This window comes from Phocoena phocoena, chromosome 19 (genome assembly GCF_963924675.1).
Source record: "Phocoena phocoena chromosome 19, mPhoPho1.1, whole genome shotgun sequence".
In the NCBI taxonomy this organism is placed as follows: Eukaryota; Metazoa; Chordata; class Mammalia; order Artiodactyla; family Phocoenidae; genus Phocoena; species Phocoena phocoena.
In genome coordinates this window covers 57,961,624-58,235,985 of record NC_089237.1, presented here as the reverse complement: position 1 = coordinate 58,235,985, position 274,362 = coordinate 57,961,624, and the positions used below count along the sequence as shown (strand labels likewise).

The following is a 274,362-nucleotide window of genomic DNA, read 5'->3' as shown; positions in this document are numbered from 1 at the left end:
GTCATAAACACAGATACAAGCACCGGCGTGGATGCGGAGAATCTGCAACCCTCGTACATGAGCGGGAGGAATGTCAGACGGTGCTGCCACTGTGGAACACAATTACACAGTTCCAGGAAAAGAGAAACATGGAGTTACCGCCTGACTCAGCAGCTGTACGCCTGGGTCTATACCCAAAGACCTGAAGACACGTCCACACAGCAACTTCTACAGGCATGTTCCTAGCAGCATTATTCAAGACGGCCAAAAACTGTTTAACGAGATGATAAGATTCAAAATGCCCAGTTTTTCAGTACAAAATTACTGTGCATGCAAAGAATCAAGAAGGTATGACCACTTACCAGGAAGAAAAGATTAGCAGACACTATCCCCGAATGAATAGGCCCAGACGGAGACCAGAAGTAAAGGAACTAGGAGCACGAGCTCAACAAAGAGAGGAAGTACAGGAACCAGACAGAAATCCTGGAGCTGAATAATACGAAACCTGACACGAACATGTCACTGCAGGGGTTCTGCGGCAGATTGGGGCAGGCAGAAGAAAGCTGGGGGATTTGAAGGAAGGACTGATCTGACACCAACTGGGTGTTCACAACTCAGCTCAAGTCTGCCACTGACTGACTGGAGTCGACATCAGGTCCCACAAGTTAAAGAACCGCGTCTCCCAAAAGACTGCCCTTCAGATGCCAGCCGCGGGTGGGGTTCCCAGGCCAGCCACAAATAGCCAATAAGCACAAGAAAAGATGCTCCACATCATTAGCCGTTTAGGAAATGCGCATGAAAACCACAATGAGATCGCACCTCACACCTATCATGATGCCTATAATCACACAGTAGAAGAATCTTAAGTGTTGGTGAGGGTGTGGAGAAATCTGGAGCCCTTGTGCATTGCTGGTAAGAATGTAAAGTGGTGCAAGCTACTGTGAAAAATAGTTTGGCGGTTCCTCAAAAACTTAGAGCTACGGTACGATCCAGCAATTCCACCACTAGGTTACACCCAAAGGAATTAAAAGCAGGGACTCAAACAGATGCTTGTACGCCAGTGTTCGTCACAGCATCACTCACGATAGGTGATGGAAACAACCCAAGTGTCCATCACAGATGTATGGATTTCTATGTATACAAAGGAATATGATTGAGCTATAAAAAGAGTGAAATTCTGACCCACGCTACCACAGGGCTGAATCTCGAGAACATTATGCTAAGTGACATAAGCCAGATGCAAGAGGACAAGAACTGTAGGAGTCCACTTACATGAGGTACCTGGCTAGGGAGATTCATAGAGACAGGGACTGGGGGGTGGGGTGGGGGGGAGTTATTATTTGATGGGCACAGGGTTTCTCTTTGGGATGATGAAAAGGACCTGGAAATGGACAGTGGTGACAGCTGAACAACAGCGTGAATGTACTTAATGCCAGTGAAATCTACATGAAAATGACTTTTATGCTATATAGTAGCACAACAGAAAGGCTGAAAGGCAGAAAAATTAATGCTAATATATCAATATGTACTGCTGTTCTTGGACAAAGGAACAGAAGAAGTATTCAAACAAGTAATAGCATGAAGTCTGACACTTTAATGGGTACTCTGTACCTAAAAAACGAACAAAAAGCAATACTAAGAGCCTGATGACAATTCTGTTCTCGGATGACAAGTAATGTCTAGATCTTTAGGAAGAAGGAGCAAATCACCTACAAAGCAGGAAAAAAAATCAGGTGGCTTCACAATTTCTTCTACACAACTGCATGTATTTCTGGCGGACACTACAGCAATGTCTATAAAGTTCTGAAGCAAGAAAAATGTGACCCAGGACCATCTGTCCCTCAGATGCTCAATAAAGCCAACAAACACATAAATATCCTCAAGCATGTAACACCTCAGCAGATATAGCACCCCTGGCTATTAAAAAAAAAAAAAAAAAACTGCTTGCAATCAAAGTAATTCAGGAATTGGACTCTGGTAGAAGGACCGGCAATATGGAAATAAGGAAGTAAGGCTTAAGAACAATGTGACTTGTGATCACAGAACAGAAGGTAAATGTAAAGATAATGTTTTTTAAAAAATCAGGAGGCAGGGAATGCAGAGGTGGGATAAAGCATAAATTATGTTTTCATATCAGTAAATCCTATGGAAGGTTGAAAGGTGGGGTCTAAACAAGCTTCAACTCCCCGCCCCCTCCCGGTACACGGGCCTCTCACTGCTGCGGCCTCTCCCACTGCGGAGCACAGGCTCCGAACGCACAGGCCCAGCCGCTCCGCGGCATGTGGCATCTTCCCGGACCAGGGCACGAACCCGTGTCCCCTGCACCGGCAGGCAGACTCTCAACCACTGCACCACCAGGGAAGCCCCTTCAACTTCTTTTTTTAAATAACTCTTTTTTTACACTAAGATATTTAAATTAAATACTGTCTCATTATGAAACCTCACTTGAAATTCAGCAGTTCAGTTTCACTTTAGTCTTAAATTGAATTTAAGAGTAAATTTAATTGCATTAAAAATAGTACTACAGATAATCCCATTGCTATCAGCTTATTATTTACTTTCTGTCCTCACGTGTATGTACTTATGAGAGAGATCTGGAATGACATCCACCAAATGTCACAAGTAATGTTATCTCTGAGAGGAGGAATCTGGAATTATTTTATTCCTCTTTGCTTTGTATAATTCCGTATTACTTAAATTTTTAAAACTTACGACTAATGTCATTTTTACAAAACAACAGTAAGTTATTTCTTTATTCTTTACAAAGAAGTGGCCCCTTCACGCACTAAGGCCATGAAATATTCAAGAACTTTTCAGGGCAGCAGAGACAAGGACCCCACCAGACACCTCTACCTCCGCTGACCCCCAGCAGGGGCTCACAGCCTGGAGAAGGTCCCTGGACACTCTGAAAGCCAGACTGTCACAGTGTGATCTCAGATTCCTTTTTTTAAAAGTGTGTATGACAGAGAGGTTCCCAAACTCTCCTGGTTAATGGCACCGTTAGTGCCTTAGCAATATGTTTTTCATGGCACCCTGTGGCCAAAAGACATACGTATTCATTAATTAGTTACGTTGATAGTCACTCACAGCCTAACAATTTAGTAGCTATTTTAAAAATAATACACATAAATGGAAAAAAATAATAGTCTTTTTTGTCTCATTCTTAAGTGGACGCCTGCACCTGCTGGGCACTGAACAACTTCTCAGGCCCTGAGGTCAGGTTGGACGCTGCTACCCTCACTGCGTTTTTCACACTGACTTTCACACAACTTTTTATCACAGCAACTGCTGAGATAAGTTTTGCAAAGATATGACGACATCATTAAAAAAATACATGCGTTCTAATGTTAGAGCTGTGAAATGCCTTCAGGTGATAGCTTGCGTGGTGTGTAACAGGCATTAAGCCTCATTCTGTTTCCCTTGAAATTTTAAAATACTCTGAAATGTGCCTGTGGATTCACTGCTATCCCCATAGCACCTTGGCCCAGAATTTGGGAACCAAACCGTAAGTACATATAAGAAAAAAGTCTGAAAGTATACAGCACGTTAGCAGAGGATACTTCTGAGTGATGGTATTACAGATAGTTTTTACTTCTCTATACTTCCCTGTATTTACTGGGAAAAAAATTATGCATTACTTTTACAATCAGGACAAGCAAACAGTTAGGCAGCCACCAGATTCCCAAACATTAAAAATTAAAGCAATATCAAGAGTTCCGTATGATCCAGCAGTCCCACTCCTGGGCATATATCCAGAAAAAAAACCCTCTAATTTGAAAAGACACATGCACCCCAATGTTCATAATGGCACTATTCACAATAGCCAAGACATGGAAGCAACCTAAATGTCCATCGACAGATGAATGGATAAAGAGGATGTGGTACATATATACAATGGAGTATTAGCCATAAAAAAGAATGAAATAATGCCATTTGCAGCAACATGGATGGACCTAGAGATTATCATACTAAGTGAAGTTAGAAAGAGAAAAACAAATACCGTGTGACATCACTCATATGTGGAATCTAAAAAAAAATGATACAAATGAACTTATTTACAAAACAAATAGACTCACAGACAGAAAACAAATGGTTACCAAAGGGGAAAAGGGGGCAGGGATAAATTACAAATTTGGGATTAACAGATACACACTACTATATATAAAGTAGATAAATCAACAAGGACCTACTGTATAGCACAGGAAGCTATACTCAATATATTGTAGTGACCTATAATGAAAATTATCAGTTATAATGTACATATATATATATATATATATATATATAACTGAAACACTTTGCTGTACGTCTGAAACTAACACAACATTGTAGATCAACTACTCAAAACAAAGGCCATATCAGGTGTCATCAAGGATGTGAAATACTTGTAGAACCACTCTGGTTTTTAAAAAATTTTAATTTTTTTAGGGCTTCCCTGGTGGCGCAGTGGTTAAGAATCCGCCTGCCAATGCAGGGGACACAGGTATGAGCCCTGGTCCAGGAAGATCCCACGTGCCTCGGAGCAACTAAGCCCGTGCACCACAGCTACTGAGCCTGCGCTCTAGAGCCCACGAGACACAACTACTGAGCCCACACACCTAGAGCCTGTGCTCCACAAGAGGAGCCACCGCCATGAGAAGCCCACGCACCACAACGAAGAGTAGCCCCTGCTCACCACAACTAGAGAAAGACGGCGCACAGCAACAAAGACCCAACGCAGCCAAAAATAAATAATTAAAATCAATTACAGAAAAAATTAAAAAAATTAAAAAAATTTTTTTTGGCCACGCCACGTGGCATGTGACATCCTAGTTCTCCCATCAGGGACTGAACCTGCGCCCCCTGCAGGAAGCGTGGAGTCTTAACCACTGGACCACCAGGGAAGTCCCATGTACAATCACTTTGGAAGACAGTTTGTATTATCTAGTAAAATTGAAGATAAATAAATAAAGCCTATGATTAATTCCATTACTAGGTGTACTCTAGAGAAAACTGTTCACATGTGTGTGATGGTACCTGTAGAGGAATATTCACTGCAGCACTGTTTGTAATAGCCCCAAATAGAAACCACGCAAACGCTTATCTAAGGTAGAACAGGTAAGTGTGGTGTCTGCATTCAATGGGATCCTACACAAAAGGGAATATGAATGAATTACAGATCCATGCAGATGTGGATGAATTTCACAAACGTAAACCTAAGTTAAAGAAACAAGGAACGAAGGCATATGTAAGAATGGCTCCGTTCAGAAAAGAGGAATGAACGTGAAAAACCAAAATACAAAATAGGTTGTTTATGGAAACATTTATAGGTGACAAAACCAAGAAGATAAAAGAAAGTGTGAGGTGGGTTGGTCCAGGAAAGGGAAGGAAGTAATAGGTCATAGGACTCATTCATAAACATTCTACATATTTTCCATATCCTTTGCCCATTTTTTTCTATTAGGCTGTTGGTCATTTTTTTCTTGATTTTTAGAAGCTCTTAATGTGAGGGAAATGTCCGTATACAGGGGCTTATCCACTAATAAATATGGCTTCACCAGGGTCCTGGAATCCAACCTGCTTCAGATGAATGACTGTTCCTTTGGGTGAGGAGATAGAAGTGGAAAAGGGTGGGAGATTTTGCCTCCTCTTATGTCTCAGATATGGTTCAAGAAGCAGTAATTATATGCTGTTTTCAAAAAACAGCTAGGGGCTCCCCTGGCAGTCCAATGGCTAAGACTCTCTGCTCCCAATGCAGGGGACCTGGGTTCGATCCCTGATCAGGGAACTAGATCCCACATGCATGCCGCAACTAAAGATCCCGCACGACACAACTAAGAGCCGGCGCAGCCTAAATAAATATTTAAAACAAACACAACTAAAATGAAGAAGGAACATTAACAATTTAAAGGTAGGTTTAAAAATTAGATCAAAGTGCAGACTAAACTCCTATATCACTCTTCCTCTTGCTTCAAATACCATTAGTGAACTAGACGTTTTGAGGAATTCCTAGCTGATGAAAAGCTGATGGAGTCAGACTGACAGCAAACTAAAGTAGGAGAAGCCAGAGCCCAGATTATAAGTACAAGGTTACTATAAACAGCAGTTTCCAACCAAACGCCAGAGGATCACCAAGCCAGGTGAAATGCAAACAACAGCAGAGGTCTCTGGGCCACCCTCAGGATAAGGGATGTAAGTTCCATCCGGAGGAGCTGGCGCGACCAGGCCCCTCTCCTTCCTCAGGATACTGAGTTGCTGGCAGCTGCCACGACTTTCTCAACAGAGCACACACTCCACCCGAGGAGCTGGCGGGCTAAGTGCCGGCACCTGGGAATGGAGCGGAGCAGCGCTCAGGGGACTGGAAATCCGCAGGAGCTGCCAGCACTCGGGCTCTGCAGCCTGCCCGGTGCAGTCACACAGGTAGGACGTGTGAGGTGCACACGCTGAAGGAGACAGACAAGAGCCCCATGATTTATGCCTGACAAGATCACCTACCCAGAAAATACAGAGAAGCTGAGAAAGTCCTGGAGCAAATCAGAGGCTTCAGAAAACCTGTAAGAGACAAGGTCAACTTTCAAACCAATAGCTTTCCTGTATGTCATCAATTACCAATGAGAACTGGGTTAAAGATCACATTCAAAATAGCAAAAACAAACACACCTACAGAAAATCTAAATACCTATTAATAAGGCCTGGCGGGAAGCAGGCAAAACGCCCGGGAAGACACGCGCATTGATGCTGGTCTCCCCTGGGCAGGAGGAGCAGCTGCCCTACCTTTCCTCGGTTCCTCCCCCGGGGCCCCCGACTCTGGAGCCAGGCCTGTGTGCTCAGTTCCCTGTCCCCAAGGTCAAAGGCAGTAGAAGCCAGCAGGCCCTCCCATCCCTCCCAGCCCGCCTTCCACCTCCTCCCTGACAGCTGCCCCGTAGGCGTGCGGCTCCAGCGGCCCCTGGGGTAAATGGATCTGACGCGGTCCGCACACACCTGCTGCCGCTTCTGCTCCCTGGCTGAACCCTGACTGACACAGTACACTGCTAAGGTCAAGCCGCAAGGAAAACACTGAATTCTACCGCTCGGGCAGAAGCGTGCTCTTAGCAAACAGGTGGGCTGCTGATTGGTAGAGCCAGAAATGGATTTTCGAAAAATTACTGAAAATTTTGCTGTCTCGATGAGTCTTAGCAAGTGTTCCAGAATTATAAATGTCAATATTCTAAACTTCATAGCCTATGTAGAATTACCTGAAATGTTAGATTCTTTTCACCCAATTTTCTTTTTTTATCTCAGTACAGTCAGTAAGTAAACAGTAAGATTTATCCAGAATTAGGTACTTGCACTCAGAATAACATTCAAAATACTGACCCCATCTTAACTCTGTGTCTTTAAACGAGTTCCTTACTTTTCTCCATTTGCTCGACCGTAAAATGTGGACAATATATTCCCTACCTCATAGAATTATAGGGACTATACATGAGACGATCATGAAAAGCTGTTTAGCAAAATGCTTACTACAAAGCAAAAATAAATGTTAGCAATTATTATTTTGGTCATTCGTTACTAAAAACGTACTTTTAAAATGGACAAATGTTTGAGGTCTGGTGTCCCTGGGGCAGAACAGGCAAAATGCACATCCATACCCCCCAGAGCTTACGTGGGTGTCTGTGAACACTAGTTTTATAGAAGAGCAAAGAGGAGATTCCCCGAGGGTGTGAGACACATCACAAGCTCCCTTCTACTCCTAGTCTGTTGAGTGTTTTATCGTAAAAAGGCGCTGAATTTTGTCAAGTGCACTTTCTGCATCAGTGAAGATGATTGTATGGTTTTTTTCCTCTTCGTTCTATTAATGCAGGTGTGTGTGTGTGTGTGTGTGTGTGTGTGTGTGTGTGTGTGTGTTTTTCTTTATCCCAGAGACCCTGAGAGCCTCTCCCTTTACTTAGTGGTTCTTAATCTGCAAGCCAACAACCTTGGAAAGGTCATTTCAAGGTTGGGTTTCCAGGCACTTCCTGAGCCTTCCAAGTTTTTTTCCTTTTTTTTTTTGGTGGTACGCGGGCCTCTCACTGTTGCGGCCTCTCCCGCTGCGGAGCACAGGCTCCAGACGCGCAGGCTCAGCGGCCTTGGCTCACGGGCCCAGCCGCTCCGCAGCATGTGGGATCTTCCCGGACCGGGGCACGAACCCGTGTCCCCTGCATCGGCAGGCGGACTCTCAACCACTGCACCACCAGGGAAGCCCCCTCTTTTTTGATTTTTTTAAAAAAATTTTAATTTAATTTTTTTTGGCCGCACTGTATAGCATGTGGGATCTTAGTTCCCCAACCAGAGATCAAACCCACGTCCCCTGCAATGGAAGCGTGGAGTCTTAACCTCTGGACCACCAGGGAAGTCCCTAATGTGATATATCAATTAATTTTTGTATGTTGCATTTCTGAGATAAATCTCACTTGGTAAATGGTGTATATGCTTTCAACATGCTACTGGATTTAGTTGGCTAGTATTCTGTTGAGGACTTTTGCATCAATATTCGTAAGGAATATTGGTCTCTAGTTTTCTTGTGATGTCTTTGTCTGGTTTTGATATCACGGTAATATGCTGACTTCACAGAATTAGTTAGGAAGGATGCCATCCTCTTCCATTCTTTTCAAAGACTTTGAGAACGACTGCTGTTAATTCTTCTTTAAATGTTCAGCAGAATTCACCAGTGAAACAATCTGGTCCTTTTTTTTTTTTTTTCCTTTTTTTTAATGGGAGGTTTGTTTTATTACTGATTCAACCTCTTTAATTGTTGTAAGTCCTTTCAGATTTTCTATTTCTTCTTGAGTTAGTTTTGGTACTTGATCTGTTCTAGGAATTTTTCCATTTTATCTAGGCTATCAAATTCGTTGGTGTATAATTATTCATAGTATTCTTTTACAATCCTTTTTATTTCTATAAGGTCAATAGCAATGTCCCTACTTTCATATCTGATTTTATTAATTTGTGTATTTTCTTTTTTTTCATATTCAGTCTAGATAAAGGTTTGCCAATTTTCTTATCTTTTCAAAGAAACAACTTTTGGTTTTGTTGATTCTAGTTTTTCTGTTCTCTATTTGTCTATCTTGGCTCTAGCCTTTATTATTTCCTTCCTTCTGTTGGCTTTGAATTTAGTTTGCTTTTCCTTTTCTAGTTCCTTGAGGTGTAAAGTTAAGCTGTTGATTTAAGATATTTTGTCTTTTTAATAAAGATATTTACAGCTATAAAGATCTCTCTGAGAACTGCTTTCATGGCTTTCATGCCGTAAGTCCTGGTGTGTTGTTTAATTTGTCTCAAACTATTTTCTAATTTCCCTTGTGTCTACTTCTTTGGACCACTGGTTGTTTAAGGCTGTGTTGTTTAATTTCCACATATTTTTGAATTGTCAAGTTTTCCTTCTGTTACTGATTTCTAGGTTCATTTCATTGTTGTCAGGGAAGATACTTTGTATGATTTCAATCTATTTAAGAATTGTTTGGGGTTTCCCTGGTGACACAGTGGTTAAGAATCTGCCTGCCACGGGTTTGAGCCCTGGTCCAGGAAGATCCCACAGGCCGCGGAGCAACTAAGCCTGTGCGCCACAACTACTGAAGCCTGAGCACCTAGAGCCCGTGCTCCACAACAAGAGAAGCCACCGCGATGGGAAGCCTGTGCACCGCAACGAAGAGAAGCCTCCACTCGCCACAACTAGAGAAAGCCCACCCACAGCAATGAAGACCCAGCACAGCCAAAGATAAATAAAATAAAAATTTTAAAAAACTGTTTTAAGGCCTAACTTATGGTCTATCCAGGAGAATATTCTATGTGAACTTGAGAAGAGTGTACACTCTGCCGTTGCTGGGTGAAGGACTGATGTGTCTGTCAGCTTTAGAGTGTTGTTCAAATCCTCTATTTCCTTACTGACCTTCTGTTCAGCTGTCCCATCCATTATAGAAAGTGGGGTATTGCAGTCCCCAAGTATTATGGTAGAACTGTTTATTTCCTTCTCCAGTGATGCTAATTTTGATCAGGCTCTGTTGCTGGGTGAGTGTATGTTTACGGTTGTTTTACCCCCTGACGGATTGACCTTTACCAACATATAGCGTCCTCATTGACTCCTGTACCAGTGTGACCTAAAGTCTATTTTGTCTGACGCTAGTATAGCCACTCCAGTTCTCTTTTGGTTGCAATTTGCACGGAATATCTTTTTCCATCCTTTCACTTTCAACCTATTTGTCTTTGTACCTACAGTCTCCTATAGGCTGCATATAGTTGGATCATGTTTCTTTACCCATTCTGCCAATCGCTCCCTTTTAATTGGAGAGTTTAATCCATTTACATGTAAACTAACTGCTGATAATAAAGGACTTCCGTTATTTTACTATTTGTTTCCCATATGCCGTGTGTCTTTCTTGTCCCTCAGTTCATCCATTACTGCCTTCTTTTGTGTTGAACGAATTTTTTCTTCATATACTGTTTGATTCCCTCTTCATTTTCTTTTTCTGTAGATTTTTTAGTTTTTTCTTAGTGGCTACACTGGGGCTTACAATTACCACATTAAATTTATAACAATCTAGTTTGAATTAGTACCAACTTAGTTTTGTAAAATTAATTAATTTTACTTTTGGCTGCATTGGGTCATTGCTGCGCGTGGGCTTTCTCTAGTTGCGGCGAGTGGGGGCTACTCTTCCTTGTAGTGTGCGGACTTCTCTTTGTGGTGGCTTCTTTTGTTGTGGAGCATGGGCTCTAGGCACATGAGCTTCAGTAGTTGTGGCACACGGGCTCAGTAGTTGTGGCTCACGGGTTCTAGAGCACAGGCTCAGTAGTTGTGGCACAAGGGTTTAGTTGCTCTGCAGCATGTGGGATCTTCCCGGACCAGGGCTCGAACCCGTGTGCCCTGCATTGGCAGGCGGATTCTTAACCACTGTGACACCAGGGAAGCCCCCAATTTAGTTTTTATCTCATTTTACTATGCTTTGCAGATATTGTGTTTTTTTACAAATTGAAGGTTTGTGTCAACCCTGCATCGAGCAAGCCTACTGGCGCCATTGTTCCAACAGCATTTGCTCGCTTGGCGTCTCTGCATCACATTTTAGTAATCCTTGCAATATTTCAAACTTTTTTATAATTATTATATTTGTTATGGTGATCTCTGACCAGTGATCTTTGATAGTACTATTGTAATTGTTTTGGCATTTTTTAGCAATAAAGTATTTTTAAATTAAGGTGTACATAGTTTTTTTTTAGACATAATGCTGTAGCATACTTAATTAGACTACAGTAGTGTAAACATAACTTTTATATGCACTGGGAAACCAAAAAATTCATGTGAGACTCACTTGTTAAGAAACCTACTTTATCGTGGTGGTCAGGAACTGAACCTGCAGTGTGTCCAACATATGGCTATATACAAAAACTCTGCTCCTAAATAGATCTGAGTCCCTCCTTTATGTTACCGTCACAAATTAAATCTTTATATATTGTGTGCCTATTATGTTTATAATTATAACCTTTTTTTTGGGCTCCACCGTGTGGCTTGTGGGATTTTAGTTCCCTGACCAGGGATCAAACCGGGGCCCCTGGGAGAGGAAGCACAGAGTCCTAACCACTGGACTGACAGGGAATTCCCTATAATTATAATTTTATATTTAGAGGGAGAGACAAATATAATAATAATACTGGCTTTTTTACTTGACTATGTAGTTACTTTTATCAGTGCTTTTCAGTTCTTCACATTGCTTTGTATTATTACCTAAGGCCCCTTCATTTCAACCTAGAAGACTCCCCTTTGCATTTCTCATAGTGCAGGCCCACCAGTGACACATTTTCTCAGCTCTTGTTTATCTGGGAGTGTTTTAATATTCCTGTCCTCTGCATAGTTCTGCCAAATAAAGGATTTCTCGTTGACAGTTTCTTCTTTCAGAACTTTAAATCTGTCATCCCCCCATCTTCTGGCCTCCATGGTATTTGATGGGAAGTGGCTGTGAGTCTTACTGAGGACTCCCTTCTGCATGATGAGTCACTTCCTTCCTGCTCTCAAAAGTCTCCCTTTGTCTTTGTACAACTTGATTATAACACGTCTCAGTGTGGATCTCTTTGAATTTATCTTGCTTTGAGCTAACTGAGGTTACTGGATTTGTAGATCCAAGTATTTCATCGACTTGGGGAAGTTTCTGACCTTTCTTCAAATATTCCTCCTGCTCCTTTTATCCTCTTCTGGCACTCCCATCATGAATATGTTGCTACACTGGATGGTGTCTTATAGGTCTTCAGGCTCTGCTTATTTTTGTTCAATCCTTTTTTTCCTTTCTGCTCCTCATACTGGATAATCTCAAGTGACCTATTCTGATATAATAAAGAGTATATCTGGATTCTGACCCTCAGTTCCTGGCACAGAGCTTTAAAAACGCTTGGACTTTCCTGAGTGATAGAAGTGTTTGTAGCATGAGGTGACACATGCAGCTGCCCTTAGATAGCTGCAGGATGGGGGCTGGTCACTAGAAAACCAACCACACATGTAGAGGGTTGGAAAGTTCAGCCTCACCTCCCTGATCTCCCCGAGAGAGGCTAGAGAGTGAGTTCAATCACATGGCCAATGGTGTAATCAATCATATCTATGTATCAATAATAAAACTCCATATAAAAGTTCTGAATTCTAAAACCCAGGGGAGATTTCTGCTTGATGAACACTTGATATGCTGGGAGGGTGACGGGCCCAGACCCCAAGAGGAGAGGGCCTGGAAGCTCTGCATCATCTCTGGCCCCAGACCTTGCCTTACTTACTATATCTGGTGTTCCTCAGTTGTTTCTTTTATAAAATTCATAATCATAAGTATAGCATTTTCAGTGTGTTCTGTGACACACTGTAGCCAAGTACAGAATGGAGGAGGCTATGGGAAATGCCGAATTTATAGTGTAGTCAGCCGGGCAGAAGTGTGGGTATCCCGGCATCCCACTTGTGGCTGGTACCTGAAGGGAGGGCAGTCTGCTGAGGACACTGCCCTTCAGCTTGTGGCATCTGATGCTCCTAACTTGAGTTCAGAACTGAATTGAATTGAGTTGTAGACACACAGCTGGTGTTAGCAGAGTCCTATCTTGAAGTTCATTGATTCTTTCTTCTACCTATTCCAATTTGCTCCTAAAACCACCAAGTAATATTTTCATTTCAGATACAGTATTATTTAGGATTTCTATTTGGTTCCTATATTTCCTATTTCTTTGTTGGAATTCTCTATTTGTTGAGACATCATGCTCTTGGTTTCCTTTAGCTCTTTGAGCATTTTAAGACTGTTAATTTAGGGACTTCCCTGGTGGCGCAGTGGTTTAAAACTCCGTGCTCCCAATGCTAGGGGCCCGGGTTCAATCCCTGGCCAGGGAACTAGATCCCACATGCATGCTGCAACTAAGAGGTCGCATGCCACAACTAAGGAGGCTGTGTGCTGCAACTAAGGAGCCTGTGAGGCACAACTAAAGGAGGCACAACTAAGACCCAGTGCAACCAACCAACTAAATAAACAAATATTAAAAAACAAAAAGACAAAGTATTTCTCAGGAAAGTTCACTGTCTGGCTTCTTCAGGTACAGTGTCTATTAATCTTTTCCTCCTGTGAAGCGGCCATACATGTCTGATTTTTTGCATGCCTAGTGATTTTATATTAAAAATTGGGAATTTTGACTATTACAGTCTGGCAGTTCTGGAGTCAGATACTTTCCACCCCCACTGCTTGATAAAGATTCCTTTTTTTTTTTTTTTACTTTTTGAAACTATTTTTGTTAGAACAGTATTCTTTATTGTGTATGGCCACTGGGTCTCTGCTCCATTACCTTGGTCACCTAGTGATTTCACAGAGATTTCCTTGAAGAGTTTTTGGCTATTCTGAATAGTGCTTCTGGGAACATTCGTGTAGAAGTTTCTGTGTGGACATGCGTTTTCGATTCTCTTGGGTATATACCCAGGAGTACAACTGCTGGGTCATGCGGTAACTCTGTGCTTCACTTTTTGAGGAACTGTGAAATTGTTTTCCACGGTGGCTGCACTATATCTCCAAATCTAGGCCAACACCTGTCATTACTGCCACCAGGTGTATGTGGTATCTGCTGTGTTTTCATTTGTATGAGTCAATGGCTAATATATTGACCACCCTCATGTCCTTACTGTCCATTTTTATATTATCCTTGGAGGAATGCCAATGCAGACCCTTTGCCCATTTTAAAAGACTTAATTAAAAATTAAGCAGTTTTGGGTTTACAGGAAAATTTCACAGAAGTATATAGTTCCCATAAATGCTGCCCCTCACAGACCCACGCACAGATTCTATTATTAACATTGTGCATAGAGTAATAAATTTGTTACAATTGATGAATGAACACTGCTACATTATTATTAACTAAAGTCCACAGTTTACATTGGGGTTGACTCTTGGTGTCATCTAGTTCAATGGGTTCTTTTGACAAATGTATTTCATGTACCTACCATGACAGTATCATACAGAGTTAGCTTCACTGCCCTAAAAATGCCTTTTGCTCATGGACTACTCTCTCCCCACACCCAAACCCCTGGCAGCCACCGATCGTTATTATGGTTTTGCCAACTCCAGCATGTCATATAGCTGGAATCATAGGACATGGAGCCTTTTCAGACTGGCTGCTCTCACTTAGGGATCCTCCAGGTCCTTTCACGGCTTGAGAGCTCTTTTCTTTTTACCACTGAGTAAAATTCCTTTGTATGGATGTAGTACAGTTTGATTATCTAGTCACTGATTGAAGCACATCTGGTTGCTTCCAAGTTTGGGCAATTAAGGATAAAGCTGCTGCTGGGCTTCCCTGGTGGCGCAGTGGTTAAGAATCCACCTGCCAATGCAGGGGACACAGGTTTGAGCCCTCGTCCGGGAAGATCCCACATGCCGTGGAGCAACTAAGCCCGTGTGCCACAGCTACTGAGCCTGTGCTCTAGAGCCCGCAATCCACAACTACTGAGCCCGTGTGCCTAGAGCCCATGCTCTGCATAAGAGAAGACACTGCAATGAGAAGCCTGTGCACCGCAATGAAGAGTAGCCCCCACTCGCTGCAGCTAAAGAAAGCCCATGTGCAGCAACGAAAACTCAATGCAGCCAAAAATAAATAAACTTTTTAAAAAAAGAATAAAGTTGCTAGGGACTTCCCTGGGGGTCCAGTGGGTAAGACTCTGCACTCCCAATGCAGGGGGCCAGGTTCAATCCCTGGTCAGGGAACTAGATCTTGCATGCACGCCACAACTAAGAGTTTGTGTGCTGCAACTAGAAGTCTGCATGCCACAACCAAGAAGTCCACATGCTGCAACTAAGATCCTGTGTGCTACAACTGGGACTGAGCACAGACAAAAATAAAAAATAATAAAAAATAAAAAGAAACGATAAAGCTGCTATTAACATTTGTGTCCAAGGTTTATATGTAAATGTAAGTTTTCAACTCATGTGGGTTAATGAGTGCACCGTGAACACTGGGCAATATTGTAAGCCTATGCTTACCTTTGTGAGAAACTGTCAAACTCTCCCGAAGTGGCTGTACCATTTTGGGCTCCTACCAACAATGTATGAGCGTTCCTGTTGTTCCACATCTCTGCAAGCATTGGGTGTTGTCAGCGTTCCAGATTTTGGCCATAGGTAAAATCTTACAGGTAGATTAGATTCTAACAGGTATACAGTGGAATCTCGTTGATTTAATCTGCAATTCCCTGATGACTTACGGTGTTGAGCCTCTTTTCATATGCTTATTTGCCATCTATACTCTTTGATAAGCTAACTATTCAGATCTTTTGACCATTTTTTAATTGGGTTGTTTTCATATTATTGAATTTAAAGTGTTCTTTCTGGGCGGAGTCAAGATGGTGGTGTGGGAAGGCACAGAGTTAGCGTCTCCCCACAACTAGGGCGCCTGCCAGCTGCTGGTGGGGGACTCTGACCCACAAGGAGACAGGAGGAACCCCAAGGTGAACTGGTAGCCAAGGCCTTCCCCCCCTCTTCTTTTCCCTTCTCCTCTTCTTTTACTATTGTGGTACTGTTGTACCTCCTGGTTGTGGACTCATCTATATTTTTACTTTTATATTCTCCCTAATATATCTGTTAGTTTCCTAATTTTATGTTTTACTTTGCTATTGTGTGTCTTTTTTTTGCCACCCCAGGCGGCTTGCAGGATCTTGTTTCACGAGCCTGGGGTCAGGCCGAAAGAAGCTCCTGCGGTAGGAGCTCCAAGTCTGAACCACTGGAGTAACAGAGAACCTCAGACCCCAGGGAATATTCTTCGGAGTGAAGTCTCCCGGAGTTCCTCATCTCAGCACCAAGACCCACCTCTACCCGCTAGCCTACAAACCCCAGAGTTGGAAACCTCAGGCCAAACAATCAGTAAGACAGGAAAACAATTCCACTCGTAAAAAAAAATAAAATAAAATAAGATGGCAAAAAAGTATGTCACAGATGAAGGAGCAAGGTAAAAACCTACAAAACCAAATAAATGAAGAGGAAATAGGCAATCTCCCTGAAAAACAATTCAGAGTAATGGTAGTAAAGATGATCCAGAATCTCAGAAATAGAATGGAGGCACAGATTGAGAAAATACAAGAAATGTTTAACAAATATCTAGAAGAACTAAAGAACAAACAGAGATGAACATAATAACTGAAATGAAAAATACACTAGAAGGAATCAATAACAGAATGAAGCAAAAGAACGAATAAGTGAGCTGGAAGACAAAATGGTGGAAATACCTGCTGAGGAAGAGAATAAAGAAAAAAGAATGAAAAGAATTGAAGACAATCTCAGAGACCTCTGGGACAACAATAAACTCACCAACATTCGAATTATAGGGGTCTCAGAAGAAGAGAAAAAGAAAGGGTCTGAGAAAATATTTGAAGAGGTTATAGTTGAAAACTTCCCTAACATGGGAAAGGAAATAGTCACTCAAGTCCAGAAAGCACAGAGAGTCCCATACAGGATAAACCCTAGGAAAAACACACCAAGACACATATTATTAATCAAACTAACAAAAATGAAATTCAAAGAAAAAATATTAAAAGCAGCAAGAGAAAAACAAAAAATAACACACAAAGGAATCCCCATAAGGTTATCAGCTGATTTTTCAGTGGAAACTCTGCAGGCCAGAAGGGAATGGCAGGACATACTTAAAGTGATGAAAGCGAAAAACCTACAACCAAAATTACTGTACCCAGCAAGGATCTCATTCACATTCGATGGAGAAGTCAAAAGCTTTTCAGACAAGCAAAGGCTAAGAGAATTCAGCACCACCAAACCAGCTTTACAACAAATGCTAAAGGAACTTCTCTAAGCGGGAAACACAAGAGAAGAAAAAAACCCACAAAAACAAACCCAAAACAATTAAGAAAATGGTAATAGGAACATACATACCATTAATAACTTTGAATGTAAATGGATTAAATGCCCCAACTAAAAGACACAGACTGGCTGAATGATACAAAAACAAGACCCATATATATGACGTCTACAAGAGACTCACTTCAGACCTAGGGACACTTACAGAATGAAAGTGAAGGGATGGAAAAAGATATTCCATGGAAATGGAAATCAAAAGAAAGCTGAAGTAGCAAAACTCATATCAGAAAAAATAGACTTTAAAATAAAGACTGTTACAAAAGATAAAGAGGGACACTACATAATGATCAAAGGATCAATCCAAGAAGAAGGTATAACAATTACAAATGTTTATGCACCCAACATAGGAGCACCCCCATACATAAGGCAAGTGCTAACAGCCATGAAAGGAGAAATCGACAGTAACACAATAAAAGTAGGGGACTTTTAACACCCCCACTTACACCAACGGACAGATCATCCAAACAAAAAATAAATAAGGAAACACAAGCTTTAAATGACACAACAGACCAGATGGACCTAATTGATATTTAAAGAACATTCCACCCGAAAGTGGAAGAATACACTTTCTTCTCAAGTGCACATGGAACATTCTCCAGGATAGATCACATCTTGGGTCACAAACCAAGCCTCAGAAAATTTAAGAAAACTGAAATTGTATCATGCATCTTTTCTGAGCACGATGCTATGAAATTGGAAATCAGGAAAAAAAACTGTAAAAAAACACAAATACATGGAAGCTAAACAGTGTGCTACTAAATAACCAAGGGATCACTGAAAAAAATCCAAGAAGAAATAAAAAAAATACATAGAAACAAATGACAATGAAAACACCACGACGACCCAAAACCTATGGGACGCAGCAAAAACAGTTCTAAGCAGGAGGTTTATAGCAATACAATCTCATGTCAAGAAACAAGAAAAATCTCAAATAAACAATCTAACCCTACACTTAAAACAACTAGAGAAATAAGAACAAAGAAAACCCAAAGTCAGTAGAAGGAAAGAAATCATAAAGATCAGAGCAGAAATAAATGAAGTAGAAACTAAGAAAACAATAGCAAAGATCAATAAAACTAAAAGCTGGTTCTTTGAGAAGATGAACAAAATTGATAAACCCTTAGCCAGACTCATCAAGAAAAAAAGGGAGAGGATGCAAATCAATAAAATTAGAAATGCAAAAGGAGAAATCACAACTGACACTGCAGAAATACAGAGGATTATAAGAGACTACTACAAATAACTATACGCCAATAAAATGGACAACCACGAAGAAATGGACACATTCTTGGAAAGGTACAATTTTCCAAGACTGAACCAGTCAGAAATAGAAAATATAAACAGACCTATCACAAATAATGAAATTGAAACCATAATTAAAAATCTTCCAACACACGAAAGTCCAGAACCACTGGCTTCACAGGCGAATTCTAGCAAACATTTAGAGAAGAGCTAACACCTATCCTTCTCAAACTCTTCCAAAACTTGCAGAGGGAGAAACACTCCCAAACTCATTCTATGAAGCCACCACCACTCTGATACCAAAACCAGAAAAAGATACCACAAAAAAAGAAAATTATAGACCAATATCACTGATGAACATAGATGCAAAAATCCTGAACAAAATACTAGCAAACAGAATCCAACAGCACATTAAAAGGACCATGTGGGAAGCCGTTGTTCTGCCATGCCGCAGATAACGTGGAAGCCGTTGTTCTGCTGGTCGCAGATAACGTTTATCAGGGAGTAGCCCAAAGGCTATGTGCCACACATGCGCCACGACGAGCCAATATGCTAATAAAGGCTCAGAATTGCAACCAATAAATTGTGAACAGCACATATCTTGTTGAGTTAACCAGCCAACCACAGGTTGAGTTAACCAGCCAACCACAGGTTGAGTTAACCAGCCAACCACAGGTTGCCACAGGTTCTAGTGCATTATAAAAAGCCAGTGTGAACAAAGCTCGGGGTCTTCCTTCCATCTGTCTATAACCAAGCTGTACTCCAATAAAGTGTGATACGAGAAGAATCTAGCGTGTGGTGACTCGTCTTTCTGCTGGTCAGAAGCGGCTCGCCGCAGGACCATACACCATGATCAAGTGGGACTTATCCCAGGGATGCAAGGATTCTTCAATATATGCAAATCAATCAATGTGATACACCATATTAACAAATTAAGGAATTAAAACCATATGATCATCTCAATAGATGCATAAAAAGCTTTTGACAAAATTCAACACCCATTTATGATAAAAACTCTCTAGAAAATGGGCATGGAGGGAACCTACCTCAACATAATAAAGGCCATATATGACAAACCCACAGCAAGGATCACACTCAATGGTGAAAAACTGAAAGAATTTCCACTAAGATCAGGAACAAGACAAGGATGTCCACTCTCGCCACTCTTATTCAACATAGTTTTGGAAGTCCTAGCCACGGCAATCAGAGAAGAAAAAGGAATACAAATTGGAAAAGGAGAAGTAAAACTCTCACTGTTTGCTGATGACACGATACTATATATAGAAAATCCTAAAGATGCCACCAGAAAACTACTAGAACTAATCAATGAATTTGTTAAGGTTGCAGGATACAAAATTAATGCAGAGAAATCTCTGGCATTCCTATACACCAACAATGAAAAATCAGAAGGAGAAAGTAAGGAAACACTCCCATTTACCACTGCAACAAAAAGAATAAAATACCTAGGAATAAACCTGCCTAAGGAGATGAAAGACTTGTACTCAGAAAACTATAAAACACTGATGACAGAAATAAAAGATGACATAAACAGATGGAGAAATATACCATGTTCTTGGATTGGAAGAATCAATATTGTGAAAATGACTATACTACCCAAAGCAATCTACAGATTCAATGCAATCCCTATCAAACTACCAATGGCATTCTTCACAGATTTAGAACAAAAAATTTTACAATTCGTATGGAAACACAGAACATCCCAAATAGCCAAGGCAATCTTGAGAAAGAAAAATGGAGTTGGAGGAATCAGGCGCCCCGACTTCAAACTATACCACAAAGCTACAGTAATCAAGGCAGTATGGTACTGGCACAAAAACAGAAATATAGATCAATGGTACAAGATACAATGCCCAGAGATAAACCCACACACATATGGGCACCTAATTTACGACAAAGGAGGCAAGAACATACAATGGAGAAAAGACAGCCTCTTCAATAAGTGGTGCTGGGAAAACTGGACAGCTACATGTAAAAGAATGAAACTAGAACACTCCCTAACACCATACACAAAAATAAACTCCAAATGGATTCAAGACTTAAATGTAAGACCAAACACTATTAAGACTCTTAGAGGAAAACATAGGAAAAACATTCTTTGACATAAACCACAGCAAGATCTTTTTTGACCCACCTCCTAGAGTAACGGAAATAAAAACAAAAATAAACAAATGGGACTTAATTAAACTTCAAAGCTTTTGCACAGCAAAGGAAACCATAAGCAATACAAAAAGACAGCCCTCAGAATGGGTGAAAATATTTGCAAATGAAATAACAAAGGATTAATCTCTAAAATATACAAACAGCTCATGGAGCTCAATATCAAAAAAAAACAAACAATCCAGTTAAAAAATGGGCAGAAGACCTACAGGAAGACATACAGATGGCCAAGAGGCACATGAAAAGATGCTCAACATCACTAATTATTAGAGAAATGCAAATCAAAACTACAATGAGGTATCGCCTCACGCCAGTCAGAATGGCCATTATCAAAAAATATAGGGCTTCCCTGGTGGCGCAGTGGTTGAGAATCTGCCTGCCAATGCAGGGGACACAGGTTCGAGCCCTGGTCTGGGAAGATCCCACATGCCGCGGAGCAACAAGGCCCGTGAGCCACAACTACTGAGCCTGCACGTCTGGAGCCTGTGCTCCGCAACAAGAGAGGCCGCGACAGTGAGAGGCCCACGCACCGCGATGAAAAGTGGTCCCCGCTCGCCGCAACTAGAGAAAGCCCTCGCACAGAAACGAAGACCCAACACAGCCAAAAATAATAAATTAATTAATTAAAAATATATATATATATAAACAATAAGTGATGGAATTCTATGGTGCAGTGAACTGGAATCCTCCTGCACTGCTGGTGGGAATGTAAATTGATACAGCCACTATGGAGAACAGTATGGAGGTTCCTTAAAAAACTACAAATAGAACTACCGTACGACCCAGCAATCCCACTACTGGGCATATACCCTGAGAAAACCATAATTCAAAAAGAGTCACGTACCACAATGTTCACTGCATCACTATTTACAATAGCCAGGACATGGAACCAACCTAAATGTCCATTGACAGATGAATGGATAAAGAAGACATGGCACATATACAGAATGGAATATTACTCAGCCATAAAAAGAAACGAAATTGAGTTATTTGTAGTGAGGTGGATGGACCTAGAGTATGTCATACAGAGTGAATTAAGTCAGAAAGAGAAAAACAAATGCTAACACATATATATGGAATCTTAAAAAAAAAAAAAAAGGTACTGATGGACCTAGTAGCAGGGCAGGAATAAAGAGACAGACATAGAAAATAGACTTGAGGTCATGGAGTGGAAGGGTGAAGCTGAGGCAAAGTGAGAGTAGCATCGATATACATACACTACCGAATGTAAAATAGTTGGCTGGTGGGAAGCAGCAGCATAGCACAGGGAGATCGGTTTGGTGCTTTGTGGTGACCTAGAGGGGTGGGATAAGGAAGACGGGAGGGAGGCTCAGGAGGGAGGGGATATGGGGACATGTGCACACATGTGGCTGATTCGCTTTGTTGTGTAACAGAAACTAACACGGTACTGTGAAGTAATTATACTCCAATGAAGATCTATTAAAAAAAAAAGAAGATTTAATACAGGAAAAAAAAATAAAGCGTTCATTCTATTGTACAGTTTGGATACCAGTCCTTTTTCAGATACATTTTTTAGAGATTTTTTCCTAGTCCCTATCTTATCTTTCATTCTATTAACAGTGTTTTTTGCAGAGCAGAAATTTAAAACTTTAATGAAGTTCAACTATCAATCTGAAAATGTCCTTACTGTCTATATAATCAGTCATAATTCCAATTATTATTTTAAAGTTCTCTATGTCACAGTAATCAAATTTCCTTGTCAACTGCAAATCTCTCACCAAATCTTTCACCGTGGCTATTTTTACGTCTTCTGTCTTGCACAGACAGTTATTATTTTACCTTTGATTCTTCTCTGAAAGCATTTGCAATCAATTACAGGGAAAAAACTGCTTAATCTTCAAGGAGATTGATGGAAAGGACCCTGACAAGTACTCCAGAATACAGGTTTTTGACAACTTTAAGATCATACTACTGAACTGGGTAAGAATGTTTAGAACCCTAATGAAGCAATTGATTCATAAAACTGCTAACCCAAGATATAGCAAAACAAGACTTATTAACACGTGACTGAAATGAACTGATGTAGATGATTATAATTTTTGCACTTTTTGTTTGAAGCATTCTTGGTTCTTTAATGTTTTGTTTTCCAGATTTAAGGAAATCTTTTCTCTTTCTCTTAAGCTATCTATAACTTACCACCATTTAACAGATTATACTTTTAACAATAAAAATTAAAACATCATCTTTTCTCTCTGCCTGATCCTTGCAGAACTCAGATACTCTTAGCTTCTCATTTTCATGGCAAAACACTTATCTGCACAGGTTCGATACGAACCTGTTCTCCCTGTAACAGCACAAAATTGGAAACACTGGTTTATTACTGAGGCTTTGTCTGGATCATGCTACTTGACCTACATGTACATAGAATCAGATGTGACCAGACAGATTTAAGGAACTGCTGTTGACTTTATGGAGCCACTGCTTATGAAGTCCCTTGAAACACTGGCCTGGTACCTTACTTACACTTGAGTAAGGATGGTCATTTTCCAGCTGGCCCAGGAACCTTAAGATACATTGGGGACCTCAAGAAGAGAGGGATTCACCCAAATCTATAGGTACTGAAGGGGAAGTCTGATGGCAAATTCTTGGCTTGGCTTCCTAGACTTGAAAGACTTTTAAAGGTCCACTCTAGAATTCCTTATTAAAAGTTCCAACAAAGGTGACTTGAAAAGGACCTATATGATAAACCACTATTCTTGCTGTGTTTATACGAATAATCAGGCCAGGATAAGACTAAACTTATTTTACAAACAAATTAGTCTTACTATAATGGCATTTGAGAAAAATAGGGTAAATATAGAGAGGAAATTATGTTTCAATGGAAAACTATCACACACCCCTGTGGTTATTAGATATGCCCCTATTCGTTTTCTTTGAGGTTTTGTTATCTACCTGTAAACTGGACTGGATCGTGAATTATTCTAGTTTCCTCCAATATCTAGTTACAACTGCTCAAACTAACAATAGCAAGTTTTGTCCCACCATTCTAACTTGGAGTCACTAAGAATTAAAACTATCCTTTTCCTGAAACACTATAAGCTAAAGCTGGATGACACGATATAAACTTCAGAGAAACCACCACAACAGATCACGTATGGACAACCTTCATGCCTGCCGTTCTGCAGGCCGCTAAGAAAATTCACGGGAACACTCAATTCCATAACCAGAGACATTCAAACGGCAAACCAGGAAATTCACCGAATTACAACCGCCATCCTCCTTCCACCGTCTGAAGATACTCTGAGCTCAAATCCAGAAATCTACTTGACTGGATGCCCTCTGGACTCAGAAACTAGGTTTCCAACTATGAATCTTTGTTTTTCTTTTGTTTCCTCAGAAACTCCTCTCATAAATGCCTGACTGCTCACACCACATAGAGACCTAACTTAGATGGACACGGACACCCTCCTGCACCACTGCCTCTCACAACAGACAGAAGAGGTTAACTGCACTGACTTATTCTCAAGAGTAAGACACTAGTTCGCTGAGCTATGAAAGAAGGTACCTTAGCTTCTGGGCCGTGAGACTTCTTGTGGAAGTTTCAAAGTGGGAGTGGAGAGGAATGAAGGGTGGCAGAACATGCCACCCCCAAAAATGCCACTTTAGCGTAAGAATTATTTTGAACTAAAGGCACTTGAAAAACAACGGCAGATTTTTGTTGTTGTTGTTAGAAAGGCGGTTAGAAGAGCATTTTAATCTCTGCTTCTCTTTTTGTAAAGAAGACATTAAAAACTCCCATGTGAAAGGTGCCATCGTCCCTGTACCGGGAGAAGAGAAACTTTCTTTGCTGGGGAGTCAGAGCTGAGAGAATTCTACACAAACAGACCTTGTTAAAATAATTCTTACCTTCCTTTAGCCTCTGCCCATGGCTCAGTTACTCTCCTACAGCTGCCACTCTTTACATGTTACCGGCCAGTATAAAAGCATGTAGATTCTGCCACATTTTTGCATCTTCACTTCCTTACGAGGGCTCCTGTGTCACATAAAGCTTACATAAATGCGTATGCTTTTCTCCCGGGAATCTGTCTTAATGGCAGTTTAATTCTCAGGTCCAGCTGAAAAACCCTAAGAGGGGAAAGGTAAAGGTTTGCCTCCCCTACACGTATGATGACTTCTGGGCTACTTACATGTCAGACTGAAAACTCCAAGTCTGCTACTTAGTTTTTTATTTCTTCCGTAATATTTCTATGTTCCAACGCCACTTAATTTTTTTGACAGTTTGGAAATGGACCAAAAACACAACAACAACAACAAAAATAGATAAAGTCTGTAATCAAAATTAAAACCTTCTGTGCAACAACTCAATAGCAAAGAAATAAACAAGTCACGGGGATGCCATGCACAGCATGGAGACTAGAGTTACTAGCACTGTGCCGTCTGTTGGAAACGTGCTAAGAGAGAAAATCTGAAAAGTTTTTATCACAAGAAAAAAATTCTTGTGACTATGTATGGTGATGTATGTCACTAGACATTGCGCTGATCATTTCACAACATGTACAAACACCGAATCATCGTGTTGTACACCTGAAACGAATATAATTTTATATGTCAGTTTTATCCAAATTTTTTTAGAAGTTTGTGCAACAGAGGGCACTATCAAAAAGTGAAAAGACAGTCTACAGGATGGAAGAAAATATGTGCAAACCATACATCTAATAAGAGTCCAGAATATATTAAAACTTTCACAACTCAACAGCAAAAAGAGAAACGACTCAATTACAAAATGGATAAAGGACTTGAACAGACAAAAAAAGGTATATAGGTAGCCAACAAACTTATGAAAATATGCTCAAGATTAATTTGCATGAAGTAAAGGTACAAATTAAAACCACATTTCACACCCACTAGAATGGCTATAATAAAATATAGTAAAATAATGAATTAAATAAACCAAAAGAATTAAATAAGTAAAAATATAATAAAATAGAGAAAATTAATAAAACCAAAATAGGTTCTTTGCAAAGAGCCACAAAATTGACAAATTTTTAGTCAGATGGATTAAGAAAAAACAGAGAGTCGCATAACTGCAAGCAGAAATGAAAACGGGGGCATTACTAGCAATTTTACAGAAATAAAACAGATTATAAGAGAATACTATGAACCACTGTATGGTAATAAAGTCTATAACCTATTAGAAATGGACAAATTCCTAGGACACAAAACGTATCAAGACTAAATCACGAAGAAACAGAAATTCTGAATAGATCTATAACTAGTAAGAAGACGGAATCTGTAATAAAAAACCTGCTGACAAAGGACGGTCCTGAACTTAACGGCTTCACTGGTGAATTCTACCAAACATTTAAAGGAACCAATATTTACAGACTTTTCCCAAAAAGTGAGGAAGGAAGACTTCCTAATTCATTCTATGAAACCAGCATTACCCTGATACCAAAGCCAGACAAACACACTATAGAGAAGAAAACTACAGACCAATATCCCCTGTGAACACTGATGACAAAATCTCCAACAATATACTAGCAAATCAAACTCAGCAGCATATAAAAGGCTTATACACCATGACCAAGTGGGATTTATTGCTGGATGATTCAACATAGGAAAATGGATTAATACAAAACACATTACAAAATGAAGGGAGAAAACCTCACCATCATCTCAATTGATGCAAAAAAAGCATTTGACAAAAACGCAACACCCTTTCGTGATAAAAACACTTAACAAAAATAGGAATAGAAGGAAAGTACCTCAACGTAATGAAAGCCATATATGAAAAACCCACAGCAAACATAATCCTCAATAGTGAAAGACTGACAGCTTTTCCTCTAAGTTCAGGAACAAGGCAAGGATGCCCACTTTTGCCACTTCTATTCAACATAAGTACTAGAAATTCTAGCCAGAGCAATTAGGGAAGAAAAAGGAATGAAAGGCATACAAATTGCAAAGGAAGAATTATCTCTGTTCAAAGATAATATGGGGCTTCCCTGGTGGCGCAGTGGTTGGGAGTCTGCCTGCCAATGCAGGGGACATGGGTTCGTGCCCCGGTCTGGGAGGATCCCACATGCCGCAGAGCGGCTGGGCCCGTGGGCCATGGCCGCTGAGCCTGCGCGTCCGGAGCCTGTGCCCCGCAACGGGAGAGGCCACAGCAGTGAGAGACCCGCGTACCGCAAAAAAAAAAAAAAAAAAGATAATATGATCTTATGTATAGAAAACCCTAACAATTCCACAAAGAAACTGTTAGAGCTAATAAATGAATTCAGTACTGTCACAGAATACAACGTCAACACAGACAAGACACAGTTGTATTTCTGTTCTATACACTAACAATGAACAATCTGAAAAGGAAACTATGAAACAATCCCATTTACAATAGCATCAAAAGGAATAAAATAACTTAAAAATTAACTTAACCAAGGAGGTAAAAAACTAGTACAATGGAAATTTCAAAATATTGCAGAAAGAAATTAAAGAAGACATAAATAAATGGAATTACACCTCATGTTCAAGGATTGGATGCCTTTTCATTGTTAAGATGGCAATACTACCTAAAACAGTCCACAGATTCAATGCCAATCCCTATAAAAATCTTAATGACATTATTTGCAGAAATAGAAAAACCCAACTTACAATTCACATGGAATCTCAAATGATTTTTGATAAGGATGCTAAGATCATTCAGTGGGGAAAGGACAGTTTTTTTTTTTTTTTTTTTTTTTTTTTGCGGTACGCAGGCCTCTCACTGCTGTGGCCTCTCCCACTGCGGAGCACAGGCTCCGGACACGCAGGCTCAGCGGCCATGGCTCACGGGCCCAGCCGCTCCGCGGCACGCAGGATCCTCCTGGACCGGGGCACGAACCCGCGTCCCCTGCATCAGCAGGCGGACTCTGAACCACTGCGCCACCAGGGAAGCCCAGGACAGTCTTTTTAACAAATGTTTCTGGGAAAACTGGATATCCACATGCAAAAGAATCAAGTCGGATCCTTACCTAACACCACATAGAAAAATTAACTCAGGGACTCCCCTGGTGGCGCAGTGGCTAAGACTCTGTGTTCCCAATGCTGGGGGACTGGGTTCGATCCCTGGTCAGGAAACTAGACCCCACATGCATGCTGCAACTAAGAGTCTGCATGCCACAACTAAGGAGCCCTGGAGCTGCAACTAAGGAGCCCGCCTGCTGCAACTAAGACCCGGTGCAACCAAATAAATAAATAAATGTTAAAAACAAAAACAAGAACAATAAAACTAACTCAAGGGGATTAAGCTTAAATGTAAGACCTAAAACTATAAAACTCTCAGAAGAAAACATAAGGCAAAATCTCCACAGCACTGGATTTGGGAATGATTGCTTGGATATGACACCAAGGGTACACGCAATAAAAGAAGAACTGACAAATTAGACCATGAAAATTAAAAACTTGTTAATCAAAAGACAATATCAGGGCTTCCCTGGTGGCACAGTGGTTAAGAATCCGCCTGCCAGTGCAGGGGACACAGGTTCAGATCCTGGTCAGGGAAGATCCCACATGCCGCGGACCAACTAAGCCCGTGCGCTACAACTACTGACCCTGCGCTCTAGAGCCCACAAGCCACAACTACTGAGCCTGTGTGCCACAACCACTGAAGCCCACGCGCCTAGAGCCTGTGCTCCACAACAAGAGAAGCCACCACAATGAGAAGCCTGCATGCTGCAATGAAGAGTAGCCCCCGCTCGCCACAACTAGAGAAAGCCTGTGTGCAGCAACGAAGACCCAACACAGCCAAAAATAAAAACAAATAAATTAATTAAAAAAAAAACTTGATGAGGTATGTCTCCAAGGAATACATTTAAATGGCCAAGAAGTACATGAAAATATGCTAAACATAACAGATCATTAAGGAAATGCAGATCAAAACCACACTGAGATACTACCTCCCGCCCATTAATTAGCATGGCTATTATTAAACAAAACAGGATAAAACCCAGAAAATAACAAGTGTTGACGAGGATGTGGAAAATTGGTCTCCTGTGCAATGTTGGTTGGAATGTAAAATGGTGCACCCACTATGGGAAACAGTACAGCGGTTCCTCAAAAATTTAAAAACAGATTACCAGATGACCCACCAATTCTACTTCTGGGCGTATAGTGAAAAGAACCAGAAGCACAGACTCAGATCTCTGTAGTACATTCATGTTCACGGCAGCATTATTCACAACAGCTAAAATGTGAAAGCAACCCAAGTTTCTATCAACAGATGAACAGATAAGCAAGGCATGGTACATATATATGGTGGAATATTATTCAGCCTTAAAAAGGAAAGCAGTTCCGGCATATGCTACAACATGGATGAACCCTGAGGGTATTATGCTAAGTAAAATAATGTCACAAAAACACAAATACTACATGACTCCACATATATGAGGTACTTGGAGCAGTAAAACTCAAAGGGAGAGAAAGCAGAATTGTGATCTCCAGGGCTTGGGAGGAGGGGAAATGGACAGCTATTGTTTGGTGGGCACAGAGTTTCAGATTTACAAGATGAAAACATTATGGGGGTGGATGGTGGGATGATGGTACAACATTATGAACACATGTAGTACACTGAACTGTACACTAAAAATGGTTAATACAGTCAATTTTATGTTGGATTTTACCACAATAAAAATTGAGAAAAAGAAAAAGCTGATACATTACCAGTGGTAGAGCTTGAAAAGGCCCTTACTATAAACTCATTGACAGGATTAAATCCATTGAGAGGGGCCTTCCCTGGTGGCACAGTGGTTGAGAATCTGCCGGCTAATGCAGGGAGACACGGGTTCGAGCCCTGGTCTGGGAAGATCCCACATGCCACTGAACAACTAGGCCCGTGAGCCACAACTACTGAGCCTGCGCGTCTGGAGCCTGTGCTCCGCAACAAGAGAGGCCGCGACAGTGAGAGGCCCGCGCACCACGATGAAGAGTGGCCCCCGCATGCCACAACTAGAGAAAGCCCTCGCACAGAAACGAAGACCCAACACAGCAAAAATAAATTAATTAATTAATAAACTCCTACCCCAACATCTTCTTCTTCAAAAAAAAATCCATTGAGAGGAAAATACAAACAAAACTACATCAGCAATTAATATTTTATAGGAAAGTGACCTGCTTCCACAGAAGAAGAAATATTCCATATGAGAAAGAGTAAGAAACCGACAAAAGGGATAATCAGATTCATACACTGAAAACCCATGACGGAGTTAACATCCGGGAGAAATGTTTACATAAAAGTGTAGCTCCTTTTTTGATCTCCAATAAGATACTGCAGATCTTCCAAATAACTTAGAAAACATCACTAATATCTATCCACACACAACTGACAGAAAACCATGACAAGGTTAGTTAACACGCTTCATTAACGGTATAAAATTATCATTTCCAGTTTGTAGCCTGGTGACAATTCTTCTGTTTTAGTTATGGTATTTGGAAACTCTTATTAAAATTTACGTTAAAAGTACAGCAACAAAAAAAAAAAAACAAAAAAAAAAGTACAGCAACAGCTAATGCTATTCCATAATGGAAAATTAGTTGTTGCCATAGTTGCAAACTTAACATGTTTTTCCGCACTGTGCCCTTTACTGCTCCTAAATCCCGATAAAAGGAACAAAGTCTAAAGGTAAATGGTACAATCACCTAAGCAGAAGTGTAGGGTCCAACTTAACGTCCTGTACACTTCATTCCCTCCAGCGATCACACTGAAGGGAGGAAGGACATGATACGTCACCGTAAGGAAAGGCAGAAGGGCTGCGAATCCTCGAGGGTGGTCAAGACGCAGACTGTGGCCGTTTGCACACCTCAGCCCCTCCTCGCGGCTTTGTCCAGGACACCTCCCCTCGCCGACCTCCCACCCATCTCCTCTCAAACCCGGACACAGTCAGCGGGGCTCACACTTCAACACAGAGACGCCCAGAGGGTCAGGACAGGTTCTGCCCCAAGAACTTCCCTGATCACAGGCACTTAGCAATTTGCATTTCTTAGGAAACCCTGGACCAAAAGATCCTTTTGAAGACGCCTACAACTAGACAACAGATCAGGAAACACTACTGCTTTTCTAAGACTACAACACCAAAACAGCAAAATAGTTTCTTAGCTAATTCTCTTTCTTTCTGGCTGAGCCCTGCTTGGTAGATACTAAATTAACTCTATATTAAGAGGAAAACGTGCTGACACAGGATTTCCTTTTGCCCCCAACTCTCACGTTGAATGCATTTCACTAAACAAAGTGCGTCGTGCTGCCAATGGATTTCTCACCATTTTCACCATGAAAGATTCCTTACCTGCCCTGGGATCAACAGGGCCCCATCTCTAAGAGGACCCGCCCTCTGTTACCTGCTCTGCCGCTCTGTTCCAGTTTATCCTCCAGATGTACACCAAGTAGAAGAGGGTTTGAAAGAAGACACAGGCCGTCGATCCGGACCAGAGACCTGTGGGTGGGAAACAGGTATCCCGTTCAGATTTTCTGCAGTCCCCCTCCTGGCATCATTAACATTCTCCCGTAACTACTGTATCCATAGCGTAACCCGCAGCTTACGCTAAAATTTTAGATAATTATGGACCAGGATCAGACTCAGGCTTACCACTGACCAGGTTTGATTCCAACTCTAGTGGGAACCCGCTGGAAGGCTTTAGATGGGTGTGTGCATGTACTTGGGAGACCTGATGTTTCTAGAAGCCCACTCTGAGAACCCTCTCTCCAATTGCTGCGTACAAGAGATGACTGAGAAACATTATAAACAATGCCTGTCCCCTTGTGAGAGGAAACTATTTAAATCACTTAAATATCATTGCGTAACAAAGTGGATATAAAATACCCATTCACATATGAATAACTGCACTACAAAGCCGGCTGTCTAGGCTTGAGTTGGAACCCAGCATAAACTGGGAATTAGTCTGCTAACCTGTTCACATGTCTGGGGCCCCACGTTGGCAAGGGCTCACTGAGGCTGGGCCTCCCGTGGACTCCTGGCCATTTCACTGGAATAACCTCTCGAGTTGAGAAGCAGATGGATGGACAGTTTACACCCTTTGATGGACTGATTCCATTCCTAGGAACCCATCCTAAGGAGAGACTCGGGAATGTCGTTAATTCATACACCCGGGATGCTCGTCACAATGTTATTTAAAAGAGGAGCAACTTACAGCATCGCTAATTATTAGAGAATTGCTGATCAAAACTACAATGAGCTACCACCTCACACTGGTCAGAACGGCCATCATTAAAACGTCTACAAATAAATGCTGGTGAGGGTGCGGGAAAAGGGAACCCTCCTACGCTGTTGGTGGGAATGTAAGTTGGTGCAGCCACTATGGAAAACAGTAAGGAGAGTCCTCAGAAAACTAAAAACAGAGTTGCTACGTGATCCAGCAATCCCACTCCTGGGCATATACCCAGACAAAACTATAATTCAAAAAGACACACGCACCCCAATGTTCACAGCAGCACTATTCACGACAGCCAAGACATGGAAACAACCTAAATGTCCATCAACAGAGGAACGGATAAAGACATGGTACATACACACAGTGGAATACTCCTCAGCCATAAGAAAGAATGAAGTAATGCCATTTGCAGCTACATGGATGGACCTAGAGATTATCATACTAAGTGAAGTCAGTCAGAAAGAGAAAGACAAATACTATATCACTTACATGTGGAATCTAAAATATGACACAAATGAACTCATCCATGAAACAAACAGACTCATAGACACAGAGAACAGACTTGTGGTTGCCAAGGTGGGGGGGCGGGCAGGGGAGGGATGGATTGGGAGTTTGGGGCTGGTAGATGTAAAGTACTACACATAGAATGGATAAACAGCAAGGTCCCACTGTATAGCACAGGGAACTATATTCAATATCCTAGAATAAACCATAATGGAAAAGAACATAAAAAAGAATGTATATATATGCATGTCACTTTGCTCTACAGCAGAAATTAACACAACATTGTAAATCAGCAATACTTCAATTAAAAGATAAAAGGGGGGCAATTTAAATGTCCACTATTAGGGAAGCATTAAATAAATGATACAAGGGAATACTAGAGAATTACTAAAAACCATGTCTTTAACATGGGATCGGGGGAAATTACATACTCAGTATAACCCCACTTCTGTGAATAACAGAAAAAATACTGGGAGAAAAATAATTTTACAAGGCTGGAATAAAATACATTGAAATACCTCAGGTTTTATATTTGAGGAGTGAACTAGAGGTAATTTTAATTTTCATCGTTATATTTTTATGTATTTTCACAATATTTCCATGCTGTTAATGTATAATTAACAGTTTAAAAGTGTTATTTAACAAAGCTGAGCACCTGCTAAGTAAGTCCAATAGCGAGAAGCACTTTTATGGACAAAAAGCGAGATCTGACGTGTTCTTATTCTAAAGAGCTCAGTGTCTAGTAGAGGAGAGGTTTTTAGGTTTTTTGCTTTTTTAAAGGAAAGCTGAATTGTGAAACCCCAGCAGCTCATAAGGCAGAGGCTCTGGCTCTTTGGTTAAACGGTATTTCCCTGGTGTCGACGACGGTGCTTGGTAGGGATGAGACCGTAATAAATACTTGGCAGTTCTGTGTCCCAAACAGAGAAGGGCGAAATCCTGCTTGACGCTGATCAAATACCCCACAGGCTCCCAGCCTGAACTGGTCATCAAGAGAGACATGACACTGAGGACAGTTACTCATTAAGCCATCACGTGACAACATTTCCAAAAAGTCAGGATAAGAAACTAAGCACCTCTGTTTGTGTGGACACAGAAGGCTCTCACGACAGCTGCGGGATTAAAATTTCACAGAGCAATGGAGACAGATTCAAAATTGTTTACACGGTAAAAATGTACTGGTTGACACAGAACAAAAGGAGCTACTTGAATACATGCTACAGCATTGGGTCAGTCCTCGAATCAGACTACTTTCTGCAGAAAACACAGCTCATCGTTACTAAGGAAATCCACAGAAATTGCAGATGTGGATATAGATGCAGAACGCACATACAACAACTTACCCCAAAAGCACATGACAGATTGTTCTGCACAATTCTATACATTTAGAATCTTGATAAAATGGATAGATTTCTGAAAATATGTATAATTTGCCAAAGCTGACCCCCCCCCGCAAAAGATATAAAGTCTAAACAAACTGATTTCAGAGAAGGAGTTGTAAAAGCTGTAACAAAGTCCTCCAAAACACCCAGCATGAAAGTTTCATAGAATTTAGCCAAACCTTCATAATACAGATCATTCCTATACTATGTAGATTGTCTCAGGGCATCCAAACGGGAAATAATTTCAATTCTCTTTATGTTATGAATGTAACATTAATGCTATTAATATCAACCCTTAGAAAGATTACATAAAAGATAAAGCTACAGACCAATCTTCCTCATAACTATCATTGCAAAATTCTTGAATAAAATATTAGCAGAGCCCAGCAGCTCGCTGGAAGAGTAGCGCACAGCAATCAGGACTGTTCTATATGAGGCAACCAAGTGGTATCACTTATCATCATAATCGATCTAAGGAGAACAATGATAGAATCATCTCTGTAGGCACTAAAAGGCCATTTGACAAAACCCTCAACCATCCTTGCTGGAAACGTTCAATAAAGCAGACTCCATGGATACCTCCTGAACGTTGTTTTAAAAAAGATGCACACATAAACTTATTTATGTGTGTCTTTGTGTATGCTTTGATGACATATTTAAGACCATTTAAAAATCGAGACGGAGTAACTGTGGTTCAGGCATGGAGCTGGGTGGCCTTTGTGGATGTGGTTTCAGACACGTTCCTGCATCATCGAGAACTTGAATTTTCTGCACCGTATCAGACTCAAGGACACCAACAGCCTTTCTCAAAAGAATCTCTGCCAGCAGCTGCAACCTTATGATATCAAGGTCTCCCCTTGTAACTATGCAACCATTTCAACCCCAGCCAACCCTTGCTTAACAAGCACCCTTACTTCTCGCCAGCTCCAATGCTAACTCTTGACAAACATCTTAACGCAGCTTTGTGGTTTTTGCCTTTATAAGCCTCCCCCATTCTGCAGTCTGGCAGAAAACAAGAACAGCTACTTGAATCTGTGTCTCCCAGTCTAGAGTCCTCATCTTGCCTCAAATAAAACTCTCTTCTGTTCCTTAATACAGATTATTGATTATTGGCGTCAACGGTGTGTATGTCAGCCCCAAATCCAACATGCTATTTGGTAGAGAAACAACAGAAGCACTATCTCTGAGGTCCTAAACAAGACAAGCATTTCCACTAATACCATGACAATTTATTGTTCTGCTACAGGTGTTTAGGCAGGAAAAAGAAATCAGTGGAGTAACATCTGGAATGGAGAATATAAAATCATCCCATTATTTGTAGACGATATGATTGTATCCTTGCAAAATCCACGAGAATCATCTGAAAACTACTGCAAACAGCAAGAGGCATTCAGAATTGAAACAAGATAGAAAATTCACCATCATTAACAGCTCTCTACAGACAACCACCTTTTAGACTACGCAACGGAAGAGAAGGCATCCAACAGCAACAAAAGCATACAGTGCCGAGGGATACCCTTTACAAGGAAAATGACAGAAGCATGTCTGAGCAGACGCTAGCATTTCTCAAGTGTTCATAAGACATTTGAACACAGAAGCTGAGACCGCCAGGAAAGCACCTATTTTATGAAAACACAGATGGCCTCCAGGTCTTGGACCGAGATAATAATAAAGAAAATTTTATTTCTTCCTTTCCGATTTGGACCATTTTTAATTCTTTTTCTTGCCTAACTACTCTGTCTCCAGCTTCCAATACCATATTGGATAGAAAGAGCAAACGCAGACATCCTTGTCTTATTCTCGGTCCGGGGGGAACCTTTCTGTCTCAGCACTGAGTGTTCTGTTAGCCATGAGTTCTTCATGTACGGCCTTCATCATGCTGGACAATCTTTCATCTTTTGTGAATCACTTTTACATATTTTTCTCTCCCATTTCACTTTTTTTAAATGTGGTAAAATGTACATAACATAAATTTACCCTTTTAAGCATTTTAAAATGTATAATTCAGTGGCATTACACGCATTCACCACTATCCATGGACAGAAATTTATCATCATTCCAAATGGAAACCGTGCACCCATGAGCCCACTACCCTCCAGACGTTAGTAACCACCATTCTGTTTCTGTCTCTATGCATGTGGCCGGGTACCCGGCATAAGTGGAATCACGTGATATGTGTCTCCAGTTCATTTTACGTGATTTTGTCAAACTTCCCCTTTTGTATCTCTGCTTTATTCTACCTTTGGTTGTTTCTAAAGTGGTCTTCATTTCTGTTCAAGTGTTCTTTTTCTTTTCCATTTCTTTCCTAAGTTTTAATTACTTGTTTGTCCTCTCCTTATTGTTTTCTCATCTATTCTGTAATCTTTTAACGCATTTCTTTGGGCTTTTTCTTTTCCTTCAAAGATTCTGTTTCGGTCTCTCAAGAAATTGTGAGAATTCTCCATCTGGATGTCCATTATTTCATATAAGGTTTTATCTCCTCTTCCTTAGAGGTGTATGTGTGTACACATGTGTGTAGTGTCTATGCGTGGGCACTGGGTTTGTTCTTTTCTGACTAATACTGATCCGTGGACACAAACAGCTCGAGCGGGCAAGTATCTGCTGAGGAAGAGCATGGTGGGTTAGGGCAGGTATCCAAGGCAGCCTGAGGCTCCAATTCAGGTTTACTGCCTTAACATCTTTTGTAAAATCTGTTTTTTCTTGCCATGGAAATATATGCAAATAGTCATAAACATATGAAAAGGTGCCCAGCATCATTAGTCATCAGGGAAATGCAAGTTAAAATCACACTGAGAGGGCTTCCCTGGTGGCACAGTGATTGGGAGTCCACCTGCCGATGCAGGGGACGCGGGTTCGTGCCCCGGTCTGGGAAGATCCCACATGCCACGGAGCGGCTGGGCCCCTGAGCCATGGCCGCTGAGCCTGTGCTCCACAACAGGAGAGGCCACAACAGTGAGAGGCCCGCATACTGCAAAAAAAAAAAAAAAAAAAAAAAAATCACACTGAGAAACCACTACACAGCTACCAGAATGGTTAATTTTTTTAAACTGACACCATCAAGTGCTGGAGAGGCTGTGGAGCTAGTAGACTCTCACATACACACACACCACACACACACATACTCTACAAACGCAGCCACACACACACACACACGCACCACACACACACACACACTCTACAAACGCAGCCACACACACACATACACACGCACAACACTCTACACACGCACCACCACACACACACATGGGGACTGTGAATTGGTACAAACACCACGGAAAGTTATTTGACTACTGAAGTTATGCATGTATCGGCTTCCACATGGAAATTCTCTAGCCGTGACTAGATATAGGGGTACAAGGGGGATGCTGGTAACCTTCTGGGTGGTAGATATACAGGTGGGTTACCTTTGCCATAATTCATGGTACACATTTATAATTCATGCACTGTTTTGTATTTGTATCATATCCAATAAAAACGTAGTGTTTTATTACCCCCCCAAAATATGCTAGACTACATGCAAGGTTCAAACGTGTGATCTCTTCAGCAGTCAGCAGGGAGAGCTTTCCTAAAGGCAAGTGGGAAATAAACACCGTAATTCTCTGAGTCTCAGGGGACGAAGGGTGTGAGTGCCCAGGACTCCTTCCTTCCTTCTGGCCCTAGTCTGGTCTCCTAGAAAACTGGCTGATTTGCTCATAACTTATACCACACTGCAAGGAATATATTGAGTGCATACATAGTTTTGAAAATGTTAACGTTTTGTACCTCCTTTTACCCCATCGTGGATTAGTCTGAGGACCTGGATAACAGAATGCAATGTGGCATGTCTCTCTATCATGTTCAGGTCTCTGGGTAGCAAGTGGCAAAAAAATTCAATTCAAACACTGGGTCCCTGACATTTGGAAATTGACTGGTTTCTGAGAGGAACTATGATGATGCCCTTCACAGAGGTGCTTTTAGCTTCGAGCCTTAACTGAACACAAACGATCTTATCAGGACTTGTCTCTGAGCTCTGCCTTCCTCTGTCTCAGCTTTATTCTCAGGGAGTCATTTCCCCTGGGGTGCCAACAAATTAGCTACAGGTGGCTCTAGGATTCTACCATCCGCATAGCTGGTGAGCCCATGGGGAAAGCATGTCTCTGTCATGACAGGTCTAAACAAAGTTCTGGGAGGGCTGAATGGTCAGGCTTGGGTTACCCGCACCGGAGAGGGGTCACAGAGTGGACCACCCACAATGAAGAAACTTTAAGGACAAAAAAGGGGTAATGGACTAGGGAAGTATGGTGGCCAGGCGTACTATATTTCCCCAAAGAAATAGCTTGTAGGCATTCACCCCACAATCCCGTACCTGCAAGTGGTAATCTCACTCGCCCAGAGATACTTAAATCCATGGGCACATCATAATCAAAAGCTGGAAGGGGAGCGTTTCAACTTGGGGGTGAAAGAATCCCCAGTCCACTCTTCGGTTTCATAAACATACCACCTTGTTCTGCTGAAGAATTTGGACATGGGTTTTCTTAGGTCCGTCTCCCAAGGCAATAAAAATAAAAACAAAAATAAACACATGAGACCGAATTAAACTTACAAGCTTTTGCACAGCAAAGGAAACCATAAAAGAAAACAAAAAGACTACCTACGGAATGACCGACAGGGCTTAATTTCCAAAATATACAAACAGCTCATAATACTCAACAACAAACAAACAACCCAATCGAAAAATGGGCAGAAGACCTAAACAGACATTTCTCCAAAGAAAAAATACAAATGGCCAATAGGTACATGAAAAGATGCTCAACGTCGATGATTAACAGAGAAATGCGGGACTTCCCTGGTGGCACAGGGCTTACGACTCTGAGCTCCCAATGCAGGGGGCCTGGGTTCGATCCCTGGTCAGGGAACTAGATCCCACGAGCATGCTGCAACTAAGACCTGGTGCAAATAAATAAATAAAATAAAAATTTTTTTAAAAGAGAAATGCAAATCAAATCTACAATGAGGTATCACCTCACACTGGTCAGAATGGCCATCATTAAAAAGTCTACAAATAACAAATGCTGGAGAGGGTGTGGAGAAAAGGGAACCCTCCTACACTGTTGGTGGGAATGTAAATTGGTGCAGCTACTATGGAGAACGGTATGGAGGTTCCTCAGAAAATATACTACCATATGATCCAGCAATCCCACTCCTGGGCATATACCCAGACAAAACTCTAATTCAGAAAGATACATGCATGGCTATGTTCATAGCAGCACTATTCACAATAGCTAAGACACAGAAACAATGTAAATGTCCGTCAGCAGATGAATGGATAAAGAAGATGTGGTGTGTATACACACAATGGAATACTACTCAGCCATAAGAATGAAATAATGCCATTTGCAACAACATGGATGCAACTAGAGGTTATCATATTAAGTGAAGTAAGTTAGAAAGAAAGACAATATTATATGATATCACTTATATGTGGAATCTAAAATATAACACGAATGAACTTATCTACGAAACAGAAACAGACTCACAGACATAGAGAATACAATGGTGGTTGCCAAAGGGGAGGGGGCTGGGGGAGGGATGGAGTGGGATGTTGGGATTAGCAGATGCAAACTATTATATATAGGATGGATGAACAACAGGGTCTTACTGTATAGCACGGGGAACTATATTCAGTATTCTATGATAAACCAATTAATGGAAAAGGATTAAAAAAAAAAAAAGAATGTATACAGAGAATTCCCTGGCGGTCCAGCGGTTAGGACTCTGTGCTTTCACTGCTGAGGGCCCGGGTTCAATCCCTGGTTGGGGAACTAAGATCCCACAAGCCGTGTGGGGAAAAAAAAGTATATATATATATATATATATATATATATATATATATATATATATATGTATGTATATGTATAACTTAATCACTTTGATGTACAACAAAAATTAACACAACACTGTAAATCAACTCTACTTCAATTTAAAAAATTACACACACACAAAAAGAGTTTGGATGTGGTTTTAAAATATGCCAAAAAGAAAACCATCAATTGATCTCTCCAGTTAATAGAAAAAAACGTTCAAGAGTTGGCAGAGTCAAACTCCTGGTGATGTTGCCGTCAGAACTGCGACAGATTCTTCCTGAGATCCTCCTGTCTAATCCTCAGCAGAAGCAGCAGCCCTTTACTGCTCAGAGATTAACTTGCCTTAGATGACACTTTGATATCATGCCTCAGATTGCCTATTTTCACGTTGGAATTCTGTTCATTATTTACATTTTTAAAAATTGTGGCATGAGTCCTATGTCAGTTTCCCTAGTCCCTTACATAACATTCCTTAGCTCAGGGTTTAAAATGGTTACTCAATGAACTCTGAGCCCATTTAAACATCACCACATGGTTCCAGAAACAGGTTTCCCCCATTTTTTGAAAGTCTGCTTTACACCACTGTGCTTTTACTAAAGACCTGCTTTAGTACCTGTGTTTGCTAATGGAAAGAAATCCAAAGAGGATTTTCACTTTTAGGAGAGAGGGAGGTGAAGAGTGAAAATAGCATACAGCGTTTGTAACTGCTACTTGGCTTTACTCCATTTTGGCTTAGGGACAGGTTCCTGGGAATGCTCTCCTCTGGGACAGCGGCAGAATCCTGCACTGACCTTAGACCGTGGGCCTACTGTGCACAGGCAACGCTTGGGTATGAAGTTGGCTTAGACACCGGTATGTGCGGGAAGCTACAGCTTTTCCCGGTAAAGTAAAAGGCCTGCTCACCAGCAACCTCCCCTTTACCAGCAAGATCACTGTGGTATCTCCATGTGGACTTCATGTTTTTGGCCAAAAGAAGGCAAGGAAGAAGGCAAAGGAGAGTTTGATGGTCATGCCACCTTCCTTCCTTCACCAAGAATCTCTTCAAATAACTCTCAAATTACTGTGGCTATTGAGAAAGCCACAAACGTGGACAGTGCAAGACACGGAGGCTGGAGTACTTGAGACTGTACCATTCCTTTGTTCAATAAATATTTACAGAGTACCTACAACCGACCAGATTCTTTGCTTGGTACTGACACTACGTTGAACACGAAAGACAGACACAAACAAATGGGTAAGGGACAGAGTGGCAGAGCCTGGTATTTCAGACATGGTGGTCAGCGACGGCTTCTTTAGGGAGGTTACATTTAAGCAGAGATGGAATTAACTTAGCTGAGCACTCCAGGCCGAGGAAAGAGCAGAGTGCAAAAGGCCCGAAGTGGAGGTGTGCTTCTCGTTCTGTGAACAGCAAGAGAAGCACTCCACTAAGTGGGAGAATCATACAAACGGAGCCTGGAGAGGAGGCTGCAGGCCAGGACACGTACGGCTAGTTGAGTATTTTGGATTTTGTTCTATATGTCACAGGAAGCCACTGGAAAGCTTTGAGCAGGGAAGTAAGAGGGTCGAGGGTCTTGTGAAAGGATCACTGACAGCTGGGCGGAGAATGGCTGCAGCAAAGCGTATCAGTCAGGATCCAGCCGTGAAAAGAGAACCCGCTCCAGTTACTACAGGTGGAGGGGATCTGAAGAGTAAGAGGGGTCAGAGGGACGCATGGGGTGATACCACTGATGAGAAGCTGCTGAAAATTCCCCTGGCTGGAAGGAACCCAGGGGAGCTGCACCAGCACCGGTGCCACCTGGAGATGCTGTCACTGTCATCCTGTATCTCCTAGAGAGCGGCCACCTTGACCAAGGAAGGAATCATCCCAGCTCCTCTTCCACTACAGAAACACCCAGCAACTGCCACAACTCACTGGAAGCCAGCTGGCAGGAGAACCGGGAAAAGAGTTCACGCACTCTGGGTGTCTGTGGGACAGATTATAAAAGGGCAGGTGCTGGACTGAGAAATGACAGATAAATAACCTTCACCGAGTCCACAGTAGAAGCAGGAAACCCAGCAGGAAGCTACATAAAGTGCCGGTGAAAATGATTATGGCTTGAACTAGGACAAAAGTAGAGCTGAACATACTGGTTGGAGTTCAGAGGAAAGGGTGGGACCAGATGGGATTTAAAATCTTCTCTGACCACCATGCACGGGATTAGATGAGGCTGTGACTGGAAAGAGAAGAGGTCCAAGGACTGAGCCCTCAGGCACCTGAACACGTCAGGAGGCCTGGAAGGCGAGAAAGGTCCAGCAAGGAAAAACCCAGAGGACTTGGTCAGGGAGGGAAAAGGAAAACCGGAAGAATACAGGGTGATGGCGAACAAGCAAACACACTGTCTCCAGAAGATGGCAATGACTGCTGGGTGTGGAGGCCAAGTGATCAATAAACAACTTATCATAAGACTAAAAGAGGGTTTTTTTCCCGGCCAAACAGGACTATAGCGCAGGAGTGCAGTCTCCACCAAGGAGGAAAGCGCTCTGGCGAAGCATGGTTTTCAACACAGTTTTTTATATCTTGTCAGGACAAAGAACACACATCAAACAGGACGACAGGATACATTCCTTCAAGGTTTCAAAAGAGACAGCGAGCCAGCACGACCCCGGCGTCTGGGAGGGAAGCTCACCCTCGAGGGAGCGCCAGCATCGGCGTCCCAGGAAAGGGACAGACATCCCCACCTTCAAAGTGGAGTCCTTCACGTCTGGATAACGCATTCTTTCCCCGAGTGGTGAAAGCAGATGCACGAGACAAACAACCACGTGACAAGCTGATAAAATCCAAGTCAAAGCAGGTACAAGCCAGAAGGACTTCCGGCAATCTCCGCAGGTGCAGAGGAGAGCGAGGGGAGAACCCAGCTGCCGCGGGCATTGTCACGTGGGTGCAGGAGGGGGGATCCGAGCTAGCTGCCCCTCTAGGGAGGGAGGGGGCAGGGACCTGGGGGGGGGGGGCGGCCCGGAGAGCGGCTGGTAAAGGGTAAAGGAGGGTAAAGGAGGGCGTGGGGGCGGGGCTGCTGAGGGGCACTCACCTGGGCGCCGAGTCCCCGCGGCTCCGAGCTGGAAGGGAGCGGGCCGGGCGGGCCGAGGGGCGCCGCGGCGTAAGGGCGACGCCTCCTGAGCCGCTGGGCGCGGGGCCCGGTCGGCGAGGTCGTGACCGCGGGGCCCGGGCCCAGCCCGGTCCGACCCGGCCGATCTCACCCCCTCGCCTGCCGACTCGTGGGGGCGGGGCCCACGCGGCGTCCGGCCTGCGCAGGTCACGTGGGACACGCCGGCCAATCGGCGCGCAGCTCGGGGTCGACCCGGGCTCGCGGGGCGGTGGCGGAGCAGTTAGCTGCCGCGGAGCTAGCGCGCCGGCGGGACGGAGGTGCGGCCGGGGTCGCTGGGCCCGGGGACGGGGGGCGGGGATGGAGAGGCACCGCCCGGCGGCCCCGCGTCCGGCCCGCTCACCCCGCACGGCGCCCGATCTCCCCTGTCCCCGCAGGACTGGCCATGGAGCGCGAGGTGCAGCGGGTTCGCGCGGCGTTCGGGTCCGGCCGCTCGCGCCCCCTGACGTTCCGGCGGCGGCAGCTCGAGGCCCTGCGCGCGATGGTGCAGGAGCGCGAGAGGGACATCCTGGCGGCCATCGCCGCCGACCTGAGCAAGGTGCGCCCCCGGGACCTGCGCTCCACGGCCTGCCCCTTTTCCGCGGGCAGCTGTGGCCCTTCCCCTTCCCCTGGATTTGGGTCGTTCGTCCGCTTCGTGTGTTGCAGGCCTCTTCCTCCGAGTCGGGTTCTTGTCTTTCAACTTTGCGGTTTCTTATGCAGACACAGGGTTTTGCTTGTCGTCGTTGCGCTCAGATTTCCCTCGATGATGTTAGGTGTCACGTCTGTGCACCCGCGAGTCACCCGGAGACCTTGTTGTACGATGCGGACGGTGCTTCACTGGGTCTGCGGGGAGGGGGTCTGAGAGCCCGAGTTTTTGTAAGAAGCTCCCAGGTGATGTACCAATGGAACCACGCTTTGAGTAGCAAGGTCTTGGGGGAATGTTTCGGGTTTAAAAATGGTCCCCTATGTTTTATAACACTGTTGTTACCATTTTGTTTTTAATTTTTCTCTTCATTTTAGGGGTAACAAGGCCTTGCTCTGGCTTTGCTAGGCTCCTTCGGCCCCTCCCCCTGGAAGATTATTTTGAGGGGTAGTAACATCAGTAGTAACAACAGGAACTCAAAAACTTCCTGTATAGCACTTTTGGTGGAGAGGAACTGTGATGTCAAATAGTCAAGGTGGAAAGAAGTCTGACTCATTCACTCTACAAGCATTTCTGAGGGTGTATATATAGGATTACTAAAGAAGTACAATAAATTCCTTGCCCTTGAGGGCTTTAAGTTTGGTTGGGAAACAGAACAGGCACAGATAAAGTGGGGCTGTAGTTTTAAGCCAGAGTATTAAGGCTGAAATGTTAAGATATAGGGGAAAGCATAATGACTATGGTTTATAAAGTGTGATCAAGGCACACCATTATTAATTAGGGAAGTTTTCGTGAAAGAGTTAACGTTTAAGCCTGACTTTAAATGGCTTGGATCAGTAAAGAAGGATTTAAAGGGACTGAATATATTAAGAAGGTAATTAGCAAGTCCTTACTGTGGGCTTGGAGGACACACAGGAATCTGCATGGCAGACCAGCTAGTCTGACAGGTTTGCCTGTCCTGATGCTTTTTTTTTTTTTTTTTTTTTTGCATTGCCGTAAGGCTTAGTTCCCCGACCAGGGATCAAACCTATGTCCCCTGCAGTGGAAGCACAGAACCCTAACTACTGGACCGTCAGGGAATTCCCTGGCCCGATGCTTCTGACGTTCAGGGCCAAGTGTGTCATGCCCACAAAGGTTAACTGTGACCTTCTTGTAACAGAGTGAATTCAACGCATACAGTCAAGAAGTCATCACCGTGCTTGGAGAAATTGATCTCGTGCTGGAGAAGCTTCCTGAATGGGCCGCTGCTAAACCAGCTCAGAAGAACCTGGTCACCATGCTGGACGAGGCCTACATCCAGCCAGAGCCCCTGGGAGTCGTGCTGATTATCGGAGCTTGGAACTACCCCTTTGTCCTCACCATCCAGCCTCTGATAGGAGCCATCGCTGCAGGTCTGGTGTCAGCTTCCGTCCTTACGCTGTCTTCGAGAGGCGTATTCTCTGAAACTGATTGTACATTAAGGACAGTGGTTAGTTAAATGCATTTGCTGTGGTGGCTCGCCTTGGTTTACACCAGCAGTGTATTGAGAATTCATAAACGTTATTATTACTTGTTCAGTGGGCTCCAGAGATTTCTGGGGTGACTGCTTTTTGGGGCCCTGGAGAATGGACCTGCGAGGGTGTAGAGGCACGCGCGAGTCCACGGGCCCAGGTTTGGAGTCACACGTCCATAGCGTCATGTGGTTTCAGTTGCCACCTCTGGCTTTGGATGAACCAGTTGATTCTGTCTGACCCCTTTCTTCATTCAAATAAGGGCTCTGGGAGGAATGCTTGGGTCTACAGCAAATGCCAAGGGATTCATTTCTCAGTTAACCACGATCCAGACGAACGGCTTTATGTTGGCAAAGCTTGTCTGTGCGATAATCCCAGGGCAAAAGGAAAATCCAAGGGTGGGAGTGAGAACAGTGAGAGAAGGCCAGAGGCCTGGGGGAGCCTGGCTGGGGCCTCCCGTCAAGGACCTACGTGGTGAGCACTGAGGAGTTAGCCTTGGGGAAAGAGGCAGTGGGGCGAGCGCTCACGCCTATGGTGAGGAAGACAGAACGCAGAGCCAGAAATAACCAGAGGAATTAACCCTTAGCCTGTGCTCCCCACAGGAGCTCCGTCTCGTGGATGTTAGAATCGCTCAAGTACTAGACAACGTCCTGCTTTTTGCTTTGTTTAGGAAATGCTGTGATTATCAAGCCTTCTGAAGTAAGCGAAAATACAGCCAAGGCCTTGGCTACGCTCCTCCCTCAGTACTTAGACCAGGTAAGAGGACCTTGCCCCCTCTCTGGCACGTCTGTCTGTCTGTTTGGCACATCTGTCTGTCGTGGGGAACACACTCTGCTCTTCATGCTGGCTTGCGTCATTGGTGGTCAGGCCTCCACACTCATTTTCCCTCAGCCTCCCACGGCTGGCTTAACAAGAGAAGTTAAGTTCCAAAAAAACTGTGGAATAGTTCAGCTGTTGTAGTTACACAGTTTGGCCAGGCCCGTGGCTTTATCGGCACCCCTGCTATTAACAAAGCCTCCACTGCCATTTGGCATTTCGAATTAACCTTTGATCTGACATGATTTTAGGTGTATCCTTTTAGTGAGTTATTTAATGAGGAACTGGTACCGTGCTGGGTGCTCTTCATGAGGTGCAGTTACGTGAGCACACGTCTACATTTAAACGGGCATGTTTGTGGCCCGAAAGCTACAGAAAGAGAAAGGCCTCCTGACCCAGAGTGTGGACCCTCACTCAGAGTTACAGGGCTGGCATTTAAAAGTATCGGAAGCTGGGACTTCCCTGGCGGTCCAGTGGTTAAGACTTCGCCTTCCAATGCAGGGGGTGCGGGTCCGATCCCTGGTCGGGGAGCTGGCATCCCGCGTGCCTTGCGGTCAAAAAACCAAAACAAAAAAACAGAAGCAGTATTATAACAAATTCAATACAGACTTTGTAAATGGCCCACATCAAAAAAAAAGTATCTTTAAAAACAAGAGTATCGGAAGCGGTGGAGAAAAGACGATCTCTGAAGCAGCGGTCTGATGCCCCCCGTGGAGGAGATCGTGACGCCACGTGAACTGGGGCCATTGGCTCTGCGTGGAGGAGTCCTCGGTGCATGCCAGGGAGACGCAGCTGTGCAGCATCGCACCTGTAGTCGGCCACGTCTTCTGACAGCGGCCTACAAGCCAACTCCGGTTCTCGGAGGAGCCGTGCTCCCCGTGTTGGCTCATCCCTGCCACGGCGGCCACGGAGCAGTGTTGTCCCGGGGCCTGGGGTGCCCAGGGCGGTGAAGGCGGTGAGGTAGGGCAGGTGCTTCACCGTCTGTCCCTGCCCGGATGGGCGTCGCCATCGCGGCCCTGCCTCCCTCGGCTTGTCGGGGACCAACCACACAGGCTCTGTGGATTCAGGTGGAGGCAAGCTAAAGCTTGAAACACCTGTCGGGCCGCTGAGCTGTGAGTAGAGATGGAGGGGAAACACGGGGCCCACCGGCCGGCTGGTGCTCGGTGTCCCGCCGCCGCTCTTCACACCGTGACCATCCTCTCTCGTGCGACAGCTGCAGACGGTCGCACGGTGCACGTGAGGGTTCAGTGCAAAGCGCTGTGACCTCCTCCCATCACAAGAGGAGGCTGAGGCTCGGAGGCGTCGGGTGGCCGCCAGCGGTCACGTGAGCCAGAGGATGACGGGGCGCAGGTGCAGCCCGGACCTGCCCCTGGAAGCGCTCCCCTGCCGGCCTTTGCACACATTCGGGGAGCAGTTACTCGGTTCCCCCCCGTGCCCTGAGCCGCGTGCAGAGAGGACGTCCGGGTGGACGCGCCTGGGGCCTGTCCTGTGGTCACCGACCGCGGCCACGTCCCCACAACCCTCCCCTCTCCCAGCCCCCGTCTCGTGGTTTCCCGGGACCTGTCTCCACCTTTTCCTGGTTTCTCTGAATGTTACGTGTTTACGTCAGATGATAGGATCCCTTCGGTGATGCGAGTGTTTGTCTTTCTTGAAGGACCTGTACGCGGTTGTTACTGGTGGCGTCGAGGAAACCACGGAGCTTCTGAAGCAGCGGTTTGACCACATTCTCTACACGGGAAACACCACTGTTGGAAAAATTGTCATGGAGGCTGCCGCCAAGCACCTGACCCCAGTGACCCTTGAACTGGGCGGGAAGAGTCCGTGTTACGTTGACAAAGACTGTGACCTGGACGTTGCCTGCAGGTGAGACAAGTTATCTGGACTCCCCCGGCAGGCTGGCGTGCCCTGTACCTCGTCGCTGGGCATTGCCGTTGATGTCCTCACAGGGACCAGAACTCCTTCACAAACCACACCTTGGCGCCACAGCCGGAGGAGACGAACACGAGGTTGTGAAATCACACAGCTGCCCTCAGGATGAGGAAAAGCCATTTCTGTTCTCTAGATAGTAGACCTGGCGAGAAGTTTTACTGTTCCGATAGCCGATCCAGGAAGTAGATAATGCCAGGGATCCTGTGTGCCTCATAAAATCTTTAAATTTCCAAAGAAAGGGCTGATCTCTTAACTGAGCTCCTTTACTGATAAAACCAATAATTCTCATCTTTTAACTGAGATGAGAATAATAGCATCTTGCATCTGAGAACCAGAAGATGCAAGGTTTCGGGTTGTCGCCGCTGAATCAGTCCAGCTAACAGGAAGTGCCACGCTGGCACGGCGTGGCTCTCCCTCCCTTCAGACAAGGGGAGCGGGTTGGCTCTGTAAGTAGACGTCTGCTTGCTGGAACAGGGGACCCCAGTTCGTGGGTTTCCGTCTGAGCCCGGGCCCAGCGTCCCAGATCGGGGAGGGCTTCTGGTCCTGCTTGTACCTGGCATCTTGCAGCAGGACCGAGCCACGGCAGGAGCCGTGCTGTCTGTGGAACCCCTGTCCTCCCAGATGTCCTCTCGGCCGGGGTGGGAGGAGGAGGGGGTCAGAAGGCTGTTTCCCTCTTTTCCTGCCACAGGCAGTGGCTTCCCCGCGTGTAATGTTTCTCATGAACTGGCAGGAGGCTTTCCCTGCTTTGTAGAACAGTCTACACCGATTGAAAATGCGTCCTCAGTTCCAACCGACTGATACAGAGATGAGTTTTCGAAACATTTTTTATCAAGATTACCAAATACATTTACATACTAGTAATCTTGACAGCTAGCTGAAAAACGTTCAGACGGTGCCGAAGCGCGTGACAGGGGCGTGGGGACTGAACTCTGCCTGCTTGTGCTTTTCCCAGACGCATCGCCTGGGGCAAGTACATGAACTGCGGCCAGACCTGCATCGCCCCCGACTACGTGCTCTGCGAGCCGTCCCTCCAGGACCTGATCGTGCGGAAGGTGAAGGAGGCTGTGAAGGTTCGTGTTTCCCACCTCTGGGTCCACTGGTCTCACTGGGATACAGAGTGAAATCAGATGTTTGCAGGGGGCATCGCCCCATCCCCTCCCTGGAACATTCCAGGAGCACGTGACTGAACTAATTTCCTGGCTAATGCAAAGTGCTTTCGTAGAACGGGGTTGCAAGGTGAGATTGGTGCTACACACACTGACACTGTCTAGTTGATTTGTTGATGGCACAGCTGGTTAGGTGTAGAACGGACCTTAAAAAAAAAGCTCAGTAGCTATTGTGTGGTCTGGGGAGAACATCGCAAGGCCTCTGCGGTGTGGCCAAGGCCCTCGCCGCGGCTGCGGCGATCAAGGTTATCGGTGCTCGGCTGTGCCGGCCGTTTAGAGAAGCCGGCAGTTTCGAGGAACGTGCACCCTTGACGCGGCCATCAGTCTTTGAGGGCGTTTCAAATGGCCATCTCTAGCGAGGGGACCAAGGAAGGCTACACGGTGGTGTCCTGAGCTGAGCCAGAAGGAACGTAGGACTGGGACTGGAAGAAAGGAAGGGATGAAGCTGTGACAGTTCAGCGGTGGGAGCCCCCTGGGTGGAGAAATTATTGAAACAACCGTTGTTCACTCGCCGGGTACTGACCGAGCCCCGAAAGGAAGGCTCCAGAACACCCAGGAGTGACGTAGGTGAGCAGCAAGGTGACGTGGAAGTTGGACGTTAGTGGCGGGACCGCGATGGGGCCGGTCAAGGAGAGCGTGAAAGGGGAGCTTGGCCCGACTCTGGGAAGACACTGGGGCTGCTGGGGACGTGCTCGGGTGAGTGTGGTGAGGAACTGGGTTCCCAGGAGGCGTGTGTTCTCTCGTCACCGTGGCTCTCCACTGGGGGTCACTGGGAGCCGTTTCAGAAAAGCCCCCCTCCGAAGACAGTGGTCCAGCAGGGCTGGGGTCTCCAGGTGACGCTGAGGTGCGGCCAGCGCTGAAAACCACTCCTGTGGCTCCGGCGTTGGGGCCCAGGAACACGCATTGCAACACGCTGCCCGGGAGCTTCCTGCCTCCCGGCTTCGAGGTGGGTGCGGGGGGTGGACCGTGCTCAGTGCCGCTGGAGAGTAGATTGAGAGCTCCCGCGGGGCTGACTGCTTGGCTTCTGAGGCTCTCTTACTCTGGTTGATTTACCAAGACTGTGTTTTGACCTTTTGAGTGGTTTCACGGTTATCTGTGACTGGTGGAAGTTCCCGTCCAGAGAAGACCTGACACGAGGAAATAGCACAAAGCTCAGCAAACCCTTTCTGCAAAAGGGGAAAAACACAGGCGGTCAGTGTTTTAGGCTTTGCAGGTCACAGGGCCTCTGCCACCACCACCCAGCTCCTCGCAGGACAGCAGCCAGAGCTGATAGGCAAGCGCACGTGTGGCCCCGACACGGGGCGAGACCCCCCCTACTTGCTCTGTGTCCACCCCCAGGAGGGACCCATGCCAACCCCCGAAACCGTGGAAAATGGGAGACTTGTGTGTGTGCTTTAACTCCTGTCCTTGACCTGCCAGAGCACTTAGTCTTACTACTGTTAAAGGATTTGGGGGCTGGGGGGTTGGATTCTGTAAGGATACAAAACCAGATTTGGGGCCATGGTGAATTTTATAATTATTAAAGAAATTAAAATATGGGTCTTTGGTGACAACTAGATACTACTGTTTTCAACAGGAATTTTATGGAGAAAATGTAAAAGAATCCCCCGACTATGAAAGGATCATCAATCTTCGTCATTTTAAGAGGATACGAAGTTTGCTTGAAGGACAAAAGATAGCTTTTGGCGGGGAGACCGATGAGGCCACACGCTACATAGGTAACGGAGACTCATCTCGTCCTGTAGGGAGGGGCCCCTTAACAGTTTTTATGGACACTTTTTACGGACGCTGAATAAACTATTAGGTGCAGAGTGTTTAATAAGCTATTAAATACTGCTTTCTGGTATACTGCTTTGTTACAGGCGAGTTGAAGATGATTTTATATATGTATACGTTGAGTAACTCTATTTAGTTGTTTGTATTTACACGCGTATTTTATCCAACTGTTTCTTCCTGGCAACCTTGAGAAGCAGAACCAGACTCTGTAGTTATTTCCAGCTTACGGCTGGGAAAACAGCCCAGAGAAGGAAATAGCTCAACCACAATTGCACAGCTAGCCGACAGCCAGTACTCTTCCAGAAAGAATGTTTTCACCTATCATGCTTGACCTCGCTGTTGACTTTCTTGTTGTGTTCTTTGTTTTTTTGCCACGAGTATGTATCACTTTTGAATTTTAAACACACTTATCTAAAATAACACCTAAGATGAGGGAAGAATCACTCATGGGGACTTCCCTGGTGGCGCAGTGGTTAAGAATCCTCCTGCCAATGCAGGGGACACGGGTTCGAGCCCTGTTCCGGGAAGATCCCACATGCCACGGAGCAACTAAGGCCATGCGCCACAACTACTGAGCCTGTGCTCTAGAGCCTGCAAGCCACAACTACTGAAGCCCGCGTGCCACAGCTACTGAGACCACCTGCCACAACTACTGAAGCCCACACACCTAGAGCCCGCACATCTAGAGCCCGTGCTCCCAACAAGAGAAGCCACCGCAGTGAGAAGCCCGCGCACCGCAAGGAAGAGTAGCCCCCACGCGCCGCAACTAGAGAAAGCCCGCGTGCAGCAACAAAGACCCAACGCAGCCAAAAATAAATAAATAAACAAACTTATTTTCAAAAAAGATCACACCTGAAGTTGGCGAAGAAGCTGCTCCGCAAATCTGTTTACCTGTTTCCTCTCATCATCACCAAAAACCCCAGCTTTTCAAAAACAGAACTTAAGGGGCTTAAACAGTACGGAGAAAAGTATGCTCTCGGCCTGTTAGTTCAGCGGCTCCGTAACACCCCCAGAGCCGTGGGGGTTCGTCTTTGTGTCCTGCCGGCCTGGCATGTTGACTGCCTGCCTCTATGCCCATCAGTGGTGAGAGGGAAGGTCGGCCGTGATTAGCGCAGACTAGTTAGGAGCTTCCCCCGACCTGGTCCAGGGTCACCTCACCTAAGCACGTGGCTCTGCCGAGGGGGATGGACACCTCTCTGGCCCAGGGAAGCCGCGGGCAGCGGATCTGAGGCAGCGGCTTCTGTACCCCCGGGCGTGCTGGAGAGAGCCGTCCCGTGCCGTGCCTCCAGGACAACCTGGTCGTAACTGTGGGTGGAGGAGAGAGCACCCTTGTTCCGTCAGGTGTCTTCTCCTGTAGTCGACCCTCCAGCCCGTCCGCAGGGTCTCCCCAAGCACTGCGGCTTGGGGACTACTTGGTGTGGACACTGGACACCCCACAAAGCTCTTGAGGATCCGTGTCGTCCTCCGGTCTGTGTCTTTCCCCAGAGTGGACGGAACGCTGAGATAAGCCTTAGGGAATCCCACCATTTCATTACGTTTTCTGAACCTGACGCAGTTGTAATCAAGATCAAAGAGAGCACAGGCAGGAACGCACTTCCATGAAGAAGCCGTACTGGTTTGATCCACCGAGGGGCCCTCCGTGCTCCCAGGAAGGCCTGTCCACAGAAGGACGTAGCAATGTGGTGCTGAACAGGGTTAAACATGCACAGGTTTTACTCAAGCCTGTACCTCCCCCTGGGTTTGCACAAGGATCCCTGATGCACACGCGTGGAGATGTAATATTTGCACGGTTCACCCACGTACTTGGGACTTGTGTCAGTAGACGACACCTGGGCGGGAGTGGGGAAGGGATGGGTGGGTGACCCAGTGAGCCAGACGTGAGGTGAGGGTTTGGCATTTCTGTCTCCTGCTTGAGCGTTTTCATTTTTCAGCCCCAACGATACTCACTGATGTGGATCCTGAAACCAAGGTGATGCAAGAGGAAATTTTTGGACCAATTCTTCCAATAGTGCCTGTGAAGAATGCAGAAGAAGCCATACAATTCATAAATGAACGCGAAAAGCCCCTGGCTTTCTACGTGTTTTCTCATAACACTAAGGTAAACTCCCCAGCATGCAGCTCGCTCTCAGAAGCCATGCTCCTTCTCTGCTGTACAGCAAATGCTGACTATTTCGTCCGATGCCAGAGTCCCCCAGCCCTGGGTAATGAGGCCCTGGGGTTAGGGCTGTGACCCTTCCCTTACTCCCTGGGGTCAGAGCTGAGTCTTCGGGGCGAGCGTCACAAGCCTGGTGACTCACAGACGCCTGCCATGTCACTGGGAGACGTCTGAGCGCCAGCATCAGAAGCGCTTCTGCTGTTGATCCGTAGGGCGTCCTGTGGTAGAGCCCCGGCTCTTACCCACGCGGCGTCCGCGGCCCGCAGGGCAGTGTCTCTGGCGCTGCTGAGGGAGGTGCTTGGGAAGCCTCGGACTTGGCTTTCTCCAGCCACGGGGCTTCGTGGTTGGAATGGTGTTGCCGTCCCAGCCGGGCCGGCAGAGCACACGCCAGCCCAGGCCCAGCAGCCCTGCCGCCGCCCTCCACGCGGCCCGTCCGTATGCACCTCGAGGACTGGCTGCTGCTAAGGGACAGTGGCCTCAAGGTGGGCCAGTGGGCCAGGAGCCTCTGAAGAAAGGGGAAAACTCGGAAGGGAGGGTGCAGCCAGGTGAGGTCGACGAGTTCCCACGGCAGGTGTTTTCTGCAGAGCCTCTGCCGGGGCCACGCAGGGAGTCTCGGGGCAGCTTCTAGAGCTGGCAATGCTGGCGGTGCTGGCGCGGTACCGATCTCTACAGGCCGTCCAGGAAGACCAGACGTGCAGGGCTCAGCTAGGAATGGGTTACTGACACACAGCGGTCTGACGGTTGAAATGACCACAGGCAGTGGTGGACGGAGTGGAAGCTGCGGTCTGCGGCCCAGGCACAGGGCAGCGGGTCAGGCTCGGTCCCAGGGTCGGCAGTGACCTTTTCTACAGAGGACTTGGTGGGTCAGCAGCCAGGGGAGGTGACATTTACCAGTCCAGTGTCATCGTGCCCATTCATGTCCTGGGCCAACCAGCGATTTCCTTCAAAAATAGGATGCTACCTCTGAAATCTTGAATCTTTTTTACATTTCCTGCAAACGAAATGATACCTGTTAATCACATGCCATCCTTTAAAGCAGAGATAGAGAAATATTAACAATTTTAAAAATCTGGAATATAGCCTGAACCATCCCTGGTAAGAAAGGCCCTGGCTGTGGTCCCAGGAGTCCAGCACTGGGGTGTGCCCGGGTGCGTGGGCCCAACTCTTCAGGCCGTCCGGGTCTCGCTCAGTGCCCCGGCCTCGAGGAGGATGTGGGTCCCAGGCCAGGGGTGACTGACCCGGAGCCTCTGTTCCTTCTCGTCCTCAGCTCATCAAGCGAATGATCGACAGGACGTCCAGCGGGGGCGTCACGGGCAATGACGTCATCATGCACTTCATGCTCAGCTCCCTGCCCTTCGGAGGCGTGGGTGAGGCCCCCTCCCGGTCAATGCCCCTGCAAGCCGCTGCCTGGGGTCCACCTCTGTCCCGCCCCCTGCTCTCCATCCCCAGTCTGTAATGACTGTTCTTTCTTGCGTTGCTTCACTGGTTTATGGCCAAAAATCAGGTCTCAGGCCAAAAATCAGGTCTCAGTTGAACTGATAAATGCCCTCTGTCCTTTATCGAATGAGGTAGCACGTGACGGGCTCACAGCGCCAGGAGCAGACAGCAGCCAAGGGCTTGAACGTCCCTTTGCTTTTTGGGGCTAAAGGGCAAAACGAAACAAAGCACTATAGAAAGTTACAAGGGAAAATGTAGTAGCCTCCGAGGCAGAAGCACTGTTAACATTTTGGCTTGTCGTTTAGATTTTCTTCCTTAAAATGCACGTCTCCTGACACACGGCACAGAGTCTCCCTGCAGCTTCGGCTGTCACCTAGGTGATGCCCCAGCGGCCCCGCCCCAGTAAGCTGCGAGCCGGGTGCCTCGTGCCACGTGCTAGTTCGCCCGGCTCACGTGACCGAGCAGGGACGTGAGCACGGTCCCGGAGCACAGGTCCAAGAGGCCTGTTGCCACACAGCCGCGTGACCCCGCTGTCCTGGCCTCGGGCACCTTCCAGGAGCCGGGGGGAGCAGTGGCTCAGCCACGTGCCACGGCGGGAACAGGCACAGGCGGCTCTTGGAGTGGACCGCTTGGAGTCCCCTCTCCCTCTCAGGAGGTGGGGCTCTGGTGAGAGTGAGCTTGGTCCCTGGCATCAGTGACAGCCAGCACCCCGGGAGCTGCTGGTCCCTGCCCTGCTCTCGGAGAGCGTCCTGTGCCAGGGGCCCGCCGTGCGGGGGGCGCTAGGAGGACGTCCTGGAACGAGCCACGTGCGCCGGTGGAGGGGTGCGGCCGGAGCGCCGTCACCCACAGCGGAGCCCGTCTCGTCTGTTCCTTTATTTCAGGGTCCAGTGGGATGGGAGCGTATCACGGAAAACACAGTTTCGATACTTTTTCGCATCAGCGTCCCTGTTTATTAAAAAGCCTGAAGCGAGAAGGCGCAAACAAACTCCGGTATCCTCCCAATAGCCAGTCGAAGGTGGACTGGGCCAAACTGTTCTTCCTGAAACGGCTCAACAGAGGGAAACTCGGGCTTCTGCTGCTCGCCCTCCTGGGCGTCGTGGTGGCGGCGCTCATGAAGGTGAGTCCCCGGGACTCGGGCGCCCGGCGCCTCCAGGTGCACCTCTTGCGTCTCGGGAGCACCTCCGGTCTTTCAAGCAGCTCTCCCCTATTAACTTCCAGAGCCTAAGACTGAGGTCAGGGAGCTTCAGGCTGCTGGGCCGCCCTGCTTTTCCGGGCATCCCTGGCTGCCTCTGTGCTCCGGCGGCAGGGACCGTGCAGGCCACAGGCCTCAGTCCTTACGGGGGGCGTGTGGCGGCCTCTGGTCGGAGAGTTTAAAGCCCCGTCGAGCGTGCTGCCGAAGTCCGAGCCGCCTCACCCTCTGATCCTCTTGCTGTTGGTGCCTCAGCGTCAGTTTGGTTCCTGGGTGTGCAGGAACCCGGCGTGCGTGGAGGTGGAGGACAGCGTGCCGGGGACGGGGCTGGTGGGGAAGCAGCTGTGCTGGGGGAAGCTGGCCTGTGGCGTTTCTCTCTGGTGACTGGCCGTTCCGGGCGTGGACTTGCTAAGAGACCCTCATGACGGCCAGCGTCCAAGGACGGCCCGTATCCTCAGGGAGGAGCCAGATTTGAGCATTTAATGGAAACAGCTGTGTTCATATCTGTATTTTGTTTAAATGTTGAAAGGGGGTCGGCTCACCTTACAGTGTCACAGCTTTGGTGGAACTGGACCTACCGGTCACGTCTGAGATCGTTTGGGTTTCCTTGGAAATACCAGGCTGTGCTGAGGAGAAAGGCCCTGTTGATTTTTCTGGCAGTTCACAGATTGTGCCGTCCTGGGAGCCAGGAACGCCAGAACCCAGCCCTGTCTGTTGAGAGGAGGTTGGGCTGATTCTTTCCTTTCTGTCAAGTGGGCCAGCTTGGGGTGTGTTCTCTTCCAGTCGTTTGTTTTTCTACACTTGGAGGCTTAGGCGATATCAGAAAAAGAATGTCTCCAGACGTTCTGGACCTTGGCCTAGAGAGTCAGAGTGTGAAAACTTAACTTGGCCACAGGTTTCCAAGGGTGAGGTCGGCTTGCTGGACTCTCAAGATTAGAGGTCGTGGCTTAGCTGGGTCTGGGTGAAGCATTCATTACTTCCAGAAAAGGATGGTATCATGCACTCAGCTGTCCCAGAGGACGTGCCCGCTGACCCCCACTCGTAGTCACCTTCCTTTGTTTCAGAATTCGAGAATAATCTTATAAAAAGCTCCAGGTCACTATTTATTTTGGTTTCGAGTTGTTTCGTTTTTTTCTTAAAACTTCGACTTTAGAATTCATGTAGCAGACTTAGTGAATCAAAACATCTTGTGGGGTGTAGAACTTTCTTGTTTTTTTTCTTCTGCTTCTTCCTGAGGTCGGAGGTGCGCTTGGGTCTCTGGTCACTATCTGCCTATCTTTTTTCCCCGAGACGTGGGTCCCCAGCCTGACAGGCATCTTCTTGGTCTGGATGGAGTTTCTTAGCCTCATGGAAAATTTGGAGGTGCAGGCTGACTGTGCCCCGTATTCCCAGGAGGGCTCCCCCAGGTGCAATGCCCCGTGCCCCACAGGCTAGGGCAGGCCAGGTGGCCCGCCCAGAGTTTCCGAAAGGGTTTGGCAGACAAGCCTTTCTCTGGTAGGGTCTAGAGAAGCAGCAGTGTATAAAAACGTTTATTGGGCTGGGAACAAGAAAATATGGCTTTGACCCCGGGCTCTGGGACCGACTTAATTATGGCTTCGGCCGAGGCCTCTTCTGAGCCCACAGAGCGAGGGCACGGGCACCCGGAGGTCCAGGCCGCTTCCAGCCGCACCTCTCTGCGCTCCTTACTGGGGGCCCATGTGTTCGTCGTCCCGATTGTTTTGGATTCAGCGTGAGATGGCGTAAAGACTGGGGGTTTCTCTCCTCTTTGCTGCTTCTCTGCTCTTCTCTCTGTGCTTTTACCCGCTTCTTATCAAATCACCTTTTAAACAACTGACTCTGAGCCTAAACTGTCCGTTTACTTGAGGAATCTACTGGCGGTAATTGCAGACATTTTTCTGAAATTGCTTTTTGCGCTTAGTAGTTATTTTGTTATGTGCTTGGATATGATTTTAGTAATTCACTTTACTAGAATTAGAATGGATTTGGAACATTTTAAAATGGGAAACTGAAAGCTGCAAAACTGTCAATCCAAAGGGAACATGTCAGAACCTCAGAGTGGGGGAATTTTCTCTGTGCATTTTACACAAAGTAAAGTTCCAGTAAAGCTTAACATAAGCTGTGGAAAGCATTTGGGGGTTTGTAAAAGTTGAGGAAAATAAAAGGTTCAAATTGAACGATGTCATCGGGCCTTTGAAAATTAAATCCAACGTTTGAACTCTGCGGTTGTGGCCGTGCTTCTTTAAGCCTCAGTGGGTACTGGTGAAATTCACCACTGCTCTGGGGGAGGGCATGACCTGTCATCCTCAGCCCGGCCACACTTAAGACTCCTTAGGGATCTGTGGGCCTTGTTGACATGGTCCTTAGGACAGACGGTACGTGTCAGGGTCCCGATCCCGGGCCCATGTTCCAGGGCTGGTGGGGGCATTGCAAACCAGCGGGTAACCCAGATTCCTTTCTCCTCCCCCAGGCTGGATGCTACTGAAGAGTGATCCGTAACGCCTCGTCATCCTCTCTACTGAATTATTCTTCTACCAAATAATTAATGAACCAGTAATTTTTAAATCCTGCCAAAAATTGTAAGACAACATGCAAATGCACCATCGCCAAACCTAAAAGTCATTGCCACTCACCATTAATAAAACTCACCGTTTCAGCCAAAGCCCAGCACTCGCCCGCCCAGTAGTGAGACACTCGGAGAACCCCCATCCCTAGAGCTCTGGGCTGGGGGAGGGGAGAGCGTGCTGGGTGAACCTGAGTTCACAGAACCTGCTCAGCGACTCTGCTGCTCACGGGACATGGGACACCCTGCCCCTACCGCGGGCATCACCCTGTGACCTTCCAGAGCCCAGCCCCGCCCGGGCTTCCAGGCCTCAGTCCAGAGAGGTGAGGCGAGGTCTCCCAGCCCCCTTGGGGTTCGAGGCACTAGAACTGAGGTGGGGGGGCTCCCTGTCCCTCATCTGTTGGGACTTGAAAGGCTGACCTCTGGGCGTCGGCCCTCCCCTCGCATCCACTCTCTGTCCTGTCTTGTGCTTGGTTTGTGATGGTCCGTGCGGCCGTCCACACATGGTTTTGTGACGCACGTCACTCACTCAGAGCATCTTGTAAATCCTGGAAGACAGTTGCCAGTTTCATACAAGTATCAGCTATCATTTCTAGGGTGCAGGAGTTGTAGAGCTCTGCGTCTTACAAAACCCACCTGGCATTTTTTACTGCTGTCCTGAAAGTACTCGTAACAATACTTATCCTCGCATAATAGGACCTTCAAGTTGCAAGTTAATGGCCCTTCAAGGACAAATCGAAGTTTCTTATTTCTGTAACACAAGGCAAGTAAATTTCCCTTTTTTAGACTTGAGAGAGATGCCTTTCTGAATAGATTGGGTCCACAGAACTTAACAGGGGGACCATTTCCTGTCCTGGATGGCTCTGCAGCCCTGAGAGCCTCGGGGGCTGGTGAGGGGGCGTCTGGAGGAGGACCCTGAGCCACAGCAGCTGCCCCGCCAAAGGGGACGGAAGACAAGACGCAGGGAGACGACGCCACCCCGCCCCCGACCCCCACCTGGGGCACTTCAGCCAGATGGAAAGTCTGAAGGAGAGCCCTCGGGGCAGGGGGCTGGTGATGGTCCGGGCTGCAGGGGCCGCACCCTCCCCGCCTCCACGCTTGAGAAGACTCGGCCGCTCAGTGAGAGAGTGTAACTCACTCTAGGAACGTGTGATCTACCACTGAGTGGACTGCTCCGTTAGGCTGTCTGCAGTACGTTACATCTACATCACAGGACAGGGTGGCGAGAATCAATCACTAGGCTAGTTTAGGAAACAGCTGCTTAGACCACTATCAGAATAATCAGTCATAAAATAGCTCAGACAGAGTTTCAGTACGGAATTTTCATTTGGTGTATTGTACGTTACACTTTATACACAGCAGGCTCTTCTTAGTCACCCATTTTATACACGTCAGTGTACACATGTCAGTCCCAATCTCCCAGTTCATCCCACCACCACCACCACCCCCCACCACTTTCCCCTCTTGGTGTCCATATGTTTGTTCCCTACGTCTGTGTCTCTATTTCTGCCTTGCAAACCGGTTCATCTGTACCGTTTTTCTAGATTCCACATATATGCATTAATATACGACATTTTTCTCTTTCTGACTTACTTCACTCTGAATGACAGTCTCTAAGTCCATCCACGTCTCTACAAATGACCCAATCTTGTTCCTTTTTATGGCTAAGTAATATTCCATCGTATATATATGTACCACGTCTTCTTTATCCATTGATCTGTGGATGGGCATTTAGGTTGCTTCCCTGACCTGGCTATAGTAAATAGTGCTGCAATGAACTTTGCGGTACGTGTCTCTTTTGGAATTATGGTTTTCTCCAGGTATATGCCCAGGAGTGGGATTGCTGGGTCATATGGTAGTTCTATTTTTAGTTGTTTTTTTTTTTTTTTGCGGTACGCGGGCCTCTCACTTCTGCGGCCTCTCCCGCCGCGGAGCACAGGCTCCGGACGCGCAAGCCCAGCGGCCATAGGCTCACGGGCCCAGCCGCTCCGCGGCATGTGGGATCTTCCCAGACCGGGGCACGAACCCGCGTCCCCTGCACCGGCTGGTGGACTCTCAACCACTGCACCACCAGGGAAGCCCCTATTTTTAGTTTTTTAAGGAACCTCCTTACTGTTCTCCATAGTGGCTGTATCAATTTACATTCCCACCAACAGTGCAAGAGGGTTCCCTTTTCTCCACACTCTCTCCAGCACTGATTGATTGTAGATTTTTTTGATGATGGCCATTCTGACCAGTGTGAGGTGATACCTCATTGTAGTTTTGATTTGCATTTCTCTAATAATTAGTGATGCTGAGTCTCTTGTCCATCTGTATGTCTTCTTTGGAGAAATGTCTATTTAGGTCCTCTGCCCATTTTTTGATTGGGTTGTTTGTTTTTTTTTAAGATTGAGTTGCATGAGCTGTTTATATATTTGCAGATTAATCCTTTGTCCGTTGATTTGTTTGCAAATATTAAACATTCTAATTAAGGAAAAGTATTGACTTGTCTACTAGTATATTCTGCTTCAGAATAAATACATTGTATTTGGTAAAATTGGCATGAATTGTAATAACGTTCTTCGTTTTCAGATATCCCCTGTCGGGGACAATTCTTTGACCACAAGTTTTCTCCAACTATAAATCCATTTTTTTGGCCTTTATCTATCAAAGGTGGTGTTGGTCAGCTTTCTTTAACTGATTTTTTTCTCATTTTAAATTCACAGCCAAGAAGATTTTTCTCAAGTTTTACTTTGTCATTTGTGGGTTGTTTTTTAAAATAATCTATAGAGTAGATAGGTTTTTTTTTTCCCCAACTATATCCTCCTTCCCCATCTGCTGACCCAAAACAAGTATTTCTATAAGCACATTCACGAGACACCAATCCCATAAGGTTTTACACAAAAACTGGCCCCACTGCCGACCCTGCCTAGAAGGGGTTTGTAAAGCACACCAGCATCTTAAAGATCCCAGGCCTACAGAACCTTTGAAGTGCCGGTGTGTGTTGTTTCCCAAACTTCCTTGAGCATGGAGTCCTTTCTCCCCAATACCTCTCAACCTTAGCACGCGTGATGTGACTCTTCTGTGCTCCGTACCTGGTCGTTGTGTTTGGCTGCAGAAGCTGTCTTCGTGTCACATGACGATGCCGGCTTCTGCTTTCCTGTGGGCGGAGGCCCTACAGCAGGATCCATGGCGTGGTGACTCTTCAGAACCAGGGTTTGCACTCTGCATCCTTTTTTCCTATTGACCTTGATCAATAAATCCATCTGTCTGTGGGTGTGTTTATAGCTACTGACATTGAAGGAACTGATGACAGAGGCCAGGCTGCCCGCACTGGGTGGCGGTGTGCGGCCTGGAGCCCAGAAATGGTCACGAGTCCCAGGCCTCGAAAGCATCCTAGAACTTGGATCAGCACCAATCCAGCCTGAGGCCACGTGGCCCAACGATCTGGGCTTCGCTGCCCTTGTTTGTATCTTCTTGCTACTGTATGAAAGGTGTTTCTCAAGGTCTGTGATAGGTGAAAATGCTGGTGCCACGAGAGGACTGAAGGAAAGGTGACCGGCCCGGCCCTGGTCGGGGCCTCACGGCGCCTGGATCTGCGGAGGGTGCGTGGGCAGGACGCAGATGGGGGATCCGCGTGGGGCCCGCTGGCCCCCTTTCCAGAGCTTCACAAAGGCTTTGTGTACAGACTTGGGCAGCAGACTCAGCCTAGAAATATGCACTTCTTAAAGTAACAGTGGCATTTGCCATTTTGTTTTGACTTGAAATCTCCAATTTGAAGCCATTTACGTTATTGAATAATGGTAGCAACCCCAGGAACCTCGTCTTCCGGTCAGGTGAGGTCTTCTAAAGAGCAGTTAACCGCAATTCAGACCCGTTACGTCCCACGAGGCACCGGCTAAGGGTCTAATTTTGAGGATGTGGGGTGGGCAGCCACTCTGCTTCCTTTCTTGCTAGGGCCTGGCAGTCAGGACCCTGATGACAAGCCCCACTACCAGCGTGCCCGTCGCTGCCCCCAGAGCAGCCCCTCGGCGGATGGCCAGCTGTTTGGCCGACAGTCTGCCAGGGGGAGCTGGCAGGGGTTGGGCTGCTTCTGGAGTCCCGAAGAGGTCCAGGTGGGCCTCGGGCCTTGAGTACATTGTCAGGGTCACGCCAGGGTAGCTGCCCGTAGCCACTGCAGAGGCAAACAGGGGCCAGCTTAGCATGGGGGTGGGGTGGGGGGTGGCTTGGAGGTGCATGATCGACGCCTGTCCCTCACAGCAGGAGACGCCTGCCTTTTCTCTACGGCACGACCAGAGGAGAGAACTACGTGGGATGCGCAGGAAAGGCTGTCGCTAAGGTGAGATGAGATCAGACGCCCGTGCCTGTCTGAGCCCGTGTGATGCCTAACCTTCACCAGTGACCTCAGGGCACGTATGAAACGCTTAGTCGAGCTGCCTTTGCACGTTCCCTCGTGACAAGTGAAACCCATAGAGTCTGCGGCTGGTTCCCCACCGCAAGACGACGCACAGGCACTGGGATAACCGGGGCTTTGGGCCGTGATGACCAGCGCCCGCCCCAGGGCAGCAGAGCGGCCACCTGGTGGGGTTCGGGGGTCGGCGGGAAGCGCCCGCCGAGCCAGGCTGACCTGCCCAACCCACGCCTGCAGGCCTCCCCCCTGGGCAGGAGGTGAGTGCTGACAACACGCTCTAGGCTCCAACGGCCCGTGCTCTGACCTCATCCCCTGCCTTTGCATTTGCAGGATGACGGGGAAGAGACCTAAGCGCTCAACCCACTCCCTCATCTGAACGGAACCGAGGCTCACTGCCCCCCAGGCTGGGGAGGGACGGGGCCTGCTTCCCGGGGCCTCTTAGATAGCAGACGTTAGTGTCACCCTCCCGGCGTTAGGACGGAGGACACTGTCACGCTGAGGAAGAAAGGCAGCTGGGGCTCGCGCGGTTCCCGCTCACCCGCGCACGCGGGGCAGTGTTACCTGAAGATACGACCGCTCTCTCAGGCCCGGGTCTGAGGCTGGGGGCTGTGCTCTCAGTGGCCTGGGGCGGCAGCCCCACACGTTTCTGCACCTGAAGGAGACGGAGTTGTCCGGTCGGCCTGCTGTCCACCCTGGCCTCAGCTGTGCCCTGCAGGCCGAGCAGGACGTGGTCACACACAGGCACACCTCGCAGGCTCCAGACCACTGCAATAAAGCGAACGTCACAACAGAGCCACTCACAGGGGTTTTCTGGTTTCCCGGTGCACATAAAAGTGATGTTTGCACGATACTGGAGTCTGTTAAGCACACAATACCATCATGTCTAAAAGAGCCTCGTCCCTGCCGCAGTTAAAAAGTGCCTCTTTGCTGAAAAATGCTAACCATCAGAGCCTTCAGCAGGTCATCAGCTTTTTGCAATAATGACATCAGAGATCAGTGATCACACCTCCCCATAAAGGAGATAATAATGAGAAGGTTTGACATATGATGAGAATTAGCAAAACGTGAGAGACGTGAAGTGAGAAATGCTGCTGGGAAAATGGCACCGATAGACGGGCTCAAGGCGGGCTCCCTCCAGACCTTCAACCTGTAGAAGCCACAGCATCTACAAAGCACAGTGCAGCGAGGTCTGCCCGTGTTCACCCTTCTGGGGGACTTTCCAGGGGTAGTGTTTCAGGGCTGTGTTAATCCATTGTCTCAGACGTCAGGAGGCCTGGATCTACACACTGAAGGCAAACCCGCACTCTGGGGATTCGGTCCGCGAGCGAGCACCCCCTCCACGCTCAGCCTGCAGCGTAAGCTGTGGCTTTAATGCCTCTGAGGTTTCAGTTCTTCCGAGAGGACGGTGACAGGGTGCTGTCATCGCCTCTTCCAAGGTCCCAGCACCCTCGGGGCTCACCCATGTTCAGACGAGTTTGACTGAGCCGTTGGCTTTAGTCTGGCCTTTGGCAGTCGGGCTGCTGAGGTTTCCTTTGTGGGTCTGGGGTGGTACCCGGAAGGGGCGCCGCTGACACCGCACCGTCTCCATGACGGGAGACGTTGAGGCGCGCCCCTGGCGTTTTGGGGGGGGCGGCACTCACCTCCTCCGCAGCCCGCTTCCAGTCCATGCAGGCGGTGTAGGTGACGAAGGCCGCGGCGGCCAGGAAGACACAGGCCAGCATGCCCAGCCAGAGGCCTGCGGGACACGGGACGGTGGGAGCATCTGATGACGCCCGGGGCGCCCCGTCTCCCCCCCACTCCACGACGCCCGGGGCGCCCCGCCTCCCCCCCACTCCACGTACCCGTGATCCCCAGCCCGACCACGAAGGTCAGCACGACGCCCAGCGGGAGGCCGACGACGTAGTACGTGACGGCGTTCACGACGGCCCCGAAGGCCTGCCTGCCGGTCCCTCTCAGGACCCCACCGTAGAGACACTGCAGGGAGGCAGAGGGGGCCGGGGTTGGTGACGCTGAGGCTGACGGGGGTCTCAGCAGCGGGGGCTTCCACAGGAATCTACGGGGCATGGCCTCGTTTAAGTCCATAGCACGGGACCAGGATGGGCCCTCGTACCCCTTCCTTCCCAGCGGGGACCTGCGCGGGGTCACGCAGAAGCCGCTGCATTTCGGACACAACTCCAGAGCCCCGGTCGACACCTAGACTGCCTCCCTGGAGAGGGAAGGTGAAGTTGGTGACGGACTACCCACCGGCTTGGGAAACTGAACTCGCTTCATACGGACTGTGTGTAGGTCTCCTGTTGCTGCTGCACCAAGTTACCACAAACGGTGGCTTAAAACAAAACACGCGGATTATTTTACGGCTCCTGAGAGCAGAAGGCCGAAATGGTCCCATTATGCTGAAGGTGGGGCTGGTTCCTTCTCGAGGCCCCGGGCAGAATCTGCTTCACTGCCTTTTGCAGCTTCTAGAGGCGCCTGCGTTTCTGCCCGCGGGCCCCAGACAGCAAAGGCATCGCTCTGATCTCTGCTTCCCCCTCTCTCACTTCTAAGGACCTCTGAAAACACTGGGCCACCTGGATAATCCAGGACAGTCTCCCCACCTCAAGACCCTCGGCCTAATCACATCGGCAAAGACCCCTTTTGCCACGTGACGCCCACAGGTCCGGGGGACCACAGTGTGGGTGTCTTTGGGGCATTATCCTGCCTTCCTGCCGGCAGGTGAAGGTGTCTTGTTCTGTATGGAAGAGGCAGCCTTTCCCGCTGCTGCCCCCATGATGACGCTCTCGTGAGACCTGTCTACAGAAAGCACTACCTCTTCCCTTGTCTCATCCTCCCAGCTCGACACCAGACCTGATGAGCTAAAGAACTACAGGCTCCGCGCATGCTCTGTCAGCACTATTGATCAACAGATGTTTGGTTACTTTTGTTAAGATGAGGGATGGGGAGTATTGTGTGGTTTGCTTTCCCACATTTGAGCGAAGAGGTAAATGCGTTGGGGGTAGGAGATGGGTGCCTCTTCAACTTTAAAATATGGCACACATGTTTCTCATTAATATATATCATGACATAAAAGATGATCCTTTCTGGTTAAAAAAAGACTTCTGCCAAATTACGACCGATGTGCTCTGGACCAGTATTTCTCCATCTGGGGGGTGGTTTTGCCCTCCAGGGGACATGTGGCAATGTCTGGAGCTGGAAGCCAAATTCAGTGATATATATTAGAAAAGATACACGCCATGATCAGGAGGGTTTTATCCCAGGAACGCAAGGTAAAACATCTGAAAATCAATTAATGTAATTACACCATAGTAATAAAGGACAAAACCATGTGATTATCTCAGTAGATACAGAAAAAGCATTCTACAAAATCCAGCACGCATTCATGAGAAAATGTTTCAAACTAGGAGAAGGGCTCTTCCTCAGCCTCAATAAGGGGCATGTATAAAAATTTTACAGATAACATATTTAATGCTGAAAGGCTGAATACTTTCCCTTTAACATCGAGAACAAGGCACAGGTGTATGCTCTTGCCACTTCCACTCAACATCGTACTGGAGGTTTAGCCAGACGGAAAGGGAGAAGTAAAACTCCTTATTCACAGATGACATGATCCTATATGGAGAAAACCTTAAGGACTCCACACACCAAAAACTACTAGAATGAGTTTAACAAGGTCACAGGATAAAAGATCAATAAACAAAGATCAGTTATCTTTCTATAAACTAGCAATGAACAACCTAAAAATGAAATTAAGAGTTCCATTCATAATACCATCAAAAAGAACAAAATATTTGGGGATAAATTTAACAAAAGTAATGCAAGGTTTTTTTGTTTTTTTTTTTTTTTTAATGCAAGGTTTTGACCACTGAAGACTACAGCACATTGCTGAGGTAAATTAAAGAAAATCTAACTAGTCGGAGAGACATTCCATGTCCATTTTAACCATGCTGTTAAGATGACAATTCTCCCAAAGTTACTCTGCAGAGCCAATACAATTCCTTTCAAAATCCCAGCAGGCTTTTTAGTAGAAATTAGCACGCTGGTTCTAAAATACATATGGAAATGCAAAGGATCTAGAAGAACAAAACCAATTAAAAAGAGAGAACAAGGTTGGAAGATTTATACTAACTTATTTCAAAGCTCACTATAAAGCTACAGTAATTAAGACAGTGTAGTATTGGCACAGGATGGGCATATAAATTAATGAAACAGAATTATGAATCTATAAATAAATCACTATATTTACAACCAACTGATTTTTGACCAAAGTGCCAAGATAATTCACTGGGGAGGGAATAGCCTTTCACACACCAAGAATGGTGTCGGGACTCTTGAATATCCACACACACAAAAATACTTAGACCCTTACCTCGTACCAAACACAAAAACGGGCTCAAAATGAATCATAAGTGTAGGACCTAAAACTATAAAATGTCTCGAAGAATTCATAGGAGAAAATCTTTGTGACCTTGGGTTAGGCAAAGATTTCTTATATATGACAGCAAAAGCGTGAGCCATAAAAGAAAAGAAAATAAGAAACTGGACTACATCAAAAGTGCAAACTTTTGCAGCTCAAAAGATTAAGAAAGTGAGGGGGCTTCCCTGGTGGCGCAGTGGTTAAGAATCCGCCTGCCAGGCTTCCCTGGTGGCGCAGTGGTTGAGAGTCCGCCTGCCGATGCAGGGGACACGGGTTCGTACCCCGGTCTGGGAAGATCCCACATGCTGCGGAGCGGCTGGGCCCATGAGCCATGGCCGCTGAGCCTGTGCATCCGGATCCTGTGCTCCTCAGTGGGAGAGGCCACAACAATGAGAGGCCCGCGTACAGAAAAGAAAAAAAAAAAAAAAAAGAATCCGCCTGCCAATGCAGGGGACACGGGTTCGAGCCCCAGTACGGGAAGACCCCACATGCCACAGAGCCACTAAGCCCGTGTGCCACAACTACTGAGCCCACGCGCCGTAACTACTGAAGCCTGTGCACCTAGATCCCGTGCTCCACAACAAGAGAAGCCACTGCAATGAGAAGCCCGCACACCACAACGAAGAGTAGCCCCCGCTCGCCGCAACTAGAGAAAGCCCGCACACAGCAACGAAGACCCAATGCAGCCAAAAATAAAAAGTTATTTTTTAAAAATAAATAAATAAGAAAATTAAAGTCAAGCCACAGACTGGGCTTGCAAATCATATACCTGATAAAGGACTTATGTGTAGAACATATAAAGAATTATTGGGGGAGGGATGTGTGGGAGGGATGGACTGGGAGTTTGAGGTTGGTAGATGCAAACTATTATATATAGGATGGATAAACAGCAAGGTCCTACTGTATAGCACAGGGACCTATGTTCAATATCCTGAGATAAACCATAATGGAAAAGAATACATTTTACAACGTATATATGTATAACCGAATCACTTTGCTGTACACCTGAAACTAACACAACATTGTAAATCGACTATACTCCAATAAAAATAAAAATTAAAAACAAACTAAACCAAAGCTCTTAAAACACAACAATAAGAAAACAAGCCAATTTTAAAATGGGCTCTGAACAGACACCTCACCAAAGAAGACACACTGATGGCAAATAAGCGTATGAAAAGATGCTCCACATTACGTGTCCGTCGCAAGTTACGAGTTAAAACAGCAATGAGACCCCGCTACACACCCGTTAGAACGACCAGGATCAAAACACTGACAACACCAGATTCTGGCGAGGATGCAGAGCAACAGGCATTCTCACCGATGGCTGATGGGAGCGCAAAATGGTGCAGCCACTTTGGAAGGCAGTAGGGCAATTTCTTACAGAGCTAAACATACTATTACCATGCTATCCAACCACCATGCAGCCAGCGATTTGCAGAAAGAGTTGAAAACTATGTCCACACAAAAGCCTGCACAATGTCCACAGCTTTATTCATAATTGGCCAAACTTGGAAGCAACGACCCTGTCCTTTAATGTGGTCCGTCCAGACAGGGAAGCATCGGTGCCAAAAAGAAACAAGCTGTCGGGCCACGAAAAGACCCAGTGGAGGCCCCTTACGTGCTCATGACTAAATGAAAGAAGCCAACCTGAAAAGGCTACGTGCTGTTTACCTCCAACTAGAAGACACTGGAGAAGGCAAAACTACAGAGACAATAAAAAGATCAGAGATGGTCAGCGGGTGAGGGAGGGGGACAGCGGGAGGAGGGGAGGAATGAACAGGGGGAGCAGAGAGGATTTTTATGGCAGTGAAATTATGCATATGATTCCTTTTTTTTTTGGCCCTACCCGACCAGGGATTGAACCCGGGCCACCGCAACGAAAGTGCCGAATCCTAACCACTAGGCCACCAGGGAACTCCCATGATTCTTTGTTTTTAATTGAGGTATAGTTGATTTACAATGTTGTGTTAGTATCTGCTGTACAGCAAAGTGATTCAGATATAGATAGATATATTCTTTTCCACTGTGGTTCATTACAGGACGTTGAATACAGTTCCCTGTGCTCTACAGTAGGACCTGGTTGTTTATCTATTTTATATATAGTAGTTTGTATCTCGTATGATTCTATAATGGTGGGTCCATGTCATTATACCTTTGTCAAAATCCATAGAATGTACAATGCCAGCAATGAACCCTATGGAGAACGACAGACTTAATTAATTACAATGTATCAATATTCTTTCATCAACTAAACAAATGTCCTGCACTAATACCGGATGTAAATAAAAGGGGAAAGGAGGAGAGAGAGGGGTTTATGGGAACTCGCTGTATTTTCTCAATTTTTCTGTAAACCCAAAACTGGTCTTAACAATAAATTCTGTTTTTAAAGTTTTAAGACAAACAATACCAAGAATTGGCAAGGGAGGGAGAGGAACTGGAATCCCCATATATTGCTGGTGGGGATGTAAAATGGTACAGCTGCTTTGGAAAACAGCTTAATGGTTTCTTAGAAAGTTAAAAATAAACATACACTTCAACCTAACAATTCAAGTCCTAGGACTCTACCAAGAGGAGCAAAAACATACGTCCACATGATGACTTGTACGTGAGCGTTCCCAGCAGCCTTAGTCATAACAGCCAACGCTGAAAACAACCTAAACGTTCATCACCTGATGAATGGGTAGACAAAGCATGTTACAGCCACACAATGGACCACCATTCGGCCACAAAAAAGAAGTGAAGTCCTGAAAAATGCTACAACATGGACAAACCTCAAAAGCATTTCCCTAAGTGAACAAAACCAGACACGAAAGACTGTATGATTCCATGTCTATGAAATATTCAGAAAAGGCAAGTTCACACAGACCGAAAGCAAGTCAGTGGATTGCCTAGGGCTAGCCATGGGAGCAGGGAGTGACTTCAAAACAGGCCCCATGGGGCTTCCCTGGTGGCGCAGTGGTTGAGAGCCTGCCTGCTAATGCAGGGGACACGGGTTCGAGCCCTGGCCTGGGAGGATCCCACATGCCACGGAGCAACTGGGCCCGTGAGCCACAACTACTGAGCCTGCGCGTCTGGAGCCTGTGCTCCGCAACAAGAGAGGCCGCAATAGTGAGAGGCCCGCGCACCGCGATGAAGAGTGGCCCCCGCTCGCCGCAACTAGAGAAAGCCCTCGCACAGAAACAAAGACCCAACACAGCAAAAATAAATTAATTAATTAAAAAAAAAAACAGGCCCCAGGAATTTTGGGGGGTGATGAAAATATTCTAAAACTGGATTGCAGTGCTGGCTGCACAAATGTGAATTTATTTTAAAGGACTGACTTACGTACTTAAAATGCACGAATTTACAGCACGCAAATTAAAACCCAAGAAAGTTATAAAAAATATAAAATAAAGGTTAGGTCCATGGAACACATAAATTAAGAATGGTATAGGTCGGGTCTTCCCTGGTGGCACAGTGGTTAGGAATCCGCCTGCCAATACAGGGGACACGGGTTCAAGCCCTGGTCCGGGAAGATCCCACATGCCATGGAGCAACTAAGCCCGTGCGCCACAACTACTGAGCCTGTGCTCTAGAGCCCGCGAGCCACAACTACTGAGCCTACATGCCACAACTACTGAAGCCCGTGCACCTAGAGCCCGTGCTCCACAACAGAAGCCACCGCCATGAGAAGCCCACGCACCTTAACAAAGAGTAGCCCCCACTCGCCGCAACTAGAGAAAGCCCGCACGCAGCAACGAAGACCCAATGCAGCCAAAAATAAATAAATTAATTAATTTTTTAAAAAAAAGAAAAAAGAATGATATAGGTCTAGCTGGGGGGAAAGACGATAGATGCGGATACACAAGCTCGAAGGTCCCTTGCAATTGCTAACTGCACGTCTACCTCGGGTTCCCTGGTGGGCAAACTGAACGGAGAGGTGCTGCCTTCAGAACATTTAGAAGCCAGAGCACCCCCTGACCTTACATTGCAGGAGGAATCTCTCAGCCGTGGCCTCACCTTGGAGCTAGAGAAAAAGTAATAATACTGCCCTTAACACCAGCCCATGACAAAAGCAATAACAGAACCCATAAGCTAGTTTCTCTTAACGTTCTGCGGTAAACGCTATGGATTTGACGCCGAAAACCAGCCCAGAGCAAGCGGTCCTGCTGAGGTCAGAAACGTGCGCCAGGTATCTGCCCGGCTAAATTCAAAGGCCAGTCCTGGAACATACAGGGAACTGGGCAGAGAGCACTGGGGCTTTTGGAGAAATCCTGCACGAATAGTTTCTCCCAAGGTTATTTATTTTCCGTAAGAGTTGATAATAATTCTCGTGCAGGTGTCTGCCCCAGTGTTCTGTGCCGCTAGCTAAGCACTCACTCCACGAAGAGATGTGGGTTTTACGTTCGGGATGCCTTCCTGAAAGATTCACGGGACCCGAGATGTGAAGTAGAAGACCCAGAATTTCAAAATTCTGCTTATCAAATGAGACTTCAGTGCTTTCTTTCTTTCCGCCACGCTTTTAGAAGTTCACATAGTTCAAACCTGCACTAAACGGGACCTGCCCTTTAGCGATCACAGGAGCAGGAAGTCAGGCCCGCTGTACTCTGGGCCGACCCACTCCTCCCAAGTGTCCCTTTGCTCTGGCAACTGGCGCGACTGCTCCTGGCCCCCGCTCTGGGGAACAGGAAGGGACGGATCTGTGAGTTTACGCTGGGGCCAGTGTTCAGGATTCTGCTCGTCTGCGTGCGTCTCTGGCGCGTTGGAATTGCACACAAGGGGGCTCATTATTTTGAGTGACAGAACCAACACGAGCGGACACTTCGGGCGCTTCTTCTCCGGTCAGCCCTCTCTGCGAATCGGTGAGCCAACGCTCACAGCGCTGACCGGCCTCGGGGAGGGGGCGTGAACGTGGGGGGCGGGTCAGAGGAGGACTCACACAGACTGCCTCAAACAGGTGGAAGATGACGTAAAGCGGCAGGACCTTGCTGACCAAGGCGACCACTTCCCTGCAGAAGAACGGGAGCGGTAAGACACGAGCACATCCTTGGAGTGCCCTTCGCGTCCCTTCTATTCTGCCCCTGCCCCACGCCAACGTAACTGATGCTCTTGTCTCTGAGTTTCCCTGTGTCTGGGGGACACACGTCTTAACCCCCCGAGAAGCCCCCAAATTTTGCCCTGCCCTTTGGTTGGTGCCATCTACCGACAGGTGAGCAGTAGAGGGGGCGTCTCTGGGGACCAGCTGGGGAGCACCGGGCATCCCCAGAAGTGAGACAACTGATTACCTACTCGTCATTGGTAAAGATGTGGCCCAGTTTATTCCTCAGAAGGCCCAAGAGGGTGCCCACGACCAGCGACGTGCCAACTGTAAGAGACCAAAGGCACGGCCCAGCTTCCACCCGTCCAGCCCCACCCCGTGTTCATTTGGACTAAGACCCTCGTGTGTGGTCTGGCAAGGAGGGCACCACATGTGAAACGCCTTTCCTCCTGTGGTTCGCAAAGTGGGGTCCCTGCACCGGCCGCAGCAGCATCGTTGGTAGCTGGTTAGAGGATGCATATTCTCAGACCATCACCTCCGACCTACGGAGTCAGAAACTCCGGCAGGTGGGGTTCTGTGTTTTCACACACACACCCCTACCCCACCCCCAGGGCTGAAGCCTGAGAGCCACTGCTCTGCACGAGGAGCTGATCTGAGCCTGGCAGCTGCAGAAAGCAGAGGCAGGATGGACACAGATGGGGCCACTCTGAGGGCTGGGATGGGCAGGTCCCAAGCTCGTGGAAATGCCGGCAGGGCAGGCTCGAAGGGGGACCGGCTTTCCCAGGGTCGCACTAAGGGATGGCAACTGACAGCCCAGAACCCCAGCGGCAGGGAAGGAGCGGAAGGGGCACAGCAGGCTTGCTGCTGGTCAGAGGGGCTGCTCTAGGCCACGTGGCAGGTATGACAGGCTTGGAAGGTGAACTGTTGGCTCCCAAGCCCTCCCCCTCCTAGGTCCCGACCCCACCCACCTGTGCAGAGGGTGCCTGAGACGGCAGATCGCTTGGCTTGCACGGTGTCTGCGGCTCCCAGGGCCGTCCCCACTCGGAAACAGACCGCGATGCTGAGCCCCATGGGAATCTGGGATCAGAGAAAAGAAGGTGTGGTGGTTAGAGCTCCCCTCCTGCCCCGGGGGCCGAGAGGGAGGCAGGATGTGTCCCGGGGGGCGGGGCCCGCGAGGCTGCTGGCGACAGGCCGAGACCTGGGAGGTGGGCTGGGCTACCCAGGGCCAAACCCACCGGGCCGGGCCATCAGACATCACAGGCAACCGAAATCAACGCGCTGCCGGAAACTCAGGAGTAAACGCATGTTAAAGAGGTGGACGTGGGGGCTTCCCTGGTGGTGCAGTGGTTGAGAGTCCGCCTGCCGATGCAGGGGACACGGGTTCGTGCTCCGGTCCGGGAAGATCCCACATGCCGCGGAGCGGCTGGGCCCGTGAGCCATGGCCGCTGAGCCTGTGCATCCGGAGCCTGTGCTCCGCAACGGGAGAGGCCACAACAGTGAAAGGCCCGCGTACCACAAAAATAAATAAATAAAAATTAAAAAAAAAAAAAAAAAGAAGAGGTGGATATGGTCTTAACTATGTTAGAAAAGCTCCCTGTAAGAAAAAAAGTTTCAGCGGAAGCCATCCGTAACAAGTATCACCTTATAAATTAGTTTAGTGTGTGATGATTTTTGATTAAAGCTAGGGTCACAGACTGCATGGCCCGAGAGGCCGGCAGATGCTACACGAGTGACACGGGACAACCCACGTGTCCGGGGGAGAGGAAGGAGCTGCGGGGTCCACGGTGGACGTGAGGAAATGCCCTCACGAGGGCCACTGTTCCCCAGCGCCCACCAGCTGGGGCGTGCAGGAACGTGTGCTCACTGCTAAATAGCATGTCCCATTTTTCAAAAAAATGCCAGTATCTAGATTGCGATGTGAAATCTCCCTATTTTAAATGGTGCTAATTAATTCAAAACAATTGCAACATCGGGAATTCAGCAGAGCAGCCGTGGGCCACGTGTGTCTGGCAGGGCCTGGGCCTGGTGGGTACAGGAGGTCCAGAGGGTCCCTCGGGAGACAGAGACAGCCTTTGAGGGGACAGCTCCCCCCTCCTCTGACACCCCCAGGCTGTCAGCGGGCCAGGCTGGGGGCAGGGCATGGCGAAGGCGCCCCCATCGAGCCTCACCATGTAGACGACAGTGGCCACCTCGTAGATGATGGCCTGGGCAGAGAGGTCGAGCACGCTGAGCCGGCCTGGGGGTGGCAGGGGACATGGTGAGTGCCCGGCCGGCCAGCCCACAGCCCTGGGCTGACAGCAAGCCCCTCGCTTGGGGGCCAAGGGGCCAGTGGTTTCCAAGGGCAGATGCAGCAAAGAAAGCTCCCGCTTGGGCTCCAGCCCTCCAGGAGACCCCTGCCCAGGTGTTACAGGGTCAGGGTCTCTCCTCTGTGTATGAGGTGTGACGAAGAAGGGAAAAACTGGACCAGGGGCAGGAAAGCAGAGTTCAGTTCTCAGCCCTGCCGGGTGACTCCAGACCACCTAACTCTTGGGGTCCACGTTCTCATCTCCGATTGGGTCAGGGGTGGACTGGAAGGTCTCTAGGGGCCACCCCAGCCCTGGCTGTTTGGACCGAGTCCGCTGATGAGCACACAACGTGCCAGGCGATGCCCACGGCTGCTCACGCATCAGCGGGACCTCACTCCCTCGCTGACTGACCACCACGCCCAGGCGTCCACTCAGTGCCAGGCCTATGCCGGGCAGCGCCGGGAGCTCACGGCCCGGTGGGGAGACGGGCCGGGGTGGGGGACCGCCCATCCGGGAGAGGGGGTCCTGAGCTGGGGGGCGGCCCACACGGCTCCCCGCGCCCTGCTGTCCACGTACCCATGAGAAAGCTCCCGATCTCGTAGGCCCACCACTCAATGCAAGTCATGAGCATGCTGGGCACGGCCAGGCGGAAGAAGGGGCCCCAGCCCTGCAGGCACTGGCTGGACCAGCCTAGGAGCAGAGGCCCGCCAGCTGAGCCGCGGTCCACCCTGCGGCCCCGCCCCCTGCCCCGCCCCCTGCCTTCGGCCCGGGCACCTGGGCGTCTTGTGGGGGGCTAGCCAGCAGCCCCAGCGCTGGTGGGGGCTGGAGGGAGCTCATGGGGGGAGGAGGATGCCTGGCCAGTGACGCTGGCGCTGTCTCAGGGGCTAAGAGCTCAGAACCTGAGGCCTGGGAACGGGTTCGGTCCAGGCTCCACCACGTACCACCTCTGGCCTTTGGGGCAAATGACAAACCCTCTCTGCACCAGCTTCCTCCACGTAAATAAACGAGGCTAACGAGGTGTCGTGAAACTTCAGCGAACAACGTGGGCACCGCCGCTGCCGACCACCCGTGCTGCTCCTCCAGTCTCCACCCCGAGACCAGGGAGCCGGCAGAGAGCTCCCTGGGCCTGTCCGCAGCCGGGCCCTGCCCCCTGGCACACTGGATGGGGAAGCCCGGGCCTCGGGGTGGGGGGGGCCGGGGAGGGGGCCCTGAGGGACGTGCGGGCAGGCCCGGGCCAGGCCTCCTGCGATGGGCTGCAGCTGGGACCCCGCCTGCCACCTGCCCGCTCAGCCCCCAGGAAGGGCGGCCCTCGCACCTGCCCACGTATCCAGGTGCAGCTTCTTCTTCACGACGCAGAGCAGCAGGAAGACGGCCTGCGTGAACTGGGAGACCGTGTTGGCACAGGCCGAGCCCCTGGCAGAGCAGGGACGGCAGGGCTGGGGCCACGGCTGAGTCCGGGCCTGGGCGGGGAGGGCCACGGGCCTGGCTCTGCCGGCACCCCATCCCAGGATGGGCCCCATCCGGGGGAGACCCACTCTGGGCCCCTTCGGGCAGGCCGGGCAGGGGTGGGCAGCGGCTCCTCACCCCGTCTCCTTGGCAGCGGGTCCCCAGAACCCCAGGGAACAGCAGCCCCCAGTTCCCCATGACCCCCAGATGCTGGGCCCCCAGCCCCGGTGCTCACCTGACCCCCAGGCCCAGCACGGAAACCAGGACGTAGTTGGCCAGCCCGTTGGCGCAGTTGCCCACGACCCCCAGATGCTGGGCCCCCAGCCCCGGTGCTCACCTGACCCCCAGGCCCAGCACGGAAACCAGGACGTAGTTGGCCAGCCCGTTGACGCAGTTGCCCACGACGCCGCTGAGGACTTGGGGCCACGTGATGCCCTGAAGTAGGTGAGGGTGAGACTGAGGGGGGTGGGCGGAGGCTGGGGACACGCAGCTCCTCGAGGGCCCCCGTGTGGCGGTCAGGATGGGGCAAAGCGCAGAGGGGGCCGCGGGCACCCCGCCCACTGGAACGGGGTGGGGGCTGGGGCAGCTCCGGCCAGGGACCCCTACCTGGTTTTGCAGATATTTGGCCAGCAGGCTGTAAAGAAAATTTGCCTGTATAAAGTAAACACACGCGCGAAGTGAGCAACGACTACCGAAACACCACCAGACGGACACTAACAGGCACTTCTTAGATGAGGTGGGGCAACTGCCTCACCACGGTACCTCTGGGACCCCAGAGATGGGCTGTGTGCCGACCTGCGCTCCAGCCCCCGGCCTGGGACCAGCAGGGAGGTGGCCTGAGAGCCGCAGGGCTCCTGAGCCCAAACCCACAGGTCGGGACACCCTGGGCCTGGCTCGAGCTGCCAGAGACAAGGACCTGGAGGGGGCAGGCCTTGGACTGAGGGAGCCGGGGGGCACCCAGGGGTGTGGCGGCAGCAGCCTCCGCAGAGCAGGTTGGAGACCCCACGGGGGTGGTGGGCCTTTCCCCGTCTGCCGAGGACAGAGAGGGCCTGTGCGTCAGTGTGTGTGTCAGGGGCACCGCCCTGTCCTTTCCGCCCTCTGTCAAGGCCTGGCCCGGGGCCTGCACCCCCTGTGCACCCTCCCCTCAGCCCTCCGCCTCTCTTCAGCACCGCTCAGTCAGTAAGAGCAAGGAGCTGGGTTCAGACGCTGGCTCTGCCTCTTGTGAGCTGTGTGGCCTTGGGCAAGTTACTTAACCTCTCTGTGCCTCAGTTTCCTCACACACAATAACATGCGTGTGAATCCCTAATATTTATACATACGTTCATATACAAAGTTAACATTGCAAAGTGCTTACAAAACAGTATTTGGCACATTTAAGTGCTCCAAGAGTTAGGTAAGCATCGTGTAAACATCAAGAGTCATTATGATTCTTATTTTATTGGTAGTTAAACTCTGCAGCACCATTGTACAGGAGGGACTTTGCTTATTTGATAAAAAAGTTGCTGCCACAGTGATAACGTGATGTTTCCCCCTGACACAGCCCCAATGGCCCTGTTTGACAAGATACCTTCACTTGGTCTGAATAGCCAAAGGCTCGGAGGAGAAAAACCAGACTTTTCAGGTGGTTTCCATGATACAGAAGAAATGTGGAGCTGGCCAGGCCCCAAAGAGGTCATGGCACTGGCCTTCCAGACAGGAGGAGGGTGAGGCTGGGGCTCCCTGCCAGGTCTGGCATCCCCTGTGGGCACCCCGCACGTATTCACCCTGACCCGCCCCCTTCCCAGCCCCCTCCTTAAGAGCTCTATCCCCAGTGCTGGTGTGCAGAGGAGGATAGGGGGTGCCGGAGATGAGAAGATGGACTCCCCCAAAACAGCACTGCCACCTGGTACCGCGTGCACTGAACCACAGCAAATCAAACAGTGTAGCAATGGGTTGGGAGTGGACACAGACCACTGGATGGGTCTCAAATCTCAGAAACTGATCGGAGTGGATGGACTGCTTATTTAGTATTTAATAAATTAACAGAGAAAGGAGAGAATATTCGATGAGTCTTAGAAAAAGTCTGTTAGATTACGGTCTTAAATGTAACGACAGAAACCACTGAAAGGGTTCAGAGGAAATATAGGCAAGTGCTTCTACAATTTGCAATGGGTTCATTGTTTTTAAGCCCAAAGACAGACATCATAAAGGATGGGATTTATGGGACTGTTACTATGCATTAAAAACTCTAAGTCAAAAGTATCGGGGCTTCCCTGGCGGCGCAGTGGTTGAGAGTCCACCTGCCAATGCAGGGGACACGGGTTCGTGCCCCGGTCCGGGAAGATCCCACATGCCGTGGAGCGGCTGTGCCCGTGAGCCATGGCCGCTGAGCCTGCGCGTCCGGAGCCTGTTGCTCCGCAACGGGAGAGGCCACAACAGTGAGAGGCCCGCATACCGCAAAAAAAAAAAAAAAAAAAAAAGTATCGAAAATTAGAAGGCAAGTGAAAAACTGAAAAATGTTTGTGACATGTCAAAGGGTTAAAAAATTATTTAACAAGAGTTAAAATAATTTAAAAAAGGTGAACCCACTAAAATAAGCAAAGGATATGGACAATTCACAGAAGGAAAACAAATGATCAACAAATACACGAAAAAATGCTCACCTTCATTAGCAATAAAATGCATGTTAAAATAACTTATTTCTAATTGGAAAAAAATTTTTAATAATACTCTGTGCTGATGAGAATATTGCTCTTGGGGGTAGAACTGGTACAATCTGGCATCAAAAGCCATTGACAGGGCTTCCCTGATGACGCAGTGGTTGAGAATCTGCCTGCTAATGCAGGGGACATGGGTTCGAGCCCTGGTCTGGGAAGATCCCACGTGCCGGGGCGCAACTAGGCCCGTGAGCCACAACTACTGAGCCTGCGCATCTGGAGCCTGTGCTCCGCAATAAGAGAGGCCACGACAGTGAGAGGCCCGCGCACCGCGATGAAGAGTGGCCCCCGCTTGCCACAACTAGAGAAAGCCCTCGCACAGAAACGAAGACCCAACACAGCCAAAAATTAAAAAAATAAATTAATTAAAAGGGGAAAAAAAAAAAGCCATTGACAGAGCAACTCTAATTCCAATAACGCACCTTAAGGAAATCATTCCATATGTTCACAAAGATTTTTCTATAAGAATGTTTATCACAATCTAATTTATAATAGTGACTATTGCAAACAACCTAAATACCTAACATGTAGGGATTGGTTAATAAATTATGGCACTAGGGGATACTACATCGCCTTTGAAATGGATATTGTGGAAGGCTATCAAGAGACTAACGACATATTTATTTGAAAGGGAAAAAACAGGTTATAATACAACATACACACATTGGCCCCGTCTCACACTACACATGAGTCTGTATGTTTGAACACACATGCCCACAAAGAGAAATAATCCTGGAGAGAAGGATTAACCTGTGTTCTCTCTGAGTGGTAGGATTACAGATTTGAATTTTTTCTTCCCCAGGCTTTCCAGAATTTCTCCCATAAATGGTTTTCTAATCAGAAAAACATGTCGTGCTACATTTAAAAAAAAATAATATTGTAATAACTTTCTCTTTTCTTTTTTTTTTTGACCTTGCTGCACGGCATGTGGGATTGCAGTCCCCGACAAGGGATTGAACCTGTGCCCCCTGCAATGGAAGTGCGGGGTCTTAACCCCTGGACTACCAGGGAAGTCCCCATGCTACTTTTTAAAAGTTCAATCTGCACCAACCAAAATGAGAACTTTTCTCCGGCCCCTTCGGCCGCCAGCATGAGGGCCGATGGCCTCCCCAGCTGATGGGGAGACAGGCAAAAAGCCAGAATCCCGGGGAGTGTGGGCCCAACCTCCCCAAGTTCAGCAGAAGACTTACCGGGAGCGCTGGGATGTAAACATGCACGTACTCCTGGGCCAGCCTGCGGGAGAACCAGGGATCTGAGCGGAGCAGCCTGAGCCCCCGGGTGTGAGAAGAGGCTTCAGCAGGCTTTACCCCTGAGACAAGACCCCCAAGTCAAGTGGAACCCCAGTGGTTGGGGGAGGCTGCCACCACGTGCTAGGAAGGCGCAGGAGGAGGGGCCCAAGGACCCAACCACGGGGTCTCAGGGCTGAGGAACTTGAATTCGGGGTGACGTGTGGTTTGTAAGGGAGAAAAAAGGTTCTATCACATCAAGAAATAACCAAATTCCACGCGCATAATATTAACGAGCAAGGTGTTCCCGTGAGGGGCCAAATCTAAAATTAATAACAAAGTCGGGCTCAGTCCTGTTTCCAGTTTGGAATTTGGGGTGGTGCACCCTTCACTTCTTCAAAAAGCATCTCTGAGGCTCCAGCCACACGCTGGGACACAAACACAAACACCACGCAAATCCTGTCTTTTCCTCCTCAGTTAAAACTGGCCGTTGGTCTGCCCCCTGCTGGCCACGGCTGGAGCAGCAGGCTGCGCGGGAGCAACTCCAAAGCAACCCCGCAACGTCCCAGAGGGGCCGCGCTCGCGACAGCTCGGGGCCCAGAGAAGCGCGGGGCCCGGGGGTGGGCTTCGCCAGGGGTCCCCCCGCCCGGGGTACCTGGACACGGCCGGGTCCTGCCTGCAGAGCAGCAGGATGTGCTGGGTGTTGAGGAAGAGCGCCCAGCAGGGAAAGCAACAGAGCAGCAGAACCAGCGCGCCGCGCTGCAGGATGACTCCCACGTGCTTCCTGTTGGGGCTGCCGAAGCTCTGAAACACAGCGGGTCAGCGCCCACGCCCCGCGCACCTGCCCGCTGCCCCGGGGGCCCTGCCAGGGCTGGGGGGCGGGCGGGCACCGCAGGCTCCCGGCAGGGCGGGGTGGGGCAGCCCTCCATCGCACCGGAGGCGGCCACTGCGGGGGCTCGGCCTGCTCACAGAGGGACAGCAGCAGCTGTTTGCTGAGCCCCAGCCTCCGTCCGCCCGTCGTGCCTGGCTCGCCAACAGCTCCCGATGGGAGAGGCATCGCCCCCCCGCCCCCCAGAGCGAGAGCACCTGACAAGTCTCCCTGGGGGTGAGCTGCAGCCAGGCCCACCGTGAGCCCGGGACCCCCGGAGCTGAGCGCCTTTGGGCTGTGGGCCCCCGAGAGCTGGAGGCCCCGTCCGTGGGCCCTCGCACTCGAGGTCAGGGGACTGTCTTTCCCTCCAGGGCTCTCTCTCTCTTTTCAAGGGGAGGGTCTGGTCCCTGCAGCACGTGGCCCTTGGGGGTGGGTGTGCCAGGGACAGCTGCCCCGGCCCAGGGCCTGACGGGCTCCCAGATCCAGGGGACATTACGGGGCCTCAGGTGGGCCCCCAGCCCCACCGTTTCTGCAGCAGCTGAAGGACTGGCTCTGCCGCTGCCAGGCTCTCAGAGGCCCACCTACCTGGGACATTAAGGTGTCACAGGCGGAGGACAAGCCAAATCCAATGGAAACTCCGCAGACATTGACAAACTGGAGGCACACACAGGAGAGAGCGCAGTCTGTCAGGCGGAGCCCGAGGGGGGACCCTGCGCCTGGGGGGTTGCCCAGCAGCCCGTGACCCGTTCTGGCGGGGCCCTGCCCGCGCTGTGTGGTGTGCCTTGGGCGAGGCCCTGAGGTCCGGCTGTGCCCTTAGGCTGTCTCTTCTCCCCGGAACCCAGGGGGTAAGGTCCCTGCGGCGCTGGCCGTACTCACGGCCACCGAGAGGGTCACTGCCGCCAGCTCCACCTTGCCCAGGTGTCCGCAGAACACCGAGCTCACGACGTAGATCATGAAGTTCAGCATCTGGAAGAGGAACTGGCGGACGGCAGGCACGGTCAAGGGCCCCTCAGTCCTGCCAACCCCTCACAGCCCAGCCCCACCAGAGAGGCTCTCCAGGCCCTGAGAGGCCGAGCACAAACCTGCAAAAGCCCCTCGAGGCCACAGGGCAAGTCACCCAGAGCGGGGGAGCGAGCGTGTGGCCGGCCGAGGCTGCTGCAGCAGCCAGGCTGGGTGATGGGAGGCCCGGGGCCCGCCCCATCCCCCGCTGCGCAACTGCGTTAACCCCTGAGCCCCGCTCTCCCCGCCAAGCAGCACCCAGCACAGGGGCTGGAGAGGGTACCGCTGGCGATGCTATCGTCACCAGCTCGTCAGGCCACACACAGAGGAGCGGGGTTCAAGACACCAAAACCTTAGGAACGGCTCTGTCCAGGGGCTGGGATTAGAAAGAAGTTTTTTCTAACTTTTCGTGTCGTCTGAAACTCTTACAGCGAGCACATTTTATTAGTCTTTACGGTCAGGAAAAAATGCATCTAAGCCATTCTCCCTTTGGAAATAAAACAGGCAGAGGCTGCCTTTCTCCTGCAGCAGGGGACCTCACTCGCCCTCTCAGCTTTCAGCCCAGCCTTCCCATGGGTTCCCGAAGAGGGACACACCTGCCCCTTCTGACAGGGGGGCGGGGGGAGGAGGGGGGCTGCCCGCTGCTGAGGGGGTCAGGCCCTGCCAGGCTCTGGGCAGCAGCCCCTGGGGCCACCTGGACACGGTCATCATGGGCAGTTTCTGGGCAAGGTTGTGAGCAGCCCCTGCCCGGCCCTCGCGTCATGCCTGGGTGGCGGCCCTCCACCCACCGCCGCCTCCTTACCAGGGGTCCAGAAAGGACAATGAGCGTCCTCGCCTCGGCCCCGAAGCCGACAGGGACCAGCCTGCGGAGGGCAGGGCAGCGGCTCCCTCGGCCCGGGGGTACCATGTCCCGGGGGCTGTCCATTCCGAGCCCAGGCAGCAGCCACGCCGCAGGCCAGAGCACCCGCACAGCCAGCCTCGCCCAGCCGGCCGGGGCACCGCACAGCTTGGCTAATGAGTAAAGGCTGGGAGGAGGGGCCGTGCCACCCAAGGGACCTGCCCTGCCCCCCGGCCCACGTGCTGCCTGGCCCACTGGCCCCAGACAGGACAGAGCCCTGGGCCCCCAGAGTCACCAGGCTGACCCCTCCCAGGGTCAGCAGCAAAGGCCCAGGAGGAACAGGTGTGGGCAGGCCTGGGGGGCCCTGAGGACTCCCAGGCCCAGATGAAGAGAGGTGGAGGGGGCGCCCAGGGCCAGTTCTAACGAGGGACCAACTGCTCTCTGCCCCCCCAGACGGAGGGCATTCAGTGGACCGGCCTGCAGGGCACACTCATCGTCCGGAGGGCAGGTCCTTGTCTCACAAACGGTGACGGAAACCCACGACTCCTTCCATTTCCCTCTGCGGAAGCTCTCTGTCCCCAGGCTACCCTCGGGATCGCTGCCCGGAGCCTTCTGGGAGCAAGGCAGGACTGTGGGAATTCCCGACCGTCCACCAGCGCGGGAACTACTCCCTCTGGGTTGGGGGCTTCCCAGGCCTCCCAGGTGTTGACTTTCAAACAACCGCTTCCAGCCTTTTCCAGCGAACGCCCCACTCTTGTTGCAGTGACTGCAAGTTCAGCCAGTGCCACGTGTAGCGCCTGCGGGCTCTGCCCCAGTTCAGTTTTCCAGGATTTCAGCCCAGGGGCGCCAGCACGGAGTCTCCGAGCAGAGCAGCCAACCAGCCCTACGCATCATCCCGCAGCCGGGTGAGAACTGAGGGGTCAGCGAGCCCCTCTCCACAGCCCACCACTGTCAGGGGCAGCCGTGCAGACCCCCCACTGGACACGACCAGCAGTTCAGCTCTCGGCGACAGGGCCACGGACCCTGGGACCTCGGGAACCTCTCCCTTCTCAGGTGAGAACTTGTCCCCAAGCCCCTGGCCCAGGGCATTGTGGCCTCCCATCTCCTCCCTCCTGCCAACGTTTGTGTCATTCGTGGCTCCTTAGTGGAAACAGGAGAAACTAACTTGAGATGGTGTGGAGGGAGGGGGGAGAGGGACCAGTGTTGGCACGTGACCTAGAAGCAAGCCAAGCAGCTAGAATGAGAAAATCTGGGTTTTTAAGGGCAAGCCCACGAGATGATTAAGCTCCAAACACCTCCAGCCCCAGAGGGAGATTCTGGAAGACAGGCAGGGCCAACCTGTGACAGCAACAGAGGGGAAAGGGTGGGAAGGAGGGGGGCTGGGGACCACCTGGAGGGGGCCAGTTTGGCTCCCCCAAAGGATGGGATGCTGAACAGATAAAAAATGGTATCACCTGTATACCAAAACTTAAGTGTCTTAAATCAGCCACCACTTACATCACGTGGGCTGCTGGGATCAGCTGGGTAGTGCTTTTACTGCACCTGTGTCTATGTGTCCGCTGTTGCCCCGAGGCTCGCCTAGGTGGAATGGTCCACCGTGGATGCCTGTGGTCAGTGGGCACTCCGCTGGGGCCCCGTCTTCCTTCACGGGACCTCTCTGGGCAGCCTGGCATCTCATGGCGTGGAGCTGGCCCGACGAGGGAACGTTCCAGGAGTGCAAGAGGAAGCCGCGTCCATGTCAACACCCAGCTGGGAAGTTTCACAGGTCACCTCTGACTGTTGGCCATCGCTAACCGCAGGGCTGGCCCACGCTCACAAAAGGAAGCGGCGTCCACCTCCTGGCAGGAGGAGCTGGAGACCCTGCAGCTTCTGGGACCCGCCCCCCTCCTCTGTCCCATCTCCATCCTCTCCCCGCCTGTCCCCCTCCCCATGCCCCGACCCTGAACGAGGGCAGAGCGGTGAGGGGCTCAGGCCTGCCGAGGACCCTCACAGGGAAGAAGGACCCAAAGCTACCAGGTCCTGGGAATGGTGGGGGTGGTGAGGGGAAGGGGGTGGAGAGTCACTGCAAGCCCCCAACACACACTGGGGTCAGGGAGGCTTGCAACCAAGGAGAGGGAGTCTCCCCTGGAGCTGGTTCCGGTGCCCAGCAGCCTCATTGTGCCACGAGGCACTGGAGCATGCCCCGAAGGGCTCAGTGACTCAGTAAGGAAGCATGTGTGGAACCGGAACAGAAGCCACTGGCCTGGACAAATTGGGTGGCCTAGCAACCTCGGGGGTGTGGGGCGGACCTCGGGCTCCCCTGTTGCCACAGGCCCACTGCAGCAGATGCCAACACAGAGCCATCCAAGGAGGACGCCGTCTCCGGCTGCAACTCCTGCAGCACCAAGAGGTCGGGTCCCCCTGGGGGTAGGCCTGGCCTGTGGGCCATGCCTTCAGGCAACTGACAGCCCAGGGACCTGCGAGGCACAGCTGGGGCCGGGCCCCTGCAAACCTTTCCTCACTTGGTTACACTTCACCAGGCCCAAAGGCGTTGCATTTGCCCTTTGGCTGCGCTCAGCCCTGCACCCCCAGGCCAGGGGGCCAATGTTCCTCTCTGACCCCTCCTCCCTGCCCTGTGACTGCCAAACACCCAGCTCTCCACTGGGGAGTGAGGGACTCTGGCCTGGTCCCTCAGCTCCCCATACATCATCAGGGCAAAGGACAGCCGGGCAGGACCAACACCTGCAAAATGCCCAAGGCCACCCCTGAGCCCCCAACCCCCCCAGATCTGGCAACCGCTTCCCTCTCTACCTCCGCCCAACCCCTGTTTCCTCCATCCCTCACCCCTCCCTCCTCCAGCCAGACTTCACTAGGCACCTTCCCCACAGAAACGCCTGGGCTCAGGTCCTGGTGGGACGTCAAGGTGGGCAAGGGTTGGGGATGGCCAAGCCTCAACAGTGAATGGAGGTCCTCATGGGGGACCTGCCAAGTTCAAGGGCTCCCAAAGCCCAAAAGATGGGGGGCGGGGTGCATTTCCAGCCAGGGAGAAGTTTACAAGAACGAAAATGAATACTATTCAGTGCTAAAAAGAAACGGGCTATCAAGCCATGAAAAGACATGGAGGGCCTTGCTGACCCTGAAGGGACTAACCCTCCAGGGCCAGCCCATTCCCAGAGATACGAACAACTCTGCCTGCAAACAAGAGCAAACAACTCGGCACCTTTCACAGCAAACCAGCCACCATGTCCCTCAGGGTTCTGGGCCACCATCCAGCTGCCTTAATCACCCCAGAGCAGGTACCAGACACCTCGGCAGAGTCGTAGGCCTCAGAGCCGGCCGAGGTTATTCAAAGGAGCCGATCTGAAGCCTGTTTGCCCTGCCTCAGCTGTTTACTCCCCAGAAAGTACGGGAAAGGCTCTTGCCCGCGTTTCCCCTCCTGACTGACCTTGGTGCTTCCCCCAGTGGCCTGTATGTCATGCCCCCACCTCTTGGGAACTGTGAGTGGTCGTCTCCTGATCTATTGGCCCTGCCATCCCTGAATAATAATAAAACCTACATTTTAAAACAGTCTAGAAAAAGGGGAGGAAAACCTTCGTTACTCAGGCACCCAAAGCCTGTGACAACCAGAGGTCTGGGCAGCCTTCCTGCCCCAGGCGTGCTGCTATGAGGCAGCCTAGGTTGTGTTCTCAGCCCATCCATCCAAAGACACCCTCACGAGGGGAGTGCTGGGCAGGAGATGGAAGGGGGACCGCAGTGTGTAGCACTGTGGGAGGTACGCCCTCCAAAAAAAAAGCATCGTAGGTAGGGGCAGGATCAAGATCGAGGTGATGGAACAAATTAGAAAATGTAGGCTTTGTGTATTGTACAGGAAATCAGTACAGGAAATCAGATCCACAGTGTACATGGATCAGTCGGTTCAGCTGTGCTCCCCTGGCTTTCCTTCATGACTACAAAATGGCTGCAGCAGCCCCGAGCATCTCATTCCCTTCCCCTCACCCCCACCTGTGACGACATCCATATTCAAATCTCTGTCTCAGGCCACTTTTGGGAGCAAGATAACTTTCCCAGAAGTTCCCCAACTAACTTCCTCTAGTATCACACACACCCATGCTGAAGCTCATCTCCAGGGGATGGGAATACCAAATTCGGGGTTAAACCAGCAGTTCTAACCCTTGACTGAATTTTAGAATCACCTGGGGGCTTCCCTGCTGGTCCAGTGGTTTAAACTCTGTGCTTCCAATGTAGAGGTCGCGGGTTCAGTCCCTGGTCAGGGGAACTAAGATCTCACATGCTGCGTGGCACAGCCAAAAAAAAAAAAAAATCACCTTGGAAGCTTTTTTAAAAAATATCACTACCCAAGTCCCACCACAGATGTTCTAAATTAAGGCCCAGGAAGCAATTTCTTTTCCTTTTTTCTTTAACTTCTTATCGAAGTATAACATTCATTCAGAACAGTACACATATAAGTGAACAACTCCACGAGTTTTCATAAATTAAATGCACCTGAGTAACCAGCAGCCAGCTCAAGAAACAGATTTTTACTTCACTAGCCTCCTCTAAGGCCCCTGGCGTCGTGTTCAGTCACTATTCCCACCGAGGATAATGACTGTCTTGATTTTTAGCACCAGGGAATTCCAATGTCGGGCATTCTTAGACCCACCCAGGTAACTTCCCTGAGTGCCGCTTGGGCTGAGAACCACTGGACTGACACCTCCGCCCACCTTCCCAGCACAATGCTGCCCTAGCCCACCCCCAACTAATTCCCTTGGCAAAGATGAAGGCCTTGGGAGGTGCCAAGCTCACCATTACTTCTTAGATCAATAGATGCAAGTCCCCAGGCCACCTTTCCTAGGCCTGGCCCATGTGGCAGGGGCCTCCTGAGCCCGGCCTACTGTTGCTTCTCCCCACTTACCCTAGTTGTCCCTGAGATGACTCTTCCAGAAACTGCTGGGGCTGTCAGGGCTCAGTGACCTGCTACTACTCGCCCGCCGCCCCCCCCCTGCCCCGGCCAACCCCCATCCCGAATTGGAGGGTTCGGAAAGCACCTGGTGGGCTGGGAGAGCCCAGCGCCCAGGAAGGCTTATGCTGGGGGAGCGCACGGTCAGGGGGCAGCTGCTTACCTGCCGGGGGAGCCCTCAGGGACGCCTCAGCCTTGACAGCCGTGGTCTGTCTGGCCCCCGCAGATGCCATCCAGGGAGCCACGGTGAGGGCTTGGGCGCCCAGCTGCAGGGAGCCCTCCCCAGCACGAACCCCGAGCTCAGGCCACTGTAGTCAGCAGGCACGGAGCAGCTAGCCTCAAACGAGGGTCTTTACTGAGGTCAAGGCAGGCCGAGCCCGCATCGCCTCGAGGGCCAGCACGGGATCCACGCCGGAGTGCAAACAGGAAGCCGAGCCCGAGCTTTAGGCGGCTCACGTGGGAGCAATCGCCTCGATCTAAAATGAGTCTTAATTCAGACCAGCCTTGCGCGCAGCCTGCGCGGATTACCGAGGCCCCGGCGCCCCGAGGGGAAAGCCGATCAGGCGTCAGGCAAGGTAGCACGACGTGTACGCAGCGCACCCGGCCCTGCGGACCCCGCCCACCGTGCCCGGCAGGGCGGGGGGGGCGGGTCCACATGCCACGTGATCACCTCTCCGCCACAGTTTATTGGCGGCTAAGGCAAGGCTGGGCCAATCAGATTCTCTCCCGGGACTTCGGGGGTGGGCATGGAGCTGGGTCCGAGAGAAGGCGGGGCTGGAGGCGCAGCTCTGCGCAGACTTGGCCAGGCCCCGGCAAGGCAGGAGGGAATCCTGCACTAAACAGGGTGCTGGGGCCCTGGAGCAGTGGACGCATACATGTGGGAGGAGAAGAGAAGGGCAGCCCCAGTGAGGGGCAGAGATGGGAGACCCTGTGCCCGCTGGGTGGGGGGGGGGCACCGTTTCATTCATTCACTCATTTGGTTTTTTCAGAGTCCGGTGCCTTTGTGGCCTGGCTGTCCCTTTTCCTACGAGATGATGCCCCATCGTCCCAGCCTCACGTTTTACTGGAGATGATGTGAGTGGAGGTCGGTTCCTCACAACCTCCTGACCCCTGCACCTGCCACTCTCTCCCCACCCCAGCCTCCTGTCTTCATAGTGACCTCAGTGAGCAAACCCCTGCCTTACTTACTGTCCTTCACGTGGTCTTGCTAGGGAGACAGACCTCCTAGCATGAAGGGTCAAGGATGCTCCCAGACCACGGAGCAAGCCCCTCCCTGACCCATCAGATCCTAGCCAGCCTGGGAGGCAAGAGGACACCCCTGCCCCACTTTCTGTCACACCAGCACCCCTTTAATGAGGCGGTCTGTTGAACCCAACTGTTTGCTCCGGGGAGAGTTAAGTTAAATAAACAAGGAGGCCTACATGAGCAAATCAGCACGTAAGCCTGTAAATGCCTCAACGCCAGGAGGTCAAAGCCTAAGGACAACCAATCACAAACAGCCAACCAAGAGTAGTCAGATTCTTAGAATGGTTGCTAGGGGCTTGAGCATAAGGTGGAATGGGGAGTTGCTATTTGAGTCAGTGTAGAAATTCAGTTTTGCAAGATGAAAAGAGTTCTAGAGATGGGTAACAGTCATGTCTGCACAGCAATAGGAACGCATTTAATACCATTAAACTACACCATGCACAAAAATAAATTCAAAATGGATTAAAGACTTAAACGTAAGAACTGAAACCACAACCAAAAACCAAAGACAAAACTTCTTGAAGAAAACCTAGGCAGTAAGCTCTTTGACACCGATCTTAGTAATTTTTTTTTTGCATATGTCTCCTCAGGCAAGGGAAACAAAACCAAAAATAAACAAATGGGACTATATCAAACTAAAGAGCTTTTCCACAGTGAAGGCAACTATCATCTACTGAATGGGAGACGATATCTGCAAGCAATCTATCTGATAAGGGGTTAATACCCAGATTATACAAAGAACTCAAACCACTCAACATCAAAAACCCAAACAACCTGATTTTTACAGATGGGCAAAGGATCCGAACAGACATTTTTGCAAAGAAGACATACAGATGGCCAAGAGGCACATGAAAAGATGCTCAACATCACTAATCATCAGGGAAATGAAAATCAAAACCACAATGAGACATCACCTCACACCTGTCAGAATGGCTACTAGCAAAATACAACACGTACTGGCAAGGATGAAGAGAAAAGGGAACACTCGTGCACTGTTGGTGGGAATGTAAATTGGTGCAGCCACTATGGAAAACAGTCTGGAGGCTCCTCACAAAATTAAAAACAGAACTATCACATGATCCAACAATTAACATGTGGGTATTTTTCTGAAGAAAACAAAAACACTAATTCAAAAAGATATGTACACCCCTATGTTCACTGCAGCATTATTTACAATAGCCAAGATATGGAAGCAACCTAAATGCCCAGAGATAAAGAAAATGTGGTGTATATATTTATGAAATGGAATACTGCTCAGCCATAAAAAGAATGAAATCTTGCCATCTGCAACAACATGGATGGACCTAGAGGGCATTATGCTAAGTGAAATCTAAAAAACAAAACAAACAAACATAACAAAACAGAAACAGAGTTATAGATAGAAAACAAACAGGTGGTTGTCAGAGGGGCGGTGGTGAAGCGAGGAAAGAAATAGATGAGGGAGATTAAGAAGTACAAACTTCCAGTGGTAAAATCAATGAGTCAGGGGTATTAAGTGTACAGCGTGGGTAATACCGTCAATAACTATGTAATATCTTCGCATAGCGACATATCGTAACTAGACTTGCCGTGGTGTTTGAAATGTATAGAAATATCAAATCACTCTTGTGCACAGGAACTAACATAATGTTGTAGATTAATTATACTTCAGAAACAAAATAACAAACTCGTAGAAAGAGATCAGGTTTGTGGTTAACAGAGGCAATGGGTGGGGGGAGGGAGTGGGAAGGTTGAGGGCAGTGGAACTTCCGGTTGTAAGGTAAACAACTGTTAGGGATGTAATGTACAACACGATGAAAGGAACACTGCTGCATATTACATATGAAAGTGATTAAGAGAGTAAATCCTAAGAGTTCTCATCACAAGGAAAATATTTTTTCCTATTTCTTTCATTTTGTATCTGTATGAGATGTTCACTAAACTCACCGTGATTAATCATTTCGTGATATATGTAAGTCAAATCATTATGCTGTACTCAAACAAACAGTGCTGTATGTCAATTACATCAATAAAACTGGAAGAAAAATAAAATAGAATTACAAAGAAGAAAAAAAACAGCCAACCAGAAAGTGAAGGCAATCCAAGTGTCCACTGAGGGATAAACAAAATGTGATCTATCCTTAAAAAGGAAGGAAATCCTGACAGATGCCACACAACACATCAACAGTATGAACATTGAGGACATCATTCTAAGTGAAACCAGCCAGTCACCAAAAGACACACACTAATGAGGTATCATTTGAGGTCCCTGGAGTCGCCAAATTCATAGATACAGAAAGTAGAATGGTGGTTGCCAAGGGCTGGGGGAGGGGGAGGGGAGGTTATTGTTTAATGAGTATAGAGTTTCAGTTTTGCAAGATGAAAAGAGTTCTGGGGATTGGTTGCATGACAGACTTAACACCACTGAGCTACATACACTCTGAAATGTTTAATTTTAGATTATGTGTATTTTACCACAATTGAAACAAAATTTTTTAAGATTTTTAAAAAATTATTTATTTTATTTATTTTGGCCTGCCTCGGATCTTAGCTGCAGCACGCGGGATCTTCGTCGCGGCCCACGGGCTTCTTTCTCTAGTTGTGGCGCGCGGGCTCCACAGTGCATGAGCTCTGTAGTTTGCGGCACGTGGGCTCTAGTTGAGGCGTGTGAGCTCAGTAGTTGTGGCGCGTGGACTCAGTTGCCCACACTATGTGGGATCTTAGTTCCCTGACCAGGGATCTAACCCACGTCCCCTTCATTGTGAGGTGGATTCTCTACCACTGGACCACCAGGGAAGTCCCTACCACAATTCAAAATTTAAAAAACAAATTTTTTTAAACCACACAGAAAGTACTGACACAAGAAGTAAGTGAGCTAACATATATGGAAGTGCCTGGAACATCGTAGGCACTTAATAGACGTTAGAGTCTTTTTTCTTTCTTTCTTCCTTAAACCCTGGTCCTCGATTCCTGATGTTCTAAAGGTATGCACCAGATGAGACGAACTCATTAGAGGCCCAGAATTTACCTTTAGGTCAAGGAACACTGCACAAATCCTTGAGATGCTTTTCTTAAGTAGGTTAAATAATCTGCATAACAGATTTTGTTGCATAACAAATATTTTTGAAGAAGGAGGAGAAAGAGAAGGAGGAGGAGGAGAAAAGGATTCAAGAGAAAAATGAGCGTGGCTCGCGGCATTTTCATCTGTAGAGATTTCCTGCAGAATGTGTGTTGAGTTTTGGAGGTGTGTAGAGGTGTCTCTCGATTATGTGCTAATTGGACCAGCAGCGTGAGACACATCGTCACATTTGATCTTGTCCCAACCTTTTCAGGTAGATATGCTTATCTCCGATTTACAAATGAGAAAACCAAAGCTCAGGGAAATACAGAGCTTGCCCAAATAAAGTGGCGGGGCCAGAATGTGAGGCTGGGTCTGTGTCATCTCAAAGCACACTTTCTTTCTGCTCCATCTGGGATGGCAAGAGTTTTCCTCCAGCCTGCCGGCTCTTCATGGATGTTACCTTGCACTGCTGTGCTGTGAACCTCAGACAGTTCAGTAGACGAGTTCTGCGATCGACTTGCAATGTCTGCCATGGGCGCTGTGTAGAGGAGACACAGTACGTGTGCTATGCAACTGCCTCTCCAGCGTGTATCACGCTGAACACAGGTTTGGAGCAGAAAGGGGAAGAAAACTTTCCTCTGTCTGTCTAGCAACTGTCGGCCTGTTCTCTGAAGAACTCGGTGTTGAGATGCTCCTACTGCCAGGGTATCTAGTCAGGCTTGGTCTCCTCTCCTCTCTCCCTCTGCCTTCCCGAGAGAGAGGACGGGTCATTACAGTTTCTACCAGCCCCCGACCCTGTAAACACCTGCCAGGCAGACAGGCTTCAGGGAACAGAGAGCTGTCGTCTTTCTCCAGCAAAACAGCTATGAGCATAAACATTCATTTCCCGGAAGGTCATACGAGTACTCGTGAGCTCACGTCTGGCTCTGGCTCAAAGGAAAGATGTTCTGTGAATGCGGCGCCCTGGCATCAGGCCCGGGCAGCATTCCCCGGGTGGCAAGGCAGTCGTTGGGAAAGCTTGGCACCTGCAGGGTCTCATTGTCATGTGAGGGAACAGAAGGTGTGAGTTTTCTCCCCATCTTTCGACCTAAAAGCTTGGGTCAAACCAGAGAGGTGAGAACATCTTCTCACTGACCCCTGTCCTCCCTCCCCACCCAGCCCTCTCTACCCTCCTGCTTTGCTAAAACGCTGCAGCCAGTCGTTGGAGTTGACAGCAACCTGGAGGGAGTACCTGGCAGGTGGAGGCTGCCCTCCCAGCAGAGAGCTTCAGTCCCAGGCGGGGAACCCGCGGCCGCGGGCTCAGCCCCACAGTGAGAGTCGCTGGACCTGCCCCCGAGGGCACGCGGCTTTCCCGAGGTGCTCCCACCCTGGGTAGCCCCCAGAGCCGCCTGTCCTGCCCGGCCTGGCTCTGAGCCTGGGCAGCGGCTTTGCCTGTGGCCGCCTCGCCTGCAGGAGCCACCTCTGTTGCCATTAGGAATTAAGCAGCTTAGGTCACACCTGCTTGGTATTTTCAAAATTTCTTAGAAACAAAATAAATATGCAGCTTATATAACACTCCTGGCTGGAAAGTCAATGGTTGCTGGCGTGGGGGCAGCACGGCAGGGGAGGCTGGTGCTGAGGAGGGCCTTGGTCAGCCCTGGCTGTTGTTGGACCATTTGCTCTAAACTTTCTAAAGCAAAAACTCTCCACCGAGGAGTGACCTCCGAGCCCATTTCAGAGTGAGGCTTGGAGAACTAACACTAACCCCAGGACGTAAACATTGAAATTAGAACCACTTGGCGATCAAGAAGCCGTAGGTCAGCTGGCCCTCAGCCTCCATTACCCTTCCTGCCGGCAGCTTTCTGTGTTGCTAAAAACCACCTTTCCCAGACTCTCTTTCAGCCAGGGCTCTCAGTGAGAATTCAGTTCTGTCCTGACATACAAGATTGGCAACTTGGCTTGGTAAGCAAGGGCATGGACGCCTGGGGGTTTCTGCCACGGCCGTCATGTGTCCCATCACCACCGTGGCTGGGGACAAGAGCGGTTATGGTGGCAGTGCCACCTCCCAGCCCGTGGCAGTGAGTTCAGAGGTGGGTCTCATTCCCCAGGTGGAGGAGTAACTCTGCAGGAGTGTCCTTCCCGCGCTTCCTGGGAGCCGTTCCTGGAGGCCTTGCCTAGCGCCTGCTCCTCCAGCCCTTCCTGTGTTTTGGTAGAGACCTAATTCCCTTCATCTATCATCTGTCTATCTATCATCTGGTCGTGCCACGCCGCTTGTGAGATCTTAGTTCCCCGACCAGGGATTGAACCCGCGCCCTCAGCAGAGAACGCGCTGAGCCCTAACCACTGGACCGCTAGGGAGTTCCCCTGATTCCCTTTATTTAATCTCCCTCTGTTGAAAACACCTGCAGTGGAGTCCGTGTCCTGTTCTCAACCTGGCTGACACAGTCCCAGAGCAGATCTGGGGCAAGTCCTGTCTCTCCTGTTGGTTCGGAGCACAGAACACGGGGTCAGCAGTGACCGGAGGGAGCAGCGGGTGTGCTCAGGGCTTTAGAATCAGGAGGCCCAGTGGGCAGTTGCTTCAGGGCTACGGAGGGGAGCCCGGGAGGAAGGACTTGCCAGAAAGCCTGAGCGGGCGTCTCAGGTAGGAGAACAAGCAGCCCTGCGGGGGAAGACGCTGGGACGAGGAGACACTAAGAGGAAGAGGAGAGATGGAACCAGCCAGGGGAGGGGAGGAGGGTAGAGTCTGTCCCAGACAAAGCGGTTGATTCCTTCCATCAATAAGATGCTTTCAAATGTAAATAACTGAAAACACACTTCAAATGTTTTGTGTGAAAAGGACATCTTGTCATCATGTATTAACAAAGACTCCAAAGACAGGGTAGGGTCAAGTTGCTTCCATCTTTCTGAGCCCCCATTCTTAGCAGGTCTACTCGGCCTCGAGGAGGCTGTCCTCATGGTCACAGGTGGCTGCCCTATGCCAGGTGTCACATCCAGACACACCAACTTCTAAGAAGAGGACGCATCCCTTCTGCTGCTTCTGTTTTCATCAGGGAGGAACCTCTCCCAGAGTCCACCCCCAGTAGACCTCCCCTTACACCCTACCGCCCACAACTGGGTGGCGTGCCCATCCTCACCGAGTCACTGGCTGGGAAAGCACACTTCAGTAGTGGCTTCTGCCAGGGGTGCTCAACCCTGGCAGAATATTAGAATCACTTACAGAACTTAAAAAAACATATATATATATATATATATATATATATATATAATGTATATATTAATGCCCAGTTTCCACCCCGGAGCATAGACTAACTCAGGACCCTTGCTAACGACATGTCAATGTAGGCCCATTGACTGTTAACAAGCCCACCACTCTGGTGCGGGTCGCTGATGGTGGGCGAGGCCGTGCGTGGGTGGGAGCAGGGGGCATACGGGAAATCTCTGTACTTTCTGCTCAATTTTGCTGTGAACCTAAAACTGCTCTAAAAAATAAAGTCTATGTAAAACTTGCTTTTGAAGCTCAGGATCCTAGGCATTAGTATCTTTTTAGAAGTTCCTAAAATTATTATAATATTCCAGCATGCCACCAGGGTTGAGGAACGATTGGTCTAGACTATTTGAGATTTCTCTCCGAGCTGGGGACAAAGTGACCTTTCTTAGAGGCGAGTATCTGAACGAAATGGGGATTACTGTTACGGAGGGGGGAGGGGATGGAGTCGGCACAGACCATGAGGCACCTGCTACCCTCACCAGGGTCCATAGCGCGGTCAGTCCAAGCCATCAGGGTGACTCCGGAGACATTCGGGGAAAGGAGGAGAGTCAAAGAAGGGCCATCCTGCTGTTGCCCGAGGGTGATGCTGGCCCACGGGAGTGGGAGATGGTACATTTCCCCGCTGTTCAACCTTGGCCAGAGGCTGCGGGTGGAGTCCGGGCAGTGGGGTGCAGGGAGCGGGGAGGCTGGGATGTGGGGGACAGGAGCCCCTGCGGGTCGGGGTAGCTCTCAGGGGCCGTGGCCTACCTTCCCTCAGTCAGTTCCTCGAATCAGCCTCCCTCACTGGGGGCAGATCCTCCATCATCGGAGCGGCACTGCCCTCCTGCCTGGGACTTTTCCCGTCTGTTTATTCCCGTTTTTAGTGTCTGTGTCCGTGTTGCTGCCCGATGGCGACGGTCCTCTGCGGTTCCCAGCACTCTTTCAGCTGGCAGGGGTGGGGTACAAGACGGGATGTGAGCGCGGCGACCCGTGGGCAACCCTCTGCCTCCCCCTCGCCTGCTTCAGTGAACCCCCGAGGCCTGCCCTGAGCCGGGGGGCCTCCATTAGCCGGGCTCACATCCCGTCTGGGGTGTGCTCTCGAGGAGCAGAGCCCGGCCAACCTCCTGTCGGGTTACCCACAGCTGTCCTGGGGTCAGCCCGTTGCTGCCGCAGCACCCAGCCTTTCCTAAGTCACCCCAATCGAATGTGGATCCTCAAGAGCACAGACCCTATCACCCTGTCACAGCACCCAGACAGTCCACTCAAAAAATATTGGCTAAACAAACAAACGAGTGGGGGAAATCTTCCTTTCTGTTCTGTGACGACAACAAAAGAAGGGACTGTGACCACCACAGACGGTTTGCTTGTTTTATGTCTGAGAATCTAAACACTAGAAGCTCCACACAGTGGAAACAAAGGATGCTTTGCTAAGCTTGTGGCTACCCGGCTGAGAATCGGGAAGTCACATCAGGAAGCTGTGCCCTCTGCCCAGCGTGACGGTGGTTTGTGAGGAGTAACCCGGAATGTCACCTGCTCTCGCTGGTGACCCGCGAGTGGGGATGGTTCTCGGCCATTTACATTTTGGACAATGGCAGTTGTTTGGAAAGAATGAATCAGTTGTGCAAATATTTTTTCAGCCCATTCCTTAGTCCAGGAAAAAACAGTAGAAAGAGAAAACAGTAGATGGGATCACCGGGTGGAGGCAAGATCAAGGGGTTTTTCCATTGTTTTCTTTTGAGTTAAATCTAGTTTGGAAATAGGATTAGTCCAGAACGGGTCAGGTCTGGGACATCACAGTGAAACGGCTTAGATCGTTCTGTCTTGTTATAAGGATAGTAAGTTGGAAGAAAAGGAGGAGGAAAGTGAGATGATGGTGATTTTTCCTGAAGGTGCTAATCTTCCCTCTGCAACAAGGCAGATCAGGTGTTTGGAAACCCCGAGCCGTCTCCTCCCCAAGCTGAGCGTTTCCAGCTCTCTTGACACATTCTCAAGCAAGGGTTTTGAGGAGACCCTCAAGTGCCACTGCAAGTGACACTTCCGTGGTTTCAGGAAGGAGCAGATGCTCCCGAGACGCGGCCCTGGTGAGTGGCGCAGCGAGCCCAGGCGACACTGCTTCCCTCGGCTGGTTTCCTCATCTGGCTGCTGGTGGGTAGGGGTGGAGGAGAGAGGGGCGGGTCTGGCGAGACTCCCTCCCCGGCATCCAGCCGGGGTGGGGGGGGCACACCTTTGAGCAGGATATGGTCTTTGCTGTTAATATAGCTTAAACCGCCAGGAGCTCAGGGCCAGGGCCAGAGAGTTTAATGTGGGAGGAGAATCCGGGGAGGTGGGAGAACAGAAGTGTGGGGTCCCGGGACCCCAGAGTTGAGGGGGAGGGTGTTGGAAGGAGGGGTGGCCGGGCAGGGCCTTGGGAGGCTGCGGCCACGACAGTGGGCCTGCCTACACGGGTCGGAGCCCGGATGGACGGGAGTGGTTTCTGCAGAGAGCAGGGGACGGACGGGCTCGGCCGGACGGGTCGGCAGGAGGAAGGAGGGCAGGGAAATGAGGTAGTAGCTGCAGGGGCAGCAGGTCTGGAGAAGATTTTGGTTTTGTTACTATTCAGTTATTTGACGTTTGCAAAATAAGGAGCAGGTGTGCACAGTAGACATCCAGTGACACAGGGCCTTTCACCCTCTGCCTGGTCCCCCTTCGCTTCTCCTGGAGGGGACGAGGCACAGGTAGCAGCCAGCGGCCAGCCTCGGCCAGTCTTCCCCGGCTGCCCCGCTCTCCCCCTGGCCTGATTCCGGGCTCCTGCTCTGGCCCGCGCCCTGCTTCCCATGGTTGTCGCTGGACCCTGTCCTGGCCCCTCAGGCACCCCCGGGGCCCAGATGCTGCTGGCACTGAGGGTCCTGGGGCTGACCCCGGCTACCCATCCTCCGGCCCCAGGACCATCACTCTGGAGTCACCCAGGGGGTCATGTTGACCACCCACCGCGGGTCTCACCAGGGACCCCCACCTTGGCCTCCACGGTCACCCCTCTACTGGACACACCTGAAATGGAGCTGACGTCCCCAAGTCCAGGGACCCTGGGGTTAAAGTGAGGCTCCGGGGGGGTGGAGGGGAATGGGGGGAACCAGAGAGGGTGGGGGGCAGGGCTGCAGAGACACGCACGCACGCACATTCCTGGGCTGCTGGGAAACTTTATTGGTCTCTACTCTAGAGAGGGAGGCGAGGATGCCCTCGGAGCAAGAGGGGTGCCAGGAGCAGCCGTCCAAGGGCACAGCACAGCAAGGCCAGGGCAGCTCAGTGACGGGGCATCTGTGGGGGACACGAGGCGTGGTGAGGCTCTTGCCCAGGGCCCAGCGGCTCCCCGCACTGCCGCCCCGCCACTCACCTTGGCCGGGCTCGGGGGGTATCTGGCTCTGAGGGCCTCCTCATTCAGCAGAGGCCTCACCAGGCAAGAGCGGCGGTGGGAGAAGGTCTCGAAGCTCTTCTTGCCATGGTAGGACCCCATGCCGCTGCCCCCTGCGGGAGGAGCCGGCTCAGCGTGGCCCCGAGACCCCGACGCCCCTCCCGCGCCCCTTTTCTGAGCGGCCTGGGGGACCCCGATCCCTGGGGTGTCCGCCGAGACATCCACGCCAGCAACAGTGGCCAGGAAGAGCCTCATCCCAGCCCCGCCACTAGGTGGCTCTGCGACCTCTGGCGCGTGCGGCCTCTCTCAGGCCCCAGGTGACCTCTGGGACCCTCTAGGGTCTCAAGGTTGAATGTGGCTGATGGATGTGCCAGCAGAGGGAGAGGTCAGTGGGAGTCTGAGGCCCAGCCCAAGGGTTGGGGGGGAGGGGGACACCCGCGGGGGGCAGTGGGTCGTGAGCTCGGCCCCAGACTCACCCACGCCCCCGTAGGGCAGCGAGGGCACGGTCGAGTGGACGATGACGTCGTTGGCCGTCACCCCGCCACTAGAAGTCTCCGCGATCAGCTTCTTAATCACCTACAAGAGCCCCGGGGCTCAGCCTGCGGCCCGGGACGCCCAGCCCCTCCCCCTCCCCGCTGCGCGGGCGCGTCCTGGAGCCGCAAGGACGCGGGAGCCGGTGAAGGCAGAGCCCCGGCGCCGGGCCGCTCCCCGCCCCGAGCCCCAGGCAGGGTTCTCCACTCTCCCCACGTAGTTCTGTGGGGAGATGGTAAGAGCAGCAGTTCCCAGGACGGCGTGCGCGGCACCGAGGGGCTCATCATCATCTCATTCACGCCCTGTCCTGATTTCAGAGCTGAGAGGAAAGGGGCTCAGGAAGGTTAAGCGGCTCGCGGTGAACAGTGAGGCTGGGATTTGCTCCCAGGTCTGTGAACCCCCGGATCCTGTTTGCAGGAGCGGCGCACCCAGGGCCCCAGGACCCTGGAGGAGGGTCCCCCGGCTCACCTTGTCGTTTAGGGAGAACACATAGAGGGCCAGGGGCTTCTCGCGCTGGCTGATGAACTGGATGGCTTCCTCCAGGCCGCGCACGCATACGATGGGCATTATGGGCCCGAAGACCTCCTCCTGCATCACCGGGGACTGGGGGTCCACGTCCACGAGGATGGTGGGGGCTGGAGCAGGGAAGAAGCCGGCATCAGCCAGCGCAGAGACCCCAGCCCAGGCGTCACCCAGCCCTTTACAGACAAAGCCGGCAAGGCTTAGTGGGGCGGGGCAGGCACGGGGCCTCCTCCTGCCAGGCTCCATCCCGGCGGACCACGGAGAGAACCCTGGATTTACCTATATGGGGGGGGCGGGGAGCCCGGGCTCCACACTTCAGGGGGCGGGCCCTGTGCCCCGCTAGCCACGTGAGCCCTGCTGGAGCTCTTCAGCCTCCTGGCAACTTGGGGGCCAAGTGGGGCCCCATCTGCTGACCCTCCAGCCCAGGCACTGCGGGCCCCTCCCGCTCGGCACACCTGGGGTTCCTGTGGCCTCTGCTGAAGCTGCCGGGATGCAGAGGAGGTGAAGCCTCCTCTAGGCCTTGAGGGGAAGGGCTTCTGGGCTGGGGAGGGGCCTCCCAGGGGCTGTGTCCAGCTCCTGCCCGCCGAGAGGCCCAGAGCCAACCCGGAGCCACTGGTGAAAGTGATGGCCACACACCATGGGGCTGTGTCTGCTCTTCAGGGGTGTGTGCCCACCCGCCGCCCGCTCGCGGGGCCCCTGGCAGCCCTGGCGGGCAGGCAGTGCTCTCCTGAAGGGCAGCGCACGCACCTATGTACCGGCTGGTCGCATCCCCGGTGCCCCCGTAGGCGACCTTCTGGCCTTCCATCAGGCCCATCACCCTCTGGAAGTGTAGGGAGTTGATGATTCTCCCATAGTCGCGGGATTTCTTGGCATCCTCCCCGTAGAACTCCTGTGGAGGAGAGCCTCCAGGTGAGGATGTGGACCCTCATCACGGCCACAGGCTGTGAGGTCACCGGTGACCCCAACCTGGGAGCACACGTGGGCACCGCCCTGTGGAGCAGCAGTCGATGGCACAGCGACCCCGAGAACTACGGAGCTGCCGCACCCTGGGCGCCCCCCGACTTTCCTGGCACACGAAGTGCTGCAAGACAGCTGTGTTGTTTGAAAGAAATACACGCACAGCGTCTGGACATCACACTGGGACCAGACGCGTGCGTCTACAGCAAGGAGGATGGAGGGAACACACCAAGTCAGCAGCGACTGGCTTTAGGTGGTGGGATTCTGGGTGGAGCTTTTCCCCCTTCTTTATGCTTTTTAATCTTTTCCAAATTATTGACAGTGAGTGTGGATTATTTTCATGAGCAGAAAAGAATGAGCCAGTCTTCTCTCAAGTCCATGTCCATGTCACCACCTGGCAGCCTGTCACCCGCCCCCGGGGCCAACACTGACCTTCAGGGACTTTGTGAGCTTCTCCACGACTTGGTTCTGGATCGAGGGGTCACACAGGATGTAATCGGGGGCCACGCACACCTGGCCGCTGTTCATGAATTTCCCCCAGGCGATGCGTCTGTGAAAACCCCAGGTTAGATGACATATCGCCAGCCCGGGGGGGCTCCCCAGGAACAGGCCTCTGGCTCAGTTAGCCCAGGGTCAGGGCATGAGGGGCTCTGCTGTGAGCTGTCCACCAGGGGGGCCCCTTAGCACCCCACTGGCTTCTAGATCCCATGACCCTGGACGTGCTCACAGGGCCTGCGGTGACCTCATCACTGACTGGCTGGGGGTGTCTGGCGTGGGCGGCCTTTATCCCCCTTTTCACAGCCTTGAGCCCTGCACGGCCAGGTGTCACTGTGCTCAGGGTCCCACACCCCAGAAGGCTACGTGTGCGGGACACGAGGGCGGGCAGGGCTGTCCTGGACCCCTCCTCTGCGGGAAGCCTTTCCCACACCTCTTCTGTGAGCATGGTACCTCCAGCCCCAGCTCCCGCCAGGACCGCGGGCGCCCTGAGGGCAGGGGCCACGTCAGTGTCACTCAGAGTGAACTGCCGTCCGCCTGAGCTGGGGGGCAGCCAGGCCAAGCCCCTCACCTGCAGGCGACATCCAGGTCACAGTCCTTGTCCACGTAGCAGGGGTTTTTGCCCCCCAGCCCCAGCGTGACAGGGGTCAGGTGCTTGGCCGCAGCCATCATGACGATCCTGCCCACCCCGGTGCTCCCGGTGTACAGGATGTGGTCAAATCTCTCCTTGAGCACCTCCGTGGTTTCCGGGACACCCCCACTGATCACCGGGTACAGATCCTTCCGAGAGAGGACAGAGGTGAGGCTCAGAAAGGACCACAGCCCCCTCCCCACGTGGCCGGGCAGTCGCCACCAAGTGGACCCCCTCTCTTAGCTCAGGGGCTCCAGTCACCCCAATGGGAGTGGCCAGCTGTCCTCACCCCACCCGTGGCTTGGGCCCTGGCTGCAAGAATTCACTATTTCTCAACCCCTGAAGACACGGCCCCGCCCCAGTTCTCCGTGTGCCCTGGAGAGTCTGTCACCTTGTCCAGGTACTGGGGGAGGATGGTGGCCAGCAGGCTCGCTGTGTTCTCACTCAGCTCCGACGGCTTGAGGACCACCGCGTTCCCTGCAGAGCACACGGAATCAGGGCCATGCTGGGGCCACCCCCCTGCTCTGCCCTCCCAGGGACCAAGGGTGTGTGGTGGGTGGTGAGGCTGTGTGGACATCTGAGCCTGGCTGGGCCTGGGCACCGGGAAGCCTGGTCCCCACAGCCTCCTGTGAGAGCCGGACCCTCCTATGGCTCCCTGACCCCAGGCTGCCTCTTCGCACAGGCCTGCGCCCCCCACCCCAGGCCCTCCCCTCCGCAGTGGAGAAGAGGGATCTCTCCTGGCTCCCCGACACAGAACGGGGCTCATGGTACCTGCAGCAATGGCGCCCACCATGGGCTGGATGGTGAGGCTGAAGGGGTAGTTCCAGGTGCCGATGATGAGAACCACACCCAGGGGCTCTGAGTGGATGTAGGACTCATCCTGCTGGGTCTGGGGCGTCTTCTCCACGGGCTCGTCCGCAGCCCACTCAGGGAGTTTCTTGATCACGTAGTCGATCTCCTCCAGGACGTACATGATCTCCTCGTAGTAGGCGGTCCATTCGTTCTACAGCGAGAGGGCTCCGTGAGGCTTGCTGGCCCCAGGGTGAGGGCCACGCAGCCGGGGCTCTGAGCAGACGCCCCAGGGCTGGCGGTGGTCCTTGGCTCGCTGCTTCCCAGCTTTGTGACCCCAAGTGAACCTCCTGACCTCAGTCTCCCAGTCTGCAAAATGGGAACATGACTGGACCTCATGCTCCGGGTGGGCCCATTGGACACAGCCTGGCTTGTTCTGCTGCCCACACGAAGGGGGCCATTCACCGTGGGCTCCCCAGCCCAGTGGGCCAGGCAAGAAGGCACAAGGGGGCAGAGTTGAGGATTAGCCTTCGAGCGGTGGGTCTGTGAGGGCCCCTTTCTGCCAGTGCTGGGGGCCCAGACAGGTTGGACACATCGAGGGCACCTCAGACCTGAGTAGTGATTTGAGGGTCACTCAGTGAGTCGGGGGCAACTGAGCCGAGGGGTGTCCGGGAAGGCTTAGAGATGAAAATGAGACTTGAAGCCAGGACGGAGCCCTAAGAAGGCCACCCTGATGAAGTGGCTTCAGGAAAGAGGCCACCAAAGAGAGTCAGGAGAAAATCCAGGAGACCCTCAGCCAGCGGAGGAAGCCAGTGTGGGGAGCTTCCGAGAGAGGGGTGCAAAGTGGGATACACAGCTCTTCCGTGAACTTTGGCTGTGCTGAGCAAGACAGAAGTCGTGAGGTCAGCACTGGGTTTTCTTGCCTTTGTTTTTTGCTGTAAGACGACAAATCTTGAGAGATTAAAAAAAAAAAAAAAATACAGCGGCAAAAGGCCAGGAAACGGTAGGGGGACGGCCTCCACAGCCCCTCTGCTCTCCTCCAAGGCCAGGCGGATGGAAGGGTGGAAGCAGGCCCAAGTGACTTGGGGGCAGCGAGGGGGAGGGGCTGAGTATTCGGAGGGGTCTGATTTTGCCTAGGGGTAGGAGAGGATGGGGAGGGAGGGAGGGAGGACACCCAGCAGAGCAGGCTGCCCTCCGCGAAGCCAGGCTGGGCTGTTCCCTGGTGTGGAGAACCCGGCCCGCACGGGGCTGAGAGGTGAAGGAAAGAAGAGGCCGGAAAGGGGTGGCCTCGTGTGCTGGGCTGGGTGGAGAAGGGCGTGAAGCCAGGAGGGCGCGTGGGACCTGGGGCGCCGCAGGACGCAAGGAGAAGCCGGCACGCCCCGTCTGAGCGGCTGCGCTTTCCCCTCCGTAAAAGGGTCGTGAAGCGCCCGGAGTGTTTTGGGGGCTAAGTGTCAAGAGCCGGGCGCAGAGCCCGGCCCGCGGCGCGCAGCCCACGTCCTGGGCGCACGCAGCCCTCTCCTGCCCGTGGCCGGTCGGGGCGCACCTTGCGGAGGTCGGCGGCCAGCGCGCCCACGAGGTCCTTCTCGCGCTCGCGGATCAGGCGCCGCAGCCCCTCCAGCTGCTGGACGCGGCACTGGAGCGGGCGCGTCTTGCCCGCGTTGAAGGCGGCTCTGGCCCGCTGCACCACCTCGCTGATTGTGTCCATGGTTCCTGAGGACAGAGAGCTCCTTGGAGCCGGGAGGAGGGCGCGCGCTCCCCGGCCGCCCACTGGGACCCGGGGTCCCCAGGGCAGCACCCACCCTCACTGGTAATTTTATAGGAAGAGGAAGATCTCCCTGGGAGCACTGAGAAATGGCCTCCTTTTGCCTTCTCAGCTCCCTAACCCTGTTGTCTTGGACTCTTCTGGCCATCGGCGTACTCCCTCCCTGAGCAGATGACAGACCCCCGCAGTGAGGACCCCAGGCAGCAGTGACCTGCGGTCCTAAGGGTGTCTACAGCTGCTGATGGTGGGTTCTTGGCAGGGTGCTGGGGGCAGGCCCTTCCTGGCATCTCTCAGGGCCCATGCCCACCTCTACCTTCGTGTAGAGTTGGTGACTCTCGCAGGCAATCACTCCGAGTGCTGTGCACACCCAACCAGGGCAGTCTCCAGATCAGATTACAGGACACGGTCGTGATCCCACACCCAGGCTGATTAAAGAAGACCCAGCATCAGGGTTCTCACACCACCTTGCTGGCTGAGCCGACATTCTCAAAAGCACTGGCGGCTTCCCAGACAGAACCAGGCTTGGTGTTTAAACCTGTGTGTGCCTGTAACACCTGTGAGACAGACCTACTCACAGAGCTTCAGATTTCCACAAAAAAGCTGCCCGTACAGCAGACCATGCTGGCGAAGTGGGATGGCTCTGCTGGGAGGCGTTTGGCTATGCCCGGCAAAAACCTTTAAAATCTATCTCTCTGTGACGTAGTAGGTCCACGTTCAGGAGCTCATAGAAATGAGCGCATTCTTAAACATTCGTGAACAAGAAAGTTCATCAGGCTTATACATAAAAGAGAGATACTGGAAATATCCTAAGTGTCCATCAGCAGGAGACAATTTCAAAGACGTCTCCTGCACCCACGTGCCAGGTGATCGTGCGGTAATTAGGACAAAGATGGACAAGTGTTTCAGCACCTTTATAAGGGCGCTCTCTGTACCAGATGTGTCCCGGGCATGAGGGATAAGAAACAAAACAGGTTCCAGAACAACAGATACCCCAGGCGTGTGCGTGCCTGTTCACGCGAGAGCCCAGAGGGGCGGCCCCCGCCCCCCCCCCCCCCCCCGCCACCCGCGTGGTGACTGCGGGGGGATGGGAGGGAGGTTGGGGGTGGATTAGAGGTGATCCTCATTTTCATCTTCTGGAGGGCTTCACTTTTTTTGCAGTGAACTTGCATTTTTTAAAAATGTTTGTTACCTTTTTGAATAGGTAACACGCACATGGTAGAAAATGTAAAAGATACAAAAGGGACACAGAGAAAAGTAAACGTTCCTCCTCCCTTCTCCCCCCGCAATTCTTCCTGTCCTCCATGAGGTTCCCACCCACTTTCAGACACGGTGTAACCTCTGACATCAGAAAAAAACCACAATAAGGCTATTTCCATTTGGCAAAAAAATTAAATACCATATCTACATATGTAGATACACATATATGTAGATATGGTATACATAATACACATGGTATATGTGTATATATTACCATACATGGTATATATAAATTTTTTGCCAAATGGAAATAGCCATTTATAGATGTATATGTATGGATGTGTGTATATGTATATATGTATGAAATCCTGCTTGAATTCCAGCAAGTGGCTTCTGATCCCTCCCATCACCTCCCCCCTCCGCAGCACTGACCCCCACCCTGGCTTTCGGCATGGACAGGAGGGCCCTGCTGGCATCCAGGGTGCCCCAAGCCTGGGGTGCCACGGCCCCCTCCCTAGGTCCAACAGGAAATCGGAGGGAGCCCTCTGGGATCCCTCGGCCCAGCCTGCCATGGGCCAGGCCACCCGTGACCCCAGCCACACAGCCCGGCAGGAAGATCCTGCTTCCCTCCCCAGCCTCGTGTGGGCAAACCAGGGCAGCAGCCTCTGGCCATCGGCCACCAAGGCCTGGCGGCTCAGGGCAGAAGAGCTGGTGGGAGGGAGACCGGGAGGGCTGGCCCCCAGCTCAGCACTCAGAACCATGTGGTCTCTGGGAAGGAGCTTCCTTCGTGGGCAGCGTTAACAGCAGTGTCGCTTCTCAGTCATTACAAAGATTAATGGCGCCGGGAAGTAGCTAACATTGCGCTTGATGTCCCAGTGGGAGCGGCTGGAATGAGTCCCCCAGGACGCATCCTTCTTCCCACACCCCTGCATCCCGCATGCTTCACCTGTGCCACTTTGTTCCCAGGTGTCATCATCCCCTTTGATCCTCACAAAAATCCTCGCTCTGTAGGAGCGCCCACCAAGAAGGAGCCGTTACGAGTCCATTTTACAGATGAGGAAAGTGAGGCCAAAAGACGTGCAATAAATGCTCTGTCTTTGGTCTCCCAGTTAGCAAGTAGCAAAGTCAGGATTTGAACCCGCTTCTGCCTCTATCTCAGGCCGCCCGTGCCTTTAACTACAGGACTCTGCTGCCTCTGGGTTACTGAATCAAGGCTTCTTACCCACTGTCCCCTGGGTCCCCCTGCTCCAAGGGTCCCCGGGGCCTCTACCTCCCTGTGGCAAGGGTGGTAGAGCTGCCAGACGTGAGCTTCAGGCCCTTGGGGCAGCCAGCCGCGGATTCTCAGAAGATGTTCCTGGGTGTGGGGAGGACCAGCCACAGAGGTGGACCCGCTCCTGGCCAGGCTGCAGCTAGAGATTTCTAGAAGGAGAAGAGAACGGGGAAGAGAGTTACCTTTGACACAGGCTGTCCCGGGGCTGGAGCTCCAGGAATGGGCATCAGCCTAGAGCAGATGCATTTAAGGACCCTTCTCCCCGCCCCCTGGGCCCTTGGAGTCCCTGCCCAGGAAGTTTGCATAACAAGAACAAAACAGTTTTCTAACGTGGGGTGTAGTAATCCGGCCCTCTGCTCCCAGTTTGGGGGATTAGGCCTGGGGTTGTCTGCTTTTGTTCTGCTCAGAAATGCAAGAATGTGTCTGTGGAGGCTTGGGCGGGGCCGGGTCCAATCTTCCAAAGGAGCCCCTGTGTTTGCCTCGGGCATGGGACTGCTGATTGATTCAACCTGACCTGACTGCTTCCAGATTTTCCAAGTGCAATTACCAGCAGCTGTCCTCCCGACCTCCCTGGTTACATAAGGGCGGGGGAGGCACAGTCACAGTGAGCGTGCACGCAGCTACCCGAGGACGCTCCATCAAGGTGAGATCTCTAAGCCTGGGGAATCGCAGGCCGGGGCTTTCTACACGAGGCCCCACCAATACGTGGGTCTGCCCACTTGCTGAACAGCAAAGAAGAGGGCCATGGACCAGTACCGACTGCCAGGAACCTCCCCAGTGAGGCCGGTCACCCACAGAGCCAGAGATGCTTGAGCAGAGAGGACTCTGGGATAACAGATGTTTGCTGGGCGTCTGCTCAATGGGGATGGAGGCCTGTGTGGAAGACACATCTGGCCACTTCTCACACCGCCCCTGCTACCTGGACTCTGGGCTTCCTCCCACTGGGCACTTCCTGCCACCCTCACCCACCAGCCTTGCTTCCCTACAGGCCCCTGCAGAAGTGCTCTTCCCTTCCCCCTCCCTCCCCCTGGAATGCCCCTCCCGTACAGCCCTCATCATCATGCTTCCTCCTCTTCCTCCACGTTATTTTTCTCCAGACCATGTATCACCCTCTGAGATGCTATTTGTCTACTTATTTTGTCACCTGCCACCCTCCAACTAGAATTTGCTTTGTTCACTGCTGTATCCTCAGCACCCAGAACACTGTCTGGCACATAGTAGGTGCTCAATAAGTGAATGACGGAATAAACAGAAAGTTTCAAAATAATATGAACCCTATAGTGGCTGGAATATGCACAAGATGCTACAGGGCCTCAGATGCGAGTCCCGAGGGAGGGAAACGGAATCTGAGCTGAATGGGAGGTATTTAGGCTTGGAACAGCAAAAGCGAGGGCACAGAGGCAGGAAACAAAGTCGTGTGTCTTCGCAGTTATTAAGGTGCTATTAAAAACGTAACTGATGGGAAAAGAATTTGAAAAAGAATAGGTACATGCATATATATGACTGAATCACTTTGCTGTACACCTGAAACTATCACAACATTGGTTTTGTTTGTTTGTTTTTTAATATTTGGAAACTTTATTTTAATGAACAATTCTTTTCCGGTGTGATTTTACTTTTTTATTATTATTTTTTGGCCGTGCTGCGTGGCATGTGAGATCTTACTTCCCCAACCAGGGATCGAACCCGCTCCCCCTGCATTGGAAACGCGGAGTCTTAACCACTGGACCACCAAGGAAGTCCCAACATTGTTAATCAACTATACTCCAATATAAAATAAAAAGTTAAAAAACTAAAAGAAAAAATAAAATTGTAATTGAACCTGTTGGAGATACATATTCCCAGGCTCCACCTGCTTGACAAAATCAGAAACTCTGGGATGAGGCCCAGCCATTGGTGGTGTAACAAGTCCTCCAGGTGATTCTGATGCCTCCAGGTGAAGTTGGAGAACCAGTGACTCACCAGTTATTGATAACAGTTTACTGGGAGGAGTTCCCTTTGATCTGTGTTTTTATTCCTTTAAGAAATTGTTATAAGAAAATCATATTATTTATTGTTGAATATCTGCTACAAGTTACAAACATATATATGGATTTATAAAATTATACTTTGTAACGATATAAAGCTGGGAAGATTGATGGTAATGATGTGAATATGAGAGAGATTTTATATTGGCCTGTGACACAGAATTCAGTTTACATGTTTCAAGTGGCCAAGGAACTAGGGTGATGGCATAAAACCTTATGAGAAATTGTTCTAAGGAACGAATAAAAAGTTTGTAGTGGCAAACGTGAAGTCATCAGGTGATAGCAGGTGTGACGTGAGGCATTATTCCAGGGACGCATCACATCTGGGGGGCCAGCACTCAGGCAGCAGTCACTTGTGCCGTGACTGAACGCATGGGCCTCTGGTGACAATTCCACAGGGAGGGTGTTATTCTCCCCATTTTATATAAGGGGGACCAGAGACTTGTAAGAACGTTGGTCCAGGCTCTCACTGCTCACAAGTGGCAGAAGAAGCCCTTGAACCCACCAAAGCCCAGGCTCACTCACCGAATGCAAGCCGTCTCCCCGGAAGTGAGATGCAGCCAAAGCAACCCCAACAGGAAGTGACGTAGTCCATGGCCATTCCCCACGGGGGTGCCCTCCTGCCCTCCTTCTGAACGTTCTGATCATCATTACGCAGACGGTTCCAACCAACCTGGGGATCTGGTTCCTCAGGCTAAGTGAATGGATGGAAAGAGGAAGGACGACAGGGAGGAACAGCTGTGAAGAACAGCGAGGAAGATGCCGAATGGAAGGATCAATTCCATTTACAACAGCATCAGAAAGAAGAAGTAAATTTAAATGTAAACTTAACAAAAGAAGTGTAAGACTTACACACTGAAAATTGCAACACATCGTCAAAAAAAATTAAAGATCTAAATAAATGGAAAGAAATCACGAGTTTGTGGATTGAAAGACATAATACTGTTAAGGTGACAGCACTCTCCAAATTGATTTACAGATTCAATGCAATTCCTGTGAAAATCCCAGCTGGCTTTTTTTTTTTTCAGGAGTAGAAAAGCTGATCTTAAAATTCATGTGTAAATGCAAGGGACCAAGAAGAGCCATAACAATCTTGATAAAGAAGAAGAAAGCTGGAGGATTCAATTTCAAAAGTATAACAACGCTGCAGAGATCATGATACTGGCATAAAACAGACAAGCAGATCAATGGAATAGAGCTGAGAGTCCAGAAACAAACCCTTACACGTGTGGCCAACTGACTTTTGACAAGGCTGCCAAGACAATTCAGTGAGGAAAAAGAAGTGTCTTTCCAACAAAAGGCACTGGGATGATGGACTATCCACATGCAAAAAGATGAACGTGGACCGTTACCTCACACCATACACAAAAATTAACTCAAAATGGATCATCAACCTAAAAGTAAGAGCTAAAACTATAAAACTTCTACAAGAAAACATAGGAGTAAATCTTCATGTCCTTGGGTCAGGCAATGGTTTCCTAGATAACAAGACCAAAAGCACACGTGACAAAAGAAAAAAACAGCTGACTGGACTACATCAAAGCGTGGGCTTCCCTGGTGGCACAGTGGTTAAGAATCCGCCTGCCAATGCAGGGGACACGGATTCGAGCCCTGGTCTGGGAAGATCCCACATGCCACGGAGCAACTAAGCCTGTGCGCCACAGCTACTGAGGCTGCGCTCTAGAGCCTGCGAGCCACAACTACCGAAGCCTGCGCACCTAGAGCCTGTGCTCTGCAATAAGAGGAGCCACCACAACGAGAAGCCCTCGAACTGCAACGAAGAGCAGCCCCTGCTTGCCACAACTAGAGAAAGCCCACGTGCAGCAACAAAGACCCAACACAGCCAAAAATTAATTGATTTTAAAAAATGTCAAAGCATTTGTGCTGCAAATTATACCAGCAAGAAAGTGAAAAGAAAACCCACAAACTGGGAGAAAATATTGGCAAATCATGTATCTGATAAGGGACTTAAGAGTATATAAAGAACTATTACAACTCAACTTTTATCGTTTGTCAATATTAGACCAATAACCCAATTTAAAAATGGGTGAAGGATCCAAACAGACATTTTTCCAAAGAAGATATACAAACAGCCAACAAACACATGAAAAGATGCTTGGCATCATTCGTTATTAGGGAAATGAAAGAGAAAACCACAATGAGATACCACTTCCCAGCCACTAGCATGGCCATTAAAAAAAAAAAAAAAAAAAAAGGCAGAGACAATAAGAAGTGTTGGCGAGGAGGTTGAGAAATTGAAACTCTCCTACATGGCTGGTGGGGATGTAAAATGGTGCAGCCACTTTGGAAAACAGGCAGTTCCTCAAAGAGCTAAACACAGAGCTACCATATGACCCAGCAATTCCACTCCTAGGTCTACACCCAAGGGAAAGGAAGACCTGCGTCCACACAAACAGTTGTACATGAATGCTCACAGCAGCATGATTCATAGGAACCAAACAGTGGAAACCACCTAAATGTCCATTAACTGATGAATGGATAAACAAAACGTGGTGTATCTGTACAACGGAACGTTATTACACCGTAAAAAGAAATGAAGTTTGGATACATGCCTCACCACGGATGAGTCTTGTGGACAGTATGCTCCAGACACACAGGACTACGTAGTGTACGACTGATTCCATTCATATGAAACGTCCAGTAAAGGCAAATTTATAGAGACAGAAAGTAGGTTAGGGGCTGCCTGGGGCTGAGAAAAGGGAGTGGGGGCAGAGGGCGAGGACTGACTGCTAACGGGTACAGCGTTTTTTTTAGGGGGACAAACGTGTCCATGATTAGGCTGTGCGGATGTCTGCACAAAAAACTAAAAAAACATTGAGTTGTACACCAAAATGAATAACATGGTGTTGAGTTTTATCTCAATGAAGCTCTTAAAATATGTATATCATATTCAGTACCCTCACTCTGAGAAAATAGGAAAACGCATTAGGAAAATGTGGAATCTCCCCTACAGAGAACTGAAAATCATTTACGTAGATCACACCCCCAGGAGGAGGTGGAGTGTAACCCTCTTTTCTTACGTGTGGGATGTGTGTAGTGACTTCTTTCCAAAGAGGCCAGGGTGGACTGGTCAGGGGAGTAACTCTACACAGAAGTTGTTGATGAACACGACCTCGGCGGGTGTTCAAGGTCAAGGTCATGGCGACCCCATGTCCCCTGGATACCACGTGATAAAAACCGGCGCTTCCACTCTGTGGTCTGCTTCCCCAAACCCAAACCCCCAGTCTAACCATGAGATGAACATCAGACATGCCCAAACTGAGGGAAGTTCAACAAAATACCTGAACAGCCCTCCTCAAGACCATCAAGGTCACCAAAACAAGGGAAGTCTGAGCCCAGAGGAGCCTGAGGAGATGGGACAGTAAATGGAAGGTGGTCTCTGGATGGGATCCAGGGACCGAAAAGGGACATTCGGCACAAACCAAAGAAACCCGGAGAGAGCATGGGCTTCGGTTAATAACACACCAGCATCGGTGCACTAGCTACAACAAACAAGATATCGGCAATAGGAGATCCACGCACAGATGACCCAGGAACTCTCCACACTGTCTCGGCAATTTTTCTGTAAATCCAAAACAATTCAAAAGTAAGATTTTTTTTTTAAAATCTCATCTGGAGGCAGCACGCAGGGTAAACGAGTGCTAGCTCAGGGGTCCCCAGCTGTGAGGCCCGGGAAAGATGCTTACCTTCCCGGGGCCCCATTTCCCCATCAGTTAAAATACGGGCGCCAGAATCACGAGCAGTTGTGTGGGACCCTGAGGAGGCGACACGCGTGAAAGGGCTTTGGAAAGTGAAATTCCTTCCAAAATCATCCACGGAAAGAGGTAAGCTTCCGTGAGCTGCCCTGCAGACCTAAGCTAACCTGCTCGTCTTCCTAATGTAATACTGGCACTAGGTCTTTGCCTGGGGAGCCCTTCAGCCTCCAGGCGGGCTGCCCTTCCTCCTCCCGTCGTCCCCACTGCTTTCCCAGTCTGGCACCGGCTCCCCTGCTGTCGCCTGGTGGATGCCCCCCTCCTGGCACCATGGGTGTCGCCTCCCCACTGAGATCCCGCCATGTAAACTTCCCGTATAAACTTCCGGATGAGGCCCAGTGCTGGGGCTCACTGGCCTAGAGGGCTGACTGCTGGGGCCTGGTTGGAGCGAGGCGGACAGCGTGGGTGGGGCAGGCTGGACTCGGCTTCGCCCAGCAGCTCTGACCTCGGGGTCGCCCCCCGCCGCCGCCGTCCTGGGTTCTTGGGTGCAGCACTGAGCCACTGGAGGACACTGGGATTTCAAATACTGTTTAGAGAGCTTCTCCCGGGACAGCGGCAAGGAGAGCGGACCGGCTGCAAGTCTGGGAAAACGTAGGAAGGATCCCCGGGCGTCCCTTCCCCTCTATCTGCCCTAAGGGCAGAGACTTGGGTCAGAGAAGCTGCAGGTGTGCATCCCGGGAAGTCAGTGGGAGGAAGAGGGAAGCTCCCCCAGGGATGCTGCAAAGGTCCCCCACTGTCACCCGACCCTGACCTTCCCCTGTGCAGGCTCCCAGGAAGCACCCAGGAAGCCAGGGCTGAGTTGGAACAAAGGGCAGCCTGGGGCTGGAGTGGGCTGGGATGCGCGGCCCGGCAAAGTGCAAGTCACGGTGAGCTGGGCGCCTGGTCCGACCCCGCCCGGAGCCCCCGCCTGCTGGGGGGCAGGCCCGGGCCGCCTGGCACTCCTGCTTCTCGAGCGTGGGAAGCCGCACCCCGATTCCTGACAAACACGAGTGCACCCCATCGCACACCGAATCTGGTATTTATTCTAACAAGGGCGAAAATCTCTCCGTTTTATTTCTGCATGGTGATCACACAAACATAATTCCGTGAACCTGCACAATGCGATGGCTAGTTTTTAGAGCCGCCCTTTCCTTTCACACATAACTGGCTTGCCTCTCCCTCTGTCAACACCCCGTAAAATTCCAGTGTGCACCCCTGCGTTTTTCCCAATGCTTATATAACATCCGATAAAGTTCAATGTACATGACACACTGGGGGCTGTCGCTGCTTTTAAAACAGGGGCTCATCAGACACGGGTTCTGATCCCCCGCTGCCTCGGACCGCGGGATCCACTCTGTCCCCTCTCGCAGCTGTTTAGTACTAATATCAACAACGTTTGATGTGCACAGGACCAGAATGCTCCCTGTTGAGGGGAAGCCACCTGGCTTCCAGCTTTTGACCGATGCTCCATAAGCCTCCTTGAACTTACGGGTGTTTTTATTTCTCTGTAACAGAATCCCAGGAATGTTGGCATTTTTGATTTCGGGCGTGTTGCCCGACGGATTTCTGCAAGGCCGTCCCTGGAGGCCAGCAGGCTGTCCGGGCTCTGGTCCAGTCAGGCAGCCAGTGCCCTGCGTTCTTGCCGCTTCTCGGCTGTTCCCTGACCCCGGCGGGTGGGCTGGTGCATTGTCACACCTGTGCCGGCCACAGGCCTTCGCCCCACTTCTCTTCTGTGTTTTCCCTGTCAACTTTTAAGAGCTCTTGCTGTTACAGCTGCTGAGCCCTTGATCTCTCACTTGTCCGTGGACTGGATTTATGGCACCTTTTGCTACACAGTTTTAGCATAGCCAGCGAGAACTCTTCTGTTTTAGTTTGAATGAGGAGGGTTCTCTCTCCCGTCCTATGTAGTTCATCTAATTCTCGAGACATTCTTGTAAGATTTGTATTATTATTCACTCTGAGCCCATCAAGAGACTATTTTATCAATAATGCGGACGTCCCCTATATGAGCTCATTTAATCCTCACAACTGCAAAGAGGTAGGAACTATTATTATGCCCATTTTATAGATAGGAAACGGAAGCACAGAGAAGCTAAGTAATTGGCCTAAGGTCACACAGCCGGTAAGTGACAGAGCCAGGCCTCACCTGGCATTGATTCCTTGATTCCCCCTTCGAAGGCTCACACCCTTGGGCTTCCCCATTTCCTCCAGGTTTTCGAATTTTTGCTGTAGTGTTGAATAGTTTCCTTAAAATGCTTTAATCTCCTGACTCTGTCATTATGTCTCCTTTCTGAATCTTAACCTTGTGTGTTTCTGTATCTCATTTTTCTTTCACAAAGAAAGTGCAAGTCAGGGTGAGCTCGGGTTCTTCTGCTCATGGGCGTTTGCGAAGACCAGGCCGCACTTCTAAGAGAAGCGTGAAGCTAGGTTTCTGATTCATTTCTGTTCTTCTTCATCAATTCTATCTTCCTACTTTCTTTTTGTACTTAAACTGGGTAAGTAGGTCCTTTGACTTTTGTTTTCCTATTTTAATACTGATGGCCTTTGTCTTTATTTCCCACTGAACATACAGTTTCGCCGTGTCCTGGAGTTTTGAGAATGTAACATTCTTACTTTCACCGCTTTCCAATAATTTTTAATTTCCCTCTTGATGGCCTCTTTAAGTGTTTTTTATAAGTGTGTTTCCTAATATCAAAGTAGTTAACATTATATTCGTCACACCTTTATTATTTACTGCCAGTTTTCTCAGATTATGATAAATATATGGCCGCCTTCTCTGCTTTTCTCTATTGGTTCAGGTCTTCTTTGTGGTCAAATAGATAATTTCTGTAGCCGTTCCAGGGACATACAAATGAGATGTATTATTTCTGTTCACAGATGTAAAAATCTCCACCTATTGAATCAAATGTACTGACTTTTCCTGGGTATACTATCCAGCTGTCCTTGCAATTTTGATACTTCTGCTCTGTGTGTTTAACCACATTTTGCTTTGTTCATACAAGTTTATGACTGTTTGATCCCCTTTATAATTTTTGCTTTTCTTCTTCCTCTGTTGTGATCTTAAAGGCCACCTTATCTGATGTTAATTTGGGTGGTCCTGCCTTATTTTTGTTTGCACCGGTCTGAGCACCTAAGTCCCTCCAGCCCTTCTTTAGCCTGGGGCTTTACACGCATTTCTCATAAATGACAGAGGGAGGGTTTGTCTTAGACGCCCTCTGACAGTCTCTCTGTTTTACTAGAAGGACTGGGACCTTCCATCGCATTCTTCCCATTACCTTTGTGTCCACTCTTCACGTCGCTCTCTCCTCTCTGATGCTCACGGTTCCTCCCTTTCCCTGCTCATCTGAAAGCTCTGCCGCCAGGGAAGCCCCTGAAATGGCTTTTTTTTTTTTTTTTTTTTTTTTTTTTTTTTTATGCGTTACGCGGGCCTCTCACTGTTGTGGCCTCTCCCGTTGCGGAGGACAGGCTCCGGACGCGCAGGCTCAGCGGCCATGGCTCACGGGCCCAGCCGCTCCGCGGCATGTGGGATCTTCCCAGACCGGGGCACGAACCCGTGTCCCCTGCATCGGCAGGCGGACTCTCAACCACTGCGCCACCAGGGAAGCCCTGAAATGGCTTTTTAATGTGTTTTCAATTCCTGCTTCCAGCTGTGCCTCCTCAAATCTTTCTGTCCCTTCAAACATTGTGAGCGGCTCCATCACTTCCTGGTCAATTTCCCGTGCCCAAAGCTCCATCCAGACTAAGTTAGCACTTCGATCCCAGTGCACAGCCTCCGCCAGCTCAGCTCCAGTCTGTGGCCCCAGGAAGGGGACAGGTCTCATCCCGCCTCGTCCCCCGAGGCTCTGTCCCCCAAGGCTCCGTGGCCCTGGTGCGGGGGCTGACAGGAGAAGGGACCAGGGCAGCGTCCTTCTGCTTACCTGGCGCTCCCCACGGCCTCTGGGGACTCCCAGGGGTCCCGCAGCTCCTGCCCACCACACAGGTCCCGGGAAAGGAGAGATTTCCCCGCACCCTCAGTTCCAGCCCCACCCTCCAGGGCACCTTCCTCGGGTCCCTTCACCTGGCTGGCAGCTCCCCTGGTATCAGCGAGATGGTCCACGGGCGCGCCTCCTTGGAGTGCTGTCAGCTGGAGGAAAATCACACATCCTCTTGTGCAAATGGGGCCCCCTCTGCCTGGCTGTCTCTCTCTGGCTCTCTTTTCCAGCTCCATCATCTCGGATGACACAGAGGGTAGCTCAGCAAGCCCCCTGGGTGAGGAGATGTCCCTTCTGCAGGCACCCCGATCTCTCTCGGTGACTCTCGGAGGCCCCCTCGGTTGGCTTGGAGAGGTGGGGACTCCACCTTTGGGGGACTGTTGTGGGGGAAAGGAAAGGGCCACAGGCCCCCCTCAGGTGCACGACTTCCGTGACTCTTAAAATTGCTGCACTTTCTAGTTCCCTGTCTCCATGGCAGAGAGATGCTGGAAGCAGTTCTCTCCCTCACCTGGAGCGAGGTCTCCACGGGGCGAAGGGCCAGAGTGCCCCAAGGAAGGACAGACAGAGCCCAAGGGGAGGGGGCGTTTCAGGCCCTGGGGCGTGGCTGGAGAGCTGGCCATTCCCACACTGGCACACATGCCGGTCTCCCCTGAGTCCATACTGGTGATGCTGGGGAGGGGCCGGCAGCCACTCTTGGGACCCCGGAGCCGCTACAGGGAACACGGCCCGGTCAAAACCACCTGCACAGCTAACTACAGCAGACCATCACCCAGCCTTGAAAAAGGGAGGAAATCCTGGGGACTGCCCTGGTGGTCTATCGGATAAGACTCAACGCTCCCAATGCAGGGGGCCCGAGGTTCGAACCCTGGTCAGGGAACTAGATCCTGCATGCATGCCGCAACAAAGAGTCCTCATGTCACAACTAAGGAGCCCGTGAGCTGCAACTAAGGAGCCTGAGAGCTGCAACTAAGGAGCCCGCCTTCTGCAAGCCGGTGCAACTAAATACATTTTTAAAAAATGTTTAGCGCTTCCCTGGTGGCGCAGTGGTTGAGTGTCCGCCTGCCGATGCAGGGGACACGGGTTCGTGCCCCGGTCCGGGAAGATCCCACATGCCACGGAGCAGCTGGGCCCGTGAGCCATGGCCACTGAGCCTGCGCGTCCGGAGCCTGTGCTCCGCAACGAGAGACGCCACAACAGTGAGAGGCCCACGTACCGCAAAAAAAAAAAAAAAAAAAAAAAAAAATGTTTAAAAAAAGGGGGTGTACTTCCTTGGTGGCGAAGTGGTTAAGAATCCGCCTGCCAATGCAGGGTACACGAGTTCGAGCCCTGGTCCGGGAAGATCCCACATGCTGTGGAGCCACTAAGCCCATGTGCCGCAACTACTGAAGCCCACGCGCCTAGAGCCCGTGCTCCGCGACGAGCAGCCTCCGCTCGCCGCAACTAGAGAAAGCCCGCGTGCAGCAACGAAGACCCAACGTGGCCAAAAATAAATAAAAATATTTAAAAAAATAAGGGGGAGGGGAGGAAATTCTTACACCTGCTCCAACAGGATGAACGCGGAGGGCGTTGTGCTGAGTGAAACAGCCAGTCACGGAAGGACGCGCACTCTATGGCTCCACTCGTATGAGGTCCCTGGAGTCACCAAATCCACAGAGACAGAAGCTGGGATCGGGGAGGGGGTGCCAGGGGCTGGGGGAGGGGTGCAGAGTGAGGGTTTAATGAGGACAGTTTCAGCTTGGGAAGATGAGCAGGTCCTGGAGGTGATGGTGGCGATGGATGCACAATATGAATGTACTTAGTGACGCTGAATCGTGCACTTAAAAATAATGAAGATGGTGAATTTTACGTTGTGTGTGTGTCTAAGTCCTCCGCTCAGTTCCACTGCTAGACTCGGCTCTGAGCTGTGGACACCATCTGGGAACTAGAGCTACTCTTCCCATCAAACCAGGAGCCTCCTGTGTCACGGGGTCATGGAGAGAACCCATTTCTCCAGGCTTCTCCCTGCCCGTGCCTGACAAGCGTGGGCTCCAATTTCGCTGAGAGCTGTTTTCCTACACGATTGCAGCTAATGATGACACTCAACTCATGTATGTCTCAACCAGACTCCACGCTATTTCCCTGGAACCATCAGCTGACCTTTAACATGGACCTTAACTCTGACTGGAATTTAAAGTCTCTGTATCAGCACAGTGTAATTTCCGTTGCCCTTACCCTCCACCCCCCTTTTTCTTCTATTTTAATCAGAAAATATAGTTAAATACTGAAAAAAAAAAAAATCCCATCCACATGGACCCAGTAACGTAGCAGATGCATGGACACCCTCTACTGAGCCCCCTGCCCCGGGTACTGGGGCGGGAGCCGCGGTGGACAAAGGGCAGAGGCGACCCTCGCCCTCACAGAGACCCCACTCCGCAGGGACAGAGCCGGCAGAGACTCTCGGGGAGCTGGGTGGAGGCCCTGTGCAGTGGGTCAGGGGAAGTGGCCCCAGCACTCGTCCAGGTGTGAACCAGCTCCGGCTTTAAGTGAGCAAGGCTAGACTTGCTGAGACATGGGTGGAGGATGACAAAGCCGAATCAGGACAGCAGTTACCTTTGGGGCAGGGAGAGGAACAGATGGTGGGGTGGCGGGGGGGTGGAGAATGCACCAAGAGCTTTCTAGGTATGTAATTTCTAAAGCTGGGTGGAGGGAACACAGGTGTTAAGTATTTTTGTATATTTTTGTATGCCTATTTCATTGTTTAAAGTTAAGACTACTTTTTAGAGCAGTTTTAGGCACAGCAAAACTGGGGGGAGAGACACAGGGAGCTCCCGTGCACGCCCTGCCCCCCTGCATGCACAGCTTCCCCACCATCAACACCCCACCAGAGGGTACATCTGTTACCACTAATGAAGCTGCACGGACAGGTCATCCCCACCCAGATCCCAGAGTTGACATGAGGCTCACCCCTGGTCTTCTATATTCTGTGGGTTTGGACAGATGTATCATGACCTGTATCTATCATGATCATATTGCACAGAGTATTTTCTCTGCCCAAAAGAAGAAAAATGTAGCTTTCGAGGTGTCTGTGCAACGTCCAAGCTAAGCGTCCAGTGGTCATGGGAGTGTTGCTGGGTCAGAGCCCCATCGTAGACACGGGCTCCCCTGCGGGGTGAAACTGAGAGCCAAAGAAGGGAAAACAGGATTGAATCCTGGAAGCCACGGGCTTGAACAGAGCGGGAGAGAGGCAATGGATTCGGGTGCAGCTTCAGCAGAGCAATTTATCTATGAAACCAAAGAAGTGAGGGAACCATTAGGTACTAGCAGCCTCACTGGGGCATCACTGGTGAACAGCACAGGATTGGAGCAGCCCGCAGGCCCGACAGGTCAGGACCGGTTAAACAAATGAAGGCGCAGCCATTCAAGAAATAGCTTCAAATCTGTAAAAAGGGCAGATGTTCATAATATGTTCATACATAAGGAACACAAGTTTTAAAATAGTATATGTTGTATAATTCTATTCTTTTTTTAAAAGTATTACCCTGGGTAGGTGTAGGAAGCACTTTTTTTTTTTTAATTTATTTATTTGGTTGTGCCGGGTCTTAGTTGTGGCATGTGGGCTCCTTAGTTGCAGCTCACCGGCTCCTTAGTTGTGGCATGCGGGTTCCTTCGTTGTGGCATGCGAACTCTCTTAGTCACGGCACACGAACTCTTAGTTGCAGCATGCATGTGGGATCTTAGTTCCCTGACCAGGGATCAAACGCAGGCCCCCAACAGTGGAAGCACAGAGTCTTAACCACTGGACTGCCAGGAAAGTCCCTACAATTCGATTTTTACAGAAGATTTTGTTTGCACAGGGACATCATGTGGGCAGATGAATTAAAATGTTAACATAATCTCTGGGATGATGTGAGGTTTGTTCCTTTCATTTATCTGCCTTTGTAAAGGTTTCTGCAATGAACACAAAGTACTTACGAATATAAAAAGGAGAAGGGCCTTCCACAGGGAGCAGGTCCTGTCATTTCCTGGGACGCTGAGAGAGGAGTGGGTCCCACGGCAGGGAAGCTGTGCATCTGGGCTCCACCGGGCCAGGCCTGGGAGACAGACCCGCACGTTGTCAGCCCTTCTCCGTGCGGGGCAGGCGAGGCGTAGGGAAGCCTCCCTGCCTGCAGGTCTGAGGGAGGGTTCCTCCCACACAGCGGGGTCCAGAGTTCCCCCCTTCCCTCGAGGGGTGGATTTGGGGGAGCCCCCGACCCCTCCACCCCCAGGATGTAGGAGACTCCACCCCTCAGACAGACGGCTGTGCCTTCCCCCTGCCCTTAGCCTCTGACGGTGTCTCCAGTTTTCTGCCAAGGTCCCCTTACACCAGCCTGGCCGAGACCCCAGCCCACATCTCTCCTCTCGACACCCCCCTCACATCCTCTACAAACACCGCAAAGCGTTTGAGAGCCGCTGGCTAGGTGCGACCTCTTGGCCACCTGGGTTCTCAGGTCTCAGACACCATCCATGATGGCCCCCGGTCAGAAGATACACATAAAAGTCCCCCTAGGCTCCTTGGTGCCAGCAGCCCTCGGCCCTCCATCTGCGGTGTAGGGGTGGGGAGGGGCCTGAAGCACAGTCTTGGCCTCGGGCCCGAAAAGGCAGGGCCGAGATAAAGGCTCCTGGGCAGGACCTCACCGAGGAGTGCGAGCTCAGGGGCGTGAGATGGGGAAGGGGAGGCCACAGGAGGACGAGTGCTGTGCTGGTGGTGACCACGCCACCCCGGATGCGGGCTGCTGCGGACCACGTGGGGGCCAGCCTGGAGGCCGGGCTGCTGCAGGGCAGGCACCAGGGCCGCTGCTTGTGGCTCGTGGCACAAGCACTGGGGTCTCTGGACAGAGGCTGGTCGACCACTGACAAGTCTTCCACGACCTGGTTTGTTCGGCGCTCCCCCTGGTGGCCACTGGCATGAAACGCAACGCTGTGCGCCCACTCCGAGGTCATCCGCTCGGGCCACCCCTAGACCTCCGCACGTCTGATTTCCCGGTCTCCCTTCTAGGCCCCGGCCACCCCCCACAGCCTTCACCACCACCCACATGTCTGCACAGACCCTTACCCTGGACCTCTCCTCTCCACGCAAAGGCAGTGGCTGTGCACAAGCTCTGCCCGCCTTGCAAACGGGGTCTTGCGTGTGACCCAGGAGGAGCGAGGTGGTCGTGTGTGTGTGTGTGTGTTTGGGTGTGTACGTGTGTGTCTGTGTCTGTGTGTGTGTGTTCTCCTCTCTGACACCAGGCAGGGTTGCTGCAGGATCAACCCCCCGGAGCAGCACGGACACAGGGTCACAGCAGTGCAGCGACACCCGTCCTGCACGTCCTGTGCCCTGATTTCTGATTTTGTTCCCAGGCCGCCGCAAAACTCTTTTTACAAATAGTCATTTTTCACCAATTCCGTTCTGCTTAAATCAGCCAGAGTCCTTTCCATTCGTGGCAGGCTGCAAAAATGGCCACAGGGATTCCTCCCCGTGCCCCCCTTCCCGGGTGAGCAAAGGGTTTCGTGGTAGGTCATTGCCGTGCTTCCCCACCTTGAACCTGGACTTGGTCCACGGGACACTGGGAGATCTGACTCCACAGGGCTGAGGGGTGAGCGCCTGGGGCTTGTCCTCTGAACAGGGCTGGGCCCGCAGTCGACAGCAGAACGTCAAGCAAACCCACAAGCACAGGTGAGCCACCTCAGGCCACTGAGCACCAGCCACGCTGAGCCAGAGCAGAGCCACCCAACTGGACCATAGAATTATGAGAAATAATATGTGTTCACTGTGTTAAGCCATTGTCTTTGGAGTGGTTTTGTTACACAGCAAACGTGAGCTCATACACGATGTCTAGCAACGGAGAACCCCACCCGATCCACCCACATCCTATTCCTCTCCAAGTCCTGTGGGTTTTCGCTGCTCCCTACCTCTTCGAAGCAGGCATTTCCTCCTCTATGTTTCAGTGGATGTCCCTGCAGCCATTTATGCCGCCTTCCATCTTTTCTTCAACCCACCAGTTCAATCAGGCCACCCCCTCTGCTTCGAACCTTCTTACAGCTGCTAGAGGGCCTCCCCCAGCCTTCCTCGCCGCTCACTTTGTCCCCACATGCCGACCTTTGGTCAGGCAGGGCTGTTGCCGAGCGCCTGCGTCCATCACGGGATGGACGCACTCACACGTGCACAGACACGCGCACAAGAGTCTCTGAGCGCAAGCAGAGTCGTTGCTATACCTGCGTGTCAGGTGTATTTTTCTTTGTGTTATCCTGCCTGGGGTTCTCTGAGCTTCTTGGATCTGTGGTTCTTCATTCATTTTAGAAATTCTTGGGCATCATGTCTTCAGATATTTCTTCCATCTTATTCTTTCTATTCACCTCCTTCTGGAACTCAAACGGCATGTATGTTAGACTGTTTCCAATCACCACCATCATCACCTCTACCACCTCTACCACCATCACCACCACCACCATGACCATGACCATGACCATCATCACTGTCACTGTCATTTTCCACAAACATCTGTTGAGCACCTGCTCTTTGCCAGGCACTGTCCTAGGAGCTACGGACACTATGAACAAGACAAATTCCTGGCTTGAGAGAGCTGACGTTTTAGTGAGGTGAGTAGAGTCACAAGTAAAAATAGAAACAGAGTCATTTCAGAAACTGGTTACTGGGCTGCAAAAAGCAAACGGTGCTGGGACAGAGAATGACTGCCGTGTCTTCGGTGCCTTTGCTGTTGCAGGCTCCCCCTGCCACGGGGCCTTTGCACATGCCAGTCCCCCGCTCTTAGAACATCCTCCCCTCCTTCATTAACCTGGTCAGCGGCCACTCATGTTTTCCTGACTTTGGTCCCGTCACCCCCGCCACAAGCCCCGCCACGAGCAATAACAGCGTCCACCTCTTCTGCGGCATTCATCATACCTGTGTGTTTATCAGTCGTCTGAAGTGTACACCCTGTGAGGGCAGCCAAGCCTCTCTCACTGCTGTACCTCCAGCACAGCAGGTGCTTAACAGTTTTGAATAACAAACAAAGCTGGAGAAAAGACCAAATCTGAAGTCAAACATTACAGTTCCTTGAAATTTATCCGTCAGAGTCTGGCCTAGGAAACATCTCACAGAGGAGGATATGCCTTCCCTAGACCCTGCCTCACACCAAACCCCTCTTCCCTGTGTGCGTTCCAGGTACTCACCCTGAATCCGATCATAGAGAAACTTGGGATTTTTCCTTCTCTACCCTGGTTGGCTGGAGGCCTGGCTCTTCTCGCCCACGAAAGACCCTCTAGGGCCGCCCTCAACACAAGAGCGTGAAGGCCCCTGGGGGAAGAAGTCAGAGGGAGACCAAGGGCAGCCTTTCCCCCAGGGTCCCTCTGTCTCTCCTCTGGGGCCCGATGCCCCACCCACTCTCAAGGGAAAGGCTGGTCTCACCAGCCCCACGAGGGGCCTGGGGGGCTCCTTGGGGCAGTTTTCCCGGAGGAAGTGGGTATAGGACTCACCTCCCTGCTTCCATCAGAAGGGAGCTGGGCTTCTGGGGGTCGGGGTCAAGTGGGCACCTGGGGACCCTGTGAGCTCCTGTGCTTAGGTTTTCATCAGGCCCTCAAGTGCCCGTCACTGTGCAAAGGGCATTTTCCCCACAAGAACTGTGTGAGAAGGTACTACTCTGATCTTCAAAGGATGGAAAATGGAGGCCCAGGAGGGCGAGGGGACCTGCCCAAGGCCACACAGCAAGAGTGAGAAGTACCTCGTTTGTCAAAGAAGCAGAAAAAACATGGGCTCCCCAAAATGTTCCAAAACTAAGAATTGTACAGACTTTGCATTCCGTGCGTTTACTAGCCATTTGATGAAACGTCTAAGAGCAGAACCGTCGCTGGGGAGGTGCTGCTGACCCGGGGACAGTGTCCACATCCGTGCTAGCTGACCCCAGCAGGGCGAGCAGCACGTATCCCTGGTGACCTGTGTCCGCCGCCGCGTGCGCCTCGATGCCTGGCTCTTCCGCGGTGCCTCTGTGCGCCGGGGCCACACGCGACGGCCTGCGACGGCCTGCAGGCCAGGTCCGGTCCACAGCCTAGAGATTAAGAATGGTTCTTACATTTTAAGTGGATTGGAAAAAAAAAAGGCTATTTTGTGACACGTGAAAGTTACAAGAAACTCAAACTGAAATTTGAGTTTGAGCCGGTGCATCGTACCGGCCCCGGCTACTTTCTGCGGCACGAAAGCAGAGCCAACCAGCTGCCAAAGGTGCTGCCGTAGGGTCCTGAACGGAGAAAGTGGGCACCGCGTGGTGCCCTGGGCGTCCTGTCCGATTTCCTCTGACACGACACTACAGACGAACAGATGATGTGTTCGTGACCGTGTGGAAGGAAGCTGGGATCCTCACGAGTAAACAAGCCGCTTATGTAACAGGCATCTGTTTCCCGAGAATCCCCCCCAGGTTTCATATCCTTTCTGAACTGACACGCTTTTGTCACATGCTGGCTCCTCTGACGGCGACTGAATAAATGTTGATGTGTGCTCCGCACCAACTTGTCTGAGTTGTTTTAGCACTTTCTCAGTGGAAAGGAGCATTCGCGTCTCCAAAGTCCCGACGTGCCGAGGAACCAGCCTGTGACTGCTGAAGGGCCCCCAGCCTCAGCCTCGCTCACCACCCTGCACCCACTTCCCGGGGGTTAGATCCGCCCCCCTATTGTGAGCCCAGAGATTGGGACTCTCGGCCCGTCTGTGCCACGGGGCTTTTTACTCTGCTGCTCCAAGAAGCCTTCAGACTGAAGGGGGGGGCAGGGGGAGGGCTCTGGGTGGGGCGGGGGGAATTTCCTTATTTTCTCCCAGCATTTCCCCCACCTTAACTCCCCTCATCTGTTGTGTTTACTGCCAATACCTTTCCTAGCTGATGACCTGAGTTTTAGAGTTCTTCTTGTACCGAAATCACCTTGTTAAAGAATTACAAAATTAACAAGCTCAGAGTGAAACAACATCAGCATCGCCACCCCCGACGACAGACACTCCCGACAGGGAAGGAGAACCTGTCATCCCGCTGGACCAGCATCCTCATCACCTCACAGACCCTCCCCTCCGTGGAAGGCACCCTGCCCTCGCGAGGATCCCCAGATCAGCTGCCCGCCCTGTGGTTCATTCTCAGCGCACAGCCCGCTCACCCACCATCTTCACAGAAACCCTCCAGCTGGAACAGAGGCAGGCCTGTCGGGCCCCCATCAGAGCCTCTGGCCGCAGCTCGGTGTGCCAGGCAGAAGTCCTGTTGTCGCCCAGATGACACTCTGGGCAAAGGCACCTGTGACCTGCCCCTGCCCGGCCCACCATCTCCCTCCCCGACCTCGCACTGCAGCAGGGGTGGGGCCCAAGGGCAGAAGGTGGGAGAAGGGGCAGCTGGGTGGGCCTCAGTGCTTCAAGACGAAGACAGGGCTCCACGTGCCATCTCCTGTTGAGGGACCGAGGGGAGGGCGCTGGCTTACGTCCCCGGGAGAGGGCCCCTACGTGCCGCCATCAGCAAAAGAGCCGGTCTTAGGACGCCAGGGCCTGCAGGGGTCCCCTTGGCAAACCTGGGGTTGAGGTCCCTCCCACCCAGGACGGGCCGAATCCCTGCTGGTCTACCTCAGCGGCTCTCGTACAAATAAACAAACAAGCAGGGAACCTGCAAAGTGCCCATTTGTCCGTGTGTCCCCGAAGCCCTTCCCCTGGGGATTCTGAGGGTGGTTTCAAAGCTTCTGCTCTTGGGCTCCTGCCCCAGCCCCCAAGGGGATGGCAGGTCTGCTAACCTCACCTGCTTCTCAAAACTTGCTGACTGCCGCTTGGCCGGGGGAGTCCAGCCAGAGACACCTGCGCACCGAGAAGCATAAAAGTGCATCAGCAGAAAGGAGAGGCTGGAAGGCCGAGGGGTGAGCAGGGCCGGGGCTCCAGGCGCGTGTGTGGGATGAGCAGCTCGTGGGCCCAGGTCCCGCCCAGCAGCCTGGCTGGCCAAACCCCAGCCCCGGCTTTTTTCTCTTTGGAAATTATTTGCCAGGTCTGCCTTTTCCATCTGTGAAATGAGGCCATTGAGGGTTGGTACGAAGATCTAATGAAGTAATAAATATTAGATTGCCACAAACCTTGAACTACAAGGGTCAGATCAATCCACAGGGAATGGACGTCTGCAAGCAGGTGCGCAGGGCTCGGCCACGGCGGCGGGGCTGGTCCTTTCAGAAGGTGTCCAGGCAGAACCTGAAACTGGGCCTCGCCCCAAACCAAGCCTAACAGAGAGGAGCTGCAGGCTGCCCACCGCCCACGGCTGGGGCTGTTCAAACAACCTCACGCCCAGTAACTCACTCCGTTCTCACCACCACTGACCAGCTCCGAGCCGGACGCGGACAGGTGTGGAGAGGTTAGGGATGGAGAGTGCCCAAGGACGCACCGCTCTGCACAGGAGTCCAAGATCAAGACAGCTGCACCCAAGGAAACGTAGAACAGCCTGCAGCGAGCAAACCCTCAGAGACAGGACAGCCTGGGAGCAGAAGGGCGAGGGGAAGCCCCAGGGCTCGGCCACCGCTGCCGCAGCCTCTGCTCAGATCCACGCCAGGAGGCTGTTCAGAAAGGACGGCACGTTCACAACTGGCCGAGCGAGGCCCTCTGCGCAAGGGGAGCCGGAGGCTCCGCCGGGCGCCCTGCTCTGCGTGGGCCCGTGCTGCCGGCAGCTCCCAGCCTCGCCTCCCTCCTCCACAGCAGTCTGGGCACTGACCCCTGGGCACTGACCCCTGTGACCCTTCACCTGTTTGGCTCTGCCTTGTCCACAAAAGCCGAGACTTCAGGGACCGACTGCCGTTTCCCGCCGTGCGGTGCTTTCCCAGGCGGGTCGCTTCTGATGTGACTCCCTCTGATTCCGGTGAGGACGATGCCACCTTGACCCCTCTCCCAAAGACAGCATTCTGGCCAGGGCTGTGACAGACAAGGCGGAGACTCGGGCAGGGCCCAGGACTTCCATGGCTGAAGACCCAGGGCCCAGGACCCAGTGTCAGCTGTCTCCCGGCGTGCAGAGGTGGATACGGATGCTCCTAGGCTGCGCCCGTCAACGGAGGGAAGACACCAAGCTCTCCGGGAGGCAGCCAGTCTCCCTGGAACAACAGAACCGCGCTCTGCTCCCGCAGGAGTGAAGACTGCCCACAGAAGCTACAGGAGGCGCACGGTGCAAGCGGCAAGTCTTCCTCCGTCACCTCAAGCGCTTTTTAGAGCCAAGTCAGTGACTTCACACCCACGGTGCCCAGCTCGACTCCCCTGCTATTTACCTGTGGGGACTGAGGTGACTGGGCCCAAACAGTAACCCCCTCTCCGGCCTCCTCTCCTGGACCCTAGAAGGGGTAGAAGGACGCCCCCCCTTGAGGAGATGGGCATGTGGGAAGCATCCCACGGGCCCGGCGCAGGCGCCATTAAGGCGAATCCTCACAGCAGGAACGGCCACTCGGCACGCTCACAGATTAGCCCCGTGTGCATCTGTGCGCCCGCAACCTTCCAGGCTCGCCTGAGCCCCGGTGTCAACCCGTGAATGTGTGAGCTGGTTTCTCTCTTTTTTATGAAATAGATGATACAAAATCAAAAGATACACGTGGAAACATAAAGCATTTGTTTATTATTGCTATAATCAAGGCAAAATCTCTTAAAACAATTGGCCTTGATAATGGAAATATAATCAGAACCATTAATCACGAGTTTACAGTTTGTTCTTCTCTGCTGTTCAGACTTCACGGTCTCACACATACCTCCTATCACCTGACCTCTGTCGTACAAGAAACAGAAGAATGCACTTGGAGGTCACAAAGCACAGCCCAGCCACTTCCCTAGGTACTGACTGCAGACCAAGCGCTTCCTTGCTGTGAACCTGTTTCATCCTGTGTTTAAAAAACAAGCGGGAGAGGGGAGGAGGGGCCGGAGTGTACCCACCCCCTCGGAGGATCAGTGAGATGACACGGGCGGTAACTGAGAGAGCACACAAGAAACTGCCCTTTGCACTCGAAAAAATCATACAAAATGGAGTATCACAAGTGACAGTGCTTACGGCCCCTGCAGGGAGGGCAGGAAGCCGCCACACAGCCCATGCTCCTGGCAGCCTGCAGGACCGTCACCGAGCATCTGAAACCCTGGGGCAGGGCGACGGGTGTTAACCACCAAGGCTCCAAACTCACTGAGGAAGGACCTGGCCTGACAAGCCACATCACAGGGACCCAGCCTCACCCTAGAAACACCGGGTCAGTTTTATTTACCTTAATATACATCTGTACAGGCAATAATAAAAAGGCTATGACACAACAATTCAGTGAGTTTTACCTAGCTTCATGAATAATGCATGCAGTTACAAATAAGAGGTAGAAACACCGTATTAAAGACCTAAAAATATAAACATCATATAAATAAATGTTCAAATTAACTGCTGGAATTTCATACAGATAAATAAAGTAAAAATTACATTACTGCGTCAAAGTAAAGAAAAACCATGTTTTTGTTTTTATCAGTACACTAAATTAATGCCAAAGAGCTTCTGGGCAATTTGTCAGAGTTCAGGTTATATTATCTAAAAGGATTGAAACTGGAGAATGGTTTATTCAAGTATTCAAGCAGGTAAGTAAGAGAAACGAAATAATCTACCACGTAGGCACCATCTCTAGAGGGGTGTTAAGTGCCCACATTCTCCATGACTAGCTACCTGGTGAACTGTCAGGACTAACAGGAAAATGCACACAGGCTGGAAAGAGCTGCCCATTTTCCTAAGAGAAAACATACCTCACTTTTCACTAACTTCATGTAAAATTCCACATCACTAATAAGCCTTTAAGTCACCAACTTTGTTTTGGCCCTATTACAATTCTTGAGAGTATCTCTGGATTGACACTTGCTCTAATACTGCCTCAATAAACCTAGCCTTTAGTAAGCCTAGAGGTCATAGGCATGAATGCACATTCTGCATGCACAGTAAAAAATGCAAACAAAAGCAGACAACGAGCAACTTAAACATATCACCGAGAAAACCTGTAGGTGTAGATGAATAGGCTAAGAAAATGCAAAGGTTCACACAACACAAGTTTTTTACCACTTAAAAGTCCACGAGAAATCACCTGTGAATTCTGGAAAGGGTACGTGTATATAATCAAGTAAAATATTTTAAACAAGTCCATTGTGCCTCAGTTAGTTTTAAATTGCAAAATCCAATACACAGTTGTTTTAATAAATTAGTGCAATATGAAAGATTCTGGAAGATTATTAATATGTGTCCATATGAGATCAAATTGAAGGTTTCACAATCTCTTCCAAGAGACGCCTCTCACTCCTTAAGCTATTTCTTCCTGAGCTGTTCCTGGACGCGTGCTCAGACTCAGATAAACTTACCCCGAGTATCAAACCGCCTGGATGAGACGTGGCTTTTTACTTTTTCGCCTCAGTGAACATGTGGAACCCCACACTTTGCTCTGGTGACTGGCGTGAAGAGCCACTCATCGTTTCATTCCTAATTACCCTTAAGAATAACTGTACTGACGACTCTAGTTCTAAGGTACATTTATTTACCAAGTTCAGACTGAAAGCCAAGTGGAATACTCTTGCTTCTGCTTCTACAAAGAAAAAGGGAAGGGGTGACTTCTCTGATAAGGCAGGTAGTTCTGGGGTTGTTTTTCCTTTCTGAAATCACTGCTTGCTCTTTGGTGGTCACCGTGTAGGAAGCTACAGTTTCCTGGGGGTGGGGCGACAGGATCCAAGCTGTGCTCCCAGAGGCATCGCCTCACACCCACCACGAGTCCTGGGGGCAGGCCTGCTGCTGCTCACAAGGTCGAGGTGCTGTAGCAGAGTGCCGACAGTCTCCTTTCAATACGGGATTTATCTAGAAATAAAATAAATGCATAATAAAAATCATTTCTATTTTCAAAACCAAGGAAAGAAGAACCAATGAAAAAGAATCTCTCACTCTCCACCTACACCTTCACCTCTGTTCTATCTTTGCCCCAGAGTTAACAGTTCTGAGTATTTTTTCTTCTTTCTGCCTGGTAATTGTCTAGCTTAGCGCTGCACAGTGGTAAAAGCTAGATTAGCACGTCAAATGAAGAACATTTAGGTTTTAACAGCTAGTTCGCTCACAATTGCAAACAACCTTAGAACTGCCAGCCCCTTGTGGCTCTTCAAAATGTGGTATGACCACACCTCCTCCTCAAAAAAAACCATCACTGGTCTTATATCTGACAAGTGGAAACACCATCCTGGTACCCTACCAGTGTCCACACTCCGTTCTGTACACCAAATCTGCAGTACACAGGGTTTTCACAGGGCTCTTCGGTCGCTAAACCAACGAGGATTAAAACAGTTGCCTTTCTTATTGTTTAATGATAAAAGCAAAGTTCTCTGCATACACAAACACACCCACCAATACAGTCATGCAGTGTAGAAATCTAAAGACTAATGACAGAAGCCAACAGCTCTGTACAAGCAACCTCTCTAATCCTCACAACAGCTCGGCAAGGCAGGCATTGTTCCTCATCTTGTAGAGGAAGAGACGGAGACCACAGAAAGGGTGAGTGACTTGCCCAAGGTTGGGAAGCCAAGATGCAACCCCCAGGCTGCACGGTTCCAAACTCCACGCTCTGTCTACTGCACCACGAGGAGACAATGAAAGTGCAACCAACACGCACACTACTTTCTAAGTCAACTCACATTTGTGTACATTTTCAATATCTGCCGGGTCCTGGAGAATCTTAGTTAAGCCTTCCAAAAGAAGGGCCGCCTTATGATAGCGATAAACAATATCTTCAGTCTGCTGGAACATCTCATCCAGGGCTGCAGCCTGAACCTGGAACCAGGAAGCAAAAACAAGAAGATTCTCAGCTTTTCCATGAAAATACGAATCCATTCAGGCAATGCAGCTTTAAATGGAATCTGTCTAAAATTAATAACGTTTTGACAAAATGATATAATCTATTGGGTGGGCGACATAAAAGAGCTTCTTGACAAAAGAGTTACTCTGCATTCAATTCCTGAACTCAGAGATTCCTAACTCATGATCTCTGCAATTCTAAACTGGCTCTTCTATGACTTCACTGAAGGGTTTATTTTAAACTTACGCTTCCCCACTAGTAACCTGGCATTTCACTAAAGTAGATCTTGTTACAATGAAATAATTAAATGACGTTAAAATCCACTTATCAGCTTTTCCTTTTAGTTACAGAATTTTCTGGTGTGTGGGATTCATTCATTCAGAGGTATTTACTGGGCACCTGCTGAGTGTCGGCCCAGAGTGTACGATGAAGGTGAGCTCACAGTCCAGAGGGAGGCGTGGGCTGTGAACTCCAAGGGGTACCTGGCATCACAGGAGGAAGCCCTGGATGGTATGCAGCACACGCGGGAGGCATCTAACCCGACTACGGAGGAGGAAGTGGTTAGGGAGCGCCTCCAGGACGTGATGCTGAGGCAGAGCCGTAAGGAAGCAGGAGCGAGCTGGGCAGGGGGAGAGGTGGGTAGGGCTCCCCAGAAAGACGGGCATGGTGTCATTCACGGGGTTATGAGCATTTGTTTCCCCAACAGCATCCTGATTTTCTCTTTAATCATTCACTGCCCAGACTATCAGTAATCCAGTATCCTAATTTACTTGTCAGTATGCTCTGTCTCTTTCAAAGAGTAAAGCCACATACAATATGATAAATAAAATGGACACAGAAAATCCAAGTCCTGAAAAGGAAGGAGAGAAATAACTAAATATAAGCTGAGTGTCTCCAAGCTTGCTCAGCAGCCAGGGCACAAGGAGAGACTTGTTGGAGGCACGTGGCTCTATCGTCAGAAGAGACAGAAGCACCCTAACTCCGTACGAGAGGACGTCTTTCCGGGCACAAATTTCTAAAAGAAAATCTGTCTTATGAAGTCTTAATTCGGTACAAAACAATACAATGCATATTATTCGTATCAACAGTTTAGGGCAATATAATGTATATTATTCTCATCAACAGTTTATATTCCAGAACTATTTTCATATGCCTTTTTATCATGATGGTTTTCAAAATAAGACCAAGGGGGTAACATAACAGTACAATTCAAAGTACACAAATTTGAGAGGGAAAAGGAAGCTCAACTATGTTAATATGGTAAAAACTATACGGTTGGTCAGTAATTAAATTTTTCCCCACTTAACTCCTTCTTTGACAGTCCCTAATTTCATGTTTCCTTCAGAGCAATTTTTCCTCAAAGATACAGAAAACAAATTATTTCCACTAATATAACCAGAGAGTTGGAAAAGTAGATTATACTTTGTGTGTCTACACTTAAGTAAGGTCAGTTGTGGAATCTGACCACGTGAATTTCTGCAGATTGGGTAATAAGAACAGTATTTTTGTAATGTTTTATCAAGCCAAATTCCTTAAATAGTAGAAAATGAAGAAAGAGATCCAGTGAAAGCTCTTAGATGCAAACTATAAAAAGATTAGATCATGCCTAATGTTAGCAATTTTTAAGAGGTATGGTAAACTTTTACCAAAGGTGGTAGGTAACCAACATAACTTATGTTTGTTGCATGTTAATTAAGTGTAATCACTCCTTCAGGAAGAGGTACCACAATACCTGGGACTTGGGAGTGGTGGGGCATAAACTCTTTTTAAAAGGATGATGTCAAGTAGGTGTGCACTTCAAAAGATGCTCTTAGGGAACTTCCCTGGTGGTGCAGTGGTTAAGAGTCTGCCTGCCAATGCAGGGGACACGGGTTCGAGCCCTGGTCCAGGAAGATCCCACATGCCGCGGAGCACCTAAGTCCCTGCGCCGCAACTACTGAGCCTGCGCTCTAGAGCCCGTGCTCCACAACAATGAGAAGCCACCACAATGAGAAGCCCGCGCACCGCGAGGAAGAGTAGCCCCCCGCTCACGGCAACTAGAGAAAGCCTACGCGCAGCAACGAAGACCCAACGCAGCCAGGAAAAACAAAAACCAAAAGGTGCTCTTAAAGACAAGTAGTATTACTATGCAATATTACACCTTAAAAAGGGTTACCATTTCTACAGCACAATTATAGATGAGTTTCTCTGCTGTCACGCTGTTGATTTCATCAATAAACCTCTGCTTGTCAGAGAAGAAGCGGTTCAGCTTTTCTGTAAGTTTCTTGCACATGCTGATGCAGAATTTATATCGTTCATTCAGATTTTTGACAACTGGAAAAAAATTGAAATGAGAATTTTTATTTTCCTCCAGAAACAGAGTCATGGTGACAAGCAACCTTCCTGCTGATTTATGGAAAGCGACACTACATGATCACTGAAAAAAGTGACTGGAAATCATTCTTCCACATGTTCTCTCTCTTAGTGAAGACTGAGAATAAAGTAATTCTGACTGCTCTCTGTATCGGCTAAATGGCAAAACCAAAAAACAGAAAAGCCAGCATCTTTTCCCATTTAAGCATGCTTAATACCACGGTGACCCCTCACCAAAAACTCCCCTTCCCAGTGTAAGGGGAAAAGCAGCCCCGTCACGCTCCGCTTGTACCTTGTTTCACACCCGTGGACGGGCTCAGCTTCCCGGACTTGATCTGCTCTTTGGCGAGATGCAGAGAGGCTGCCAGCAGCTGTGCGGCCTTCATGTATAACACCAGCTGCTCCACCCGCCTGCACCCAGAGACAGCAAGCAGAGCGTCAGCCTGCGAACCGACAGGCCAGTGCCCCATCACAACAGTCTCTCTAAGGGAACATCATTCCCCTTGACACTTTTAGTGCACAGACACCTCCTGAAGGGAGAAGGGCCGGCATGGAGAAAGACGTGTGTACTCTGAATACAATGGGTGCGCTCAGATAAAAATACAATCTCTTTATCATCAAATATCTTAATAGCATGATTTACAGGAAAGGAAACACCAAGGCTGCAGAACCTCCAAGTCTTGGCTCACACAGTGAAATCGAGCACAATGAGGTAACTCAGAGCCGCCCATGACCTTCAGTGGATGACACGGCCCCCAGCTTGGACACCAGTTTACAGAGGGCAGGAAGCCTCTGGAGATGGACAGCAAGGGGGCACCTACCCCCAGTCTTTGCTCAGCTGGCTGATCTGGTCCACCACCACGCTCTCCTGGATCTGGTACAAGGAGACCGCGGACGTGCAGAGCCCCGGGTCTCCCCCGCGCACGGCTGTCAGGTCCAGCACACACTCCGTGAACAACAGCATTGCGTTCAGGTGGCGGAAGGTGTCTGTGTGCTCTCGCTGCGGCAAAGCCAATCATCTTAGAAACTTGCAGGTTAAGGAGAGGCGCACACTCATTTCTGCACATAAACTGTGGCCACTGCTAATGTTTTCTATACTTATGAATGTCAGAATGATCAAAGGACAATGAAAGTTTTAAATTCCAGAAAACTGTGAGAAAAATAAACACAAATGAAACCAAACAAGAGTGTGTCATGTGTTTGTGTGTATGGATGTACGAGAGCACCCACAAAATTCAGCCTCAAAGATATGAGGTCATTGTACTTGCACCAGGAAAAGAATGAAACACAGAACAATTAAATCAATATACATGAGACAGAAACATGACAAAATAGATACCAAGATATAAGAATGTAAGGATATTCTGTGCAGTAAACCACACTTCTTGATCGTTTAATGAATTCTACTGACTTACAATTTCAGAGCCACTTTATTTTAATTTCTGGTGGCTCTTCAGTTAACAGTGATTCCTAATACCAAGGCTCTAAATTTTGTGATCTTTTCCGTTAAAGAGTGGAGTATATAGATAGACATAATAGCAGCGCGTTAAAAATGGGTACTCTAAAATTTACGTTTTGAGGTTTGTTTTTAGCTATAAATGTATTTTGAAATCTCAAATAAGACTAAGTTTCTCACTCTCCTTTTATGGTTAAAAAGGGATGAGAATCAGTGCACTAAAGACAGAAGAATAAACCAGTCAACTTTTGAAAGTCTCTCTGCCCCCTGACAGCATATCAGACTATATGCTCCAATACATACGGGAACATAATTTATGCCTACTTTGGTGGAGACTGAAAAAACTCTGAAGATTGCTTTTCCAATCTTATACATATTTTCAAAATTACAACTTAAACTTACTACAGAATCACTACTAAAATTTTGCACGCAGTCCTTTATAACTTTTATGTGAAAGACTTAATTTTCCTTCACACACAACAGAAATATGGAAAGAGAACTTGTTCCTTAGTTGACCTGGAGGAGGTGCGGTCTATGGAGCACTGTCCTGGAGTCGACACTGAGGAATTCGCTGGCAGAGGCTCTGGAATCGTAGAATTCACCTCTATTCTGCACTTGTGCTCAGCACACCTCACGTTCTGACGTGTTTTTCCCTGGAGACCTGGCTCCGCGGAGGGAAGGCACCGGTGTGCACACGCGGCTGTCCAGTCTGCCGGGCAGCTTTATTCCTCAGCGTTACTGACTGATTTGGCATCTTAATTTATGTTTTTAAACCTAAGTTTAAGTGTATCATTTTTATCTTATGAAGAAAAGCAAGCTTTGTGAATAAAAAGTTACGGTTTTATGAAAAAGATTGTTTTAAAAGTCCTGTAAGTAGTAAATAAACTTCAGATAAAGAAATTAAGAATACAAAATCTGTATGCATCACTTCCTGCCAACCAAAGCTTGCTATGAATGAGTGTCACTGTCAACATTATTCTGAAAATATATAAGCAATGTTCCAAATAGGAAAGGTTAGGGGGATTCTGGCCTCCCGTCACCAACACTCTCCTCGGGGTCCCCGTAAGTGACACGTCACAGGGTCTCTTCCCACCTCCATCAGCGTCTCCTCGGGCAGTTCAGGGGCTTCAAAGGCGACGAGCCCCTCCAGGCTGGGGGGTGAAGCACCACAAGGCGCGTGTCTCAGGCTGGGAGCTGCCTCTGCTCCCAGAGGGGGAGACCCCGAGCACAGCCCAGGCGGGGAGCCCCCAGACACACGGCCCCCGGCGGAGCCCAGGGAGCCTCCGGAGCCGCTGGAGCCCCCTGTGGAGACGGGCGAGGAAGCGTTAAAAGGAAGGCCCCCGACCCCTCCCTGAGCACATGAACAGGCTTTATCTTCATTCCTTACAGAATCAGCACAGCTACTTTTAAATTCTGTTTTAAACAAATTTCTAACATACACATTTCTCCCTGCTGCTCCACAGTCCTCACGGTGATAAAACTCAGCGGATGTGTACGCTTCACTAAAATTATACCCCAGTGCTTATGTGGGGGCACTTATACTATTTCTGTTTTTTTAATGCCACCAATAACATTGTAATGAAATCCTTCCTTCTTTTGAGTTATCACAGATAAATACTTTATGAGACCACTTTGTTGTAAGTGGCCTTATAAACAGAATGGGATTACCACAGATCAAATATTACTATAAATATTTTTACAGCTCTTTGTAAGACTTGCCACGCTATTTTCTAAAGCAGCCGTGAGTGAGCGCAGAGATCCCACTAAGCCTCAACAACACTGGGAATTACATTTTTTAAATGTTGGCTTAGTTAACAGGTATAAAAAGTTATTTTCTCAAAGTGGTATTTTCTTATTATTTAATACTCTTAATAATCCTAAAATCAAGATTATTAGCTTTTTCCACTCTCATTATCTATTTATATCCTTTGCTTATTAATCTACTTGTATCTTGATTAGTAACTGATTTAGCATAAGAGAACTTAAGGGACACAAGGTATAATATATGATGTCAAATGATAACTCAAGTCCAATCTAAACACTTTCTTAATTTTTGGTACCAATTACCTATTTATAGACTATGGCTGATAAAACCAATCTATCAGCCTATCCAGAAGTAGGATATAGGATTAAGTGCAAAGATTGGGACTCAAAGTACCAAAAAAAAAAGGTGAAACCTAGGTTTCTAAAAAATCCCACAAAACCAAAAATAAACAACAATCTATCATTTTCAAAAAATTTACTGGGGGCTTCCCTGGTGGCGCGGTGGTTGAGAGTCCGCCTGCCGATGCAGGGGACACGGGTTCGTGCCCCGGTCCGGGAAGATCCCACATGCCGCGGAGCGGCTGGGCCCGTGAGCCATGGCCGCTGAGCCTGCGCGTCCGGAGCCTGTGCTCCGCAACGGGAGAGGCCACAACAGTGAGAGGCCCGCGTACCGCAAAAAAAAAAAAAAAAAAAAAAAAAAAAAAAAAAAAAATTTACTGGATGTACTAAAATAAGCCTTCGATGTAAGCCAAGAAGCACCAATATGCATAGCTGCTTCACTGTGAAGTCACATTCATGTAATAATGTTATAAAATTACATATATATTATTACTAATATATAACATAGTACCTTTTATTTTGCAAATTTTTTTTCCCCCACAAGTATTGCCTCATTTACTCTTTTTTTAAATTTTTTGGCCGCACAGCGTGGCATGCGGGATCTTAGTTCCCCGACCAGGTACCGAACCCATGCCCCCTGCCGTGCAAGCGCAGAGTCTTAACCACGGGACTGCCAGGGAAGTCCCCTCACCTACTCTTCCTAACCCTTTAAGGTAAAGTAAATCGTTATCTCCACGTCATTGGTAAAAAAAAAAAACGCCGTCGCACCATTAAGCCATTATCAGAATCTGCACACCAGACACGAGCCCAAGGCGGAACTAAGACAGTCCTCACCTGAGGTGGTTCTTGTCCGAAGGACTGTGTGGGTACAAGCGGGGGTCGCAGCCCTGTGTGGAGGAGACCCTACCGTGAACAGCACAGCCCTGGGACTCGCTGCTGTTCCCACAGAAGGAGCCCGTGCAACACCACAGGCTCCTGCAGGGGCTGCAATAAAAAGTTCACCAAATGTGTCATGTATCAGAGGGTGGGTTTTATAGGGACACCTTTACTTTTATATTAGATTTGGTTTTTTTACAATAAGCATTTATTACTCTTAAAAACAGAAAATTCAATACAGATCTCCATTAAAAATATTTTATGGTAATCTCTTCACAGCTGTGAATCTTCTTTTCACCAGGGCCTACAATTCAGTTACTTCTACGTGAATTGCCGTCACACCTGAGGATAATGTGAAAAGGTGGAAACCAAGAACTGGGAATAAATATGTGGGGAAACAACCTGATTAAAAAAATGGGCAGAAGACCTGAATAGTTATTTTTCCAAAAAATACATATGGCCAACAGGCACATGAAAAGATGCTCAACATCGCTAATCATCAGGCAAATGCAAATAAAAACCCCAATGAGACATCACCTCACACCTGTCAGAATGGTCATCATCGAAAAGACCACAGATAACAAACGCTGGTGAGAATGTGGAGAAACTAAGAGCTAAGCTGTTTTTGTTTTTGCTTTTTTAATATATTTATTTATTTATTTTTGGCTGTGCTGGGTCTTCACTGCTGCACACGGGCTTTCTCTAGTTGTGGAGAGTGGGGGCTGGTGTACAGGCCTCTCACTGCGGTGGCTTCTCTTTGTTGCGGAGCACAGGCTTTAGGTGCACAGGCTTCAGCAGTTGTGGCTCATGGGCTCTAGAGCGCAGGCTCAGTAGTTGTGGCGCACGGGCTTAGGTGCTCTGCAGCAGGTTGGATCTTCCCGAACCAGGGCTCGAACCCATGTCCCCTGCATTGGCAGGCGGATTCTCAACCACTGTGCCACCAGGGAAGTCCCTAAGCTGTTTTATAGCTTATATTTTCTTAGAAGAAAATACAGAGTTAGGCATTTAAGAAGGGGTATCTAGGGAAAGTCAAAGACAACAGGGGAGACAAAAACAAAGACACCAGAGAAAAGTTTACCCTGATACCTATGGCTACAGCAAACACTACACACAGCCTAACTCTTAGCCAGATAAACAAAAAAAACACCTCACACTATTTAACTCAATTCTATGTCCAGTAATATCATTTCTGGCTTTCAACAAAAATTAAAAGGCAAGCTAAAAGGTAAAAACAGATTGAAGAGACAGAGCAAGCCCTGAACCAGACTCAGATACAGCACACATATTGGACTTATCACACCAGAAATTATAATAACTTTGATTAATGCTAAGAACTCTAATGGAAAAAATAAACAACATGTAAGAGCAAATGAGTAACAAAGCAGAGATGGCAACTCTAAGAAAGACTCAAAGGAAATGCTGTAAGTCAGAATCACTGACACAGAAATGAAGAATGTATTTGATGAGCTCATCAACAGACAGGACATGGTTGAGAAGAAAATCAGTTAGCTTGAAGATATGTCAATAGGAACTTCCAAAACTGAAAAGCAAAGAGAAAGAAGAATTAAAACAACAACAACAAAAATCCCAGAATATCCAAGAACTGTGGGACAACCACAAAGATATAATATATGTGCAACAGGAATATGAAAAGGAGAAAGAGAAAGGCACAGAAGAAATATGTGAAGTAGTAATGTCCAAGGAATTTCCAAAATAAATGCAGAACCAAACCTTCCAAGTCCAGGAAGCTTAAAGAACACCAAGCGGTTAGAATGCCAAATAATCTACACCTGTGCATTTCATCTTCAAACAGCAGAGAATCAAAGAAAAAATCCTGAAAGAAGCCAAAGAAAAAAAGCACCTCATTTATAAGAGGAACGAGGGTAAGAATGACACGAGACTTCTCTTCAGAAACCATGCCAGCAAGATGACGGTGGAGTGAAATATCAAGCCCTACAGCACAGAAACCATACTCGGGTGTTTGTTGGTCTAGATATTTCCTCCTTTGGAGGCTCATGGGAGAGACGGTAAAAGAATGACAGGGAAAACAAGAACAAAGAGGTTCCAATACCGACTCAAATTTAAGTGGACATAATAATCGTGTGGGGAGCTTGTTAAAGACACAGATTCCTAAACTCCTTTCCCAGAAAACTTGATTAAACAAGCCTGGGTTAGGGTCTGGAGCCAGCCCTTTGTTTTCATTTTTTGATAAGCAGTCTAAAGTAATCTAGATGTGGGTCCACGGACATAAAGTTCCCTGGAACAACTATGAAAGAGCCAGGGATCTCAGTGACCTATGGTTCTTTATAGGTTGGGCTTGCTGTATAAGAGATGCTCAAGAGTTCACATGTGTAAGGCAACTTTGGCCAGTGTTATCCTACTGATAAAAAGCAATCTTGGTCAGCATCTAACTTCTAACTCATGGGCTGCCGATCATCAAGACACTGAACATGGCCCTATCTTGACAGGCTCCTAAGAACTTAGATGAGATGACAGGGACTGGACGAAGCAATCTGGTCAACAGATTCGTGAACAGTCACCAGAAGTAGATGGGCAGAGTAATTACCCCCACGCCCAAGCCAAAGATGCCCACGTCCTGAGCCCTGAAACTTGTAAATAGGCTATGTGACACGGCAAAGGGGAACTAAAGCTGCAGATGGAACCAGGGCTGCTCATCAGCTGAACTTAAAGAGATAATCCAGTCGGTCCAATGTAATCACAAGGGTCCTTTAAGTGTAGGCTAAGGGGGCAGAAGGTCTGAGTCTAGACTGGCCATTGCTGGCTTTCACGGTCGAAGGGGCCACAAGCCAAGGGATGAGGGCAGCCCCCAGAGGCCGCAAAAGGCCAGGAAGTGCACCGTCCCCGAGAGCCTGCAAAAGCAACCAGCCCTGCCTACACCTCGGTTTTAGCCTAGTGAGACCCCCTGTGGACTTCTGCCCTCCGGAACTGTAAAATAATACATCTGTGTTGTTTTTAAGCTACCAAGCTTGTGGTAATTTGTTACAGCAGCAATAGGAAAGTTAACAAACAGATTACCTGCCTAAAAAGAAACCGGACTTCTCTTACCTATATCCATTGGTCGTTCTGTATTTAAACTGTCCGTGCTGCCCTGATGTCCACCTAAAGGTGTTTTTACTGGTTGATCTGATAATTTCCCAGTACTGACAGATCTAAAAAGAAGAATGATAATAATGTAAATGTATACTTTTAAAAAATCCAGACTTAGCAGTAATAAGGGTGATTTAAGCCAAGCCATAAAAGGGTTAAAGGAAAGTCAGAGAACAAGGAGACAAAAAATAGAGACCGAACAATTCAAGGTAGAGATAAACAAAAAGGCAGAAACAGACTACTCAGGAAACTCAGGAAGAGCTCTGGACTCCCACAGGTATAGGCAACAGCTATGGTTTTCAGAGATTCTAAGTGTATGCAGTTCCTTACACGTGTACAGTGTCATTAACCACTGGCATAAACCCGCTGCTAATCGGGTCTGGTTGTTTTATGATAGGAATGGATGCACTGTTACAGTTTCCATGTTTAGGGCTGGAAGGAAATGGCGTCTCTTACCTGCCAAACGCTGCCCTGACCTGCTGCTCGGACTTGTGCCTCTCCCCTCCTTGTACTGAGAGACAGTGAGAGCATCCCCGTGGGTCACTCCCATCTTTCAACTGCCCCTCAGAAGGCCCGCGGCGAGTGGCCAAGGCTGGCAGGTTGGAAGACGCTTGCGTTTTCGGGATTTTGAAAGGAGCCGTGGTCTAAGGGAACACATGTAAACTGGTTGTTATGACGTAGGAATGTTCAGAACCGTCAGGCTCATGGCACAGTAGCTGGAGCAGAGACTCCAGACTCTGTCAGCCTTGGATTCAAATCCCGGCTCTTCTGCTTCCAGTCTCTGTGACCTTGACAGTTCATTTACGCTAGGCCTGTTTCCTTTCTTCAGGATTAAATGGGAACGTGTATATAAAGCATTCAGCAAGTACAGGACTTACGCTTTGCCTGGTACACGGCAGGTGCTGACTGAATTGCAGCTGTCCTCTTCCTGAATGCTGCCTGTAAAGTACTTGTGATACTAGTTCATGACCTACCACTGAGAGTTAAGCTACTCCATGGTATTGCTGCTTCCACATCCACTGTGCTTGGCTATGCGGCCTGCAGGGACCTTAAATTGACACCAGCCCCTTGTACAAGCACACGCCCTAGACAGCAGCCCACAGAATCGCAAATAAATGTACGTTCCGGATACGACTTCCCTGACAGGCCTGGTGACCTCCCCCCGTCTCCCAGGGCCTTCCCGCTGTGTGCCCCTTAGACAAGACCCCCGTGGAACTTATCAGAACCCTGCTCTTTTGGTTTGGATTGACCCATCCGGCCTTGGCCCGGGAACCCCAGAGCACTCCACCCACAGACCCTAATAAAGGCATGTGCCCAGGTCCTGTCTCTCTCTCTGCACTTTGACTTGACTTCCCCGTGTGGCAACTGGGTGCTTCTTCCAGGACCGGTGAGTAACCAACTTCTCTATTTCAATTTCTCCTGTGGTCCGTTGCTGGACCTCAGCTGACCACCCGGAACAAAATGCCCCCGTTAACAAATGTTAATTTAGCAAAGTCACAACATCTACAAAAGGGCTTAATAAACACACCTTAGTAGGGGAGCCAATGATTGTTGGTAATGGAGTTTTGAAGAACCAGTCGGAACTCCGCGGGGAGGACCCCGCGTGCTTGCTGGGAGAGGTCCCAAGGCTGCCGGGCCGACTGGGCTGGGGGGAGCAGCTGCACCCAGCCCCGGCGTGGGACGGGCACATGGGGTCCGAGTGCTGCTTTCTGAGCTTCTGCTTGCTCTGGTAGATGTCGGTGAGGGTGGAGGCGCTCTGCAGTCTAGCACCCAACAAGAGTGGCTGTGGCGACGGAGGCTGCGGCACGGGAGAGCCTGCCGAGGACACGGAGACAGCGTTAACCCAAAGGGAAGAAGAAGTACAGGGCAAAAACTGGCGAGTTAAGAAGACACCTCTTCAAGGAGAGTTCCAATGAATGTCTTGTTTCCTGTGAGATATTCCAAAAGTTGTTTACCTGGCAAGAGACATTTTCTGGCATCCTTTACAAACAGTGACAAGCACACTGCCGTTGGCCTTCCCATGAGACAGGGGTTAGTGACGACGGGTCTGTCGGCTGTTTTACCAACAGCGGGCACGCAACTCAATTAACATAATGTCTAGTCAGCACCACAGAGAGCTAAAGAGCACGTAAAGCCAACGAAAACAACAAAAATCTACATGGAACGAGAGGATTTCCACTCTTTATATGGATATGTATGTGTGTAGTATCTGTAATTATTCTCTTTTCTCACATAGCAACTAAAAGAAACTTTTCAAGCTAAACTAGAATAGCCCTTTATTCAAAAAAGCATGTTGGAAAGAAAATTAGAAAGATAATATACTTTTCCTGGATTTTGTCTAAAAATAACAAGCATACGCATATTTTTGTCAGTTTCACAAAATTCATTTAAAACCTAAAGTGTCCATCTTCTCTACAAAGAAAACACTTGTCCACAGATATTATTGCCTCTTAAGGGGACTCTGGGGGATGGGGTCTTGATACGATGAACAGATGGCTACAAGAGGATTCCCCCCCCAACAAACCCTGCTGTTGCTGACTTAACATTCACTAAGCCTGGGGCTCCGGTTACAAATTCCTTGGAGCTTCTTGCAAGCTGAACCACTACCAATAACGTTAAAGACACACAAACTTTCTTAGTGCCTCATAACCATCACCTTTCCCCAAACAGGCAGCAATAAACAGGAGCTCTTGCTGCCAACCACTCCTGGCTTAATCTCAGCCTAAACCTACCATTTCACTTTTCAGAACTGGGTTCTGCCATACATGTGTGTATACACGTACACATACACAAATAAACAGTGACAAAATGTTATGATCCGGAGAAAGTTAATCAAGCTTTATTTTTAAAGAAACACAAAATATGAAACACTAAACCTAGAAAAGAGTGCTTTTCTTTTCTTTAAAAAACCTCTGATTCATTTTTTTTTTTTTTTTGCAGCTGCGTTAGGCCTTTGCTGCTACACACAAGCTTTCTCTAGCTGCGGAGATGGGGGGCTACTCTTCGCTGCGGTGCACAGGCCTCTCCTCTAGTCGTGCAGGCTTCAGTAGTTGTGGCGCACAGGCCTAGCTGCTCCGTGGCATGCGGGATCTTCCCCAGACCAGGGATCAAACCCGTGTCCCCTGCGTTGGCAGGTGGATTCTTAACCACTGCGCCACCAGAGACGTCCCAAGAGTGCTTTTCTAAGTAACAGAGCATTCCTTTAACTGCCCAACTCCTCAAATGCACATACAATAAAATTTGACTTATCAAAGTGTGATTTGCGCAGATCTTTTCAGGCATGTATATTTTATAGAATAAAGCAAATAAACATCCATAGTTTTTTTTTATCTGATGCTAACTGGTAGCTTTTATCAAAACCAGTATTAAAGTAACGAAATTTCATTTTCTAGATTGATTTTCATTACCTGTGGGACAACAACCAGAGTTCAGCCAAGTTGTGTAATTCCTAGGACTTAGTCTCATAAAAGAATCCTATTCGTAGGCGACAACCAACCGGCAATGATACGCTAGAGCACATTAGCATAAAAGACAGGAGAGTAGAGAAAATACTTCACGTAAACTCTGTTGGTTTGTTAAGACTGGAAAAACATATCTCGAATTCACTTACGATGGGATTTAAACTATTAACATTGCGAGCCCATCTCCTACCTGACCAGTTCCTGCTCCTGGATTCCTGGCCCTGAGGATGCCCACAGCAGCACTGACTGAACTGCTCAGGAATGGTGCCAACTGTGAAGAAGGGAAGGGTAAAGCAGGGAGAAATGGCTCACGACTAATACAGCATGGAAAAGGCGACACATGCACAGATCATACATTACAGGTGACACAATTTAGCGAAGATGTAGTTCAGCTCACATGTACTAAGCCACAGCGTGCTGGGCACGCTGAGATCAAAGCACCGCAGGACCTGCCCGGAGGGCAGAGACTGGGTAAGAGCCAGGCAAACCTTTGACGGAGGTCTCGGGCGTGGAGCTGCCGGGGCCCAGCTGCTGCCCGTCCACCCACCGCATGCCCCTCCCGCTGAGGTTGCCCCCGGGCTGGCCCAGCCTGACTGTGTGGGTCACGGTGATTCTGGGTGGCTTGTGCCTGGGGACGCTCCTCAGAACTCACTGGCCGTCGAGAGCCTGCCCACCCCTCCTTCCAGCCCTCTGCCCCGGGGGGGTCAGGCCTACAAGGTGGTCAGAAGGGGCGCCCTGCGGTCCCTGCTTCCTACCCGCTCTCCCTCACAGCGGCTGCCCAGGCGCTCCGTGCACATTTCTGCAGCCCCCTTCTTTGCATCTACCGCTGCAAACCCGAATTAGCAAGAGTGGGAGGCGGGGAAGGCTTCCGGGCGCTCAAGCAGACGAGAGGCGTGCGCCTCCAGCAGCGGCGGAGCAGTGGGCAGAGACTCGACCCTGAGGGAGGGCCGCGTCCCTGAGAGCAAGTGTTGGGGCCTCGTCCGCAAACTCCGGGGAGCCCGGGGGCCTCCGAGGGGGCGAGGACGCGCCAAGACTTTGCTTGAAGAAGATTTTTCATTTAAGAGTAGTGTCCAAACCACTGCCACAGGGAAGTGGTGACATTAACTTTTAAAAAATATTATCACTGTTGTTTTCGCTTTGTGAACCCAGGGTCCTGGGCGAGGCTTCAGTCCGGCTCGCTCCGCCTGCTTCCGAGGCGCGCCCCTCCCTCCCAGTCCTACTCCGGGGCGGAGATGGAGGGGGTGGGGCCTCCCCCTTTGGATGCGCGTGCGTGTGTGCACGCGTGCCCTCCCTTGCTCCCGTTCTCCCTCACGTCGCCGCTAGGAGGCCGCTGCTCACGGACTCTGGATCTCTGTTGCCCTGGCCTCTCTCGCGTGTGTTCTGAAGCGGGAGCGTTTTCTCTTAGTTAAGCCCCTGAAAATGTGGTTCGAGGCCTCCCTGTTGGGTTGGGATTGGCTGTTCTGTGGCCTCCCTGCGTGCCTTGGGCGGCTGTTTTCGAGCTCCCCGTGTTGCTCCCCGCGGTGTCCAGGAGAGGTGGGAGGATCCGCAGTGGAGCTGCCACCCGGTCGCCCCCGCAGCGGGAAGGCCTCTGGTGGACGTAACCCAGCGCTGTCACGTACTCTACTGCCTTTTAGTCCTCCTAACTCCTAGTGCCAAGTAGGGTAGGCATTTTATGTACTTTCACCTAGGGTTTCTGAGTTTGTGTTTAGAGCCCAAACCCAGTGGAGATGCTTTTTATCCGCAAGATCCATTTATATTATCCTGTTTCCGACAGCGGTCTTAATGGCTTTATACAGAGATTCTCAAGAGGGAATCAGAGAAGGGTAGGGTTGGAGGGGCGGGATATGGCTCCCAGTCAGCTGGGACTCACTGCCATCGTGAGCCAGTGTTCCTAAAGGGAGTGTCATGTCGCATTGGTCATAATGAAAAAAGGTTGGAAACAACTGCTATAAATTCTCCTTACCCGAAGGGGAAGGTGAGTAAGGCCTGGAAGACCCCGTGGAGAGTCTTCGTCCGACCGCCTGTACTGCGTCTGCCGGCACCGGCGAGCAGGATCCCAGCCGGGGGAAGCCCATGGGGCTGGTGTTAGACCTTCGTACCGCCGCAGATCTAAAGGGAAAAATAATATTACTCCCTCACCGGCAGGTTCAAGGACTTTATTTCTGTCTTTTCTCCTAAAACTTCCTAACAATATGCCGCGGAGTAGATTTTTTAAACATATGGAACGTAGTGATATGCAACAAACATAAAACCTATAAAATTATACAGAGTGAGGTCTCCCTCCCATCCTTGTATCCGTCTACCTAATTCCCAACACTTCCTCAATCCTGTTCAAAAGGTCACCATTATTTTTAGTTTCTAATGTATCCTTCCAGAGTTCCTTAATTCAAAAACAAGCAAACTGAATATATAATCTTATTTTCATCTTGTTTTAACAAAGGTAATAGATTCCATATCAATCATTTTCAACATTTTTGTCTTAGAGCCCCTTTATATTCTTTTTTTTCTTTTCTTTTTTTATTTTTGCGGTACACGGGCCTCTCACTGTTGTGGCCTCTCCCGTTGTGGAGCACAGGCTCCAGACTCGCAGGCTCAGCGGCCACGGCTCACGGGCCCAGCCGCTCCGCGGCATGTGGGATCTTCCCAGACCGGGGCACGAACCCGCGTCCCCTGCATCAGCAGGCAGACTCTCAACCACTGCGCCACCAGGGAAGCCCCCCTTTATATTCTTAAAGTTACTGAAGATACCAGAGTTTTTATTTATGCAACTTATTATATCTATTGATTTTTATGGTACTAGAAGTTAAAACTGTGAAATTTTTGTAGTAATTCATTAAAAATAATAAACTTATGACACAAGATTATGAAAAATATTTTCCAAAACAAATTATTGGGAAGCATGACATTATTTTGCAAATCTCTAATGTCTGGCTCAAGAGATGGTAGTTGGGTATTCATAACTGTTTCTACATTCAGTCTGTTATATGTGTTATTTTGGGAGAAGTACATGAAGAAAACACTGCCTTATAAATTTGTAACTGGAAATAGGAGGAGCACTTTGGTAGCCTTTCAGATACACTCCTCTTTGATGCTACCCCAAAACTCAGCAAGTGGTCATTTCTAAGATCAGCTGCAATATGGAATCTGAAACCACATCGGTAAAATTTGTACTCTGTTCCATTAAACTCCATTCTCTGGCAAAAATATCTTGTACTTGGAATGGATCTTATATCTATGTATGCTTTTTTAAAAATTTGGTCATTTGGAAAATACTGGTTGACAGTTATGCAGATATTCCAAACGCTGACGCATTATACAATATCAAAAAGCCACATTCATATCAAAATATCACCACCAACTTAGTTCACTTTTGACAAAATGGCTGTCAACACCACAGCCACAGCTGTCCTCTCAAGCACCAGGTGTTCCATGAAAAAGTGGCTAAGAGTCAGCTCACAATGAAAACAACCACACAAGGGCTTTTCCTTAGGACCACTACTGCGATGTGCAGCAAGGGTGCCTTATGCCTACTTTCCACTCAAGGTGGAGATTGTCAAAGAGAGATAATACCTTTCACTGTTTCGCTAAAGACACTCCTCGGTACTACAAGTGTGTGGAGGTAAAGAGACCAGGGCTAACAGCAGAACGGGAGCCACTCCCGTGACCTGTCCTGAGGCACCAGCAGCTTTCCCATCACAGCGTTCACACCAACAGTGCACGTGTCAGCGCAGTGAAGAAAGCAAACAGTATCCGGGAATTACCATGGAAACAGTCTCCACCTCACGGGCCCTCTGAAATGGAGCCGCAGACCACACTTTGAGAACTACTGCTAGTGCACTGTTATTCACTTTGCTGTTTCCATTTTACAATGTACCTTGGAAACTGCCCTACCTCACCACGCAGAGAGCTTCCTGACTCTCTCTGGAAGGTGTGTTCCACTGTCACAGATGGATCAGAATAAATCTGTCCCTTACTGGTGGGCACTGGGCTTATTGCTCATCCGTTGCTATTATAACAACTAACCACTTTGTATACATACGATTTTATACACAGGCAAGGAATATATATCTTAGAATAAGTTACCAGAAGCTGACTGATGGGTCAAAGGATATATGCATTACTGATTTTTCACAGATATTGCCAAATACTCTTCCTAGAAGTTTTCTTAATTTACATTGCACAAGACGGTGAGGATCCTTTTCCATTCACTGAGCTATTCCTTTGGTGGGTCCTTTTAATCTAAAATCTTGTCTCCTCCAATTTTGGGAAAAAAATTTCTTAATTATTTCCTGGAAATTTTCTTCCTCGCTATTATAGTTTTCTTTCTAGAATGCCTAAACTAATTAATCCTTGAAGAGTATTATTAATTCACACTTTCCATCATCTTGATTTGATTATCTATTTCAAATATGTCCTCAACTCTGTCTTCCAACATTTACTTTTGTTTAGTTCAGTTACTCCGTTTTGTAATGTCCAAGAGGTCTTTTTTACTTCGCTTGTTTTCAGTAGCATTTCGTTCTTACTTACAGATGCAGTCTCTAACCTAGCTCTAAGGTACTAGTTCTTCACGTAAGTTTTCCTCTCTTTGCACTCATGCACTTTCCTCCAGACGCAGCTTTCCTGCTGTCAGCCGTCCGCCTCCGTCTGGCCACCCCGTCTGAGCTATGACTCCGGCTGCCCTGTTTTGCCTGAGCCCCGCCTGCTCACACACTTACCCTGCCCGGTGGCGACAGCAGGCACCCCTCCGTTGTTCTCTTTCTCACTTCCAGAAACGTGTCGGAAGCGGTCACCCACTCAATACTTATTCTCGTTTTACTTGTCTTTGTGGACTTATACCTTTGTCGTTCCTTTCCTACTTGAGTGGGGTTTTAGGATGTGGGAGAAATAAATAATATGTACATAGTCTGCTAAAACTGGTGAGATTTTATTTTTTAACAAGTTCTTCCTCAATTCTTAAAAATAATTATACTTGTGGACAAATATATACATATATATATATATATATCTCATACTATATTAATTACCCAGCCAAGCTTAAATATCATTTAAATAGATCCATTACAAAAAAATTTATTATTATTCAATTTTGTACATCTCCATTATACACATACGTAAGAGTCTAAGTCGACCATGGAAATTAACAGATGTTTCAATCACAACAACAACAATTTTAAAAGAAAGGAAGAAGAACTGGGAAAGCAAGCAACTGCTAGCTTACCTTGGAGAGCCATGCAGATTTGTGCCAGAGCTGGCAGTGGAGGTGAGGTTCTGCTCTATGCGCTGGTAGTTCCTTATCTGAGTAGGGACGGGAATGGGGGTGGCTGCGCTGTGAGGGGACACAGTGGGCTGACACTGCCTGCAGACATCATTCATTGAAAAAGGAAAGAAATACAAGTGAGACCGCTTTCCTTTCATCTGACGCATTGGTGGTATTTAGAGGAAATTCTATTAGAAGCCAAATGATCACTTCTGAATGTGAATAAGAAATGATCATCTTGAAAATATACATAAAGCCAAAAAAACCACACTTGTCCTTTACAGAAGTCTACTGGTCTGCACATGCACACTGAGGAGGAAGGCTTGTAAGAAGAAGGGGACAGAGGCCCCTCTGCAACAACAGGAAGGGCCACAGGCCGCAAAACGCAGCTTCATCCGCTCACACTCTGCTCTTCACTCCTCATGCAAGAGGAAAAATACTTCTAGGAAAATATGCTGGGTACAAGAACAGGAAGTTCAAGAGCAGAGATGACTGGAATGTTTACAAAGTTATGAGTGCAGTAAGCGTTCCCAAGGAACTTGGACTTTGATGAAGACTGAAAATACACTGTGTGACTCTCCCTGCACATAACCCATCTGAGGTCCACATTTTGTAGTGTAGCTGGTTTCTTTCCTTGCTTTTCATAAATTCAGAAACAGCATGTCCTTAGATGACTTTCTATTCAATTTACAACATACCTTAAAACATCAGGGACAGTACTGGGCCTTAAGAAAGATGAGTTATTTCCTTCTTTTGCCCTTCTGTAATTCTAAAAAAGCCACAATCTCTCCCATTTTTGCCCAATTACAACCTTACAGAGATAAAGAGATTATATATTTAGTTACCTAAACAAACAATATGATTATCTTCTAAAGTGTCACTTTAGAACTTTTGGAACCATTACTTCATATTTAAATAAAAAGAAAATCTAGGGACTTCCTGGGTGGTCCAGCGGTTAAGACTCTGCGCTCCCAATGCAGGGGGCCTGGGCTGGATCCCTGGTCAGGGAACTAGATCCCCCATGTCTCAACTAAGACCCAGCACAGCATGCATGCATGAATGAATAAACAAATAAATATTTAAAAAAGAAAGAATCTAAGAGACAAAAGTACCCCCAAATTATAAATCTAGATATTAATGGGTACACTAAATAAAGATGTAATCTGGGCCATCAGTAACATAAAGGTGGGGGCAGTATACTCTTATACTCTATACGAGTAGAGTTTTTATATGTGATTGAAGTTATCAGTTTCAAATAGATTGTTATAACTTTAAATTATTTTATATAATCTCAATGGTAACCTCAAAGAATATACCTACAGAATATACACAATAGGAAATGAGAAGAGAATCAAAGCATATCAGTACTGAAAAAAAAACCAAGATACAAAGGTAGTAAGAGAGGAAATGAGGGACAAAAGAGCCACAAGACATACAGAAAAAGTTAACAAAATGGCAGTAATAAATCTTTCCCTATTAGGCTGGAAGTGAAAGGATGGAAAGAGATATTCCATGCAAATGGTACCCAAAGGAGAGCAGGGGTGGCTACATTAACATCAGACAAAATAGACTTTCAGTCAGATGCTGTTATAAGAAACAAAAAAAGGACATTATATAATGATAAAAGGGTCAATTACCCAGGAAGACATACGAATTATACATCTTCATGCACCAAACATCAGTACTACCACATATATGAGGCACATACATAACAGACTTGAAGGGAGAAAAGACAATTCTACAAAAATAATCGCAGGCTGAACCCACACCCTCAATCATGGATAGAACAACCAGATGGAAGACCAATAAAGAAACAACCGCCTGAACAGCGCCACAGACAACAGGACCTAACAGACGCTGAACACTCCCCCCACTGACAGAACACATTTTTCTCTGATGCACTGGAAGCGTTCTCCAGGACGTACCCCATGTAGGCCACAAAACATACCTTAACAAATTTAAATCATACAAAGTATCTTTTCCAATCAACCACAAAGGATAGAAACTAGAAATCAACAGCAGAAGGAAAACTAGAAAATCCACAAATACATGGAAACTAAGCAACACAACTCTTAAACAACCTATGGGTCAAAGAAGAAATCTCAGAAAAAAATCAGCAAATAACCTGAGAAAAAGAAAAATGAAAACACAATGTACCAAAACTTATGGGATACAGTCAGAGTAGTGCTAAGAGGAAGTCTGTATCTCACATTCGAAAAGGTCTCAAATCAACAACCTAACTCTATCCCTCAAGGAACTAGAAAAAGAAGACAACTAAACTCAAAGTTAGCAGAAGGAAGGAAATAACAGGTAGATGGGAGAACATACACAGATTATGCATCTTGATTTATTCAGAACTCTTTTTCTAAGATTCTGGTTGTCTTCCACTTGAGGGAAGGAAATAATAAAGATTAGAGGAGAGGTAAAGAAAACTGAGAAAATGGAAAAACAATAGATAAAAATCAAGGAAACTAAGAGTTGGTTTATTTTTTTAAAATAAAAATCAATGAAATTGACAGACCCTTAGCAAGATTAACTAAGGGTAAAAAAGACTCAAAATCAGAGGAAAGAAGGGACATAACTAGTGCCACAGAAATAAAAAGGATTTTAAGAGAATACTATGAACAACTGCTTACCAACAAACTGATAACCTAGAAGATACAGAAAAAATCCTACAAATACACAAACTACCAAGACTAGATCATGAAGAAAGAAAATGTAAACAGACCCATTACTAGTAATGAGACTGAATCAGTAACTGAAAACCTCCCAACAAAGAAAAGTCTAGGACCAGATGGCTTCACTGGTGAATTCTATCAAACAGTTAAAGACTTAACACAAACACCCAAACTCTCCCAAAAATTTGAAGAGGAAGGAACACTCCCCAACTCATTCTATGAGTTCAGCATTACCCTAGTACCAAAGCCAGACACAGACACTACAAGAAAACTAGAGAATATCCCTGATGAAATTTGATGTGAAAATCCTCAACAAAATACTAGCAAACCAAATTCAACAGCACCCTAAAAGGATCAAACACCATGACCAAATGGGATTTACAGTATACCACCATTAACAGAACAAGGACAAAAATCACATGATCATCGCAATTGATGCAGAAAGAGCATTTGTCAAAATCCAGCACCCTTTCATGATAAAACCACTAAATAAAATAGGAACAGAAGGGAATTACCTCAATATAATAAAGGTCATATATGAAAAGCCCACAGCTAACAGCATACTCAATGGTGAAAGACAGAAAGCCTTTCTTCTACGATCAGTAATGAGACAAGAATGGCCACTCCCAACACTTCTATTCAACGTAGAATTCTCAGCCAGAGCAGTTAGGCAAGAAAAAGAAATTAAAGACTTTCAAACTGGAAAGGAGGAAGTAAAATTATCTCTGTTCACAGATAACATGACCTTAAATGTAGAAAACTCTAAAGATTTCACATGTAAAAAAAACCCAAAACATATTAGAGCTAGCAAACTCAGAAAAGGTGCAGGATACAAAATCAACACCCACAAATCAGCTGTATTTCCATTTACTAAAAATGAACAATCCCCAAAGGAAATTAAGAAAACAATCTCACCGACAACAGTATCAAAAAGAATAAAATACTGAGAAGTAAGTCTAACCAAGGAGATGAAAGACTTGTATGCTGAAAACTACAAAACACTGCTAAAAGAAATTAAAGAAGACATCTCATTTCCATAGATTGGATGACTTAGTATTTAAGATGTCAATTGTACTACCCAAAGTGTTTTATATGGATCAGTGCAATCCCTATCAAAATCCCAATGGTGGGGAGGGGGAAGGGTAAGCTGGGACAAAGTGAGAGGGTGGCATGGACATATATACACTACCAAATGTAAAACAGATAGCTAGTGGGAAGCAGCCACATAGCACAGGGAGATCAGGTCGGTGGTTTGTGACCACCTAGAGGAGTGGGATGGGGAGGGTGGGAGGGAAGGAGACGCAAGAGGGAAGAGATATGGGAACATATGTATATGTATAACTGACTCACTTTGTTATAAAGCAGAAACTAACACACCATTGTAAAGCAATTATACTCCAATAAAGATGTTAAAAAAAATCCCAATGGCAATTTTTGCATAAATAGAAAAATAAAAAAAATCTATCCTAGAATTCATATGGAATCTGCAAGGACCATGAATAGTCACAATAATCTTGGAAAAGAAGAATAAAATTAGAGGTCTCATACTTCTTCTCATTTATTTATTTATTTGCTGCGCCACACGGCTTGTGGGATCTTAGTTCCCCAACTGGGGACTGAACCCAGGCCCACAGCAGTGAAAGCACTGAGTCCTAACCATTGGACCGCCAGGGAATTCCCAGAGGTCTCATACTTTTTTATTTAAAAACATATTTCAGGACTTCTCTGGTGGTGCGGTTGTTAAGAATCCACCTGTCAATGCAGGGGACACAGGTTCGAGCCCTGGTCTGGGAAGATCCCACATGCTGCAAAGCAACTAAGCTCGCGCACCACAACTACGGAGCCTGCACTCGAGAGCTCATGCTCCACAACAAGAGAGGCTACCACAATGAGAAGCCCATGCACCGCAACGAAGAGTAGCCCCTGCTCGCCACAACTAGAGGAAGCCCGCGTGCAAGCAAGGAAGACCCAACACAGCCAAAAATAAATAAATTTTTTAAAAAACATATTACAAAGCTACAGTAATCAAAACAGTGTGGCACTGGCATAAAGACAGATCTACAGACCAGTCGAGCAGAACAGAGAGCCCAGAAACAAACACTTGCATACATGGACAAATGATTTATGACAAGGGTGCCACCACCACTCAATGGAGAAAGGACAGTCTCTTCAGCAAATGGTGCTGGGAAAACAAGACATCCACAGGCAAAAAATGAAACTGGACCCTTATCTTATGCCGTATACAAAAATCAACTAAAAATAGATTAAAGATCTAAATATAACAATATAATATATAACCATATAAAAGTATATGGAGGGACTTCCCTGGTGGCACAGTGGTTAAGAATCCGCCTGCAAATGCAGGGTACATGGGTTCCAGCCCTTGTCTGGGAAGACCCCACATGCCGCGGAGCAACTAAGCCCGTGCGCCACAACTACTGAGCCTGTGTTCCAGAGCCCGCAAGCCGCAACTACTAAGCCCGCGTGCCACGACTACTGAAGCCTTTGTGCCTAGAACCCGTGCTCTGGAACAAGAGAAGCCACCACAATGAGAAGCCCCCGCTCGACACAACTAAAGAAAGCCGGTGTGCAGCAATGAAGACCCAACACAGCCCAAAATAAATACATAAGTAAATAAATGTATATTAAAAAAAATAAGTATACGGAGATCTGTTCCACAACATTGTGGATATACTTAATGTTATTATTGAACTCAAACTGAAAAATGGTTAAGATGGCAGATTTTATGTTTTTTAACACAATTTAAAAAGTTTTTAAAGAATAGATTGTGAAACAAAATAAATTTTACACCAAGAACACAGAGTTCTATAACTTTACTCACACACAAAAAAATATGAAAAAATGTTTAGTGAAACATATGCAAACATACCCTCCACACACCAAGAACTCATTAGAAGCACGTCTGCCAGCAGTGCCCATCAGCAGATCATCTAAAGGAAAAAGAGAAAAATACAGTCAGTTCTGCTATACCACCTGTTTAAAAAATGTATATATATTGTTCCAACATGACTATTAGGAAACAATCTGATCACAGTACGAATTTACCATTTGCTTATGTTGTGATTTTGCCCATGAGTAACAACAGGTGAGCACGGAACACTGCACCCAGCTGAATTCACAGGCTGCAAACATCAGGTCTTTTCAGGGTAAGTGTATTGCAGTGTATACATATTTCTTCACCTTTTACCATGTGCAAAACCTGTGCTGTTTTTATCATGTTCCTTTTCATGTGCCATGGACAAAGGTTTTGAGTGTTGTGCTCCTAATCCCGATTTGCCCATAAACTGTGTGGTTTTTATTGAACTACTTTGCAGGGTGTGGTGACTTTTAGGAACATGTGTGTCACGTTCTAGTACAGCTGCCTGTATCCGAAGCCTAATTCACTCTAATGCTGGAGCACCCACACTCCTGCGTGACACTCTCCTGTGTCTTGCACGGGTAGCTGAACAAGATGTCATGAAACTGGGGCCTCTTGGACACAGATGCCACAGGCCATCTTCATGCTCAGACATCACTCGTCTAAGGGAATAGAGCACAGCTCAGAACACAGGGGCCTGTCACCTCTACACCCACTAGATCATACTGCCCTGTGTGACCTTTACATGGCTGCAAAGGTATAATTCATATGTGTTGATGTGAAATAGCAGTGTTGACCAAATAATATAAATTTTTAAAAATAAAATAAACTATGGTAACCTCAAAATACTCAAAAAGGAAAAAAATATTCACAAATATCCTTTTGAATGGCCATACATGGAACTGAGAAATACATTTACTTTGGTCACTACTCTCATGAAGCTTACATTCTAGTAGTGAATGAAGGTAATAATACCAGGCAGTGATAAGATGTATAAAAGGAAAATGAATCAGGGTAAGGGGATAAAGAGAGGGGCAAGAAAGGAGTCGATTTTAAAGACAATAGTTTCCTACGGAGGAAACGGGGCAGAGGGGACAGGGTTGGAAGCTGGAGTTCACTAAGAGTTCACCTCTTCATTTTGTAGCTTTGAGTTTGGAATCATACATCATTATGAAACAAAATTAAGTCAAAAGAAAAGAACAAGCCCTAGAAATCAAAAATAAAATGAAGTGATGGAACCTAATCATACATCAACTTGGTAGCATAACCACCAGCGGGGAATGAATGCTTTCTTTCTTTTCTTTTTTTTTTTTAAGTTCTTTATTGAGGATTTTTTGTTTTTGTTTTTGTTTGGGTTGGGTCTCCGTTGCTGTGCGTGGGCTTTCTCTAGTTGCTGCGAGCGGGGGCTACTCTTCGTTGCGGTGCACAGGCTTCTCATTGTGGTGGCTTCTCCTGTTGGGCAGCATGGGCTCTAGGTGCGTGGGCTTCAGTAGTTGTGGCGCACGGGCTTAGTTGCTCCGCGGCATGTGGGATCTTCCTTGATCAGGGATCGAACCAATGTCCCCTGCACTGGCAGGTGGGTTCTTAACCACTGCGCCACCAGGGAAGTCTGGGGAATGCTTTCAAGTGACTTTAAACTCAGTAATTTAATTAGGAGGGGTGCGGGAAACACCCAACTCCAGGCCCCTGTAGCCCTCCTGTTCCACCTGAGGCAAGAGGAAGAATCTGAAACACCTGTGAAGTTCACAGCCCAGAGGCACAGGCTCAACGCAAGGCAGAGCCCCAATCACAGGACTCGCCCACTCCTCACCACCACATCACTAAAGGCCTATTGACAGCAGGTCCTTTCACCCGGTACATCATGTGCACCTATCAAGAAAGAATTACAGAACTTCCCTGGTGGTGCAGTGGTTAAGAATCCGCCTGCCGGGCTTCCCTGGTGACGCAGTGGTTGAGAGTCCGCCTGCCGATGCAGGGGACACGGGTTCATGCCCCGGTCCGGGAAGATCCCACATGCCGCGGGGCGGCTGGGCCCGTGAGCCATGGCCGCTGAGCCTGCGCGTCCGGAGCCTGTGCTCCGCAATGGGAGAGGCCACAGCAGTGAGAGGCCCGCGTACCGCAAAAAAAAAAAAAAAAAGAATCCGCCTGCCAATGCAGGGGACACGGGTTCGAGCCCTGGTCCGGGAAGATCCCACATGCCACAGAGCAACTAAGCCCGTATGCCACAACTACAGAGCCTGTGCTCTAGAGCTCACGAGCCACAACTACTGAGCCCAAGTGCTGCAACTACTGAAGACCCCACGCCTAGGGCCCGTGCTCTGCAACAAGAGAAGCCACCACAATGAGGAGCCTGCGCACTGCAACGAAGAGTAGCCCCCGGTCGCCGCAACCAGAGAAAAGCTCGCGTGCAGCAATGAAGACCCAACGCAACCAAAAATAAAAATAAATAAAATAAATTTATTTTTTAAAAAAGAATCTTATTTCTTTAAACAAAAAAAAAGGAAAGAATTACAAGGCATATCAAAAGGCAAAAAAAAAAACCAAACACACTTTTTTTTTTTTTGGCGGTACGCGGGCCTCTCACTGTTGTGGCCCCTCCCGTTGCGGAGCACAGGCTCTGGACGCGCAGGCTCAGCGGCCATGGCTCACGGGCCCCGCCGCTCCGCAGCATGTGGGATCTTCCTGGACCGGGGCACAAACCTGTGTCCCCTGCATTGGCAGGCGGACTCTCAACCACTGCACCACCAGGGAAGCCCCCAGAAAAACACACTTTGAAGAGACAGAGAAAGCATCAGAACCAGACATGGTGGGGATGTTGGAATTATCAGACAGGGAATTTAAAACAAGTATGATTAATATGCTCAGGGCTCAAGTGGGGAAAGCAGACAGCATGCAAGAACAGATGGGCAAGGTAAGCAGAGATGGAAATCCTAAGATCCAAAAAGAAATGCTGGAGATAAACACTGTAACGTTAATGAAGAATGTCTTTGGTGTGCTTATTAGTAGACTGGACATGTTTGAGGACAGAATCTCTGAGCAAGAGTATTATTTCGAGAGAACCCTTGAAAACCCAAAAACAAAGAGAACAAAGACTTTAAAAAAAAGCACCCAAAAAACAAAACAGAATATCCACAGTCTGTGGGACAACTATAAAAGGTGTAACATGTACATAATGGTGATTCCAGAAGGAGAATTAAGAGGAGCAACAGAAGGAAATACTTGAAACAATGACTAAGAATTTCCCCAAATTAATGTCAGACACCAAGCTACAGATCCAGGAAGCTCAGAAAACACCCAGCAGGGTAAATGCCCCAAACAACTACATGTCAGCATGTCATTTTCAAATGACAGAATATCAAACATACAGAAAATACCCTGAAAGAAGCCAGAGGAAAGGAACACCATACCTACAGAGGAACAAAGATAAGAATTACATAGACTTCTCCTCAGAAACCATGCAAGCAGAAAGAGAGTGGAGGGAAATATTTAAGGTGTTGAGAGAAATAAACCGCCAACTTAGAATTCTGTACCCTGCAAAATTATCCTCCAAAATGAAGGAGAAATAAAGACTCTCAGACAAATAAAAATTGAGGGGATTTATTGCCAGTAGATCTGCCTTGCAAGAAGTTCTTTAGAGAGAAGGAAAATAATATGGATCAGAAAACTGAATCTACATAAAGAAAGGAAGAACACTGAAGAAGGAATAAGTGAAGGTAAAATAAAAACTTTTATTTTTATTATTATTTTTTAATTGGAGTAAAATTGCTTTACAATGTTGTTAGGTTTCTGCTGTACAATGAAATGAATCAGCTATATGTAGACATATATCCCCTCCCTCTTGGACCTCCCTCCCACCCCGCCACATCCCACCCATCTAGGTCATCACAGAGCACCGAGCTGATCTCCCTGTGCTATACAGCAGGTTCCCACTAGCTAGCTATTTTACACGATAGCGTATTTATGTCAAACCTAAGCTCCCAATTTGTCTTAGCTTCCCCTTCCCCACCATGTCCACATGTCCATCCTCTATGTCTACGTCTCTATTCCTGCCCTGGAACTAGGTTCATATGTACCATTTTTCTAGATTCCACATAGATGCGTTAATATACGATATTTGTTTTTCTCTTTCTGGCTTAGTTCACTCTGTATGACAGACTCTAGGTCCATCCACATCTCTACAAATGACCCAATTTCATTCCTTTTTATGGCTGAGTAATACTGCACTGTATATACGTACCACATCTTCTTTATCCACTCACCTATCATTGGACATTTATGTTGTTTCCATGTCCTGGCTATTGTAAATAGTGCTACAAGGAACACTGGGGTACATGTGTCCTTTTGAATTATGGTTTTCTCAGGGTACATACCCACTAGTGGGGTTGCTGGGTCATATGGTAGTTCTATTTTCAGTTTTTTAAGGAACCTCCATACTGTTCTCCATAGTGGCTGTATCAATTTACATTCCCACCAGCAGTGCAAAAGGGTTCCCTTTTCTCCACACCCTCTCCAGCATTTATTGTTTATAGATTTTTTGATGATGGCCATTCTGACTGGTGTGAGGTGATACCTCATTGTAGTTTTGATTTGCGTTTCTCTAATAATTAGTGATGGTGAGCATCTTTTCACGTGCCTCTTGGCCACCTGTATGCCTTCTTTGGTGAAATGTCTGTTTAGGTCTTCTGCCTGTATTTTAATTGGGTTGTTTGTTTTTTTGATATTGAGCTCCATGAGCTGTTTACAGGTAACAATTTGTTCAAAATAACAACAGCAACAATGTACTCAGTTATGTATGCTTCCCTATATATCTTATGTGTACATATACATACATACTTATGTAGCTTATATGTGTGAAATTAATGACAGCAGTGATACAAGGGATGGGAGGAAGGAATTAGGATTATTTTGTTATTGGTATTATAAGATACCCACACTATTTATGAATGGTATAGCATATCTGAAAGTGGGCTCGGATTAGTTACACATGTATATTGCAAATCTAGAGCAACCACTAAAAAAAATTAAAAAGAGGTATAATTGATATGCTAAGAATGGAAAGAAAATAGAACCATAATAAATGCTCAATGAAAACCACAAAAGGTAGAAAAAGAGTGGAAGACAAATACAAGAACAAAGATCAAGGACAACAACAGAAAACAGTAATGAATATGGTAGATACTAAGCCAGGTACAGCAATAATCACTTTTAACATCAGTGGTCTAAATGCACAATTAAAAGACAGAAATTTCAAAGAAGATACACAGATGGCCAACAGGCACATGAAAAGATGCTCAACATCGCTTATTATTAAAGAAACGCAAATCAAAACCGCAATGAGGTACACCACCTCACACCAGTCTGAACGGCTACCATCAAAAAGTCTACAAGTAATAAATGCTGGAGAGGGTGTGGAGAAAAGGGAACCCTCCTACCCTGTTGGTGGGAATGTAAATTGGTGCAGCCACTGTGGAGAACAGTATGGAGGTTCCTCAAAAAACTAAAAATAGGGATGCCATATGATCCAGCAATCCTACTCCTGGGGATGTATCTGGAGAAAACGCTAATTCAAAACGATAACATGCACCCGTATGTTCATAGCAGCACTATTCACAATGGCCAAGACATGCAAACAACCTAAAGGTCCATCAACAGATGAATGAATAAAGAAGATGTTGTACATACACACAATGGAAATTACTCATAAAAAAGAATGAAAAATGACATTTACAGCTTCATGGCTGGATCCAGAGATTATCATACTAAGTGAAGTAAGTCAGACAGAGAAAGACAAATACCATATATCACTTATATGTGGAATCTAAAAAAATGATACAAATGAACTTATGTACAAAACAGAAATAGACTCACAGACACAGAAAACAAACTTATGGTTAGCAAAGGGGATAAGGAGGGATAAATTAGGAGTTTGGGATTAACATATACACACTACTGGTATATAAAACAGATAACCAACAAGAACCTATACTGTATAGCACAGAGAACTATATTCAATATCTTGTAATAACCTATAACGGAAAATAATCTGAAAGAGAATACATATATGTATAACTGAATCACTTTGCTGTACACTTGAAAATAACACAACATTGTAAATTAACTATACTTCAATTTTTAAAAAAGTAGGAAAGGGGGAGGGGGAGCTGTACAGATGAGCCACGAGCCCCACCCACAATGCAGGAGCTGCAGTCCCCTTCAAAAAAAAAAAAAAAAAATCAGTGGCTTCCAGGGGTTAGGTGGGGAGAAATAAGTAAGTAGACCACAGAGGATTTTTAAGGCAGTGAAAATGCTCTGTATAATAACAATGGTGGAAACAAGTCATTATACATTTGTCCAAACCACAGAATGTACACCACCAAGAGTGAACTCTAAAGTAAACTGTGGACGTTAGGTGATTATGATGTGTCAATGTCGGTTCATCGTTGGTGACAAATGTACCACTCTGGTGACTGATGATGACAATGGGGGAAGCTATGAAATAAGGGGTACATAAGGGTATATGGGAAATCTCTGTACCTTTCTCTCAATTTTGTTGTATAACCTAAAACCGCCCTAAAGAATTAAATCTTAGCGAGCTCCCTGATGGACTATTGCTTAGGATTCCAAGCTTTCACTACCGTAGCCCAGGTTCAGTCCCTGGTTGGGGAAATGAGATCCCGCAAGCTGCGTGCCGTGACCAAAAAGGAAAAATTAAATCTTTTAAAAAACTATCTTGGGCTTCCCTGGTGGCGCAGTGGTTGGGAGTCCACCTGCCGATGCAGGGGACACGGGTTCGTGCCCCGGTCCGGGAGGATCCCACGTGCCGCGGAGTGGCTGAGCCCGTGAGCCATGGCCGCTGAGCCTGCGCGTCCGGAGCCTGTGCTCCGCGGTGGGAGAGGCTACAGCAGTGAGAGGCCCACGTACCGCAAAACAAACAAACAAACAAAAACTACCTTATACATATGATATACTTCACAATAACAAATTTTTACTAATTACATGGCAGGGTGTGGTCAACCATAACAAATGCTGCGGACACATCAAAAAGATGAGGACTGAGAAATGACCCCTGGGATTTGGCAGCATAAAAAGACCTCAACAGGAGCAGTTTTGGAAAAAAAGAAATGTTTTTAAGACAACATTTATACAACTACAAAAAAACTACAAAAAAAAAAAAGGTAACTTGAATAAAACAAAAGGTGTGAATGTCCTTTACATAGAAAAGTATAAACATGCATCAAAACACACTAAAGAAATCTAAGTGGAGGAACACACACACACACACATTCTTGAGTAGGCAATTCTCTAGGTCCCTGAATAGGTCTTAGAGAATCAATACAATGCTGATCAAAATCCCCAGATGGTTTTTTGTAGGAGTTTCAAGTTGAAATTAAACTATATGGGGGAGGAAAGGGGGCTGAGAATAGCCTGGTGACTCCACAGAATTCTAGGAGGCTCCCCACCGTCACCTTCCACCCCATCTACGCACACACAAACAAATCCTTTATATACGCCTGATATGACAAGTCTGGAACTGCATATCAGTGTAGAAAGGACGGAATATTCAATAACTAATGCTAGGGTAATTGATAGAGCCCTTATTCCATCTACACAAATTAATTCCAGGTAAAGTTAAATATGAAAAAAAACGATGAAAATCTTTAGAAGGCACCATGATAACATTGGGGCAGCATGACAGAGGTGTTAGTGGCTACAACTTGCTTATACCAATATTTTATAGAGTTGAAGTTGTACATATCTAGAGCATCCACCTGGAAGAAATTCTGGCACAAGGACATCTGTTATAACACATTTTGAACAGTAAAAAGATAGAAATGTTCCAAGTCATAATCAGTGGGGAAATAGATAAACTATGGTTTAGTTGTACTATAAATATCATATATTAAAATGAACTAGATACAAACCTAGATACAGATCTTGATACACAGCAAAAATATGAAAAAGCAAACTACAGAAAACAATATTCTATATAACATTTACTTGAAACTAAAATCATAAAAATACTGTATGTTCTTTATGGATACAGGGGCACATGAGAATTACAAATCGAGAGGAAGAATGTACCTCTGGCAAGAGAAAAATGATGCAAGTACCCTGGCTGTACCTACAGCACTTTATACCTTTAAAAAGACATCTAAAACAGGTATGTCAAAATGCTGACACAAATAAAATTAGCACGGTGGATGATTTGAGTATCTGCCGCGTTATTTTGTTTGAAATATTTCACAATTTTAAAAGTTTTAATTACCTTTTTAGTGAAATAAAACCACCATACAGGATGATTTTTAAAGGCAGCTGCCAGCTCTCAGCACACGGATCAGGGCCCGCCGCTTGCCTTATGTGCCGTGTGTGCTTCCCCTGCCCCAGCCAATCAGCCCCGAAGCATGTTTGGTCTAGGGCCACAGCCTTCACAACAGCCAGCGCAGGGGTGAATGTAAGCAGCTACTAAATACGTATTTGACAAACAACTGGAGACCTCTTGATACAAACGTCTCCAACTTTCTACATCTGCACACAGTCAACTGGGTACCATTCACTTGTTGAAAGTAATCAAATTTCCAAACCATGTTTCCCTCTTTTTTCATGGTTTTGTCTAACTTCTCTTTTTGTAGGTTTTCTGCTGCCCTTCACCGTTCCACAGAACCCTGACTGTTTTCAGTCAGCTTGGATTCTGCTTCCTTTATACAAATTCTTCCTGTAAATTTATGAGGCTCATTCCTGAACTCAGGCCAGTAGCTCCTGAAGCACCATCCAGACTGTTTTTAAGACCCTTTGACTCTCAGGCTTTTTCCAACAGAGGTCTTCCTTTAATTCCTTTCCTTAAATTTAATTTCTCTCCTTATGTTGGCTTCTCTATTCCTTTCTGTTTGGATACAAACAGAATTTGAGATCATTTCCTACAAAGTTTTCATCTACCTTCAGAATCCAAGGTTACTGTCTTATAGAAGATGACTGAGCAGATTACAGGAAGGTAGGTAGATAGTTCTGAGAATTCCATCAACTAAATAAAATGTCCATTTGAAAAGGTGTCCTACACAAGGCAGCGTGGTATAAAGGTTAAAAAATGCTAGTCTAGTAAATTCAGAAACATAATGTGTACAAGCAGAAAAGATTCTCACATGAGTGGTCTGACGAGGTGTTGTGTGGAACCAAAACAAAGTCATCCGTGTCACAAGAAGAGTTCTTGCTACTAGTACTGGCGGAATCTTTGGACACCTGGAGGGAGCTGGGAGGACCCAACGGTGGGGAGGGTAAGCTTTCTTCCTGAGTATGCTGCACGTCTGGAAGGCACTAAGATGAACAACATAAAATTAAACGTGGCCTCATAGTACAAAGCAAGTCAGAATAGCCATCAGGCTAAGGAATATTTTCATGAAAGTGGCACAGAGTTCAATTCCATTTAAGATTAAAAAAAATCTCTTTGGCAAATCCTTCCCTTAGGAAAGCACAGTTTAAAGTGTCTTTCCATAATGACTTCTAAAATGTTTTCCAAAAACGATACTTAAAAATACATCATACCAAAACAACAACAACAACAAAAACCCCATCATACCAGTTATCCCATGTACAAGCTGCCTCTCCTGAAATGGTTGAGGTGAGTTTTTATCATCTCCACATCCCCGTTTCAGCGCATGGCCTAGCAAAGCAGATACTCAATACCTGTTTACCTCATGACTAAAACAAAACGTCCAGGGACTTTAAATTAATGACATCCTGCACACACAAAGTTTTAAATCTCCAATGAAGAAAACATTATAAAAGGGAAAGCAAGAGACCCATGTTCACAGTAAGGATAAGGGCATGTAAGCACAGAGATCATTTGCACTTCCAGAAGGAGAGATTTAGAAAACCTTACAGGCGTGGGTGTGTTCCTCTTGTGTTCTTTTTTGTCAGGGGAAGGAGTTGATTTGTGGGAGACAGGACAGGAAGGGAAGAAAAGCATATAAAGATATTTAAAGATACGTGGGCGTAAGTAGCTACAGACCTCTTGACACCTGCCCACTTCAAGGACACTAGTGACAACTCTAAACTGAATGTCTTCATCATACAATAGTTTCCTAAAACAACGAACTTCGTAATTTGTTGTGTTAGGTCCCCATTACCATGTTTAACCTTTGTTTCTATTTAAGAAAAAGGAAAATACTACATAATACGCTCTTCCAACCCCAGGGTTAGTAGCTACTGCCCCTGTGAATGTCACTGAGCAGTGAAATCAGTCTCAGATCTCCTTATCACTTCTGTGTGTGTGTGTGTGTGTGTGTGTGTGTGTGTGTGTGACATACACATAATATAAATTCTCCTTATCACTTCTGTGTGTGTGTGTGTGTGTGTGTGTGACATACACATGATATAAATTCTCCTCATCGCTTTCGGAAGACCACTTACGCTTCAAGGTTATAAAGAGAGGAAGATCGAGGACTAACATGACAGAGCACCTACCATGGGCTATAGGCTTTCCGTGTATTATCTAACTTCAGCCCTGTTCTGAAATCCATTTCATACATAAATAAACAAAACTCAGAAGATTAGGAAATCTGCCAGCTGAAGAGCAGTTGAGCTGGGCTGGATTCCAAGTATCTAACTCCATGATTTCTTTCCAGTGCCATTTCTTTCCAGGCAGGAACTCTCTCAATTTCCTCCTTTGCTATTTATAAAATCACCTTCATCCACAACCACTTGGGTGGAAGAGATGCTTCTTGCATTCAAAGCTAATCTCTCCACTAATTCTCCCCACCTCCTCAGGGACCCAGATCACTCCCCTCTGCTCCTGACACTTTCACCCTCTCCCTTTATTCTGGCTTTTTTCCCCTCTGCACATAAACATGTTGAATTTGTCCACATCTCAAATCAATGCAGCCCTCTCAGTTACCGTCTTCTCTCCCTTCTTCACTTAACAATGTTTCTTGAAACTTCAGTCTTCACTGACCCCAATTCCTCACCCCCTGTGTGTCGCCTAACCCACCATAATCCACTTCCTGCTTTCAACCCTCCACCAAAACCGCCTTTATTAAGCCCACCGGGGACCCCTGTGGCCGCATTCTCCGGAGGCTCCTCTATGCCTTAAGTGACCTGACTGCGACTCCGACACTGTGGGCCGCTCTTCTCCTGACCCACTGCCTCCATTCAGTGACCCTACTCTCTTGCTTTCCCCACTGCTTCTTAGTCTCCTTTGCCCCTTGACGGAGAGGAGTGGCTTGCGGGATTCCCCAGGGCCACCCTGGGCCTCCACTCGGCACACTTCGTAGCCTCACCTGGGGTCACTCTCACCTTCCTGCCTCAGCAACCACTGCCAGAGTGACGACTGCAGCCCTGCCTCTCCCAGGCTGTCCCCGCGTCTGCACACCACCAGCACCTCGCCTCTGTGCTCCCTTGCTGAGTGGCTCCATCAAAGTCCACCCACTTGGGTCCCATCGAGATCATCCTCTTCCTTAGGTCCCAAGTTCAAGCGATCTCCAGGCGCCACAAACTCTTCACCTTGCACTTCCTGGCCCCTCGTCTTCCCCTTTCCTACTGCTGACTTACTTCAGGCCCTCATTCTCAATAAAAACAAAGCAAGACCAAAACCAAACCAAAAAAGCTGCAATGGTCACAGGTTGTTCTCTTTGATCTCGTAGAGAGGATTCTCTCCTTGTCTCCGATCCAATCCTCCACCTGCTTACGGAGGAATTTATTTGCTAAAACACAGTGGATCAGATGACGCCTCCACTTAAGATCTCTCAAATGGCTCACCACAAAAAGTCTGGCCTCCCCTGCTCGGTGCCCAAATTCTGCCAAGACACAGCCTCTCCCTACCCTTCTGGCTCTGCTTTCCCCTCAAGCACATAACCAATGCTCTCTGCACCCTACAGACTGAATCGTCAGAGAAGCCTGTCCAACCAGAGCTTCCGGCAACGATGGGAGAGTTCTGTTCTATCCAGCATGGTGGCCACCAGCTACATGTGGCTATGAGCACTTGAAATGTGGCCAGGGAGACTAACGAGCTGAACTTACATTTCACTTAATTCTAATAATGCCAAGGACGGCTACAGATTCCTTCAGCGGGTCACCATTCCACAGGGATTCCTCTGCTTACAACACCACTCTTCTACAAATTCACCGTGCTTACCCTTCCTTCCAAACTCAACTCAAGGGCTTCCCTGGTGGCGCAGTGGTTGAGAATCTGCCTGCCAGTGCAGGGGACACGGGTTCAAGCCCTGGTCCAGGAAGATTCCACATGCCGTGGAGCAACTAAGCCCGTGCACAACTACTGAGCCCGTGCTCTAGAGCCTGCGAGCCACAACTACTGAGCCCATGTGCCACAACTACTGAAGCCCGCCCACCTAGAGCCCGTGCTCCACAACAAGAGAAGCCACTGCAATGAGAAGCCCGTGCACCACAACGAAGAGTAGCCCCCGCTCGCCGCAACTAGAGAAAGCCTGCGTGCGGCAACGAAGACCCAACGCAGCCGAAAATAAATTAAAAAACAAAAAACAAAAACAAAAAACTCAGCTCTGTGCCTCTCCTGAGCATCTTTGCTGGCTTCTTAGTCTGATTTCATGCCCCTCATCCACACTGCCAGAGGCAGTAAAGGCATGTATACATATGCTTCTATAGCGATGCTTTACCTGCCTCTTCTCCACACAATTAAACTAAAAGCTCCTCAATGAAGGGACCTGGTCATATCTTCCACTGGTATCAACCAAAACTTCACAGAAAGTAGGCATTTAATAAATGTGATTAAAGCAACAGATATTCAAGAGATATTCTCTAAGTAGCATTTAGCCTATAGCCAGTATCATAACTAAAAGAGTGACCTGAGCTTTTTGTTACAGAGTTTTTGTTTTTCACCTTTCAAAGATTTCTCTGGAATGAAGTAGCAGCTGGATATTTGTGTGAGAACGTAAAAAAGAGAATGTTACGTGGGCATGCCTGCATGCATCCACCCTCAGTAAAAGAGTCTGCTGCGGCCCTAGGAAGGAAGGCAGTGCCTATAGGAAGTCCTCTCACTTTTGCAGACTATGTTGAAGCAAGGCCTAACAGATCATCCCATTTTCTGATCTCACTAACTGGAAATTACATTACATTACATTGTATTATTCCTGCTCTCCTCTTATTTCCAGATTTCCTTGTTATTTTCACTTCAAGCATTAGCTTGTCATAAAGGCCTTCTAAAAAAGGTTTTTCCACCAAAGTTCTGAGCATCTAAGTATGTCTCCCCTCCCCCGCCCCTCGCCCCTCCTCCTGCCAGCACCTGTTCCACCCTTCCCAGCGGCCCAAGACATGCTGCTCTCTTGCGCTCCCTTTCAAAGCATCCCCATCCAACAAAAGCCCAGCACACTCTGTCCAGTCAAAGCACTTCCCAGCTGCATCCCTCCCGGCGGCCCCTCTCTTTCTCCTCCCTTGGGGTCCTACCCTCCCCCAGGCTTTCCCACACTCAGCTTCTCCCCTGCTGTCCTTCTCTAGCACCATCTCTGCTTTTCACACCACGTGTCACCTTGTATCACATACGTGCTCCATCATGGTAGCTACCGTTATCAAGTACTCACTACATACTACCACCCACTCCCCTTCAACCAGAGGTTAACCAGGCCTCTGTAACCTACGTTACAGACAAGGAAGCTCAGCTCAGCCTGGGAACTGACCTGCCCTGTAGGATACAGTGAGCAAGCAGCAGGGCCAGCGCTGAGGCTGGTCCTGCCCGGCTCCAAACAGAGCCTTCGGTCTTTCCCTGCAGTTCCGCTCCCCAGTCGCTCCAAATCCAGTGTTTTCCTATATTCCAGACTGAAACTGGAAATATACAACACTTTTTTCCCCTCTTAGTTTTTTTAAGTTCATGGGAATGTAATGTAAGTCTTATTAGTCCATCTGCTTTTTCTATCTGGTTTGAGTCTGCAGGGCTGTGCAGAAAGGTTTCTTGCCAGCTTTAGGACTCATCCGTTCGCAACAGGCTGCCGCAGCATCTGCTTTCACTGTGGGGTACTGGGTTTCCCTGGAAAATAAGAATAACTGCACCTGCCACTTCCTGAGTATTACTGTGTGCCAGGCACCGGAGCAGGTGCTTTTGCTCATTTATCCTTAAAAAACTCTATGAAGTGGGTAAATTATACTCACTTTACTTATGAGAAACAGGCTCAGAGACACTGAGTCACCTGTCATAGGTAATATGGCAAGTCAGGGATGTGGAAGCTCCCAAGCCCCAGACTCTTAAGCCTCAAGCTGCTAATCACCCAACCAGCTCCCTCTGTGATTCCCCGACCCTTCTGCCAGCAGAATTCAAGAAATGCACGTCTGCCAGGCCAGTCTGGAAAATACCTGCAGTGGCTGACACAACGGCCCCTGGACCTTGGCTTGTGAAAAGTCTCAAGGTCACAGCCCTCTCAGGCAGCAAGAGAGATGTGGGGGAAAGTCCAGAAAAGCACAGAAGTCGGAATGGCAAGGCCTGGGAGAGCAGAGCAGAAGGAAGGAATGACCAGAAGTGGCCGTAAGTTCTCAGGATCAGGAAGAAGCACTGAGACTGCAGGGAAGATGGCCATGGGGTGCACGGCTCGGGCAGCCCTGGGGAGGGAAGAGGCTGCAGTGGAGCCGGCTCACAGGGCCAGTCACCATGACTACGGGGCCTAAGGCAGTGAAGTCCGCTCAGAGGGTACTTGTCCACCACTGCAAGTTCTATGTACGATAACTGTCCAGACCGATGTTTATGACACTCATGAAACAAATGCGAATTACCTATCTACGTGTCACAGTGACATCTTTCCCCACCTCACTGGTCACGAAAGGGTGAGAGTACTGTGTTCACCAGTCAGAGGGGAGTGTGCACAGCCAGATAAGGCGGAGTCCAGATCGAGGGCCTCAACAACAGCACTCTTTGCCCAGGCCTCAGCTGCACTAGGAAACTCCACACATAAAGAGAATACCCACGACGTATCTGCAGGCTCTGTGAGCAGATGCAGTAACACAGGCCCTAACGTTACCTTTAATACAACCAGGACTTACAGGTGGAGAGGCGAAGCGACAGGATGGAGAGCTGCTACAGGGACCTTCAGAGGCGGAGCCGGCGTACACGGGCACCGGGACCGGGCAGGCTGGGGGAGAAACACCGACGAATGGAGTGCGATTACACGAGCTGTCCACTAGCAAACCTGTCACAACTACTACAGCTTTGTGTTGGCCAAAAATTTACATTCACCTACTTATTACAGCTCCCATGGGTGAAACCAAAAATGCAGTAATTACTAAACTCTTTCAATTTGGACTTGGAAGGAAAAACAGAATTGTAATTAAATAAACACAACTACAAATATTTAAGCAAAGTTCAATGAAATCTTGAGAAGCACATAAAAAATTAATTTTGTAATACCAAATACTAATTTTTCCTTAAGTTTGCATTCACTCTTTAAGTAGAAATGTAAAAAGTGGGTACTCACATTTTTTTACTGGAACTTGCTCAAGAAAAGGATGGCTAAAAAATGCTTCTATAATGAAAATGAGAATGCAACCATTAAACTGATGTTGATTTTTGCAGATAGGTTAACCTCGTCAATGTAGTCAACATAATATCCTTGAGATCATACATAATTATTATTAACTTCTTTACATAGACTCCATTTCCTTTAAATGTAAAAGCACGTTATTTTATAAATCATCCATAAAACCCATCAAATTATAAGTAATTCTTAATGAATGAAAAATTTAAAATAATGGTATGAATCCTCAGAGTGTCCATTACCAGCACAGCACCCCTGAGGTGACTAAAGCAGATGTGTCCTCTAGTGTGTGCTGTCCTCAAACAGACAAGGGCACGGAGAACTGTTGACCAGGCCCTCGCTAGTCGCTCTGTGAACTATGGCTCTTAACTGTCCTAACGGGAAATCTTAGACAGCTGATTTGTACAATAAACTCTACTCTCCTGTCCCAGAAGAAATATTCCTACAGCTGGTTTCACATTTTTAAAAAAGCTATTAATTTGATTTTTAGTTTCTTCAGCTATTCACCAAGGATAAAACCTACACAGTAAGCCTGCTAATTAGATAAAGATAAATAAGTAGGTGAGTACATGGCAGTTCACTAATTTACTCTTTTCCTGTATGTATAATTGCGTTATTTCTTTAAAACCTCACGAAGACCATCTCATTTTTCATGAAGTCTCCAAATTGTATGTTAAAATAGCACAGAGCAGACAAGGAGAATGGCACAGCCCAGCACGGAGGCTCTCCAGGTAATACACAATCAGGAATGAGCTGAAGTCAGGTTTAGTCTAAACTACCTCCCACTCAGAAGCACTGGGTTCACTGTCCCAGTAAATGTTCTCAGTAGACAGTAGCTCTAATAGTTTCTGTCTGGCGGAAAGATGAAATAGTCTAAACATATCTTTTCTTAAAGTGTGGTAAAAATTGGAATTAAACTTTAGTCATGTAGTTTGGTAAATATTTTTATCTTTCCGAGGGACAAATTAAACTGAGATTGCTCTGTGACCATGAGAAATATCGGCCAATAGTGAAACGACAAATAGGATAATAGCTTCTAAATTATTGATTATATTAACTATCTATTTACCTTCCATACATTTACAAAATACATGAAAGAAAAAAGACAAAGAGATAGAAAGAAAAGTAAAACTGATTTTCATTTTCTTCTGAAACATCTATAGTATCTTTTAAAAAAACCTTTTCACGTGGTTGCCAAGGTGGGTAGGGGCGTAGGGATGGAGTGGGAGTTTGGGATTAGCAGATGCAAGCTAGTATATATAGGATGGATGAACAACAAGGTCCGACTGTATAGCACAGGGAACTATATTCAACATCCTGTGATAAACCATAATGGAAAAGAATATGAAAAGAGTGTATACATATGTGTAACTGAATCACTTTGCTGTACACCAGAAACTAACACAACATTGTAAACCAACCATACTTCAATAAAAAATAAATTAAAAAAAAACTTTTCTGAATACACAAAAATAAAATTAGAAACTAGCATACATACAAAATTTGAAAATATTACTTACCAAAGTCCATTCTATCTTTTTGGTTTCTCTGAAGCAAACCCAAAAGGAGATTAGCCAAATAAGGGGATGTTTCTCTGGGAATGCTGGGGGGGAAAGGAAAAAAAAAACCACCTAAGTGGTGAGTTTATATATTAACTACACGACTTTCGCCTTCATTACAGTAAATGAAAATGTATATACAGTTTCACAAACACTACATTTTATACCAAGAGGAGCATGGTAGACCCCCACTCCTTAAAGGAAAAAACAAACAAACAAACACTAAGCAACTGCCTTTGAAAAACAGCATCAATTTGGGAAGACTCTTGCATCGTGCTTCTTATTGCTGTTTTTGGAATATCTGCGAGAACAAAGCACTTCACAAGCACAGACTGTCTTGAGTTTTAACACAATGTCGACCTAGCACTAACGGTTGCTACAGAGTTCTCTGTTAGACAAACAGCCACCTCCAATTCCATCTGCAAAAGGGCAGAGCTTAAATAAATACACGTGAGAAATAACACAGCTTCCTGAAATCCAATAAAAAAGGACAAGGCAAGAAAAAAAAAGTAATAGGAATATGTAATTCACAGAATAAAAACTACAAAAGGATGTTAAACAAATAGCGAGCCAACCTCACTAGTAAAGAGAATAATGCAAGTTAAATGAAGAGCTAATTGGCCCTGCTTGGGAGGCATCGAGACTGGTAACAACCCCTGCTGGTAGAACGCAGGAAAGGAGCGCACTGCTTGTTCAGCAGTGCAAACAGGGCCAGCCGAGCTGGAGAGAGTGTCTCTAAGCCCAACAATTCCATTTCTAGGAGTCCATCCTAAAGGAATGCACAAATGTATGTATACATGCACGCACGCACACATATACACAATCTCTCCTCAGTAAAGCCTGTTTGTAGTATCCAAAAAAATGAAAACAGGGATCTGATTAAACAAAATATGTTACATCTAACTAGGGGACTCTCTAGCTATTTTAGAGCAAGCTATTTTCTAGGGGAAAGCCTAGCTGTTTTCTACTTTATGCACATCTATTCTGTTTGCATCTCCCTCCCCTCAAAGAACACATATAACTTCTGTAGGTTTTTCTTTTAAATAAACTTAACATTTTTAAAAAGAAAGAAAATGATACAGCACACAGGCACCTACGATACACTAGTAATTTTCTAATTTCCTGTTAAAACGAAAGCTCTCCTTACTGTTAATTGAAAAAAGATTCAATAACGGAAAAACATAAAACACACAGAATTCAAATAGATAACACTGCACTGACAAATGGTAAAACCCGGTGTAATCAAAACACATACCTAGGCGTTAAGTTTCTGTTTTTCTCATAAAGCATCCTTAGGTCTTGAGGACTATTAGCCTGTTTAGAAAAAAAAAACAAAAAAGGGAAGAAAAAGGTTTAATTTCCTAAACAACTAAGGGCAAAAATTCCAAATCATGTGATCAAAGCTCACATTCTGCTATAGAACAGAGACTCTGAACTTGAAAGCCATGGAATGCTGAAGGAGCCATAGATGGGCACCAGGAACTTAAAAAACTTCTGAAATTGTACATGAATTCTGCACATCTGGGCATAATAATGTACCTTTTCTGAGGTCAGATTCTCAGAAAGGCCTGAAAATCACTACTCTGGAGGTGACATGGCCTACCCACAGGTGTATTTTTACTGTGTAAGATCAGGGTGTATTTTACCTCCGAGGGATTCAAGGAAGAGAACTCAGATGACTGCTACCCTTCTGCCACAGTAACAAGCAGCACCCTCATAATAAGTGCTGCCGAATTAGTGAAGCTGTCTCTACGCCCACACTAGGTTGGGAAATTAAGTGTTCAACCTGGCTGTGTCACCGACTTTTAAAAACCATGTTGGGCAAATAACTTCACTCTGTTCCAGTTTTCAGATTCAAAACTCCTCTTTGTAACTGGGCAGTAGGAACTCAAGAGGAATCATTGTGATTATATCCTAGGAGGCCTCTTTTTGACAGGATGTTAAGGGAGAGGAAGACCTACTCAAGGTAACTTCTATAAAGCCTAAATAATTACCTCTCACCCAGCAGTGACAGGAATAGAGAGCTGGGGACAGCTTCCAGTGATCTTCCCAGACCTGCCCTGGCCCTCACGTGTACTCCAGGACCCCAAAACAAGGCTACGCAGGAAGCGCTGACATCACTGTTCACACCTGTTTCCCACCAGGTTGTCAGCTAAGCTGCACCAGCTTTTATGAGCCTGGGGAACCTAAGCGGCCCCAGGCCCAGTCCAACTACTAGGGAAGGCAGATAAAAAAGGAAAAAGCGAAAGATGTTCTGGCTCACTACAGCAGTTTTGCCTGTTAACAAAATCAAAATAAGTCACAGAGGAACCAGAAACACTGCTTTCAAAGTACAGGTGACCCTTGAACACCATGGGTTTGAACTGTGCAGGAACCTTTTTTCGATACATGCTACAGTACTACACGATCTGCAGCTGGTTGAACCCACGGATGCAGAACGGCAAGTACAAGGGGCCGACTGTAAAGTTACAGCACATTTTCCACTGCAAGGGGTCAGCACCCCTAACCCCTACATCGTTCAAGGGTCAACTGTATTCCCCATTTTATAAGTCAAAGGCAACTGCAAAATGAGAAGATCCCCAAACTGAGCACATCCAAAAAAAGTCAAGGTACCTGAAAAGGCGGTTTTCCAACAAGGCACTGATATATCACTGTCCCTATGCTCCACAGGTCGGCCTTGGCATCGTAATGTTGAGACATGATAACCTCAGGAGCCTGGGGATAAAACAATTCAAGAGACATGCATCAGGCCATTTACATAATTCATATGTATGGATTAATCAGCTGGAAAAGGTCACACTCCTAACAAAACTACAAAAACAAAAACAACACACTGTGATATTGCCCTAATCAAATGATACTGCAACGAATACAGAACCACATTCTTACATTGAGGCTTACTGGTAAATCTCAGAAACAACGGCGCATGAAAAGAAGCAAGTTGCAGAAACAAACATTTCTATATAATATTATGGACACATAAACTACAAAAAGAGTATTAAAATAATAATAAAGAAAAATATACCCCAATTACAGGATAGAGGTTACTTCTGGGGTAGGAGAGTGGGAAATGGAAAAAGGAGGGCTACGGAGGGCACATGAACTATTTCTGAAATACTTTATTTGTTTCTAAAAAAAAGATCAAAGCAAACATGACAAAATGTTAACTTTGTTAAATACGGAAGGTAGGTACACAAGTGTTTGCTATACTATTCCTGTCATTTGAAAATTTTTAAAATAATGGAAAATCTGTTATGCAAAATACAATAATGAAAACTATCTTGGGACTTCCCTGGCAGTCCAGTGGTTAACACTCCGCACTTCCAATGCAAGGGGCGTGAGTTCGATCCCTGGTCGGGGAACTAAGATCTCACATGTTGCTCAGAGCAGCCAAAAAAATAAAATTTTTTTTTCTCTGCTGCTTTGTCACAGCTGTTTTCCCACCCTCTCATTAGATGTTGCTTTTTAAAAATACCATCAATCAAGGCAAGCACAGCATTAAATAGGAATGTCAAATACACTTAAAAGATAGTGAAATTTTATTTTCCAGGCATAACATTTTTATTTATTGTCCTTAATAAATTTCTTATTGAGCCACCTCCCTTTAATAATCAGCCCAAGCACTCTGTCTATCCTCAAGGTTATTAGTTCAAGGCTGAACTACTTTCACACTCAAGAAGTGCAAAATAGTATTTAATTATATTAAATTATAACATTTACTATATAAGCAGTAAGATTATGATCAGGAAAAAGTAAGTCTAATACAAAAAATTTTTTTTGAACTTTGATTACTAGTTCCCTTAGCTCAAAGTGGTTTTATATTAGAAGAAGCCCTAATTGAACATAAAACCATTTTAAATTAAAACTGAAATAGGTACATTTATTTACTTCACAGGATCCTGAAGTTCCAGAATTAAGGTATTTCCAGGCTTAACACCTCACATTAGTTCAGAAGTTTCACAGCTTCACCCTATCAGACCTGACAGTAACCACAGGAGAGGATAAAGAGGAAAACTAAGATTTTTTTTCAGCTGTTAAGTGTGACACTGATGGAAAACACTTCTACAATATAGGGATACTGTCTAAAGAGACAACATGCAGAAGATGACTACACCCTACAGCTGAAGAGGTACGTGCCCCAAAAGGTTATTTTTAAGTATTCCTAAAATTATACATTATGTATAGCATGACCATATTTCATCAACTTTTGTTTTCCATTTAATCTAACAGGAGATTTCTACCATAATAACTAACTAATCATGTTAAAAAATAAATGCCAATGGGCAAAGATGACAGACTTTCACAGTCCGCTATACTAAAGTGAAAGACGTCTGCATTATGTCATTATCAGTAATAGAATTAACATTTGTAATACAATAAAAACTCAGACTATATATAAAATCACATCTTACTTGCAAACAAGCCTTATACTTAAATTCCAATGCTTATGCTGCTGTGCTGTAAACACACAAGGATGCAAACACTCACTCACCATGTACATTGGAGACCCACACAGCGTTGCAGCCATCATGTTACTATGCAGGTAACGAGCAAAACCAAAATCCGCTATTTCACAAAATAAAAAGGAGAAAATCAAATGATATCTTTGCTCAGTTAACACAGATCATATGATTCTTTAAAGATATAAGAGGGTACAAAAGAACTGTGAGAAATTAAAGCTTACTGAATAAGACTGTCCACCAAAGAAAAGAGAGCTACCTCACTTTCAACAAGTTAAGAAACAGTAGTCATCACCAACTGCACAAGTCACTGCTCTCCCAGTTTTGTAACCAAGAAGGAAGTGCCACACTTCGCAAGAGAAAATGCTAATTATAATACATGATTCATTAATACAGCTCTCATCCGATATCAATACCAGGTATAGAACTGGAGCTGTTTTTGTCCTCCTCCAGATACCAGATGTAACCCATAAAATATCAGAGATTTCTTAAAATACTGCTAAATAATTATTTTTCCACCAACGAAGAGAAAAACATTTTTAAAAATCTAGCATTATAAACTGCTTCAAATAATCCTGAGAGTGCTAAGAAAACTTCCAAGTAAGAAGCCTGAACTAAATGATCTCTCAGATCCCTTACGTTAAAATCCAACCAGCTGTAAAGAATCAGGGTGATTAATTTGCTGCCAGCAACCATGATACATTAGCTTCCCTGTGATAAGGAGAAGCGGGATTTCCTGCTGGGAGTCACACTCAGGGCTCCTAACATGGGGTCTTTGGCCCCGTCTAGCACCTGCTGCCAATAATGTAAAGGGTTCCCATATCCAAATGTATCTCACTGAACTCAATAAAAATTTTAAAAGTGTCTCAACAAAGTCCATCATTCTAACAAAGCTGAACTAAAATCATCTAAAAATACCAAGTCCCAAAAACGTTCTTTGCATGAGACAATACGTAGCCAGGTACCTATTTTGATGCGAATACCACTGACAGTGGACTTCCGACGATTGGCATAGGACAGCAGGATGTTCTGGGGCTTGAGATCCCTGTGGATGATCCCCTTGGTGTGCAGGATCCGCATGGCGGCTGCAATCTGATGCAGAAAGACTCTGATGGTGTCTTCACTGAGAGTGCCCTTAGCTGGGAGAAAAGGTGCTCCGTCAGCATTCAAGTATCATCTGCATATTCTGAGGAGAGCACTGAGGGAGAACGGAACTGGGATTCGCATTTTCTCACTGTTTTTACTTTAACAATTTAAGTCTGTGAAGAGAGAGCGGATATCTCAAACTTTTTGATCGATCTGTTGTAAAGAGAACTGATTCACACTTGCATCTTTCATTTCCACTGGTGTTCCTCTTTGGCTCTCCTCTCGCATTTTTACCGGGAAGAATGGGCATGACAAGAGGTGCTCAACAAATGTGAGTCTCCTCTACAAGCCAAAAATAAGTCCCCTTCATATCAAACACCTGGAATAAATGTCCACATTTAATTCCAACCATTACCTGAGCACGAATTAAAAACAGGTGAACTGCTTGGATGGCGAGACTTGGGCATCCCCTCCACGTGCGCCTGCCGGGGTTGGTGGCCCTACACCTGTCTCCTCCCATCTCCCTGCTGCCAACACACCGCCTCACTGCAGCATGTCTCCTAACTAAAGACACCCGTAAGAAGCCATGTCTTCGGTGCTATGAAGAGGTGGTAGGAATGATCTGAGGGTAGTCACTGTTCAGCAAACAGCAGTGTTTCTACGCGCACACTGGAGCACGTAATGGAACAGAGCTTGGTTTGGGGTCAGGCTGCCTTTGCTCAAATCCCAGCTCCTCCACTTACTACGTGACCCTGGAAGATAACCCCTCTGTGCCCATCCTCATCTATAAAAAACTGAAAACAGACTAACCACACGGGGCTGTTGTAACAATCAAGCAAGACAGCATATTTAATAATAGAGACTTCAGAAAAAGGCCTGGTACATAAGTACTCAAATGTGGGCAGTACACAAATATATACTTCATGACAGTGGGTCTAAAAGTCATTCCTTGAATCTACATTAGGGATTTAATATCCATGGCCCCATTTTAAAGCCTTTGTGAACATACTTCTGCCCATACAACTCTAGAATATGTTCTTTATAACCTTTCCATATGCACTTAAGATTAAGAAAGAAATAACATTAACACTCAGAACAGGTGAAATATTACTTTAAAAATCATTTTAGGGGCTTCCCTGGTGGCACAGTGGTTGAGAATCTGCCTGCCAATGCAGAGGACACAGGTTCGAGCCCTGGTCTGGGAAGATCCCACATGCCTCGGAGCAACTAGGCCCGTGAGCCACAACTACTGAGCCTGCGCGTCTGGAGCTTGTGCTCCGCAACAAGAGAGGCCGCGACAGTGAGAGGCCCGCGCACCGCGATGAAGAGTGGCCCCCGCTGACCGCAACTAGAGAAAGCCCACGCACAGAAACAAAGACCCAACATGGCCAAAAATAACTTATTAAATTTTTTAAAAACATCATTTTAATGACACATTAAGTGACAGTTTATGTCCTTAACACCTTCAAATAAACTAAATCCCCATGGTTTAAAAATTACCAAATTGGGCTTCCCTGGTGGTGCAGTGGTTAAGAATCCACCTGCCAATGCAGGGGACACGGGTTCGAGCCCTGGTCCGGCAAGATCCCACATGCCATGCAGCAACTAAGCCCGTGCGCCACAACTACTGAGCCTGCGCTCTAGAGCCCATGAGCCACAACTACTGACCCCGTGTGCCACAACTACTGAAGCCCGCACACCTAGAGCCTGTGCTCCCAACAAGAGAAGCCACAGCAATGAGAAGCCCGTGCACCGCAACAAAGAGTAGCCCCCGCTCGCCGCAACTAGAGAAAGCCCGCGCGCAACAATGAATAAAAGACTCAACGCAGCCAAAAATAAATAAATAAATGTAGTTTTTAAAAAAATTATCTAATACTTTTTCCTGTGAGGGTAGTTCTTAACCTACCCACTTTTAAAAATTCTTTGGAGTTCTTTTCCTGATGCTATTAAAAAATAAAAATCCAAATACGCTAAAACATATGAAAAGTGAAATCTTCCCTAATCCCATCCTGGAGATGAGTGAACACTGTTTACCTCTGGAGTATATTCTTCCAGATCTACTTCCCCGCAGGTGGCAACACATAAATGACTGCACATTAGTGGGAGCATCAAATCAACAACTAGAGCTTTATGTTTGTAACATCTTACTTAAATTACACTGAAACAATTAAAATGGACGGTAGGGCTTCCCTGGTGGCGCAGTGGTTAAGAATCCGTCTGCCAATGCAGGGGACACGGGTTCGAGCCCTGATCTGGGAAGATCTCACATGCCGCGGAGCAACTAAACCCGTGCGCCACAAATACTGAGCCTGCCTGGTAGAGCCCGTGAGCCACAACTACTGAAGCCCACGCGCCTAGAGCCCGTGCTCCCAAAAAGAGAAGCTACCGCAATGAGAAGCCCGTGTACCACAACGAAGAGTAGCCCCCCGCTCGCCGCAACTAGAGAGAGCCTGTGAGCAGCAACGAAGACCCAACACAGCCAAAAATAAATTAATTAATTAAATGTATTATAAACAAAATTTAAAAAATGGATGGTACAGGGCTTCCCTGGTGGTGCAGTGGTTGAGAGTCCGCCTGCCAATGCAGGGGACGCGGGTTTGTGCCCCGGTCCGGGAGGATCCCACATGCCGCGGAGCGGCTGCGCCCGTGAGCCATGGCCGCTGAGCCTGCGCTCCACAACAGGAGAGGCCACAACAGTGAGAGGCCCACGTACAGCAGGGGGGGGGAAAAAAAAAAAAAGGATGGTACACAGTTTCTTCCATTTCATTCATTTACATTTTCATTCTAGGGCTTAGAAAAATTTTGCTACTTTAAATGACTACAGCTGCTTAGAACCAGTATCACTGCCCCATGACATACTATTGTATAGACTTAGGGTTTATCTGATTCAGAGTCCAAATTCTAACACTGTTCCTGTGGGGAAAAATTAATGACCTAGTTTAGGCTGCTTCTGGGCACAAACGACAGTAAAAAATTCACATATTTCTATGAACACAGGATGCCTACTCTCAACACAATCCCATAAATTGAAATTCTCACGTTACAAGTTTAACATTTTAAAGGCACAGCTATCATGAAAACTCTCAGATGAATGAACTCTTGAGCAGTTCGCCCTAGCAGGGCAGGATCAGCTGTGGCTGCCACACTGAAGATATCTGCTAGAATTAAAGTACAACTTACCAAGTCTTATTTAAAACTTGCAATTGATAGAATTTGTTTTCTATCTTTTGATAGAAAAGGGACTTTATTTATCAAAGCAAATAAAAGGACTAAATAGCTGTCTTGTGATTTAGCGGCATTAGACCATCCAGACCTCTGACCGCCGGATCTTCCAGACCAGTGCTCTCCAACAGAAATATAATGTGAGTCACATACGTACCTTCAAATTTTCTAGTAGCCACATTTTCAAACATGAAAAGAAACTGGTGGACTTACATATATTTAATCTAATACTTCCAAAATATTATCATTTCAACCTATAATCAATATAAAAAACTTAAGATATACTCATTCTCTTTTCCTATGAAGTGTTCAAAATCCAACGTGTGTTTTATATCACAGCACATCTCAATTCAGACTAGCCACATTTCAAGAGCTCAACAGTCCCACGTGGTCCACGGTACCATATTGAAGAGTAGACAATTCTTTAATTCTAGACAATTCCTTAAGGACGAAATTTAGTTTACATGTCTCTTCAATTGGCAGCTAGAGACCAGGGAGAGGTTAAATAATGACCAAAATCGCATAGTGATTAAGTTATATGAACAACAGAACTACTGCAAACCAGCCTGCCTGCCTGACTGCAGCATTCTGGTAAGCTCTTTACTCTTGGGTCTCCTGTTCTAGCACTATTGCTCTGGAATATCCAGTGCAGAGTTCAACATCACAGACAAAAGTGCTGTCGAAGCTGACGAATCTGCTACAGCAGCATCAGCACCTATGTCAGTCCAACAGGATTTCTGTGAAAGAAGGACACTGATATGCCAACGAGGGCTCTAAACGGCTAAGGTGCCCCTCAACCTGACCCCAGGGAAAGGAGCTTTCATCAGGATCACTAAGCAGTCAAGGAGTTCAAGATTCACAGGTGGACCAGAAGGTAGAGGCAAGGTGTCTTCTAGCTCCAACTCCTCTCCGCCCGCAGTGAAGAAAGTGCCTGTCTCTGCACGGTATCCACTAGGAAATGACATTTTGAAAAATCTTTTCATCAAACTGAGAATTTCTTAAAAAAGAATCTCAGGGAAATACAAAAACACACATGGACTAAACTCCTGAGTGCAGGATAATGGCCGTCTCTAAGCAGGAGGGACCGGAGTAGGATCACAGAAGGGCCTACAGGAGCTTCAGCTGTATTTAGAAGGAGTAATCCTTGTGTTCTTTACATTATTTCTACATGGCTTTCCAAACCTCAGCAATATATTCTAAAGATTTTTAAAATCTCATTTTCAATTGCACTCCTCGTTTACTTGAACATTTGAAATATGTTGTTTCTCTTCTGTAAACTGTCCACACCCTTTGTGCGTGTATTTACTGATGTCTTAGTGTTTTCACAATCAACTGCCATGGCCTGTCTCTAGGCTGAGTGACGAACCTCTCCCTTTTTGCCTACTCCCCGTGTATCTTTAAGGGGAGGGAAAGTAGGTGCTGGCCTCACCTAACGTCGTTTTAAAAAGCACTTTTGAGGGACACAATTTGATTTGAGCACTTAATGTCCTACATGAATACACTTTAGATACTAGCAACATCCAGTACTAAAATCTTATCCCTGGGCCACAAAATATCTTACCTCTGGGCCACATAATAATTTCAAGGTTACACTTAATCCCTTATAACATTTTTAAAAATTTACGAGCAACATTCACATTAATAAACACATTCTTGGATACATTCTTCCATTCTGGCTTGCTTTGTTTTGTTTTGTTTCTGTGAAGTAAATGAAATGGACTTAAGGTTCACTGACACCAGCCCACTAGCATCTTTTGAAGAGAAATTCTGTTGGTTTTTCTCTCTTGGGGAGAGGCCCTACCTCTCAAACTGTCCGAGAGAGGCACACATAAACAAGTACTTATACACAAGCAAAGTTTAGGAGCAAAACCACAACAAATGACAGTCAGTCAGCAAAGTGACCACAATTACACATACACAAATATTTACTGAATGTTTCTATACAAGTACAGAAAACAGGGGTAGCATATTTCAGAAGTAAACGAAGACTAAACAGACTACATTACTACACTGAACACTGACAAAGTAAAAAAAATTACCTTGCAAATAATCTGCCAGGTCTCCACCATTGCAATACTGATATATAAAAGAAAAAGTAATTAAAATAAGACACTGCTTCAAGCTTAATTCAATTCATTATCAGTTAACTTTAATTAAAAATACATTTGTATATAATATAAATCTAGTCTCACAAATTATAAGAATTATAGAATCAACATTTAAAAATTTTATATTCCTTATAAAATAGAATCTAAATCACTGAATCAACTTTATTAATCCAAATTTTCAAATAACCTACCATCAATTTTAAAGTACCTATTAATCAAAAGAAATTTGAAATAAATTAAACAGAAACCTGTATACTACCTACCTCCATCACCAGAAAGACAGAGTTGGGTAATTCCTGAAAGTAAACATATTAAATATGGTTTAGATTAGAGAAAAAATTAAGCACAAATTTTAAAAATAATGACAGTTAATAAAAAAAGTACATGTGTCCGTTTTAAACAAGTAAAATGAACTCACAAAATCCATTCGTAAGTGAAATTTAAAATCCCCAAAACAATGACATAGCACCTCAGCTTCAATGACACTAATGTAGTCATCAAAAAGTTCAATTCTATTCATGGAAAGAACTAAAGAAAGATTCATCTTTTGGAAGAAAGATTCATCTTTTGGTTATGGTTATGGTAAATTTACCACTTGTGGAAAAAAGGAAGGATTCTCTGGTCCTCAAGGAAGCACTTCCACTTTGAAAAGTTTACGATTTGGAGCAATGACTTGATAAATCCTCCCTAGCAACACTAAATGCACAATCTGAGTTCTGGAATACATGATCCAGGATGCTTAGTTCTTTGTTTTTCTGTATATTTGAAGGCAATCACATTACTTGGGAATTGCTGGCAAAGGGAAGACATTTTATCACATGAGAAATCATTAAACGTAACTTTCAACAAAATTTTCTTCTTCTCAAGTATAAAATACAAAAATCTGATCTCAAACCAGTGTTGTTTAATCACGTAGGAGCACCATACCCTAGCTACTGCAGAGGAAAGAGAGCGAGGGACTCCTAAGGGGAGGCTAAGGAGACACAAAGAACTTCTGTTCCTTCAATATGACAAAGACACATTCCCTTCTTGGTTTTCACAATTTTGGGGGTACACATAACCACTTAGTTTCCCCAAACATTCACTCACTCATTCAATAAATAAGGCAGAAATACTTTAACATCTTTGACTTCTCGGGCAGACCTTCTTTTGAAGGTCTTTGAAGCATTGCTTCAAAGGAAGCATTGCTTCCTTTGAAGCAATGAAAATCTCCACAGATTCAATCATTCTCTCCAACATCCCCCTTGCGTAAAGGCCCGTCCTTTACATGAAGCACCGGAGTAACCTGCAGCAGGAGGAGCTGCAAGAGCCAGGAAGAGTCAGCAAAGGAAGGAGAAAAAAACGTTCATTTTTTAGCAAAACCAATCAAGCCATCTATACACAAATCAAAACTGAAACGGTACTGGAGCCCAGGGAACCAAGAAATGCTTGTAGGGTCAGAAAGGCTGAGAAGTGAGGCCAGCATACCTGTGAGCCAGACCACAACAAGGGTTTTCCAAAGCTGAATATATATTTACCCTCCCTTCTAATATTAAGACATCCACATCCTCAACTACTCCCCAGAACTTCCACCAACAAAACTAAACATAATGAATTTCATTTTATCATTTCCCTACTCAAAGTCCTTATTAACTTGATAAAAAAAAAAAACCTATTCTCTAAAAAGAAGGGGAAAAAAGGATATCATTATGAACAACTCAATGCCAGTATGCCAAAATTTGCATGAAACGAATACACTGAAAAACAATTTGAGGGGCCTTCCCTGGTGGCGCAGTGGTTGGGAGTCTGCCTGCGGATGCAGGGGACACGGGTTCGTGCCCTGGTCCGGGAAGATCCCACATGCCGTGGAGCGGCTGGGCCCGTGAGCCATGGCCGCTGAGCCTGCGCATCTGGAGCCTGTGCTCCGCAACGGGAGAGGCCACAACAGTGAGAGGCCTGCGTACCGCAAAAAACAAACAAACAAACAAAAAAAACAATTTGAGGAAAAACGCAACTTACTAAAACTGACAAGAAGTAGAAAATCTGAAAAGGTATGTATCTGTTAAAGGAACTGAATTATAATTTGAAACCTTTCCACAAAGAAATTCTCCTTAAGTTTCAGTACAGTCCCAATCAAAATCGACGGAGGTTTTGTGCATGTGTGGAAGTTGACAAGTTGATTCCAAAATGTATGTGGAAATGCAAAAGGCAAAGAATAACTAAATATCATGCAGAAAAAGAAAAATAAAAGTTGGAGGATTTATACTACTAGATATCAAGTATGATACTAGATATCATAAAACTATACTGAAAAAGACAGTGAGGTAAAGGCTAAGGGGACAGAAGAGAGTCTAGAAACAAGCCCCCACATGCAAGCTCGCAATGCAGAGATGACAGTACAGAAGGGAAGGATGTCGGTTCAGCAACAGATCAACTGGCTCCCCTTTGTAAAAGTAAATGAATTGTGACCCCTACCTCACGCCACATACAAACTCATTTCCAGGTAGATTATAGAGCTAAATGTGCCAGATAAAACAATAAAGACTCTGGGGAAAAACAAAGAACATCCTCATGACCCTAGGGTGGGCAAAGTTTTCTTAAATATGACACAAAAGCACTAAATACAAAAGGAAGAAACAATACACTGGACTACATTAAAATTAAGAATTTCTACTCACCAAAACAAACGGTTAAGATAGCAAAAAGGCAAGTCAGAGTGGGTAAGTCATTCACAACACCCATATCTGTCAAACGACTCATGCCCACAATATATAAAGAACTAACAAATTAATAACAAAAAGACAACCCAATAGAAAAACAAGCTTCTACAGGAATTTCAAAAAGATATTTAAATGACTAATAAACTTACAAAAGGTACTCAAATCAGGAATCATCAGGAAAACGCTAATCACAATCATAAGAAGACACCTCAGCACCTGGACGGCTAACACTGCCGAGTGCTGGCAAGGATGTGGCGTGACAAACTGACAAAACGTGGTGGGAGTGTAAGCCAATACGCTGGCAGTATAAGCTAGGCCTGTGCATAGCCTATGATCCAGAAATTCCTCTTCTATAATGAAGTCTCTGTAAAAACCCAAAAGGACAGGCTTCCAAGAGCTTCCAGGATGGTGAACATGATGAAATCTGGTGAGAGTGGCCCACTCAGGGTGGATACCTTGCCCTAAGCATCTCTTCCATTTGGCTGTTCCTGTGTTACATCCTTTTATAATAAACCAGTAATCTGGTAAGTTTTCTCTGAGTTTTGTGAGCCACTCTAGCAAATTAATGGAACCCAAGGAAGGGGCAGGGAGCAGACCAGAGGGCTGGGAAAACCACTTCAACACAAACGACAAAGAGCTGCCAACTCTGATTCCCTCTTCTTCACCTCATACAGTACTCAAGTCCTATCAATCCGGTCTTCTAGACATTGCATCAATCTGTCCAGGCCTCCCCGTTTCCACTGGTGCCTTCACCCACCCAAACACCTGCAGCATGCTGGCCCCATAGCCACCCGTGCCCACTCTCCACAGAGTAGCCAGTGTTTTACACACTTTAAGAAACTTGTATGCCTATTAATTTATAATGGAGAATATGTCTCTCTCTAACCATAATGATTAGGTCTAATACTCTCTCTCTATATACTCCCTAACTGGCATAAAAATACCTGGAATGATAATTCATAATCAGAAGATTGCCCAAGGATTACAGAAAGAAAGAAAGCAAAAGTAGGTTTTCCCCTTTCCCCAAAAGAAGAAAATTGCTTTTTTTCTTGATTATAAAAAAAGTAAAAAAAAAAAAAAAAAAAAAGTATGTGCTTATTGCAAAAACTTAAGATACATAAAATCTGAAGGAAGAAAGTTAAAAAATCACCTTAATCTCACCATTTGAAAGAAGCGCTATTAATATCGTAGTGGTCTTGCTTTCATGCATCTATAATACCTGTACACATATTCACACCCAAAGGAAGCATGTACATGCTAGGTTTTTTAAATTTTAATATCCTTCCATATCTTTCTGCTACTCATACAATCATAAGTTAAACATACACATACTTTACTTTGAAAAAAACGGGATATCATATATAGATGTCTGAACCTTGCTTTCCTCACTCAATAATACACCAAAGAAATCCCTCCGGGTCAACTACATACAGACAACTCTTTTTCATAAGTGTGTTATATGTCATAGTGTGACTATATCACCATTTATTAAGCTATTCCCTTGCTAAGGAACATCACTTGTTTCTAGTTCGGGCCATTATAAGCAAAGCTATATTGGTTCTTGGACATACATCCTAATTCTCAAGCTTTTATGGCTCTGGGATAGATGCCCAGGAATCTGGGTTGCTTAGTAAAAGGGTGTGTATTTCTAATGATGACAGATATTTCTCCACATTGAAAGATTTTTTAACTACCTATTATATACAAGACACTATTCCAGGTCCTGAGGATACAGCAGAAAGCCAACAGAGTTAAATGCCCTGTTCTCCCCAGTCTTCAATTCTAAGAAGGGAGGGTCAGGCGCAAGACAACACAGAAGAAATATGTATGCAGAGCACGTTAGAGGTGATAGGTGCTTGGGAGGAGGGGAGACCGCGCTGGGGAGGGACTGCAGTTTTATTTAGGTGGCTAAAGAAAGCGTCCCTGAAAGCACAGCGCTTGAAGAAGGACCTAAAGGAGGCTGGGGCGTGCCTGTACAGGCTACAGACACGGAGACTGTCCTGTGCATACAGTCTCCCTGTAGGGGACACGGCGCTCCAGGAACCACAAGGAAGCCTGAGTGGATGGAACAACAAGCAGCGAAGCACAGAGCAGGGGAGCCAGAGCCAGGGGCAACGGGGTTGGGCTTTCACTCACAGGAATGGGGTCCGCACAGAGGAGGGACACGCCCTACCTGCACTACGGGGGGGAGGGCTCTGACCGCAGTGTCGGGACTATTCTTCAGGGCATGGGGGCAAGGTGTCGCCAGACAGCATCCCCAAAACATTCTAGCAGTTCACATTTGTGCCAGTGACACGGGAGAATAGCTTACACCTCCCCCTAATCCCACCAGTAAGAATTACTGCACTTTTTAATTTTGCCCACCAGAAGGCGGAGAAGTGACATCTGTTACCTTAATTTACATTTCCCTACTTGTTCATGAATATCATGCATTTCTTAGCCATTTTTATTTCTCCTACAAGAACCAACAATTTGTATCCTTTGCTCACTTCCTCTTTGGGTTGTCTTTTCCTTAATTTGTGAGGTTTATGCATTTTAGGTGTCAGCCCGTCACCTTTCAGGTTGTACAAATTTTCTCAAACTGCCATTCGTCAACTGCACGTTTTTGCATTTTACTGTGGTATAGATTTAAGTGTACAAAGACTTGTGACACATGTATACACCCACATAACTACACTTCCAGTCAAAATACAGAACATTTCCATCAGCCCAGAAAGTTCCCACATACCCCTTTTCCGTCCATCCCTGATACCAAGTAGCAACCTCTGATCTGCTTTCCCCAATTTCTATCACCCTAGCTGAGTCCCGTCTCCTCTTGAAACTCACAAAAACAGAATCACACAATAGCTGTATATAGCTGGCTTCTTTTTCTCAACATAATGTTTGAGATTCATATGTTATGGCAACTATCAAGTTTGTTCCTTTTTATGGCTGTCAATTTGTTCACAATATTATTTGCTATGAAATAATTTTTAAAAAATTTTGTATGTCCCTACCACTTTTATGGCTTCTGAGCTTATCCTGATTTAAAATACCTTTCTAGCTCTTAGATTACGTATTTAAGCCTTTAATTCATCTCAAAGTTGTTTTGGAAAATGATGAAAATAGACACCTAATTTCATTTTGTCTCAGTTTGCCAGCACCACCTATGAAATGCATCTTTTTCTCACTATACTAAAAATTACCAAGAGGTGGATGTTTATCCAGATCATTGACATTCACGCAGGGAAGTATTCCCAACTAACAATATTTATCTCATGCCCAGAATGCTCAAAGATATGCATCTTCTGAAAAACAGACATGATATCACCCTGCAAATGGTTCTGCACTGTCCTCAAACTAGAGATCCACCCCGTGTGGCCTCTCCACCCTCTCCTGCATCACTCAGCACTACTCCTACCTACCTCCCGTCTGCACTCCCACCACATCCCTTCTTCCAGGTCCTCATGCTAGCTCGTCCCTCCTGCCAGCTCCTCCCAGAGGCCGCATCTGCGTGTGGGAAGCTGACCTGTTCTCCCCGCCCCCACTGGAGCCCGGCCTCCTCCCACTTGATTATAGATTCATATATCTATTTAGAAAACTCTAAAATAAATATAACAAACAGTGGTTGTCTCTGGGAAGTGCCATATCTTTTCCAATTTATTTGTGTTGACAATGTTGGACTATTTTAACTGTGGGCATATATTACTTTTGTAATTAGGGAAAATGTGTTTCTTTTTAAGGGTCATCCAAACTGAAACCCGATCACTACAAACAATGTCAGAAGTTCTCAATTCATCGAAGTGCACACAAACTTGAGGTGGACCTCCACAAGAGATGGCCAGTGAGAATGGTGCCAACACCCTGTACCCCTTGATGAACAGTCGGAATCCAGGAGGCAAATCCAAACTGTTGACTTGACAGCCAAATGCTGAAGGCTAGATTCATTCGACTAATAGCTCCTCAGTTTATTTTTACAGACTAGTCCCAGGAGTACACAATGCACAAAACAGTAAACAGTCTCATGCAGTCACCTCGACATTCCCAACTGTTCCTTAGTTCCGGTTTCTGAGCACATGTTCTCCCTGACGCTACCTCATTGTGCAGTACTTAGGTCAAAACCAGTACTTTTAAATATTTCTCATTCTGATAGAAAAAATCCAACTACACTCTCTACCCTGAAAGCAAGACCTACTCTGAAATTGACAGCGTTTCCTGCACTTCTCAAAAGATGGGAAATTAAGAGTTAATGTTATTTAACAATTTTTGTAGGAGGCGCTGACTCGCACCACGTGGTGCCCTCTATCTACAGAGACTAAAACAACTACACAAACAGCTCTGAGGAGAACCGACATTTCAATACGGGCTGTGACATCGGATCAGTTGTACTTTAAACTTTTTTCCCCTGTCTTTCTAGGCTGCTTTGAAATTTCTCAAATGAAGGAGTAAATTACACCTATTTAAATAGGTAATAAACTATACCCACAGCACGCACATATTCTGTGCGTGGAGTTTAAACTGCAACATGTTTGGAGAACAATCACACACTGCCATCAAAAACTTTAAAACTGTTCATGCTATTTTTCCTAGTAATTCCAATTCTAGAAATTCAACTTACAAGAAATAATTGGGTATCTTCAGAAGGTATGTATTCTCCTCGTAGCATTTTTTTTTTACAATGGGAAAAACCTTAACATCTTATAACATGGGTTTAGTTAAATATAAATACTCTGTAGTATGATATGACATGAAAAACGACATACAGAGAGCAGTCCGCTAAAATTAAAGGACACTAAGAGCAAGGACTTCGTTCTACTCACGGCTTTGCTCCTTTGTTCCTTGCACTTACAAACGCCTGGCCACCGTAGCCCCTCAAACCTCACGCGTGCTCATCAGTATCAGACCCCTGGGGCTCTCACTGGGTGCATACCACTGGCCAAGTGTGATTCCAGTATTCAGGGATTTATAAAACACAATATGGCCCCTAAATATAAGCCAACTACTTGCTCTGATGCTCCACCCAAAAAACAGGAATTTTCTCCAAAGTTGGCCTTTTAAAAAGGATTTCCAAGGGTAATTTTGACTATATAGAAATGCTGCCTTAGAAGGTAACTTCTGAGGACTTCCCTGGTGGCGCAGTGGTTAGGAATCCGCCTGCCAGTGCAGGGGGACACGGGTTTGAGCCCTTGTCCGGGAAGATCCCACATGCCGCAGAGCAACTGAGCCCGCGAGCCACAACTACTGAAGCCCACACTCCTAGAGCCCGCGAGCCACAAGAGAAGCCACCGCAATGAGAAGCCCGCGCGCCATGATGAAGAGTAGCCCCTGCTCACCGCAACTAGAGAAAACACGAGCACAGCAACGGAGACACAACACAGCCACAAATAAAAATAAATAAAATAAATAAATTTATTAAAAGAAAAAAAAAAGAAAGTAACTTCGGAACCCAGCCTTCCCACCTCCACATACAATGCAACTCTACTGTATGCCATGGCGATAATCCCAGACAAATCTAGATGAATATGCAGAGTTTCTTTGTTTTTACTCCACGTGTTGTCTAATATCTCCACCATTAGCAAATGTTGCTTTTGCAATAAGAAAAAAGCTCTACCTGATTTTTTTAATAGCTCAAAATAGTCCTTTCTACATTTATCACAGAGATGCTAGATCTGGACTTGACCTAAGACAACAGTACTCCTATAGTATACTATCTGTCAGTAAGTTTACTCATGCAGCCCATTATTTATTTTATCCTTCTGCCCTATGCTATTGCAAACAAATTCTTAATTAATAAACACACAGCTCAAGCTATATATCTTTTCAACAAGAATGAGGCAATTTTCTATTTCTGTTAAGATTCACTTACATTTGTATGAAATAGAAAAAAAATTTAAGTTCTTTATTAACATACAAATATTTCTTTAAAAATCCAAAATAAGGTACCTGAACATCATAGAGCGCTACAATGTTTTCATGCTGAAGTTCCTGTTAAGAAAATCGAGAATTCAAAATATTTGTATTTATTCTAATAATTATAATATTTCAATACACAAATAAAACTAAGTATACACACACATATATATCCATTTATACTACTTCTAGTATACCATACTTCTGTTACTAGATTAGAACAGTCTACTGAAGAATAAAAACAAATGTGCCTAATCAAACTTTACTTGGGGCCTAAATATTTTTTTACTGTCCTAATTTTTTAGACTCTTAACAAGGTGAGTACTCTCATTTACAAAATAAAGGTCAGAGTTAGTATGACCACATACTCTCTGCTAGTCTTTCAGATTTAATATAGAATTTCTAACAAGAAAGGCGTAAAATTCCAAAGTGCTTTTAAAAAGCACCATTTGCCTAAAAGAACACGAAGTATACTTCAACAAGCTATAATTCTTACCAAAGAGCTGTCCAGAGAATAGTAGTTCTGAGGAATGTTAGATGAAGGTTCCGTGTTTATATTACTTTGGGAAACACTGGGTTAAACACACCTAAATTCGTCTCTTCATTGTATAATTTTTTTCGACTTTCTTTAATGAGTCAAGTGCTTTGTCACTCTCCAAGAAGTATTTAGTAAACAGGATTTTCCACACTTATTTGACCACAGACTCTTTTTTTCCCTCAAAGCATCCCACTTGGATAACAGTGCTTGTGAGTGATCTAAAAAGACCACTTTAAATAAATAAATAAAAATAAAAAGACCACTTCCAAGGAAAGTAACTTTGTTCAATTTATAAGGAAGAAAGATTCCAACTGCCCAGATTTCTCCCCCCCACCACCAAAAAAATTAACTATAACATGAAAGGAATCAGCAGAAGAGATAAATAATGTGTAAGAGGGATCTGCCTCTTCTCAAACAATAAGGCAATAACTAAGGGAAAGAAATGATGAGAAGCTAAAAGCAGTTTTCATCTAATCCCTCTAAGCACTGGCCAAGAGCCACAAACATCTATTCTTAAAAACAGCTTCCCAGTACTCAATGTTTCAAAAAATTGAGCATGCAAAAAATGAGAGCAACAGGTGAACATTCTCAAACTTGGGGCCAACTACCAAAATTGCAAAGGATGTCATCATGTATCCATCTAAGTTTTAATCTAGTATGAAATATCACATAAAGAAACATACCTTTAAGATTTTAATTTCCTTCCCAAGCAGTATTTGTGATTTTGACAAGTTCTTTTTATTAATACTTTTAATAGCTACCTCCCAATCAGTTTTCTGGAAAGAAAAAACACTGTTACTCCTGCAAATTATTCCACAGAAACAATGCAACAGCAAAAAAAAAAAAAAAAAATCTATAAGCATAAAGATGTTTTTAGCAAATTCATGTAACAGGACTGAGGAGAAAAATAGAAAAGAACCCGAATCTCTAACAGAAAAATGATTTTATAAATTAAAGGTGTAGCAAGCTAATGTCCTACAAGATAGCCAGTAAAAATAAATATGAAGACCACGTAGTAACAAGCATTAAGTGAAAAAAGGACACAGTTTATTTACAACTATTTAAAAGTTATGGAGAATAACCTCGGAGGTGGTACAGTTAACTGAAAACAGGATTTGACAGCTAGGAAGGATTAAACGTGTTTTCGCTATTTTTTTTCCCTTGAGTTTTAAGTTACTCTCATGATAAAGTCAGTAGTATTTATTACTTTATCGGCTAAGCAACCAGGCCATCCCTTTGGACCTGCCCCTTGCCCCAAGCCTTCTAGGATTATTTCCACTCCCGAGGTGCCTTTCCAAATTCTTTAGATCCTAAAACCCGCTGGGGGCCTGTTTGCGAAACAGCAGAAGCTTTAAAAAAAAAAAAAAAAAAAAAAAAATCCAAGCCCGCTTTCGGGTCGATTTGGGTCTCCCCGCGCCCCGCCCAGCCCTGGGGACTGAGGCCGGTGGGGCCGTCCGGGCCCCGCGCTGGGAAAGGCGACACCGAGTCGGGGAAGCCCCGGGCTCGCGGACCGCCGGCCGGTTTTCCGCTGGGTCTGCAATTATTGGCCACCGGGGAGGGTCCGTGCGCTGCCGGCCCGGCCCCGCCGCCGCCCTCTCGCACCCGCCGCGGCCGCGCCTCAGGCGCCGCCGGCCGCCCGGCCCGGCCGGCGGGGCTCACCTGGCGGTGCCGCCCCCGGAAGACCACAGCGAAGGCCCCGTGTCCCACGAGGTCCCGCTTGCTGTACTCGAAGTCGCCCACCACCTCCATGGCCGCGCCCGGGGGTCGGCGCGGGCGGGCGGGCGGCGATCAGCACCGCGGGCCCGCCGGCCCCGAGCGCGCCCGCCGGCCGCCGAGCTGGGGCACCCGAGGCCCCGGGCCCGAGCCGGCGCTCATGCCGAGAGGCCGGGCGGAAACGGGGAGGCGCCGCGCAGGGCCGGGGTCAGCGAGGCCTGGCCCGGCCCCGGCCGCTCCTCATGCCGGCCGCCGCCGGCCGCGGGCTCCCTGGCGAAGCGGGCCCCCTGACGAAGCGGGCTCCCTGGCGAAGCGGGCTCGGCGCTGCCGGGCAGGGGCGCCGCCGCCTCCGTCACTGGGCGCCCCCGGGGCCACGCGCGCGCCCGGGAGAAGTGCAGGCCCCGGCGCTCCTCATCCCCGCCCTTCGGGGCCTCGGTCTCCCCGCGGGCACTGCTCAGCGTCGGCCGCCGCCCTTCGCCGGCCCGGCCCAATACCCTACCGCCCTGCCCCGCAGCGGCCCCGCACGCGCGCGTCGGCCGCTCCGCGCCGACTGCCGGCCCTCCGCGACGTCAGCGCATCTTCTTTCTCTGCAGAGCTCGGCGCGGCAGGCGCGCTCCCTCCGCCGGGAAAATGAGTGCCCAGCTGCTGATGGAAGCTGGAGAGAGCGCGCGAGTCTGCGCGCCGCGGGCTGGACCCGCTAGGAGGCGGGCTTCGGGGAAGCGGGTCGCCAACACCGGCGGCGGGAGAGACAGGGGCATCCCTGTGCAGAGTGGACCCCGGGCCTGCGGTGAGAGCAAGGGAGCATCTCCCAGAGCCCGGCCTTTCCCGTGCCCTCCAAAGCCAGGGGTCACGCTGCCAAGTCCCAACCCTTCTGCGTTTACTGCTCAGGGTCCCTCACGACGTCGTGCAGGACAGGGATCCTGCACTTCTTGGGGTAGCTTGGCTTCTGTGAGAAGCTGATGACAGCTCAGGACTGTCCTCCCCGAGAATTGCCAATGCTCGCAGACTCAGTTTTGCATTCTTTCAAGGCTCTAGTGAGACCGCTTGATTCCCGCCTCCGGTGTCCTGCCGGTGTGACCTCAGACTTACCTTAAATCACATCAGGGAGTTTTCTTTTCCACCCGATTATTAACTTTCAAGCGACAAGGAACTTATTTGTCACCTTTCCCTCAGGGGTGTCTTACGAAATCATTTTATAAACCACGTGCTTGAGAATGTCGCAGGTCCTATCATGCACTGTAGGTTCACTGGTTTAACGTATTTGCTCTCAGGTTATCCCTCACCTCCAGAGCTACATTTCCCACCCCAGGCCCATCCCTGCACAATGACCTCTGAAGGCAGGGACCCTGACAACCTCCAACCTTGAGGCAGTCAGCGGAGAAAATCTCCGGAGAGGAACTGGCCCCTTCCTGAAACCCTTAAAATATGGGGTCTTGGTTTATGCTCCCAACTGTGCCCACCTACCTAATTCCCTCCCTACTTCAAAATCTGGCCCAGGTGCGTGTTAGGCCCTGTGAAAGTCTGCAGCCTTCAAAAATTAAGAGCAAATGAAGCAAGTTTGCACATACACACAAAAATTCATGTGGAGATGATTCCTTACCTCTTTGAAAGATTCTCTATCTTCCTTTCTCTTTAAACATGAGTATTTAAGTAGGATATAAGATTCAATGTGCCAAAATTCGCTGAAAAGTAGTTCTCTGGGATAAATATCTTACAGGCTGTAGGACCCTGGACCAGCCACTTCATGTCCCCTGCCTAGGTTTCCTCATCTGTAAAGTGAAGATACAACATCAACATATACCTTCACTGGGTTAAGAGGATTGAAGGACTGAAATGTGGAAAGAGCTTGGAAGATTGCCTGGTTCTACAAAGCACTGTTTCAGTGTGTGTTGGGTAAGTAAAGTGAGATCAAAGCTGGCCATAGGCAACCCTTCCCCGACCCCGACCCAGTGCTGGGGTCTCCCCCTTCCCTCCTCTGTCCAGTCCCCAGGTGGTGCTTAGGTGAACAGAATGCAAGCTTTGCAGTTCTAGGGATGGACCGTTACACCGTGTAAGAGCTGTTTATCTAACTGTCGCCTGGAGAATTCACTTCCTATAAACTTTCTGTGAAGAATCAATGGGTATAAAATTTTTGGACAGCAGGGAAGCAATGGGGAGGACTAACACACCTGGACCAAGGCTGGCAGCCTTTCCCGTGCAGTACCTGACAACAGCCAACATTCCATGGAGCAGAGGGCGAGCTGCCCAGGCTGTCCTGAGGTGCCCAAGCTGCTAGTTTCAGGATCTGTCGCTGAGGTGCCTCGTGGGCCTCAGCACCCTCCGTGAGCAGTGCTTCGACCTTCCTGCTGGTCACCTCACCGTCCAGGTGAGGACAGGTGTATCCTCTGTCAGCTGAGCCAGTGCATGAGACATCATTCATAACTCAGCCCTGTTCACGTGGTTGCATCTACTAGGAATTGAAGTTAATTGAAGCTAATAATCAATATACAATTTTGAGCTGTTTATATTTAATATCATTAAAATTATATCCCCACAGTAGGACCTTATGGAGATGTTTTAAAGAAGCCACTAGAAGCCCTTAATTCAGACCTGCATCCCATCCCGTACACACAGGCTAAACAGGGGCCCCAGGAACACACCATTGCTTTAAAAAATAAAGTATGCAGCATGCACAGAAGGATTTCTGACCTCAGGGCTCACTACCGAGGAGAAGTGGGGGGGGGGCATGTGGGGTGGGAGAGCTTTGCTAAGGAGATGTTTAGTTAGTGTTTAGTTAGGACTATGTCGATAAGCACATAACCAACATCAAATGTGATAAAGCAAAAAAATAAAAGAGGAATGTAGATAAAGATACAAGGGTAGCTCTCGGGTTCCCAGCAGAGCCTGGGACTGGAGGAGGAGTCTGCTTCTTTGTTCCTTCCCCTCAGGGCTCCATGGACAGGGCAGAAGAGCAGAGAGCCAGTAGCCAGTGGTCTCAACCCCAAACTCTTCAGAAAGGGATTCTGATCAGCCCCGCTTAGGAGAGGTGCACTGAGCAATCATCTCAAGCCAGGGACTGGAGTTGAGGGGGGCAGGTCGAATTGTCCAAGGCTGTGGGTGCTGCAGGGAGGGTGGAGAAGCAGGGGCTGGGTGGGTAACTCAGGAAGGGTGACCGGGGGGCAAACTTAGGTTTTAATCAGGAATGCAGGCAAGGGAGATTTTTACTTAACTTCTGAAAGCATGCAAAGTTGCCAATCTGATTCACTTTCATTGTTCTTTGTTCTAGTAACTGTGTGTGTGTGTGTGTGTGTGTGTGTGTGTAAACATGCCTGTTGACAAACTATTGAAATGTTTCAGTTAGTAAATTGTGTAATAGTAACCACAGTGAGAGGTGAAATCACTTACTAATAAAAATTCTAACATCAACTGAGTTGATCAGCCAAATGCCACGGGATGCTGTGATGGTAAACGGACCTCCTGTGACAAGTAAATGTGACAAGTGTTCACGGCCCCATCTCCCAGGCAGGCAGGCATTCCGAGACCAGGAGAATCACCAGTTAATTATTCTCTTCAAATCGCATCATTGCTGTTTGCTTCTATTTTCGTTCTATTGTCTCTACTTTGATCATACTGCTGATGCTTTGAAATTCTTGGGACTGTTAGTGTGCAGAGCTTTGTTGTTTAGTGTACGATTTTAGAGTAAAATATGGCAATAAGCACATAAAGTGAAGAGACAACAAAGTTTGGATACATTTCTTAAAGCTTTTAGAAAACATAACCACAAATCTTCTGAATCATAAACACAAATCTTCTGGAATGATATGAAAAATAGACTTCAGCCAGGAATTTTCTTTTTTTTTAAATAAATTTATATATATTTTTTGGCTGCATTGGGTCTCCATTGCTGCGTGGGCTTTCTCTAGTTGCGGTGAGCGGGGGGGGGCTACTCTTCGTTGCGGTGCGCAGGCTCGTCATTGCGGTAGCTTCTCTTGTTGCGGAGCATGGGCTCTAGGTGCGCGGGCTTCAGTAGTTGTGGCTCGCGGGCTCTAGAGCACAGGCTCAGTAGTTGTGGCGCGTGGGCTCAGTTGCTCCACGGCATATGGGATATTCCCAGACCAGGGCTCGAACCTGTTCTCTGCACTGGCAGGCGGATTCATAACCACTGCACCACCAGGGAAGTCCCAGCCTGAATTTTCTGATACTATGATAACATGGCAACAGCAAGTTTCTTTTCTTTTCTTTTCTTTTTTTTTTTTTGGCCTCACCACACAGCCTGTGGGATCTTGGTTCCCCAACCAGGGATCGAACCCGGGCCCCAGGCAGTGAACGTATGGAGTTCTAACCGCTGGACTGCCAGGGAATTCCCAGGAGCATGTTTCTATATTGTGCAAAAATCAATATAAAATGTTCATTTCTAAAATGAAAAACAATTTGATTATTTCAACCAAAAATTTGAGCAGCTTATATTTGCTATTGCTATAACTGTTAGACCCAAACAGTGCTCAAAACTTGAATTATTAAGTTAAAACGCTAAGCATATATTTCACAGGAATGGCTATACTGTTCTGTTAACGCTAATGGTTGGAATAAAGAATATTTTCAAACATCACGAGGATAAATTTCAGAAAATATCATGAGTCCATTGTCCAAATAAATCATCTGAAACATTAAAACCCCTAAAGGAAATACTTGATGGATGTGACAATAAAGGAAATGAAGAAGTTTTAACTTTGAAACAATATTATTCAGAAACTTTTATTTTTGGCCATGCCACGCGGCTTGCAGGATCTTAGTTCCCCAAACCAAGAATCGAACCCAGGCCCTTGGCAGTGAAAGTACGGAGTCCTAACCACTGGACCACCAAGGAATTCCCTCAAAATCTTCTTAAACAGGGCTTCCCTGGTGACGCAGTGGTTGAGAGTCCGCCTGACGATGCAGGGGACTCGGGTTCGTGCCGCGGTCCGGGAAGATCCCACATGCCGCGGAACGGCTGGGCCCGTGAGCCATGGCTGCTGAGCCTGCGCGTCCGGAGCCTGTTGCTCCGCAACGGGAGAGGCCGCAACAGTGAGAGGCCCGCGTACCGCAAAAAAAAAAAAAAACAACTTCTTAAACAGAATCTACTTCGTGGTTTAAAAAGAATAACACATCTTCAACCATGATGGATTTACTACAACTTTAGACAAGAATAAGATCAACATCAATGTGTAATTGCAGCCTAGGTTTTTGCTCCTTCTTGTAAATCACATACCTACTGAAATGAGAAAACAGCTGTCCCAGCTGGGTTCTGCAGAAACAGATGCTGACCTGGAGTTGGAATGGAGAGGCTCATTAGGGATTGACACCAGTGACAGGAAGGACAGGGACAGGAAGGACATCAGTGACTGGCACAGGGAGGACCCGGATGCAGGCTTGACCACGCCTGGGCCACCCCAGCAGAAAGCTCTGGAGGTGAGCCCAAAAAGCCCAGCTCACCCATCACCTGCCAGGGCTGCCCTGGCGGGCGTGACCCCAGGTGGCCGGGCTGCTCTCAGGCTGAGGTCCTGGAGGAGCAGACAACTGGGGACTGACAGTCTTTCCCCAGCTGGACAGCACGTCCTTCCTCCCAGGGGAGTCTGGGTGGCGCATCTCCTAGGCGACCACAGACTACAACTTTGGAAAACGTATGAGTCAGGCTGTAAAGTTTCTATCATTATCGACGACAAGTCTATTGTTTCACAGACAAGTATTTTTGCTTTGCTTTGTTTTTAAAGAGAAATACAGTTTATCTTGGAAATGTTCGGAGCACTGCTGTGCTCTGTTCGTCTGTCTGTCTGTCTGCCCACACGTCCCAGGCTGCGGGCATGGGCCCAGGAACGGGCCCCCGGCTGAACTCCTAGAAGGCTGATTCCAGGGCTGCTCACAGGTCCAGACACAGATTAAACAATAAGATACTATTTATTAAGGTTTAAGCCTCATCCCTGAACTTGGATGGGATGAAGATTTGCAGAGAGGTTGGAGGAGACAGAAAACAAACCCGGGTCCCGCAAGCTCACCACGTAGCCAAGGTTTTAGACTTCCTGAGGGAACCCGGGGCTGGAGGCCAAGCTGCGGGAAGCGCGTGTTCCTGGGAGGTTCTGAGTTCTGGGCAGGGTGAGAGCTGCCCTGTGTGTGTGTGTTTATGGGAGCAGGGCTGGAAGGTGGGCGGGCTCCACTGTTACCTTGGTTCGCGTCTTCAACTACAGTAAGTCCCCTACATACGAACTTTCAAAGTTGCAGCTTTCAAAGATGCGAACGTGCGTTCGTGTGTCCAATCACGTTCGTTCACGTCTGGTGTACGTTGTCATGCGCGTGCATCCTTTGCAAGTGGTTGTGCTTCTGTGTACTGTGCAGTACTGTATAGAGTACAGCACTAGTAAATAATAGAAGTCTTCATTTCTTTGGCACTAGTGCAGACCTTAGAATAAAATATTTCTTTAAAAATTATATTTAAAGCCATAGAATAATTTCACTCTGAAGAATTTTTTTTTAACATCTTTACTGGAGTATAATTGCTTTACGATGCTGTGTCAGTTTCTGCTGTATAACAACAGGAATCAGCTATATGCATACATATATCCCCATATCCCCTCTCTCTTGTGTCTCCCTCCCACCCTCCCCATCCCACCCCTCTAGGAGGTCACAAAGCACCGAGCTGATCTCCCTGTGCTATGCGGCTGCTTCCCACTAGCTACCTATTTTACATCTGGTAGTGTATATATGTCCATGCCACTCTCTCACTTCGTCCCAGTTTACCCTTCCCCCTCCCCTTGTCCTCAAGTCCATTCCCTACGTCTGCGTCTTTATTCCTGTCCTGCCTCTGGGTTCATCAGACCCATTTTCACTCTGAAGAATTTTGAATAGGGATGTACTTTAGATATTATAGATATTGATTGATAGATAAAAATCAGACATCATCTTTTTAATCCAATTACTTCACTGTGACCACATTTGTTAAAACTGAGATCAATATTATGTGTGGCCTTTATGATTTCTTTGGATCCCTAGAACCTATATTTATTTCAGCAGACATAATATACTGGTGCAAAAAGTATTATAAACCTGTTACAGTACAGTACCATATAGCCGATTGTGTTAGTCAGGTACCTAGGCTAACTTTGTTGGACTTACGAACAAATTGGACTTAACAAATGTGCTCTCGGAACAGAACCCCTTCGAATGTAGGGGACCTACTGCGTCCCCCTTCTGTCTGCATGCTCATCTCACCGTTCCCAACCCAGCCCGAGTTTGGTTCCCTGGCGCTGAGAACTGGTTCTCTGCTGGTCCCCTCCCCTCACGATCCACCTGCCCACTGTCGCCAGCCAGGGTTAGCTCCCCTCCGGCCCCGCCCACACCCCATGCCTCGCCCATCACACTGACTGCACCCAAAAGGGCTGCACTGGGAAACCAGGCCTCATCACTCAGTAACTTAAGGCCCAAGGGGGTGATGTGAGTGGGGTCCCACCACCCCAAGACCAGGCCCTTCCTCCCCTGGAGGAGGCTGGACAGGGGATAGGGAAAGGGTTGGGGGGGGTGGTAACCAGTCCAGAGGCCCACAATCCTCCACAAAACTCCTACAAAGGAGTCTCAGACAACCAGCAAACAAGGGCCCCAACCATTTCCAGCCCCACCATTTTTCTCTCTGCACAATGAGCCGGCCATCCTCCATCATCTCCTCTTCCTTAATAGTCTGGGAGTGGGGACCCGAGGGTTCAGGCCAGGGGCAGACCCCCCCTGTAGCTGTGACTCCATCTCCGCTGGGGGTCCACATCACCCTCATCCTGGTCAGTCTCTCTGGCGGGCCTACGCTCTGAGGCTCTGACCCTGCACTTCCTTTGGGAGATGGGGAGCCCACTTCCCTCCGAGCACCCCCATCACCCTCTGGAGGTGGTGGGACTGGTCTGCAGAGGCTGACTCGCCATCCTCCCCAACCACACCACACTCCTTGGTCGTGAGTTCCCGAGGGAGTTTTCTGTCTCATCGAGCTCCAAGTCAGTTGCTGGGTCCACGACGTTGGTGGGTGAAGGTCCAAACAGTGAGCCTTTTATTCGCCGAGGTGCTCACCGTGGAAGAAGCACTCCTCCACGGCACGCCCCCACCACGTGGCCTTCCCCTGGCTCTGCGGGCCCCCAAGGCATTCTCCACCCGGATCTGCAAGGCCCGCCAGGCTTCCAGCGCCGTGCAGTCACTAGTTCCCAGAGTGCTCACGAATTTTCCCCATCTGGCTGTAGGCCCCACAAACAAGTAACACGGTTGTCCCTCCGTATCCATGGCGGATTGGTTCCAGGACCCATCCGCAGACGCTCAAGTCATTACATAAAATGGGTAGTTCAGCGGGCACTCCGCATCCACGGATTCCACGTTCTCGGATTCAACCAACTGTGCACTCGCGGATATAGAGGGTTGACTGTACTGTACTTAAACTGCAAAACTGAACACTTGGAAGATCGTTTAGTGGGCCTTGCGGGTTATGTGGAGCTAGTAGAACATCTAAAATCATACATTAAATGTGATGATGGTCAGTGCTCAAGAAAAATGGTTTCAATCATAAATATTTATGTGAAATTTTTAATGGATTTTGTACAGACAGTGCTCAGTGTTGTGCTACGGAGAAAGTCTGGCATTTCAGCCAAATAGCCAAATACAGAAACAAATCTGTTGCATCTCTGGAAGATGCAACAAATTTGCAAGTCAGTTAACTTGCTTTAAGTCTTTCCTTCATAGATTTTATATTTACTAGCACATGTCAAATAAACAGTAGGGAGAATGAAATAAAATATCTGAGAGCTGGGATTGAAATAATGGAACTTGGATGAAGACTTAAAACTTGATAGGCAGCCTGTTATCCTAGGATGACAAAGCAGTTTAAAAATTCTATCAATCCTGCTCTGTAGAGTTTAATAAAAATCGTAAAATGGGAGTGGCTAGATAAATAATAAATAAATGAAACATTTTAAGAGTTTGGATTTAATAAATGATATTATACATTATCTATTATGTGTTATAATAGAAAAGGCAATATCTTTACAAGATATTGTTGAAGCTTGTAGAGCATTTCACTGGTCCTCAAAGTGTGGTATCCTGAAATCTTCTGAGACACTTTCAGAGGTTCTGGTGAGTTCACGACTCTTTTCATAAAAACACAGAGATATGATTTGCCTTTTTTATTGTGTCAATATTGGCATTGATGATGCCGAATCATTCTCACTAAATTTGTTTTTGAAAATACAGTTATTTTTCATAATAATACGTTATTTATGTTCATTTATAATGGGCTTATTATTGTGTTTTTAAATAAACTAAGAATCAACATTTTTAACTTTTAGTTTTAATTTTTAATACAGTAAACATGTCAGGGGGCTCGTCTCTTGAGACAAAAGTTTGAGAACTGCTGGATTGATTGAGCCAATGATAAAAAGTGACTGAACACATAAAACTAAGTAAGGGGGGCTTCCCTGGTGGTGCAGTCAGTGGTTAAGAATCCGCCTGCCGATGCAGGGGGCACGGGTTCGAGCCCTGGTCCAGGAAGATCCCGCATGCCGCAGAGCAACTGAGCCCATGCACCACAGCTACTGAGCCTGCGCTCTACAGCCCGCAAGACACAACTACTGAGGCCCGCGTGCCTAGAGCCCGTGCTTCACAACAAGAGAAGACACCGCAATGAGAAGCCCGTGCACTGCAACAAAGAGTAGCCCCCACTTGCCGCAGCTAGAGAAAGCCCGCGCGCAGCAACAAAGATCCAACACAGCCAAAAATAAATAAAATAAATAAATAAATTTATTTAAAAAGAAAACTAAGTACGGGAAACTCTGAAAACTGAGTGGAAGAAAGAGAAATAAAGAGATGTGGCATACTATCAGAAGTGAAATAAAGTATCAATTCCAAGAGAGAATTTTAGATTGTTTAATTCTATGATAATGAACTTATTATCTAATGACAAAAGTGAAAATTAGACTAAACTTTTAAATCTTTCCGTTTATTGAATGGAAACTCACGCACATGATGTTTTAGCCTCGTGGATTGAAGATGAACAAAAACTAACAAAATTACGCCAGCTAATTAGACACACTAATGACTTATTTTATATATACCTGATGATAAAGATGTTGACTATATTTTTAAATCTCTGAGATTATTACAAGGATTAAGAAAGATTCAGAGCCAAGAACAGCATAGTTAATATCAAGAGACATTCGCTACTTATTAAGAATACTGAAATTATTCTGAAATTAAGAATGCTGAAACACCTTACGACTTCAAATTTCATGGAGAAGACTCAAGAGTTTGCCATAGTTCCCTACTGTTAAATCATGTTTCAGACCGATCCCTCATCTAACTAGTGACAGCCACATCAGAGAAATAATCACCCAACAATTTCAAAATATTAAATTATTCAGGAATTATCAAAGTAATTAAATAAGTAATGCATGCTGCATCTTACATGCGTTGGTAAGAGGCTTTAATGTTATATGTTGTTTAGTTTACTTAGAGAATAAAAAAGAAGGATTAAAATTATTTATTTGTATATTAACATACAGTATTGTTTGTATTAAATATTATTAAATGTTCTTAACATCACTTTGAATACAAGAAAGATTTGGTCCCTGTCCTCAGCAGCCCCTCAAGGATGAAAATTGTTTCGATAATCAATTGTTCTCTTGGAAAACGTAGTGACTTCAGACAAGACCCCTTTTTTGTTTGCTTGTTTTTGTCAATTGTTGAGGCTTCTGTGGGTCAGGAGTTCCGGTGGGGCGCATCAGGAAAGGCTCAGGTGGGGCCGGAGGATCCGGCACAGCCCAACTGGAATGAATGTCTGGTGCCTCTCCCGGGTCACGGCTTGACCAGCTGGGGTGAGCTGGATTCACTTAGAGACCCTCTCGCGCCTCATCTAGTCACTGACCCCAAGAGAGTAATCCTATCTCGGTTGTGGATTGAGTTCTGTCTGGTTTCTGTCTGGCTTCCTTCCTTGGCATTACGGGCATGAGAGAATCATTCAGTTCATTGTCTGCGGTCATCCGCTCCTTCTGGCTGCTACTCAAGGTCCTAAAATGTGAAGAAACCTCGAGTTACCTCTTCGTTCTGCTCTTGATAAGCACCCAGGCCGTGTCCGGTGACCACGTGCATACGTTTCTGTTTGGTTCACACCCAGCAGTGGAGTCGCTGGGCCGCAGGGCACATCTCAGCACTGACAGTAATAAAGTGGACTCCAGGGTGGTTGGACAAGTCGCACTCACCAGCTGAGTATGAGTTTGTTGCTTTGCATTCTCACCAGTACTTGGTGGTGTCCGTGTTTTTACCCATTTGGTGAGTGTAATAGGAGGGTCTTAACCTCCTCCTGGCAGGTCATAAGCTGCATTCTACAGCCCAGGGACATCCTCTGGGGCTGGTGTCACTGGAGGAGGACCAGTTGCCTTACCTCTGAAGCCACGAGGAGCAGCCCTCAGGGACCACAGCTTCCTGGCAATTGGTTGGACAGATGGTGATTTGAAAATCAGTGGAAGTTAATTTGGGTACGTGGGTAGTGGTTTTGTTCTCTGGGTTCCCTCAGAGGCTGCGGCAGCCCCAGATCCTGAGTCAGGAGACCTGGATCCTGACGCATTCCTGCTTTGTTTATTTTATATTTTATTTTATTCTATTCTGTTTTATTTTATTGGCTGCGCCGTGGGGCATGCGGGATCTTAGTTCCCTGACCAGGGATCAAACCCATGCCCTCTGCATTGGGATTGTGGAGTCTTAACCACTGGACCCCCAGGGAGGTCCCTGTTTCTCATCATTACCCACCACAAACCAGCTCCAGAGGAAGGGTTCCCCGCGTGCAGGTCTAGCTACAGTGACTAAGCCGGGGCGGCTGGTGCAGGGAGTGGGCAGGGGATGACGGAGGCGGAGCCGAGAGAGTGAAGGGGGCACACGGCAGGTCTTCATTCAACAAGCGTTTGTTTAGCACCCGGACGGGAGAGAGGTTTGGGAGCTGTCGGGGAACACACAGGAGGTAAAGCAGGGAGAGGGGCTGAGGCCAGACGGGAGAGGAGGGTGGATTTGGTACAGCTACACAGGCCACGACAGGGTGTTGGTGGGTATTAGGGAACCTCCCCTGATTTTCTTGTTTCTAATATTATCTTCAAACTTCCTTTTTAAAAAAAAATACATTTATTTATTTATTTTTGGCTGCGTTGAGTCTTTGTTGCTGCGTGTGGGTTTTCTCTAGTTGCGGCAAGCAGGGTCTTCTCTTTGTTGTGGAGCACGGGCTCTAGGCGCGTGGGCTTCAATAGTTGTGGCATGAGGGCTCAGTAGTTGTGGTGCACAGGCTTCGTGGCTCCATGGCATGTGGGATCTTCCCAGACCAGGGCTCGAACCTGTGTCCCCTGCATTGGAAGGTGGATTCTTAACCACTGTGCCACCAGGGAAGCCCCCTCTAATATTACCTTTACTTGTAACAAAAGCTACAGCATATTAGTGTAGACAAACTTGAAAATACAAGAGACATCCAGTCTTGGCAGAGGTACTCATAGTCTCTTGCTCGATCTGTTTACAATTTTAGAGAGTGAGAGGGATATTGGTAGTGTGTCTATTTTAAACTATGTTGAAGTTTAGTTGTGTGTTCACGTATGTAGATTTCAGAAAAGTATAAATGGTGCTATGCTATTGGGGCCCCCGCTTTCCTCCCCTCTTTCTTGTTTGTTTCCCTTTTATCTGCGTTCACCTCTCCCTTCCTCTCCTCCCATGAGACCCATGTCAGCAACCTATTACAGATTTTCCCCATGCAATGACTGTCATATACAAATATATATAGACCGTTGCTTATAAACACGTATGTGGAAAACATACTTCCTGTATGTCAGTTTGACAAACGTGGGATCATATGATACACTTTCCTGAATTTTGCTATTCTCAGGTATTGACTGATGGAATTCCTCTAAGTTAACTGGAGCAAAGCTGGTTAACCCTTTTTAATGGTTACATAACATTCCATGGTGTGGACGCACCAGAATATATTCACTCATTCTCTGTTGTTGGACATTCACTGCTCCCTGGTGTGTGTGTGTGTGTGTGTGTGTGTGTGTGTGTGTGTGTGTGTGTGTGCGTTGGCCACTATGAATACTGCTATATTACATTAATCCTTTATGTATTGGTGCTTTTATTTCTTGGAATACATTCCCAGGAGTGGCATTGCTTGGTCTAAGTATATGGATTTTTAAATGTAATGGATTTTTCCAGATTGCTTTCCTAAAGTGCTGTCACAGTTCCATTTCTACCTCTTTAATTTTCCCCGTCTATGGGCAATAAAAAGATGTTTTATTCTTCTTTAATATGTTTTCCCCTGGAAACTAAGGAGTAGGCACATTATTTTCATATATCTGTAGGCCATTGGATTTTCTCTTTTGTGATTTGTCTCTTTTAATGGAATGTGTCAGAGTTCTTTATGGAATTATATAATACACACACTTTTGTCATTTGCCTTGAGACTATTGTTTTTCCAAATCCATAATTTACCCTTTGCTTTGTTTACAGTATCCCTCATTTCACATTTTTAATTTGCAAACATGTATTTCTTTCCCCCCCTCCCCCATCTTTGGGTTTCCTGTGCTAGTTGGTAAGTTCTATTTTTTTTTTTTTGCATTTAATTTTTTAAATCCATCTGAAAGTTAGCTTTTCCTAAGGTATAAAAATAAAACTCTACTTTTAAAAATTGCTCTTCCGGGCTTCCCTGGTGGCGCAGTGGTTGGGAGTCCGTCTGCCGATGCAGGAGATGTAGGTTTGTGCCCCGGTCCGGGAAGATCCCACGAGCCGTGGAGCGGCTGGGCCTGTGAGCCACGGCCGCTGAGCCTGCGCGTCCGGAGCCTGTGCTCCGCAACAGGAGAGGCCACAACAGTGAGAGGCCTGCGTACTGCAAAAAAAAAAAAAAAAAATTGCTCTTTCATTTTCCCAGGATAATGGATTAAGTGAAGCACCTCTGTTTTGCGACGTCTCTGGCATTCCTTTTATTCCCGTCTGCTACGTTGGGCCCAGGGACTTCTGTGGTGGAAGCAGGTGTAGTAGACGTTTTACTGGAGGACTGGCCCTGAGAGTTGGAGTTCAAAGTCAGCACAGTGGCTCACGGCAGAGATCATGCAAGATGTAGAGAAAAAATGTGACTCCGGGCCAGTGAGGCGGTTAAGTCGAGCATCTCTTAAGAAGGCCTGTGCCAGTCTGTGGGGACAAACAGAAGTGGAGGTGACAGTCTGAGACAGCACCACCAGGCCAGGAACCAGGGAGGTGGCCGAGACTGACCCCAAGACTGTGCAGGATCTCACCTCTAGTGGTGCAGACACTCCTGCAACAGATGCAAGGTAAATGGCAGACCGAGTCCAACCAGATCATTGGAAGAATTGAGGACATGAGCAGTCGCATGGATGACCCGGAGAAAAACATCGCAGACCTCGTGATACAAGCTGGGGGGGAAGAGCTGGATGGTGAAGACAAGACCCCTGCTGCACAGAAGAGCTGAGTGGTGCTCATTTACACTGGAATCTGGAGCACCCTTTCTACGAGCCAAGAGAAGCCAGATGGCTTTTTGCAGCTAACTACTATGCGTGGACATGTTTTATATTCTAAAGTGTGCATTTTTCTCAGCACATGTTATATAGTTAGTTTATAGAGTGATTTCCCTCCCCTGCCGCCCCATGTTTCCTGAACACGGTAACTTCACATCTTGGACCTTGGTCAGTTGTGCTGTTAAACACGAAAACTTTGGCAGTTCCTGAAAAAGAAAGAAAGAGAAAGAGAGAGAGAGGAAGGAAGGAAGGAAGGGAGGGAGGGAGGGAGGGAGGGAGGGAGAGAGAGAGGTGCGGGGAGAGAGAGAGGTGGGGGGAGAGAGAGAGAGAAAGAAAGAAAGAAAGAAAGAAAGAAAGAAAGAAAGAAAGAAAGAAAGAAAGAAAGAAAGGGAGAAAGAAAAGAAAGAAAAAAAAGAAAGAAAAAAGAGAAAGGAAGGAAGGAAGGAAGAAAAGAAAGCCTATGCCAACCAAAGAGGGGCTGGGAGGGCTTCCCTGGTGGCGCAGTGGTTGAGAGTCCGCCTGCCGATGCAGGGGACGCGGGTTCGTGCCCCGGTCCGGGAAGATCCCACATGCCGCGGAGTGGCTGGGCCCGTGAGCCATGGCCGCTGAGCCTGTGCTCCGCAACGGGAGAGGCCACAACGGTGAGAGGCCCGCGTAACGCATAAAAAAAAAAAAAAAAAAAAAAAAAAAAAAAAGAGGGGCTGGGAACCTAGGAAGAGTAAAAAAGTGGAGTCAAGGTGACAGAGGGTTAGGATTTTCAGTTGCCTCGATGGGTGAGGGCCTCCAACACTGTTACCCAAGGTCAGAGAGTAACCCTGGCTTTGGTCCAGCTCACTCAGTACCTCTGGGGCTTTGGCTCTCTGGTGGCTTTGCAGGATCTCCTGATACAAGCATTCTCATCCACTGTACACTTCACTTCTTCATTCATCCAACAAGTGTTTATGAGAAGACGACATGGAAAAAGTGCCTACCCTTGAGGAGCTTATTCTCTAGCGGGGGAAACAGACCATAAATAGGATAAATAAAATAGCTAGGAGGTTAGCTAGTGACAGGGACCAAGGAGGGAACTAAATCTGGGAGGGAGGGAGGAAGTATGGGGGGAGGGGCCCAATTTAAGAAAAGGTGACCCGGAATGACTTCACTGAGGTGACATCGAAGCCAAGACCTGAAGGAAGTGAGGCTGTGATCCATGTAGAGTGGAGGAATTCCAGGTACAAAAGCCCTGAGGGAGGGGTGTGCCCGTATCCCAGCATGGCTGCGGCTGAGTGGACCCGGGACAGTGATTGGAGATGATGTCACAGGGAAAACTGGCCGGAGGCTGTAGGGTCCCACAGGTTCCTGGGGCAGATGAGAAGCCTTTGTAAGGTTTTTAAGGAAAGAACAACATCATAGCAGCAAAACTGAGCAGAAGTTTTTCCCACCCCTAGAAGAAACGATGATTGTATGATGCAACCGCGGTGTTAGCCAACTAGCCAGCGCCACGGTGGCAATCATGTTGCAATATAAGTGCATCAAATCACCGTGTCGTGCCCCTGGAACTTACACAATGCTAAACGTCAACTCTATCTCCGTTAAAGAATTGGGCAGAAAGCAGAGATTCCCCACATACCCCTGCCCCTACGCACGCACAGCTTCCCCTAGCATCAACACCCCACCACAGGGTACATCTGTTACCACTGATGAAGCTGTGTGGACACGTCGTCACCACCCAGAGCCCAGAGTTGACATGAGGCTCACCCCTGCTGTGGTGCATTCTGTGGTGTTGGAAAAACATCAGAGTTGAGAGAAGTTTCCCTCTCTTCCTACTTGGCTGAGCGTTTTTTTTTTTAAATTGAAGTCTAGTTGATGTACAATATTATATAAGTTACAGGTGTACGATACGGTGATTCACAATTTTTAAATGTTATCCTCCATTTATAGTTATTATAAAATATTGGCTATATTCCGTGTGCTGTACGATATGTCCTCGTAGCTTATTTTGCTGAGAGTTTTTATCGTGAAGGCATGTTGGATTGTGTCAAATGCTCTTTTTGGTTTACTTTTTTTAAAAAATTAATTAATTAAATTTTGGCTGCGTTGAGTCTTCGTTGCTGTGTGCAGTCTTTCTCTAGTTGCGGCGAGCAGGGGCTGTTCCTCACTGTGGAGCGCGGGCTGCTCATTGCGGTTGCCTCTCTTGTTGCAGAGCACAGGCTCTAGGTGTGCGGGCTTCAGTAGTTGTGGCACGCGGGCTCAGTAGTTGTGGCTCGCGGGCTCAGGAGTTGTGGGACACGGGCTTAGTTGCTCCACGGCATGTGGGATCTTCCTGGACCAGGGCTTGAACCTGTGTCCCCTGCATTGGCAGGTGGATTCTTAACCACTACGCCACCAGGGAAGTCCTTGGTTTACTTTTTGACAGTTGAACCTTTCCTCAGAAATCAGTAGGAGGGCTTCTGACCTGTATTTGTGTGTTACAGCCTGTGGGAGCTTGATTAACGTGAACTGTCCCTGAATCTGACACCCTGGCCTTCGGGGCTCATGAGATCAGGTGTGGTGAGTCCCCTGGGGGATGACAGCAGGGCCGCTTGCTCCCCCATCCACTTCCTGCCAACACCCCCCATGCTGGGCTGACCTCGCCTGTGTCTTGGGATTTGCATCTAGTTCCGCTGACCTCTGCTTTTCTGCTCCGAGACCCCGTGCACAGTCTTGGTCCTTGTTGCCTGTGGTTCTGCTTCTTGCTTCCTTTGAGAGAGGCTCCCAGCCTCCTCGAGCTTCCTTCCCGAGAGGCTGGCCCGCCAGCTGTGCCGCTGACCTCAGACGGGGGCTCCCAGAGGCAGAGGAGGTGGCCTGGCGCCCTGCGCTCAGGACAGAACGCTCACTTCCTCCTGTGCTGGCTGAAGACCTCGGATCAGCAGTTCTCCCCACATCTGGTGATTACAGCACGACTGTAAACAAAGCCTCTCGCCTCTAAGGAGCAGCCCCTGCACACAAGCCCAGGGCCTGCACACAAAGCCGCTGATTTGCACCCTGAGGGCAGCCTTAGTTGGGAGATGATTAGGGCGGGTCTGTCTTTGTAATTAAACCAAAGAAAACTAGCTCTCCAGCCTCTTCATCGTACATCATCCAGACCTTCCGACTGCACTACCAAATGTTTCCCGTGCCAGCGAACCCTCTCTGCCACCACCTGTTTCTCAAGAATCACGATCTCCGTTTCTACAGAAGGCACAGAGGCCCAGAGAGGTGAGGGAAAGGCCGAAGACCCCCCAGCAAGGATATAGCACCATGTGGAATCAAACCTACTTTCATTCAAACAAGCACAGTGCATATAAGGTCTGGCCTCCTGGGTGTGGCTTCTTCCACCGGCCTGAGGTTGGACCAGTGGGGCAGTTCTCAAGTTTTCTCATCTCGGAATCCTTCATACCCTATGGGTGGGTCTCACACACTGAACCAATCTTTCACCTACTTGTTGTTTTGTGCATCATGTGTCGGTCATTTGGAAAATATTGGTTCATTGGGTTACGCTGCTTTTCCAAATAGGACACATTTCACCATACAATATTTTAAAAAATCACACATATATTAGATCTCATCAGAAACATCTTTCAGGAAGGGAAGCTATCAAGGCCGCCGTGGTGAATATCAGTTTTCCACCATTCTAGTTTTTGCTTGAAAACTCAAATTTCATCCTGGGCAATAATATAATAAATACCGGCAGTGTTTTCTTCTCAAAGTGATAGGCTCGCTTCCTTCATTTTCACGAAAATGTCTTCGCAAAACCCAAGCCTGAATAACCGGCTTGTCGAGGGTGCTCTCACGGGGGTCCACGGCGGGTGGCCAGAGCTTCCCGGGAGACAACCATCATCCCTCGCTGTGCAGAAGGGCTTCCTGTGTCCTTCCCATGTTGTCCCACGTAACATTAAAAACAGGCACTTGAGGGTCGAGATTTAATAAAATTAATAATTGTTACTGCTTCATCAAGACACTCTTAAGGGAAACTGGCTCTTTTTTTTTTAAATGTCAAGTGCCTGGCGGGGAAGAATACGGTGACCACTGGCACAGTGTGTCCAGATTCCTGCCAGGGGGTCACCATTGCTTTTGCATCATCAATGCAAATATTCACATAGTGAAAAAGACAATTCACGTCTTAGTGTTACTAGGAAAATAGTTTTGACCTTGCAGACCTTCTGAAAGGGTCTCAGGACACTTGGGCAACCTGTGAGCTGCTGGACCTGGGTTGAGATATCAACCTCAACGTCAGCCTCTTGCCGCCAGCAGGTAGGGACCCCTTCAGCCCCTAAGGCATGGGAGGCCTTGGCTGCGATTCCGGGCAGATGAGCCCAGGAAGACCACGAGCTGTGACTGGTTCATTTAAAGCGAATTTTCTCTTTTCTTCCCCAGCATCTCCTGGGCAACCCTCCCTGGTTGGGACCCTTCCCTGGGAAAAGCTCGCGCACATTGGGTGGGGCAGACAGGGCCAGGACCCAGCCGCGATAAGGCCGAGTTGGATGCTGTGTGAGGATGTGCTTGGGGGACTCGGGGACCGGACATCAGGGAGGGTCTTGGAGGAGGGGGAGGAGTGAGTCTTTGAAGGGGAAGGGCTTCCTGAGGCAGAGTGTAGGGGGGAAGTCTGCAGAACCCCACAGGGGAAGAGTGTGGGGAGGCGGAGCTAAGGGTCTAGGGTTCCAAGGTCTTGGAGGCTGGGTCAGCAGGGCGTTCAGTGCTAAATAAGGAATTTGGATTTTATTCAGCAGACCACAGGGAGGTAATGAATGATATAAGTGATTCTATATTTAAGGCAAGCCCCAATTTTCCTAAAGAAAAAATTAAAAAAAAAAAAAAAAAGTAGGGTATCGTGCTTCCCTGGTGGCGCAGTGGTTGGGAGTCCGCCTGCCAATGCAGGGGACACGGGTTCGTGCCCCGGTCCGGGAAGATCCCACATGCCGCGGAGTGGCTGGGCCCGTGAGCCATGGCCGCTGAGCCTGCGCATCCGGAGCCTGTGCTCCGCAACAGGAGAGGCCACAACAGTGAGAGGCCTGGGTACCGCAAAAAAAAAAAAAAAAAAAAAGTAAGGTATCAATCTGAGTTTAAAGTTTTTGGAATGTTGACAAAATAGTCAGATGTCTAGTTATAATATCTAATTTATTTAGTTACACATGCATATTTAAAATAACATTATATACAAGAATACATCAGTACAAAATATTGCTTTTTTTCCCCATCTCCCATTTCAAGTAACAATGTTATTCACACTATATGTGCATCTGGGACACCAAAGTCTTCATCACGATAGAGCTACGGTTTCTCAAAGTGTTTCTCCTTGTATCTAAGTTGTCTGTGATGCATGAGACACGTGTCCCACACTGGTACTGGGAAGACTAACCCAAGTCCCACATCAGCACGGTCCTCCCCAGCCCCCGCTTGTCATCCTTATAACAAAACTACTCACTTATTGCTTTTGAACTTGCTCTCTGACGCTGGTTTACAAAGCCCAACTTTAGTAACAGTGAGGGGAAAACCCCTGGGATCACTCGCAAGCTTCTTCTCACTCCTCTTTCAACCCATTCCAATAGGAGGCATCTGTAACCCTGCAAAACTTGCATGGCTTGAGGTTGCCGGGGGCTGAAATGTGAGGGGAAACCAGAGGTAGAGCAGTTAGTTGCAGGAGATGACAGTCTGGCCATGGGTGTGACTGGAGAGCCCCAGGCGGGGTTGCCATCATGGACAGTGCAGTTTGCTGGGGTAGGGGTGAGAAAGGGATGAAAGCTCCGAAGAGCCAGAGTGGGCCGGGCAGGACCCCGCAGGGGCTTCCCAGGACCGACCCACCCCCGTGTCCCCCACCTCTTGTCTGATGAAAAGCTTTAGCCTCCTAGGCCTTCCCCGAGGTCCAAAGAGCAGATTTAATCAGAGAAGTGAGAAAATGCAAAACCAAAAGGAAACAGTCAAACAGAACAAAATAATAATAGTTCAGCCATAGAACAAAGCCAAAATACCTTTAGTTCCTCAAGGGCTATCGGTAACATCCTGAGCCATATCCTTGAGCTGTTTTGCAGATACTGAAACCCCCACCAGGTGGAAGAAGTTAGCTGCATGCTGACCACCAGCACGCAGACCCCAGACAGGTTGGAACTGGAAGGCTGATGACTGAGATTCTTGAGCCACCACCCTGTTACCACACCTCCAGCCAACCAGACTTGTGCACAAGCTTATCACACACCCCTTGACCTTTTCCCTCACCCTGTCTTTAAAACCCTTCCCTGAAAGCCCTGTGTCTTTAGAGGAAGAGCTGCCAGTTCTTTGCTTGGGGTTCTACAGTAAATGCTGCACTTTCCTTCACCCTGTGTCAGTGGCTTGGCCATGCTGTGCGCGGGCGAGTGGACCCGAGCTGGGTAAGAAGATAAGAGGACAGCCTCCTCAGGCAGTAACGGAGGATGTGGAGTGCAGACATGGCAGGGCTGGGCCAGCAGTGGGCAGTCATGGGCGATGCTGATGTGGAGTCCTGGTCCATTTCGGGGAGGGGAGGGTACAGTCTTGAGGGAACAAACAGTGGGCATGTTCCAGGGCAAGACTGCGATCAGGAGTCCATGAACCTCGGGTCCACCTAGGCTGCCCCCAGCAGGTCACTCACCCCAGCAATGCGTCAGGGTTTGTTTCCTAGGCAGCAAGGAGGGTGGGCAGTGTCTGCTCTGGGGACACGCCCACAGCTGGCCCCCAGGAAGCGTGTGCTGAAGGGAGAAGACAGAGGAAGGGGAACAAGGCACCCGAGCCCTGCGGGAGGGACCTGAAAAGAGGCAGCAATGGAGAGGGGGCAGGAGAGGCCTGGTCAGGGCCTCAGGGGCAGGTGGCATCGAGGACCTGGGGGACAAGCTGGAAAGAAGTGGACCAGGCAGGATTTGTGCAAAAGCTTCCACCGGGACCCTGGTGTGACCCACCAGCCCGGACTCAGCCCTGAAGGGAGGACACGTGCACTGTCCCCAGCAAATGCACTGGGGGCTGAGGCTGGTCTGGGCCTCTTCCAAGCCGCACCCCCGGGGGAGACACCTGCCTGGACGGCCTCAGACCTGCCCAGGCAATGAGACAGCGGGTTGGTGTCTGGGTCCCCTCGGCTTTGACAAATACCTGAATACTGATAAAGGATTTATGTGCTTGAGTGAATGAGTAATAGATCTCAAATTACACTTCTGTGGTCCAATAAAAGGGAATGAAAACATGTGTTTCCCAATTTACAGGAGAGGTTCTAAGGCCGTGATTCTCCAAAGTGTGGTCTTGCGAGCAGCAGCAGCTGGGGATTTGCTGAAATCCACATTCTCAGGCTCCACCCTGGACCTACCAACCCAGAAACTGTGGGCAGGGGGGAGGGGTGGAGGCCCAGCAATCCATTTTAACATGTTCTGCGGGGGATCCTGATGCACACCCAAGTGTTAAGAACCGCTGCTTTAAGCTAATGGAATGTTTTTAATGGCTGCCTGGACTTGATTCCCCTGGAGAATTCCTTTGCCTCCAGAGCCTCAGTCTCCTCATTTACAACGAGGGAAAAGTACACACTTAGAAGATTGTCACACGGGTTACCTGAGAGAGAGGCCGGCACACGGCAAGTACACAAGTGCTGGTTATTCTCGTGAAAGGAGAACTCGGGAGGGGCTGATCACCTCTTGGCATCAGCTCAGTAGGGAGCTGGGTTTTCCAAGCTTGGGGTTTTTATATCACCTGCGTGTAATAACTCTACATTGGTCCCCTTGTTTCTAGCTTCTAAGGCTCCACATTTCCCGGAGCTCTAAAGAGAGCCCCACGGGGCTGTGGCTACTCCTAGGCCCACCCGAATCAGAGAGCAGCCTGAAGGGCCCGGGGTCAAGGTGCCCACCCCTCACTGTCAGCCAGGTGACGGCGAGGAAATGGAGCCGCACAGCCACCGGCCCTCTGGGGGCACGTGGAAGGGCGCGGGCAAGAGGTCACGAAACCTGGTGACCTCTGCCAGGAAGGGCTTTGGGAGGGTGTTAAATCACTGGCTCAAATGGCTGTCTTGGGGCTTCCCTGGTGGCGCAGTGGTTGAGAGTCCGCCTGCCGATGCAGGGGACACGGGTTCGTGCCCCGGTCCGGGAAGATCCCACGTGCCACAGAGCGGCTGGGCCCGTGAGCCATGGCCGCTGAGCCTGCGCGTCCGGAGCCTGTGCTCCGCAACGGGAGAGGCCACAGCAGTGAGAGGCCCGCGTACTGCAAAAAAAAAAAATTAAAAAAATAAAAATAAAAACAAAGGGCTGTCTTGAGTGAAAAATACCAGCACCCACTTCAGATGAAGCTCCAACCTCTACCTCCTCGGTAGAATGGAAACTCCAGGGGGCCCAGAGGTTTTTTTTTACCCCTTCCTGCGTCCCTGCACCATCAACACTTTGTAGGTGAACACCTGCTAACCCGGCAGCTCTCTCATTAGAAAGAACAAAGGGCCCTTTGCCAAGATGGGGAGCTCTGCTTGGTCTGGAGGCCCAGCTCGGGCCGTTCCATGAGGTGCCCGCAGGAGGGGTTCTTACCGGGACGGAGGTGGAGGCCGGCGTGGGATCATTTCGGGCTAAGCCTGGCGGCTATTCAAGATCGGGGAGTCAGGCGTCCGAGGAAACGCCACTGTCACAACCCTCACTTGCTCCTTGGCAAATGGCAGCTGCCTTTGGCTGAATGGAAGCCACTCTATCCGGGCACCTGCCCGCCCACCGCCGACGGGGTCCAGCCACCCCTGCCTGGGCTCACGAGTGCTCCCTCGGGGGCAGCTGAGGAGCAGCCCCGTGGGGGCCCCATCGTGCCCGGGCAGTGCGCCAGCCAGAGCAGGCAGCGTGGAGGGACCAGACGAGGAAACACCCGTTGGCATGAACCACGAAGTGGGAAGAGCTCCAACGCCGACTGACAGGCAGCAGACGGGCTTTCCTCCGTGGTCACGAACGCCCTCCAGGCTTTTGCTGGCCCTTTCCACCCACCCCCCCGAGTCCGCGTAGGACCCCACTTCCTACTCTTGAGCCCAAGCAGAGGCCTCCGCGGCGTCCCAGGGCTCATCTGCAGAGGCCCCGCACAGCAGCTGTCCTGGTGGGTCTTTGAAGCTGTGACCTTGAAGGTCCTGCTGGAACTTACTCCTGCTTCCGGCCCCAGCCAAAGGCCAGACGCCTTGCCTAGTACGTAGAAATGGTCAGCACTTACAAAGTTTGTGATAATCACTGCCCTCCCTCATTTGAAGTTTTTACCACTCATTAACAGAAATGCCCTTCTATTTCTGGGTTTTACTGTAGGTGCTGAAAGTGGGAATGGTGTTTATCCTTCAGAAGGAAGTTGGGAAGCGTGCAAAGGCCCTGGTCCAGAAGGTGACCATCCGACAAAAGGCCAAAGACCTGCCCTTTTCCCAGGCCTGAGTAACTGCCCCCTGGAAAAATGAGGGAGTGTCTTTTAGTTCCGTGAGTTTAGGATTCCATTTTGAGAGAATATACAAAATGACCAAGGAAGGTTTACTGGAGAAAAATTCTCCAGAATTCACCAGTATTTTGCAAACATGCTGAGCACATGCGATCATTAGTGATTACATCAATCTGGTAGTACTGTAGTCAAGGTCCTTTTGGTTGTGCAAAGGAAAACTCCCTTGAGACTGACTTTTAAAAAGCCAAAGTGCATCCTAAGGATACCCGAGGAATTGATGGAGTCCGCGGCAAGGATGCAGGACTAGAGCCAGAAACCGTCACCGCCTCCAGGCCACAAGGCAGCTGCTCTCACCCACTTGCTCTCGTGTCTGTCGTTTCTGCTTGTACAGATCTCTGCTCGTCCACGTGGCACCGGCTCAGGGGTCCTGACTTGCAAGTGCCCCATACGTGCTATCACCCCAGACAGGGACTGGGATGCCTCCTGCCCTTTGCAAAATTCTTTGGATAAAGAATGTTCTTGGGCCTGTTTGGATCGGGAGAAGATCAACCCTGGTCTGATCAACTGGTGTGCGGGGGAGGGGAGGGACGAGGTCCTTGTGTACAAAAGGCCCCACAGCACGGTACTGAGAGAGGCGCCCGCCGCTTCAGCAGTGCTTAGCTATCAGTACTTAAAACAAAGACGTCTGCACTTTTCTATTCAGAGCGACCTTCCCCTCCAAATGCTTACTGAACTAGCCAAAGCTTCAGAAACGTAAATGACCGGCATTTTACAAACTTGTACTGAAGCTGAAACCCAAGCAGAAAAGGTTACAAAAAGTTGCTCCCTGTTTTACTGCCCTTCACTGGGCTAGGTTGGTACTTGTTTTTTTAATTTTCATCACATCTTACATGAGTGATGAAGACACGCCCAGTTACAAAAGGTACCCCTTTTCACTGACATTTTTTTTTTTTTTTAACAATATGCATTGATGTCAACATCGCGATAAAGCCGGATGTTCAGCTGATTCACTGCACCTATAAAAACCCTGCCAGGGAATCCTATTTTGTGGGTACACCACACAGAGCCTGGCACTCGAGGTCAGATGATTCCAATCCTAATCTGAAAATAAGCGCAAGGAGCTCCGTGACAGCATATGTCTCGTCTGGCTACCAGTTTCAGGCCACACTTTGCTTCTGTGTCCTACAGTGGGCGGGGCAGAAAAAGTAACTCAGTCTCAAACTTGCTATTCTTTTCCTTTTAAGAACCTTACAACTACCGACATCTCTGGCTCCGAAGCACACAATGCACACAAAGACATGACTGGACAGTATCTTAACTGAAAGCACTAGCTTAAATAGCCTAGAGTCTTACGGAAAATGTTATTTCAAACCATGCAGAGGCAGCAAGAGTCACCCAAAACCACAGTTTATTCTATGACCTTTATATTGCTTTTCTGTTATTTAAAGGTTGAAGCAAAGTGAAGTGGATGGAAATATTCTGTTAAAAGAACAAAGTGAGTCAATCACAGCATATGCATCTAATAACACCTCAGGTCTATGGCATACGCTCCAAACACAAGGCTGAGTCCAGGAGTGGCTCATGTTCTGGGTTCTTGTAAAGCAAATGGAAATATTGGGAAGAATCAACACATCTCAACAGAGGAGCCATAAATGCCCTGAAAGCAGAAAGTTGACACAATTTTAAATATAATTCATATATATATATTTTAAAATCAAACACAATTAAATAGAATATGGTTTAAGTACATGAATACTTCACTTTAGAAGAATAACAGAGGTGGTACATAGTACCAAAAACTCATACACAGCCTTTCTGCTTCTTCTGTTGATGAAACAGTGCATGTCTATACAACCAAATATTGCAGTGGAATAAATTCTCTGTTCATTCAAGACTTTCTCAAGGACAGAGGTGATAATTATATATTCATATGTGTATATATGTATTTTTTGCAAAGTCTGAGCAAAAGCAGTAACACCTAAGAGAACGTTCTTTCCCTCCAACAGTCCGTGTGGTGAGGCAGCACTGGCACCGCCTGCGTGGAGTGTGCTGGCCGACAGGGCGGCCCCGCCCATGGCAGCGAGGTCCAGACCCTGAAGCTGACCAAGTGGAAGTGCAGGGAGGGGCCTCTCGTTACCCCACAGACAGAAGAAAAAGGCCACAACCTGCACATTTCCCAGCTCAGAGCAAAGAAGAGGAGAGAGTCAGAACTGAGTGCCTCTCTGTCCCCACACCTGCCCGCCCACCTTCTTTAAAAACTCTACAATCTGGGAATAAACATTTTGTTCAAGGAACCACAGGGGAAAACTGGAGTGATGGCTGTTGCACATCCCTTTCCACAAGTACTCTGAGGGGAGGTGACGTCACCGGAGCCCAGAATCTCGGAGGAGCAAGTCCTACCACTTGCAGTGCAGAGGCTCGCCCTTCCGGCAGCGGGGGAGCTGGTTTTAAGAGTACTGCGTCTCAGGAGCAATTAAAACGTGAAAACCATACACTGTCACCAAAGGGGAGGACAACGTCACCAAGACTTGACTCACGGCCCGTTAGCTTCCTTCCAAATTAACGCCTCTGTGCAGACCCCGCTCCCCGGAAGAAAAGCCACCTGCTGGCACCACACTGCCTGGCTCCTGAGGGGCCGACTCACCTGCCTGTTCAGGAGACCAAGTGAGGCCCCTCTGGTACCCGCTGTCTGATGCTGTTGGGGTGGGTCGCCGCCAAGGGAGGTGCATCAAATACCGGCTCTACGCCTCTGCGTCTCCCATGGCGTGTGGCCCCTGCCTATCCCAGTGGAGTAACACTCTTCCACACGTGGGTTATTGCCATTGGAAAGCTAGTAATTCTCTAGTAATGTAAACACCACCACTCTGTCTCTAGACCTTCACTGTGCGATCATCACGTGCAGGCGTGTCTACGCGACACCCTGCCGACGGTGGAAGTCTAGGATTGTCTGCCATTCTGTCTTGGGAACAACAGTGAGAAGAAATACAGTGCTCTGTTTTCACTGGCTGTGGGGAAGAATCCAACCAAAGGAAAAAAGTGCTCCTATTTTCCAAAAGCAGATTTCCTTTATCTCAGGTCTTGAGTCATAGCTGATGAAAGAAAGGAAAAGAAAAAGGTAAGGTACATTTCTACAACCAGCGACACATCACCACCACAGATTAAGGAAGAAGGGCACCAACACTTACACTTGGTGAGCGCCTACTACATACCAGCGCTCATGACAGCCAGGACCTGACTACAATCACGGGAGGTAAAAAGCCCTAATTATCTTCATTTACAGCTGAGTGAATGGAAGCCTAAGGAGGTCAAGCAACCCACCTGAAGGTTATATAATGAGGACTGGCACCCAGACTTGCTTTTATCTTTCCGTTTTGGCAACAGATATTAGAACGAAACATCTACTTCTTGACAGATAATTCTGCTTCTAGGAATTCACTCTAAAGCATACTCATAAGAGAGGGCAAAGACTTACATACACATTCATCAAAGTATTGTTTGTAACAGGGAATGATCCCAAATGACCTAAGTGACCGTCCACAGGGGATTCATTAGATGAAGACAGAGCCATAATATGGAATGCGCCAAAGCCTTTAGAAAGAAAACAGAGAGCTTTGTTCTTCTGGCCTCCTAAGACCAAGCTTCTGAGGCTGAGTCCTCTTTTTCACTGCACTGGGGAGGAAACAAACATCACAGAAGACATGGTCCCTGCTATTTGTGAGATGGGACATAAACACATGAAACAATTCAGTAATGCTGTGAGGTCATTTACATTAAATGCCCAAGTGCTTTCTATAGACAAATGTAGAGTAGGTGATTCAAAGCAGAGAGGTATCCACAGGGGTTAAAGAGGGGTTGGGTACTCCTTTGTGGGTGCAGGACTTCTCACATTCACACATTCATGGAATGAGAATTACAGGGGATCTTAGATTTTCTTGTCCAGCTTCTCTGATCTACTGATAAGGAAATGAAGGGACCGGAGAAAATTAGCTTGCAGAAGGTCACACATACTGAAAATGGACGGAATGAGGCCTGCCGGCCTACTGCTTTTCCATACCAATACACTGCTGATTCCTAAAGGACAGGCAGGACAATCATCTTGGCCAGCCAAAGAGAAAGTCTAGCAAGGTTAAAAGCAAAATTATCTGTGTATCTTAGAAATGAAAAGCATACGGTAATAAAATCTGAACACACAACTCCAATGAAAAGCCTTAAGTTTAAACATCTGCTTTCCAAAACGGTTTCTAAAGAACATTTCATAGTCAAACATTTGATCATCAACATGACAATGGGGAATCACAAAAATAACTACCTTGCACTTCTTTATACACCTTTACCATGTTATTTGCTATTCTGGGTTTGACTGAGCCAGTGAATATAGGCAAAAATTATCACCCTTACATAGAAAAGAGGATGGAGTCTGCAAAAGTAAACAGAGTTTTGGTATGAATCAGCTCAGTGAGAAGTTCAAAATTAAACCAAGCTCTGGTAATAACAGAGTAAGAAGCTGGCTACAAAGTTAGCAAGGAAAGGTGATGCTGGACCCAAATCTAAGTTCACGCCTCCATCTGAACATAGGTAACTAACATAGTGTTCCTAACTCCTGATCAAGTAGACAGAAGAGTTTAACACCTTCACAAAGAGTCTGAGCAGAGGTTCTCCTATCACATGAAGTCTTTGTGAGTTAACTCAAGTTACAGAAAGCAAAGGTGGTGGAGGAACTGGGAGTCTTTGCCTGAAGAGATAACTGGGGGTGCTAAGTGGCTGCCTCCAATTTGCTGGGTTATTTGTGTGGCTCTTGTGGGCACAGCTGGTGAAGCCACAGAAAAACAGAGTATTCAGTTGGGGGCAAGTCAGAATTTCCTAATGATCACTGTTGTGGACCTCCAGGTAAAGATGGCAGATTGATCACATCCATTCAATTCACTCCTTCCTAAAGTAGTACTTAAAAAAATAACCCAGAGAGTCCGCCTGCTGATGCAGGGGACACGGGTTCGTGCCCTGGTCCGGGAGGATCCCACATGCCACGGAGCGGCTGGACCCGTGAGCCATGGCCGCTGGACCTGCGAGCCATGGCCGCTGGACCTGCGCGTCTAGAGCCTGGGCTCCGCAACGGGAGAGGCCACAGCAGTGAGAGGCCCGCGTACTGCAAAAAAAAACAAACAAAAAACCAAACAAAAAAACCAAAGTCCATGAAAGGGAAAAGTGAGAGAAGAGGCAACAACAAAATGGAAGAGTGTAAATGACTTAGTAGATCCAAAAAAAAAAGTAATCGATATTCACCTTTATCTTTATTACTTCCTTCTTTCTGCTTTCTTTGGGTTTCATTTACTCATTTTCTAGTTTCTTAAGATAGAAGACTGTGACTTTTCCTCTTTTCTAATATAAATACTTAATGCTATAAATTTACCTATAAGAACTGCTTTAGCAGTATCCCACAAATATAGTTGTCCCTTAGTAATGGTGGGGGATTGGTTCCAGGACCCCTGCAGATACCGAAATCCGAGAATGCTCAAGTGCCTTACATAAAATGGCACAGTGTTTGCATTTAACCTACACACCTCATCCTGTGTATCTGAAATCACCTCTAGCTTACTTATAATACCTAATTCAATGCAAACGCTATGTAAATAGTTGCCAGGCCATGGCAAATTCAAGTTCTGCTTTTTGGAACTTTATGGAAATTTTTTTTTTTTAATATATTTTTGATTCGTGGCTGGTTGAATCCATGGATGTGAAACCTTCAGATGTGGAGCCCACGAATAGGGAGGGCAGATTCTACTATGTTGTGTTTTCAGTCCAAAATATTTTCTAATATTCCTTTTGATTTCTTCTTTGACTAATGGGTTACTCAGAAGTATGTTAATTTCAAAATATTTGGGGATTTTCCACATATCTTTCTTTCTCTTTTATTTTTTTCTGGCTGTGCCACACAGCTTGTGAGATCCTAGCTCCCCGACCAGGGACTGAACCCAGGCCCTCAGCAGTGAAAGCCCAGAATCCTAACCACAGGACAGCCAGGGAATTCCCTCCATATATCTTTCTGTTACTGATTTCTTGTTTAATTCCTTTATGGTCAGAGAAGAAACTGTATGCTTTCAATCCTTTAAAATTCATTGAAAGCTTACAGTTTGTCCTCCCTACACTTTGGAAACTGCTTCCAGGAAGTGAACTAGGGATCATCTCAATGTTACCTTCCTTTCAAGGATCAAAGTCCTCTACTGCGTGTTGTCTAATATCTGGAAATAGCTGTTTCATTTAGTTTGTCAGTTTTCTAGTTGTTTATAATGAGAGGGCAATTCCTATAGCAGTTAACCCTTCAACGGCAGAAGCAGAAGCTCCCTTATGCCCTTTTAAATTTGTGTGTCTCTGGGATCTAATTCTCTCCAGTTTTACACACGCTAGATCAGAACACAAGTCATCCTTACCTTTGTGGACTTCTCCAACGGCTGATCACACTGTGCCTGCTGCATAACATCACTGACTATCATTTTAGCAATCTTCCAAGCTAGCTCTTCCTGGGCCTATAAAAGGAATTAAACTGTTGATAATGGTTATTCACTAGCAGAATAAGCAAACATTCTTCATGTTCTAAACACACCTGTATATGCATATCATTTCTACTTATTTGGGAAGAAGCACGTCCCCATGTATGAAAGGACCCGGGCCACCCTCTGGTTGTGATATATTAACATGCTCTTCACTGTCTATCCGACATCATGACTATTTTCATGTTAGGTGGTCAGAACATCTTTCTTTTTCCACTCTCATCTTTCAGTGTACTTAACTATTCAAAAAGCAAGCCTCTCTTCTGAAAGTGTAACAGACAGTGAGGAAGGAAACACTGAGCTTTTGTTTCTGCACTGTTACTGGTGCCTCTGCTGATTAATGGAACCTTGACTGCTTGGATATTTTTCACTGGCCAGAGTCTCTGGACTGAGGACACCTCCACTGCCTCTACCAGGCAACTGTGAGATGCCAGGGAGGGCCCACACCTTCTTGTTACCTCCTAGATAAGGAAGCAGGATGTACCATGCTGCTTAAGCAAGGGAACTAAGGAAAGAGAAACCTCGAAACCTTGCTTAGAGTAAGTGTCCCTTATAAACAGGAATCTGCTGACACTAAAAGCAGAATTTACCTCATCAGTATTTCCTTGCACCCATTTCTTCATAGCTTGAGAGAACATGGATCCTAGTAAACAAAGCCAAAGTTGAATGTAGACCTCATGCATAATTTTACATTAAAAAATACTCTTATATAAACATCTATTTCCCAGCTTTTAAAAGATATTCTTTTTTTAAAGATGTATCTTTTTTTTTTTTTTTGTGGTACGCGGGCCTCTCACTGTTGTGGCCTCTCCCGTTGCAGAGCACAGGCTCTGGACGCGCAGGCTCAGCGGCCATGGCTCACGGGCCCAGCCGCTCCGCGGCATGTGGGATCTTCCCGGACCGGGGCACGAACCTGCGTCCCCTGCATCGGCAGGCGGACTCTCAGCCACTGCACCACCAGGGAAGCCCAAGATGTATCTTTTTTAAAAGATACCATTTTGGGGGTACAACCTCACCCCCAAATTAAGGAATATTACCATGAATAAAAACTGATTACATTGGCTCCATAGCAGGGTGTTTAACTTGCAAATATTATGGTTTGAAAAACTTTGAAAAGCTGTTTTAGAGCTCTAGATGTTTCTTCTATTCTCCTCACTTGATGAAAGGAACTATCATGTAGTGTTACATCTGCAGTAAACATTCAAAGATCAAATGAAACCATGGCGAGGCTCTGGTCTTGAGATAAGAATCTAGCAGTGCGTCAGGAGATGTCATGTACATCAATCTTTTGCATCAGCTCCTACAAAAGGGCTTCCAGCGCAGATTGTGCTGCTACATGCTGGATCTCTGGCCTGTGTAAATTTGCTGGGTAAGATCAGAGTTTTAAACAGCCATGCTCTGTCCAGGCCATAATACACCTCAACTTCCCAGGAGAGACACAAGTCTATCTACATCTGTACTCTAGATGCTGAGGAGTCACCAAGGACGTAGGCTAGCCTCTATTTCCAGGTATAAAATACACAGCTTATCCTTTCATTAATACATAGGCTCACATCCTAACTTTGCCTTAAACTAAGTGGTTGGCAGATTATTTCTTAGGCAAGATCCTGATTAGTTCAATGACTGGGATACGCTATAGTAAACTGTAGCATTCATGAAAAAAAACGAAACCTGGATCCTTTCCCCTTAATATATTTTTATTTTATTTATTTTTTAAAACAATGGCTTTCTTTTTTTAAAAATTATTATTACAAATTTATTATCTATTTATTTTTGGCTGTGTTGGGTCTTCGTTGCTGTGCACGGGCCTTCTCTAGTTGCATCGAGCTGGGGCTACTCTTAATTGCAGCATGTGGGCTTCTCATTGTGGTAGCTTCTCTTGCTGCGGAGCACGGGCTGTAGGCGTGCGGGCTTCAGTAGTTACAGCACGTGGGCTCAGCAGTTGTGGCTCGCAGGCTCTAGAGCTCAGGCTCAGCAGCTGTGGCACACGGGCTCAGGTGCTCCGCGGCATGTGGGATCTTCCCGGACCAGGGCTCGAACCCGTGTCCCCTGCCTTGGCAGGTGGATTCTTAACCACTGAGCCACCAGGGAAACCCAATGTTTTGTATTATTAGCTAAAAGTTTGAACACTGATCTAGTTAAATTTTATAGCCAAGCAGAGCCAGCAGGGCCACAACATTACATACTCTGCCTATAGTCTCACCCCTGCCGCAATGCTCTGTCCTCGGGCTCCCCTGCAGTCACCCTGTTGGCAGCGTACTTGTGAACACTTCCTCCTCCTCTTCTAATGCCCTCTAATGTCTTTGACTCCTGTGCATCCCTGCCCCCTTTAACAAGGAGCTTCATCAGGATTCCATTCCGTTCAGCACTTTCTCTCTGGGGCATCTCATCCCCTCCTGTGGCTTTAACTTCCTTCAAAATGCAAATAACTCAAAAACTTGTCATTGGGTGTCAAACCGATACTTACAAATTGTCCTAAGGCACCTCAAACAGAACATGTTCCGAGTTGAGCTCTTCCATCTCCCATGTACTCTTTTTCTTGTAGCCTCTATCTCAGAAATTAATTTAATCCTCTATTAAAAATTAACATCATAATGCTTCGTCTAGAGAACCGATATTAGAAAACTCATCTGCTTTCCTCATCTGCTCTCCGTATGAAATCTGTCACCAAATTCACCTTGGATGTAGTCTCCTGAATTCCTCCTTGGAACTCTTATAAATCTGACCTTCTAGTTCCTGCTACCACTACCTATCCTCGGGTCCTCTTTTTCTTCTATCTACATTACTAGCAAATTATACTACCTGACTACTACCTGAATCTCTGATACCAGTCTCTCCCCAAGTCCAATTCATTCGCAGACTACAGCCAGAAAAAAGCATCTCACTGCACTCTGCTTAGAAATCTCTGGTGCTCAACAGACAGTACCGCAGGCTTCTTAGTATGACATGCGCGGGCTTTCACAGCGTACACGCGGCTCTATCTCCCACCACTGCACCGGTGCATGAGGAGACTGCCACTGCAGGGACTACCTTCTCACAACATCCTCTACCATTCCTTCTTGTTACACTTTCTCCTAGATGATGTGAAGGTAACCTTTGAAATTACCTTGCTTGCCCTGAAAGCAAAGTTCTCACATTCTCAGAAGCTTCTGAGATACACCCGCCCCAAAACATAGCCCTTTCTTCTGTGCTCTACTATCAGAGCTTTAAAATCCAAAATGAAACTACAGGTTGGTAAATGACAAACATTCTTTGCAGCTGCCCTCAGCAAGGAGATGAAGGGGGACGAAGCAGAGCTGAACTGCAAACAAACGTGGTATTCTGAACCAAAGCTCAAGGCTGCGCTCTATCTGCTCTGTGATCCGTAACGAGTTACCATTTCCCTGATCCTCAACTTCTTCACCTGTAGAACAAGGAGGCGGTACCCACAGATGCATCATCTACGATTTGAATGAGCCAGGGCTTAGTCCCCCGTCCTGCTCAGGTGTCTACTCAAAATGCTACTTCCTCAGTTAGACCTTTCCTGACAACCACTTCTAAGACAGCACTACCCACCACTCTTCCAGTCCCTCACTCTGCTTATATGTCTGTGTATAAACACAGACAGACACACACACACACCGTATTTATCTGTTTACTGCCCCTCCACTATAACGTTAGTTCCATGAGGGCAGGAATCTTATTTTCTTCCCAGTATTTAGAGCAGTAGATGCATACAGTAGGCACTCAAATGTTAGAATGAATGAACAAATGAATAATATGAAGAGACTGAATGAACAGAATAAGCAGAGACAGTGATTTGCGGAAGTTTTTTGTACATCTTACCTTCATCTTTACTCATATATCTTTAATATATCTTAATTCATATAATACAAAAACAAACTGCAAACACCCAACACTTATTCTCTGGAGCAGCAGCACCTCATGAGCTGTCAAAGGAATAAGACCAGCTTCAGAAAAAAAACCCAAACAGCTCAGAGACTCTATTATTACTGGAGACCCCATTACCGTCTCTGACAGAAGCTACCTGATGACAGTGGAGGCCTTCCTGACCGATACCTCCAGAGGTTGTCCAGCACTTTCTCTACACCTAGGCTACCACTGATCTCTTCCTAGTATTCAACTTCTACCCAATAAAAGACACTACTGGACTGTAAGTTTCTTAACAGGCTCTGTATCTTCTAACTGCCCCGTGAGTCTGAGTGCACGGAGGCACTCAATAATTATTTACAGAATGAGCTGTGCAGACTTCCTTCGGTCTTTACACTTTCCCAACTGTGTACCTCAGACTTCTCTGGCTAAATAGGAAATAAAATCAATTTTTTGGATAAACTAATAAAGACAAATAGGTTAACAGGCCCTTTCTTTGTTTAAATTATTTCAACAATTGTTGCACTTTTTGTTTACTCTGTTATTTATATCTGACCCCAAAGTAGATTATTCATAACATAAAAGTGGTGTAGGGCTTCCCTGGTGGTGCAGTGGTTAAGAATCTGCCAATGTGGGAGACACGGGTTCGAGCCCTGGCCCGGGAAGATCCCACATGCCACGGAGCAACTAAGCCCATGAGCCACAACTACTGAACCTGCGCTCTAGAGCCCATGAGCCACTACTACTGAAGCCCACGTGCCATAACTACTGAAGCCTGTGCGCCTAGAGCCCATGCTCCACAACAAGAGAAGCCACCACAATGAGAAGTCCGCGCACCACAACAAAGAGTAGCCCCCGCTAGCTGCAACTAGAGAAAGCCCGCGTGGCAACCAAGACCCAACACAGCCAAAAATAAACAAACAAAATCTAAAGTTAGTAACTATTAAAAAAAAATGTGGTGCAAATCATTACCTAAACAATTCGTGTATTAAAAAATAAGATAAACAGAATAGAAATGCAGTTCAATTCAATAGGAAGACTGCCAATAGCTCTTAATTTTAAACACACTTATCAAAATGGAACATTTTCTTCTAACAAAAGTTAGGATCTTTTACTCAAGATAATACTGTCAATCCAATCACACTGAAAATATTCTAGATATTATCGAATGGACCCACAGTGGTTTCCTAAATCTTCCTGTGTAAACCAACTGTTTGGAAGCTGAGCTCAGTCACAAAGAGTATGTCTGTGTTTAACTCTTGGAATTAACCAAGCACTCTTTTGCTGATAAACAAAGGATTTCAATTTCAACCTATTAATATTTTCCACATATATTTCATAGTAACTTTCAGCAATTTAGAGGAGATTTAGTAAAATAAAGGGTATCAAGATAAGCCTCAAGTCCAACCTGGATTGGGTATTTTGCCTTTAAATCAAAGGTGAAGAGTATCTTTTCATGTAGATGCACCTTCTGTAACAGTAAAGCAAGTTCAGTAACTTCTGATTCAGAGAGAGACTGTACTGAGACCTGATTACACGAAGCCCTTGCACTCGCTCGTGACTATAAACACAAGGTCAAGAGATGGCAGTTATTTGGCAAAATAGTTTAACTCTTCAACGATCCTTTACTTACAGTCAGTAACTAATGTGAGTAAAGGCTTGATACAATGTATAAAAACACCACAAACCTTTCGATTTCTTTACATCAGGTTCAGGCTCAGATTCTCGGATGAACTGCCCCAAGTCACTAACTCTTCCAAATGTCATCTTCCTAAATAAGTATGAAAAGAACATACTTTCTAAAAATCAATTTAAAATTAAAAAAAAAATTTTTTAAGCATCTTTTCTAGATCTAGAAAGCTAGAAATACAATTTATATCTACCCCATGTTATTCTAAGTGGGGCTAATTTCAAAAAGAACTGTCCCCACAGAAAGCAATCTTTAATTCAATGCAATTCCATTCAAAATCCTCAAAAAGTTTATGAAACATGAGTTAACAGATAATTCACAGTTCTAAAATTCATACAGAAAAGGCACAAGCATAGCCAAGATAATTTCGTAAAAGAAACAAAAAGGTAAGACTTGTCCTAACAAGATAAAAATATAATTATATACATTATAAAGCTATAGTAATAGAAAGCAAAGTTAAAAGGCAAAAAATACAGTGAGAGGTCTTATTTTTAATAGATGCAGTAACTGAGAATTAATAACCATAAACATACAGAATTCCAACAAACCACCAAGAAATTACCCAACAGAAAAATGTGAAAAAGAGATGATAGTCAATTCACAGAAGAAAAACCTGAACAACCAACAAACATGACAAGAGAAGCTCAATCTCATAAGCAACCAACCAAGATTGGTAAAACATTTAAAGTCTGATATTATTTATTGTTGACAAGGATGTGGGGAAAATTAGTAACTTTATTAATGATTGGTAAGAATGTAAAATGTACAGATCCTTTTAAAGGTAAACTGTAAACTGGTTAAGGGCTATGAAAATTTTAAATCTGCTTCTTGGTACAAGGAAATATAAAAGGAAGTCTTTGCTATACTGTGTATCACAGTAAAATTGCAAGCCATTTAAATAATCCATTAATACCAAAATAGCCAAATAGTAACATACCACATTATGGAAGATTTTGCCACAGTTATGAGCTATAATTAATATTATTTATGGAATACTACAACATAGTTAAAAATGAGGTAAATATGTACAGACTAACACAGAAAAATCTCCAAACTCACTATGAGTGAAAGCACAAGATACAGCATAGAGTATAACACCAATTACATAAAAATAAGCAAACAAAAATATACACAATAACCTAACAGTGACTATCCTGAGAAGGAAGGTGGGGAAATAAGCATTGGTGTGTAATCAAAGGGCACATTAGCCTTATCTGTAAATTTAATTTTTATAAGAAGAGATTAATATATTTGTAATTAAAAGTTAAAAGAAGAAAAAAGAATCCTATGATGCCTATATATTACTTCATTTCCGGCAAAGTGCATCTTATTTTAGAGACAGCCGTCCTAATAAGTCATCAATGAATATATGGGTGCCAATATATCAACTGATACAAATTTGTTTGCCTTTAGAAAAATTTCAGGAAGATGCTAAAACCATAAAACTAAAACAAACACTGAAAACTATCTCTAAAGATGGAGAAAAATAATTATTTCTCTATTTATGACCCATTTTATAATTTTAAAAATATGTATATTACACACTATATATATATTTTACAAATTTAAATTTTATAAATTAAAATATATTTATTTTACGCACACAAAAAACTATAGAAGTAAAACATCTTGCAATTGATAGACTTTCTTAAGTCAGGTTTGAAATAAATGAACCAACCATTCCTTAAGAATAAATATCATCTTTGGGAATGAACTCATTTAGGCTTACTGTCCGCCATTTCCTAAAATAAGAAATAAAGATTACTACAACACCGATACAGCCGAAGACAATGTGGTCAACATAACCTTCTATTTACTTCAAAGTATTTTTCAGACTTCTTGGTCTCCCAAATATCAATTTACTTTCTGGTAAAAGCAATTAAACATGTTGAAATCCCTTTTTTATGGTACTGCCAGGACTGGGGTGCGGTAATCATGCCTTTACACAGGTTTCTGTGTTTTCAAGCCATCTTTAGGGAAGAGGAAGTGATTTTACGATTTGATCTGTGGGAAGGATCAAGAAGTGCTGTAACACAGGAATCACTGTCTTTCTGTTACAGGAAAAAATAAACAACCAAGTTAATTCTTAAATACAAAGGAATCATTTTATTCCATTTTTCCAAGTATAGTTGGTTCTCCGTATCTGCAGGTTCCACATCCACAGACTCAACCAACTGCCGACTGAAAACTTTAGGGAAAAAAAGCCAGAAAGTTCCAAAAAGCAAAACTTGAATTTGCTGTGCATTCCAACCATTTACATAGCATTTACATTGTACTTACAACTATCTACATAGCACTGACATTTTATTAGGTATTATAAGTAATCCAGAGATGATTTATACAGGCTTAAAATACTAGGCCACTTCCTATAAGGAACCTGAGTATCCTCAGATTTTGGTATCCGAGGGGGTCCTGGAATCAATCCCCTGCAGTTACTGAGGGATAACAGTAATAGTTATACAGTCCATGATGAATGATATCGGCATCTTTGTAGTTTAGTTTTGGTTTTAAGACAGACTTTGAAATAGCTAACATACGAATCCAATGAAATGTGGAAGAGATAGCCTAAAACACACTATGTAAACGTGACACTCATCAGAGTTGTATATGGTGGTAGAATAATGATGTCAATGATATTTACCGAGTGTTCACTGACATCCGGCAATGTTTTAAATGCTTTTCACGTATTATCTCATTTAATCCCACCAGCCCAAGGAAGCAGGAATATTATCCTCATTTTACAGATGAAAAACCTGAGACACAAAGAGGTTAGGTAGCTTGCCATAAGCGGCTGAGCCAAGACTGAAACCCAGGAAGTCACTCCTGAGCCTTCACCCTTAACCATGCTCTAGTGCATTGCAGGTATATTCAACAGAGTAGAAAACAATTTTTAAATTAAAAAATAAAAAAGATGCTCACCCTGCATACGTCCGTTGATACAAAGATTCTGGATCCAGACTTGCAGCATCCACAATTATCGCTTCATCAAAATTTTTCAGAATTTTAACACTGGCTTTTTTCACACTAGACTACAACAGAAATTGTGAAATTAGTAGTATGTTATTCAGGAGTCAAATCAGTCCTGGGTTTGGAATAACAGATTCATACAAAATCTTCAGTGTTTGAAACACATGCACTTTTCACTCAACCCTGTCACTAATGAGATGTTTAACAGCAATGATTCTGAAATGTCATCTTGAACATAACTACAGGAGGGAAGCACAATACTAAAGCGTACGACACATGTGTCTACGTGGCAAATGTATTTTCCTTAATGACTGAAGTTCCAACAAACGTGCTTATGTTCCCAAACGTGCAAAACTCCCATTCTTCCAAGCATATGTATCTTGCCTAATAAATGTAAAGCCCAACTTTTACAGGATAAACATGAATGCTTTTGATTCTCAGTGTGGCCGTGTGACAGAAGAGAAGATAAAGGAAACTTTCTAAAATGACCAGCATTCTATCTCCTACTCCTCATGCCCACAAAAATAAAAAGCAAGTCATAATTGGTACTTCTGTGAAATACGGAGGCATGGGTTGACCCAGAAATTCCACTTCTAAAAATTCAATTATAGACAGACTCACACTTAGGCAAAATGACTTATACACAGGAATACTTATTGCAGCATTATTTCAAGTAACAAAAGACAGGAACACATTTAACATCCATGACTAAAGCATAGGTTAAATTAAAAAAATAATTGAACAGACACTTATAGAACACTCTACAGTAGGGGTAAAAAGGGCTCTCTTTACATGCTGAGAAGGGCACATAATTAAAAAGAGAGGCACCAGAATAAAAGAACAGAGAAATACTTCCATGAGGCCACTGAGGTAAGATACCAAAATGAGATATCACTAGTAAAGAAAACTACAGACCACTGTCTCTTAGGAGTACAGATGCAAAATCCTCAACAAAATACTAGCAACATATAAAAATAATTATATACCACAACTAAGTGGAATTTATCCCAAGAATGCAAGGTTGGTTTAACATCTGATAATTAATTAATGTAATATATCATAACAACAGAGTAAATCCCCAAAACCCACATAATCCCTTCAATTGATACAGAAAGAGCATTTGATAAAATCCAACAGCCTTTCATGATAAAAAACATTCAACAAATTAGGAATAGTAGGGAACTTCCTCAGCTTGATAAAGAGCATTTATAAAAATCCCACACATCACAATAAATGATGAAAAACTGAAAGCTTTCTCTTAGAAATCAGGAAAAAGACAAAGATGCTCACTTTCACCACTTCTATACTGCAAGTTCTAGCCAGAGCAGTTTAGCCAAGAAAAGGAAATAAAAGGCATCTAAAGTTGATAAGAAAGAAAACTATTACTATTCGCAGATGACATGATCTTACATATAGAAAATCCTAAAGAATCCACAAGAAAACTATTAGAGCTAACAAATGAATTCAGTAAAGTTGAAGGTACAAGATAAACACACGAAAAGCAGTTACATTTCTATACACTTAGTGAACAATCAGAAAATGAAATTAAGAAAACAATTTCTATTTATAATAGCATTGAAAATAATAAAATACTCGAGGATAAACTGACTCCAGGAGGTGTAAGAATTGTACATTTCAAACTACAAAACACTGCTGAAAGAAATTAAAGATGGCCTAAATAAGTGGAATGATAGTCCATGTTCATGGACTGTAAGACTTAATATTGTTAAGATGGCAATACTCCCTAAAGGAATCTACAGATTCAGTGTAATCCTGACCAAACCGTTAAAGCTGATCCTAAAATTCACATGGAACTACAAGGGACCCAAATAGCCAAAACAATCTTGCAAATGAAAAAAAAGAAAAACAAAGTCAGAGGACACACAGCTCCCGATTTCAAAACAGAGCCTGCAAACCATAGTAATCAAAACAATGTAGCAGGGCTTCCCTGGTGGCGCAGTGGTTGAGAGTCCGCCTGCCGATGCAGGGGACAGGGGTTCGTGCCCCGGTCCGGGAATATCCCACATGCCGTGGAGCGGCTGGGCCCGTGAGCCATGGCCGCTGAGCCTGCGCGTCAGGAGCCTGTGCTCCGCAGCGGGAGAGGCCACAACAGCGAGAGGCCCGTGTACCGCCAAAAAAAAAAAAAAACAAAAAAAACCCAATGTAGTCTAAGTAAAGACACACAGGTGATGGAGTAGAGCTGAGAGTCCAGAAGTAAACCCATCTATCTAAGGTCAAATGATTTTCAACAAGGGTGCCAAGATCATTCAATGGTGAAAGAGTAGTTTCTTCAATAAATAGTGCTGAGACAACCAGATATCCACATGCAAAAGAATAAAGTTGAATCCCACTTCACATAATACATAAAACTAACTCAAAATGGACCAAAGGCCCAAAACTCTTAGAAGAAAACAGGTGGGGGGCTTCCCTGGTGGTGTAGTGGTTGAGAGTCCGCCTGCCGGTGCAGGGGATATGGGTTCATGCCCCGGTCCGGGAAGATCCCACATGCCGCGGAGCGCCTGGGCCCGTGTGCCATGGCCGCTGAGCCTGCGCGTCTGGAGCCTGTGCTCCGCAATGGGAGAGGCCACAACAGTGAGAGGCCCGCGTATGGCAAAAAAACCCAAAACAAACAAACAAAAACAGGTGGGTATGGGGAGTAACTACTTAATGGACACGAGGCTTCCCTGTGGGATGATGAAACACTGTGGTGATGACTACACAATACTGTGAATATACTAACGTCACAGAATTGTGTACTTTATAATGCTTAAATTTATGTTAAATGAATTTTACCTCAATTAAAAAAAATTGTATTTCTAAACACGATGAACAAGTTGAATGTGAGATTGGGAAAACAATTACATCTATAATAGCATCAAAAAGAATAAAACATTTAGAAATAAATTTAAGAAAAGAAATACTGAATTATACTTGAAAACTGCAAAGTATTGTTAAGATGGCAATCCTCACCAAATTGATCTGTGGAGTCAAAGTACTCCCTCCCTATCAGAATCCTAACTAGCTTTGTCCTAGAAATTGACAAGCTGACCCTAAAATTCACATGGAATTGCAAGGGACCTCACACAGTCAAAACAATCTTGAAAAAGAACTAAGTTGGAGGACTCTCACTTCCTGATTTCAAAACTTATTACAAAGCAACAGTTACCAAGACTGGGTTAAACAGATATCATTCGACCCAGCAATCCTACTCCTAGGTATATACCCAAGAGGAATGAAAACCCATATCCACACAAAAATTATACAGTAGCATTGTTCGTAACGGCCAAAAGGTGGAAACAACCCAAATGTTGACGAGCTGATGGATGAACAAAGTGTGGTGTGTCTGTACAGTGGAATATCATTTGGCCATAAGGATGAACAAAATTCTAATACATGCTAAAAACACAGATGAACCTTGAAAACATGCTAAGCGAAAGAAGCTAGTCATAAGGATCACATATCGTATGGTTCCACTTATATGAAGTGTCTGGAATAGGCAATCTATAGAGACATAAAGTTAAAGTAGATTAGCAGTAGCCTAGGGCTGGAGGACAGAGGATTAGGAGGGTGATAGTGAAAGGATACAGGGTTTCTTTCTTGGGTGAAAAAATGTTCTAAAATTGATTGTGGTGAGAGTTTAGCAACTCTATAAACATACTAAAAAACCACTGAATTATACAGTGTAAATGGATAAATTGTATGGTATGTGAATTATATCTCAATAAGGCTCTACAAAAAAAAAAGAGAGAGAGAAAAGAGGAGGATAGTGACCGGAGGGGGGGGGGGGGGGCGCGAGTTTCTGACCTGCTGATAACGCGGCCTGTGCCTTGATCTGGATGATGGTTACATGGGTTAGGTCTGTTACCGAAATCCTTTGAGCTGTATGCAGTTATGAAATGTAGAGTTCTCTGTATATGTTATTATACTTCAACCAAAAATGTAAACTACATTTTATGGTTAGCACCTAGACCTTTTAAGTACCTAAATAAAAACAAAGCATTCCAGCTTATATCAAAAAACGAAATGGCAACCACATTCAGCAGGTCACCTCCTATGCAACCTCAATAAGAGGAAAAGGTACTGAGGACGGACAGCCTTGTTGACGGCAAGAAAACTGCACTGTTTTAAAACTTAAGAAAATTTATCCAAGGCCCAGGGTCAAAAGTTATTTGCCAATAGTGATGAGAAAATAATTATATTATTAAACTTACGGTGGAAAAAAACTAGACAGAGAATATATTCATGGTTCTGCCACTTACTGTGTGACTTCAATAAAATCAATTAACTTTTTACTACCTCCTTACTCTGTTCTTGGGCATAACCCACTTTGTGTGATTTTGCAGACAGTCAGAGAAGGCCTGATATATGAAAGCACTCCAAAAAAACAAAAAGGTTAAGGAAATGTACAATGGCATTATAGTTCAAAATGAAACCAAAAGCTCTTCAGTGAAATATTAATAAATCTAGGGGTTCACTCAATTATTCTCTAAAAAAGCATTCCAAATTTAGTTACTAAAATTTCCCAAATAATTATACAAACAACTTTTCGGAGGCTATAAATATGTCATGTGATTTGATTATTTAAAGCAAGAGCTGAGTTTCCCTTGTGGAGCAGTGTTTAAGAATCTGCCTGCCAATGCAGGGGACACGGGTTCAAGCCCTGATCTGGGAAGATCCCACATGCCAGAGAGCAACTAGGTCCGTGCGCCACAACTACTGAGCCTGCGCTCTAGAGCCCAAGAGCCACAACTACTGAAGCCCGGGAACCTAGAGCCCCTGCTCTGCAACAAGAGAAGTCAATGAGTAGCCCCTGCTCACTGCAACTAGAGAAAGCCCACGCACAGCAACAAAGACCCAACACAACCATACATACATACATACATAATAAGTAAATAAATAAATGTTTAAAAAAATAAAGCAAGAGCTGCAGTGTCAAGCAGAATAATGGTCTGACATCTTTACAATATGACACACTGTTAATCATCACAAAGACTTTGGTTAGCATATATAGTAAGTAGGCTAATTTTATCTCTCCTTTGTTTTTTCTACCACCTAAAAGCTACAAACGGGATCTGATGCTAAGATCTGAGCGAAACAATCCTGGCGCAGAGGCACAGGGCTCACTACCTGCACAGCAGAGCTGTCGGCCGACCCGGGGTGGGAGTCCTCAGTGGGGCCGGCAGAGCCCAGAGCCGTCAGCAAGACACCTCCTCCCAGGAACTCGTCTCCACGAACCGAATGGATGAGATCATTCAAATATTTATAATAAAGGTTGCTGGACAAAAAGCCAGGCAAAAATACCTGAAGAGAGGATACAATTTATTTTAAAGTTGAAATCAAATACACTAAAACTTTATTTTACAACAAAATTTTACTTTCAATGCTACCAGCTAGCACACGATTTTACTCCTCTTACACTCCAAGTATTATCCCTTTGTACACAGTTTACATTGTAACTAAAACTACAATGTGTACAATTTATAGATTTTTTCCCTCAGAAAACTTGCCATGAAACTACTGAATGGACTTGATTATCTAGACTTCTTAGATACCAGGGAGGGATCTAATTTGAAGCTACATTTTTCTTGTTATAAATATTGAAGTCTTTGTGTATATACTGATTTTCACTTTTGATCTGATTTCCTTAAGATAAATTACCAGGAGTGTGATTACTAAGTTAAATGATATGAACATTTTAGCTTTGATAAATGTGGAGGATGCATCACTAGCATCATCAAGGCATCTGTCTTGACATGGGATTCCCAACACTGGGTTCTGTCTTTTCAAATAGTTGTTAAATAAATGTCTAATGGTACATGGATACTTTTATTTCCATTTAAAAATTATTAATGATGTTAAGTTCCCATCTTTATTATTGGCATTTCCTATTACCAACTTTTCCTTCACAGCATTTAGCACAACTGTAAATATTTATGTCTGTGTTTAATATGTGTTCTCCTTATAGACAGAGCTCCAGGAGGGCAGAAGCTATGTTTCTTTTTTTGTTTACCCCATAACAACAATACCTAGCAGAGAAATACTCAAAGTATTAGGGAACGAAGCATACGTATCTTTTTACCGTGTACCTACTTGATAGTACTCTTAAAAATTAAAATTAGTATAAGTTCCCTAGATACACAGTTAGTAAGAAATATTTTTACATTTTGCTTTTCTCTGTATTTTAACTTTATTACCCAGAAAGTTTACATTCTTTATATGATACATATCTTGAACTTTTCCTTTAAGATCAGAAAATTTTAATTTTAATCATGAAAAAATTATCGACCTTGGACAATAGCTGATAGTCTATCCAGTTTACTACCAGCCTTTTAACGATTTTATTTTATTTTTTTTGCGGTACACGGGCCTCTCACTGTTGTGGCCTCTCCCATTGCGGAGCACAGGCTCCGGACGCGCAGGCTCAGCGGCCATGGCTCACGGGCCCAGCCGCTCCGCGGCATGTGGGATCTTCCCGGACCGGGGCACGAACCCGTGTCCCCTGCATCGGCAGGCGGACTCTCAACCACTGTGCCACCAGGGAAGCCCCGATTTGATTTTTATATGTAACTCCTCCATATTCCTGAAGTTCAGTTTTTCTGTGTGGTATCATGTGGCAGTGCTTACCTAATCCCTTTCCACCTAGATGCACATGACACATATGAGCAAAATAACCTCGTGGGCTTATCCTGGGCTCTTGCAATTCCCAGTAAAATCTGCTTTAGTTCATCAGAAGAACAACTGATTCACAAATTCCAACACTTTATTAGCAGCCGTTAGTGATACTCTGTAAGTGATCATGATGCAGAAAACTAGTGCTCCAACCCTGCTGGGGAGCTCTGGTGAAATATTTGGATCATCCCTAAGCTAACTTTGCTCAATACTAATTATCTAAAAGATGTTATAATAACAGTAATAATAGCAGTTAACATTTTTTAATGCTTACGTTACTAATAAGCACTCTCCACGTCGTACCTCATTTTTATCCTCAAAATAACTCTAAGTATCTGTATTAGCCCCATTTCACAGAGGAGGAACATGGCATTAAAGGACTTCAGTAGCTGCCTGAAGTCACTCAGCCTGTGAAGGTTAAGATTAATACATACCAAGTCAGACTCAAAGCCCCCGCTCTCATCACTGCTGCACTGCTTCAACTTTCCACTGTTCTGTTCTGTTTGCTTTTCCCCATGTTCTATTTTCTGGGTTCCACCAGTTAAAAATTTCTTGTAGTTTAATGCTTTTCAAGTTTTGGTTACCTTCTCCATGGTTGTCCAGGCCTGACGTAACGGAGTGGTGAAACAGTTAGGGAGTGGCCCACCTTCCCTGCAGATGTTGGATTCAATTTCCAGTCGTACAACATCATCGAATCCAAGAGGATGTGTGGCCTGGAGGGAGAAGTACCTATGGCAGAAAGACAGCCAAAGTAAACCCCAACTTCACAGCAATCATAAGCAATTTCTGGCACCTACACCACAGAACCTTCTATGAGGCTCCTGCAGACCTAGGACTATAGAGCTGGGTTGATGACAGCCCTGCTGCAACCTGTATTCCTACCGCCAAATAGATATCTGAGACAACGTGCCCCTCCCTATCTGCCTGCCACCATCTTTGGTTCTTGTTTAAGATTTTCCAGGTCAGGTTACAACTGAGGCAAAGAAACCAATTGCACACGTTTAATGGGCACCTAGTCTCTGTTCAGTGCTTGGGAGAAAGAAACAAATTTAAAACAGGGTAAGGCATGGGCATGTCCCCTGGAAAGAGAACAGAAAAGATCCCTGCACAGGGTACAAAGGAGAACATACCAGCATAACTATGTGGCATACATAACATACATGTAGGAATTCAAAACAAAATAGCATTGAGGGTGAAGTGGATGAATTTGATGTATTTAGGTAGAATAACAGGATTTGCTAATGATTTGGTGTAGAAAGGAAAAGGAGTAATCAATGATAACTCAAATCTTTCTAACTTCATAGGATATAATGCAACTGGTGTTTTGGTAAACTGGTTATAAACTGAATACAAAAAAAGCATTAAAAGCAGAAAAACATATATGTTGTCTTTTGAGCATTCTGTGGCTTCTGACTCCTGTCCATGATACAAATACAGACAGGCTGATGAGGCATGATATTAAAAAGTAAAGATAGAAAAACAAATAAGCAGGAGCTGTTAAAATGACAGTGCCGGGAGGATGTCACACAGTAATCTTCATTTAAAAATGGCTCCCAATTTGAAAATGGGATCCAGTGGGAAAACAGGGTCTCTGCTCTGCATGGCACTGAGCTCCAGGCAGGACCTTACCACTGCCACTCTTCTATTCCAGCAGGAGAAAACTCTTCTTTTATCTCGCTATCAGTATTTTCTTAACAAAAAGTGAGTCTCCCATCATGCAACAACTAAGTTGGCAAATATTCCTCCACGATTTGAATTTTGGGGCAGCCCAGACCTTTTTTGGGGGGCTGTGTTGCACGGCTTGTGGGATCTTAGTTCCCCAACCAGGGATTGAACCCAGGCCCCGGCAGTGAAAGTGCGCAGTCCTAACCACTGGACAACCAGGGAATTCCCTCAAATTTCTAAAGGTAAATGCTTGCTACATTAACATCCATATAACAATGTTTCTTATATAATATATTCCCACAAATATATTGCACAAAAATAAACACTGGACAAACATTAGAATTGCATTCAAGTTCTGCCACTAATTTGCCCTGTGACTTGGAGAAAGTCACTACCCCTGAAAGCCTTAGTTTTCTCATCTGCAAAATGCGAAAATCAAACCAGCTCCCTAATCTGGCTATTCATCAGAATCAGATTCCTGGGTCACACCTCAAAACTGCTGAATCAGAATCTCTTAGAGAAGAGGACTGGAAACCTATTTTTGACAAGCTCCCAGGTGACTCTCATGCCGACAGGAGCACGGACCAGCCCGGTGATGTTCAGGAACCACTGACCTAGATGCTCTCAGCTCTCTCCCAACCCTAATATCCCATGGATTTTTCTCTGCCTCTCAAGTTATCTTCTTAGCAAGTGCTCACAGATACAAATAACACATTTCTTTATAGAACAAGAAAAGTTAGATGAAAGGGGGGGACAGACATAGTTTTCAATTCTGTTCACTAAGATTGTGCTGCCCTCTCATTTTCAGTGAAAACTAATGAATAACTACTCTTCACCAAGCAGTTAATCTGGCTGAGCAGACTTGCACCAGAAAACATGGTATACCCCACACAGACATTTAAGACCCTTTGCAATAGATTCCAGCTAGTTTCATCTTCTCCTGTTCCCTTGACCAAGTGTCAATCACGCAGTTTCTATGGCGCTGCTCGTACCGATGACTGCCAAGAGTGTCCTTCCCCGCTAGCAGAATTCAATCCATTCTTCAGTCGCCAATCAAATCTCCCTTCTGTGAAGCCCTCAGTGGCCTTCACCACCATCGTCTTGCTTGCCACACACAAGCCTCCCCCTGCCCCGCCAGCAACTTATTCTAAGAACCCCCTACTCTGAACACACCAATGAAAAGCAGCTCTCATGCGGCTCCCTGTGAGCTCCCTGGCGGCAGAGACCAAGGTGACTTCTGAAATACGCTTCAAGTACTCAATATTCGCAGAAAGATGGATATGTCTATCACTAAGACTCACTTGTCATATAAAATCATGGCGTCGTTCTGTGCCTCCTGCCCATCATACTGGCCCTTTTTGGCAGCAAGCTGAGACTGGAAGTTGTCTGCTGCCAACCAGAACTGTAGGATATTCACTGCGTCCTCTTTCTCCATGTACTGGGAAGGAAAAACACAAGAGGAAAATCAGGCTATACACAGATTTCTCTTACTATCTCTCGTCTATATCTAAGCCCCAACTATTAAAATATAGGACATAAAGGAAAATAAAAACCCACAAAAGAAACCCCCCCACCCCAAAACAGATCCACTTGTTCAGTTAATGCCAGTCTGCAACTTACAGTTATTTGAGATTGAATAATTTTTAAATATTCTTTTAGGGAGAGAAAAACAAAAAATAAACCTAACAGCAACAACAAAAAGCAACCACTACACAGCTGAATGCAAACTTCAGTGACTGGAGTAACAATTAGAGATGGGTTAGTGGCTCCTCGCTGGCAAACATACAAAAGGTAAACCAACCAAACCAAATCTTTTATACCTGATCATTTCCACCACTCCACGCGGCCATACTAACCTGAACAAATGCTGACTTAAACTTAAGGCAAAGAGAGGGAGTGAAAACACAAATCAGCTGAATAACTGTATCCTTGTCAAGAGGCAGGAGGCAAGTGTGAGTCTAAGTTACTGCTTTGTGAGACCGGGAATCCTCTTATCTCGACTTAATAGTCATTTGCTTTGCAACAAAAGAATTTCATTTGCTGAAGCCTAACAAATCCCATCACTCTACACTGTCTGCCTCACAGAGATGAATATATACTCATTGCTTGTTGCAAATGCTTCAGTCCGATCAAGGGCAATCCTATCAAGTGGCTAAAGTAAAATGAAGACAGTAGGAAAATATTTACTTTTCCTTCTCTCTTCTAAAGTCTGCTCTGCAAACACTTATGCACTGGAATCAAGTATCAAATTTCGTGGTTTTAAAACAGCTCTAAATAACTAAAAATCTGCATTCTCTTATAAGCAGTTTAATTAGGTTTTTCAAAATTAGAGTTACTTTACTTTGAATTTTCATGTTCTCTTTAGTCTGACTAATGCCATTCAAGTACTCTTGCCATTAGATACAACTTAAAACAGTAATCACAGTACTTAAATCCACCTGATCAGTTTGGAAATGGTTTGTGTCTTCTACGTTATTTCCTATAGACAGGGCCCAGCACGTACAGCTCAGAGGCTGGAATGCTCTAACAGAGTGTGAAAGGAAATGCAGACTTTACCTCAGAGAAATAAAAGAGGGCTGACTCACAGAAGAGAATGTCAGCCAGGTAAACAGTTCCACTGGTCAGCACTTCAATCTGGTATTTACAGAAATGGTGACTTCGCAGAAACTCACTAAAGTGCCTGCACGTGGACGAAAAGGTAAAGTTTGAGGGACCGACCAAAGAAAGGGCTCATCTGGGAAGAACACACTCTTTCCCCACTGTGCTACTGCATCTTAACGGCCTAGGTCAACGTGACCTCCCTTCCCATGGCGCCTTCCTGATTCCTCTCCCTGTAAGTAATCTCTCCCACCTCGTAATGACGTGCAGCTCTCCTCTGATAGCTAACTCACGCTACCTCATATTACAGTAAGCAAAGAACATGCCCTATTTCTCTTATTAGGCTGTAATTTCCTTCAAAGCAGGCACTACATCCAAACTGGGCATAGCACCCTTTTCATAAATGTTAAATGAAAAAGAATGAATATGGAGATTGTTTTTGAGGGCATGCAGCAATAATTAATCTAAGAAAACTTTGGAGGCAGTTTCAACAAATCTATGTGGATTTAGTAATATGGCATCCATTAAGCTTAAAGCATGCACTAACAAATCAGGATATCCACCTGAAGACATGCATTGTTTAAATAGATAAACCAATTACTATATCACACTACAGTCACAATCACCCCTAAGGACTTTGGAATTAAAAATAAATTCTTTTAACTTAGGAAATGCTAACATTAAAAATAAAAATCTGTTTTATTTTTAATAGAACTCACATAATTTATATTTAAAAGAAACCATTACCCAAGATAGTCTTAGGAAATGTCTATAAGATCCTGTAAACATTCAAAATATTTAAATCCTCAAAGATAGTTTGGTTTTAGTTATTCCTGAGGCTGAACCCAAACTACCCAGAATGCACAACGTGGAAATATGAAATCGACGTACTCGTGCTCCATTGCACTGAAGACTATGGTCTGTGCTGAGACAAAACAGTTGGGATCCACCTGCCCATCTTCTCCACAAATCTTTGCTGTAAAAGAAATGGTAAATAATTTCCCTCTAAATCCAAACTATACACATTTGTAAATCAAAGTAGGAAGTACCTGTAAAGGCGTAAAGTTGAGCAGGTTTTAAATGGAATTAAGAGAAAATACAGGTGAACAGCTGATTTTGAGGTAGGGAAGGTCTTTCTAAGCATAAATGCAAAAGCACAAATCAAGAGTCAACAATATAAAATTAACTTCTAAACCTTAAAACACCCCAAAACAAAACAAAAGGGTAAACTGGGGGAAAAAATTTGCAGCATATATGACAGTTTACGAATGACAGATTGTTTTCATTCATGTATCAAGAGCTCTTACAAACTAACAAGAAAGTCTTGAAAGAAAAATGGACACGAAGAAAAATTCACTAAAGAACAAATATAAAACGGCCAATATAAAAAGATATGTGTGCTCACTAGTAACCAAGTAAATATAATTATAGATTAGAAGGAGGCGGCACACCACCTTCTGTCTAGTAGCTTGGCACAAAATTGTTTTAACAATCCATAAGCTTAATTGTTTAATGATACATATGCTTGGGCAAGGGCATGGGAAAACTGACACTTGTGTTAGTGGGCATATAAATGGGTGTATCTTTTTATGGGGGGCAATCTGGCAGTTTATAGCATAAGCTTTAAAAATGAACATACCCTTGCGATCAGCAATTCTATCTCTAGGGTTGTAACCTAAGGAACTACGGATTTGTGAAAGAATTATCTGTTTATCAAAATGTTATTTGGTAGAAATTTTAAAACATAAAATGGGCTAAAATTAGGAACTGCCTAAATAAACTGCAACAAATCAATAAGCTGTTTACTAGCTAGCTCTTAAACATGACTGGAAAAACCCCACCACGATGGCTGGTTTCACTTCAAGTTCAGGACCTTAGTGGGACCTTCATGAAACCCAAGGATCGTGCTACAGTTACCTGGTCCATTACAGCACACCTCCTCTCTCTGTAGACGTCTTAGCGCCTCTTTCTCTACCCTCTTTGCTGATGACTTGGAAAACAAGCAATCAGAAAACAAATTCCATCCACTCCCACCACCTCTACCAACTTGCCGCATCACTGACTCTGCAATCTCTCCTGCTACTACAGATGAACTGTCCTCGCTCCTATCTGGAAAACTCTAGGAGTACCGGGTCCCATCCTCTCTTACCTCCTCAAGGCACCTCTTCTACAGCAACTGCCCCCTCTCCCTACTGTATCAACTTCCTCCTACTGCCGCATTCTCACCAGCTATGAACTGTTTGTATGTTATACATATATATGTGTTTGTATACTGTCATACACCTTACATGCTGTGACACGTCACCTTAAAAACAAAACCCCAAACCACTGTCCCTTGACTAACACCCCCTGCCAGCTCACCTTTGAGTAAAATGCCTCGAACAGTTGCCACACTTGCTGTCTCCGCTCCTCCTATTTGCTTTTAAGATGCCTCCAGTTAAGTTTTGTCCCTAATGGTCCACTGTAATTAAGATGCCCACCACTGCCAAGTCCATCCCATTCCTGGTATTCACCTTACTTAACCTATCAGCGCAAATTGCCATCTTTGATCACTCCCTTCCTCCCAGAATGAGTTTTTCACTTGGCTTCCAGAAAAAACTGCTCTCCTGATACACAGCTGATGCAGGAAGGCCTCCACTACTGGCTGTTTCTTCCAGATGTTAGACCCGCCACAGCACCCAGTCCTCAGACCTCGCGTCCTCACTCACCACATTCCTCCCAGGGATGTTACTCAGTTTCATGGCTCTAAACCCAACCATAGGCTGATCACTTCCAAACATACATCTCCAACCTGGACCTCTCTCACGAGCTCCTAACGTTAACATCCAACTGCCTACTTGGTGCTCAGCATTTGGATGTCTGAAACCCAAACTCCCGATGTTCTCCGTCAGCCATTACTCCTGCATCTTCTTCACCTTACAAATACTCCCCCAGGTATGCAGGTTTTAAAAAAATGAAGTCAGGGCTTCCCTGGTGGGGCAGTGGTTGAGAATCCCCCTGCCAATGCAGGGGACACAGGTTAGAGCCCTGGTCCGGGAAGATCCCAAATGCCACGGAGCAACTAAGCCTGTGCGCCACAACTACTGAGCCTGCGCTCTAGAGCCCATGCTCTACAAGAGAAGCCACCACAGTGAGAAGCCCACGCACCACAACCAAGAGTAGCCCCTGCTAGATGCAACTAGAGAGCTGGCGCGCAGCGACGAAGACCCAACGCAGCAATCAACCAATCAATCAATAAAAATAAAACTTCTAAAAAATATATTGTTAAAAAAAAAATGAAGTCATGCTTGATTCCTTTTTTCCTCTCACACCACTCACTTCCAAACCATCAGCACATTCTGTCAACTGTACCTCCACAATATTTTAAAAATTCCACCACTTCAAGGATTTGTGGAAGATGGAACAAGCAGTGGAAGCACAGTTTTGAGGTCAATCTAATTCCCCACATAAAAACAAACAAATTAAATAGCAACACCCAAAACCCAGAGATAACATCTACAACAAAACCAGGCAGGTGGGATACACAATAAAAGCTTAAGTGGAGGCTTCTTCAAACTATAACTTACTTGAAGTACAGCTATATTAAAATATTCCAGCTGGAAGAGGAGACAAATAATTAGGGCAGGATTCAAAAGAATGAGGCCCAAAGAGCAAAAGTGAGTGAGTGGTCTAAAGACATACACACTGGAATGGAAACTTCTTGATCATTAAATGTTATCAACTTGATCCTTCAGATTTTTCCCCTCATGGGATTACATCGTTAATTTGATAAAGTTTAAAGAAAGGAAAATTAGAACTGCAGTGACACTTCATTTTAAAATGTCTGACTCAAAACTCTCTCCTTTTCTCACCTACCCCAGACAGTTTAGTTATCAATTGGTACAAACACCCAGTGGAATTACTAGCCAACCAATTCCTCAAATAGCCAAATGCTAATCTGTTCGGACACCTAACAATTATTATTAGGCACAATTGGTCTAGGAAAGTATAAAAGATGGTAGCAACAAATTTTCAGATAGAAATAGAGGAACTACATAGAAAAACCAAAATCCCATGACAACATCTACAACAAAACTGGGTGAAAACTCCAAAATACAAGCAGACGGGGACAGCCACCAACAGCCACAAGACCCATGTGTCACAGGCGTCTGCGAGGGAGAAGAAAAAGGAAACAATGGGGGCAGCACCCGGCAGCCTGTGGCAGAGAGCAGGTGTGCCCTGGAAGTATGCGGCCAGTTCAAGAGGCTCAGCTGAGACCGGGAGGGGCTCTGCTGTCCCCAATGACGAGGAGAGACCGAAAGAGGCCCAGGCTGGGTCGACTCTGCTAGGAGCAGAATAATAGGCTTTCGTTCAGAAATCAAAAACACTTAATTTTTGTATTAAAAACTCAAAACTTAGTGCTAGGACTTGATGAGAGTATAATAAATATCTGTTCAATGAATAAATCAACCACTTGTATCTGTGATTACAGGTGTACCTGAAGTCCTTCTGATACAACATAGTCAAAACTTTCAAACATTTTTATTATGACCTACAGAAAAATATATTTATGTGACTCAGTATATATATGTACATATGATGGAAACAATGTTCTGAAGTGGTGTGTATTTGCCCTTATTACTGTGAAGCACTTTGATTTTTCCAGTCTAGTCTTTTTTGGCAGGGGGGTGAGGACCTATGAGGAGACTGGTCCTAATCCAGAGTTTGAAAAACACTGCCGAATAGCATACTAGTTACCATGTAGGGGTCTGGTTTCAAGTCCTAACTGCCGTGTCTGAGCTGTCACCTTGGGCAAATTACTTACCTTCTCTGTGCTTCCTCACTTATAAAATAATAACTGTATTTATGCTGCAAAGTTCTTTAGAAGATTGAATGAGTTTGTCAATGGGAAATGCTTAGAATATTGTCTGGAACACAGCAAGTACTCAGTAAACATGTGCTACTATTATTCAAGTCAAAAATCTCATAATTTGGGTCCAACAAGTAAGAGGGAAACTTTTGAAGTGAGCTACAATCAGATATAATAAAGTAGCCTGAAAACAGACAAGGAAGGTATATGTTGAATTACATGTTCATGAAAAATTCTCTTAATAATAACCAAATTTTTTTTTTTTTTTGGTGCCATAGCTTCAAGCACTGCTTACCTACGATGTCATTTCTCATTGCTTCTGTAATTGGTATTGGTTTAGCAGCATCTGGAGATATATATTTGGTAAAAGTAGTTACTGCATCCTGTTCTATACCTGCAAGGTAAGAAGGGGACAACTTCAAAAATCAAAAAGCAACTTGGACCAGTAACGGACCATATTCATGAATAGCAAGGTTTGTTTGCCGTGCGCCCAGGCACACACACACAAACATATCTTTTATTACAAATAAATATCTTTGTAAATATACTTAGGACAAAACAGCCTCCACGGTAACGTTGCTTCTGCACTGCTTGGTTCTTGGAGCAGAGGAGATACATGTGACCCCGCGGCCCTCCTCACCTCAGCTCACAAGCTGATGAGTAACCGCAATCACTGTACACGTCCTCTTTCCATCTCTCCTCTCCAAAGTCCTGACCTGAAGGACTTACATAGCGGGAGCTCAACGATCATTTTTAAATCTACATTTTACATATTCTACCAAATTTCATATTCATGAACACATTCATTTGACCTTCAACAACCCTGGAACGTTAAAACAGTGAATATCAAATTTCCTAGTCTTGGGACTTTGAAATCTTAAAAATTACTGAGGACCCTAAAGAGCTTTTGTTTATGTGAGTTTTATCTATAGATAGTAAGGTATTAAAAATTAAAATGAGAAAAAATTATTGTTTAAATTAACAATATTAAATCTGTTAAAAGTTAACATAAATACTATTTTTTACAGAAAATAACTGTTTCCCAAACTGAAAAAAATTAATGAGAAGAGGGCATCAATTTACATTTTTGCATCTCTATTCCTCTTGATAACAAACTGTTAGATTCTCAAATCTGTTTTGGCATTCAATCTGTTGTGCTTCTTTGTTTTGGTTGAAATATACTGTGCTCTCATGATATGAGAAGAAATGTATGTATGTGTGTGTGTGTGTATATATATAGTATGTGTGTATATATATAGTATGTATGTATGTGTGTGTATATATATAGTATGTAAATGTGTATATATAGTATGTATGTGTAGTATGTGTATATATATATAGTATGTATGTGTGTATATATATAGTATGTATGTATGTGTGTATATATCTAGTATGTATGTGTGTGTATATATAGTATGTGTGTATATATATAGTATGTATGTATGTGTGTATATATATAGTATGTAAATGTGTATATATAGTATGTATGTGTAGTATGTGTATATATATATAGTATGTATGTGTGTATATATATAGTATGTATGTATGTGTGTATATATCTAGTATGTATGTGTGTGTATATATAGTATGTGTGTGTGTATATATATAGTATGTGTGTATATGTGTGTGTATATATATATAGTATGTGTGTGTATATATAGTATATGTGTGTGTATATATAGTATGTGTATACATATAGTATGTGTGTATATATAGTATATATAGTATGTATGTGTATATATATAGTATGTGTGTATATATATAGTAGGTATGTATGTGTGTATATGTATAGTATGTATATGTGTGTATATAGTATGTATGTGTGTGTCTGTGTATATATATATAGTGTGTATATATATAGTATGTATGTGTGTATATATAGTGTGTGTATATATATAGTATGTGTGTATGTGTAGTATGTGTGTGTATATATAGTATGTATGTATGTATATAGTAGGTATGTGTGTGTATATACATAGTATGTGTGTATATATATAGTGTGTGTATATATACAGTATGTGTGTGTATATAGTATGTGTGTATATATATAGCATGTATGTGTGTGTATATATAGTATGTGTGTGTATATATAATGTATGTGTGTGTATGTACATATATGGTATGTGTGTGTATATATATATAGTATGTATGTGAGTATATATATATAGTATGTGTGTGTATATATAGTATGTGTGTGTGTATATATATAGTATGTATGTGTGTGTAGTATGTATGTGTGTATATATATAGTATGTGTGTGTGTGTATATATAATGTATGTGTGTATGTATATATAGTATGTGTGTGTATATATAGTATGTGTGTGTGAGTATATATAGTATGTGTGTGTATATAGTATGTATGTGTGTGTATATATATATAGTATGTATGTGTACATATAGTATATGTGTGTGTATATATAGTATGTGTGTGTATATATATAGTATGTATGTATGTGTGTATAGTATGTATGTGTGTATATATATAGTATGTGTGTATGTGTGTGTATATATATAGTATGTGTGTGTGTATATATAATGTATGTATGTGTGTATATATATATAGTTTGTGTGCGTATATATAATGTATGTGTGTATGTATATATAGTATGTGTGTGTGAGTATATATAGTATGTGTGTGTATATAGTATGTATGTGTGTGTATATATATAGTATGTGTGTGTACATATAGTATATGTGTGTGTATATATAGTATGTGTGTGTATATATATAGTATGTATGTGTGTATAGTATGTATGTGTGTATATATATAGTATGTGTGTATATAGTATGTATGTGTGTATATATATAGTATGTATGTGTGTGTACATGTGTGTATATGTATGTATAGTCTTTGTCCTGGTTCCTGGCACAGAGCTCCTAAAACCCTTGCAATTTCCTGAGTGGCAGGGGCCAACGGAGCATCTTTTGTTATTTATAATAAGCCTCTGATTTCAACCAGGGGAAAAGTTTATGGTAATGAGGTGACTCTTGCAGAGTGGGGCTGGTTGCCAAAGAAGCAAACCACGGAACTTCAGCCCCACTCCCCAACCTCTGGGGAGGGTGGAGGGGTTAGGGACCGTCAAGCTAATCACCAATGGCCTATGATTTACTCAACTGGGCCTACGTGACAGAACCATAAAACCCCTAAATGAAGTGGTTCAGAGAGCTTCTGGGTTGGCAAATGTATCCATGTCCTGGAAGGGTGATGTACCCCAACCCCAGAAACAGAAGCTCCTGCATTTGGGACCCTTCTGGACCTTGACTTATGTACCCCCTTCATGTGGCGGTTCATTTCTATCCTTTATGATATCCTTTATAATAGACTAATAAACATAAAGTGTTTCCCTGAGTTCTCTGAGCTGTTGTCACAAATTATTGAAAGAGGAAGGGGTAGTGGGAACCCCTGATTTATAGCTGGTTGGCCAGAAGTACAGGTGACAACTTGGGACCTGTCACTGGCATCTGAAGTGGGGGGACAGTCTTCTGGACTGAGCCCTTAACCTGGGGGCGTCTGCAATAACTCCGGGTAGTGTCAGAATGAATTAAACTATAGGGTACCCAGTTACTGTCCACAGAGAATTAGAGACTTGCTTAATGTGGGAAACCCACATATTTGGTGTCAGAAGTGTTATGAATAAAGAAATGGTTTTCTTTTATTTATATCAAGAATAGCTGGCCTCAGAGATGTGTAATTGGGAAAAGGAGTATTTTAATAGCTTTCTGAGATAACTGTGGATATATTCTTCTTTGATAATATACCAAAACTTGAAAAGTGGTAGTTTCTTAAAGGTTAATTAGAAGGTGGAATCTGAAACCATATAATGAACTTGTTGTATTCTGTTACATTAATATCTATTGGTCTATCTCCCATGTTTAAAGAGTCTTTTACTCATGATTGATTTTATAACATCATATATTTTCAAATATTGTAGAAAATACTGGTTTGCTGACTTATGAAGATCTTACAAATGTTGATGCATTGCATCATATGGTATAAAAAAAATCATATCATTAATATCACAATGATCTTATCAGAACACTCTATAAAGCTGTTAGAGCACACGGTGGTGAATAGAAGTTTTCCAAATTCTAAGTTTCACTTGTAAAATTAAATTTTACCACTAGGCAACAAATACTCTCAGCTGTTTTCCACGAAATGACACCGCATTTTATGGGGCCAGAATTACACTGATGCCAAAACTAGACAAAAGCAGTATAAGAAGACTACAGACCAATATCCATCTAAACAGATGCAAAAATGCTCAACAAAATATTAGAAAATCAAGTCCAGCAACATATAAAAAGACTAATACACCATAACCAAATGAGGCTTACCCTGGGAATGCAAGCTTATTCAATATTAAAAAAAACAACAACAATGTAATCCATCATATTAACAGACCAGAAAAGGAAAACCACATTGTCATATCAAATGACGCAGGAAAAACATTTGACAAAATTCAACACCATTCATGATTCAAACAGCAACAACTCTCAGTAAACTATTAAGAGAAGGGAACTTCATCAACCTGATAAAGGGTATTTACAAAAACCCACAGCTAACCTCACACTTTATGGTGAAAGACTGAATACTTTCTAAGATCACGAACAAGACAAGAAACTCAAGCAATCTACACAAAAGCTCCTAGAAATAACAGGTGAGTAATAAGGCCACAGAATAGAAGGTCAACATATAAAAGTCAATCATATTGATATTTCTATGTACTAGCAATGAAAAACACTAGAAACAAAAAATTTTTAATCATACTATTCACAATAGCACCAAATAACAAAACACATTAAGGATCTGTATTCTGAAAACTATACAATGTGGAGGAAAGAAATCAAAGACCCAAGTAAATGAAGACACACATCATATCTGTGGATTTTACGGCTCAATACAGTTAAGACATAAATTCTCCCCAAACTGACCTATAGGCTGAATGCAACTCCAATAAAAATCCCAGCACGGTTTCTTGTAGATATTGACAAGATTATTCTAAAATTTATATCGGGGGCGGGGGGGGGGGGGGGACTTAGAATAGAAAAAACAATTTTGAAAAAGAACAAACTTGGAGGACTCAAACTATCCAATCTTAAGACTCACTACAAAGCTATAGTAATCAAGACAGTGTGGTACAGGTAAAGGAACAGACATATACCAATGGAACAGAACAGAGAGTCCAGAAATAGACCTACACAAATATGGCCACGGTACAAAGGCAATTCAATGGCATAAGAGTAGTCTTTAACTAATAATGTATGGAATGATCCACATGTGACAAGAAAAAAAAAAACACTTGACCTAAGGGCTTCCTTGGTGGCACAGTGGTTGAGAGTCTGCATGCCGATGCAGGGGACACAGGTTCGTGCCCCGGCCTGGGAAGATCCCACATATCGCGGAGCGGCTGGGCCCGTGAGCCATGGCCGCTGAGCCTGTGCGTCCGAAGCCTGTGCTCTGCAACGGGAGAGGCCACAACAGTGAGAATCCCGGGTGCCACAAAAAAAAAAAAAAAACTTGACCTAACCACCACAGCTTGTATCTCACAGGAGAAAATCTTCATGACCTTTGATTAGGCAAAGAGCTCTTATGTATGACTCCAAAAGCACAATCCATAAAGGAAAAAAGTTGATAAATTGGACTTAATCAAAAAAGTCCTTTTGGCCTCTGAAAGATACTGTTAAGAGAATGAAAAGTCAAGGCTATAAACTGGGAGAAAACATTTGCAAGTCACATAGCCAATAAAAGTCTTATAACCAGAACATATAAAGAACCTCAAAATTCAACAATAAAATATTGGGAAAGACTGGAACAATTTACCAAAGATACAGACGGCAAACATGCACATGAAAAAACATTCAACATCCTCAGACATTAGGGAAATGCAAAGTAAAACCACAATGAGATACCACCACACATCTATCAGAATAGCTAAAAAACCCCGCAAATAAACAAAAAGCTGATTACATCAAGCGCTGGCAAGGAAATAAAGCAACTAGAACTCTCATATATTGCTGCTGGGAAAGCAAAATGGTGCAGCCACTCTACAAAACAGTCTGGCGGTTTCTCATATAATTAGACACACATTTAACACATAAATCCACTACTAGGTATTTCTCCAGAGAAATAAAAACTTTTGTCCACACAAAAACCTGTACACAAATGTTTAAAGCAGCTTTATTCATAATCAAAAGCTGGAAACAATCTAAACGTGGTTCAACAGGTGGATGGATAGAACATCCATCCAGCGGAACTTAGCTATAGAAAGCAATGACAGAAACAACATGGGTAAACTTCAAAGCCATTATGCTAAGTGAAAGAAGCCAGTCTCAAAGGCTACATACTATATAAATTCACTTATATGGCACTCCAGAAAAGGCAAAAAAAAAAAAAAAAAAGAGACAGATCAGTGGTTGTCAATTGGTGGGATAGAGGGTTTAACTACAAAGGCGACAGAACTGTTCTTCATCTTGATTGTGATGTGTGGAGTTAAAGAAACCTCAGCTAAAGTTGGAGTGGGGACAGGCCTATAGGGTGAGCTCTCACACCCCGCGAGGCATCCTCATTACCCCAAACAGGAAGAGACCAGCACCTATGTCTCAACGCGAAGGTGTTGTCTATTCTATCATCCAGCAGGAAGAAGAAAACTTTTCTCTGCCCCAGGGCAGCCTAGCCAATCAGACACTGTAGCAGCCCAACCAATGAGAAGGCTCCACACTTTGGACCCCCCAGCTTCCTCTGATGGTCTCCGATTACTACCGGTGCCCTAGCCTTTCCATATAAAAAAAGCAAGCTCCCCTTCTCTGGATTTGCCTATGGTCCACCACAATTCGCATATCTCAAACTGCAATTCTTCTGGCTATTTCCAAGTAAACTTGCTTCTGCTGGTAAAATGACTGGCTATTATATTATTAAAGTTAACAGATGACAGTTACAGGAATCTATGCATGTGTTAAAACTCAAATACACATCAAAAGGTGTCTAATTCACTGCATGCAAAATTTTTAAATAACAAAAAATGAAAAACTAGTACTCTTTTAATTATTCCACTGCTATTGAAATAAATTAACACCAAAACAGTTTCCAAAAACAATAAAGTGTATTACAATCAAAGAAACAGACTTTGGACTTTCATTTCCAGAAACAGGCCTCACTAGATGTTCAAAGAAACACTTCCTAATACTGAATTCTCCCAAAATGCTTTTGAAAACTACATCAGAGGTTGTGGCAAATAGTGAGAAACAGAAACAAGTACAAGCAAGCTCCTTATATGAAAGCTTTGGGACCACTAATATTTTAGCATTCGGAATTTGAGGTTTTTACAGAGGTAACGCACTGTGTTTATATATACCATTTAAAAAATTTTTTTAAGTCGTCATTGAATTTGTTACAATACTGCTTCCAAAGTTGTAACCACTGGACTCCCAGGGAAGTCCCTATATATACCATTTTAATACCCCAGCAGCATGTGAGACGATCGCACTCATGACTGCAATAAGCTCACATCCCTTCAGGTCAAGTTTTGTTCATTTAAAAAACAACTTGTGGGCTTCCCTGGTGGCGCAGTGGTTGAGAGTTCGTCTGCCGATGCAGGGGACACCAGTTCATGCCCTGGTCTGGGAAGATCCCACATGCCGCGGAGCGGCAGGGCCTGTAAGCCATGGCCGCTGAGCCTGCGCGTCTGGAGCCTGTGCTCCGCAGCGGGAGAGCACACAACCGTAAGAGGCCCGTGTACCGCAAAAAAAAAAAAAAAAAAAAAAAAAAAAGAAAAACAACTTGTGATAGGCAAAGCTTTCTGGATTTCTGGACTGCAGACAAGGAATTGTGGACCTGTAGGAGTCAGTACAAATCAAGATGGGCAAAAGTACAAAAGAGAGGGCATTCACCTGAGAAAAACCACCAACTCCAAGAGACTTGAGGCTTGCACTTTCAAGGGCAGCTGCCCAGGGCCCAAACAGGGTAGATTAGACCAAAACCAGGCAGAAGGCCTTAAGAGTTTAGGGCCTGGAAAACCCAAGACAAAAATTCAGTTTTAAGTGATAATGGGATAGTAATGAAGCTGGCCCCAGAAGTATGGCAAAAGCAAATGCAGGGGCTTCCCTGGTGGCACAGTAGTTAAGAATCCACTTGCCAGTGCAGGGACACGGGTTCGAGCCCTGGTCCAGGAAGATTCCACATGCCGCGGAGCAACTAAGACCGCATGCCACAACTACTGAGCCTGTGCGCCACAACTACTGAACCCACGTGCCACAACTACCGACGCCCGTGTGCCTAGAGCCCATGCTCCGCAACAAGAGAAGCCACCGCAAATGAGAAGCCCGTGCACCTCAAGCAAGAGGAGCCCCCGCTCACCACAACTAGAGAAAGCCTGCGTGCAGCAACGAAGACCCAATGCAGCCAAAAATAAATGAATTAAATAAATAAATTTTTTTAAAAAAGCAAATGTAAATACACTCTGCAATAACGCAATTTAATCAGAGTCCTCAAAGAATTACCAAAGATAAAAATCCAAAGATATATATTCACAGCCAAAACCCGTTAAAACCACAGGCTACCAAGAGTGTGAATCTGAAGAAACCAATAAATGCTGATTCAAATACACAAAAACTGGGATATTGGGCTTCTCAGATAATGCATATATGTTTAATAAATTTAAATAAATAAAAAGTAGGCTCAAAAGTGGGATGGAGGGCTAAAGGACTAAGAAACTAAAAAACGACCAGGCAAACCTGAAGAAACAAAACTTCTAGAAATGAAAAATTCACTAACTTTTAGATTAAAATAACATGTTAAAGACTGACTCAATAGCAGATTAGACCCATTTTAAGAGAGAATCAATGAACTAAAAGATCTGAAGAAGTCACCACCAATCTGAAAAGGCTACTATGTATGATTCTAACTACATGACATTCTGGAAAACGCAAAACTGTGGAGACAGGAAAAAGATCAGTGGTTGCCAGGGTCAAATCAGCAGGTATACAGAGATGAACAGGTAGAGCACAGAGGATTTTTAGGGCAGTGAAAATGTTCTGTATGACACCATAATGACAGTTACATGTCGTTATACATTTGCCCAACCCAGAGAACATACAATACCAGGAGTGAACCCTAAAGTAAACTACGGACTTTGGGTAATTACGATGTGCCCAGGCAGGTTCACCGATGCCAACAAGTGCTCCACTCTGGTGGGGGATATTCACAGTGGGGGAGGCGACGCAAGTGCGGGGGCAGAAGGGCATACAGGAAATTTCTGTACCTTCCCCTCAATTACGCTGTGGACCTTAAAACTGCCCTCATAAAGTCTTCGTAGAAAAGAGAAAAGAAAAAAACACACAAGGAAAATCCAGAAAAGAAATCATCTAGACCCCTGAGAAAAGATAAAAGAGAAGAGGACAAGCATGGATTGGAAGCTGTCTAATCAGAATTCCAGGAGGTCATAATTGAAAAGTGAAGAGCCTGTAATTTCCAAACTAACAGAAAAGAGAAAGAGGTGCTGTTGTTGAGACGCCAGGGCTTTAATCCCAGCTCCCACCTGCTGTGTAACCCCCGGAAGTCTCTTCCACCTGCCTAAACCATGGCTTTCTCACATGTAAAACGGGTTAACTGCCTACCTCACAGGGATGCTGTGATTATTCCAAGAAATCCAAGTACACCCCTAGCACAGAACTCAATTAATGTCACCTGCTGGCAATTAAAAAATAATTTTATCTGCAAACTACAGTAAAATAGTAACAAAACTAAGACTGCGGCAGGGCTGAAATCAGCCTATCTGGGTAAGGATCTGATTTCAAAATCTGTGGAAGGGAAAAAGCAGCATGACCCCTAACCCTCCTTCATTTGTTAATTCTGCCAACGTCTTTCTTAGAGGATCCAATCACTGTGGACAGCCCTTCTGTTCCTTTTTCATACACTGACCCTACTCCAGGGCACTACCCAAATACTCCCAGATCTGCAAGTGAGTGTGGGAGAAAACTATTCCAACCCTTTTATTCCCCATCTCAAGTTTCACTTTGTAAACAGATTCAAAAAAATTTTTAAAAATACACAACAAAACAGGATAAAGAGAGACAAAAAACACACACTTACTTTTCATTAATTTTCCTGATAATTCCTTTAGTGGAGAAGAGGGACTATTTCTACTGGCTACTATAAGTCTGGAGGATTCCTGCGTTTCCACGGAACCTCGATGAGCTCCTGTTCTGGCCGTTTCCAGGTGGAGAGAATGGGCACTGTCACATTCCTGGGAAAGCAGCAAGTGATTCTGAGTGTTGCTAGTTCTATTATTCAGGTCAATTCCTTCCAACTGGGCTGAGCTAGAATCCTCCAATCTCTTGTCAAGAGAGTCGGTTACAAAAGCTGCTGTAGTTTCGTGCTTTTTAGAAGGAGAGACAGGTTCAGCCAGTGAGCTCTGCTTCACCGTGTTCAGACTGTGTGCTCTTATTCGGGACCAAGTTGTAGAGTGAAAACTTTCAGCCTCTAACCAAAACTTAACCAAATGCTCCATTCTCCGAAGTTCCATGAATTGAATGAAATAAGGGAGGACAACAGTGTCATGCAAGACTTGTTCAAGGGTCTTTGAAAGACTTGATTTGGTCTCTTGAGTCTGGTAGTCCAGACAAGATCTGCCTAAAAGAAGCAGAAGAGTTAGCAGTTCAGTAACAGACAACAACCGCCAAAACGTACAATAAAAATATTTAAACCACTCAACCTCATTAAAAATCTCAGAAAAGCAAATTAATAGAAGATAACATTTTTGCCTGTCAAACTGAAAAATGTTTTTTTAAAAAAATAACAAGCACTAACCAGGGCATAGCAAAACGGATGATGAGAATGTAAAATGGCAAGACCTCTTTGGATTTTCAATCCAGTAACTCCATTTCTAGGAACTTATCCTGAGGAAAAATTGTGGATGTGTGGATATAGCCAGAAAGATGTTATGAACTCTTAGCATTATTTATAACAAAATAAAGAGCTAGCTCTGCGATTTTATCTTTAAAAATAAAACCAAACTTAATAAAACTTAATAGAAGTTTATTTTATAGTTAACTAAATTTAGGTTATGATTATAACCACAAGCTAATTATCAGAATAAAGAAAAAAATAAAAAAATTTTAACTTTCACAGCATGACATAAAGAGGCTCATTTTCATAAAATTCACTGAGGGCTTCATCAGTTTTTCAAAAGGGTTCTTCTTAATCCTTTGATGTTTCTTCTGAAGCACTTCGTGTATCATCATCCTTGCTAACTATCCTACTGTCAATGTTAACGAGTCCATCTCTGCCAACATCTCTTTTCGTGAACTTCAGGAAATCCCGATCCATTGTAAGACTTTAAGCACTTTTTAAAATCAAACTTCTAATTTTGAGATACTGGCAGATTCATGTGCAGGTAGAAGAAGAAACACAGAGAGAACCTGTGCACCCTCTACCCAGTTTCCCCTATGGTAGCACCTTTCGAACTGCAGTTCAATATCACACCAAGATACTGACGCTGACACAACCCATCAACCGTGTTCAGATTTCCCCCATTTTACCAGCACTCACTTGTGTATTTAGTCCTATGCAATTCTGTCCCATGTGTAGATTCGTGTAAACACCACCAAGACACGGAACAGCCCCGTGACACAAAGGTGCCTCATGCGGCCTCTCACGGCTGCCTCCTCCACCCCAGGCAACGGCAAGCGCTCCTCTGTCTCCCATTCTACCTCTCCGCCATCCCCAGAACGGAGAAACATTTCTCTCTCAGCATAATCCCCTTGAGATTCGCCCAAGCTGTCATGTGTCTCAAGAGCTTGTTCTTTTTTCTACTGCTGAGTAGTGTTCTGTGGTATGAATGTACCGGTTTGTTTACCGCTCACCTGTTGAAGGACATCCAGTTTTTGGCTTTTAAGCTGCTATGAACACTGGGGTACAGGTTTTTTTGTGGACATAGGTTTCCATTTCTCTGGGATAAATGCCTAAAACTGCAATGGCTGGGTCGTATGGTAACTACATGATTAGCTTTGTAAGAAGCCGCCAAACTGTTTTCCGGAGCAGCTCTACCATCTGACGTTTCCACCAGACACACGAGTAACCCAGTGACTCACAAGTTTACTTTGTGACCAACACAAATGCCATCTGCAGTGCACTGCTGAGGGTGACCCACAAAGACTCCGACACCTCAGCTCTGAATACACACAAATGTTAAGCAGAGAGAGGTATCAGAAGAGGGACTAATTTTAGTAAAGTCGATCCATTCACAGATTTTTTTCAATTTATGATAAACTGACAATTTTTATAAGTACAGAAATTTGGGCAACAAATATTCAGAAAACAAGGATCTCCTGCACGTCTTTTCTTTTTTTGCGGGGACAGGGAGGAATTATTTTAACATAACAGAGATCCTACTGTACATACCACTATGTGACCACCTTTTTTCACTTTAACATATCTTAGACATTTCTCAATGTCTTCTGAAGGCTTTCATATAGCTACACAGTATTCCAGAGTATGGGTATATCACAATTGGATTACTTCTCTATTAATGGATATTTGTATGTTGTTCCTAATTTTTTGCTATCATAAACATTACTGCAATGAATAGCCTCATACATACTTGTACATATATTTTTGTGCACATATGGGAGCATATCTGAGGGCTACATCTTATACTTTACCTTTCGATAAATACTTGCAAACTGCCTTCCAAAAAATCTTTACCAATTTATACTTCCACTATACAGAAGTGGCTATTTCTCTGCATCTACATTAACATCCCAATTATCAAACTTTAAATATTTGCCAGTGTGTTAGGGGGAACATTAACTCATTATTTTAATTTGCATTTCACTAGTATTACTGCAGTGAGGCATCCTTTTCATATATTTAGTGGCCAAATGTATTTCTTTTTCTGGAAATGGCCCATTTTTCTACCGGGCCTGCTTTTTATATTTATAGAAACACAACATGGAGTCATCCATTAATTACACTTATAGCTGTTATTTCAGTTAAAACATTTTTTTCAAAGTCCCATCCAATTACACAGTTCGGTATCCTTTGGCAGGAATTTCACATATTATACTCATTTCCTCCTCCTAGGAAGTTAACAAAAACTCAAAGTCACTTACCCAGGTCACCAAAATGAGCGGCCTCCATGTGGCTGGGCTGCTTCTTAAGTGTTGCCGTCCTACTACTTGAAAAGGAGTCCATGTTGGCAGAAATGGCATTGATTGCAACGTGACTTGGTCCTGCAGCCTCCAGCAAGGCATGATTTTTAGTGCTTTTTTGTGGGGAATGTACGGATATTGAAGCTATAATTTTTCAAAAAATTGTTAAAAATTAAACACAATTTGATAGTCTAAAACTGTCTCCTAAGAGGGCTTTAAGGGAACTTGAAAAATTAGATTTTGTAACACCTCTCTTAAGTACATACACTCAACAAAAATACTTGGGGAAATGGTAAATTAACCAAGCAGCAGAAAATTGGAAAGAAATGTCCTACTATTATTTGTAATTCTCAAAATACTGTGCCAAAAATGTAACTTAAAAGAGAGATTGGGCTTCCCTGGTGGCGCAGTGGTTGAGAGTCCGCCTGCTGATGCAGGGGACGCAGGTTCGTGCCCCGGTGCCCCAGTCCGGGAAGATCCCACGTGCCGCGGAGCGGCTGGACCTGTGAGCCATGGCCTCTGAGCCTGCGCGTCCGGAGCCTGTGCTCCGCAACAGGAGAGGCCGCAAAAGTGAGAGGTCCGCGTACCGCAAAAAAAAAAAAAAAAAAAAAAAGAGATCTTTCTTTGAGTTCTCTTTGAGAACTCTACTGAAGACAGAAAGTACCAAAGGCAGCAAACATTCTGAAACATGGACCCTTTTCAATTCCTTAATACTTGCTTGCTGAAGGAACAAAATTAAAATTCCAAAATAAAAGCTTACAGGAAAAAAATTAGAAAAATACCCTTCAGGATACTTATTTTACTTTTTAATTGAATAACAAAATTCCACCGTCTAATAAAAACTGATCAAAGTTCAAGCTGCCTAAAGATGAAGCATACTTAAAAATTCACATAATATATTTTCTTCAGTAGTCTGAAGAAATATTAATATCATCCTTTTGACTTCAGAATAAAGAGGTTAGTCACCAATGTGTTAGTAGGATATCAACAACTCCATATTATAATACGGTCAAAGTAACCCTATGAACTTGTTGCTACAGCTGAATTAACATTCCACCTATCCCGTTTATTCTACACAAATATCAAAGACTCTCATGAAAGGTTTTTAAGAAGTTTTGGTTTTGTGCATTGCTATAGCAAGAAGGCTAGAAACATACAGGTCACTGAGCATTCCACACCCTCAATATAAATACTCTCAGATGACTAAACTTCTGTCTACTAGCACCACTTATTTTACTGAGCAGTCAATTTATGATAAACTGGTCAACAGATAAGTGCTCTCAATCTTAGCAAACGGTTCCCGGACACAGAATCTGAGTGACACCACGTAATACCTCCTATGAAGAATACATAGTACTGTAATTCAATCTATTACTGTGAGATGTGTTTACAGGATAAAGCAGATGAGAATGTTTATCTTAGGCATATGTATTTATCAGTCATTCAATAAGAGCTGGGAGAATTATGCAATGGAGTTGTCTTCAAATGATTTTTTCAATTTTAGAAGGAAGTTGTTTTTTGTTTTTATTTTTATGATAAATTGAAGGGAGCAGAATCATTTTGGTAGGTTTATAAACAATAATATGTAGTTTTTTTGTACAGACAAGCTACAAATACCCTGCATCAAGAACAGTGAGACTTTCTGATTGTTTCCTAATTAGACGTGTATGATGATGTGAAATAATACTAACTCATCTGTGCAAGCCTTCTTCTCTCTTTCTTAATTCTCTGTTAGAGCCACCTCTCTCACACTCGCCCTCTTAGCATCCCACCCCCAGGCCTCGAGGTCCCGTACTCTTCCCCCTTCTCCTCTCCCAAGAGCTCCTCCCTCTCCTCTTTAACGCACATATCAGCGCCCACAGGGCCAGACATGGCATCCACCACTCCTCTGCTTCCCAAGGTTCTCTGTTCTTCTTTTACTCCTTCTGCTGGAAGGCACATTTATTCTCAAACCTTCAGTTATTACTAGAGCAATCTTTTCCAAGCTTTTTTTTTAGCTGTAAGCTCCCCCCACCCAAATAAACTTAAGTGGGACCTTGATATGTCTGTAAAATAGATAAAACTTTAGCTAAAACAGATATGCAAAATCTAAATTGTTATCTAAAATAGACAAAACAGAGTTAACTGTAACTCTGGCTGATTCAAGGAGAAAGTCTCACACATGCGCTTGATTCGGGCCCTCCCAGTGCCAGCTCCAAGGGCTCACCCCTGCAGAGCTGGAGGCAGAGGGGACCCTGACCCGATCTCAGGCTGACCTCTGAGCTCAGCTTCCAGCCTGTGGCTCTAATTATTTGCTACTAACCAACCTCTCATTTGTCATCTTTACCATCTCAAGACCAATTTTTCCAAACGTCAAACTTAAAACATCTTCTTCCAGACTAATTCTCCTCTCATTTCCCTATCTCTGTCAATCCACCAGTCCCTAAAGCTCAAGAGCTTGGACCCACTCTTCTCACTACACCTGTTTACATGTCAAGATCTGTTGACTTTTCCTTCAAGATACTGACCTGTTTATTTTCAACACCACACCCTTAGTACAGGCCTTCCTGTATCACAGCAAAGCACTTCTAGGGTCTCCATCCTACATGACTCTTTCAGACTAACCTCTATAAATGCCATATGTAAAGCATCAACATCCTGCTCAAAAGCCCATAGTGGTTCCCTGTTTTCTCCGTCTCAACTCTTTTCTGGTCTTTAAGATCCTCTACAATCTGACCTCAATCTATCTTAAAAATTTCCTTTTAGTAGTCTGAAGGTCCTTCTGCCCAGTATATACTCAAAGAAATAAGAAGCTGGGCTGGTAAGGGAAAGAGGAAGAATTGACTCTCATTCAAATCCTTCTTATCATTCAAATTTCATACACATTAAGCCTCACTTCTATAAAGGCTTCCCTATGCTCCAGAAAACATCTGCTCATCTCAAATTCCTCTGAACTCCCTGTAATACTAATAACTAACAACTAATCCAACATATCAAGGGCCTACTCTGTTAAAACTAGATGGTAGTAGCTACCAATATAAAACCTACTATGTACAAGGCACTGTACTGGTTTCTTTTCTTTCTTTCTTTCTTTTTTTAATAAATTTATTTATTTTTGGCTGCGTTGGGTCTTTGTTGCTGCACGTGGGCTTCCTCTAGTTGCGGAGAGAGGGGGCTACTCTTGTTGCAGTAGGCAGGCCTCTCATTGTGGTGGCTTCCCTTGTTGCGGAGCACAGGCCCTAGGCGTGCAGGCTTCAGTAGTTGCAGCACATGGGCTCGGCAGTTGTAGCTCACGGGCTCTAGAGCGCAGGCTCAGTAGTTGTGGCGCACGGGCTTAGATGCTCCGCGGCACGTGGGATCTTCCCGGACCAGGGCTCGAACCCACGTCCTCTGCATTGGCAGGTGGGTTCTTAACCACTGCGCCACCAGGGAAGCCCTGTACTGGTTTCTTGATGTACTTTTTTGGGGGTACATTGTTTCATTTATCTCTCACAACAATGCTGCAAGACCAGTATTTTCCTCATTTTGGAGATGAATACACAAACAGAACAAAGTTAAGTGCTTTGCCCTAAGTCAATAAGGTAGTAAAGAGGCATTGCAACAGGCAGGATTTCAACCTCGGTCTGCTAGACTATAGAAAATCACTCTTTTATCTGGTTACTTGGACTGTAGAATTATTGTGGTTAAGATAACGTGTGTAAATGGATGTCTCAAGAGCACCTCCCAGCCACCATAGCAAAAAGGAACAGGTACTGGCCCAGTGTGGTTCTCCACCAGCCACAGTGTTAGGCCTGCCAGAAAGCTGGGTGCCAGGCTTAGCTTCTTCGCCCTCATACCTAATCGAGAACAAAGCTCTACCTATTCCACCTCCCACACGGCTCTGTCCAGGTCTCTTTATCTCTACCACTGCTGATTGAGCCCAAGCCATCTGTGCATCATCTGATTCATGCTCCTCTTCCTACCACCAATTTGTAAGTTCACCGAGGGCAGGATCTGGATCCAAGTCTTTTTTGTTCACTGTTACAGCCACAATTTTTGTCTAACACCTAGAACAGAACAGGTGCTCAATAAACCATAGTTATTATGATTTTGGTTTATTTGCTACTGTTCTGGGTCTGAGTCTGTCCTTCTAATCAGACTGCAAACTTCTTGAGGGCCTGTTTCCCTGCTGCGTCTGTGTTATTCTAAAGTTAAGGCAGTGGGGCTTCCCTGGTGGCGCAGTGGTTGAGAGTCCGCCTGCCGATGCAGGGGACGTGGGTTCGTGCCCCGGTCCGGGAAGATCCCACATGCTGCGGAGTGGCTGGGCCCGTGAGCCATGGCCGCTGAGCCTGCGCATCCGGAGCCTGTGCTCCGCAACGGGAGAGGCCACAGCAGTGAGAGGCCCGCGTACCACAAAAAAATAAATAAATAAATAATAATAATAAAGTTAAGGCAGTGAACGTGAGCACAGACTATGTGCTGTCATAAACAGAGTACAAGCATGGAGTGTTTTAGCCTGGGACAGATTGAGGAGTTAGGTAGGCCAATCCCCTTGTTGTACAAATGAGGAAAGTTCCCCCAGGTCACACTGTCGGAGGCTCGTGCCTCCGACATCGAAGTCCCTCCTGCTACTGCAATCAAGGCTAGACTTCACAAGCCTCTGCTTGCTGAGGGCTTGAAGTCTTTACCAATATCAATCAAATTCTCCTTAAAAAAGGCAATATGAACCAACTGGCTTTAAATTATCAGAAATAAGCAGAAAATAAGGCTGTAAGCGACCTTACTTCTTCCCTAATCTTACAAACCTCTAAGTTATTGATTAGTGTCCCTCTGGAGCATATGGAGTTACTACTCAATGCTAGCCACACAACATACAAACATTTAAAAGAAAAATCTAAATAAGTGGCAATCTTTAGAATTCACGTAAATAAATTACATCTATGAAATTTGTACGTAATGGTCATGAAAGTAATTTTCACTATAATTTTCCCTTTTCAATTTTTGTACACTGACATAATGAAATCAGTCAAAACTACGCAGAGATTACAATCTTAAAGAAACATGCTCTTGCCTATAAATAAGGACAATATATTGATTCCAATAAAGGACTCCAAATAAATTTTAGGTTAAGGCCATTCATCCAAAGTAATAAGGAAGTGAAAACTGTAAGCATCCATACTTCCAGATAAACCACAGAAAACCAGGCTTCATAAGTCAGTGGTCAGACTACTCAGTAAAGAGTATTTTTTGCTTTTTTTTTTTTTAAATACAGTCAACTAATTGCTTTTGGGGAATAATCAAATGCGTGATTAGTAAGGACGACACTGGTTCACTGAAATCACTAGGACAACCAATAAATGCTTAGTAAAAGTCTATTATATGGTGGGTGTTGAAGAGTATATAAGTTAACAGGGAAATATGTCACAGTCATAAGTAATTATAAAAGAAGGCAGAGACGATTAACGGCAAAATAAGGGAGAATGTAACAGGATGAAAGAGTTCATCACTGCAACATGCTGACTCACCTTTAATTGACTTGACATCTGAGGTCTTCTCTTGCTCTTTGCCTTTCACTGGAACAGAAGAGAGCACCATGACCAACTTCTACAGCCAGAAACCCCCTTCCAGACCTTGTAAAAATCACACCAGCTCTATTCTGACAGGTGAGTGTGTTCAAAGTTCCGCAACATCGGGCGAGCTGCCCTGGAGTGGGGCAGGGCAGTTGTCAGGGGAAGTTTCTCTCAGGAAGTGATCTTTGAACAGCATTTGGTCAAGTACGCTCAGAGCTTAAGGAGAGACAAGGTCAGAACACCTGGGTTCAAATCTGGGCTCTGCCATTCAATAGCCATGTGATGCTGGACAAGTTACTTTAATTCTCTGGGGTCTCAACTTCCTTCATTTACAAAACTAGGTCACTGTTATGAGTTAGTAGAGTCATTTCAACAGGCAGGATTTCAACCCTGGTCTGCTAGACCCTAAAAAAAATCACTCTTTTACCTCTGGTTAAAAACTCGGACTGTAGAATTACTGTGTGGTTAAGATAATGTGTGTAAATGGACATCTCAAGAGCACCTCCCAGCCAGCATACCAAAACCGAACATGTACTTGCCCAGTGTGGTTCTCCATCAGCCACAGTGGAGACTACCTAATAGGGCTGTGGATGAAAACATAAGTACTTGTAAAGGGCTTACAAGAGGAGCTAGGACACAGTAAACTTAAGACGCTAGTTAACATTATTACCATGTGCCACTCACTACTAGATGCAACCTGAAGAAAAAGACAGAGTTCTCTGGTTGTGTAACATCTCTGACTTCCTGTGTATCCCTGCCACAGCATCAAATACAAATATTCTAAAATTACAAACATTCTAAAACTTCTACTACTCAAGCTTTAACAACTGTCTCTTAAAAAATTATACCATTTTGGGCTTCCCTGGTGGCGCAGTGGTTAAGAATCTGCTTGTCAATGCAGGGGCCAAGGGTTCAAGCCCTGGTCCGGGAAGTTCCCACATGCCACAGAGCAACAAAGCCCGTGCGCCACAACTACTGAGCCTGTGCTCTAGAGCCCGCGAGCCACAACTACGGATGCCCGCATGCCTAGAGCCCGTGCTCCGCAACAAGAGAAGCCAACACGATGAGAAGCCCACGCACCACAACGAAGAGTAGCCCCCACTCTCCGCAACTAGAGAAAGCACACATGCAGCAAGGAAGACCCAACGCAGCCAAAAATAAATAAAATAAATTTTTAAAAAATTATACCATTTCTCCTCTATTACACAAAACACTGGAAATTCTAATGCAGACACACTAGCAAGATCACATGCAGGAAGGAAGGGGCATGGTAGCTCAAGCCAAGTGAGAAACTTACGGGATCTGACACAGCCCACTTTACTTTTCTTATGTTTTTTCTTTTTTATAAAATAACTAATTAATTTTTTTTTGGCTGCGTCGGGTCTTTGTTGCAGTGCACAGGCTTTCTCTAGTTGCAGCAAGTGGGGGCTACTCTTCGTTGTGGTGCCTGGGCTTCTCATTACGGTGGCTTCTCTTGTTGCAGAGCACGGGCTCTAGGAGCGCAGGCTTCAGTAGTTGTGGCACGTGGGCTCAGTAGTTGTGGCTCATGGGCTCTAGAGCACAGGGTCAGTAGTTGTGGTGCATGGGCTTAGTTGCTCCACGGCATGTGGGATCTTCCTGAACCAGGGCTCGAACCCGTGTCCCCTGCACTGGCAGGCGGGTTCACAACCACTGTGCCACCAAGGAAGCCTAGATTTTCTTGAATATTCTATGTATGCCATCATATTATCTGTGAATAATGACTCTTGTTCCCTTTCCCTCACAAAACTTAACTTTTCCATCTTTTTTTCATGTGTGTGCTGTTGTGAAGACTATGCTAGCTTTCCTTCTGTTTGTATATCCCTGATATGTTTCTCCATCCTTTTACTTTTAACTTTCCCATGACCTTTTTAACATTTAAACAGTACAGGAAACCAATCTGAAGATCACCATCTTTTTATTGTCTGGGTTAACCCATTTCTTTTTATTGTGATTACTGCTCTTTATTTCTAAAAAGAACATTCTTAAAACTCTAACTATGACGACGAATTTGTTGACTTCTCCTGGTAATTCTGTACATTTTGTTTTATACCTTTTGAAACTGATTTAGGTACAAACAAGCTCACAGTTTTATCTTCCTAGTACCCTTTTCGCTTCATCATAATTTACAGGCCTTCTTAGCCTTAATGGTATTTTATGCTTTAAAGTATTTCATCTACCACACAAACTTTCTTCTAGTTAACTTTGCCTGATATATCTTTGCATCCATTTATTTTCAGTTTCTCTACGTCCTTATGTTTTGGTTGTATCTCTGGTAAATAGGTGCATTTTGGCTTATTACCCAACTTGAGTCTTTATCTTTTAGTCCATCTTTATACGGACTTTTGTTAGATTTTTTAGCCATAGAGATTTTATTCTATTTATATTTAAAGCGGTTTATTTCTGTCATCTTATTTTGCACTATTTCTTCTATAAGAAATAATAAATTTTATTATGAAACATTTAAAACAAAGGCAAGACTAGACCTTAATATGAGGAACACTCAGGTTTAGCAAATCTTAACATTATGCCATATTTGTTTCAGAAGAATTTTTAAGAGAAATAAAACACTGCAGTTACAACTAAAGTCCCTGCCTCAACTCATTCCCCCTCTTCCTAGAGAAAAAAATTTCAGAAATGGAATGTTTATGGTTTCCATCATTTTTACTCTTTAATATATTTATGTATTCATAAACAGGTTATAGCATTGTTTGAAGGTTTTTAAACAAGTGGTTGTGTCGATTGCCATCTCCAGCTGCAGTGTATCCTAATCAAATCTTGATACAGCCAGGCTTTAATCCCAACTCCTAAGGTCTTCTCAAGAACTTCACTCTTGCAAGTAACCTCTCTTTGGTATCATTTTCTCCCTCTCTACCGGATCTTTCCTAGAACAAACGTGCTTAGCATCTTTTACCTTAAAAACAACCACCACCCCACCCTTACCCCAATGGCCCCTTCCAGCCCCTTCCCCGTTTGCCCCTCCTTTTTGAAATATTGTCTTCTCTTAGCTCCCGTGGTATTGTACTCCTGTATCACTGGCGTTTTCTTGTCGATTCTCCTTTGCCAATGACTCATGCTCCTCAACTTCTAAAAGCTGGATTAACCCCGGAGCTCTCTCCTTGTCTACAGCATGGCAGGAGATTCTACCTGGCCACTGTAGAGGGTTGTAGAGGGTTCTACCTGGCCTTCCTAGTAAGAGGGTTGTATCCTGGCACACAACTGGCTAGCTTCTCTCCATTTCCCAGAAGCCCCTGAGTTAATTAACTGTGACCGTATGACTCGGTCCTCAGCAATGAAGTGTGAACAGAAGAGGTATGTGCCATTTCTGGCCAAAGCTTCTCTTTCCCCTTATCAGGAGTCAGAAAGCTGACAGAAGGGACTAAGATCTGGCTTTGATCACACAGACTATACCCTAAGAGAAAGAGGAATAACACAATGGGAGGAAAACGATGCCTGAATGATCGTGAAGCAAAGCCACCTGATGACCAGGGACTTGGACAGTTACACAAGATAGAGATAAAGGCCTACCTTGTTTGAGCCATTGTACTTAGTGTCTCTTTGTCACGGTACCTTAGCCTTTCAACACAACTAATTCATATCCCATATGTACGCCACAGATGAGCTCACTTAGGCCTGTGTCTTTAACCATCATTTATGCAAAATACTTCTAAGTCCAGATTCAGCACCAAATTCTGATCCCCTCCCAGAACTACAGACCTGTACATCCAACTGCCTCCTTGACATATCCACACGGATGTCCAAGAGTTTCTGCAAACTCACAACTGCCGGAAGAGAGCTCTGGACTCCTCCTACCTCAAGCTCGAAGCTTTCCAAAGCTTTCCCAGTTTTCCTTCACTCCAATCATTTACTCAAGTCATGCTATCTCTATCTCTAAAACATGCCCCATTGCCCTTCACTCCCAGCACATTTCAGCCTTCTTTCTGTCCTTGAACAAACCCTGCTCTTTCCTGCCTCAGGATGTTTGTATTACCAGTTCTTTCCAGCCAGAATGCAGTTCCTTTTACCTTTGCAAGGCTGGCTCTCCTTCCTCATTGAGACCTCAATTTAAATACCATCTGCTCAGACAAGCCTTTCCTCACTATCCAAGCACAAATTGTCATCTGGTGATCTGCTCCCACATCACTGTTCAAATTCCCTGCACAGCACTTATTACTTCCTACTTTAATTATTCAACAAATATTTACTAACTTCCTAACTATATCCCAGGCACTAATCTAGACATGGGGATACAGCCATGAACAGAAATCATCTTCCATCCTAATAAAACACATAGTACAGCAGATGATGACAAATGCTACAGAAAAAATAAAGTAGTGTGACGGGAGGGGAGTGCAGGGTCTGGGGACTACAGTCTTAAGCAAGCTAGTCAGAGAAAGCTTCACTAAGATGTCAGTTAATCAAAAACCTGAAGAAGATGGGGGACAAAATAGGCACATATCTGTGGGAAGAGGTTTCAGGCAGAGAGAATAAGTGCAAAGGCCCTGAGGTGGGAATGTACTTAACAACAAGGAGGCCAATATAAATGGAAGAATGATGGAGAAAGAAAGCAGGAGATGAACACAGAGAAGAAATGGGACCTAGATTATGGAGGGCCATGTACAGAAAGCCACTGAGGGAATCTGAACAGAGGTGTGGCAGAATGCATTTCGAGAATACACCAGAGGCATCAAGAATGGAAGAAGGGAAACCAAATTGAAGCCTATAGTAAAATAATCCTGCTTCCTTGATCTTCACAAAACCAGCTTCCTCTTGACATTTAAGCTGAGATCTGAATGACACCCCTCAGAGGACTTCCTTAACCACCCAACCTAAATAGAGATGACTCCCTAGACCAGGGTGTTAATGGTCAGGGATGGTGAGAAATGGTTGGATTTGGGTATATTCTGTGGTAGACCTAACAGATCAGATATACAGTAGGAGAGAAAGAGGTTCAGGAAGGTATTAAAGTTTTAGCCTGAGCAATTAAAAGGCCAGAAATGTAATTTGTTAAGATGAGAAAAAGTGATGTACAGGTTCAGGAGGACTAAATCTAAGGGGAAATTTTAGATACAGTAGGCTAAAGATTTATCTATTAGACATCTATTAGGTAGAGGTATAAAGTGGACCAACGGTTGGATACACAGTCTGAATTCAGGGCAGAGAATCCAAGCTGGAGATGTAAATTTGGGAGTCATCAGCAGATAGGTGGTATTTAAAAATGGTATTCAGAGACTGGATGGGATCCCTAAATAAGACCATCTCCAGTTTCTATTCTTGCCACATCCAGTTTCCAGAAAGCATCTAGGATGATCTTTTTAAAACATAAAAAGAGATCAAATCACCCCTCTTTAAAATTTTAAAAGTAATATTGTTTCTGCACTTGGAATAACACCTAACCATGACCTACAAAGCTCTGAATCATCTGATCCTTGTGTACCTCTCTAAGCCCGAGTCACAGTGGGCTTTTCTTTCTTGAAGGGCACCAAACTCTTATCCCCCAGCCTCTGAACACGTTATTCCCTGTGCCTAGAATGCTCTTCCCTGGCCTCTGTATGTTACCTCCTGCTGTTCCTTCAGCTCTAAGTTTCAAGGTCACCTGCTGAGGCCTTTGACTAACATCAAACCAAAATATGTTTCTTCTCTCAAGCTCTTTCATAACACTGTATTCAATTTGTAAACAGAGAGAGGGAGACAGAGAGAGAGAGAGAGATTTATTGTCCGTCTACCCCAGCAGACAACAAGCTCCACGGATATAAGGATTTTGTCTTGTTCAGTGCTTAATACTGAGCGCCTAGCACAGTGCCTGGCAAACAGTGGACGTTCAAAAGTATTTGTTGAATAGAGACAACAGTCTATTGTGCAACATGCAATTTGCCTCATTATACACAGAATGCTCCCCCCCCCCGAAAAAAACACTACAACTAACCATTCCAACACTCAAACAAATTAGAGAGCTATTAACTATACCAAGGTACCTTACCAATAAAGCTTCCTTGTACCATTTTACCACTTTCATTCATTCAGAGTGCTTTTCATTCACTCATCACACGGCATCAGTTATTAAAACTCTGTGCGTACTTAAAAAGAAATCTTTAATTTATAGAGTTGAATGGGGTCTTTAGGAATCATTGAATTCTCAGGTGAGAGAGGAAAGAGGGTTAACATTTTTCTGTCCCAGGTGACAGAGTTAGTAGCAGAGCTGTCACATGAACCTAAGTCCCTGATTTAGTTTAGTGCTTTCCCAAAAACCCGTTTTTGTCTGGTAAATTTTCCCAGAAGCAACGAGAATCGATACAAGAACCACTAATCAACCCAGAAGGCCCACACTTCTCCGTTCTGGATACGTACGTACAGGTAACGAAACGCCAACAACCTTACCCAGGCTCAAAATCAAGCTGCCTCTACTCAAAAATTGGTCAGCTACTACTGAAAATCAGAAATATAAGCAGTTTGCTTCTGAAGTTTGGGTGCCAGGACTTAGTAAACTTGCTAATCCATCAAATGAAGGAGTCGTTTTCGTTAGGAGACTTTTAGCCATAAGTTAAGCACTGTCACTTCAGGGACAGCAGAAACCCGCTCCCCCACCCCACCCCCCGAAAAAAGGGGAAACTGGAAAAGAGCACTAGTTGAAGAAAACAATTTTTTCACGTGTTGCTTGACATAAACCCCTCAATATTCTGACAAGTCCGAGACTTCCGTAAACAAAGCACGGAAGGAATTCCCTTCTTCTGGTTACAAACGCACACACACGCACCACCCCGCCCCCGAAAAGCTGTATGTCCGCAAAAGGCACCACTCCGCGCGGGTCCCGGCACACACTTCGGAACCGGCTGGGCGCCCGCCCGCCCGCGCGGAGGCCCCGCTCCCTCTCGCAAGACCGCGGGCGCGGCGCACAGAGCGTCCTTCCGCGCCGAGGCCTCGGCCTCGCCACCACCCGCCGCCCCAGGCCCGGCCCCGCGCCCGTCCGCGCCCCTCGTTACCTTTCCGCCGGAAGAAGGACATGGCGGGGCCCGGGTCGGGGCGGAGGGCGCGGGGGGACTGGCGCGGAGAGGGCCCGGCTCCCCTCATTCAGCAACCGGCCCGGACTTCCGGGTCCGCAGCGGCCGCCGCGCTAGGCCGAAAAGAGACCCGTCTTCCGGGTGTGGGCCCCGCCGCCTCCTGGAGACGTGCCGGTAGCTCCCGCCGCCATGTTAACAACAAGCCGCCCGCCCGGAGTTCCGGTCCTTCCCCGCGCGGGGCTTCACGGGAGGCCGCGCGCCGACCCCGCCCCCGCCCGCGGCGGGACGCGCCCGCGCCGCCCACGTGACGCGCGCGCGCAGCCTGCGCTCGGCCCGGGACCCCGTGGCTCTCGCGGGCTGGGACTGCGCGGGCGC

The 274,362-nt window shown here is 46.4% G+C and overlaps 5 protein-coding genes and 1 pseudogene across 5 annotated transcripts; 2 read left to right on the top strand and 4 right to left on the bottom strand.

Annotated features, from left to right (window-relative positions):
* Positions 1-43,146: 43,146 nt before the first annotated feature.
* ALDH3A2 (aldehyde dehydrogenase 3 family member A2) lies at positions 43,147-57,837 on the top strand. The gene is made up of 9 exons (XM_065898164.1): positions 43,147-43,299; positions 44,543-44,774; positions 45,544-45,629; positions 47,344-47,552; positions 48,571-48,688; positions 50,361-50,502; positions 52,492-52,658; positions 53,983-54,082; positions 57,809-57,837. Exons 1-9 carry the CDS (start codon positions 43,147-43,149, stop codon positions 57,835-57,837), a joined length of 1,236 nt encoding a protein of 411 aa, XP_065754236.1.
* A 3,996-nt stretch (positions 57,838-61,833) lies between these two features.
* Positions 61,834-82,170, bottom strand: SLC47A2 (solute carrier family 47 member 2). The gene is made up of 17 exons (XM_065896498.1): positions 82,045-82,170; positions 81,120-81,221; positions 80,829-80,897; positions 80,031-80,179; positions 79,340-79,382; positions 76,060-76,104; positions 75,791-75,888; positions 75,323-75,420; positions 74,584-74,697; positions 73,891-73,958; positions 72,691-72,799; positions 71,974-72,049; positions 71,624-71,693; positions 64,133-64,265; positions 63,932-64,026; positions 62,853-62,943; positions 61,834-62,054 (listed from the first exon to the last, which is right to left on the bottom strand). The coding sequence occupies exons 1-17, from the start codon at positions 82,165-82,167 to the stop codon at positions 61,834-61,836; spliced, it is 1,704 nt and encodes a 567-aa protein (XP_065752570.1). The 5' UTR covers positions 82,168-82,170.
* A 793-nt stretch (positions 82,171-82,963) lies between these two features.
* On the bottom strand, positions 82,964-103,546 carry ALDH3A1 (aldehyde dehydrogenase 3 family member A1). The gene is made up of 12 exons (XM_065898072.1): positions 103,384-103,546; positions 101,823-102,054; positions 101,443-101,528; positions 100,992-101,200; positions 100,358-100,475; positions 99,716-99,857; positions 98,915-99,081; positions 98,392-98,491; positions 97,898-98,028; positions 87,180-87,324; positions 83,897-84,020; positions 82,964-83,192 (listed from the first exon to the last, which is right to left on the bottom strand). Exons 1-12 carry the CDS (start codon positions 103,543-103,545, stop codon positions 82,964-82,966), a joined length of 1,845 nt encoding a protein of 614 aa, XP_065754144.1. The 5' UTR covers position 103,546.
* Positions 103,547-129,586: 26,040 nt separating this feature from the next.
* Positions 129,587-193,591, bottom strand: ULK2 (unc-51 like autophagy activating kinase 2). Its single transcript, XM_065896698.1, has 27 exons — positions 193,502-193,591; positions 192,526-192,618; positions 191,338-191,379; positions 182,980-183,012; positions 182,648-182,684; positions 177,266-177,439; positions 176,333-176,406; positions 174,454-174,555; positions 173,096-173,154; positions 171,802-171,884; positions 170,222-170,269; positions 169,791-169,879; positions 163,937-164,108; positions 154,812-154,872; positions 149,205-149,342; positions 145,950-146,095; positions 144,177-144,257; positions 142,054-142,340; positions 140,982-141,169; positions 140,484-140,587; positions 137,376-137,525; positions 135,532-135,740; positions 133,804-133,982; positions 133,275-133,393; positions 132,786-132,943; positions 130,470-130,605; positions 129,587-129,645 (listed from the first exon to the last, which is right to left on the bottom strand). The coding sequence occupies exons 1-27, from the start codon at positions 193,589-193,591 to the stop codon at positions 129,587-129,589; spliced, it is 3,111 nt and encodes a 1,036-aa protein (XP_065752770.1).
* A 10,938-nt stretch (positions 193,592-204,529) lies between these two features.
* LOC136139189 (heat shock factor-binding protein 1 pseudogene) lies at positions 204,530-208,034 on the top strand (annotated as a pseudogene).
* Positions 208,035-219,965: 11,931 nt separating this feature from the next.
* On the bottom strand, positions 219,966-274,075 carry AKAP10 (A-kinase anchoring protein 10). The gene is made up of 15 exons (XM_065897124.1): positions 273,970-274,075; positions 266,927-266,974; positions 261,405-261,587; positions 258,385-258,924; positions 248,592-248,690; positions 244,339-244,423; positions 243,406-243,529; positions 242,151-242,287; positions 239,769-239,913; positions 237,643-237,816; positions 232,468-232,577; positions 229,547-229,629; positions 224,579-224,631; positions 223,869-223,964; positions 219,966-220,532 (listed from the first exon to the last, which is right to left on the bottom strand). The coding sequence occupies exons 1-15, from the start codon at positions 274,055-274,057 to the stop codon at positions 220,527-220,529; spliced, it is 1,971 nt and encodes a 656-aa protein (XP_065753196.1). The 5' UTR covers positions 274,058-274,075; the 3' UTR covers positions 219,966-220,526.
* Between the last annotated feature and the right edge of the window lie 287 nt (positions 274,076-274,362).

Coding starts and splice junctions, on each gene's coding strand:
- ALDH3A2 (XM_065898164.1), top strand. CDS start 43,147: ATGGAGCGCGAGGTGCAGCGGGTTCGCGCGGCGTTCGGGTCCGGCCGC. Junction 44,775..45,543: donor GATAGGAGCCATCGCTGCAG/GTCTGGTGTCAG, acceptor TGCTTTGTTTAG/GAAATGCTGTGATTATCAAG. Junction 45,630..47,343: donor TCCCTCAGTACTTAGACCAG/GTAAGAGGACCT, acceptor TCTTTCTTGAAG/GACCTGTACGCGGTTGTTAC.
- SLC47A2 (XM_065896498.1), bottom strand. CDS start 82,167: ATGGACAGCCCCCGGGACATGGTACCCCCGGGCCGAGGGAGCCGCTGC. Junction 72,800..73,890: donor TGGCCACTGTCGTCTACATG/GTGAGGCTCGAT, acceptor CTCTGATCCCAG/ATTCCCATGGGGCTCAGCAT. Junction 64,266..71,623: donor ACCTGTTTGAGGCAGTCTGT/GTGAGTCCTCCT, acceptor GCCTCCCTGCAG/TGTCTCTACGGTGGGGTCCT.
- ALDH3A1 (XM_065898072.1), bottom strand. CDS start 103,545: ATGGACACAATCAGCGAGGTGGTGCAGCGGGCCAGAGCCGCCTTCAAC. Junction 101,201..101,442: donor TCCCCCAGTACCTGGACAAG/GTGACAGACTCT, acceptor CTCTCTCGGAAG/GATCTGTACCCGGTGATCAG. Junction 99,858..100,357: donor AGCTCACAAAGTCCCTGAAG/GTCAGTGTTGGC, acceptor TCTCCTCCACAG/GAGTTCTACGGGGAGGATGC.
- ULK2 (XM_065896698.1), bottom strand. CDS start 193,591: ATGGAGGTGGTGGGCGACTTCGAGTACAGCAAGCGGGACCTCGTGGGA. Junction 177,440..182,647: donor CCTGGCAGATTATTTGCAAG/GTAATTTTTTTT, acceptor CTTTTCTCCCAG/CTAAGGGCACTCTCAGTGAA. Junction 144,258..145,949: donor TTACTCACCTTCCCCTTCGG/GTAAGGAGAATT, acceptor CCTTCTTCACAG/TTGGCACCATTCCTGAGCAG.
- AKAP10 (XM_065897124.1), bottom strand. CDS start 274,057: ATGAGGGGAGCCGGGCCCTCTCCGCGCCAGTCCCCCCGCGCCCTCCGC. Junction 243,530..244,338: donor TTCAGTGCAATGGAGCACGA/GTACGTCGATTT, acceptor GTCCACGTGCAG/GCACTTTAGTGAGTTTCTGC. Junction 232,578..237,642: donor CCGACAGCTCTGCTGTGCAG/GTAGTGAGCCCT, acceptor TTTCTGTTGTAG/TCTAGTGTGAAAAAAGCCAG.